This window comes from Asterias amurensis, chromosome 18 (assembly GCF_032118995.1).
Source record: "Asterias amurensis chromosome 18, ASM3211899v1".
Classification (NCBI taxonomy): domain Eukaryota; kingdom Metazoa; phylum Echinodermata; class Asteroidea; order Forcipulatida; family Asteriidae; genus Asterias; species Asterias amurensis.
The window spans coordinates 14,486,309-14,743,671 of NC_092665.1; the positions used below are offsets into that span (position 1 = coordinate 14,486,309).

Below are 257,363 nucleotides of genomic sequence, written 5' to 3' on the forward strand. Positions count from 1 at the left end.
ACTTCAGCAAAACAAATATATATAACACAAAATAGGAAGAGCATACAAAATAGCTTAAAGAATTTCAAATTCACATAATGATACAGGAAGGCCAGTATTTATACAAATAATTTGAACAGTCCTGGGACGAAAACAAGTTTAAATTCACATTAGTTTCTCATGATTTGTTTCTATAAAGATGATAATTATTTACATTGTCACCAAATTAATAAACAAACATACAAAATCGAAAATGTAACTATTATCTGGAGCGATTATCTTGATGGCTTGAGAGGGAAGTGGACAGGGCCCAGTGCCATACAGCTGTTCAGCAAAAAAATACTGCTCAACAGTAATTTCTCTGCTAAACAAATTTGTCTGTGTAATGTTATCTTGTAACCTGTCTCTGTTTAATAAGCAATACTTGTCTTTGTTTAGCAAGTTTTTGTGCTTACAGGCTTTGTGAAATTGGGCCCTAGTCTTTTATATCAATACACATCCAACATCGTAATGTTAGCACAACTAACAGGATGAAAAGAAAATTATGAACAACAAAATTCAAATTTGGGAATAATGTAATAAAACCCGAGTTTTCTTGCAGAAATTTGTTTGTGTGCATAATTAATATGAAAAACGAAAATGCAATAACAGATGTCAAATTTGCACCCAAGTATATATGCCTGTGATTTTTCCACACTAATTGGGAAAGTATTGAGTATACAGTGTCTACACACATCGGTGTAAAAGGGTCAAACCAAATGATCTAAATATGCACCCTCTGACTTTCTAGAGGTCTGGTATCAGCAATCCAATGGGACATTGGAAGCCGTTTCATCCATTGCCTCCTGGCCCCTGATCATTGTCTTCGTGCTATTTGAATAGACCCTTCCCATGAAATATGTAAATTGCACATAGCGCTTGCGCACTAACGTTTTGGTTGGCAAAACGAGGGAACATCGTGCTGTTTTGTACACGGCTAATGGGTGCGTGACGCAGACGCGATTGCGCGTCTGCTTAGTACACAACTCTATGGTGTTTGCCAACCAACAGGGTCTGTACGCATGCGTGAATGTAATTAGCATATTTCATGGGAAGGGTCCATTCCTCTGACATACTTTATAAAATTTCCCTCATAAAGGCGCCGTTTTCGTACAACAGAAAACTGCCTTGCCTTTATTCTGGAATGAAGCGTCAATCCTGCAGGAATATGAAACGCTTAGACAACAAACTCTGTTGTCTATGTAAAACCCATTTCAGACAGGCGCTCCAGAGTCGCGCCGACCCAAATTCTGAATTAAGTACATGAAAAGTTGTCTGAAACAGTTAGGAGCGACTGGACGCACTAGAAGTTGAAAGATCAATTGTTGCAGTCTTTCGGAATGACTCTGGAGCACCTTGGTTTCAGACTATGATCTTGTCATGATCCGAACCAATGTTAAGCTCAGCTGTCCAAAACCAAAATTTATTTGGGTCTACCTAGAGTCGCTCTTAAAGGCAGTGGACACTATCGGTAATTGTCAAAGACCAGTCTTCTCACTTGGTTTATCTCAACATATGCATAAAATAACAAACCTGTGAAAATTTGAGCTCAATCGGTCATCGAACTTGCGAGATAATAATGAAAGAAAAAATACCCTTGTCACACGAAGTTGTGTGCGGTTAGATAGTTGATTTCGAGACCTCAAGTTCTAAACATGAGGTCTCAAAATCAAATTCGGAAAATTACTTCTTTCTCTAAAACTATGGCACTTCAGTGGGAGCCATTTCTCACAATGTTTTATACTATCAACTTCTCCCCATTACTCGTCACCAAGAAAGGTTTTACGCTAATAATTATTTTGAATAATTACCAATAGTGTCCACTGCCTTTAATCTATTTGGTTCGGGGCAACTCTGGTGTGCCTGACTGAAACAGTGTACCCCCCTCCCCCCCCCCCCCCCCCAGTTACAGTAGCAGGTTTATACAATATCTACAACGGTCACTGTGCATCCTCATCGGCGGCCAGTTCTCTGCCTGTTCTGCCGAGTCAATCTGCTTGTCCGTCTCTGGGTTGATGCAGAGGCAGATGATCCGAGGTTGAAGCCTCCAGGATTTGTTGGAGTTACAGCTCCGAAGGCAGGAGCTGCTGATGGGGCAGGACTGCCGAATCCTCCGCCCCCCGCTCCTCCTCCACCTTAGGTTGTAAAACAACAAATAACAAGTTATCAGTGAACGATTTCCCTTATATAACGTCACAGGCCTGATACTTCACCGAGGCAATGAAGGTGATTGCTACCGTGCCCCCCTGGTCATTGGTGCCCTTGAAGTGCTCATGTAGAAATGTACAATTTCCTTATAGGATGCCCTTTACCAAGGAGAAAATGCCTTGGTGTCGTTGCCCTTTCAAAAACTAAGCATACAGGCCTGGCGCAGCAAAATCTGGCACAAAATATATCAATTGCTACTCAAAAAATCACAATTTGCAACACAATATCAACATTCAGTGTGCACAAAAGTTGCTCTGTCTGAATATTTTGCTATGGAAAATCTCTGGATGAAATCTTTTCCTATTTTGTATCATTGAAACAGTCATACCAGTCTTATCTGGGGGTATGAATTGAGGATAGAGGTTGATATTGTTTTTGGAAAAGCTTTTGGAGAGCTACGGCAGCCAAGGGCTGTATACTCCACAGGGACCTTAGAAAGATAACCATCGTACAAATAACACATGAGCAAAACAAAAAATTTCAGGGCAAAAAAAAACCCCTGGATTTCCGGTTTAAATGTAGAAATCACATCCCTATTATAAGGAGGGTTGATTTTACTCACCAGCACCAAAGTTAAATGATGTTGGTCTGCTTGGTGAGGCAAAGCCACCTACTGAACCCATGGGTTGACTGGCTTGCTGGCCGGCCTGACCAAACTGAAATAGCCCACCGGTGGCCGGCTGTGAAGCCGCTGGTGGTTGGGTCGCTGCTGCTGCTGCTCCTGCAAGATGAATGAACAGGGAAGAACATCAACAGCATTAGACAAGACAAGACGTTATCTTTGTTAACTATAAAATAGGTTTGCAGTAACACCATGCAAATATCTTTTTGAGTAGAGTTGGTTCTGAAAAGAACCGATGATTTATGATTCTTAACCGTTATCTTTGTTCATCCCTCACTACCCCAAATCCTTCTTTGCCCAAATGAAGGACTCAGAAAGCTGAGGGCTATAGGTCAAACTAACAGTTGCTGATCACTGGGTCGGGCATTACAATCTCATCCAAGTCCAAATACTTTGGTGTGGAGTGACATAGAAGAGGAGGGGATCAAGGCCGCATGTAGGCAAAAATGTCGAGAGAGAGTAAGGATTAATGCCGCTGCAATCCGTCTCCTGAGACCACTTTGGTATTGGTATTTCTTTTGTGCTTTTGAGTATGAATGGTCAACGAAATCACCTCGTCAACGAAATCATGGGCTCAACGGAATCATCTCGTGACCGAAACCTTAAATGAATGACGGTACTTACCAAAAGCAAATCCAGAGCTCTGACTTGCTTGAGAAGGGTTGGATGCCCCAAAGTTGAACCCCCCTGCGCTTGGAGCAGGTGTGGAAGACTGACTTCCGAACATACTTTGTCCCGGAGCTGTACCACCAAAGGTATTGGTCGGCTGAGATGTTGATCCGAAGGAAGGTGGTTGGGAGGACTGCTGGCCAAACATTCCAGCTGTTGTGCTTGCGGCACCCGTTTGAAACGGAGAGGCCCCAGCAGCAGGTGCTGCACCTGTTCCGAAGACAGACCCAGTACTTGCTGCAGGCTTTGCATTGAATGTGAAACCGCCGCTACCGGCTGCGGCAGGCTGGGTTGCGGAGACTGCTGGGCTGCCACCAAACTGAAAAGACGGCTGACTTGGCTGTTGGGATTGTTGCGTTGCTGCACCAAAGGCTGGCTTGAACTGAGGTCCACCTGCGCCACCCATGCCTATCCCTTGATTTCCAAAAGTAGATGCAGAGGGCTGAGCTGGTTTAGGATTCACTGACTGACCAAAACCTTGGGTAAAACTTGGTTTGGTGGCAGCAGCGGGATTGGCTGCACCGAACATGGAGCTTCCGGCAACTGAGGGGGTACTCAAAAATCCTGATGACATCTGAGTGGTTTGGCCAGCTAAAGTGCCAGCTGATCCCCCGAGGGAAAACACAGGGGTGCCTGTATTGCTAGTCGAAGGAGTGGCACCACCAAATTGGAACGGAGTACTCGGCTGCGCTATACTGCTCTGTGTAGATGGTGCGGCAGTAGGCACGCCGCCAAATGAGAGTCCAGCTGTTCCAAGTGTTGAAGCTGTGGTTGCCTTTGTGGATGAAAATTGGAATCCGGTTGTAGACGGGGCACTGCTTTGAGGGACTTGAGAAGTTGTCCCTCCAAATTGGAAAGTTGATTGAGTGTTACTTGGTGCAGCCTGGGCTGATGACACGAACAAGGACCCAGACATAGGATTGCTCGTTGCTGCTGGTGGTTTACCCACTGAAGCACCGAACTGAAATCCAGAACTCGATATTGCTTGTGTCCCAACAGGGGTCGTGGTTTGTGTTACAGATGAACTTGGCACGACCTGAGAATAGAGCGAAGAACTTATGCTGCTGTTCTGGAGTTGTCCCGATGCTGTGGACGCAGGTTGTAGACTACCTTGAGATGAGGTGATGGTAGAGGTTTGTGGTTGCGATAAGAATCCAGTCAGCCCACTTGTAGGAGTTCCCTGAGTCAAGATTCCACTGCCCACTGGCTTTGATAAGGGATTAACACCATGTCCTGCTTGGGACGTGGTGGTTAGCTTCCCCGCTAACTGACCAAAAGCTGAACTCGAGGTGGCCCCACCAAGCTGAAGTGGAGACGCGGTGGCTGCAAGGTCTGTACCAGCTAGCAATCCCTTCAAAACAGAATCTTTCTTTGGTGCTACTGATGCAAGTGACTGCCCAACAGGAGTCTGTATAGATGAAGCTGCGGGGTTGATTCCAGAAGAGGGCTTAGCTTTATCAGTCACAGTAACCCCAAGCACTGATGAGGATGTGGAGGAACTAGGAATGATTCCAGTCGGCTTTTCAAGGCCCGCCGTCAGGAAACTCCCACCAAGAGATGTCTTGGACACACCGAGGGGAGCACTAGACGGTTGTTTACCTGCAACTGTGCTCTGAAGTTGCGCCTGTTTGCCGCTACCAATAGTTCCGCTGTTGTTGCTATTTAAGCTTGGAAGCTGCAGGCCGTCTTTTGAGAGTGAGGAGACCGGCAAGGTTTTCATTGTGCTGAGTTTGAGCATCTCAGTCGAAGACAGAGATGAGGGAGCAGCCGTGCCAGTTGAGATCACAGGGTTTGCAGACCCTAAGCTTGTTGTGGTGACTTCTGGTTCATCTGTGCAAATGCAAAAGAAAAGATTTTAACAACCAAGTCTAAATTTAACCAGAGAAATCAGCAGTTCCCCCTTTTAAAGAGGGGCTCCAAGGTCAAATTCAGTATTGTGATGCACTCCTTTTCAAATAGATGGATCTCTCATGACAGTGGGGAACAAGTTACAAGTCTCTCACTTCACATTAAAATGGTGCAAAATAACATTTTACTTCGTACAGTTTCGGAGCGAAATTTAAAGCTTGAGGTCATCGGACAGCAAAAGCAAATGGGTCTTTTCATTTTAAGTGGAATTTCTGTGCTGACTTCGGCTCAACTTCAATGCAATTAAAGGAACACGTTGCCTTGGATCGGTCGAGTTGGTCTTTGAAAAGCGTTTGTAACCGTTTTTTATAAAATGCATATGGGTAGAAAGATGTTGTAAAAGTAGAATACAATGATCCACACAAACATGCCTCGAAATTGCGTGGTTTTCCTTTTACCTCTTCGACTAACACGTCGGCCATTTATGGGGGTCAAAATTTTGACTCCCATAAATGGCCGACCGTGTTAGTTCTCACAGTAGAAGGAAAACCACGCAATTTCGAGGCAAACTTGTGTGGATCATTGTATTCTACTTTTAAAACAGCTTTCCAACCATAAGCATTTTATAAAAAACGGTTACAAACGCTTTTGTTTTGACCAACTCGTCCGATCCAAGGCAACGTGTTCCTTTAAGATTAATAATCAAAATCATCAAAATACAGGTGCGCATCTAAAGGGTTTATTTCCGAGAGACAGAATCTGTTTTGAGGGGGGGAGACTTACTTTGCGGCTTATCTTTTTCCTCATCCTCCTGCAGTGAACCAAGGATGTAGTTGACTCGCTGCTTGGCAAAGTGTCGATCTTCTTGGAGATCTGCGGCCGTGTATTCTCCAGGGGAGCCGGACTTCTGAGATGGGAAAGGGCAAAGAAACTTATGAGTTTAGAAAGATTTTTTTTTTCCCGGTATTGTGTTTAACAGGGTACGCTAAAATGGGTTCTCTCCACAGGACTTTAAATCTAAACCATAAGGCATTCTGGACCAAAATCGTGCAAGGTTAGCAGAAGCAAGCTGAATTGAAACAAGGTCCTCCAAACTTTTCACTTCATGTTTATATTTGGTTTTGAAAGCTTCTCGTTCTTATTAAAAATTGCCATACTTTTTTCCCTTTCTAGGCTCAGTTTGGTTACACCGTATCCGAATTGGCGTCTACGACTACAGCTTCGACTGTTGCTATGGATGAACTTAGCACTCGACAACGCGCATTTCAGTCTTAACCATAGCTGCCATATTGAATACACCTGACATTAATTTGAGTAGTAGAAAAAAAATAAGAAGGTAACGGTAAGTTTACCTTGAGCGTATGATGTCTCTGCTTATCAAGTTTTGGTGTTTTCAATCTGGACGTTAGCAGACTCTTAGCCCGCACTTCGAACGGCGTGGCGTCTTTAGAGACTTTTGAATCATCAGTAACCTCTTGCATTTCTGAATCAGACTTTCCAATCTTCTCTGTCAGCCTGGCGGCGGTCAGTCTGACTTGAGGAGAAGATTGTAAAACGTCTTCTCTGCTCCCTGCCTCGCCTCTTTGAGGACTGCCGGGAGGTTGCCATGGTTTCTTGGTGGGAGAATCTTCCGGCATCGGAGGCTGGCTCATTACTCTTTTTCTCATCATCATCTGCAACAGGAATAATTGTATTTTGTTTTAATAGAAGAATTGATGTCTAGGCTCAACCACAGCACCCAAAGCAATCGCCGTGGAGCCATTTGCTTTTACCATGGTGCCCGTTGCAAGGTTTCAATACATACATTTGTCTCATAGAAGTGCCCTTTACCAGAGGAAAGTTGCTGTGTCCCTTCAAAAGCAAAGTTCAATTCCTACATGTTTTTTCAATCATCAAGTCAACTAAATTGGTCTAATCACACAAAGTTTATAATCATCTCACAATTCATATCCAGATTAACGATTAAAGGCAGTGGACACTATTGGTAATTACTCAAAATAATTATTAGCATAAAACCTTACATGGTACAAGTAATGGGGAGAGGTTGATGGTATAAAACATTGTGAGAAACGGCTCCCTCTGAAGTGACACAGTTTTCGAGAAAGAAGTTATTTTCCACGAATTTGATTTGGAGACCTTAGATTTAGAATTTGGTACCAATAGTGTCCAGTGTTTTTAACTTCACCCTTACATTTGCCATGGACGCTCTCCGACTGGAACTGATGGAGCTGTCGATTGCATTCCGGGGGGTGTGAGACTGCACCCCTCTCATTCCTGACCAATGGGAGGCTCTTTTTGCCTTTGTACTACCCTCCGGCGAGCTGTCCGACTGCGGGTAGCCGTTGATCATGGAGTAATTGGACGAGTCCGCTACGCTTGGAGTGCTGCTCCTTGATCCATTCTCAAGACGCCTGCCAAGAAAAATTTTGTTTTAAATTTATTATTAATAAATAAACAAAATGGAAAAAAAAACGGGCCAAGTGTAGCAAGTTCTGGTGAAAATTATTCGGGTGTGGGCTCATGAAATGAGTTAGACACTTAGTTTGAACCAACAACTTCCGGATTAACTTGCAGATTTTACCAACTGAGCTTTCCTATGTTGGCAGTCTCTCTATTCTTATTTTCAAACTAAAAAAAAATAAATCACACCCGCTGAACATGTTTCATATTTCAACAAGGCAGGCTGATCTAAGAAAATCCCACCTGCGTTTAGCAATGACTCCCGCTGATGAGGCTACACTACTAGCATCATCCGGCTCCTCTGTTTGAATCCTCTTGCGTTTCTCGTTCAATGCTGCTATGACTGCGTCCCTATGGAGAGGGTTTGGACTACCGCTGTTTCGCTCCAGAGATAACCGACGAAATCTGTAAGAACCATCAAAATCCGTTCTTTGAAGATGAGTCCTCATATGATTAATATCATTTCAGGTTGAACAAATACAAATTGACTGGAGTAGGATTTGAACCTAATACATGTATAACTTGTTTGTGTCTTTCTGGTGAACCATACTTTCCTAGGGCCCAATTTCCTAGAGCTGCTTTTAAGCAGAAAGTATTGCTTGACAATTGTCTGCCAAGCAGAATGAGCAGAACACCAGTCACAAATTTCACATGGGACATGGTGGTTTAGCTGGTAACCTTATTCTGGTAAGCATAATTTTGCTGTGCTTAGCTATTTAAATGGGTTCAGGTGTTTTGCCATAGACCTTTTCGCAAATACCATTGTGCAAGCGCAGACTATTGAATGAGATGAATTGTGGGATAGATATGGATCAAATTTGGTCACCAGCTAGACCACAGTGCACCTAATTCCAAGATTTAGGCGCGTGCCCCAGTATTTGCGAAAAGGTCTATGAAAAGCGACCACTACAGCAAAACTTACAGTGGACTTGCAGACCGTCTATTGTCTGGTCGTGCAATCTTCACCGTGACTGGACTATGAGTCCTGACTCCGCCCCCTTTCCTGAGAGGGCTGAAGGAGAGCCCCGCCCCATCTCCGTAGAAGATGGAGCTCGCTGGTAGGAGCCCCATGCTGGTACGGGTATATTGAGGCTGGTGGGTAGGGTAATGACGGTTCGTCAGGGGAAGCGGGATGCTGCTGTCGTGGTCCAAGGGATACGACATCTTGTGAATTGGCTTGAAGGGTTTTGGTGATGAACTGCAGTTGAGAAAAAGACAGATAAAAATGTAGAATCTATCCAGTGAACGATTTCTCTTGATTTAAAGGAAATCAAGAAACGTATACAAAAATACAAACTGCAAAATTAAGTTACCGAAAAATGTTAATGTATTTATTGATTCCATTTGTAAAAGTCAGATCTTACTTTTGATTAAAGATATTTTGTCTGAATGACGGACATTTTACAAGTACTAGCTGGCAGGGGGCATTAGAACTTACATTTTACAGAAGCGCATTTATTCCACTGGAGTGGAAGATAAGAGTAGTGCCATGAAATGGGGCCAAGATCTGAAGGATGAATTGGAGGGTCAAAATTATAATAAAAAACACAAATAAAAAAGCAATTACCAGGGAGTGGAAACTTACTTTATAAAATGATTCTTTGATGGCGAAATTAAAGGTGACCGCACACTTTTTGACAGCGGAGACCTGCCAAAGCTGCTGGTGTTTATGTTGGATACCTGTCTAGGTGAAATTTTCTCAGAAAAACTATAACCAGGTGATGAGTATAGACCTCTGGAAACGTACAAATCTTGATTTCTATGGTGATGATCTGGCGACTTTGACAAAATTACCGGCTCGAAATGTTTACTCTTCCATCCACTTTCTGCAGTTGCATGTCCGGAGCCTTGGAAATATTCTGACTCTCTTCTGAGAGAGGTTTTATGAGGTGGACTTATTGGTGAAATGATGGGGCTAATCACTGGTTGTGAAACGTAATTTTTGAAAGGGCTTCTTCTGCCGGTCCCAGGGCCTGTGGCTTTACGGCATTCGGCTCCGGCGGTGCGATCACCGTTGTCACCGGGGCCGCTGTCCCGTTTCGCACGTTTTGCCGACGAGTGTGTGACAACTGCATATTTTTGTTGTGTTGCTCCCGCTGTTTTTCTGCTGATTATGGTTGTGAACGCCAAAACTGACGCAGTGAATGTTGCCCATAGTAGAATTACTGACAGCACACCAAAACTCAGACCAAAGTGAAGAATAAATGGACAAATTATGCACAAAAAGATGAGCAGTCGACGTTCAGACATCTTTGATGGTGGTGGTCCACATGTCTGTCACACACTTAGCATTTTGTCGATACCGGAATTAATCGATTCTTTTTTATTTCGAGTAAAGATCGGTTCAGAGCTATACCGTATTATTTGTCCATTTTGGCTTTTATATTGTTTGTCATTCTGTTGTTAATGTCAAATATAAAAACGTGGTCTCGCATGTCCGTATATTGTTGTTTAGATTTCGAGATTTTTTGAATTTTTGTTCACAAAAAAAAGCAACAACCCGTTTCTTCATTATGGAGTTGAAATAATCGATTAGACATGTGCCGTGCAGCCATGCACAGTATCGAATATTTTTCTTAGGAAATGTTCAAATGAAGAATAATTTAGAAACAGTGTAAGATTATAATGTTTAATCTGGCAAATTACATACATTCCAATTAAACTGATGTTATTTGGTTCTCCAAACATAATCGTTAATAATATTACTTTCCTTTGACCGACCGGTTCTTACATGTAAATTCAGATTGAGTACATACATTCTTCTTCTCTATGTTCTGAATAATTTTTCAAAAATACAAAAAAACAAGAAATATAAGGGCCTATGATTGGCGAGTATTTTTACTCAAACCTTATTATTTTGCAAAAATAGTATTTAGTGAGACACATTGAGGTATATTATTTATGATAATTCAAACTCGGAGATTTAGTATAAATTACGCACATAAAACACAAAACCTTTGTTTCTTAAGTTTTTATTCCAAATTATTATTTCAAAACAAAGAATAGCAGCGCCATCGTCTTTTATAAGCGCGATTTTCATTGGTCAATCAAACGGCGGCAGATTGAGCGGCCATTTTGGATGTATGTAGAAAATAAATAAAACAATTTGGACGGCGAATTATCAAGCTAAGAGTTTCAGCACTTCCTTTTTATCGGTTAATATGTGAGTATTACTGAGTAATTTATTGATAAAACAAGGGAAATTTAAAGTGATACATTTTCAGGATACTAATGAGAATGTCATTCTTGTGAAGCTGAACCAAATAGACAGCTTTTTAAACAGTTTTTCAACGATTTTGTGACATGTTATTTTTATCGCGGTTCTCCCCAACCTCATCCCCAGGGTTTGTCGAGCAGTAGGAGGATGACCATCAAAGGTGTTGGAAATAAACTAAACCATGGGGACGAGGTTGGATTCTCCTTGACGGACGGCGGTATAAAAAAAATACACTTTATCTGTCAACAACTTTAAAATTTAATCAAATGCATAGGTAATTCATAACCTCCTAAAACACAAACCTCAGTGTAATTACTACTACGGTTGCGGAATTAGGAAAAGTTTCCGTATGGCACCACCATTTTTTCATTCGATCTCATAACTCAATGAAAATTGAACAAAATGAGATAGATATCCCTTTTTTTTCAATTTGTAAAAATGAGTGAAAAAGTGGTGGCGCCATACGGAAAGTTATCCCGGAATTATATTAAAATAAATTTTTAGATTTTTTCCTGATCCGTGACTGGACAAATTTCCGCTGGACATGTCTTTTTATCGACTTTGTCAACAAAAGTTTTTTATAATTCTATGAAACGCTCACATAATTCTGAAAATTGTGTTCTGTCATTTGAAATATAATGTTTTATGTAAAAAACAGACTGACATCAAAATTAATAATCAGTTTGTGGCATCCAAATAAAGCCAGGAACCTTTATTTAAAAAGAAAAGTAATATAAAAATAGAGAGCAAATTTAGCAATTTAGGAGGGCGCCCTCAATACGTTTGTTTTCCACAAAGTAGAAACTGGGTCAAGTTTAAAGACTTGCTTGTTTAATGCCCAAGTAAAATGCTTTCACCGGTGATTGCGCGCAGTTGCTCAAGCTCCCGCAGCTCAGTTTTCAACTGGCGCGAAAGACTACTAGTACTAGTACTATGCGCGTATTTTGGGCGACAGACTTGTCAATAAAGGGAAGTAATAAGTTAAAAGATATTTGGTACTTCATGATAAAGTGTCTAAATTTATAAAGGATAAACAATTGCTCAAATTGTTTTTTTGGCCTATGTCCCTCAGTTAGTCCTTCGGAACCCGTCATTTTGGCAATTGACTAATGACGAGAGAATTATGAAAAAAATATCTGTCCAGTCACGTAAGCTTGGGCGATATCACGATATTATCGAATATCGCGATACTAATTTGGAAACGATTTCGATACCGGATCGATTTGGTTTTAATCGAAATATTGGTATATCGCGTCGCGATATCGATTAAGTATCGCAATATCGCGATGTATTTCTAGCTGAGTCATCTTGCACCCTAGAGGTTCGGAGTAAAAACAAGAAGAATAGGTCATTAGAATACCTCTCTTCTGCTATGACTGTCTCTTCTACAACTTTCACTGGGAGTTTGAAGACTGATGATGTCAACTTTAATTAATCGCGATTATATCGAATATCGCGATATATTGTCGGCGATATATCGTGAATAAAATAAATTGATATCGCCCACGTGCAGATTCTTCTTCTTCCTTACAAGTGCTGAGTTCATAAATTAAAGATTACTGCACTGCAGCTGGGCACACGCGTGAAACCATGAACGCAACCTCATTCAAGATAGATAGATAGATGTGAAAATACTAGCACTGCCGAAAGTCAGCACCCTCCCTCTTTCGGCACTTGCACTTGTAGTTGTATTTGCAGGCTATTAACAAATTAGTGTTACTTTTATAAAGGAGACAGACTGTATTTCTTACTCTTCTTGCAGTGTCACACACCAACAGCGTCCGCAATGAGTTTTGAGTTTGTTCTGCCGTTGAGTCACAAGGACCTTCTTCAGAGCAGAGGTACCAACCAGTATGTGGTGGAAGAGGTTTACCCCGCTAGACAGGTACCCGACAGGGTCTATGGGTGTAAGACTGCACTGCGGACTGAGGGCCCCTCAATGATCCTAGACCATTTTGATGGTTTCTACAGTTTACTCAGGTAACTATTGGTAATCTGTGATATATATTTGGTTTGCGGTAACACCATGTGTGTATCTACTTGCCAAGTAGAGTTTGTTCTTAGAGAACTGTCTTGCTTAATTCTACTACCGCAGAGTAGACTGTTCGGGTGTTCGGGAGACTTCTCAGTTCTGAAAAGAACTGTCCTGCTAATTAACTATTACCTGGGCGGATAGTAAAGATATAGGCTGGGACTACTACTTTAGCTTATAGGATCGTTATTAAGTGTACTACTGCGGAGTCAGTTCTTGGGTTGGTCTCAACGAGATAATCTGTGACAGTTCTTGTTAGTTGACTATGGCTATCAGCAGGCTTGATACTTTAGGGAGGCAACAAAGGCGATTGCCGCCATGCCTCCAAGGCCCAATTTCATAGTGCTGCTTAACGGTAAGCAAATTTTTGTGCTTACTTTAGCAGAAAATTTTCTAAGGTGCAAGCACCGGAAAAGACTGGCATGCCTTTTTGTGTGATTGTGGTTAGCAGCGCTATGAAATGGACATCGCACAGTAAGCACAAAATCGGCCGCTAAGCAGTGCTTTGAAATTGGGCCCTGCTCATTGCCTTGGTCTGTTAGTGTTAGTGTCCTTTGAAATGCTCAAGGAGAAATTGACTGTTTCCTCAAAGGCTGCCCTTTACCAAGACCAAAAATCGAGGTTTTACTCTCGTCAGATTGTTTTGCTACAATGGGTTGGGCAGTTATCCAACTCTCACCTTACCTTACACCTTTGTTTTGTTGCAGACATTTTAATGAAGTAAAACAGGAGACGAAAGAAGATGCATGGGAACTGTTATTGAAAGGTACTACAAATTGTTTAATTGCATTCTCCCTACTCAACAAAAGGTGTTTTCTGTTATTCCTCACTTTTGTTTGGGTCTAGACAACTTTAAAGGGAAGGTACACGTTTGGTAATTACTCAAAACAAATGTTAACTTAAAAACCGATACGGTAACGAGCATTGGAGAGCTGTTGATAGTATAAAATATTGTGGGAAACGACTCCCTCTGATGTAACGTAGTTTTTTAGAAAGGGGTAATTTCTCACTAAAATAATAAAAAGACTTCTAGCTAGAAGTCTTTTACTCTTATCTGAAAGCACATAAATTTGTCCACTAGGGGTGTTTAATTCTTTCATCATTTTCTCGGAACGTCGATGACCAATTGAGCCCAAGTTTTCACAGGCTTGTTATTTTATGGTTATGATGGGATACACCAAGTGAGAAGACTGGTCTTTGACAATTACCAAACGTGTACCTTCCCTTTAATATAATCCTCTTACTGTAAATTCAGGTAAATTGACAAATCGTTTTAAACCATTCAGCCACATGGTTCGTGTATGGTGCACATCTTTGAAAGCAGCATTCTGTGTATGCAGCGTTCACCACATATTATTTTTGCAGGCTGGCACTGTGGATGTTTAATTCAAAACACAGTGGATATTATATATGGTCAGGCAGTTAGTCTGTTAATTTCTCAAGCCCCCTGAAACTTGTGTCAAATAACAATTTATGTGGCTAAAATTAACCCTATACTGGATCGTTCCTCACTCTAACTGTAACAGAATCCAACACAATCCATTCAGACTTTAGAACTCTGATTTCATGGTGATCCCTTGTGAAGCATTTAATGTTAGTGGTCGGCTTATGGATTTTGATGGGTTCGAGTGAGGCATTGCATGGTGAGTTACCAGGTGTAAATCTAGTTGCTTATGTAGATTATGTTCTTTTCAGTTGGTTAGAGTTCAGGTAATTTAGTTTTTTATGTTTTAATTAATGCCATCAGCTCAACAGCAATTGACAACCAAGCTCTCGTCTCTCCTGGATGACCCTGAGGGGCAAGCCAATGCTAAGCAGCACCTCAACACCCTCAAGATGGTGTCTTACCTTCTCTGTCAGACGGCCGAGGCGTTTGAAGCAGATGCGTGTAAGCCGTCCACGGATACAACAGTCAGAGGAGGGCGGGTGAGTAGTAGACAATTTCATAGAAGTGCTTAAGCACAAAAGGTAGCTAAGCACAACAAAATTATGCTTACTAGAATAAGGTTACCAGCCAAACCACCATCTCACATGTACATAATGTGACTGGTACCCTACTACTCATTTCTGCTTAGCAGAAACAGGTTGACAGCCAAAATTGCATTTAGTTTTGTACAGTTATGACTGGTGCCTCGCACAATGTTTGCTCAGCGAAGAAATTTGTTCACTGGTATTTTCTGCTTAGCAGATTTATGAAAATAGGCCCCGATGGGTTTCTTGTTCCTTCTTAAAGCGTGAGGCCAAAATTCAGGGTTTAATTTTTACACTGGGGTGGGTTTCACAAAGAGTTAGGACTAGTCTTATCTCGAGTTAGGACCAGTTACTCGTCCTAACTTAGGACTATCCATGCAATTTGTATATCTCTTAGGACTAGTCCTAAGTTAGGACTAGTCCTAAGTTAGGACTAGTCCTAACTCTTAGTGAAATCGACCCCTGAACCCGCAGATTTGAGACTGGTTATTTAAGTGTGAGGCCAGTATTTTATTTTTTTCATTTGAATTATAATACGTAACTGTGTACTTATACCAAATGGTGACTCTTAAGTCTGACAAATATCTTTTTTTTTATGTGGTTCTTGTTACTGATCGAAAGTTTTTAAAGACCCGAATCTTTCTTTGCATCCAGGGTCGAACCAAGAGTAAGAAGACGGCAGCGGGATGGGATTGGGAAGCTGAGAAGGAGCGTTTCTTACAAGGAATGTTTCATCTTCTCCAGTTAGAGGTCTGGAGACTGTGGGACCCACCCATCGTGGAGGAAGAGTTTGTCAAGTAAGTGTGTTCCTCATCCGATAGTAATTGGTTCATTTGTTCCTGCAGTTGGCGCAAAAGCATTTCAATTTGTGTTAAAATTTAATAACGGAACAGGGCTTGGCAGTAAGCAGAACTATGAAATTCGGGCCCTGATAATTATTTTAATTTGTAACGCGCCAATTCCAGACAATGCTGTTCAAATGTTGCATGACAATGTACAGTTAGAATATTAAACCACTACAAATCATGTTACACATTATGACAAAGAGAGAGTGCTCATCAAATCTAATTCCTGATCAGCTGAAATGCCTGTGTTGCAGGAGAGTCTGTCCCCCCCGTAGATTTCGTCCCCCTCCCCCCCCCCCCCCTCCGCCACGACGATCGAGGTACAAACTACTTTTGAAACAATCTCCTTCATCCCACGCTAAGGTCCCATATGGGGATAGAAACTCCTGGGGACAAAATTTCCTTGGACACCTGCACCTACAATCCCGTCCATATCTCATAGGGCCCCGGTGCCCCCTTTCAATGTTGGCTCTCATTGCGCAGTCTTCTTCGTTCCAATCAACATTGAGACGGGGGACGGGGAAGAGAATCATTTTTGTAACATTGCGAATGGGTGGCCCAAGCAATTTTGGCTGGGATTGTAGCTTTTCAATGTCCCTGTTGGTAATGAGATGGTTTTTGATTGATTCTTACAGCCTCGTAAGCTGCTGCTGCTATAAACTGCTGGAGAATCCCTTGGTTGGGAGGAACGCCGGAACCAAAGAAGCGTTGTTCAGTCTGCTTGGTCTGCTCATTAAGAGATACAACCATACATTGGGTGAGTAAAAAGTTCTCTGAAAACAGAAGAACTGACGAGAAAGACTCTGCTAGTGTCGAAACGTGAGGCCGTTAAAATGAAGTCAAAGCATTAGGCCGCTAACATGAAGTAAAAAAAAAAATTGCAAATACGGGAAAAATTATTCCTTCTTTAGTCTGTTTCCTGATTCTTTAGCTCTTGGGAAAAATAAGAAAATTTTTCGTTTATGGGGCCTAACAAGTTTTCTAGAGCCTACAGCATGTGTACCTGTAGCTCAGCCCTTGTACTCGATAACAATTTCATACTTTCTTTCCAAGGACCAAGTACCATGCCTGATTATCTTGCAAATCCATTTCCCGGTTAAAGGCAGTGGACACTATTGGTAATTACTCAAAATAATTATATGCTTAAAACCTTACTTGGTAAAGAATAATGGGGAGACGTTAAAGGAACACGTTGCCTTGGATCGGTCGAGTTGGTCTTTGAAAAACGTTTGTAACCGTTTTTTATAAAATGCATATGGGTAGAAAGATGTTGTAAAAGTAGAATACAATGATCCACACAAACATGCCTCGAAATTGCGTGGTTTTCCTTTTACCTCGTCGACTAACACGTCGGCCATTTATGGGGGTCAAAATTTTGACTCCCATAAATGGCCGACGGTGATAGTTCGCACAGTAGAAGGAAAACCACGCAATTTCGAGGCAAACTTGTGTGGATCATTGTATGCTACTTTTAAAACATCTTTTCAACCATATGCATTATATAAAAAACGGTTAAAAACGCTTTTGTTTTGACCAACTCGTCCGATCCAAGGCAACGTGTTCCTTTAATAGTATAAAACATTGTTAGAAACTGCTCCCTCTGAAGTGACGTAGTTTTCGAAGCCCTGAGTTTAAATATTGGTGTTGCTCTTTTGCCTGTAGGAGCAAGTCTTAAGATCATCCAGCTTCTACAGCACTTTGAGCATCTTGTCAGCCCCATGGCGCAGGGAGTGCAAACAATCGTCGCTCAGTTCGGGGCCAAGAATATCGTCAGTGAAATCATGAGGTAAGAAACAAAATGTCAAATCAGTCGGCCGTTGTGTGTTCACTCTGTCAACATGTGTGATAGTGTGATTTGTCAGACATCAAACAGACCTGTGGCTCTTGGAGGGGCACAGCAATTTTCTTTTGGTAATGGGCACATCTATGGGGGAAACGTGTCTGAAAACTTTGCAAAGAGCACCACAGCAAAAGCATAGGACACCATGGCAATTGTCTTGGTCGCTGTGGGTTAATTCAATGCCTGTACACCAACATTTGAAAATTGACAAAAGTTACCATCAGGGCCCTATTTCATGGCCCTGCTTACCGTAAGCACAGAATCGGCGCTTACGGAAGCAGGGAATGCTGTGCTTACGACAAGCGTATTTCACGGGTTAGCGGCGAATTTTGGTTTCTGCGCGTGCGTACTCCACGTTACCAAGCATTCTACGCTTACAAGGCGAGCGCAGAAATTCGGCGCTTGCACGTAAGCGGGGAGTTGTGGTCGTAAGCTGAGAATTCGGCGGTAAGCAAAGCCATGAAATTGGGCCCAGGTAATCCAAGTGGGCCCAACTTCTTAAAGCCAGCAAGCACAAAAAGCACCATACAGTTACCACTGCTGTAACTGGTACAACGATCATTTCTGCTTAACAACAGCTTTATGAAAGTGGGCCTGGTAGTCTCATTTCTGATCGTAGTCTCATGATATTATTTTCACCTTTGACCTCAGGGAACTTGGTAGTCTGGACCCGTACGACCTTGCACGTGATAACAGCGGTACTCGATCCTACGCGGCTTTCCTCGTTGAGTTGTCGGAGAAGATTCCTAGTCTGATGCTGCCTAGCATCAGTCTGTTGCTGTGTCATCTTGATGGAGAGGTAGGAATCAGACCAACCCATAACCCCCCCCCCCCCCTCCACCCACCCATCCTCCATGTCCCAATGTTTCATCTTCTTATAATTTACATTTACTCTTTGCAGTCTTACACCATGCGCAACGGTGTTCTTGGTGTCCTAGGGGAGATCGTCATCCAGGTTTTGAGTAAAGATGGCCTCGACAAAAAAGCAAAGAACACCAGGGACCAACTTTTGGATAAACTTGAGGTATTTGCATCCTCGCAAAGATTACAAATAATATCTAATAAAACATGAACAAATTAGTTTCTTCAGGTGAAAAATGACTGAGTCTATATTTTCCCGGAGTTCCTGGTCTGATCAACATAATATTGCGCCACAGCACCTTGTGAACAATTTCATTGTTTATATAGCAGTCCTGGAATTTCACGCAGGCCTCCGTTGCCCCTGGTCTTGGCCTCGGTGCCCCTTCAAAAGTATCCCATTGGCTTTAAGATTTTCCAATGTAGATTGCCCTTTGTAAAATGAAAATGGCGTTGCCCTTTTGAAGATGAAATTCACCTGAGACAAGAATAAGGTTTCATTCTTCAAAATGAGCTCCACATACATTTTGCATGAAAAAATAGTAGGATTTTTGATAAAGCTGTACATAAGATTCACCATCATCGTTGTATAATTGATCTAACGAGACTGCAGCTCATTAATTATGAACTTATCATTTCCGCTAACCCTTCTTAAACAGGACCACATCCACGACATCAACGCCTTCAGTCGTAGCCGCGTCCTTCAGGTCTGGCTACATCTCTGCCGAGAGAAAGCCATTCCCTTGCCAAGACAACGCAGCGTGATGTCACTGACGCTCGGTCGTCTCCAGGACAAGTCGAGCATCGTCCGTAAGAACGCTGTGCAGCTGCTCTCTGAGTTTCTAACCAGCAACCCTTTTGCTGCTAAGGTAGGTCAACCTGGGTCCATTAACATAAAGCTATCAAGCAGAAAATACCGCTTAAGAAATACTAAGCAAAGAAATGTGTGGGACACCAGTCACATCAATGTAAAATTCCTGGATTTTTGGCTGGTAACCAGTTTCTGCCAAGTAATATTGCTATGTACTAAGCAAGTTTTGGTGCTTACAGGCTTTATGAAAGTGAGCCCTTGTGTGTTATTCTTTTCCTAAGTAAAAAAGGTTTGCGGTGCCACCATGTAAACATCTTTTCTTTTTATTTGTGAGTAGCTCTGAGAAGAGTCAGTTTCTGCTTGACGTTTCGATCAGTGTGTTCTGAACATTTTCTTATCCATTTTCTATCCATATAAATATGCAGCTACCTGTGAATGAGCTGGAAGCCACTCTTGAAAAAGAGGAGGAGAAACTGAAAGCCATGATGCCTGACGAGCCACTTGATATATCAGGAGGTAAGAATAATAGACCCCCTTGCTACATGGACACTGTGGTCACGCGGTCATGTTTTATGCACAGAGAACAGATTGGTTTGCCTCCTTTGGCCTCAGTGAGGACTATTTATGAGAGTGAAAAGTTTTATGCAAGGGTCTATATCAAGGACCCACAAAATTGTTCTGAATTGTACCTGAACTTGGAGATGTGGAAAAGTTTTTATGCAAGATGCAAATTAACCCATACAAATTTGTGAAAGTCTTACTTTTTTCTTTTGAAGGAAAAAAATCTTACCTGAAGATGCAACTGTGGAAAAGTTTGTAGAATTCTTTATATGCAAAGTATATGCAAATTAACCAATCATAATTTGTGTAATCCTTTCTTTTTTCGAATCAAAAGACAAAAGTATCTATGAAGTTTGCTCTCAATTTCAAGAATGTGAACTCAATTATTATTTTTTTTTGGAAGATGTACACGGCAAGACGGAAGAGATGTGGCAAGCAATGGAGCCAGAGTTGACTACCATCGTCATGGAGCATCTTGAGGAAGATGCAGAGGATGATGAGGAGGAGGACTGCCAAGAAATACCCGAAGATGCAACTGTGGAAAGGTACATAAAGAGTTTATGCTAAGTTAATGCAAATTGTATGCAAATTAAGCCATCATAAATTATGCAAGTCTTTATGATGAACTAATGAAATACTTGCATTTCTGACTTGCATATCAATGCAGGCTTGATATTTCAATTGCTTTCATACACCTGGTCATTGCCCCTAAACACTTTAAAGAACACTTCTAAAGTTGAAATTTAAATTTTCTTTCTTTTTCTTAGCATTAATTCAACCATTCGTGAGCTACTGGATAAATCTCAGCATCGCCAGGCTCTACGTCTTCTCCGATCTGCAAGAAGTTCCTGGCCCGACTACAAGCTCTTCATTGAACCAACTCCCGTCTTTAGGTATAACTAAATGTTGCCTATTATAATAGGGATATCACTTCTTTCTGCTGAACAATTTCTGCAAAGGTGCTCTATCAGCGTTCTGAGGACCAGTCAAAATTCTGTGCCCTTTGGAAAATGAAAATGGCCCTGCCCTCTCAAAGATGAAATTCCAAGCCTGGGCTAGTCACTTAAAAAGTTAGAGCAAACCCTGTCTTTGCATCAAACAGTATTTCCAGCTTATGGTATTTTCATTCTTCAATGGAAGTGCCCTTTGCAAATTAAAAATGCCATTGCCCTCTCAAAGATGAAACTCTAAGCCTGGGCTAGTCACCTTAAAAGTTCAGGGCAAACCCTGTTTGTACATCAAGATGGTATTTCCCACCTACCCAGGCTTACTGTTTTGTTATCTTTGTTTCTACCTTCAATTCTCTAGCCCTCTTGATGGTGAGGAGGAGGACGAAGATGAAGCCCAAGTCACCCAGGCACAGCTTCTTGCTACTCTCAAAGCTGTTTACCTAGGTAAGATGTGTTTTATGCTTCAAAGTTCATACGGGTTCCTACGCAGTAGTTTAAACTTGATTCTTTCAGTGCCAGTTTTGGGGGGCGTTTGAACCTAAAATGCCCAGCTTTTTCTTCTTTTTCGATTTTTTTTTGTTTGTTTTTTGTTTTACCCATATACACCGATGTGTGTTAGCACTGTACACTCAGTACTTTCCCAAGCTCTGCAAAAAAAACCACAGGCATATAACTCGGGTGGGATTTGAACCCAGGACCTTTGCAATTCTAGAGCAGTGTTTTACCAACTTGACCACCGAGATTGCCCGGTAGCTAGATTCAGTTCGAATCCTATATTTTTTTATTTTATTTTTAAAAATATTCTTTATCCCGATGCAAATTTCTATCTATTAAAAAAATAATAATAAAGATAAATAAATCCTTCTCATAAAAAAAAGTGTTTTGCTGATTTGTGTTGCCTTGGTACATCCCAAAGTCAATAGTATTTTTTTAGTAAAAAATCCCTCTCGTAATAACATGCATGATATGGTCGAATTGATAATTGATGACACTTTTTGAGTACATAAAATAGATCGTACTTGTAAACCCTTAGCACAGAAAGAGTTAAATGTGTGTGTAAGCATAAAGCAATAAATAGGTACAATTGAAAGAAATTTTGTTGTTTCATTCTTCTGGATTTGGATCTGGACATATATTCTCAATGTTCTTATTAGAGCCAAACGAGAAGAGAAGGTTGATGAGGTAATTTTAGTTTTCGATGTTGGAGGAAAACCCCAGGGAATTATTCAAGAGAAAACCCACACAGTCAATTTTGGGACTGAAAACCCAATCCACATAGTGCCCCCGGTGGGATTGGAACTGGGTTCTTCAAAATGACACACCTTTGACTTTCTTTAGGTGAGAAGCAACAAGAGCCTCAGGATTCTGACTCTGAGGAGGTGCTGAACCTTCAAGACGTCAACAAGCTCACTGGGAAGGCTGCCGAAGGGGATGGTGTAGAGTCTGTTGTTAACGAGTTGACTAAGCAACAAGTTCTCGTCAAATACCTCCAGGTAAATGTGTTTATTAAAGCCCTGCTACCTGTGAATCGAAAGAATTTTTTTTAATCGTTTTATTTTATTTGAAAGGCATTGGACACTTTTGGTAACTGTCAAAGACCAGTATTCTCACTTGGTGTATCCCGACATATGCATACAATAACAAACCTGTGGAAATTTTGGGCTAAATTGGTCATCGCACTTGCAAGAGAATAATGAGAGAAAGAACAACCTTGTTTCATTACTTTGTGTGCTTTCTGATGCATAATAAAAGGCTTCAGCTGAAGTCTGTTATTATTTGAATGAGAAATTACCTCTTTCCCAAAAGCCAGGTTACTTCAGAGAGAGCCGTTTCTCACAATGTTTTAGACTTTTAACAGCTCCATTGCTTGTTACCAAGTAAGTTTTTATGTTGACAATTATTTTGAGTAATTACCAATAGTGTCCAGTGCCTTTTAATCTTCATGCTTTTCATCTTAACCTCACCAGGACTGTGTCACTTTCGCCGCCCAAATCCAACAAGCCGTCCCCATCCTCTGCGAGCTCCTGAGCTCCAAGATCAACAGCGACGTCCTGGAGGCAATCGAGTTCTTCGTCAGAGCTCACGAGTTTGGAGTGATGAGTGCGCTGGAGGGGATCCGTCGTATGATGGTGCTGGTTTGGTCCAAGGAGCAAGGGGTGAAGGATGCGGTGGTTGCTGCGTATAAGAGGCTGTACCTCAACCCCCAAGGAGGCACCCAGAGGTACGCCCTTAACCCATCACCCCTTTATCACCTCACGCCACACTTGCAAATAGCTTTTCAGAAGCCTTTTATACAGGCCTGTGAAATGTCCGCTTTGTTAATGATCAGGCTGACTATTATTATTTTTTTTTCTTTATTTATTTATTTATTTATTTTTTTTTTTTTTTTGAGGGGCTTCTTCTTCAGGGACTTTATCAAATTTTCATTAGTCCATTAAAATCCCACCCTGTTGTACTCCCCAGATCTCGTTCTCTGACCATCGTCAAGAGTCTGATGAATCTGACCTTCGGTGCTCGCCTCGGCGAGCTGACCTCTTTAGAAGAGCTCCTTGGGGAGTTCATGAAGAGCGACGACGTCCCCGCCCAGGCCATCCAGATACTGTGGGAGCACTTCACCAAGAAGCACTCCAACACTACGGAGGAAGAGAGCAAGGCGGCACTGGTCATCCTTGGAATGACCGCCGGGTAAGTCTGGAGTCGTGTCACCGGGCCAACTTTATAGAGCTGGTTAACGGTAAGCAAGTTGTAGTGCTTACTGAAGCAGAAAAAACTTGCTACGGTGTAAGCATTTTGCACAGTTGAGCAAGAAAATTAGCCGCATTCATCATGAATTTGCATTGATTGTTGCATATTCCCTCATCTCGTTGCTCCTACAAATCTCTAATGATTCTATCCGCAATCTTTTCCCCAGGGCTGACATGAGCATTGTACGCTCCAACATTGACCTGTTAGTATCAGAGGGTCTCGGTGAGAGAGGACAGAGAGATTTCATCTTGGCCAGAGACACCTGCTTGGCGTTACTCAAGACGGTCAAAGCTGGCAAGGTTAGTACGTACAGCTTAGACCAGGGCCCCAAAATAGTGCTTGACAAGTTTCTCTGCTGAGCACGTAATGAGTGGGGCACCAGCCGCAACAGTGTAAACTTTATGGAATGTTGGCTGGTAACCTGTTTTTGCTTGGCAAGATTTTCCTGTGCTTAGTAGGTTTTCGTGCTTACAGGCTTTATGAAATTGGGCCCAGAGACCTATAACATGGATCTGCAAACCGTAAGCAAAGGATCGTCGCTTGCAGAAGCAGGGAATTCCGCTCTTTCGCCAGGCGTATGTCACAGATTTAGCAAGCTTGTGCATGTCCATACTCCACATTACTAGGTATGTACAGGCTTACTAGGCTTACACAGCTAGCGCCGAAGTTTGGCACTTGCTCTGTGACTTGAATGGCCAGAATTTTGCATTAAGCAGAGCCATGAGATTGGGCTCAAACAAACCATTTTCATGGTTCTGCGATCTAATTTCTTCCCCTTTCATTACTGTCTATGTACTCAAATCGGAAACTGGAAGGACAATGTTTGTGATCATTTGAGGATATATTTTTTATTAAACCTCCACAGCCCAAGGTTCTTGATGGAGAGGAACCATTCCGTTTCCCAGCCGACCATCAGATCTTCACTCGTCTCTCCACCATCTTGATAACAGGTAAATTTTACTCTCTACCCAACACCAACACCCCCCTCCCCTACCACCCAAGTTAATAACTGCCCGCTTAACCCAATTCACCTTTCGTCATCACTGACAATAAATCTTGGCTGTGCCACTTTGGGAGTAAGATCCCCCTGTGTCTTAAGCGCGGTCCAAATGCAGATGCGATACAAAAAAAAAAAAAATTCAAAAGAGCACTCCTGGACAACAAAGCTGTGACGTCAATTTCGTTTCGCACCAAGCATTCATGGGAAGTTTGATCAAGGGCCCAATTTCATAAAGCAGTTAGTATTGCTTAACAATTGTTTGCTAAGCAGGAATGAGCAGGGTACTAGTCACATATTGTACATGTGGAATGATAAATTGGCTGGTAACCATATTCTAGTAAGCATAATTTTGTTGTGCTTAGTTAGTTTTTATGAAATTGGGCCCAGGCTTAACTGTGTAATGTGCATTTAGGCGACGAACGTCTGCCTGGAAATCTCCCTTATTATTGAATCTTCTTTCCCTGTAATGTTGAATTGAATTCTAAATATCTCCATGAATGTTGTACAAAATCTTCTTGATTGCAAAATGCAAATGTCGGTACCTCAGCCATTGCTTCTCGTCTTGACAACGGCAATGCTCTTCTCTTCAGTCTTCCTAACAACCAGATTTCCCGACTTCAGCGCCTCCAAAACACTGCTGCCTGCATTGTGACACTGTCTAGAAAGTCCTGTTCTATCACCCCCATTCTGAAACAACTACACTGGCTCCCTATCTCTCAACGAATCATCTTCAAGCTGATGCTCATTGTCCACAAAGCTCTTAATGGCAAGGCTCCCCTCTATATTTCTGAACTGCTTCAAGTTTTTCACTCCATCAAGGAATCTTCGATCAAGTTCCATGCTTCTCCTCATGGAACCCAAGTCTTGACATTCATGGGGTGACAGGTCTTTTTCTTCAGCTGCGCCACGCATCTGGAACTTTCTACCACTTAATCTTAGATATTGTCTTTGTACCACAAAATTCAAATCTCTTCTCAAAACTTATCTTATGTCACAGGACTAATTTTGTTGTGTCTGTTTTTTTCTTTGTTTTTGTTTTGTTTTGATTTTACTGCGCCTTGAAAACCCAGCAGGGTGGATATGTGCGCATTACAAGTCTTATTGTTATTATTTATTATTATTAAATAAACACAACAATGTTTTGGTTTCTAGGAGTGAGTGATTTGGAGAAAGTGCACTGGTTACCGCTGGCCGAGCAAGCAGTTAACACCATCTACCGGCTGGCCGAGCACCCGGATACTGTCTGCGGAGACATCGTGAAGAAATTAGCAGCTGCGATTATTAAGGCTGGACAGAGTGATGAAGTGACGCAGGGTGGGGAGGATGGTGAAACACAACCTGAGCAGGAAGGTATCGTAAACTTCCCTTGCGTTGAAGTCAGTCGTCTTGGTCACTTTAAGATTGTTGTTGAAGTTGAAAATCATTTATCATGCTATTTAAAAAATTAAAAAAAATATAAAGCTTTCTTTAATATGTTTCTGATAAGTTGAGAATAAGGTGTTGGGGAAATCATTCATTTTTTTTTTTTTTTTTTTTTTTCTTTTTTTTTTTTTTTTTTTTTTGTTAAGCTATTCTAACAGAGTTGAGAATAAGCTGTTGCAAAAACTGCTTACCAACCAAAATGACCTATAGATAGTATAAATGCAAAAAATAAGTTAATGGCCTGATGTTTCCGACCCTAGCAGAGTCTTTCCTGAAGGCTAAATCAAGAAAGACTCTGCTTATGGTCAAAATGTCAAGCCGTTAACTATTTTTTGCAGGTTTGAGATTTCTAAAAATGTTCATGATGTGCTAACAACAAATTCAGTAAAACTTGATTAAATATCTTCTTGTGGCGTTACGATTTTGGCGTTAAAAGTCTTCTTCTCATAATATTCCAAAAGAATAACATTTAGGTCGGATTACTTTGTTTATGTTTATTTATGGTTGATTTGCTTTGTTTACTTTCACAATTTTGTGTGTACACTTTTTCGTGATGATTTCATTTTGTAAAGCGCTATGATCATGCCTCCTTTGGAACGGCGCTATTATAAACATTGTTTATAGGACTTGAAAGTTTCATGTTTTATTTTTAAGGGGAATCGTCAGCGAGTACCAGCTGCCCAGCCGGTGTCCTGTCTCGTTTCTTAGCCTTCTCCGGCCATGTGGCCTTGGCCCAGCTGGTTCATCTCGACGTGATGGTCTCGGGAGAGATGAAACGGAGACACAATATTCAGGATAAGGAGAAGGAGAAGAAAGATCCCAAGGATGCTGCTAAGGTATGACAAGAGAGAAAATCTGGGCCCAATTTCATATAGCTGCTTAAAGGCACTGGATACTATTGGTAATTACTCAAAATAATTGTTAGCATAAAAACTCACTTGGTAACAAGCAATGGAGAGCTGTTGATAGTATAACACAATGTGAGAAACGGCTCCCTCTGAAGTAACATAGTTTTTGAGAAAGAAGTAATTTCTCACTTAAATTTTTGAATTGAATTTGAGACCTCAGCTGAGGTCTAGAATTCAAGCATCTGAAAGCACACAACTTTGATGACCAATTTAGTTTAAATTTTCACAGGTTTGTTATTTTATGCTTATATTGAGATACACCAAGTGAGAAGAGTGGTCTTTGACAATTACCAAAGGTGTCCAGTACCTTTAAACGGTCTATGTACTTTTTGTAGGACACAAAACACAATGTCCACAGATTTACATTAAAACTTACACCGTTTGAAGATGATGATGATAGAAAGTTTGCCTTAAAATATTACTTGCTGTGTGCTGTAGTTTTTGTGAAACTAGTTCACCAATGTCTCAAAAAATGTTTTACATGCTATAATAATTTTTGTCTCACTGCGACCAGAATCGTTTTTGTGACTTGCTTTACTCATTTCTCAAAAACTATCTCACTTCAAACAAAGGGGTCACTCTTTCTTTTGTTTTGCCGTCCCAAGGGGAGTGTTTCTGGCGAGCAGGCGTCCATCGAGGATGAGATGGGGCTGGGAGGAGCTGCCGTTGAGGATGCCGAAGCTGAATACATTCGCAAGATCTGTGAATCCGAACTAGTCACTGGTAAGATTTTAAGTCATCACTTTCTTCATGTTTTTTGTTTTAAAAAATTTTGTCATTATTAATGGTTTTTTTGCATCAGGATATTAAAGCCAAGAAAAAAGTTCACAGATTTACAAATAACTTACAGGGTTTACAGAAGGTAGTGGTGAAATACTTCTCTTGAAATATTATTCCATGAAATGCTTTACTTTTTGAGAAAACAGTAAAACAATATCAGTTCTCGTTAACGAGAATTACGGATTTATTTTAAACACATGTCATGACACGGCGAAACGCGCGGATACAAGGGTGGGTTTTCCCGTTATTTTCTCCCGACTCCGATGACCGATTAAGCCCAAATTTTCACAGGTTTGTTATTTGATGTAGAAGTTGTGATACACGAAGTGTGGGCCTTGGACAATACTGTTTACCGAAAGGGTCCAATGGCTTTAAGAGAATATATTTTCGTTTTTGTTGTACACTTACACTGATGTGTATTAAGCACTCTGAGTGTTGGTAGTGACACATGTGTCCTTGAGCAAGATACTTTACTATAATTGCTTCTCTTCACCTAGGAGTATAAATGGGTACCTGTGGGGATAGAGGTTGATATTGTGTATGAAAAAGCCTTTGGAGCGCTAAGGTTGCCTGGGTTGTATACTCCCCAGGGAGCTGAGAAAGATTATAGGGATGTTATTGGCTCAATGACCAGGCACTATTATAAGTGCATTGAGACAGTTATTGTGAAATGATCTATGTACGAACTTGTTATTATTATATAACTGTGTAAAATACGACAGGCTAATCACTCCTGATAATTTTGTAACACCCTCTCAACCCAATCTATTCTATATAGGGCATAATCTCCTATCAGCCATCCGTCCACTACTCGTGATGGTCTGCAGCAACCCGGTCAAATACAACGAGCCCGGTCTGAGGGCAGCAAGCTCCCTGGCTCTGGCCAAGTTCATGCTGGTCAGTTCCGACTTCTGCGAGGCTCACCTTCAACTGCTCTTTACCATCCTGGAAAAGGTATGTTCCTGAGCAAGATACTTTTGTTTCTTTCCACCCAGGGGTAAAATGGGCAGAGATGGTCCTTGTGATTGAATGAGCTGAGTAGCGCATATTTGTAGCACAGGGTCTATACTCCCCAGGGCCCAATTTCATGGAGCTGCTTAACCACAGAATTTTGCTTAAGCAAAAAATTCCTTGCTTAGTAAAATCAGATTACCGGCCAAGGCTCCACTCAATTGTTATGCTAAGTTAACAACAGCTAAATACCAGGCACAAGCAATGTATATGGTATGACATTTTTGGTCAGTAACATGTGTAAAATAAGCAAGCTGTTTTCATGCTTAGGCAATTTTTTTGCTTAAGCAGCTCCATGAAATTGGGCCCAGGGAGCTGAGGTGGTTTAAGGAATGTATTATACGGCCCAGTGCGGGGCAATGATGTTGGAAGCGCTTTGAGACACCCATTTGGGTGTGAAAAGTGCGGTATAAAAACCGACTATTATTATTATTATTACTATTATTTGGAAGGAAACATTATTTGTTATTTTGTTGTTGTTTTTATTTCAGGCTCCTCAACCAGTGATTCGAGCTAACCTCATTATTGCTCTGGGAGACCTCACCTTCCGATTCCCCAACCTGATTGAGCCGTGGACACCCAACTTGTATGCAAGGTACTATATTTATATTTAATATTTATTTTATTGAGTGTTTTCGGTGCTTTCTTATTTCTGTTTTATTGTTTCTTTACTTGATGATACCTGTAAGTGGTGGTTTTCCAAAAAAATATATTCAAAATAAAATGAAACTTTCTTCTCTTATCGCTATTTATTTCAAGACAAAGAAGGTGAAGCTACAAATCATTTTAAATAATATACAACAGTTGTCTATTATGATGCATCCATGTTAACTGACAGAATTAATAATAATAATAGTCGATACTTATATAGCGCTTTATACACCCGAAGGGCGTCTCAAAGCGCTGAAACATACAGTATTTCCTGCAAGGTATGTGGGACTAGGTTTTTGAATTATGAGATCTTGAATTGCTAGGTGCTGTGGCGCAATATGCCGAAAATCCAGCCAGGAACACCAGGGCGAACCCCTTCTCTAAGTGCACTGGGTTCTTTTACGTGCGTTACACAACACACGGGACCAACTTCTTAAAGTCCCATCCGAAGGACGAAGCAATGGTTAAGTGTCTTGCTTAAGGACACAAGTGTTGACCCATCCATGGGCCAACTTCACATAGGAATACGACTGACATGTTCAGTCTAAACAATTCACCGTTCAAAAGTGTAAAGCTAGATTAATCCCGCTCTTGTAAAACTTAATATAAAATTAATGTGTGTGGGAAATAAAAGTGCAGACCTCGAATCAACCCACAGCAATTGCTGTGATTCACTGTGCTTTTCCTGTGGTGCGCTTTGCAAAGTTACAACGCAATTTTTAAGTTTTCCTCACATAAGTGCACATAACAAGAGGAAAATTGCTGTGCCCCTTCAAGAGCAAAGTGCAAGGCCTGAAATTAAACATTAAATAATTGAGCGTGCCAAATTTGTTTCTAATTTTTGAAACTTCTCATTTTTTGTTTTCAGACTGAGAGATTCCTCGTCACACGTCCGCAAGAACACGCTCATGGTTCTGACCCATTTGATCTTGAACGATATGGTAAAGGTCAAAGGTCAGATCAGCGAGATGGCTTCGTGTATCGTGGACCCGGAGGAGCGCATCGCAGCCCTGGCCAAACTCTTCTTCTTTGAGCTGTCCAAGAAGGTAAGACTGCTAACAACTAAAACATGCTAAGCAGAAATGTCTTAAAATATTTGTGTCGTGACTGAAACCTTTTTTAATAAGGGAATAAAAGGGTAGTGACAAGTTCTTACACTGTCGTTTAAAACCAGCAGCATCGTCGCACGGCCACAACCCTGCAAGGTTTTAAACGGTAGTTTAGGAACGAGTCTCTACTCTTTTATTTCCATTCATAAATGCCTTTTTGGTTTAAATCTGTAATTAAGTATGAGACTCTGTAAAACTTGAAAAGGCAAATTGAGTAAGACAAGGTCAAAATTTTTTCAAAGTTGATTATAATCATCGTGCAGTGCTTCCACCCCCCACCTTTACTAAAATCTATAACAATGATATTTTGTGTGCTTACAAATCCTGTATAATACTTTTAAATTGGCACTGCAAAGCTGCATATTATCAGTTTATTAAGAATAACTTTAGTATTAGAAACTGATTAACAACCACTGTGCGGGTTTCCCAGTTGTGCCATCCATTAGAAGTGGAGAGTGTGTGATATGAAAAGATTTGCGTGTAAATTTTAAGCATACTGGCCATGTAGCCTGTGACATCATAATGTTTATAGAGCCACCAAGCCTAGACTTCCTGCAGGCATGATTTGAGCCTGGACTTCCTGCAGGTATGATTTGTACGAATAGCTGTTGAACAACCAGTACAACAATCCTTACCCTAACCCTATTGTTCAAGCTGTGTACCTAAATACGAGTATAATTATGCATATGCTGTAGAAGTTAATTTATTTTGTACCGCATTAGATTCTATACCTGACATTCTAAGGTTCTGTCGGGTTATGTACCGGAAGGTTTACTGATATTGAAGCACTCACTTGTATGGTGTTATGTGCACTTGCTTCTTGCCTTGTTGATCCACTAGTTGTGTCCACACGGTTGATGTTGCGTAGACGTCCACTAAAGATCATCTTCTTGGCCTGTTTCTGAAAGCGTTCGTAGGTGAAGCAGTAGATGAACGGATTGATGCACAGATTTACCACCACGACCGTGCTGAATAACGGAAGGGCAGCGTTAAACGCAAAAACTTCAATCAAACCGAGATTAAAAACCATGTAAAAAATCTCGGTCGGTGTCCAGCAGACGGCGAAGAAAATGACTACAACGAGTAATGTCTTGATGACGTTCTTGTTCGCTCTGGATAACATGTTTCTGGCGTCTTGATTGTTGTCATCGTCTCTGGCTTTTGAACGCCGGCGGAGTTCCAGGATTATCTTAGTGTAGGCGAACACCATGATGGCCAGAGGAATAACGAGGTCCCTCACGAACACGAGGAAACCTACGACTGCTCTGAAGGCAGGGCTCGGCCAGTAAACACCACACATACCGTTAGTTTGGTGTGAAATTGGAAAATTATGAGCAGTGGGTAGAGAGCCGCACAGCCAGGTAATTAGAATGACCATCTTGAGCCGATTGCTGGAGAACATGCTACGATGCTTGACCGGTTGACACGTTGCGTAGTACCGCTCAAGTGATATAGCGACCAGGTTGTAACTGGACGTGATAAACACACTGTACTGCAAAAATGGTGACCACCATACCTTACAGTAGACTGAGCCAAGGACGTTGTCGGGTACGATCGCTGGCGGCGAAATCACCAGAAGTTGGCGGAGAATAAACACGAAGGCGCCAAGAAAATCCACGATCGATTGATGGATGATGAGCTTATTGGTCGTTGAGATAAAGACGCTCCGATATCGTAGCATGACCAGACAGACGAACGCATTGCCGATCATTCCTAGTGAGCCAACGAAAATACTCGCATAGAAAGCAGTGTAATAAAAACTGTTCTGTGGCTCAGATGTTTGAGGCGAAGCAGTTGACATCTCCATCTTGTGTTAAAAGACTAGGTGTTGCTGTGCAGGCTGAAGCTAGCTGTTGTCAGTTTTGTGTTTCACCAACGAAGAGTTTCCTTAAAACTGAGTCAAATCACAAACTTCCCCTCTTTATAGATTTCTAAAATTACTCTGGGATTGGATCCATTGTGCTCGTTTGTGTAAGTTCAGCATCCAGATTTGCAGAATAAGTATAATTTCCGTAAGGTATCAATATATGTATTTCCTTTATACTGTTTATGAAAGTTGCTTTCCAGTTCCAAGCAAACTCAGAGCCTCAGCATTGAGACTAATTACAAGTTGATTTCCCTGAGGGTAGCATCCAAACTGCTGTGGGACGAAGACGAATACATCGTCAAAATGTCTTGGTCGAGATTTCAATTTTCTCTGTCCTGGAGAAATGCAGAATGAGACAAACGGCAAGTCGTACCCTTGATTTATCCAGAAAGACCTTATAAATGACTGTCTGTTGTATGTTTAATTTTGCAGTCCTCTTGTAAATAATTCACTCTAATTTTGAATTTCCCTCGTGGTGGACTCAGAAAACGACGTCAAGTAGACGTCAGACACTACATTTCCCCCAGTTTTCTTAAATAGACTTTGGTTTGATTGCTCTGTCTAACAGATAAATTGATTTGTGGATTTTTTTAGTGAACTGTTCCCCAAATCTGGTACACACTACACACTGCCTTCAAATTGGCACCTTTGGTTTGTAACGACCGAGAAATCTAATAAAAAACTAATCTGCTCAGTGCAGTAAGTGCTTGAAGCGGTTCTTCATTAGATTACGTCGTTGGTTCACAAACAATTTCACCCAGAGTTGTCCAACAACGAAAATTCCAATCAATTGATCACAGGACATTGTTGAACAATGCTTCAAATCTGAATCACGATCTTTCAAGTTTGTCAGCTCTCGCTTAAAAACGACCGAGAAATCTAATATAAAAAAACACAGATGTGCCGTTTGTACATCTTGCGTTTGTAGAAAACACACGAAGAGGTTCTTTGTTGTTTATTCTAAACGGTTCAACCGATATAATTGTTTAACAAATGGGCATTCAATCATAGCAAGCAATTGAGTTGTAGCAACCTCATGCTGTTTGGCGAGAGGCTGTAGGACAAAGACACAAGAGATCGCCGCGATGGACCCTTGCTGTCTCTGCGGTTAATTGATTTAAACTTTGTTACCCTTGTGATAAACCGTGTTAGGATGCTAGGCGGTAAAGTATCTTTGGGCACGCAGCAGACACGTGTCTCTTGAGAATGACTGTATTTGAGATGGAGTTGTTTCGCAGGTAAAGTTGTTTCTCAGAATGGGTTGCTTCTGCAAGAAGAAGAAAAAACCTGTTGTATGTGGCATCGATGATTGGTCAGGTAGCGTTCATTTGTGTTGTGCATCTATGGTTCTCCATGTTGATCTTTGTTGAGTCCTCAATGTTGTTGTGGTGAATGTCCACCAAAATTGTCATCTGAACTTATTTCAAAGTAAAGCTGTTTCCCAGAATGGGTTGCAGAAGAAGAACAATTTGGTGTCGCATCGATGACTGGTCAGGTAGCTTTCATTTCTGTTGTGCATTTATGATTCTTGTAATCTTTGTTGAGTTCTAAACGTTGTTGTGCCATGAATGTCCTCCAAAATCATCATCTTGGCTTTAGTTCTTAAATACAGTTTATGTAGAGGTGAAATGGATTTTCCGCAATCACACTGGCACTGACGATGTAGGATTCTTTTGTTGTGACGTGCGCACTGTGAGTGGACAGCACAAAAGTTGGCAGAACCGAAATGACATCCCTCTTTTAGTCTTTTGTTACATCATGTGCGCATTACTGTGCATAAAGCAAGTGTCAATTTCTTCACAGCGTTTGTTTCTTTTATAGGAATTTTGCTGTAAAAAATGAGAGCAAGAACTGGTTCTTCTTTTGTTTCTTCTGAGAATCGCCTCATTCCAAAGAGACAAAATGTCAGAAGAACAAAAAATTAAGCCATTAACTTGTATCTTTCCAGAAGTGTTTATATTTCCATTTCACCCTCTCTGGAGAAAGGAGAACAAAAGTTTTTTGTTTCTTATTTTGGAAAACATTTCCTCTTATGAGTGGGAAGATATCGCTCTTCCCTTGTGAGTATTTCACTGCTTCCAAAGGTTCCTCTTTAAGAAATAGTCGGGGGCATTCAAGTTTGAATGTTTATTGAAGGATTAGCTTGGACACTGGAGGGAGGGCAGCCCGAGGCCAGTGATTTTAGTGTGGCGCCAATTAAACTCTGGAATGGACAAGGCCAGTGTCCCGTGGAAATCTGTCCTCCCCGATCATCTGTCCCCCAGGGAAAATAACATCCGAAGGAGGAGGTTTTTTCCAAGAGGGCGCTATCAGAAGCAGTTTGTACACAGTTAGCCTGAACATCTTTCGTCACACTTCGAGGCTCGTGAATAACGTCAGAGGCCGGCATCAAAACCGGCGCAAACCGGTGTTTGTTTTGACCTTTGACCCCATTTATTTATCTGTCACTGTGCACATTTATACGATATCATTGTATCCAATGGAATCACTGGATCTGAGAAGCTGGGACCTGTCTTTAAGGATAAAGACAGGAGCCCAGTCTTAGCTCACAGATTGCAATCTGGGGGGAACAGAATATCCAGGGTGACACAATCTCCTGCCACACTGACTTGTCTTATAAATAAAATAGTTTACATTTGAAAGCAATGATAAGTGAATGCCACATTATAGGACCAATTATCTTTTATTTGTTTATTTTTTTTTCCAATAACATCCAAGTAAACAAACCATAGTCATTTTTTATTTTTGTTTAACTTATTTTTTTGATATATGATTTTTTATATTTACTACTTCATAAGAGGGCACAATCAGAAGAAGTGTTTACTACTTCATTTTTTTCTCTTTTTTCTTTTTCTTTTATATTTTTTGTTGTTGCATTTTGTAAATTTGTGTTGTTTAATTGTTGTATAATATTTGTTGAATGTTAAGGCCAAGCAGTCTGGACCTCCAGACCCAAGTTTTAATTGTACAATTTATTGTTATGATCGAACAGAGCGTGGGTTCGGTCTTGACACATACTGTGCCCTTCAGCAAGACCACTTAACCATTGTTGCGTGGGATATTGTAAAAACCATTGATCCTTTTTTTTGCATTGTGTGATCCACGTTTCAAACCGAATGCAGCGTAGCCACTTAAATGTATCTTTATTAAGAGAATAGGTTGGTCAAGGTGGCACTGTCTGGCTGCAGATAAAATGTTGCAGTGCTATGAAAAGGTCTGGTCTCATACAGCAAATAATACAAATCATACAATTAATCTCAAAGGTTAATTCATCGGGGGATGGGTGGCGGTATAGGGAGTATACCTTTGGTAATTTGTTCTACTCAAATATATTAATGACCGTAAAAACTTTCTTGGTATTAAGATCACTGCAGAATTGTTGAATTAATTAACACTTTTAGAAACAGCCCCCTTTGAAATTTTTATAGAGAAGGGGGTAATTTTTCACCCCCCAAAATGTTGATCCCAAAATGCAACAATTCTAGATGCAACAGTTTTTGTTTTTCTTCTTTCAGTATATCATTGCAACTTCTTCGGCCAATTGAGCCCACATTTTCCTAGTGCATGTAGGCTCGTTATTTTATGTATACGTGTGTTGAAATGAACTAAGTGAGGATACTTGTCCATGACAATTACTAAAAGTCATACTCTGCCTTTGAAGCAGACTTAACGCATTTATCCCAATATCACTGCAATTCAACTTGTACTAACTGGCACTTATAGTCCGTTTAAAGGAACACGTTGCCTTGGATCGGTCGAGTTGGTCTTTGAAAAGCGTTTGTAACCGTTTGTTATAAAATGCATGATTAGGAAGATATTTTAAAAGTAGAATACAATGATCCACACACATTTGCCTCGAAATTGCATGGTTTTCTTTTTACTTTGCGAACTAACGCGGTCGGCCATTTATGGGAGTCAACAATTTGACTCCCATTTAATGGCCGACCGTGTTTGTCGACGAAGTAAAACGTAAACCACGCAATTTCGAGTGATACTTGTGTGGATCATTATATTCTACTTTAAAAATATCTTTCTAATCATATGCATTTTTTAACAAATGGTTACAAACGCTTTTCAAAGACCAACTCGACCGATCCAAGGCAACGTGTTCCTTTAAGAACTGTACAACCTTAAAACATGTATTAAACTCTTGACTATAGTGCTCAAAGACCTGAGACCAATGGTTTTAAGTGTCGGGCCAAGAAAAAGAAACTTGTGACTAGTGACTGAAAAAGTTCAGTTGGGTTCAATGGAGAACAAAATCCATTTTGTGAATTGAATATATAGAAACAAAGTATAACATTAACATTTAAAGGAACACGTTGCCTTGGATCGGACGAGTTGGTCAAAACAAAAGCGTTTGTAACCGTTTTTTATAAAATGCATATGGTTGGAAAGATGTTTTAAAAGTAGAATACAATGATCCACACAAGTTTGCCTCGAAATTGCGTGGTTTTCCTTCTACTGTGCGAACTAACATGGTCGGCCATTTATGGGAGTCAAAATTTTGATCCCCATAAATGGCCGACGTGTTAGTCGACGAGGTAAAAGGAAAACCACGCAATTTTGAGGCATGTTTGTGTGGATCATTGTATTCTACTTTTACAACATCTTTCTACCCATGTGCATTTTATAACAAACGGTTACAAACGCTTTTCAAAGACCAACTCGACCGATCCAAGGCAACGTGTTCCTTTAATTGTTGACTTTGAGTCTTATGCTAAATACACTTAAAATCAACAAAACAAAATGAGATAAAACGCTTTTTACATGTACATGCCTTTTAGTGCTTCTTCAAACAAACCCCCTCCCCATTCAAAAACATGTTAAATGCAACTGTGCCAGTGAGTTTGATTTTGTTTCGGGTCTTGTAAGACAATTTCTTGTAGAGCAACACTTTTAAAGATGCTATGTCAGATTTTTGGCCGATTTGACCCAAAAATGGTGATTTATTATTCAATAGGTATTTTGATGGGGGTCGAGAAACTTACAAGCTTTCATTTGAGCCATTGCTCGAAAAAGTCCGTCAATTATTAGTAGCAGTGAAATAAAGTGCTAAAAATTAGTTTTTGTCAGGATCCCGACAATCTATCACGTGACCAATTCTTATGTGTGTTATAAGAATCGTTTTAATTTTTTGTCATGGTTCCTGACCATTAAAAGTAAAAGTTAAACTTGATTTCGTTAGAGTGGGTGATACTCTTTGAAATACCATTCACTAAAAAAAACCCAATTTTTTAATGTTTGGGGCCAAAAATCTGACATAGCATCTTTAAGCTGCAAGCCCCTGCAGTCTTGTGGGATTTAGACTGCATATAGCATGTGTTTTGTTTGTGCGCTTTAAAGTAGACTGTGCAGTGCAGTAGAAGTACTGTAAGATTGTACTGCATGCTTTTTGTACATGTATGTTAAAATACTAAGGTTCTCCAGGATTTTGTATTGGACCAATAACTGGTACTGAAGAACTCACTTGTACAGTGTGTTGCGTACTTCCTTCCTGTCTTGTTGATCCACTAGTCGTGTCCACACGGTTGACGTTGCGTTGACGTCCACCAAACACCATCTTCTTGGCTTGTTTCTGGAAGTGTTCGTAGGTGAAGCAGTAGATGAACGGATTGACGCACAGATTCACCACCACGACTGTGCTGAATATTGGAAGTGTGGCGTTGTACACTGATACTTCAATCGCTCCCAGATTCAGAAACATATAGTAGATTTCTGTTGGTGTCCAGCAGACGGCGAAGAAAATAGCCACGACGAGTAATGTCTTGATGACGTTCTTGTTCGCTCTGGATAACATGTTTCTGGCGTCTTGATTATTGTCGTCGGCTCTGGCTCTTGAACGGCGGCGGAGTTCAAGGATTATCTTCGTGTAGGCGAACACCATGATGGTCATAGGAATGACAAGGTCCCTCACAAACACCAGGCTACCTCCGACAGCCTGGAAGGAAGGGCTTGGCCAAGAAATGTCACACCTTCCGCTAATTTGGCGTGATATCGGGATAGTATGAGCAGTCGGTACAGAGCCACACAGCCAGATAATTAGAATGACCATCTTGAGCCGATTGCTGGAGAACATGCTACGATGCTTGACCGGTTGACACGTTGCGTAGTACCGCTCAAGTGAAATAGCGACCAGGTTGTAACTGGATGTAATAAACACACTACAGAAGAGTTTGCGGTAACACCATGTAATAACAATCTCTAAATGAGTTGGGGTGGTTCTGAAAAGAACCGTTGGGTTAACTCGACGTTTCGATCAGTATGCTCTGATCGTCTTGGAAGACGATCAGAGCGAAGACGATCAGAGCATACTGATCGAAACGTCGAGTTAACCCAACGGTTCTTTTCAGAACCACCCCAACTCATTTAGAGATTGTTATTACATGGTGTTACCGCAAACTTCTATATCTTATCTCCACCATGCAAAGTTTCAAATCCTACTAATAAACACACTGTACTGTAAAAATGGTGACCACCAAAGCTTGCAGTAGACTGAGCCAGGGATGTTGTCCGGTACGATTGTTGGTGGCGAAATCACCAGAAGTTGGCGGAGAATAGACACAAAAGCGCCAAGAAAATCCACGATCGATTGATGGATGATGAGCTTATTGGTTGTTGAGTTGAAGACGCTTCGATATCGTAGCATGACAAGACAGACGAACGCATTGCCGATCAGTCCTAGTAAGCCGACGAAAATACTCATGTAGAAAGCAGTCGACATCTCCATTTCATTAGTAGTAAATCTCAGGCAGTTAATACCTAGTATATCTCAGACAGTTTAGTTTCACAAGCTCTTATTATAGCTTTTTAAGTGCTCTCTGTGGAAACTTTTCCTCTATACTTAAGAGTAAAGTCACGAACGTCCTCTTTTTTAACATATTTTTCCACAATTTCTAGATTTTTTTCAACTGTCAAAATGGGCAGACAAGCACGAAAGCTTAAATATCAAGGTCAATTACTCTGTTTCTTATCTGACTTATAAGGTTTTCATTGAGGTCAATTACTCTGTTTCTTATCTGACTTAAAAGGTTTTCATTGTAAGTGATCCGCTTCACTAGTAATAATGGTTTAAAGATTAATACACCGATCCAGTAGGCTCCGCCCACGACGCACGTGTGAGCAAGAACACGTGGGGCTCTCCAATGCCTTTCTGCACAACTCTGTCGCGCGCACCAAGATACGTGCACGCATGTCGGACCTTTTGTCGGACCTTCGTTGCGTTGTGATTAGACCATGGGATGGGTATTGAAAAGGGGCCTATTTTGGGGGTTCCGTGGTCCCCATCTCCGGACCGCATGAAATTTGACGCACAAGGGTTTTCAATGGTACTGAATCCGAATTTGGTTGTTGCTAAGCTCTAAAACTGCACAGTTCGTGAACAGACCAATTTTTGGGTCATTTTAGGTCAAAAACGGTATTTTTGGACAACCTCTGTATACACTGGGACTATTGACCAATCGTTCACGGCAGTGAAAGAACCTTTTCCAAGTGTTTAATGTGAACGAAGTAAATTTTCCCCTTTTCTGTCGGATTACATGCAAAGGCCCACAACAAAAACCCATGATTTTTATTCAAGTTGCCATTTATTTTTCATTGCTACGGTGTGCGTGTGTTAAATTTGTATTATCACACGCGCAGCCGAGTTATGGGACGCAGACGCACTATTTTGTTCGTGTTTCCACTCGCGCTTGTGTGATAACTTATAATTTTGTCGAACGAGCCTGTAAATTGGCATCCTTTTATTCAGGGGTTTGAAGAATTACACTGTATGTTATAACGGTACAGTGTGGGAACGAAACACGATAATGCTTCGAATGACGTCACCCAAATTGCAGGCTTCCGAGGATTTTTAGATCACTATTTGTCGCCGTAGTTTCTTTTCGAGATACGGTGCAGGATTTTCGCCAAGCAACAGCAGGCCTGATACTTCACGGAGACAACGGAGGCGATTGCCTCCGTTGCCCCTTGCCATTGCCTCAGTGCCCTTGAAATGCTCCAGTAAAAATTTATAATTTCCTCATAAGGTGCCCTTTGCCAAAGAGAAAATGCCTTGGTGCCCTTGCCCTTTCAAAAACGAAGCATACAGCCCTGCAACAGCAAGTAATGGATTTTCTGTATTTTATTTCATACCTACGTACAAAAATCGCGTGGTTCAAAAGTGGGGACTACGGTTTTGAACAATTCTAGCGATCATCCCATGGTCTAGATTGATCAAAACGCAATGGAGCGGAGCTTAGTGGATCGGTCTATTGCTGGCATGGCTTGGAAAACAGAAAAAAAAAATACTGACAACTGACAAGCGCTTCTGTTTTTCTCCATTTTCTTCATTTCACTGGTTCCAACAGATTTTAAAATGAAAGCAATTATGCCAGCTACGCCTTGTTCAAAACATTGTTTCCCGTCGGTCTTAACAGGTTTTCAGTGTAATTTTTTCATTATTAATATTTATTTGACCTCAAAAATTGATCCGTTTTGCTGGTAACAATGATTTGAAGATGTATACTGATGGTAAAATAAAAAAAGGTGTCCAATGGCTTTAAAGAGTCAAATACTTCCGTGCGCTTTTAACAAACTTTGTTGACATGTGTTGGAAGTTTTATGACTGCCACATCGAAGGAAAGAAACAAATTCAATTCCTTTTATGGAATGAGTCGACACTTGAGAGTTTCCCATTCTTAATTTAGAGTGACAAGCGGCAGAATTCCTCAATTGTTGACTTTATTATATTACATTGACAGCTTAAAAACAAGACATTTCATGTTTTGCAATATTTTTAAAAGGTGCTCTTACGTCAACTTTTTTTGTCGGAACAAATGCCTCCGGGGCTGTGGCTGGAGGAAAAAATAATAAAAATTGGTGCGCCACATCTTTCTTGTTTGTCAGTAATGGTCTTATTATAAGAAAAAATCCAATTAAAATAAAGCTAATTTTTACGCTCGTTGTGTACAAGTGCATGAAGGGGTGGCACACTAACGACTTGTTTAATCAAATTTATCATCGGATTTGTGCGGCTTTTTTACCCAAATTGTGGAAGTTTGGCCATAAAGGAAGATAAAGTGCATACTTAACCAGGTGTATGGAACAAAGGAACCATGCATGGATCCCTTACAGTTTGTTTACAAACAGTAACACAACAAGTACACAGTGCAGCGTGGCTTTTACAAAGCGATCCCTGAGTAGACAGGGTCACGGCATGCCGTGGCTAGTGTTCATTGGGTCTAACGGACCGCACCACTACGTCATCGCCTCTGATTGGAGGAAAGTTCCCTACATAGCAACATCATTGGCTGTGTGCAAAACTCTGCCTTTAGCTTTGCCATTACAACAAAAAACATGTTTCATTCATAGGGCCATGAAAGGCTGAACTAAAACGAAGTCATCGGAATATATTTTGAATTTATTTTTAGGTTTTTATATCGAGTGAGGATTTTTGTGAATTTGATCTAAACTTTGTCACCACAACGACAGTTGGAGTTTAAAGGAACACGTTGCCTTGGATCGGTCGAGTTGGTCTTTGAAAAGCGTTTGTAACCGTTTTTTGTAAAAAAAAAAAAGGGGGAGGAAAGATGTTGTAAAAGTAGAATACAATGATCCACACAAACATGCCTCGAAATTGCGTGGTTTTCCTTTTACCTTGTCGACTAACACGTTGGCCATTTATGGGGGTCAAAATTTTGACTCCCATAAATGGCCGACCATGTTAGTTCGCACAGTAGAAGGAAAACCAAGCAGTTTAGAGGCAAACTTGTGTGGATCATTGTATTCTATTTTTCAAACATCTTTCCAACCATGCATTTTATGAAAAACGGTTACAAACGCTTTTGTTTTGGCCAACTCGTCCGATCCAAGGCAACGTGTTCCTTTAACATTCACCTGTAAATGGTCAGTTTACACTTTCAATGCATTGCCAAGTATATTTAATACAGAACCGTCAACACTATTGGTAATTGACTAGTCTTCTCAGTTGGTGTATCTCAACATAATAATGCAACAGAAAAAAATAACAAACCTGTGAAAGTTTGAGCTCAACTGGTCATCGAAGTTGCGAAAGAAAAACACCCTTGCCGAACAGGCATGTGAGATTCCTCTTTTCAGCTGATTTCCTCTTTTTGAATTTTGAGGTTTCCTCTTTTTTTCTTCACTTTCTGTGTACAAAAGTTTAGGAATATAATATTTTCCTCTTTTTTTTCTTGCCTGGTTTTCTCTTTTCCTCTTTTTTTCATGGATAATTACTCACATGCCTGCACGAAGTTGTGTGCTTTCAGATGCTTGATTTCGAGACCTCAAAATCTCACTCTGAGGTCTTGAAATCAAATTTGTGGAAAAATACTTCTTTCTCGAAAACTACGTTAACTTCAGGGAGCCGTTTCTCACAATTTTTTTATACTATCAACAGCTCTCCATTACTTGTTACCAAGTAAGATTTTATGATAACAATTACTTTGAGTAATTACCAACATTGACGTCAAATTCACCAAACTCTTCCTAACTCAGGATCAATCAATAGGACTTAGAATGAGTCCAGTTCTGTATGCATTATAGCAATAAGACGCATTGAACCCATCCAAAGTTAAACGAGTCACTCGTTTCTAACTCGAGATAGCATTTCGTGAAGTTGGTTGCTGGTTGTGTCCTGGAAAATTTACTTATACCGCAGCTGTCGCTGCAGTTGCTTCCTGCCGTGTTGATCCACTATTCGTGTCCACTGGGTAGACGTTGCGCTGACGTCTTCCAAACACCATCTTCTTGGCTTGTTTCTGAAAGCGTTCGTAGGTAAAGCAGTAGATGAACGGGTTGATGCACAGATTCACCACCACGACAGCGCCAATCACTCCGTGCACAGCACTGCTGATGCTAAAACCTTCATGCAGGCCAAGGTTGTACAGCAAGTAGTTTATCTCGGTCGGTGTCCAGCAGATGGCGAAAAAGACGGCCACCACAACTAAAGTCTTGGTGACGTTCTTATTGGCTCGGGATAACATGTTTTCAGCTACTCCGTTGTTGGCCGCAGCCCTGGCCTTAGAGCGCTGGCGGAGCTCCAGAACAATTTTTGCGTAAGCAAAAACCATGACGGTCAGGGGTATGATTAAGTCGATCAGTATGGACGCCAAACCCCATATTGCCTGGCCCGTAGGGTTAGGCCAAGTTAGATGACAATCTCCACCTTTTGGGTAAGATATCGGGAGGACGTGCATTTGAGGTAGCCACCCACACAACCAGGCAGCAGCTACAATCATCAGGAGCAAACGTCTTGAGACCTTGTTGCGATGTCTGACCGGTTGGCAGGTCGCAAAGTACCGCTCGATAGATATAGCCACCAGGTTGTAGGTGGAGGTCACATACGTGCCATATAAGGCCCACTCTGACCACCAGAGTTTGCAGTAGAGGGAGCCGAGAAGGTTTTCAGGTACTCTGGTCGGTGGGTTTATGACTAGCAATCGACGAAGGAGCAGCGTCAACGATGCCAGGAAATCCACAAAAGATTGATGGATGATGAGTTGGTTTGTTAACGAGTTGAAAACGTCGCGGTGTCGCACCATGACGAGGCAGACAAACGCATTGCCGATCATCCCCAGCGAACCGATGACGATGTTAACGAAGAAGATTGGGTCGTAGGAGTCATCTTGTGGCGTAGTCGGAGAGCTTGAAACAATAGCGGAGATCTCCATGTCTGAAAAGCTGCGTTGGCTAGCAATGTCTTCTCTTTTAAATGTTTGGATGTTATTATCCTATCAGTTGTCTAAAGTTTGGCTCGCTTTGAGATGCTTCAGCTTGAAACTTTAGCGAACATCTCCATTTTGTCTGAAATGCTGCGGTGGCTAACAATGTCTGTTTATTCGTCAAAGTGTTTGGACATTGTTATTATCCCGTCAGTTGTCTGAAGTATGCACTCACATTGAGTGCTTCAACTTGAAACATTAGCGGACATATCCATTTTTTCTGAAATGCTGCGATGGCTAAAAACAAAGTTTGGTACTCGTCAAAGTGTTTTGGACATTGTTATTATCCCGTCAGTTGTCTCAAGTGTGCGCTCGCATTTGAGGTGCTTCTCTTTTTTACGACGCACACTGTATCCATGATCCTCCGCTCATTGGATACTCGTTAATGCTCTTCGTGAAAACAAACCCTATAATACAGGAATACTTGACTATGCTCAATTTCCACTTTCCACATAATTTGCTGGAAGTAATAGCTCTCATCTTCATTGAAGAAGCAATTATGGACAAACTCATGAGGCAGAAGCTTTTACTCAAAGGGCAAACTCAAATCCATGGTAATAGGGGGAGGGGGAAGCACACAATATTAGCGACCTTAAAGCCATATCAAATAACAAAACTGTGAAAATTTAGGCTCAATCGGTCAGCGGAACCGGGAGAAAACAACAGGAAAAACCCACCCTTGTTTCCGCGTGATTCGCTGTGTCATGACATGTGTTTAAAATAAATCTGTAATTCTCGTTAATATTGTTTTGCTGTTTTCTCAAAAAGTAAAGCATTTCATATACTAATATTTTAAGAGAAGTCTTTCACCATTGCCTTCTGTAAACCCTGTAAGTTATTTGTACATCTGTGAACTTTTTTTTTTTTTTTTTTCTGAACCGAAAGGGTCCAATGGCTTTAAATACAGGTATTGAAAAATATGTAGGAGGCAAAAATAACGGCTAGGTAGTAGAGTCCATGTAAAGTTGGTAGAGTGCTGGCACGATAATCTGAAGGTTGCTGGTTTGTATCCTGTTATAGTAAATATGTCTTTGTTTAAGTTTTAGTTATAATATCTATGGTTTTCCTAGCCAATGTCAGCCAGGGGTCGAAATTGCCACTAGCCCGCTAGCCCGGGACTACCAGATTTACAGCCGGGCTACTGATTTTTCCAGTTTGATAGCCCGACGGGCTAGTGGAAAAATAATGCAAAAATCATCATCACAAACAATAAAGAACTATGTTATTGGTGTATTGTAAAGTTTGAGCCGTGACGCGAGACATAATGTGTCTTTCGGGCTACCAAAATCTAATCAGGGCTACTAAAAATTATTGGTCACTAGCCCTGCTGACTACCATGGAAATACACTTAATTTCGACCCCTGTCAGCACACAAAAAATCTACTCAAACATTTACCAATTTTTCTCATTCAGATTCTATTTTATTTATATGCTTTCAAGACTACTCTTTTTAGGTTGAATTTCTTTAACTTATTACATTTACTGAAAATAAATGATTGACCAGCTCTTGCTTACTGACTCTTACAAAACTTAATGAATCTTGCGGCCTTCGGAAATTGAATGATTATTTATTTGACCCGTGAATGCTACATTTGTAAACCAGTGAAATTTAATTACTCCTTTTGACATTCAAATCTGATTCATTTTGAAACGAAATCGAACGAGAACTGGGTGAATGAATGGACTTTTGTTGAAATTGGCCCGAGAAACCATTGCACTTTATAAACTTTATATTTCAGTATACGCTATCCTCCAATCAGATCCTCGAACCAGAACATGATAGTAAGCCATAACCTACTTGTACTCTCAGTTCTTATGTAAATTGTGAGTGTCAATGAGTCAGGCTCTGCATGTATAGGTGCCAAAAATGCATTCTAAACTTTGCCCGCGCATGCTGTTTCTTTGTTTCTTTCTGAGGTTGACTTAATGAGGAGGGAAGATAAATTCGTAGTGCCATGGGCGCTCGTGGTGTACAGAATTTTCCGTATGCCACTCGTGCTTGTGTGATAACTTATAATAACAGTCTGTATTCTGCCAGGCAGAAACATACAAATAGTACATGTCACTGGACTGCCAGTGCTTTATTCTAGAGAGCGTCTTATGTAAGCATTGCTCACTACTGAGTTTACGATTTGAAACTTTGCATGGTGGAAATAGCTAAGAAAGGTTTGCAGTAACACCATGTGAATATCTCATTTTTTTTAGTAGTGTTCGTTCTGAAAAGAACTGGTGGTTAACGGGGGTTAACCACTGATTCTTTTCAGAAACAACACTACGCAATTAAAGACAACCTGGACACTATTGGTAATTGTCAAAGACCAGTCTTCTCACTGGGTGTATCGCAACATACGCATAAAATAACAAACCTGCGAAAATTTGAGCTCGATCAGTCATCAAAGTTACGAGAATGAAAGGAAAAAAAAACCCTGTCACACGATGTTGTGTGCTTTCATATGCTTGATTTCAAGACTCAAATTCTTAATCTGAGGTCTCGAAATCAAATTCGTGGAAAATTACTTCTTTCTCGAAAACTAGGCTACTTCAGTAGGAGCTGTTTCTCACAGTGGTTTGTACTACCAACCTCTCCCCATTACTCATTACCAAGTAAGGTTTTATGCGTATAATTATTTTGAGTAATTACCAATAGTGTCCACTGCCTTTAAAGAGGTATTCACATGGTGTTACCGCAAACCTTTCTTACTAAATTTGTTAGTGAAAAAAGGAAAATATAATGTACAATTGTACGTGAACACACACAAAACAGTTCTGAAAGGTGTTTTTTTTTTTTTACTTTTTTAGTTTTTAAACTACTAAATTTGTTGGTGAAAAAAAGGAAATGTACATAAACATCCACAATTAAAAATTCACTTTAAAGTTGTTATCCTGTTTAGGCAGGTAAATACATAGTTTTTACTAGTGTATAATAATTTGCTAAACCAGAGTTTGCCTATAGCTTGTTCAGTAACTAGCCAGCAGCTGCAGTATTGACCCATTTCACCTGACGTCATCATGATCATTAGAAAAATATTGAATGCGCCATACTGGTGGGCAATTTCACTGTCGTTTTTCTTGATATATTTTATAACTCTATGCTGTGCATTATGCAGTGAAGTGCACATTTTAGGCGCTGCGGCGTTACTACAGGTAAGTCTAACAGCCCACCAACACGGTGAGCGTGGCATCAGTCGCCGCGTGTGATGCGCGTGCAAGGGGTCAATAGCTTGTCATTTCACTTTTTATTTCATGCAAAAAAAATTGTATAATATTGCACTTGGCTTTAACATGCTCATGAAAGACTTACATTCCCCTTACCGTTAAAACATTTTTCTAATCAGAAATACCGTTAAAACGTTTTTCTCATCAGAAAGGCAGTGGACACTATTGGTAATTACTCAAAATAATCATTAGCATAAAACCTTTCTTGGTGACGAGTAATGGGAAGAGGTTGATGGTATAGAACATTGTGAGAAACAGCTCCCTCTGAAGTGCCATTGTTTTTGAGAAAGAATAAATTTTCCACAATTTGATTTCAAGACCTCAAGTTTAGAACTTGAGGTCTCAAAATCAACCATCTAAGCGCACAGAACTTCGTGTGACAAGGGTGTTTTTTCTTTCATTATTATCTCGCAAGTTCAATGACCGATTGAGCTCAAACTTTCACAGGTTTGTTATTTTATGCATATGTTGAGATACACCAACTGTGGAGGCTAGTCTTTGACAATTACCAATAGTGTCCACTGTCTTTAAAGACCTTTGAACAATTAACTGGCTGATGCTGGTGGAATAACACATACGTATGTATCGGCTTTGGAGCCTTTCATTTTATCGTAATGACTACCAATAAGTATTAAATCACTTGACGTTGGTGTCGTAGCCGAGCAAACAAGTGCACTGATCTCGAGCTCTGGTGTTTCCGTTCGGCAGAGTGTGGGTTCTGAGTCTCGATCGTGACACCTGTGACCATGAGCAGTTGTGCTTCGCTACTTTTTTGTGAGCGGCGCTGTGAAATTAGGGCCTGGTTTCTGGTTTCTGATGGGAAGTAAAAAGAATAACTCTCTGAGTTTATTGCTATTTTGTTTGTTACAGTTTTACTAGTAAAAGTTAGAATTGAAAACTCCGACTTCATTTAGAGTTGAAAACTCCTACTTCATTGAGAGTTTGCCAGTGCAGGGGTTTTGTTCATTTATTCAGCATAGTATTAAGCGTTTGATGAGCTATGATTGATATTGTAGCATTTTGGTGCACGGATGGAACCATGTGGTTGATTCTGTCAGTCCCCTCAGAGGCACCGACCCGATTAACACCTGGACGACACCTTCCTAACACCATCCTCTTGGCCTGTTTCTGGAAATGCTCGTAAGTAAAGCAGTAAATGACCGGATTAATGCAAATGTTGACCACCACCAGAGCACCGAGCGTCTCAAACAAAGCGCTGTTGACAAAATTATCGTTGAGGCCGAGATTGAACAGGATGTAGTTGACTTCTTTGGGTATCCAGCAGATAGCAAAGCAGATCGCCACCAGAAATAAGGTCTTTGTGACATTCTTGTTAGCTTTGGAGAGCATGTTCCGAGCATCGCAGTTTTTATCTGCAATTCTGGCACGAGACCGCTTGTGAAGCGCCAAGATAATTTTGGTGTACGCAAAAATTATGACGGCCAGCGGGATCAAGAGTTCCACAAGAAACACAGCCACACCCTCCAGGGCCTGGATGAGAGAGTTATGACGAGATAACTCGCACTCCTTAGTAGCTCCATGTAGTCTTGACAGAGCAATGAGATGAATTTGAGATAAAAATCCAAGAATCCAGGCAGTAGCCATGAATATCTTGAGGCGACGGTTAGTAAACAGGTTACGATGTCTGACGCGTTGACACGTTGCAAAGTATCGCTCCAACGAGATGGCCACCAGGTTGTAGGTTGAAGTTACAAACACTCCGTATAAAGCCCACTCTGACCACCACAGTCTACAGTAAATAGCGCCGATGAAGTTATCCGGTACAGGCACGGTTGGTATGGATATAAGGTGGTGGAGAAAGAACACTATTGACGCCGTAAAGTCGACCATGGATTGATGAATAATCAGCTTGTTGGTTGTAGAGTTGAATTTGTTGCGGTTTCGCAGCATGACAAAGCCGACAAATGCATTGCCAAGTACACCCAGTAAGCTTAAGATAATGTAAAGAACAATCAGAGCTATAGAGTCATTAATATTAGAACTGGCTGCAAAATCCGTTGGTCTCTCCATGACTGCCAGAAATCATTTTCTTACGTTTCACTGAACGAGTCGCGATTATTGACGATGTTACACGTCCGGTGTAACCTTTTCAGACTGACCATGAAGAGCAACTGTCGGTGTATAGAGTTAAGCGTTTAAGGTACAATGCACAAAGAGGATGACTTTAAATCTATACCTCGGCATTCCTCTCAGTCCAAGTTCAAGCGTGGAGTGAAGAAAACACTCCTCCGTCGTCCAAGAAAGGTCGGACAGTTGACGTAATCTATTTAGAGGTGTCAGATTTTGCAAATTACAGCGTGAAGAAGATTGGCAAGCAATGACAATCTTCTCAACCCTCTCAGGTTTTTTGTTCTTTCTTTCTTCGACCCGTTTCACCACGTCAAGTAAAAGATGCTCAATTTGATTTAGGCTTTTTGCAAATCTTGAAACCTTAAAGTGATGTTTATTGAGTTGCTTTCTGAGCATCCAAAGTAATAGAGGAATGTTTACTAGAAATTACTGTGCTCGAAAAAGAAATTAATGAAAGCCGTACCGACTTATAAAATCAGAGATTTTTATTAGATTACAAGTCGTTAGTCGTCCCTGAAACCCATTGTCCATCAGTCCCCTTTGTTTGAGCTATGAAAGTAAACACTCAAACCTTTCTATCCAGATTTTTCATATGACCTGGCGAAAAAGCCTCTTACGAGGGTAGCCTTTTGTGTGGTTCATCCCACAAGGCAAAGTATACACTTGGTTTTTGGAGCCGTTGGATTGTAAACAATACAGGGGATGATATTCTTCCTGCTTAAGTCTGATTTCCGATTTGTGTTGCCCTTGGGGAAAAAAATCTGAAAAATTTGTTTAAAACCTACACCCCCATGCATACTAGGCCCTTACTACTTGTATCATGTACTAAATCAAGTTTTTCCTACTTTTTTTCCAAGAACCATACATCATGCATGACAATAAAAGATGTATCGCCAAACATGCAGAGCAATTATGTCCTTGCTGAAGGAATAATTCCGTATTTGGAATACACAATTTGAGAACGTTTCTGACAGTAAAATTTCTCAGATTATTTTATTTATTTATTATTATTATTTTTACTACAAATTCTTCTTATTATTTTTTTTAAATGTTAAATTGTGATTTGATTTTATTTATTCAATTTAATGTTTAATTTTTAATGTTTATTTATTTTTTATTTAGTTGGGCAAGAAACACCCTTCTCCCCCCCCCCCCCCACTGAAAAAAAAAGATAATCAATTTTATTTTATTTTTTATTTTTTTATTTTTTTATTTTTTTGGGGGGGAGTAGTTATTTAGTTGCCTTTTTTTGTTTTCTTTTTTTTTCCGGAGAAGGGGGGTGGGGGGTTGTGTGTCTTTCAAACTAATCTTCATCATTTTTGTTTAGACCTTGAATGATAAATTGAGTCCAGTCCATTAAACATAATTTTAATTCATTCCCCAGGGTAATGCCATCTACAATGTGATGCCAGACATGATCAGCCGGCTCTCCGATCCAGAGAACGGTATGGATCAAGAACAGTTCAAGTTAATCATGAGGTAAGTGGTTGGTTTTTTTATTGAAGGGACTTCAAGGTCAAGGTCAGATTGGAGTCCTCATGATTATGAACATGGTGCAGGCCTGTATGCTTCGTTTTTGAACGGACAGAGGCACAAAGGAATATTTCCGCTCCATAGAAATGAGCGTAACAGAAAAGCCCTACAAATCTAGAACATTTGTGACTAAACAAAGGGGTACCACCTGATGTAAATAAAAGCTAGGTTAATTCCTCACCGTAATACATTTACGGGTCGCAGGAAGAGCTTTTAAATAACATTACACATTTGTACAAAAGATATTTTTAAGTATTGTACCGTACAAATTCTCTTGAGGATTTTTCAGAACTATTTTTTTTTTTCAACCAAGCTTTTAAAACCCTTGACCTTTCGAATCTTGGGTTTACAGAAAAAAAGTTGTGGGTTTACTTTTTATTCTACTAGGCTAGGCAGATATAAGTTTACCCCTGATGTAAGTGTAGGCTGCATCCCTGTAGAGTTTGTAATGGAGCCCTCTGGTGGCAGATCATGACACATGTTTGGAAACCAATGTACAACACATATAGGTCTATGGATAGACCGGGTAATAGGTTTTTGTGAGAGAAGTTATAATAAGCACAACAAATAAAATTATGCTTACCGCAGGCCTGTATGCCTCGTTTTTTGAAAGGGCAAGGGCACCAAGGCATTTTGTCCTTGGTAGGCCTAAATTGTAAATTTCTTCTGGAGCATTTCAAGGGCACCAAGGCAATGACCAGAGGGCATGGAGGCAAATCAAAATGAAGTGTCGGGCCTGCTACCGGAATATGGTTACCCAGCCAAAATAATTTCTGAAAAACAGAAAAATTGTTGAAGAATATTTTCTGCTCAAGCAGCTCTTGGTCTTGTGTGTATCACATTTTCATTTGCACACAAATATCCGGGGGACAACATAGAGGGAGCCCTTCTCCTACCTCCAGAGAGAAAAAGATGCCAGAGAGTGAAATTATTGCACAATGGTTTTTTGTTAAAAATTTGAGCAAGTAGAATTTGCTGTTGCACACTGCTTTACAGAGAAAGATTTGGCAAGGGTTGAAACGTCGGGCCACTTACTGGTTTTTGTCTTCCTCTCTTTGCTGTAAAAGATTTGCCAGAACAGGTTAACTGTACATTATTTTTAAAATGAAAAGACTCAAGAGCCTGAGGACTAAAGTCTTGTTTCATCAACTATAAAGGTGGTACGTTTAGAGCGGAGAAACATAAGACTTCCATCTTAATTCAAACTTTTTCTTATATCTCTTTCTTGTGAAAAAAAAGAGCTGTTGGTTTCTTTATTTATTGTTATAGAAATCATGCTCTTACTTGATCTACAATGTACGATCTATAGCACTGGGGATACTGTTCCCAAAAGAATCCTGTTACATGTACAAAGGCCAAATTTCATAGAGTTGCTTTAAGCAGAAAGCAGTGCTTAAAGGCAGTGGACACTATTGGTTATTACTCAAAATAATGATTAGCATAAAACCTCACTTGGTAACAAGTAATGGGGAGAGGTTGATTAAAACATTATGAGAAACTGCTCCCTTTGAAGTATCGTAGTTTTCTAGAAAGAAGTAATTTTCCACGAATTTGATTTTGATACCTCAGATTTAGAATTTGAGGTCTCAAAATCAGCCATCTAAACGCACACAACTTTGTTTGACAAGGGTGTTTTTTTTCTTTCATTATTACTTCGACAACCGATTGAGTTCAAATTTTCACAAGTTTGTTATTTTGTGCATATGTTGAGATACACCGAGTGAGAAGACTGGTCTTGACAATTACCAACAGTGTCCAGTATCTTTAACAACAATTTTGTCTTCAAGACGGGTATAAACCAGTCAGACAGATACATGTGACAAGTTCATAAAGCTGTTAAGCAGAAAATTTTGCTTAACAAATGTTTTTGCGAAGCAAACATTAAGTGTGGCACCAGTCACAACAATGTAAACTTAATGTAATTTTGGCTGGTAACCTGTTTCTGTTAAGCAATACTTCTCTGTGCTTAGCAAGTCGGTTGTGCTTACAGGCTTTATGAAATTAGTCTATGGTAATTGGCTGGGTAGCCTTAAATCTGGTAAGGGAGCTTTAGCTACTTTTAAGCAGCTTGATAATATCGGTCCCTGGAAATGTAATTTTGTCTTTGCCTTGCTAGATTTTGCGTTGTGCAGTAAAGATAAACTTGCACTTTTGACTCCCAAATGGCTATTATCAAGGTTTTACAGGGGGAGTGCGTCGGATGAATGGGGCCAATACTGACAAATAATCCTTGTTTATACAGCCTATAGCTGTCATCCATATAAACATCAAGCTCCGACCAAGATGGAGATCAAGCAATTTGCAAGAAACAAAATCCTCCCTCAGAAACCCTCTCTCTCGAAAAAAAAATAATACAAAAAATAGTTCTAAGAAAACCAAGGAGGTATAAAAATCAAATCGGAATCCTTCGCCGAGCATCAAACGCTGCTAGAAGAAGAAATAATTGTGTCGCTCGCACACAAAAGGCTTTTAGGTCGGAGATGTTGGCACAATTGCATTCTAATATTATTATTTTCTGGGATTTGAGCGAGCCAGCTTGTGCTCTGACGTAATTTGAGCAGATGGTTGTGGTTTGTTTCTAAAACCTGTCCGTAGAGAGAGGCTTTGAGGCGGGCCATGAAGATAAGGTGATATAGTCTCGTCTTAGCTGTAGGGCAGGAGGCAGGATTTAATGTGCAGGGAGCATTTCTACAAGGTGTTGGATTTCACATATTGAGGCATTACGGCCCGTTTCAGAGACGTCCCTGCGGAACAGACCTTGCACTGACAAATATTCAGACCTGGATTTTCACACATATCTACATATCTATTAAAGATCAAATCTTTAATATTGTAGCAATGCTTTGACCATGCAGGGCTTCCTTCATTCTTTGACACATTTTGAAGTACATGCACGGTGTATGTATCGTTTGAAGTGGGGCTTAGATACTTAGGAGGAACGCAACAATCTGCTGATTACATCCTTTTAGGTTTATTGGTTACACCATTGAATTTTAAAAACTTAGGACAAAGTCTTCCTAAACCTTGCACTGTCCCCATTATTGTTGTTACATAATACAAAAGCAGCCGTCAAAATTGGCTCATAGTTAGTTTTTTTACTGAATGTTGATTGTAGATTGCCTTTCTTTAAATCACAATTTGAAGAGTGTTTCGTGTTGTCGGGCACACTTAGTAATCCCACTTGAGTGGTATGCCTGGTAGTTGTTGAAGGTAGTTTTTAGTTTTCGGGGATTTTTTCCTTCTTTCTTACTTTCTTTTTTAAATGCAACTGAAATTTGTTCTTATTTCATCCCAAAATTAATTTAAAACTTATCCAGCCAGTCGTCTTCCTTGTTGTTTATTACTTGACAAACATAATTTTTGCTGAAGACATTCAGCTTTTAAGCAGGTGATTCTTTTTTTTTTAGGAATCAGTCCGTGGAGAAAAAAAAATCATAAAAAAAAAATCAAGTCTGAATTCCGCCCCTCACTCTCTCTCTCTCTCTCTCTCTCTCTCTCTCTCCATCTGGACAATCAAAAAATCCATTCTGATGAGGCGAGCTTGTAAATGTAAAGGCCACCTGGTTCTCTCATCCTCAAATGAAAAAGTAGAAAATGCTAGATAATTCCGTCTGTATTATTATCACCATTCAGCTGAGCTACATTGTACGTCCTCACTGGGACAGCCGCTAGACACCAGGCAGACGTTGATGACATGTTAATGTGCTGGTCGTAAGCGATTTAACCGATTAGGGTTAAGCGTAGTAGTGTACATTCATCTCAGAATGTCTTGGGGTTATCTGATGGGACATTCAAACATATGTTTTGACAATGGGTAGCTACCGTAGGGTTAATGTTACTTTTCTTAATTGACTGAATGTTTTCAAGATGATGCAGGACCACACAAATTGTTAAACTGACATTTAAAGATGACATTGTATGAATCAAAAGTAATAAATTTGAAGATTTTTTGGGTTGTGTTTTCAGTTGTGATTTCCAGGCCTAAAGGCCTATTACCCTTTCGAACCCCACCAACCATCACCCTAGCTACATGTATAGCTAACCCCAAAATAACACTTTACTGAATCAACTATAATGATTTTTGCTCAAATATTTTCAATTTTTGTATATATTTCATCATCTTATGAGTGCAGACAAACAATGTCAGGTCTCTGAGATTCATTATTTAAAGGCAGTGGACACTATTGGTAATGACTCAAAGTAATTATTAGCATATAAAAACCTTACTTGGTAACGAGTAATGGGGAGTGGTTGACAATATAAAACATTGTGAGAAACGGCTCCCTCTGAAGTGACGTAGTTTTTGAGAGAGAAGTAATTTTCCACGAATTTGATTTCAAGACCTCAAGTTTAGAATTTGAGGTCTCGAAATCAAGCATCTGAAAGCACACAACTTCGTGTGACAAGGGTGTTTTTTCTTTCATAGTTATCTCGCATCTTCGAACAACCAATTGAGCTTAAATTTTCACAGGTTTGTTTTATGCATATGTTGAGATACACCAAGTGAGAAGACTGGATTTTATCAATTACCAAAAGTGTCCATTGTCTTTAACCTGTTCTTCCATGTGACTAACATAATCTTCACCCCCATTGTCTTGTCTAAAAAATCCCTGGGGTTATATACTGTTAATACAAATTATATTTAAAAAATAAAAATAAACAAGGTCACAGTGTTCCGGGTAGATTACCCGAGTACTTGAAATTAAAAAAAAAAAAATTGTTTCAAACTTGTTGTCATAAAGTGATAGTCCAACAGACCCTCAAGAGAAAATGAAATTTGCAAAATATGTCAAAATGTGTTTTTGATGATGCGATTGACTGTCTGTAACAGCTACTCTGCAGATGAGTGATGTAATGTGAGGAGTGTAAGCTCACAGGCTTCATAAACGAAACACTCTCGCCTCAAGCCAAACCATCTCACATACCGTGGAGATAATGTATTTGAACTCTATGCCCTGCAAGTGCACTTCGGGTCTGGAATTTGACGGAGGCCATGACCTCTGTTGCCCAGGTCTTGGCTTTAATGCCCCTTCAAGAGTTTCCCATATTGACTTGGAGTGCCCTTTTTCAAAATCAAAATGGTCTTGCCCTCTCAAAAATGAAATTCCAGGCCTGGCACTTTTGAGTAATGTTTTAGACAGGCTTGGTACTCTTCTGATTTAAAGCCATTTGACACTTTCGGTAAACAGTATTGTCCAAAGGCCCACACTTTGTGTATTACAACTTATATACAAAATAACAAACCTGTGAAAATTTAGGCTCAATCGGTCATCGGAGTTGGGAGAAAATAACGGAAAAACCCACCCTTGTTTCCGCACATTTTGCCGTGTCATGACATATGTGTTTTAAATAAATCCGTTATTCTCGATATCGAGAATTGATAATTGTTTGAATGTTTTCTCAAAAAGTAAAGCATTTCATGGAATAATATTTCAAGAGAAGTCTTTCACCATTACCTTCTGTAAACCCTGTAAGTTATTTGTAATTCTGTGAACTTTTTTGTGTGTTTTTTTTTGTTCTGAAAGTGTATAATGGCTTTAAGTCTAATTTCCAATTTTGAGGCCCTAAGAAAAAATAGCAAACTGTGTTTTAAATAGCATGAAAGTTTATGTTGGACTTTAATAGTAAAATCAGCACAACTTTGAAATCTTTGTTGGGAAAATAGATTTAAGTCACTTGTGGACCATCCCGATAAAGTTATTATGAATTGCGCTTAATGCTAAAACAAATTGTATTTTTTGTTTACTGTTTTACAAGGAAATCAAACTGTGCAATTAGGTTTGTTCTGTTCTAAGTTACACTCCCAGCTTTCCTTATGACAATTTCACTAATTGATATATTACACTGATGTTACCCCCCCCCCAGCGTTATGAGGTTTGTTCGAGTGTCAGAAAGGAAGAAAAAAACAATGAAAGCGTACATGTGTGTTTGCCCTTTAACTCACTCAAATTGTCCTCTTTTTTTTTCAAGTGTCAACTATCACGGTTGGTTTAGAGGAAAACCAATGCCACTGAGCCCTTTTAAGACAAGTAAAAATCAATTGATAGAATGATGTACTTCAAGTTCTCCTCGTCGTCGGCATAGTCCTTTCCAGCCATCTGTAAACTAGTCTGAAAACCCTTCTGAACACTAGAGCCAGCTTTTAAAAAGTACTGTCATCATCCGGCGATGGGTTTCATGACTTTGAAACATGACATCGATGCTGGATGTTTCTCTCCTCGTTTTAAAAAGAAACAATTTCACGACCCCTGGGGAATCACGGTTTCTTGGCACGATCAATAACCTGTGATGCTATCTCGACTCTAAAGTGTTTGAGAGGTTTTTTTTCTTTCTCTTCTAAACATTGAATGGTTGAATTGTCGAAGGTTCGGTTGTCTGGATTGAATTTCTATGTCTGGGTAAGAGTTCAGCATTCTGGATGTTTTACAGATTGATCTGCCCCAAAGGAAGTCGAGATTTAATTGTGATCGATACACATCTTGTAAATGGGTTTGGTGGTTTTTTTTCATCCTAAAGTGTTTTATTGCATCTGGAGAGAGATTTATTGTACGTTGCCAGTGTTTATCATCCCTGGAGTGTGTTTTATTCATGACCAGGCCAGGGGGGGGGGGGGGGGAGGGGCTCAGTAACTTTGACATCTTTTTAAATGTACTTCATTATCGACACTACTTGAGAACAGCCATGGGAGTTGTCGCTCGTAAATCGTAATAAATCAGTTTTTGCACATGTACTTTGCTGTTTGTGTAACTGTATCTATATGTTACAAACACTTTATTGTTCCCTTGTGGCCACTTAAATGTTTACCCATGTTATTGGGTCCCAGCTTAAATTTCCCCCAAAATTGATTTATGTTAATTCGGGAATGTAACCTTTTTTACTGGCAGATGATCAAGGCCCAAATTTATAAAGCAAGAAAATGTATGTAGCTTAGCAGGAAACCAGTATTCAGCCAAAGTTATATTAAAGTCACCTGAAAAATAGAATTTTTCTTTCTTCAAGCATTAGAGTTCCTGAATAATAAAATAATTTTTGAGTAATGGTTTTTAACGGTTTAGCCTATATGTTTTTTTTTTTAATGTTGTGTGGGGGTGACTCCGCCTACCCCTTTTATGACGTCAATCGAGGCAGACTTTGCCTCGATTGAACATCGAACACAGGTACGTGAAGTACATTCAAGTCCTAGTAGGAGTTTGTACTTTCAAAAAGGTTTTTTTCTTGCATTTTTCCGGCAATGTCGGAAATTTTGATTTTGTTTGAGGTTAGAGTGAGGAAGGATCATCACTCAAGACAGTTAGGTTTGAATTAATGAACTCCTTCTGTCTTGTTGACAGGTATGTGTTTGCATTCATCCAGAAAGACAGACAAGCAGAGTCATTGGTGGAGAAACTTTGCCATCGTTTCCGGGCAACAAGGTAAGAACATTTTGTAATCATTTGAAAAATTTGGATGAAGGAAATATTTTTTGATTCAGTATCTTGGTTTGTTAATTGGTTGTTTGATTTTGTTTTACCAGATTACGGGCTTAAAGACCCCTACAAATGTATGTTTTTTGGTGTGATAATGTATAGTTGACGACTGTGAGGGTGTGTGGTGGATTCCACTCTCAAAACAGGCCAATGTTCCCATAGCTTTCATTCAGTGTATTGGTTCTTACTTAATATTGGTTTTCTGTTTTGCTTTGCAAATTATAATAGGCCTTACAAATGTATGTTAATTTAGTGTGCTAGTGAACATGTATGTAGTTGACGACTGTGAGGGTGTGTGGCGGGTTCGAATCCCAAAATAGTGCAATTTACAATGTTCCAATAGATTTATTCTTGCCTTATTTATTCGTAGAGGTGATTTTTACCACCAACCACAGATTGCCTGCATACTCCCTAAGGCCTGGAGGTCAATGAACCCTGTTGCCCTAGCGTTGCCTCAGTGCCCCTTTAAAAGTTTCCCGTAGAGGTAACCTTGCAGGCCTGGAATTTTATCTCTGAAAGGGCAAGGCCATTTTCATTTTGCAAAGGGCACTTCCATTGGGAAAATCTTAAAGTCAATGGGAAACTTTTGAGGGGCACCAAGGCCAAGACCAGGGGCAATGGAAGCCATGGCAACTGTGTAGTTCTAGGCCTGCCTTGTTATAGTATTGTAAATACAATTGCCCCTTTTTTCAAATTGCCCTACTGTAGTCAAAGGTGAAAATCCAGGTTCTCGGGTTTAACCAAATACAAATACAAATCCTCAGATGAGTTGTCAACATCACCATAGTGACATTGTGACATCACACGTTGCTTAGCAATTAAGATTGGTGTGCAAACTTAAGATCAATCTTAGCTCTTTGTGTAAAAAAATCAAGGCCAGGCCTTCTGGTACCTGTTAATAAGTCAGAATGCACCTTGTGTAGGTTGTGTTTTTTTAATTTAATAATAGAATAAGATGCTTGATTCTAAGAGCACACAATAAGATGCTCGATTCTAAGAGCATACACGTACAATAAGATGCTTGATTCTAAGATTACACAATGAGATTCCATCGTCGCGATCTTGTCCGGCGTAACATCAACATCCATCACCTTGATGGAGAATTAACCATCAATATTGACTCTTTCTTAAACAGCATTCCACTAAGCCTTAATTAGCGTCTTGAAGAACCATCTCCCTGCCGGCCTCCTTAAATAAATAAACTAGCGACGAGTACACTCTGGGCATTATCTTTTATCTAAAAGCTGACTTTGATGAGAGATAATGAGTGAAAAATAATAAAAATTGTAGAGAAAACACAGGGGGGGGGGGGAACAACATCAATTATAGAGCTATGGAAAGGTTTGCGGTAACACCATGTAATGACTAACTCAAATGAGATGGGGTGGTTCTGAAAAGAACCGTTGGTTTCAACTCAAAACCGTTGGAGTATATATGCAAACCTTTCCATATCATACTTCCTGTCCACCATGGAAAGATTCAATGCCTAATAACAGAGCTGCCAAATCTCCCTGATTCTGCAGAAAATTCCCTGAAAATAAACCAATCTTTCCCTGTTTGGATGAACCATTTGAAAATATCCCTGATTATGGAAACTTGTTTCCTGAATGTTGACTGTTAGACTAATTTATCTCCCAGATTGTTGGACAAAATTTCCCCGATTGCAAGATTCAAATGTTGGCAGCTCAGATCTTAAAGGCACTGTACACGTTTGGTAATTGTCAGAGACCAGTGTCCTCACTTGGTGTATCCCATCAAAAGCATACAATAACAAGCCTGTGAAAATTTGGGCTCAATTGGTCATCAAAGTTGAGAGAAAATGATGAAAGAAAAACACCCTTGTTGGATGAATTTGCGTGCTTTCAGATAGGAATAAAAGACTTCTAGCTAGAAGTCTTTTATTATTTTAGGGAGAAATTACCTCTTTCTCAAAAACTACTTCAGAGGGAGTCGTGGCCCACAATGTTTTATACTATCAACAGCTCTACAATGCTAGTTACCAAAGTTTTTAAAATAATATTTGTTTTGAGTAATTACCAAACGTGTACCTTCCCTTTAAAGGAACACGTTGCCTTGGAACGGTCGAGTTGGTCTTTGAAAAGCGTTTGTAACCGTTTTTTATAAAATGCATATGGGTAGAAAGATGTTGTAAAAGTAGAATACAATGATCCACACAAACATGCCTCGAAATTGCGTGGTTTTCCTTTTACCTTGTCGACTAACACGTCGGCCATTTATGGGGGTCAAAATTTTGACTCCCATAAATGGCCGACCATGTTAGTTCGCACAGTAGAAGGAAAACCACGCAATTTCGAGGCAAACTTGTGTGGATCATTGTATTCTACTTTTAAAACATCTTTCCAACCATATGCATTTTATAAAAAACGGTTACAAACGCTTTTGTTTTGACCAACTCGTCCGATCCAAGGCAACGTGTTCCTTTAAGATGCATTGTCAGTAGACCAGATTGATTTATACTCGCACACCACATTTCGCTACATAAGTAAGTAGTAGAGGTTGACTCACACTTGTAATCCATCTCACACCTAACTCTTTGTGAAATAGAGCCTCATGGTCTGTCTCTCACGGCCAAATTTCATTTTGCTCACTTCTACTTAAATGTACATCCAATCTTCCAGCTTAAACAGAAACCTAGTCCCTGAGGTACAAGGCATTAGCCTGAAACCTCGGGCAACATTCTTAGAGCAGAACGGGTTCCCTTAGTTTTACAAGTGTTTCGATAACCCTCTCGCTAATATCCCTGCCCTTTAATCCTCGGTCACTTGACGGAAATCCCTGACCATCCATGGTTTTTATTTCTCGCCTCCGGCTCATTATACGCGTCAGGTAGGTGAAGCGGATTTAGTACCCTCGCACCAGCTCATCAATTGAGTGGGGCGCTGTGAGGCATAGATTACTCGTGAAAATAACGCAGGGATTTGGTTTTTGAAAAAGTCGGTCAAAGGTCTGGGCAGGTCTCTGGATGTATTTTATTCGTCAGTCAAGAGATTATGTTTTACTTGTTAAGGTAAAGCAGTGATCTGTGTTGTTGTTTTGAGTGGGTTTGGGGGGGGGGCTCCCTGACCCACTTTTATTTTCTCTTCTTGCAAGGGCAAGAAATTTAATAACTGATTCAGTTTTAGAGAGAAAGAAAAAAAAAAATTTTAATTGGAGATTGATGTGTCTGTGAAGTCGATATCAAAGTTGTTTATATAAATTTCGTTTATCGAAAGTCTTGAGTTTCAAGTAAAAATATCCACTAAAACACACGTGTGATACGTGTCAGTCCAAAATTGTACTCAACCGCTATACTGTTGCAGGGACTCACAATCATTATTAATTGTTTGTTATAAACTTTAAATTTTTTGGTTTAGAAGGAAAGAGTCTTTTACTACTATATTGTAACTTAAAATCACTAGGCCCTATAGTAATTTTTTTTTTTTTAAGTACTAGTACTAGACTGCAGGACTTTCAAAAGTTCTACCATCATTATTTTAAACTTTGTAAGTTTAATGTAAATCTGTGGACATTGTATAATTTTGTGTCCTACAAAAAGTACCCAGACCTTTTAAGTAAGATCAACATACCTACCAATTAGAGTGTGTACCACTTAAGCATGAACTTTCAGAACCTGCCTGGAAATTTCATTTTCATTTTGGTTTTTTTTTCTCCAAATGGGTCGTCGGAATTTAGTTCAATTAAATTTCTATTTGCCATGTGCTAATCCTGCACGAGGGTTAAATCACATAAACACATTCTATTAGGCCACATTAAAATTCCCTTGGAATTACCATACCTAAGTACACCTTGGCGTGTGGGTGCTTTCGTGGAGGGGGGTGGGGGCTAGCTCCACCTCGTTAAGGGTCATTTGTCTTGTCTTGGGCTGGCCTAATGGGTCGAGGCGGAGATCAGAAGGCTGATGAGGAATCTCTCCTTGATGGTGCCACGTCTTCACAACATTACAATAAGACAGTGCAATGTTTAAAGGCACTGCCGTCAATTTCATCAAACTCTTCCTGACTTAGGATTAATCTTAGGACTTAGGACGAGTCCCAGCCTTGCACTGTAACAGGTACATAAACCTTAAGATTTATCCCAAGTTAGGACTAGTTACTCGTCCTAACTCGAGATAGTAGGATTGATCCTAGCATTTCGTGAAATCGGCTGCTGGACTTTGATTGGTTTTTACTCGAAATATTTTAGCATGAAAACTTACTTTGGAAAAAAAAATGGAGAGCTGTTGATATAGTATGAAACCGTGTGAGAAACCTCTCCATCTGAAGTAGTTTTTGAGAAAGAGGTAAATTCTCACTGAAATATTTTAATCCGAGAAAGACTTAAGGCCTGAAGCCTTTCTCAGGCATCTGAAAGCACACCAATTTGTGCATCAAGTGTGTTTTTTCTTTTATTTCTTTCATGTATCTTTTTGCAACTTCGACTACATATTGAGCCCAAATTATTCACAGAGTTGTTATTTTATGCATAAATGTTGGGAAACACCAAGTGACAACACTGGTCTTTGACAGTTACCAAACATGCCCAGTGCCTTTAATCTAAGACGGTTTGGAGTTCACTGTGGCAGTGAAAATGACAAACATCCTCCTCCTGCTCGTAATCTTGCTGCATGACTCAGCTCAAGAAGCTTATTAGGAATTAATTAGCAAAGGGGATTAACATCCTGCCTATGTATACAGTCTCTACAAGTAGTGAGGCTAAATTTGATAATCAGAAATACAAACTTAACTATTTATACAAAACAAGGAACTTTTGTGACACATTAACTGATTTAATATAACAATGAACAATCAGTAATATTTGGGAAATGGTCGTGCCTGGAATTACACAGGGGGGCATTGAGGCTATGACCTCCAATGCCCCTGGTCTTGGCCTTTGTGCCCCTTGTGTTGGCCTTGTTGCCCCTTTAAAAAATGTCCATTGACCCATGGAGCCCCCTCCATGATTGACCTTAAGATTTGTTTCAATGAAAGTGCCCTTTGCAAAATGAAAATGGCCTTGCCCTATCAAAGATAAAATTCCAAGCCTGAATGGTGATTTTATTTTTTCAGACTCCAAAAAATTTCATTAAAAACTCCTAATTGTTTCTTTCTTTTCTTTCTCTTAAAAAAAAAACCCAGGACTGACAGACAGCCTCAAGACTTGGCTTTCTGCTTGAACCTTCTCAATATGAGCGAGAAGTGCATCCGGCGTCTTCAAGAGAACTTTGCCTGCTTTGCGGACAAGCTCCATGACACCGAGGTCTACTCTTCTTTCTCCTCAATCCTCTCCAAGGCCAAGAAATTCGCCAAACCAGAAATGAAGGTACGTTAAAAATTTAATATTAAAGGAAAGAAACACGTTTGGGAATTGTCAAAGACCAATCTTCTCACTTGGTGTATCCCATTTAAGTATAAAATAACAAGCCTGTGAAAATTTGGGCTCAATTGGTCATCGAAGTTGCGAGAAAATGAGGAAAGAAAAAACACCCTTGTTGGACGAATTTGTGTGCTTTCAGACAGGAATAAAAGACTTCTAGCTAGAAGTCTTTCATTATTTTAGTGAGAAATTACCTCTTTCTCAAAAACTACGTTACTTCAGAGGGAGTTGTTTTCCACAATGTTTTATACTATCAACAGCTCTCCAATGCTTGTTACCAAGTCAGTTTTTAAGTTAATATTTGTTTTGAGTAACTACCAAACCTGTACCTTCCCTTTAAATTAATCGGGGATAAAGATTACTAATACTTTTTTTCCCTTACACCGATGTGTGTTACTCCCTACTTTCCTGAGTTCTCTGTGAAAAAAAATCATGTAGGCATATTACTCTGGTGGGATTCGAACCCACAACCTTTTCAATTCTGTCTTACAAACTAGACCACTTACACGTAGAATGCAAAGTACTTATAGGCTGTTCGAATCCTATGTTTTAGCAGTGGGAACTGCAACGATTATAAATCTAGTTTGAGAGACTGATGTATCTGAACATGCTAATTTCATAGAGCTGCTTAAGCAGAAAAATTTGCTAACCGCAACAAAATTGTGCTTACCAGAATAAGTTTACCAGCCAAACTACCATGATTGGTGTAAAATTTGTGACTGTATCCTGCTCATTTCTGCTTAGCAGAAATTTGTTTGGCAATATTTTCTGCTTAAAAATTTTCTGGTAAGCAAAAAAAGCAGGATACTGTTAACAGTAGTAAACATTTTAAAGGATAAATTGGTATTAGTATTTAAGTAGGATTTGAAACTTTGCATGGTGGGAGTATAATCAGGTGAGGTTTGCTGTACCGCCTGATTAAACTTCTTTTGAGTAGTGTTGGCTCTAAGAAGAACCTGTGGTTGACAAAAATATGAATATTTTTATGATATTTATTTTCACCCCAGGTGATAGTGGATGACTTTGAGCAGAAACTGAACGAGTGTCATACTAAAGGAGTGGACGACGAGGCGGTGGTAGAGAAAGCCAGTAAAGCATCGGCCGCAGCTCGGGCCAGAGCCAATGGAGGCCGGTCAGCAGGTCAGTGCTTGACAATATTCATTATATTATGGTCACTTAAAAGTTTTGGAAACTAAAGGTATATTCCCTCCCTTTGAAGTTACTTTTAAGAAATCTCAACCAAGATATGTAATGCACCTTTTGAAAAGTAGAACTAAAAAGAAAAAGAAAAAAAAGAAGAAAAAAAAAATGTATTTCAGAAAGTGTGTTTTTAGAATTGTTTGATTTTTTGAAAGTTCTATATCAGTGTAAATGTTTACAATAAAACATGTGAAAATTAAATTTCAAAGGATGGTTTCATTTTTGAGATTTCTCTGAAACTTCACAGTTAGTACATCCACGCAGAAAGAATAATCCCTCAGAGGAATACACAATTTGAGAACATTGCTAAAGTAAACGCTTCTCAGATTCAACTTTTGTGGCATAAAAACTGATATTTGTTTACATAACCATATTACTTCGAAGTGAAATGTTTCTCAAAATGCTTTACACTATTGAAATCGCTGTATAGGCTTCTAACCAAGAGATGTTATTGCCATTATTTTTAAAAGAGATAAACTGAGTCAATGTTTCCACCACAGCCAGCCACATTTTATTGATGTAAATTACAGAAAACAATCTTCAACATTTTCCGATGACAAAGTCTACATTTAAAACAATCGAACAGTCAAATAACAACACCACACACAAGCCACATACTATTACATGTATGCGAATACAGAAAACATTCATCAACATCTTCCTCATGACAAACTCATGAAGTCATGTTGACAGATCGCAGCATGTCAACGTCTCGACTGTTATATCTCAATCTTTAAGACACACGAGCGAAGTTTCCTTCCAGGGAATTCTTGTGTAGATTATGTGCTGCTGCCCCGACGCCTGTCTAGATACTCGGCAATTTATTGGAACACCATCTTGTCTCCAGACGAGACAAAATTTGACACTGAAATCTTTTTATGGATCGTCTGGTTCTGTGTAGCTCTCCTTGATTGTTGACGACAATGTTTCAATCCTTGCCAATTTATTCTAAATTTTGTTATTATTATTCACAACGTGTTTTCTCCATGTATATATTTGGTTTGCGGTAACACCATGTGCGTATCTACTTGCCATGTAGAGTTTGTTCTTGGAGAACTGTCTTCTTTATTCTACTACCGCAAAGTAGATTTATCTGATGTTCGGGAGACTTCTCACTTCTGAAAAGAACTGTCCTGCTGTCCTGTCTCCAGACGTACTAAAACTTGCCACTGAAATTTTTTTATGGGCCGTCTGGATGTACAGCTCTCTCCTTGATTTTCTGACGACGAAAGTTTGAACGTCTTGAAGTGTTACACAAGTGTCAATTTACACTTACTCTTTGCCAACCGGTTATTGCTTCACCGTGTGTTTTTATTGAGTGCTCTCAAGTGCTGTGAATGTAGCAGAAGATAAGTGGTTTACTCACACATATTGTGAGAGAAGTCGGCATTTGTGTCGAGGAGTTCAAAAATATTTGTTTTTACCCTTGTGTGTAGGCACTGTATACTCGAATATTGAATTCGAAGTGCCGGGGAGTCTTGGTGGTCCAGTTTTGAGAAAACTGCTCGAAGTTGTGGGTTCTAATCCCACTTTTTTTCCACAGAATTCTGGGAAAGTACCAAATGATATTGTTAATCACCTATTGAGTTGAATAACACGAACTGAACAGAGGCCTACACCTTTATATGTATTCGTCTGTCCGTGTTGTCCCTTGTCTTTGTTTGTGTTCCTTGGTTGTATCGTGTTTGTCTGTCAATAGGTTAGGGCACAAAAGCGTTTCGCATAACCTTACACCTGAATTTTTTCTTTAAATTTCTGCTTATTTTTGAAGTATTGTGTACCCACACATACCTCATACTATATTGCTTGTTTAATGTACTGAATAATAATAATAATCTTCCTCATATTGCTTGATTTACACTAAAGAGCTACATGTACTACCAACTCTGCAGAAAGTTCCAAGAAAATAAACACTAATCTTTCAATGTTCTGATGAACAAATTTCTATCAGAAAATCTCCCTGATTATGAAAACTTTGTTCTCTATTAAGTTGAATTTATTCTCAAAACCTCCCTGATTGTTGTGGCAAAATCTCCCCGATCGATTGCACTATACAAATGTTTGCGACTCTGGACTAGAAATCAATTGAAATCAAATTCAAATTGCTGAACTTTCACGATAAATAATCGCGGAACAATTAATTTAATTAAATCCACGCTAAATCCCGCCGTCAAATCTTACTGTCAAATCCAACTGTCTTTTTTGACAGAGTGAAGAAGAAGAAGTCGTCGTCAAGAATGTGATAAGAGGATTTATCTCGACCGCGAGTCACTTTTTCTTCATCCCTCGTCTTTCCTCGCTCTCTCCCGAGTTCGATGGTTCAATTTCACTGCCCCAAGCCTATCAGCGAAAGCCACAATCAAATCAATCCTATAAATAAATGCGCTTGTTTTTTTGAGCGCCCCAACTAGTGGCAAGGCAATCACTTGGGGAAGCGTGGCTAACTGTCGCCTACACGTGGACTGTATGGGTGCATTAAAAGGGCTAGCGTACCCTCGGGGAATTGAGTGGGGGGATCAGAGCTGGAGCGCTCACTGAATGAGCTGCTCGGCGAATGCAGTTCAAATAAGATGCACTCAATTTTGTCTTTAGTTCAGTGGTATTACATAAAGTCGGGCTAAAAAAGGGCATTGGCTTTAGGGGGAGTATGTTACTTCAAACCTGTTGAACCCATGGCCTGGCATTATTTACGGCGATTGTCTGCCCACGCATGTACAGAAGTTGAATGCGTCACTCCGACATTAGTCTTACGTTCCCTCGTTTTGCTTGTCATTAGCATAATTAGTGCGGTTTCGCGATGTGTAATTAAGAGTCAGTTCAGGTAAATAGTTGACATAGTTGCTCACGGTCAAAAAATGAATTTTTTTTATACTTTGTTGGTGGAAGGGCCTTGGGGTGCAAATAAACAAAATTGCATTTTCAATTCTATATATAGCCCGTTGCCATGGTTACGGCTCATTTTGTTTTTTGGCCATTTTAGGCCGATTTTGGGGTCTGAAAAACTGGTTTTTAGCTCATATTTACAACTCCACCCAACCAAAATGCAACATTATTTCAAAAAACCTTTTATATCACTACAAAGTATCATCCTTGGCCTTCCTTGAGATAAAAAATTATTGCTTTAAATAACACCCTTGTGCTATTTTTGCATCATGCATTACAGTATGTTTTTAGAACTTGCAAAATCGACATTTTTACCCTATTTTTGGACCCCAAAATGTCAACTTGCCAGGGGTCTCAGAAAATTTTCCTTTCGGCTGTGATTAGGGCCAACAGTGGTCTTTCCATATCTGGTGTCAAAAACTTGGGCAATTGTATCCTGTTGTGACAGTACTGCCTCAAAACTAGACTTTTTTCCCCAAAACATGAAAAGTGCCTTTTTAAGGGTCTTTTCACATAATATCGAAATACGTGTCCACGGTAAAAAAAAAGGAATATTTTTCTTATACTTTGTGGATGGTAGGATGGTAGGGACTTGGGGTCCAAATAAATAACGTTTACATTTCAAATCATAATATAACACGTTGCCATGGTAACAGTTCATGTGTGTTTAGGCCACTTTAGGCCGATCTTGGGGTATGAAAAACTGTTTTTTTAGTTAATATTTACAAATCCACCCCACCAAAAAACAAAAATATTTCATAAAACCTTTTCGTCACTACAAAGTATCATCCTTGGCTTTACTTGAGACAACAAAATATTGCTAACAATTTCACCCTTGTGCTATTTTTAGAACGTGCATTAGAGTATGTTTTTAGAACTTGCAAAATCAACATTTTTACCAGATTTGTTGCCCTCAAAATTTCATTTTTTCAGGGGTCTCAGAATATTTTCCTTTCGGTTTTGATCAGGGCCAAAATTTGTCTTTTTTATTTCTGGTAAGAAAAACTTGGCAAGTGTATCCTGATGTTAACAGTACTGTCTCAAAAATAGACTTTTTTCCTCAAACAGAAAAAATGCATTTTGAATTGTTTTTTCTTCATACTGAATTTCTAACATTAAAAATTAATAATTCTATCAATCTTGCAGCTTTTCCTTAGCACTAGTGGATTACCCAACATTTATCAGGAACTGTTGATGACCTTAATTTTAGAATTTGCCCGGCCCAGCCCCAATCATATTTCTTGACATTGCATAAAACAATGTTTTGTGAATAGCGCCTCTTCTTTTGAAAGTGTTCCCATTCGGTTGTTATTGGTGTTTTCATGTCTTCTGGGTAGAAACACTGTGTTTATTGTATCCTGTTGTGACTGATCATGCCTTAAGTATAGTAATTTTTTCAAAAACAATGCATGCTTGTTAAAAATCTGGCACTGTTTCCATGCCCTTTGAGTACTGAATACAAAGTTTTTATTTAAACATAATGGTATCCAACCAAACCATAACCAATGCTTTGCCACTGAGAGTTCTTGATTTGGCTACTTTACCTATTTTACAGGTATGATTCCCATTGCAAGTAGAGTGCGATGAGTATTCTTTACAAGTTGTCTTTAATACAGGGCCTACTCTCCTTGGTCCCTGCCTGCTACCAAATGTAAAACTTTTCTTAGAGACAGAGATCATAAACAATGTAGTTTCTGTGCTTGCGGCAGATGGTTTGGAGCATCCAATCATGTCCAACACAAACGTGGGAAATTAAAAAGCCCGCTTAAAAGTGTTGGAAAAGTTTGCCAAGATCTTATTAAAAACAATGATACTAATAATTTGCAAGATGAGCGTAAGAGATTATTTAAAAGGAACACGTTGCCTGGGATCGGTTAAGTTGGTCTTTGAAATGCGTTTGTAACGGTTTGTTTTAAAATGCATGGTTTTTGAGTGATACTTCTGTGGATCATTATATTCTACTTTTAAAATATCTTTCTAATCATAATGCATTTTTTAATAAACGTTTACAAACGCTTTTCAAATACCAACTCGACCGATCCAAGGCAACGTGTTCCTTTAATGAAACAACATTGAAAGAAGTTGTAAAAACTTGCACCTGCTGAACATAAATAAGTAACAAAAGTCTATTCAGGCTAGTTTGATTATTATTTCCATTCACTATCTTACTAATTCATAATTATTATATATGTCTCTGAGAACGATCAACAAAAAAACATTGTCAAACATTACCTGCTGAATTGTTTATCACGTTAAATAAACCAACTCTTTCATTGTTTGCAACAGTACAATTGAAAGGAACCCCACCATAGATGGGGGAACTGCTTACAGAAGGCCAAAGCAGGTGAATGGCCATTTATACTTTGGATACAGTACTTGCGCACTTTTAGAGCCTCTTTGTTCTGATTGGGATGAAAATGTTTAGTTTGGTAGCGGGCAGGGGACCAAGAAGACTATTATAAGGCCATGTAAAGACAAGAACAGTAAAGATTGCTCATCGCACTACTTCTCTTCTTGCAATGTGTACCATACCTGTACAACTAGGTAAAGTAGTTATGACAAAACAAGATCTCAGTGGCTTAAAGAGCATGGAAACAGTGCCATATATTTTTAACAAGCATGCTCGTTTTTGTTTTTTATCAATTCAAACTAAGGGATAACTTCAAAATGCATTTTTATTGTTTTTGGAAAAATTACCATTTTTGAGGCAGAAGTGTCACAACAGGATACAATAAACCAAAGTGTTTCTCCCCAGTAGTCATGCAAACCATAATAATAGCCCAATCAAAACAAAAAGGGAAATATTCCGAGAACCTATAAAACATTAAAGACAGTACAAACTTTCTTGATGTGCAAGGGGAATTAAAAAATGTGACTTTCAAAAAAGAGGCGCTGTTCACAAAACTGTTATTGTATTTTATGCAATGTCAAGAAATATGATTGGGCCAGGGCCGGGGTGGGGCAAATTATAAGATTTAGGTCATCAACAAGTCCTGATCAATGTTTGGTAATGCACTAAACCTACAAAGTGCTTATAAAAAGCTGCCAGATTGATGGAATTATTGCTTACTTTTTCATGTTATAAATTCAAAATGAAGCAAATATTTCAAAATGCATTTCTCTATGTTTTCGGGGAAAAGGGTCTATTTTTGAGACAGTTCTGTTACATCAGGATACAATTGCCCGAGTTTTTCTTACCAGAAATAAAATGACAAATTATGGCCCTGATCAAAACCGAAAGGAAAATATTCTGAGACCCCTGAAAAATGGAATTTTGCGGGCAAAAAATATGGTAAAAATGTTGATTTTGCAAGCTCTAAAAACATACTGTAATGCCCGTTCTTAAAATAGAACAAGGGTGAAATTTATAGCAATATTTTTTTGTCTCAAGTAAAGCCAAGGATGATACTTTGTAGTGATGTAAAAGGTTTTATGAAATATTTTTGTTTTTTGGTGGGGTGGAGTTGTAAATATTAACTAAAAAAACAGTTTTTCATACCCCAAAATCGGCCCAAAGTGGCCTAAACACAAATGAACAGTTACCATGGCAACGTGTTATATTATGATTTGAAATGTTAATGTTGTTTATTTGCACCCCAAGTCCCTACCATCCACAAAGTATAAGAAAAATATTCCTTTTCTTTTACCATGGACACGTATGTCGATATTATGTGAAAAGACCCTTAAAAAGGCATTTTTCATGTTTTGGGGAAAAAAGTCTAGTTTTGAGGCAGTACTGGCCCAACAGGATACAATTGCCCAAGTTTTTGACACCAGATATGGAAAGACCAATGTTGGCCCTAACCACAGACGAAAGGAAAATTTTCTGAGACCCCTGGCAAGTTGACATTTTGGGGTCCAAATATAGGGTAAAAATGTCGATTTTGCAAGTTCTAAAAACTTACTGTAATGCATGATGCAAAAATAGCACAAGGGTGTTATTTAAAGCAATAATTTTTTTTCTCAAGGAAGGCCAAGGATGATACTTTGTAGTGATATAAAAGGTTTTTTGAAATAATATTGCGTTTTGGTGGGGTGGAGTTGTAAATATGAGCTAAAAACCAGTTTTTCAGACCCCAAAATCGGCCTAAAATGGCCAAAAAACAAAATGAGCCGTAACCATGGCAACGGGCTATATATAGAATTGAAAATGCAATTTTGTTTACTTGCACCCCAAGGCCCTTCCACCAACAAAGTATAAAAAAAAATCATTTTTTGACCGTGAGCAACTATGTCAACTATTTACCTGAACTGACTCTTAACATTTTTCGGTATATGCGTCCATTATTATCTGTTTGGATTTTTTAAGCTTTTGAATGAGTGTCAATAACTTGCACTATGTGCAGCTCTGTCTGGCTTTGCAAGAATAGGTCACATATCAACTCTACATCCAATTCTGTCCAAACAACTAGTATTTGGACAATTCAGACAGCAGTGAGTTTTTCGAGGGCGTTGTAGCACTGTCTCACGGATCAGTACATGAATGAGTGCTTGCATAATAAACATGAACATTGAAACAAGTGTAGACAGGAGGCAAGGGGATGTGTTTATATTTGATGGTGAGATTGCTCCGCTGCAATGACTGTTGACAAGGGCAAGATTTATAGGATGACCGTCGGGAAAGTTCAAATTGATAGAAATGTGGCGTTTTGTTTAGTCATTAGGGGATGATTAACAAAGAGTATTTTGAAACGTGGAGCACTTTCTGGGCACGGAGTGTTCATGTTTGCATTGTATTATCTAAGTAAATATTATTTGAAAACGCTACTGATTTGAGTGTGAATTTGCTGTTGACAAAAGTCCATTAAGAAATTGACGAGCAGTATTTTGTTTTGTATATTTCCATTTTAAAAATGATGTATCGCTCTTGTGTGTCTCAAAATGTTAAATTGTGCTTGGTCATCTTTTAAATTGGTTTTTGCCGCTGTTAAAAATATTAATAACTATTATTTATATTGTATTATCTTCTTTTGTTCAGATGTGTTTTTGAGTAACTCTTCAATCCCTTTTTGTTTAACCTGCCCTACCTTTTAGAATTCATTGCCCATTAATATTTCATTGCTTAACATCTTTTTCTTAAAGCAGCAGTCAGCAGTTTTCTCCTTGAAACAACTTTAAGTTCATAGGTTGTTAATGTTTGTATTGTTTTATGCTTAAGTGCAAACTTTTTAGAAATAATGTTACTGATAGACTGAATGTTTTGCTTAAGTGTTTTCATTTTCCTTGTACGTCTGTTATTCACCAGAATCTGTGTAGTTCTTAATGTTTTTAAATGTGCAAATGTTTTTAAAATAATTTTTTTGATAGGCTGAACCTTTTGCTTAATAAAGGAATAGAATATTGTAAATTTTAGGGTGTTTGTGTATAGGGGTTTTTTGTGTAATTTTTTTTTCTATTTTTGTGCATTTTAGTGTGTAGTTAATGGAATTTTTTGTTCGGATTTCCTACTTTTTAGGCCTACATTATGCATACATGTACTAAATAAAATTTTTCCTACTATTTTTCTGGGGACTAAACGACATTGCTTTGTTAATATAAATGAAAACTTCTAATAAAAGTCCCAAACTCTCCACAGCACGAAAGAAAAACGGCAAAAGACGGGGTCGTGGCAAATCCTCCTTAGACAGCGATGAGGAAGACGAAGATGAAGACACCGTGGCGACCCCTGCCCCCTCCCGCAGACCCGGTCAAACACCCAGACAGACCACGGTGGGGAAGACCCAGGGGAATAACAAGAAGGGCCGGAGGGTGAGAGCTGTGACGTTCTCCAGTGATGAAGACGACAGTGATGATGATTTCTTCGTGGCAGATAAAGGACAGGCTGGATCGAAAGGTGGGTTGTCTTTGGCAAACATTTCTTGTTACTGCAGTGTAGGCTTATGTTTCAGTCGTGAGGTTTTGTTTCCGCACGGTTAGAGTTTACTACTACTATTACAATAGCTATCCGTATGCGTAACCTTTCTGTGTGCAGTTTTTCGATGACGACCTGGTTTGGCTTTCAAAAAGAACCCAGTGCACTTTTCGAAAAGAGAAGGGGTTCGCCCCGGTGTTCCTTGCTGTGGCTGCTGTATGCGCCGTAGCACCTTGTAAACCCTTATAGTGTGCTAAATAATTGGGCCTCAAAATTAATCACTGCAATTCCCTATCTTTCTGAAAGTTTGGTTATACTCAGCGCCTCGAGTACCTTGTTTGGTAGATACGTGCGCTATATAAGACTTCGATATTATTTTATTATTATTCAACCTACTTTTTGAGGTTTAGTTACCTCATTAGGGCAGCCACAGGGCATAGTGGTGTAATGTGATACCTAGACATAGCTAGGAGGGTTTTGTCCAGTCTAGTCTTTTGGGATCACCCGTGTTGCACCGGTGTTAGTGGCTTAGGGCAGCCTTCAGTCTTAATTACATCCAATACTGTAAATTGACGCTGCAGGTCATCGATACATGTATATAATGTACACAATATTTGAGTACTACTGCCAAATGTTTTCGCTTTATTTTTTTTTATTTTTTTTGCTTTGCTAGGGCAGTGCCCTTTCCTCAAAGAAAAGGTTTCCTCATCAAGAATTGATTTTGTTATGTTCATGGGGCTGTTGCCTGTTAATGAAGGGCAACATTGCTGGGGTAGGACCATACAAGGCCAGAGCTGCAGTAGACAGTACATGTATAATAATATTGAAAGAGTTGTGACATTGAAGGGGCCCGTTTTCTTTGGTCACCTGGGCCCAATTTCATTTAGCCACTTTAAGCAGAAAATAGTGCTCAGAAATCTTCTGCTGAGCAAAAGTAAGTAGGATACTAGTCACAGATTGTACATGAGATCACATGCTTTTTTGGCTGGTAACCTTATTCTGGTAAGCCTATCTTTGTTGTGCTTACATTTAGCTACCTTTTGTGCTTAAGCAGCTCTATGAAATTGGGCCCTGGTTTCTGGTCGCCGTTTACATTGAGCATTGCTACGATGCCAATAGACAGTTTGTTGGTGAGCATAAGGGCTTGTGGTTCATGATGATGTATGTGGTTCATAATGATGCCGACCAAACTAAAATCCTACGTTGCATTTGATCGTTCGGGTTGGTGTTTGAAAAGCCCTTGTAATCGTTTGTTGTAAAATGCATATGGGTAGAAAGATGCCTCAAAATTGTAGGGTTTTCCTTTTACTTCGTCGACTAACACGGTTGACCATTCATGGGAGTAACATTTTTGACTCCCATAAAACGTTAAACGCTTTTTACAGACCAACTCGTCCAATCCAAGGCAACGTGTTCCTTTAAACAATGTTCAAAAACTCTGGTGTGAACTTCTTAGTAAACTTTTGCCAGCTGAAATCTGGGGTGTTTTTTTATTCCTTCTCCTGTTTCAAAAAGTATCTAAGGACAGAGTCCCTGTCAGTTCTTGTTAAAGTTGATGAGAAAGATTTCCCTAATCCCTGAGTAATTGTGTCTCAAAGGAGGGCAAAATGCAACTTGGGGATAGCAGGAACAGCAATTCCCCGTATTTGTCATAAAATACTCAGCACAGTTAATAAATCAATTTGCAATTACTGGTGTAAAGCTTTGAAAAACATGCTTTAGTAAGGGGGGCTTGAAAAATAAATTAAAAAATCAACGATACTGTAGGAGTCAAAGGAGGAAGAAGAAAATGTTATGACTTTAAGCGCAATACAAGTTTTCCTCACCATGGTTTTCGTTGACGTCCAAGTCTGAAGACTTGATTGTAGTTTGATCCTAAGGCGGTAATGTCTGAACCATCCTTCGTTCATACAGAAACCCACACTGACCAAAGCTCTTTCAAGTCATTCAAAAAATAACTTCCACTGGCTTTACCCAAGTTTGTCGGGATGAGGCCCTACACACTAGGCCTGCTGCGAGTCCTGGGGTAAAATTTCACCAAGATAGTCCTAAGTTAGGACTAGTCCTAGGATTTAAAGGGCACCAAGGCAATGACTTGGTGGCATGGAGGCAATCGCATTTGTTGCCTCCGTGAAGTATCAGGCCTGAACTTGTGAACGTGGAAGTGTTGTGGCCGAGCGGTTAAGAGCACTGAATTCAAACTCTGGTGTTTCTGATTAGCAAAGTGTGGGTTGAATCCCCAGCCGTGACACTGTGTCCTTGAGCAAGACACTTAACCATTGCTCCGTCCTTCGGATGGGACGTAAAGTCGTTGGTCCCATGTGTTGTGTAACGCATGTAAAAGAACCCAGTGCACTTATCGAAAAGAGAAGGGGTTCGCCCCGGTGTTCCTGGTTGTGGCTGCTTAATGCGCCGTAGCACCTTGTAAACCCTTATAAGGTGCTAAATAATTGGGTCTCAGAATTCATCACTGCAATAACCTATCTATCTTTCTGAAAGTTTGTATATACTCAGCGCCTTGAGTACCTTGTTTGGTAGATACGTGCGCTATAAGACTTTGATATTGTGATGAGGATAAAAGTAGGGCAGGTTTACAACTTCAAGGAGCTCATTGCCTCAATCGTCTTTCCAACAGAAATTGTTTTAAGAAAGTGCGTATTTCTCAAGGGAAGTTGCCTTGCCTCCCTTTAAAAAAAAACAAATCCAAGGCTGTGCGTTTACTTTGGACATGACTCCACCCCCATCTTCAAACCCTGACCCCCCCCCCTTCATTTCAAAAGAACACTCAGAAATCGAGATTTAAGACTCTTGAAGCGATGGTAAATCATGAGTGTCCCTACAGCAGTCAGAACAGCAGTCAGAACAGCGTTGACAAGATTTTAACTTCATTAGTCAAACCCAAGGGGGGGGGAGACGACATCGAGGGGACAGATTTGTAAGAAGCCTGACACAAATTTCTTGATAATTTGATTTTAAACTTTCCCGAGAACTAAATGGATTTGCTTTTGATACTTCACTGTGTAGGACTGAATTATTATGATTTTTTTTTTGGGGGGGGGGGACGAGCGTAAGAGAGAATATGGGAAATGTAGTACCTGTTTTTATTTGGGTTTGAAAGATTTCCTCTATCCAATGTCCTCGGCAGTGACAACCTCGAAATACTGTTAACCGAATAACAGAGTGATTTCTCACAATCCACCGTACTGCCTCTGTAATACAAACAAGCGAATCTTCGCCTTCACGAAACAAGGAACCTCAACAACTCTTCTTCTTTTTTGTAAAAATAAAAAAAAAGAGGAAAAGAAAAGAGGTTTACAGAGGACAGGCCCCGCTCCGTCTTGACGAAATTCAAAACCTTGCCACAAGTGAAATGGAATTAGAGTGGATTGGATGCGTTGGCATGGTAACCGGTTTCGTTCATCCTGTATCAAGTTGAACCACCATGGGAAAATTCTCCTTCGGTTCCTTCTCTCCAGACATGATATTCTTTCTACTTTTTGATTCGTTTGCCCCTCGGAAATCTCAGTAATATTTTTTCCGTGAATAGCCTGAAAAGGTCTATTAAAGTCTTAGGTCAGCTCTTGCGCGGAATCAAAATGTACTTTTTTTTTCTCTTTTTTTTTTGTCAACAGCAGGATATCAATGCCCATCTCTTTGAGATATGATATGTTACTCAAGATGCTCAGTAGCATTTGAATGTGTTGGATTCAGTCACTTGCTTTCCTTGTCAGGAGACTGATTTTTATAAATGCTATTTTTTTTCTCTCTTTTGTGTGTGTAGAATCGTCACTAGATTCCACCGAAGAGGAGGAGGACATGAGCGACTCTGAGAACAGAGATCCCAACCGCCAAACACCCCAAGAACACGGCAAGATGAAGAGACTGCACAACACCAAGGAGAAAACTAAGACACCCCTCTCCTCACAAAGGAGGGGTCAAGTCAGACCCACATGAAGACTCAACAACAGCTTTTCAATTAAATAGTTTGCATTAATGTACACAAATTTGTCAGAATAAGTCAGGGCTTGAATTTCAAGAATTTACCCTGTAGAACCCAGGGCCCAATTTCATAGAGCTGCTTAAGCAAAAAAATTTGCTTAAGCAAAAAAATCTTTGCTTTGTAAAATCAGGGCCCAATTTCATAGAGCTGCTTAAGCAAAAATTGTTGCTTAAGCAAAAAATTCATTGCTTAGTAAAATCAGATTACCGGCCAAGACTCCACTCAATTGTTATGCTAAGTAAACAACAGCTAAATACTAGTCATAAGCAATGTATATGGCATGACATTTTGGCCAGTAACATGTGTAATATAAGCGATCTATTTTCGTGCTTAAGCATATTTTTTGCTTAAGCAGCTCTATGAAATTGGCCCCAGATTACCGGCTAAGACTCCACTCAATTGTTATGCTAAGTAAACAACAGCTAAATATTAGTCACAAGCAATGTACATGGCATGACATTTTTGCCAGTAACATGTGTAAAATAAGCAAGCTATTTTCGTGCTTAAGCAAATTTTTTGCTTAAGCAGCTCTATGAAATTGGGCCCAGGACTTCATAGAGCTGCTTAAGCAGAAATTATCGCTAAATCATTTTCTGCTTAGCCAAAATGAGCAGGATACCGGTCACAGATTGTGCAGGTGACACAGTATTTTGGTTGATAGTCTTATTCTGCTAAGCATAATAGTTTCTTTCTCTCTTAATGTCCCTTTTTATTGCTTCATCATACTTGGATAAACTATGCACAGAACGCTTTTTTTTTTTTTTTTAGTTTTCAGGGTTTTTTATGTGCATATTTTTTGTATATGAATTTACCAGATTTCCCTTGAGTGTCCACACTAGGAAATGACATTTAGTTTGTGGTTGAGAGTCTGTTTCAAGGTAAAATACGCAACTTGTCAGTTTCAGATGACATTTTTACTAATCACCATGTGAAACTTCTCTGGCCACAGGTGGGTAGTACTAGTAGTTATCACTCCACATATATTGCTCAAGTGACTTGACCATAATGATGGGCCAGAGTATTGGGAATTCTTGTTTCCCGGAATATCTTTTGCTCAATTTCACAAAACATTACCGATTCATCTTAAGCTGAATTGTCAGTATTACCATAGTGAATTGTCTGCCTGTCGATTTCACAAAGAGTTAGGACTTGTCTTATCTCGAGTTAGGACGAGTAACCCCTCTTAACTTAGGATTAATCTTAAGGTCTGCATGCTACAGTACAGGGTTGGGACTCGTCCTAAGTCCTAAGATTAGTCTTAAGTTAGGAAGGGTTTTGTGAAATCGACGGCAGGCTTTATATTACTTTGCTTTAGCTACTAAATATTGATACGCTTTTTAAAATGCAAAGTATACCTTTGGTTATTGAAACAGTTCTGTTGTTTTAATCCTATTATAGATTTATCAATACATTAACACAATTCTTTCCTCCCTTGATAAGACTGACCTGGGAAAATGTCATTTCAAAAGGCGATAGCCTAAAAATCTGGAGCGAAATTAATATTTTGAACTTCCTGGAATTTCCTGTCACAGTAAGAATCAAAATCATTGGAGACTGCACTTGGAAATCTGCATTCCAAAACCATTCACACAATCTGTGACTGTTTAATGATTGAATTCAGCTTCTAAAAACCAATGCTGACTCTTTGAGTAGTATGTGGATTTGTGTGTGTATATATATATGATGCATATCGCACATCTGTGGGTTAGGTTAAATCAAAATATTAGTTAGAAATAATTGATTCTAAAAAGTTAGATTTTGTGTATTGGATTATTTACATGACGTAAATGTTTTTGAGTGCCTTGTAATCTTCAATTTGACTGTAACAATCATTTAAATTGTACTCCAGGTACAAATTAAATCTTTTGATAATATATTATAGGGCGTTACTTTGACTTTTTTTCTTCTGATAACTGCTTTTTAAATTGCACAGCATAAAATAAAGATGTAACCTGGGCCAATGGTCAAATGTACCAGTGTCTTTGATATTTGTAGAATGTAGATTAAAAGGAAATTCATCCCTCTGTGACCCTAGTTCGTGTCCCCCTAAATGCGAGTAAAAACATCCTCATCATCTTAAAGCTGTTGATAGCTATATTTTGTCTCTAGCTAGCACGATACGCTTATTATAGGGACCTCTCGCACGAGAACTGGGCTTGAATCAAGTCTACACAAAGTGATGAGCCACTTGGCAGATTTGCGTTACCTCACGCCTGGGCATCCAAGCCAATTTCCTCTAACAATAATCCCCAGGGTGCTAGTTTTTTCTAATTTTCACTCCTTTTTTGACGATCGCCATAAATAAAAAATGTCCGGGAGCTGCTGGCCTCGGGGAGCATGCAGCCGCCGGGCCTTAATCGCTCTAGCTCTCGTACTGACCTGGACCGTGTTCCATCGCTTCCCGGACCGTAAACGACGAATCGTTACTGCATTAATGCGCAGTTTACATCACACCTATGGGCGCAGTAAATTGGTGCCTGTGGGGTTACAGACTATACATGTGAGGTTAAACAGCTACTTGATGTTTTTTTAACGAAAATGTTTTAAAAAATTGTTTATATTGCGTTTGTTCACCTTTTCCCCTCGTACTGCATCTCTTTGGAACTCCTTGCCTGGTGCAGGTTTTCCTTCATCCTATGATCTGCCATCTTTTAAGAGTAATATCAATTCCTACCTTCAGCTCCACGGAGTTACTACATTTCTATGTTTCCTCCCTTGTAACCCTTAAGAGTGGCTTTTAGACTTGTTTTGGGCGAACTTGCATTAAAAAAACTAAAAAAACAACAACAACATTTTAATGTAATTTTGATATGTGTAAACTTCTGAACTTTTCGTAATTATCGATTGAACTTAAAACAATGCTGCCATTGACGGCGCGCGTCAAGATAACAATGCTTTGACGTCATGTCTAGGATGTTTTCATTGTTATACCTCCACGCTGCAAACGTTTTTGCTGTGATTGGGTTATGTCTACTACACGTGTGTCAGTTTTAGCCTGGGGATGCATTATCCTAAAGTAATGGGGGTGGTTTGTATTTTGCCCAGTCAATTTCAGTTGAACGTTGCCTTAATAAATCAATTCCTTGTTATATAACTTAATGTTCATTGCAACCATGAATTGTGCATAATTGTCTGGTCCCCTTTTCAACTATCCTGTTGTAAGACATTATGCATAATGTCAAAAGCGCGCAAAATCTGTTTCTATTCGACCGGGAAAAAACACCTCTCATTTCAAGGTTCAAAGACATTTCTTGAACAGAACACATATTTCTAATACGACCTCGAGTCTTCGCATGACTTATTTTGTATTTTAAATAAGTAATTTATGCGCAAATCTGTGGAAAACAGTAACCTTATACATCTTGAATCCTACCTTAATTTGTATCCTCATATCCCCACCCCCTTTGAGATCCCAGAGGTCCACGCCCCCCTCCCACGCATCTCAATTTGTAACGCCGTTGGACAACTTCCTTTGTTTATCTAAATTGATAAATCGGAAGGATTTATCTTGTAATTGAAAACCGCAAGTGAATTGTAATTTTCATCATCAAGAAGAAGAAGAAGAGAAAAAAAACCTGTTTGTTTATCGAGTACAGGATAAGGAGATTCAGTTATTAGAATTTATAATGAATTGAAGGGTCGTTTACGTAAATGTAAAGTGGGCACTGACTGGCCATGAGTTTGTCATTATTACAACGCACGAATCGTCGCTCTGCTTTTAAAGGCACTGGACACTTGGTAATTACTCAAAACAAATTGTAGCATAAAGCTTTAATTGGGAACGAGCAAAGTAGAGCTGTTGATAGTATGAACCATTGAGATAAACTGCTCCCTCCTGAAGTATTAACGTAGATTTTGAGAAAGAGGTAATTTCTCAATCAAAAAATTTATATTAAAAGGCTTCAGGCCTGTCTAATATTTTGTTCAGTATTCTCACTTGGTGTATCCCAAAACAATGCATCAAAACTAATCTGTGAGCATTTTTACTCAACTGGTCATCGAAGTTGCAAGAGACAATCCAAGAAAAAGCACATTTTTGCACAAATTTTGTGTCATTTAAGATGCCTGAAAAGGGCTCGGGCCTGAGGTCTTTAATATTTTACCTCTTTCTTAAACACTACGTTACTTCAGAGGGAGGCGTTTCTCACAATGTTTTATACTATCTCCATTACTCGTTACCAAGTTACTGCTCTCCATTACTCTCCATTACTGCTCTACCGGCCAGACTTCGAATTGATGATACCCAAGCCTACATCCGTATGGACTGTAAAGGGGTTAACCCTGTTTCAGCCCTAGAAGTAGGTGGCAACTGCCTCCGGAAAAAAATAATTGTAGCCCACACCTTGAAGTGGCCTTCAGGCCTTGTGTGTCAGGCGACTTGCATAAAATATAAAATAAAAAGTAAGGTTTTATGCTAACAATTATTTTGAGTAATTACCAGTAGTGTCCAGTGCCTTTAAACAAAATCGACACAAAAAAACAAAAAAAAAACAATTCAGAACGATGTTTTCGGGAGGGGGGGGTGTTTTCATTTCTTCCAAGCTCTTCAAAAGTGAAAGTTCATCTCCCTACACACGCAAATTATTGTAGACACTGTACACCAACTGTGTGCAGCGAAGCGCTATCAAATATCTTGTTTTTGCTATAGAGCCGAATTAATGTTTTCGATTTGAAGGTAGTCGTAGACCCGAATATGTTATCAAAGAAGTCTTTCCCGATTGCTTTTAATCTTAATCCATACTTCGTGACGTCAGAGTATAATCCCCAAAGGGTCGTCGCCTAGGGAGTCGGTATGACGTCATCCGGATCATGTGCTAATTTCAATTTTGAACGACATTGGGTTTTATAAGATGGAAGTCAGAAGTGTTTGGGGTTTGTTTTTCTGAAGTTAAGATGTTTTTGTTTGTAAGATTAGACACTCCTCTCTCGTTGGACTGATTTCAAATTCACGTCTGGGATAATTTGAAATTCCCTCATCTAATAAATGCAATTGTGTATTCATGTTAGGGATTATTCTTCATGCGTGGACATTATTCGCTCCGAATTGTTGTCGATGTCTCAAAAACATGACAACCCTTTGAACAAAATGTTCCCCGTTAGTTTTATTGAAAACATCTAAAATGGTAAAGGCAGTGGACACTATTGGCAATTTCACAAAATAATTATTAGCATAAAACCCTTCTTTGTGACAAGTAATGGGGAGAGGTTGATGGTATAAAACATTGTGAGAAACGGCTCCCTCTGAAGTGACGTAGTTTTCGAGAAAGAAGTAATTTTCCACGAATTTGATTTCGAGACCTCAAGTTTAGAACTTGAGGTCTCGAAATCAACCATCTAAACGCACACAACTTGGTGTGACAAGGGTGTTTTTTTCTTTCATTAATGTCTCGCAATTTCGACGACCGATTGAGCTCAAATTTTCACAGGTTTGTTATTTTATGTATATGTTGAGATACACCAACTGAGAAGACTAGTCTTCGACAATTACCAATAGTGTCCACTGCCTTTAAACTGCTTATGAGACCTTTAGTGGAAACATACATCTAAATACGCGTGGCGCTAAGGGGTAGGCCAAACCTTACCTTTAACAGGTGATAGTGATGAAGCCTAGAGCACTACAGCTGTACTTACAGGTTGCTAATAGTAAGTTCAGCCCTGAATTCTGTCATTTTCCCCCAAAGGTAAAGTGTCCATAAAGCCCGGTTCATACTTCCTGCGAATGCGAATGCGAAGCGAATATTGACGTCACAAATTCGCAACGAACAATTCGCAGCAGTTGAACTCTGCTCTACTCCCTTGCGATAATCGTTGCGAAAGGAGGGTGTGACGTCACATTCACGTCAAATTCGATTCGCATTCGCGGGAAGTATGGACCGGGCTTTACCGTAAAGTTGACGATATTGTGCGTGCATTTTATCCTTGCCGAGTATAGTATACTTGGGAACATCTTTGAGACACTTTGACACTTTGAGATTTTGTTCTTCTTCGAAGTTAACTGCGGTTCAACTTTTTTAACAAACAGGCTTGGCTATTTGTTAGCTGGAGTGTATTTATTTTTATCTTGACGATATCTACGCACTTGGTTTTTGATAGCAAAAAGAACACCCCTCCCCTTGTTCAAAGAAAGGAAAACTTAGGTGCAACTACTTCCGTTATCCCTTTTCCCCCGGCCTTTTCCCCCGGCCAAATTGCACGTGACATCACTGGAACCTGTTTAAACGCAATTAACTAAAAACAATAGTTTAGCATAAAACGTACTTAGAAACAAGCAACGCGGAGAGCTGTTGATAGTACAAACATTGTGAGAAACGACTCCCTCTGAAGTAATGTAGTTTTTGAGAAAGAGGTAATTCCTTACTTAAATATTTGAATCTGATGAGAAAGACTTTAGAAACCTTGCTCAGGCATCATTCTGAACGCACATATATTTTATGAAACAAGGGTGTTTTGTTTCATTATTTTCTGACAATTTCGATGACCAATTGAGTCAAAATTTTCACAGATTCGCTACTTTACGCTTATAAATTATTGGGATACACAAAGTGAAAACACTGGTCTTTGACAATTACCAAATGTGTCCAGTGCTTAACGCCACACTGTGTGACAAACAGCAACAATCATTCACAAAATGGCGCAACAAAGATTGCTGTGATGATGATGATTACGTCAGGCAAATTGGGTCAACGGCGAAAGCAATTGACTGGGCCCAGGAGGCAAGAGAAATTTCAAGGACACTGTTTGTTATTTCCTTTAAAAAAAAAAAATTAATAACGCTAGTACGGCAATGTATATAAACAAGCTGGTCGGGGAATATGTAAATCAATAATGTCAATATTTAATGAAACGAGGAGCAATTTCAAGTGAAACGGGGCAATACCATAAGGATTTAGTTATGCATCAGTGATGCTGTCATGGCAGTAAAACTACCGTTAACATTGTAATGATGATTTAATCATTTATATAGCGCAAATTGAAATATTGACAACAAAATACAAGAAAATACCCTATAATAGACCCATATACGCGCCCATCAATTAGTCGGATTCGCATTTTGAGTCTCCACTTTGATGAATTTGTAAGATCGTAAATCATTTGTTGATCATATAATAGTATTGGAGGATTAAGCGTTGCCATGGCAGCCCATCAGGGGAATATAAATGGCTCGTTTCGCAGAATTTGGCTTTTGTTCATCTTTCTAAAACAATCTATGGTTTGATCGCGTGAAAACGACTGAAGGCTCACAAGAGAAAAAAACAGAATTTGGGTAAATGGTGTTTGAAGCTTTGCATGGTGTGGAGAATAAGCGCAACTATAAATATAAATATTAATAGTAAACTTGCGGGTTAAACCATGGGTAAAAATTCTTTTGAGGGAGTGGTGGCCCTGAGAGACCAAACCGGCTCTTTTCAGAGCAACCACTCCCTCAAAAGAGTTTTTACCCATGGTTGTACTCGCAAGTTTACTATTAAAATTTATATTTAGAGCTGCTCTTACAATTTGGGTACTTTTTTTATGTGCAGTTTATGACAATTAGTAATATCATTTTGATGCCGAATTCATCGTTTGGGTTTTAATTATGAAGCTTTAGATTTGGGTCATATGTCGTTTTAAATTGAGGGTAGTTTTTAATAATCTTAGTGATTGGCCCGATATAATGGAGCGGTTATGTCCGCACAGAAAGAATAATCCATAACTAGATTGAAATATTGTTGAACTTCCTCTCTCTTCTTTCAAAGAGATTCCGTCATCAAAATGTTAAAATTTATCCATTGCTGCAATGCTTCTTATTAGATAAGTTGTCATGGTCATTAAAGGAACACGTTGCCTTGGATCGGTCGAGTTGGTCTTTGAAAAGCATTTGTAACTGTTTGTTATAAAATGCATATGGTTAGAAAGATGTTTAAAAGTAGAATATAATGATCCACACAAGTATCACTCGAAATTGCGTGGTTTTCCTTTTACCTCGTTGACTAATCGGCCATTTTTGACTCCCATAAATGGCCGACCGTGTTAGTTCGCAAAGTAAAAGGAAAACCACGCAATTCGAGGCAAATTTGTGTGGATCATTGTATTCTACTTTTAAATCATCTTTCCATACCATATGCGTTTTATAGCAAACGGTTACAAACGCTTTTCAAAGACCAACTCGACCGATCCAAGGCAATGTGTTCCTTTAATTTTGTCAATCAAGTTTGTGTACCTCTAATTAATAAGTTGCAGTGCACTTTACAGACTTTAATATGCAAATCGACCTCCCCTATAACTGGATGCATATTTACACATTCCAAGCGCATATAAACCACTTTGTTTTATCGGAATGTGTTTGGAGCGGGTTCTAGTTTTTTTTATGGGTTGGAGTTATTTAGCATCATTTATGTATAGTCTCTTCACAAGGCGCAGAAATGTTCGTCTTTGTACCACTTTCTGCTGTACCTCTTACTCTAATGAAGTTCCAGTGCACTTTACAGGCTATAATTATAAGCAAATCGACCTCTCCCAACTGGATGCATTTCAACACGTTCCAAGCGTGCATCATCTTTTTTTGTTTTTTGATCGGAATGGGCTAGGAGTTATTCGGCATCATTTACGTCTAGTCTCTTCCCGAGGCGCAGAAATTAATGCAACGCTGGTTTCACCTGTTCAGAACATTGTCTCTCATTATCTGCGGATTACCAATGACCGAGGCCACGCTGAATTTAAAAATAGTTTCCATCATATTGTGTTTGTATACACGATATTAAATCCCTTGTGTTTGGTCACTTTCGCGGGAGGTGGCCTTGTTTCAATGTCTTGACCTTCTATTTGTTTGTCTTGGAGATTTCTTGTTGTCGTTCATTGAAACATCTGTAATTAAAAAGGCCCTGGGTGGGGGGTATACTATTTTCGTAATTACATTGTTACCTAAATAACAAAACGAACAGCGAAGGGCAAGAAGCTCCAGGAAACATTATGATAAGCAGATTCACATGGCAAGCAATTATTTGAGTTCTTATTTTTGTGTGCTCGAAATAGTTTCGAGGGATGAAATAGCTCATTTCGAGGGGACGAAATGTTTTCGTGAGCAAATTATTACTAGCGCACAGAGAGAAAATGACACAGTCATTATTTCTTTGAACGAGGATTTGTTTTCATCCTCTTTTCCCGTTTGGGGGCTCGTAAAATAAATAATCCCACAACAGACGCGGGGTATACTTAATTCAGGACGAGACTTAAAAGTAAAAATAAAAATAAAAGTATAACAAAATAGTAAAATATATTTTGTTTAGCCCCAAAATGCTGATAGTATTTGAAAAAAAAAATAATAATCGAAAAATGCTGATAGAATTTAAAAATAAAACTAAAAAGTATCGAACAACTTTACCGCTTTTGTTGAGACCATCCCAAGATGTTTTATTTTCATGGCCCAGCCGGCAAGGCTCTCTACCGGGGGAGGGGGGGGGGGGGGGGTGGAGCCCGTCACGGTTGAAGAAGAAGAGTGCAAGGTATAACATTGGGGGCATCTCGTTGTAAATCATAATAACATAGTTTCATATCCATTGGAATGTCATTAATGAGTCCGCAAGGAGCAGGGCATGGGAAGAAAATTTGTAAGCCGAACCGAAGCTCCCGAGTCGCTTAGAGCATCGCTGAAAACTCCACTCAATTAAAAAACTGAAATTAAGTCCGATGTCGTTTATTTCTTTAATAAAGTAGAGATTGTCCAATTTCATTTCCCATAGCTCTGAGAATGATTCTCTTCAAAGGGAAGAGGGCGGGGGATCATTTTGGGATATAAATTACGACGTATAATTATAATAGGGTCAGTTAGAGTAGTGGGGCGTGACTGCTCATTTTTATTGGGGGAGCAAATATGACAGGGTGCTCAATATTTTGCCTTTTTGTCTCGATCTCGTGGGGAGGGGCAACAAAGGGCCGGGTTCTAACCCCCCCCCCCTCCAACCCAAATAGGTGGCTGGTAGAAGGAGGCATCGAACGGGGGTGTTCAGCTGGTTCGGAGAGGGTTTGGAAAGGGATAATCTGATCTGGGAAGCAAGGTTGCACTTTCGCAAGGATGTTTTGTTTGTTTGTCTGTCTGTCTGTCTGTCTGTCTGTCTGTCTGTCTGTCTGTCTGTCTGTCTGTCTGTCTGTCTGTCTGTCTGTCTGTCTGTCTGTCTGTCTGTCTGTCTGTCTGTCTGTCTGTCTGTCTGTCTGTCTGTCTGTCTGTCTGTCTGTCTGTCTGTCTGTCTGTCTGTCTGTCTGTCTGTCTGTCTGTCTGTCTGTCTGTCTGTCTGTCTGTCTGTCTGTCTGTCTGTCTGTCTGTCTGTCTGTCTGTCTGTCTGTCTGTCTGTCTGTCTGTCTGTCTGTCTGTCTGTCTGTCTGTCTGTCTGTCTGTCTGTCTGTCTGTCTGTCTGTCTGTTTGTAAAAAAAACATTTTTACTGCAACATTTATCCAGCTTTCTCCTTGTAAAGACTATCAGAGCATCTGTTCGAACGTCGAGTTGTTACACAATCATCGGTTCTTTTTTTAAGAGCCACCACATAATAGATATCTTCCCTAACTACCGCACCTCAACATAAAGAACTATCCTCCATTAAGTCAGACCCACTGTGGCGCACACTCTGTAATCAGAGTTTAATAATACCTGTTTGGTGTCAAACTCCCTTTGTTGTAACGCTGACAAATTTATTTTTAGCTGAATCTTGCGATATATAAATTGTCACTGATTTGAAAAACTCATGCTGCGGGGATTTTAATTAAACCAACGGGACGCAGTTCTTGAAATAGCATCGACGCAGCAAGACTACCTTGGGTGAAAAACTCCCCGGAAGATAAACAAATTGTATGAGAGAATCTTTTGTGGGGTCGCGAAGCAGTATAGTAGGCATACCTATAACAATACTATAGGGCCCAGTTTCGTCAGAGCTATACTTAAAGGCAGTAGACACTATTGGTAATTGTCAAAGACCAGTCTATGTATCTCAACATATGCATAAAATAACAAACCTGTGAACATTTGAGCTCAATATTGGTCATCGAAGTTGCGAGATAATAATGAAAGAAAAAACACCCTTGTCACACGAAGTTGTGTGCTTTTAGATGCTTGATTTCGACACCTCAAAATATTCTAAATCTGAGGGCTCGAAATCAAAATCGTGAAAATTACTTCTTTCTCGAAAACTACGTCACTTCAGCTGTTTCTCACAATGTTTTATACTATCAGCCTCTCCCCATTACTTGTTACCAAGTAAGGTTTTATGCTAATAATTGTTTTGAGTAATTACCATTAGTGTCCACTGCATTTAAAACTATTATCAAGGATTCTTGGTTAGAGTTGACATTATATGGTCACAGCCGCAGTGCTCTTGTTTTGTGAGATCAACTATAAAGCTGAGAATCTTGAGAACACTGTCCGCCATTTGTAATTGTAGAATCAAAATAATATGTGACTCCACTGATATATACATATACTGATCCTTTCCCGAGTTCTTTGGGGGAAAAAAACCAAAGCAAAATTATGTTGTAATGATCGTCTCTTTAAGATAAAACTCGAGATCTGTTGTAAAGTGCTAAATATAAATTAGGTATTATGCAAAACATTACCACCTTTTAACACAAAATTACTCCACTGCAACAGTCATATACTGATCCTTTCCCGAGTTCTTTGGGGGGAAAAAAAACAAAGCAAAACTAGACATTAAGTGTTTGTGAACAAACACGAAGCTGTTCCGTGTTGTTTTGCTTGGATTATGTGCTTCATTGCCCAAGGAATATATAACTGAAAAAAGGTTTCAAAAAAGTTGTGTAGCTCTTGTTATAAAGTCTTACTTCCCGGTTGACACGTAAGTAAAGGTCAACATGGGCCCACAGCTACCAAAGATTAATCTGCAATGCCAAGGAGACTATAAAATCGGTCGTGTAGATTTTGATATATAGTCCCATTTCCGGTTGACCCAGAAGTAGAGGTCAACTTGGGGTCACAGTTTTCCAAAGCTAATATCTATTGCCTTAGAGTCTATAACTGAAGTTTGAACATTAGCTTTTTACTTTTTTAGATATGGGCTCACTTCCGGTTGACCCGGAAGTAAAGGTCAACATGGGGTCAAAGTTGTTTCAAACTAATCGTGAATGCCCAAGGAGTCTATAACTGAACAAAAATTGATAATCTGTTGTATATATTTCTTGAGATATGGTCCCACTTCCGGTTGACGCGGAAGTAGAGGTCAACTTGAGGTCACAGTTTTTTCAAATTAATCTCCAACCCCCAAGCAGTGTTTAAGAACAAACGGTTGAAATGTCGGCCGTGAAGTTCTTGATATAGTCCCCGGCGCGAACAAGGTGACTTTACCCGTAAATAATTCCAAATCCCGGGCGGTCTATTTTCGTCGTCCACGCTCGTCGCCTGAAATGAACCCGGTCCACGACGCACCATGCTCAGGCTTGTCAAATTTTGGGAACAAGTTTAGACTTGTGCTAGTCGGTGACCGTAAGAAATCTATGTAATTTGAACAAAAAAACGCAATAACACTGGTCGAAAATGGGATTAAGACTTGGTCAAGTTAACAGTTTTACAATTTTGATTATTCAAATCAAGTTTTACGCCGTACCCTTGATCTTTGAAAAAACGTCCCCGGAAATACAGGTTTTTTAAAATAATTACACTGTTTCTATGCATTCTGATGCTTTTAAAATGACCATCAATAAAATATATCTTAATCTAAAGCAGTTTCGGGAAGTGAACAACATGTAATTTAATTTTAATCGAATAAATTATGTTTCGGAAAGCTGGGTTTGTTTACACTTCAAGAGCCATTGTGTTTGTGCACAGACACAAAACGTGCAATACATGACGTCATGGTGACGTCGTCCAGAATTTTAAGTCGGAAATCACATTAACAGGACCTGACTAGTGTATAGCTGAAAAAAGTTTCAGGATCGGCGGTCTACTTTTTGAGATATGGTGTTAACTAGGTTTGCTAATTAAATATTCATAAGCTTAATTAAGGCTTATTAATTAACAATTTTAGCGTTTTTTTTACGATAAGAATTAAGCTTATGTTCTAAGCTTCAATTTGGTATAATAAACTCACTCTTTCGTGTTATGGTTTAGGAGATTAGGCTGCCACAAAAACGTGTACAAACGCTATGGGATTTAGGGGAGAAACAAAGAATAATAATAATAAAAACAATAAAAATCTAGACGAAAACAATACCTGTTCCGACGGACGGTCGGAACAGCTAATAAAAATCTCGACGAAAACAATACCTGTTTCCGACGGACTGTCGGAACAGCTAATTATCGCATATATATTGCAAATTATCGCACATATATTGCTAATTATTGCACATATATTACATTTTATCGCACATATATTACAATTTATCGCACATATACTACAATTTATCGCACATATATTACAATTTATCGCACATATATTACAATTTATCGCACATATATTACAATTTATCGCACATATATTACAATTTATCGCACATATATTACAATTTATCGCACATACATTACAATTTATTGCATATATATTACATTTATTGCATATATATTACATTTATTGCATACATCAAATGAATATAGCACATAATGTGACAATTATCGCATATATGAGAAACATCGCACATTTATTGTACATTATCGAATAATGCAACGTTTGATACGCCATAGTTTACGTCTTAAGATATGGTGCTGCAAAGATTTTCTAATTTAATATGCAAATGAGGGTCATGTGGTTAATTAGTTACTAGTTGACATTTTTTCAAAAACAAACCAAAGATGCCAACATCACGACATCATCTTCTTAGACTCTCCCCGAGAGTCCTCAATCCATACAGGTCCGCAGTGTGTTGCAAGAGCCATAGAGAAGTTTAACCATTGCAATGAAAGTGACTGCACCCAGTTTATGAAGTACACGTTGTACCCATGATGCCAAGATTCTAACTGATTAATTAATTAATAGACAAACATTGATTGCTTTTATGGACTGAAGCAAATCTTATTAGAATCAGTGTATTTTTCTACACATAATACGATATTTAGGAAACTAACAGATAAATTATTTTGAAGTTATTGTGTTTTTGACCAGTTTAAAGTATAGATTTGAAGAGCCATTGTGTTTGTGCACAGACACAAAACGTGCATTACATGACGTCATGGTGACGTCGTCCGAAATTTTATGTCAGAAATCACCTTAACAGGACCTGACTAGTGTATAGCTGAAACAAGTTTCAGGATCGGCGGTCTACTTTTTGAGATATGGTGTTAACTAGGTTTGCTAATTAAATATTCATAAGCTTAATTAAGGCTTATTAATTAACAATTTTAATTTTTTTTTACGATAAGAATTAAGCTTATGTTCTAAGCTTCAATTTGGTATAATAAACTCACTCTGTCGTATTATGGTTTAGGAGATAAGGCTGCCGCAAAAACGTGTACAAACGCTATGGGAATAAGGGGAGAAACAAAGAATAATAATAATAACTAGACATTAAGTGTTTGTGAACAAACACGAAGCTGTTCCGTGGTGTTTTGCTTGGATTATGTGCTTCATTGCCCAAGGAATATACAACTGGAAACAAAAAAGTTTCAAAAAAGTTGTGTAGCTCTTGATATATAGTCCCATTTCCGGTTGACCCAGAAGTAGAGTTCAACATATGGTCACAGTTTTCCAAAGTTAATATTTATTGCCTTAGAGTCTATAACTGAAGTTTGAACATTGGCTTTGTACTTCTTGAGATATGGGCCCACTTCCGGTCGACCCGGAAGTAAAGGTCAACATGGGGTCAAATGTGTTTCAAACTAATCTTGAATGCCCAAGGAGTCTATAACTGAAAAAGTTTGAAAATCGGTTGTATATTTCTTGAGATATGGTCCCACTTCCGGTTGACCCGGAAGTAGAGGTCAATTGAGGTCACGGTTTGTCAAAAGTAATATTTTATGCCTAAGGAGTTTATAACTGAAAACAGTTTTAAAATCTGTTGTATAATTCTTGAGATATGGTCCCACTTCCGGTCGACCCGGATGTAGTAGTCAACTTGAGGTCACGGTTTTTCAAAATTAATCTCCAATCCCCAAAGAGTATTTAGCCACAAACAGTCTTAAAATCGGCTGTATACTTCTTGAGATATGGTGCTGCAAAGATTTTCTAATTTAATGTGCACATGAGGGTCATGTGGTTAATTAGTTACTAGTTGACATTTTTCAAAAGCAAACCAAAGATGCCAATATCACGACATCATCTTCTAAGACTCTCCCCGAGAGTCCTCAACCCATACAGGTCCGCAGTGTGTTGCAAGAGCCATAGAGAAGTTTAACCCTTGCAACGAAAGTGACTGCACCCAGTTTATGAAGTACTACGTTGTACCCATGACGCCAAGATTCTAATTGATTAATTAATTAATAAACGAACATTGATTGCTTTTATGGACTGAAACAAATCTTATTAGAATCAGTGTATTTTTCTACACATAATATGATATTTAGGAAACTAGCAGATAAATTATTTTGAAGTTATTGTGTTTTTGACAAGTTTAACGTATAGATTTGAAAAGCCATTGTGTTTGTGCACAGACACCAAACTTGCATTACTTGACGTCATGGTGACGTCGTCCGAAATTTTATGTCAGAAATCACCTTAACAGGACCTGACTAGTGTATAGCTGAAAAAAATTCAGGATCGGCGGTCTACTTTTTGAGATATGGTGTTAACTAGGTTTGCTAATTAAATATTCATAAGCTTAATTAAGCCTTATTAATTAACAATTTTAATTTTTTTTACGATAAGAATTAAGCTTATGTTCTAAGCTTCAATTTGGTATAATAAACTCACTCTTTCGTATTATGGTTTAAGAGGTTAGGCTGCCGCAAAAACGTGTACAAACGCTATGGGATTTAGGGGGAAACAAAGAATAATAATAATAATAAAAATAATAAAAATCTCGACGAAAACAAAACCTGTTCCGACGGACGGTCGGAACAGCTAAAAACAATAAAAATCTAGACGAAAACAATACCTGTTCCGACGGACGGTCGGAACAGCTAATTATGTTGTAATGATCGTCTCTTTAAGATGAAACTCGAGATCTGTTGTAAAGTGCTAAATATAAATTAGGTATTATGCAAAACATTACCACCTTTTTAACACAAAATTACTCCACTGGAACAGTCATATAGTTTGTTTTTCACCGATGTATTCTCAGTATTTTTCCCATGCTCTGTGACATGTGGAGAAAAAAAAACAGCCAAATTATTTTGTATTGAGTGTCTCTTTAAACATGATACAGCTCGAGAACAGTAAAGTGTTTTGGGTAATGTTACAACACATTACCACCTTTTAACATCAATACAAAATGACTTAAATGCTCTTCCCAAAAAGCAAGCATGTCTGTCAATTCAATTACGTCACACGTGCGCGCGCAACATTGTTTTGTTTGTGTCTCCTTCTTGCACCCAAATTGGATTCAGCTAAAAACCGATTGTAAATCCATCATCGGGTTTAGTCTACATACAGTGAACATTCCACCTGAATGTGCTTGAGAGACTCGTGCTCGTTGTTTTTCAATCTATTCCTTGCTTTGGTAGTGTTTTTTCTAGTACATTCAGCTGGTTCATCAGAGGCTGGTCACGCAGCATGCCGAGTCTTCCGATTTTAACCCCAGGCAGCTAGCACGTGATGGGAAAACACCATTCATAAAGATCGCGCGGAGACTGGTTGCTCGTAGAAAACGAGTCAATGACCAGACTGCTTTATCGCCAGGGGACGAGTGCTTCGCTTCGCGTAATTCATTGCTGGCGCACACGGAGTGAGTACGGCACATCGTTTGATGCGAGGTTGTGGACGTCCAGCTTGGGCTGCCACATGTGTGCATGTAGATAGAGTTCGCGTTTTGACGTACTTTTAACTAGACACACGGATATACGACTTGTGTTGTGCCTCCTGATGACTGGATGTTCGCCGCATCTTCCAAACCACGACAGTGCCTGCTCATGAGCGTTGTTGCAGCAACTTGGGGAATACAAACATTGCATGTACATGTAGTAGCAATGCCTTCGCTATTGAATGTTGAAAGTTTGTGGCGTTCGTCGACCGGTGTGTTTAGTTACTTCATCATGGGTGCGGTCGTGACGTCAGTCATGATGACCACGCCCTTGTTGGCAGGTGCTCAGACCAGCTGGTCGTCACAATTGCCCTACCCAAGCCCGTCGGAGTTTGACGAGGGGCCAGTTGAAGTTTTGACAGCATTCGAACCGGGGGACGTACTCCTCGGTGGATTGTTCATGGTACACCAAGCGGCCAACGGGGATACCTGCGGGGCCCTGGCGAGCCAGATGGGTATCCAAGCCCTGGAGACGATGCTTTACATGGTCGACTTCATTAATAACTCTACCTTCTTGCCTGGATTTAAGCTCGGTGTCCGGGCTCTGGACGACTGCAACCAGGAGTCAATGTCCCTGGAGCAGTCTCTGCAGTTCGTACAACGCCCTGTTTGTGAGAATGATTCCGAGCAGGGGCCAAGGGAAGGGGAGGAGGGAAGTGTTGTGGGCGTGGTCGGCTCCGCCTCTAGTCCTAACTCCATCACGGTGGCTAACTTATTGAAACTCTTCAAGATTCCGCAGGTAAGTTTAAAGCTCAGAGTACCAAGGAATCAAATTCATTATTCTGAGTCAATCAAGTTTAACCAAGCCTTGGGGATAGCAGTCTGATACCTCTTGGTGTTTCATGATTCATGATTTCCTAAAAACCTCTTTTAGCCTTCAAATGTTCTTAAAATATCAGTCACCAAAGAGAGAAAGAAATAATTCATATTGTGTCAACAGTTCATATCTCAGGGTGTTAAATAAACCACAACTATATTTTCTTTTTTTTGTGGCACAAATTTGCTTCATTTTAACACCCTTTAGTGTGAATTTTCATTCATTTTTTTCTTTCTTCATCTATGTGACATTATGGTGTAAATTTTACCACCCCAGTCTTTGCAATGTATTTCCACGTGCTTCGCGTTAATTGTTTGTGCCTTGTAATATTGGGTAATTTCGCTGTGGGCCATTTTGTTCTAAACGGGGGGTCTGTTATACCATTTGGTGTGAAACCTCTCACTTCGAAGTACTGCGATATGGGGGGGGGGGGGAGATAAACATTTATCTCAACGAATTTGAATCTGAGAAACGTTACTGACAGTAACGTTTCTAAAGACTGCGTAATCCAACTGTAGATTATTCTTCCTGCTTTGACATAATAATAACCACTCCACGTTTTCGGCAATATTATTTCATAATTATAGTTAATGTATAGAATACAATTAGCTACAACTATATTAGGATAGAAACATGGGCAAAGTGAGTAGACATACAGGTATGTGTGCTGTAACGGGGAACTTGAGTGTGACGCCTTTGGAAAATGTGCTGTTGCACATTTTCTTGTTCTTTTGCACATTTTTATAGTTCTATTGCGCATTTTCAAGTTCTTCTGCGCTTTTTCTGCAGTTGTTACACATTTGTTGGAGTTGTTGCACATTGTCTGGTTCTATTGCACATTTTCGAGTTCTTCTGCGCATTTTCTGGTGTTGTTGCGCATTTTTCTGGTGCTTTTGCACAAGCTCTGCACTCATTGAATTCTAAAGGCGTAGCCCAGTTTCATACCAACTACCGCCCTCCTCCAACAACAGTTATAAGAGGCATAGGTCTGACAAGCCGCGTTCTGTTTATCTTTAATTAAACCATCTGAGATGGGAAAGCTGACAATCTCTAAACATTAAGATGACAGAATCAAATTAGTCTTCCTGTCATCATTAAACCTACTACTCAAGATTATACGTTTTTAATTTGATGTCTTAAGCAAACATGGCGACCGCTGATGGACATGACTAAAACCTCTGTCTAATTTCATAGAGCTGCTTAGCAGCCCACAGTGCTTACTCTGGGAATTTTAATATCATAGCGCTGCGAACCGTAAAATATACCAGAGATCAAATTGTTCTGCTACAGTAAGCACGAAAGTTTGTTTACCATTAAGCAGCGCTATGAAATTGGGCCCAAGGTATATTATTATTATTTTTTGTTTACCCGCTCTGGTGCGTAATTGGACATCGCGATGAAAATGCTTCGCTAATAATTCACCACGCTCTGATCATGCCGTTATTGATTCCAACGTGGGTCATTTCCCGCGCTTTTCCGCTGACGGATCAAAAAATGGTGTTCGCTTTTGACCGTGTCTCTCCTTTTCGAGGTCACGTTTTCTCTCCCCCCCCCCCTCTCCTCCTCCCCGTTTTAGGAACCGAGCGAATTTAGTTTTAAAGGCACCAGACACAATTGGTAATTACTCAAAATGGTATTTACTTGGTAACGAGCAATGGGGAGCTGTTGGTAGTATAAAACATTGTGAGAAACGGCTCCCTCTGAAGTAACGTAGTTAAAAATATTTTAAAAATGGATAATTACTCAGCTAGATAGTAACAAACTTCAGACCGGTAGCTCCTTGGGGCATCTTAGAGCACACAAATTAATTTGGGCAATAAGGCTGGGTTTTTCTTCATTATTCTCTTGCAACTTCGGTGACCAATTGAGCCCAACAATTATCAGGTTTGTTATTTGCATATGTTATAGGATAAGTTAAGAGAGAATACTGGTCGTTGACAATTACCAAAGATGTCCAGTGCCTTTAAAGAGAGCCAGTCACTGTTGAAATTATCAAATAGTTCCGGTCGATATCAGGAAAGGCCAATCCACGACTCCGAATTATTTTAGGCTAAACATTAAAATAACACAAACTTACCCTGCACAGACAGGCGTGGCTTAGACGAAAGAAGCAACACTCCAAAAAGGGGAGCCCACACCTTGAGAGGCTTTCTGGCATTATTTTCTTATGTTATGTTATAGCTGACGTCATAGTGACGCATGAGAAGATGCGTTCACATTGAACTACTCTTCTGGATTGTATTTAACTCTCCCCATCAACAACCTTCGGTTGAACGCTTTGGGATTATTCCCCAGGTTCCCTCATTTCACCAGGTCTTGTATTTACACAAACAAAAAAGTATAGTTCCCTGCCCTGTTTTCGAGGTATTACGGACGCTCCGTATCATTGACGTAGTTTGATCATGTTTTCCAACGGAAATCTGGTTGTTTGTCAGTGAGGATGGCGTAAGAACAACCCCGGAAAGCAAACAACACTTGACGACTCCCGCAATTTTGCACCCGGGACACATTTTGAATAAAGTAAATAACTACCTCATTTTGAAGTGTACATGGTGCCCTTGCTGCGTTTCAATACAATTGTAGGCACAACCATAGGCCAATTTTCGAATCCACGGCTTTGGCTTTGGGATTCGGCTTCAGGTTCCGTTCTCTCGTCTGAAGCCCTGAGCACGTACGTAAAGCACGCGCAATTTTCAAAACAACCGCGGGGCCAAGCTACCCCAAGCTATTGTTTCGAAAATGACTAATAGGGCATATAGAATAGAGCAAGGCACAACTTACAGGAGGAGGGAGTTTGCAGAATAGAATGTCCTCATTTAGTACACGATCACACTGCAAAAGCTGATGTGCTAAAATAGACACCAATGGTGTTGGTCACCATTGCTCATTACGTAGATACCAACGTGGCACCAAAGGGTGTTCAATAAGCACTAATTTCTGCAAAAACAATTACATTGGTGTTATTTTAACACCCTGTAAGATGTTAATTTTGATTCTTCGGTATCTATAAAGGCCCCTTTCGAAACGACGGCTTCGGCTTTGAATTCGGCTCAGGCTAGCTTGGCCCCGCCGGTTGATTTGACAATTTGCGCGTGCGTTGCGTATACGCACTCAGGGATTCAGACGAGAGAACGGAGCCTCAAGCCGAATGCAAAGCAGAAGCTGTGGTTTTGAAAAGGGTCTTTTAAGTGACAGCACATCTGGTGTCAATTATTGTCACACCCGATTTTTTGCAGGACGGGGCATTGTTCGGTCGGTCTAAAGAAAGGGTCATATTAGATTGTTATGCCAACGTTATTATTATTATTATTATTAATCACAATATTATTGGGAAAGATGCAGTAACAGTTTCAGCTCAATAACAGTGTCTAATTTGCTGAGAAAACAAAACAAAAAAGACTGTCGTCGTAGTATTATTCGCAAAATGGTAAAATTAATCCACATTCAGCAAGGCGACAGCGAGTACCAACTTCATCTATGGTCGCAGCATTCGTGAACGGACACCAAACCTCAGAAATCTAAAAAAAATAAAAATAAAATCATTCACGAATCATTTCGCAGAATTTTTCTTTTTAATGAAAAGTTATTCAAACCATAATACTGCGAATTGAATCCTTTCACAAAACAGTTTACACAACCAACAGCTGTAGAGCTTCTCACCAAAGATTGTATTGCCATATTATTGTTTTTAGTCGTTACCGATGTACGACTCTACCTCTAATTAGGTTGTACTTAAAGCACCGGACACTATTGGTAATTACTCTAAATAATTATTAGCATAAAACCTTACTTGGTAACGAGTAATGGGGAGAGGTTGATTATATAAAACATTGCGAGAAACGGCTCCCTCTGAAGTGACGTAGCTTTCGAGAAAGAAGTAATTTTCCACGAATATGGGAGACCTCAGATTTAGAACTTGTAGTCTTGAAATCAAGCATCTGAAAGCACACAACTTCGTGTGACAAGGGTGTTTTTTCTTTCATAACTATCTCGCAACTTCGGCGACCAATCGAGCTTAAATTTTCAAAGGTTTGTTATTTTATGCATTTGTTGAGATACACCAAGTGAGCAGAATGGTCTTTGACAATTACCAATCGTGTCCAGTGTCTTTAATTAATTAAGTCAATATTTATGTTCATCGATCGAGGCAAATTTCTATTTACATAACGACGCTAAAGCTCAACATTAACGGTATGCTTACTTTGGAGAGCTGGTAAACATGTTTGTTAATTAACGGATAATGATTTTTAAACACATTCCCATCTGCGAACCAATTATAGTTTTTGAAACGCACAGCTGCAGCTAGGTGGTGACGGTGTAAACAAGTATTACGCAACTTAAGCAAAATCTTCTTAAAATCACCAATCATGGATTGTTTACCTAATGAAGACGATTGCAGGTTGTCTTAGCTTGGTTTACATAGGCCAACCAGCCCGGTCGGTATTTTAAAGTTGCAAATTGCGAAATTACTTTTTGCAATACACTATGCCTTTGGGATTTGAGGCATTGCATGGTGAGGTATCAATTATTTGGTTTGCTGTAACACCATAATTATGTGTGTCTATAACATATAGATTTTGTTCTTTAGGGGACTGTCTTGCTTTATAATCTACTACCACGGAGTACACTTTAGGAATTCGGGGGACTTTATAGGCGAAACGCAAAGTTACCTTTTAGGCTACATAACGGGTTCCAAATGGGACTACATTAAAGACCACGCTCCATGATGTACGCCTAAGGGAATTTGTTTGTTAATTTCGATTGCCAGTTCCATTTTCAGTTATTTGGAGATAACAGCGAGTGCCATCCTGTAGGCGAAGATTCCGATCTAGTTCAAACTTTGTTTTCATTGATAACCGCAGCTGGGCCGAGGAAGAGAAAAAAAGCGCGGGAGAAAAAAAAAACGCGGGAGAACCCGTGGCGTTCTGGATCAGTTGCAGCGGATGCCCTCTGTGGCTTGCTGTGATAAGCTTGGTTTAACTTGGAGTATTTTAGTGAATGGGCACCCAGGCCCTTTGAGTACAGATTGACTGTGGTATGGAGGCTGGTTTATTTTTATTTTGTCGGTGACCTCTCTTGCCCCAGAAAACGGAATGTCGACTGTTATATTTCGTCCAAGATTAAAGTTATGTCTTGCGGTTGTGTTTAGCCGTAATAACTGTCGTGTCAATTCATGACCAGTTCTATTGATTGGTGAGTGTAAAGGCACTGGACACTATTGGTAATTGTCAAAGACCAGTCTGCTCACTTGGTGTATCTCAACATATGCATAAAGAAGCAAACCTGTGAAAATCTGGACTCAATTGGTCATCGAATTTGCCAGAGAATAATGAAAAGAAAAAACACCCTTTTGTATTACTTTGTGTGCTTTGAGATGCATAATACAAGGCTCCAGCTGAGGTTTTTTAATATTTTGAGGGAGAAATTATACCTCTTTCTCAAAACTAAGTTACTTTAGAGAGGGAGCCGTTTCTCACAATGTGTGTTAATATCAACAGCTCTTCATTGGTCGTTGCCAAGTAATTTTGCTAACAACTATTTTGAGCACTCCAAACATAGTGCCTTTTAATAATTGAATTAATGTAGGCTATTCTTTCGTCAAGACTTAGCTGTAAGAATACAGCTTTATCTAAAATATTTATGGGAACTTTAAACCCGATTAAGGTTAAGTTCAGCTAAATGATATTGTTTAGGATAATGGCAGCGCGTCGTTAAAGCCATTGGACCCTTTCGGTACAGAAAAAAAAGTTCACAGATTTACAAATAACTTACAGGGTTTACAGAAGGTAGTGGTGAAAGACTTCTCTTGAAATATTATTTCATCAAATGCTTTACTTTTTGATAAAACAGTAAAACAATATCAGTTCTCGATATCGACAATTACGGATTTATTTTAAACACATGTCATGAGTCATGACACGGCGAAACGTGCGGATACAAGGGTGGGTTTCCCGTTATTTTCTCCCGACTCCGATGACCGATTGAGCCTAAATTTTCACAGGTTTGTTATTTTATAAATAAGTTGTGATACACGAAGTGTGGGCCTTGGACAATACTGTTATACGCGGCAAGGCTTAATGTCGTGGCAGAGCGGTTAACAGCACCGGACTCGACTTTTCATTTTGTTTCTGATCAGCAGAATGTGGGTTCGAGTCCCGGCCTTGACAATTGTGTCTTTAAGGACGACACTTGAACATTATTGCTTTGCCTTCTTCGAAGGTAAATCCCGTGCTTAAAAATCAGGTAGACTTATCGCTGAGAGAAGGGTTTGGCCCCGTTCTTCTCTGGCATGATGCAAAGGAAAACTGCGCTACAACACCTGGGAAACCCATACATAAATTGGTCTCATTCTTTAACAACAACAAAATGAAAATGTTTCTGTTTGTTCAAGCGCCTTCAGTACCTAACGGGCACGCGCTATTAATAAGACTATGAAAACAAGGACATCTCTGTTGCTCTGTCTTTCTTGAAATTAAACAAGGTACACCCTTGAGACTTAAAACTGACCATACAGAAGTCTTATAACGGAAGCTATCAAGAGGGAAGTGATTTGTGCCTTAGAAATTTATCTCGAGGGATTTTGGTGAATGATGTGCTTATAGATGATTCACAAAAAGCCCTGACTCGGTTGAAGTACTGACAGCTGAGCAGATGGATAGTTCAAAAAATTCATAAATTCAACATTTTTTCTTGCGTGCAAATTTATTTATTTATACATCGATAATGCAACCTTTTCATTTCTAGGGCAGTGTCTTGCCAACTAGACCACCGAGATTGCCCGGTAGCTATATATAAAGGCAGTTCGCATTCCATTTAATTTGCATCGAGGTTTAAGTGCGTTGTCTTTCTTTCTTGCACATTAACGACAAATTACCCGAAGCAGCTACTGCAGTAAAAACGTCCCAACCATGCATGTTGCATTCACGAACTTCTATTACGCTAGTTCTCAATCTAACATGTAAGAAGAAAAAGGAAACAAATAGGGGAGCTGTAAATCCATGGGAATCTATCACCATGACAACGAGCTTTCATTAGAAGATGAGGTTGCATCCTCGCCTTTATTTATACTCTAGAAGTTCTTACTGAAGGAGTCGTACGTTGCGAAAAGGGTGTCATTTCGACAGGCTTTCTGGGAGGGATTACGGCTGTGTGCCCCCGCAATCTACCCCGAAGAAGCGGCTTAAAGACACTGGACACTAATTCTCTTTAAAGACTGGACACTATTGATAACTGTCAAAGACCAGCCTTCTCACTTGCTGTATCTCAACATATGCATAAAATAACAAACCTGTGAAAATTTGAGCTCAATTGATCGTCGAAGTTGCTAGATAATAATGCAAGAAAAAAACACCCTTGTCACACGAAGTTGTGTGCTTTCAGATGCTTGATTTCGAGACCTCAAAATAATTCTAAATCTGAGGTCTCGAAATCAAATTCGTGGAAAATTACTTCTTTCTTGAAAGGTATTCCACTTCAGAGACTATCAACCTCTCCCTATTACTCGTTACCAAGTAAGGTTTTATGCTAATAATTAGTTTGAGTTATTACAATAGTAATTACCAATAGTGTCCACTAATTAACATAAAGTGTCCTGATGAATTTAAGCAATCAGTACATATTCGCACTATGGTCCTCTACTCCTGATCCTCCCCCCGGGGGGGGGGGGGCATGACTTTGTTTTACAAGTCGATCACTAGATGTCACCCTCTTTTCATCAGTGATCAATTCCTCTTTCAATCGATGGGAAGAAACGGTGCGGCAGAACCAAAGAAATGAGGTTAGATTTATGCGAGTCACGTTTTTAGTGTTCTGTGCAGTCGGTCGCTGGGAATACTTGGCTCCTGACGACTTGCTATGTAGTGCCCGTAAGGCTCCCTCAATCATCAAGGGTGATTTGCTCGTGACAATATTCAACATCATCTGTTAATAATATTAATAAAAAACCGTTCGGTTTTTGGTCTTTGAGCGGTGTTACATAATTTTATTTTAGCATCATTATTGTGTACACTTGAGGGAGGGTGTATTTGGTAGATGATCCTCCTGAAAACTTCCGTGCTGGGGAACTTGACAAGGAGGTCAGGAGAGCGTCGTCTATTTCGGTTTTTTTTTTCTAGGCCTAAGTATTGTGAACGTAATTGCTTTGGAAGACTTGGTGGGATTTGGAATGGTAACTGGTACATCATGCAACTATCAAACCAGCTATTGGTCAAATGACAAAACTTTCTATGTCTAATATTTAGAACGGATAGTAGCCCAGGAAAAAATTCCCATTGAGTCCCATTGATATTTTGAATGGGATTCAATGGGATCCCATTGTTTCAATGGGATTCAATGGGATCCCCTGTCAATCCCATTGGATCCCGTTGAATATGTCCCAAATTCCACCCCAATCCCATTGTATCCCATTAATCCCATTCAAATTTTCAATGGGATCCCATTAAATCCCATTGATTTTTTTCAATGGGAATTTTTTCCTGGGAGAACGGGAAAGAATTTTTAAAAAAGGGGGTAGTTGAAGGTACATGAGAAACATACAAAAACAGTTTTAAGAGCCCAGGGTAAACAAAAGTGTCCACACACACCATGACTCATTAACCTGTCATTATACAAACTCACTGGAACATTTTATGTTAACTCAGTTGTGTTTGGACATGACAACTGCAACGACGACCTAAACCTGCTGCCCCTAGCTGCAGGTACCCAGCTGCGCTGCGTTCCTTAATGAAGCAAACGTTCGTGACCTTTGCCCTAAGGTCATGACCTAAGAGTTGGCCTCTTTCCGGGATGGCTCGATGAACTAAAGGCGCTGGGCACTATTGGTAATTACTCAAAATAATTGTTAGCATAAAAACTGACTTGGTAACACGTAATGGAGAGCTGTTGATAGTAATTTCTCTCTAAAATATTTGAATTGAATTCGAGACCTCTGCATCTGAAAGCACACAACTTGTGCGATAAGGATGTTTTTTCTTTTATTCGCTCGCAGCTTCGAAGACCAAAAACTGTTGTTTTTTGGGTTTTTTGCGAGATTCAAAATGGCCGCCACATGATTGTGTGAGTGATGACTCTTGCGCAATAAGAACATAAAACAAGCTTTAGGAATGAATGAAAAACGTGTTAGTGAATTAAAATATCTTCTTCAGTTCACAAAATTATCACACTGTGTATTAACTAATTTGTAACAGGATTTTTTTTCTTCGATTTTTCAAAATGGCCGCCGTGTGTTTGATGACGTCACATTGTTGTGCACACTGCTCATAGTCCTTACCCGCTACCCAGTAAAATCGATCAGTGATCAGGACGTCCGGTTTTCTACTCATCGGATGTAATCAGTCAAAGAGGGTTTGAGCTTCTGTTGGGAGGCGGGAATTGGAAAGCTTTTACCGCCCACTGCAGAAAGCCATACAGAAATAAATAATTGGTCTGGGTTCTTGTCTGAACAACCAAACCAACTAGCTGTTCCTTTTTTATTTTTAGAAAAATAAAGATAGCTGTTGCAACCTGCTTACATCAACCAAAGGTAGTTCTTGAGAAAGAGGTAATTTCTCGCTCAAATAATTTAGATATCAGCTGATGCTGAAGGGTGTTTTCATATTTTCTTGCAAATTCGATGACCAAATGATACCACATGCTCACAGACTTGTTATTTTGTGCATATGCTGGGATACACCTGGTGTCCAGTGCCCTTAAGGCATAGACAGCTATAATCAAAGTAGTGATACAAACGAAGATGAAATAGGTATTGCATTGCAAAACCCACCCAGGACCAATTATTGCTATGTTCAAAGAAATCCCATTGAAACAGGCTGGGGGACTGAAGATGACAAATCCCAAGTGACATAACAATTAGATCCAGTCGATTGGAAAAGACGGCCGGAATATAATTGTGTCATACTGACTTGAAGATGAATTGGGTTTTCGCTCTTTATTTGGTTGTGGCTCTTTTCGTTTCTCTCTCGGAAGGAGTTGGAAGTTGACAATTATAATCATTTCTATATCCAAAGAAAAACAAAAACCATTCTTGGAATGATGTACTATGAGAGGTTTTTAATCATAGCCTGCGCGTTTTTTTTTTTTAGCTATTTACTGCAAGATTTATGAATATACGAATTGGGTTTGGTTCTTTATTTGGTTGTGGATCTGTTCCCTTCTCTGTGGTTTTATGGAGTTGGAAGTTGACAATTACAACAATTTTTAACTGATGAAGTAATATTTCATTCTTAGAACTACATTTTTGTTTATGTGAGTTTTAAGATAATAGCCTGCGTGTGTTTTTGACAAATTACTGTAAGATTCATGATGAGCACATTCTTGCGGTTTGGTAGCCCGGTTTCAAGCTTCCACATTTCTCGTTCTGATGTAGACGAATTGGGTTAGGTTCTTTACTTGTGGCTCTGTTCCCTTCTCTGTGGTTTAATGGAGTTGGAAGTTGACAATTATAATAATTTTCAACTGAAGCAATGTTTTCATTCTAAAAATTATATATTTTTTTAATGTGAATTTTAAATCATAACCTGCGTGTGTTTTTGACAAATTACTTAAAGATTCATGACTCTCCAATTACATGTATTGTGGTTTAGGAAGCCCAGTTTCAAGCCTCCACGTTTTTCTTGCTCTGTTGTAGAAAGGATATGAATGTCACAGACGAATTTGGTTTTGATTCTTTATTTGCTTTTGGCTCTTTTCTTTTTTTCTGTGGTTTTTATTGAGTTGGAATTTGACAATCATAAACATTTTAATCCGAGAAGTTTGTTGTCCCTCTTAGAATGATTTAGGGTTGGGTTTCAATGCGACTGAACATTCCTTCTCAAACGAAATTTAATGAAGCAGGTGTTACACTTGATGTTTTTTGTTGTCGCAATTAGCCGGAAAACCATATACCTTATCCTTTCTCTGTGGTTTATCTGAGTTTCAAAAGAGCAATAGTGTCCCCTCTATCTAAACCTTCCAAATTGAATTCCGAACGAGCCCTATGTTCCGATCAATCAACCCGGAACGAACGATACCCGGAGCACACTTGACGGTTTACCCATCTCTCTTGTAGTTGTGTTATGTGTTACGCGTGTGGTAGTCCCCAATTTATACCCGGTTGAAATCAATAAATAATGGTCGTTAAAACACTCCACTACTATAGCGAGTTCCAAACTAATAATACTAAGGAAATTACATGGTGTTGCAGAACGGAAATAATTTGTCATGAAAAGGCAGGCACCAGACGTCGTGGTTTTGTCATTTTGTTTGTTTCCATAAAGAACGATGACGAGTGCCCTATATACAGTTTAAGATAAAAAATAAATGCCGGAAAAAAATGCTCACGGACTCGCCGAAGAATCCTCATTGAAATATCCGTTTTCCTAAAAGAATTTACTCGAAGCCTCCAGACTCTGGAAACGGACAAATCAGTTTCCTATTTTGTATATCTTGCTATATAACTATCGAGATTATTTTCCTGCCAAAAATTGTCCGAGTTAAACACGACAGATCGTTTTCCTGAAGGAAATTGCACGAGACTCACGATAGTCCTCCAGATTTTGGAAATGGACAAATCAGTTTTCTATATTTATGTCTGGCTGTAACTTGTCGTGATAATTTTCGCGCCAGAAAAATTGTCAGAGTTTACGACAAAGTGTTCCGATCACGGAGATCAAAAATAATCCCCAAGCAGTGACGAGAAACAGTCTGTAATTCTAGATGAAGCACGTATACCAATTATCGCGAAACTGAAACTGGATCTGTTTCAAAGACTTCTGATTTGAAGTTAACAACACTTGGGTGCCGCAGGGATCGCTTCTTGGTCCTCTGTCAAGCAGTTGTTTTATGTCACATTTATAAGCACGTCAATGGTTACATTTAAAAGTCAAAGTTCTACAACTCGGAATGTGTTTTACATGTGTGCGATTCTTTTTCTGGAAAGTAACATTAAGCCAGCTGTAATATGCGGTATATGGCTCGATCTCCGCTTCCGGTTGCTTGTAAACAACTAATAATTTAGTGCCTATAGCAAATGATATAGCAAATGGGGTTTCTGAAAATAATAATACTCGTCAAAACTTTGAACTTTTGATTGAATGTAAATCCACCAAATTACTTATATTAATAAGACACATATTATTGTATTTTTGACAACATTAACTAGCTTAGCCAGAACATGATAAAAACGGCAATTTGAAGAGAAACCAATATATTCATTAATCCTCCTTTCTTGGGCATAGATTCTTATCCGTAAAACAAACTACAGTACAAACACGAAAGGCTTGCAACTGAGTTGTTTAGCCACATCGGTTGATCAATCACCAGTTTGCATATTACTCGAGCATCAGAGTGCGTCATCATGTATTCCCAGAAGATGCTGAAAAGAGCTGCAAAACAAAACACAAATAGAGAAGTACTTAAAGATGATAACACAATAACAACATAGCTCCCTCCTCCTTGCCCGTGTGGCTGCTGTCTGGGGGTTGGAGTAGTACCGGTGTCTTTGGGGTAAAGCCCCCACAAGCCTGAAGCAAATTAAAGATACAGTCGTCTTGTTTGTGAGTGATGTTAAAAGCAGTGGACACTATTGATAATTGTCAAAGACTAGCCGTCACATTTGGTGTATCTCAACATATGCATAAAATAACAAACCTGTGAAAATTTGAGCTCAATCGGTCATCGAAGTTGCGAGATAATAATGAAAGAAAAATAACCCTTGTCACACAAAGTTGTGTGCGTTTAAATGGTTGATTTCGAGACCTCAAGTTCTAAATCTGAGGTCTCGAAATCAAATTCGTGGAAAATTACTTCTTTCTCACAAACTATGGCACTTCAGAGGGAGCCGTTTCTCACAATGTTTTATACTATCAACCTCTCCCCATTACTCGTCACCAAGAAAGGTTTTATTCCAATAATTATTTTGAGTACTTACCAATAGTGTCCACTGCCTTTAAAAGCTTTACACTTGGTGCGAATGATACAAATTAACTACAGGTCATGTATTACATCTCTTGTAATACAGAAGAGCCAACACTCCCACAAAACAAGCTTTAATACATAGTTGAATCTGTATGTTTACTATCCCCAGCCGTGACACTTGTGTCCTTAAGCAAGACACTCATAACCATTGATTCGTCCTACGGATGGGACGTAAAAAAGTTGGTCCCATGTGTTGCGTAACGAATTTAAAAGAACCTAGTGCACTTATCGAAAGGAGAACGGGTTCGCCCCGGTGTTCCTGGCTGTGGTTGCATAATGTGCCGTAGCACCTTGTAAACCCTTATAAGGTGCTACATAATTGGGTCTCAGAATTCACAACTTTCAATAACCTATCTTTCTGTATAACTATACATACCAAGCGCATTGAGGACCTTGTTGGTAGATACGTGCGCTATAAGACTTCGATTGTCTTGTATGTTGTAGAGGTTTGTCACAAAACGTATTGTCCACATTTAACAAATATTTTCTGCTTTTGGTTTTTCTGTAAACAAATTCTCTGTTTTGGGGGTTTCTCTTCATTTTAAGTACGAAATATCATCACTTCCCTCAGAAACCAAATATATCCACAGGGAAAATTGTGTTCTGGAAGAAATTGTTATCAAATTAGGCAGGTGTTTTGCAGAGTTTATGTTATCATTTTGCAGAGAAGTGAAAGTACAAAGGGCTTTTACGTGCGCACAAACGCTTATTAATTAATTACATTTTGAAGGCTAATAATATCAAATGAAGCCGGTAATTCATACCTCCAGTAATTCCCAAAAGAAGAACAGATTCAACTTACGTTAATTTTAAGAGATGAACAAAACAACCCAAATTAGCTTCACTAATGTCTCTTGCGTCCCGTGATCGGCTTAAGAGCCACAAAAAACATAAAACACTCCTGGCAAGGTGAAATCCTTGCTCCATCGCAATAACAAGTATTTGCGTAACTAGGGGGGGGGGGCACATGGACACCTTCCCCTTCCCACAAACAGGCGTCCGTGCCACAGGGTGCCCTATTTATTGAGATTTAAAATTACCAGACATAAATTTGTTTATACGTAAGAGGTCTTGCACTTTGTTAAGACTTGGGTTTTATTCATTGCTTTCCTAAATCTAGATAATTTGTTTAGATAGTGACATTTCCTCAGCGTAATTAGTGTATTTTGTTTAATGTATAGTTAAATGGTTTATTTTAATGTTTAGTTTAAATGCATTGTTATACATTTACTTTACTCAAATGTCTAAAGACTTCAGGACTGAAGCCCTTTTAAAGGCATCTGAAAGCCAGATATGTGTGCAGCAAGGGTGTTTTTTTCTTTCATTATTCTCGTACAACTTCAATGACCAATTGAGTTCACAGTTTTTGTTCATATTGTTTTCATATTTTGTTTATGTTGGGATACACCAAGTGAGAGTACTGGTCTTTGGCAATTACCAAAGGTGCCGTCAATTTCACAAAAACTCTTCCTAAACTTAGGATTGGTCTTAGAACTTAGGATGAGTTCAGTTTCGCATCCGAAGACGTTTAGGATGCATTGAACCCATCCTAATGTTTTCCTATAGGATTAATCATAGCGTTTCGTGCAGTGCCTTTAAAGCCGAATGTTTTCGATCCGTTCAGACCTCATGTTTATTGACGCGGTCTCTCCCGTAATATCCATTCTACGCGATGTAAGGAATAAAGGCGGTCAAGATATCCACAAAATCGTGTTGTGAATTCCTGAATTGTCAACCTGTGTGTGTCACCGCTGAACAAGCACAGCGTTCACAGGTGATACAACAACGCATGGTGAATCTTGTGGTGTTTTCATCCTGAGCGGATTTAGGGGAATGAGGCGATCGGAATATGGAAGAGACGAAAACATAAAACGAAAAGCATCTGCGTCACTGGGACTCCCAAAGCACCGACCAAAAGGGACTTCGAGGCCGGCAGTGCTCGTCACGTTTCATGTGTCCAGTATTAACTAAAGAAGCGGTGAAGCGTATAAAAGGAACCAGACTACTTCGCCCTCGCCCTCAATTTCGGTTCCTTAGTTTCGGCCCTTTTTGAAACCGTACGGTCTTCAACTTTGTGTTGCATACACTCTGTGGACATCCTTCAACACTGTTAAAATTACTGTGGACGTTAAGTCCACATAATGTTTCAATTGCCCACTGTGTGTAAACCTCTCGACTCATTATTTTGTTTGCAGGTCTCACACTGCAAAACCTGTGAAGTAAAAATTTACACCATTGGGAAGACCAATATGTAATTGTGCCAGAAAAAAATGTTTTTATTAACACCCGTGTTGTATTTTTTATTTATTTTTGGAGCGGGGGGGGGGTATTTACATGTTACATGTGACAATATCCTTGGTGTCAACTTTAATACCCATTTTTTCAGTGCACTTAATAAGTAACTCAAGTCTTTATCCCTGATGCAAACTTATTATAGGTTGTTCATCAGACACAATTTGACCCGAGTCCACAGGTTAAAATTAGCGGGAAAGGTGTGCGGGTATCCAACCTGCATCGATAGCCTCTGCTTCAGTCGCTCCCCGGGAATTATTGACCTCCCTTAAGGCATGATTAGAAAAATCCCATTTTAATAAACGCAGGTTTCTGAAGGCCTATATAAACTGACAAGTGATTGATTCAGTCAGCGGAGGTCAATGTCCTTAGAAGTAGCAACCTCATCCATTCCAGATCGAGCCCACAAAATTTTGCTCCCCCCCCCCTTCCCCTGAAGATTATACAAATATACCTCTGTCCATATTGGACGTCGTCTATAGAGTCATCTTGATTCTAAAGTGTCGATAGGTTCCCAATATAAATCTTTGAAGAGCACTCAGAGTTCAGAGCTCTTCTCGCTCTCTCTCTCTCTCTCTCTTTCTGACTTGTACCTATCCCTGGATGAATTTAGACCGTCTTCAATGGAATGGATATCAAGTTTACTATAACAACAACAAAATCTTCCACGCAGGTTTTAGCCTTAATGACATGCGATTATTGAACACCAGACCTTGTGATAATTACATCATTATGTCAGTCCGTTACAAAACAGTGCGAATTTCCTCCATTTTGCCAGCCAGTATTGCGATATGCACTGTACAGTGTTCCGTAGGAAATGTAAAGGTATTTTTATTATAAAATTGTCACCCCCCCAAAAAAAAACTAAAATCTGTTTTCACAACAAAATAATGACTTGACGTTTCGAAGCGTATTTATAGTGTTTTCGTAATAGCATTTTGTCCACATACCATAACAATGTATATTTACAATCACAACACAAGCTGCCGGGGGTAGTCTGGATCCGACGATCCTACGACGCAAACAAGCTCTTTCACGTGTGTAATTTGAAACGACACAATTTGCGCCACAGATGCGCATACCTCACGACGGGCAAACTTAAAGGTACTGCTCACTGGACAAATTCGGTACTTGTCGAAGAGTAGCATTCTCGCTTTGTATCTCAACATTGAGTAGCAAATCTGTGAAAATGTTGGCCTAATTGGAAATAATATAAGAAATAAACACCCTTAGATAACTCCCAGAATGATGGAAATGGTAGACGTGCATTCAGACCTTCTTAGAATCTGAGGAGGTGCATTCCGCGTTGTGCAAGGGTCTTGATCAAGCCAAGAACAAGAACATAATAATAATAATAATAATAATAATAACCGTATTTATAACGCGCCTTTTGCCAAAGGATACAAAGCGCCAGGTATTATTACTGCAAGGAGTGGGGCGAATTTTGAGATATAAAACCTAATCACTAAGCACCATGTAATGGTTTACAAGGTGCTGTGACGCAATATGCTGCCAATCCAGCCAGGAACACCGGGGCGAACTCCTTCTCTTTTCGATAAGTGCACTGGGTTCTTTTACATGCGTTTACACAACACATGGGACCAACGGCTTTACGTCCCATCCGAAGGACGAAGCAATGGTTATGTGTCTTGCTTAAGGACATAGTTAAAGCTGTTTACTATTAATGCTCACTGTTATACTTTTTTATACTAGATAAGTTACTGGTCAACCAGTCCAGACCTGAGCAACACCGACCGCTTCCCGTACTTTTACCGGGCTGTACCGTCCGATCAGTATCAGGCTCAAGCCATGATAGACATCGTGCTGCATTTCAACTGGAGTTACGTCTCGATCGTCTATGAGAACTCCAACTACGGGGTTCAGGGGATCGAGGAAGTGAAGAAGCTGGCTATGGCGAATGACGTGTGTGTGGCGGTGAAAGAGATGATACCACGCGATGGGAACGAGTCAGCCTATGATCGGATTATCATGAACTTGCAGAAGGCAACAGATGCAAAGGGTAATGATTTTTGGATAACTGAAACGGCTCTTAATAAATGCTTTATTGTACCTAAGTTGCATTGGTTTTTTGTTACTGTGTTGTGTGGTGTTCATGCACCTATTTTGGTCAGTAAGGCTTGAATGATTTCTATTTTGCTTATTTTTACTTTCAATGTGTACTTTTTCTTAATTTTTGTCTGTGTAATTTTCTTGAATGTGGCATGTTTACTGTTATGCGCCTTCGAAAAGGCTGGTCCATAGCGATAGCGCAATATTAACCCAATAAACTATTAAGTAATTATTAAGTTTTCTCGAAACCATGGATCAAGTTATACGGGTTCTTTGACTGTCCGTTTGCACACAGTAATTGACGTGTTCAGTGAGACCCGAGTCTGAAACCTCCCACTGTGGCTGTTTAGGTTAATGTACTTATAAGTTGCCAGCTTTTCGTAAATGCTTGCCTTCGTTGACAGTCTTATTCGGAAAATGATCAGGGTTTTTGTAGAGGCCTTATGAATGACGTCATGCCGCCGCCATCTTGGATGTAAAACCACAATGCAACAATTGAAAACGCGTATACGCGTGGCGCACAACATGGACCAATGAGCAACAACCATTTGTAGCAGGGTCCGTGAGGGTCCAGCAGTTATATTATGACAGTACGTATTAGTACGTTTATATAACGCAATAAATTAAGGTGATATTAAAACCAATAGCATCAATCAATCAATGAATCATCAGGCACATATTTTCTGGAGCGCCATAGTTATAGTTGCCTATTCGGAGGCACTTAGCGAAGTGAAGACAAATTTGAAACAAACCAGTTCACAGAATATCTTGTGGAGTCCAACGAGTGCAAATGACTATTATGTAGAGCGCTATATAGACGGCGATATCGCAATAACTGTGACATCGTAAGGGATTTGAGGCATTGCATGGTGAGGTATTAATATATTATATTTGGCTTGCGGTAACAAAATGTGTATCTTGCTATAGGTAAATTGTGTTCTTTTGAGAACCTGTCTAGCTTTATATTGTACTTACTGCGGGAACATTTGTCTCTTAAATTCCGAAAACTTTGACATCGCAATCTCAGGGACGAAACGCCATCAGAACCACGATGTCCCTGTGTGTAAATTATTTAACCATTAGTGACTTATGAATGTTTTAATATTAATGTGTATTAGGCCAGTGTACGTAGTTCATTTTCAGACAACATTTTTCCATACCATATATATCATGGAAGAAACATCTTGTCGATTCCTGAATATATAATGGTTCAGCAATGGTTATTTATTTACAGTAACAGACCTATGAATAAACAAAGTTCAATGTGAAAAAGTGTGTAAATAGTTGATGATGACATTAACTTCGCAAGCAATACATTAGGACTAAAAGTGTTCTGCATATTTTATAACCGATCGGTATTAAAAATATATGTTTTTTTTAAATGGCCCCGATCTCAAAAAGACTGTCAAGATCTGAGTAATACAGTGCTAACACACATCGTCGTAAGGGTAAAACAAAATTTATCATAAAACCAAAAAACTCTCATTGGCTGAGAGTGCCCACAGTGCGTTCACGCGTGCAGCTTTTCGTTGCTTGTCATCCAAGATGGCGTTCACTGACGTCACGAGCAATCCATCTTAAACGTTTGACCGCCGTAATACGGCCCTAGTGGATGGCTATTTTAGGCGCTAGCCTGACCTCCAGAGCTATCGTCACTGGCGGTGGTCATCGAACTCCCCTCTGATTAAATCAAGTGATCTAAATCTCTACTTAGCCTTTTGGCGGTCATTTTTTTGCGCGGGAGAGTCCGGACCAATTTGCTCTCTTGTTGTTGATGAAATTTACATGACCGCTCCATCGGGAACACTCTTGAACATCTGCGTAAGGGGCGGAATGCATCTTTTTCTGTCAGGCGTAGATACGCCTACGTGGGTAGACTTGACTCAAGTCGTAATCCCGTGAGAGTCCTTTTATTTTAGTGCCATCGCCTAACATTATGACGGCGGATATAGGGACCTCTCGCACGATCGAGAACGGGACTTGAATCAAGTCTTACGTCGGCCTCTGCCTGAACTCACACACAAAGCTAGACAGCAAGAAGAAAATAACTAAAGAATGCATGGATGCAAATAGCTATCCCTCTCACCAACATGTCATTCACTGCGGGTGGTGAATGGTAAACCTGCTGCCCGGCTGGGGAACAATTCCTTTCTTTCCGGTACAGATTTATTTCCGACTCCTGCACACGCTCTGGAAATTACTAAGATTGATTTTCAATGAGGGTTTTTCTCATCGGCATGTTCTACTATCCGTTGTTTGGAAAAAACAACTTTTCAATGTCTGGATTCGAGTTGAAAGAATCGTACAGTTCTAAGAAAAAATGTTGGGCGGGAGGGAGTATCTCAATTTTGTCTCCACAAGGTCAATAAAAATGTAAAAGGAGGGAGAAACTGGACCTTCTGCTATAATAAAAGTCAAATACATATTGAGTGAATGTCTACAAGGCAGGTGTTGATCCGGGTTGGTCCAGGGTATCCAGGGGTGGGTCCTGGGGATCCTGATCTCTCCCTGATGTTCCCCTCTTATTTTGTAGACTTTCAATTTGGGCCGTCACAAAGCCCTATGATCTCGCCACAGACCTAGAATCCCGTTGGCCCACTTGCGTCGTGTCATGTCGACAATTCAGTTTTTCCTGTGTTCTGTTTCTTTTTACCTCACGTAAACATGCCGTCGACTTCACCAAGATTTTCCTAACTTAGGATTGATCTTAGGTAGGACGAGTTAAATTCTGTATCCGAAGACGTTAGGACGCATTTAACCCATCCTAAATTATAGAACGAGTTACTTGTCCTAACTGGAGATAGTATTAATCGAAGCGATTCGTGAAATCGGCTGCTTTCTCTGCGTCTTAATTCCGAGATACCAACGAAGTGGAAAGAGTCAAGCATCCAAGGACTTTAATGGCATCTTGGTGGTTTTGCAAACTGAGCACGTACTTGATTTCTACTTTGTGTGCGATAAGAAAAGGGGCGAAAGTCATACTTCCTAGAATCGTGGAGTTCTTGTTGACCTATTTTTGTTTAAATGAAAAACACAGGAACCTTCTGGAAAATTAACGATTGTTTACGAGATGTCACGTTTACGTGCGAGGAATTCATAAATTCTTAATTAACTACTGTTTGGAGCGTCCTTTTGTATTTTAATAATGATCTGGTGTGTCTCTTTTCTCATTAATTTACCTTCTAGGTTGGGTCGATACCAATCGACGGTTATGAAAACTAAGAAGAGATAATGAATTTTGGGGTAGAAGTTTTCAAAGCCATGTCAGTTGGCCGTGAGTAATCAAGGTTAACTTGAGTATAGGTGCACACCATCGCAATTATCAAAGACCCTGGACACCTTTTGTAATTGTGAAAGACCTGTCTTTTCACTCGGTGTATCTCAACATACGCACACAATAACAAACCTGTGAAAATTTGAACTTAATTGGTCGTTGAAGTTGCGAGATACTAATGGAAGAAAAGAAAAAACCCTTGTCACACTAAGTTGTGTGCTTTCAGATGCTAGGTTTCGTGACCTCAAAATCTAATTCTGAGGTCTCGAAATTAAATATTTTAGTGGGAAATTACTTCTTTGTCGACAACTACGTTACTTCAGAGGGAGCGGTTTCTCACAATGTTTTATACTAGGTCTATCAACAGCTCTCCATTGCTCGTTACCAAGTATGTTTTTATGCTAATAATTATTTTGAGTATAATTACCAAAGTGTCCAGTACCTTTAAACGGTGAGGAAGTGTTTTTATATACTGACGGGACTAGCCAATTTTATAGAATGTCATTTTAGGGTGAATGGCCGTCCTCAAAATATCAGCCACAGAAACGATTTACCTTTTGAGTTACAGCTCCACAATGACGTCACCGAGATTGCACCTGGCCTTCTATAAAACAGAGTTTAGTGTGTCTGAATTTCGAGCTATCTTTAGTGCATTTTTCTTGTTGACAGCAAACAGCACTACTCTAATGGGTGTAACAGAACACAACCCAATTTTTTTTTTTTTTTTACGATTTAATGGCGCGTCACGTCCAAATCTGGGGCGCGATTGTGTATCTGTCGATGTTCCGGCCACGCTCCGGTTGAATTCAACCGTATGGATTTCATGTAACAAATCCGCCCGAAGCGTCCCAGGGGGCTATCAACGTGCACCTTTATGGCATTAACACAACATCACTAAAGTTTTATTTGTCTCTCCGTGCATGAAATTTTGTTTATTCCTTTGTGAAAATTACTCATTTTCTGATGATGATCAGTCGATATGACGTAGCTAGGGCTTGAATGAATTCGTTTAACCAACCGAAACGGTTGTAATTGCAGATTTGAAATTGGGTATTGGAAGCACGTGGAGCTAGTCTTTAGCCGAAGGGGTGTGTGTGTTTTGACGCTTGAAGTGATCGACGGTTTAGCAAGAGTTTTGTTAGATTATTATAGGCTACGCCAACTTCATTTAAAGTTTAAGTGCTATAGCTCATTTGGCAAGGCACCGGTACGTTCTTTAATCAGGAGATCGCAGGTTCTAGTCCCACTCTAGCCAATTTTATTTGTTCAACTTAACTAAGATTAGACTATAATTCATTTTATCTGCGTTTTATATTTAACAAAATACTGCTATCTAGTTTCATTGATGGCGCATTATAATGTTAACATACTATCGTGGACTGACCAGTGCTCGAATTCACAAAGCGCTAAATTAATCTTTTAAGATGTCAATATTTAACTATATATAGTGATTTGTATTATATCATCACACTATGCTTGGAAACTATACGATTGATTTGCAGTGACGATCTGAGCTCTTTTTGCCAGAAGCCTGCATCCCCCCCCCCAAAAAAAATAAAATAATAATAATAATAATAACATTGAAGTTAAAAGACACAAGAGTCCGTCCCACCGATGTTTACTATAGAACTGATAATGGCTTTAAGGTATCACAACATTGATAGCCTAGAAAGATACCACGTACGAACACATCTGCCTTTTGAATGATTTGTTCTCAACAATCCTCTTACAATGTCGATCAATGTGTCTAGACAAGTTGAGGAGTTGTTTGTGTGATGTTATGTAGACTTGACTCAGGTCCCAGTCATGTGCCATCACCAGAAACTTAGTTTGTGATACTCTGGACCACATTTTGACGGCGAGCGAGCACTGCTATCTACGACTTGTTTGCTAGTAGTGTGGTTGGCGCGATATGCTTTATTAGGGACCTCCCCTAACACGAGAACTGGACTTGAATCAAGTCTAGATGTTATGAGGACCATTAACCATCAACACGGTAAAAATCTTGGGTAAGAATATTAGTTTCAGGCATGTGACTTAAAGCAGAAGAATTGCTGATTCCCTCTTTGTTTTACTCTTTCCTTTTCAGTGCCAAACAATTACTTTGGTGTTAAAGTTTAACACCGTATGATGTTACATTTTGATTATCTCATGGTTAATATTGATACGTGAGAGCACCCATGTGTCATTTCAGCACCCCTGTGCTTGCAGTGTGTGGTATGCTATATCTTGATTCTTTTGGGGGCAGCTGTATGTAATAAAAGCGGGAAAGACACGCACATCTCACCAAACAAAATAATGAGCTAATGTCGCCACGTCTGATTTGGGTTTGGTGACTAAAGTGACATCAGTCTATAATCTTTGAAGATCTGGTTGACATCAAGTGTTCCGCTTCAATCACAAAAAGCGGGGCGGGGGGGGGACACAACAAAAACACAAGAAAAAAGACAGAATGAAAATTTTTACTGTTCGATCATTTTCGATTGTCAGTTTTGAAAGTGAAAAGTCCGAGTCCATAGTTTGCATTTTGATCTAATGTGACAGGTATCCTACATTTTATGAATAGATACCGTGGTTTGACCCGTAAAATGGCAACTTGTTAACAAATGAGCCATTTTGCTCACTGCAGCACCCGGAAATCGCGCTCTTCCAAAAAGCCTTTGACCTGTTGTTTTCGTCATATCCCGGCCCCTCTTTTTTGTTTATAGTTGCCGGTGTCGCATGCATATGTCCTCTATGCAATACTATCCGGAGGACATTATTTTATATGCAATAATGTTCGCGGACGGTTTTACATATGCAGTCGTGTCCGCCCGGACGCTGCTGAATAATGCTATTGTGTCCTCCCGGATACATTTGCATATTCAGTTGTGTCCGCCCCCGTGCAAAACCGTCCTTGCAGTAAATTAAACGCCCTTGGTCGACGGAACACGTTCGCCTTTTTTTATAGTGCATGTCATGTTCGGCCGTTGGGTATTCGCTGCAATCATACGTGAATATTCGTTCAGCGCATGCACGCTCGCTTTATACACGCGCACGTGTACACAGTCATGTACATGTCCACCGGACGGTTTTTGCATAGCCCCGGACACGATTGCATATGAAAAAGTGTCCGGCGCGGACAGTATTGCATGGCGGACACAATTGCATCTGACTACGGCCATTCAAGAACAAATCATTTAATTTAACACCTGGCTCATTCAATTTCGGTAAATGAATGCGTCGTCGCATCAGCATTCCACAGTCAAAGGGAATAATTCAATTTCAACATGTTATAGCATTCATAATAAGATAATTCAACTTCATTGCTGGGCCCAATTTCATAGCGCTGCTAAGCACAAAGATTTGCTTAGCATGAAATTTCTTCCTTGATAAAAACAGGATTACCAACCACATTTCTATTTGTTGCATTTTGCTTGTTACTTGTATTCAGCTGTTGTTTGTGTATCCTCAAAACCACGTGGAAATTTGGTTGGTAATTCTGTTTTTATCGAGGCCAAAAATGTCATGCTAAGGAAATCTTTGTGCTTAGCAGCGCTATGAAATTGGCCCAGGTCACAAAATTTCGTAAAATCCAGCAGCGCAAGAGACAGACAACAGATTCTCCAAATTGCAAAAAGGTTGTTATAGTAGAAATTCATCTGAAGAATGCTGAAAATGTGATATTAAATTTTCATTATAAAAAGGACTCAAACAAACCTCATGACTCACGAAATAATTTGTGCACGAAAATGAAATCGAATGCATTTAGGCCTAGCCAAAAGCCAGAAACTCTTTGACCGAATTGGGGAACACTGCATGAATATGAAATTGACTTTAATATTTGCCGACATTGACCAGGAAATCCTCTGTTACTAAACAACTTTATAAGTTTGTCAAAACAAAATTGATTTCCAGAGATCGCCTGATCGACTGAAACCGAATTTGCCTTAGCCACGCCCCTTTGATTAGTACTCTAAGTAATTTGAAGGGGAGGCCTAAAATTCTTCAAAATTTACTGACTTGGATATAAAATTTTCCATCTATTGGAATCGTTGCCTGCTGCTAAAATACAGGATTGTAACTGCCTCTAGCTACCGGGCAATCTTGGTAGTCTAGTTGGTAAAAGACATCTGCTCTAGAATGGCAAAGGTCGTGGGTTCGAATCCTACCCGAGTGCCTGTGATTTTGTTCACAGAGAGTTCGGGTCTTGAGAATACAGTGCCAACACACATCGGTGTACACGGGTGAAACCAAAATGAATGTGCTATTCATTCTTGACTTTCCACAGCGGTCATCCTATGGGTCTTAGACGTGACAGCAGCCCAGTTATTCCGAGCAGCAAAACGAGCCAACATGGTCAACTCGTTCATCTGGATCGGTAGCGATTCGTGGAGCGGGAGACAACTGTCTACGAATGGCAACGAAGATGTGATTGAGGGCGCTATAACCATACAGCCAATGTCTACTCAAATCCCAGGTAAGAAAACACAGAACACTCAAAGAAAAAATACATCTTAGCAAAGCTCACTCTTTTTCATGTTAAATTGTGTGGGAAAAAAACATCCTCCACGATGCGACTTGCAAACGACTTAAGCATCAGTGAGGAGTTCTGTTATTCTTTGTAGTGTAAGAAGTAAGACTTGTGAGAATGGATGGCTCAGCAGTGTGTCTTTCTCTACATACAGTACAGTGGCTCAATTTTGACTGTGCCAGTCTTGGCTCAATGTGAGCCAATCTTTTGAGCCATTTTGTAAACGGAGGAGCCGGCATGTTTTTGGCTCAAACTGAGCCGTCCCCCCCCCCAGTGATTTCAGCTCTGTGTACTCGGTTCGAATCCCACCTCGGACAGGACTCAGGAGGCTTGCATGTCCATTGGGTTGGTTTTTCAGTCCCTACCTGTGATTGGGTGGGTTTTCTCCCAAAAGGGCAACCCCAAATGGAACTTTTCTCCGACATCAAAGCTGAAAATTCAATCCATTCATAATATTGGCACAATTATTGTGCTGTTGAAGAAACGGTTTAAATTGGTTTTCACGTGGTTTAAAAATAATCTTAAATAATGTCAGATCAAATCCTGACAACACTTTTGTCTATCCTTTAAGTCTAAATTTCTTTGAAAATATTCCCACTATTTTTGGCAATAGCTTTTGATGACTACTTCACAAGCCTGAATCCCCAGACAAACAACCGCAACCCCTGGTTCAAGGAGTTCTGGGAGAAACACTTCAAGTGCGTCCTGCCGAGCAACATCAGCTCAGGGAGGCACAGGGATTCTGATCTGCCTCCAAGATGTGCAGAAGACCTGAAACTTGGAAGAGACAACGACTACAAGCAAGAAGGGCAGGTAGGATTAGATTTCAGCCTCCTTGAAGACACTGAACACTATTGGTAATTGTCAAAGACCAGTCTTCTCACTTGGTGTATCTCAACATATGCATAAAATAACAAACCTTATCACACAAAGTTGTGTGCCTTCGGATGCTTGATTTTGAGACCTCAAAATCTAATTCTGGAGGTCTCAAAATCAAATTCGTGGAAAGTAACTTCTTTCTCGAAAACTATGTTACTTCAGACGGAGCCGTTTCTTACAATGTTTTATACTATCAACAGCTCTCCATTACCCGTTCCCAAGAAAGGTTTTATGCTAATAAATATTTTGAGTAATTACCAATAGTGTCCAGTACCTTTAAAGACACCCTAGCACCATGATCGCACTGCCTTTAACCCCTACCCCAAAGAGAATCCCCAAGCCACAGGTGGCAGCCAAAAGCAGCTCAAAGCAACTGGACCATATTTCACAGAGCATGCCAAAAGTCCCCCAAAATAGTTACACACAAACAATTGTTTTACTTTCCAGAAAAAGTTTGCCTGTCTGTGACTGGTTTCCTGCTCATTTTTTCCTCAGTAGAAATTGTTCAGGAGACATTTTTTGTTTAAGCAGCTCATTAAATTTGGTCCCACGGGTCAGGAATAAAGTATTGTTTGGCCAGCCTAATCATCATCATCATAGTTGTCCTCCCGAGGTAGGTCCCGCGGAGATAGCTTCCCAACCACTATGAGTCTCCATAGGTCTCTGTTGCTTGCTGGATGTCCTGCTGCCACAAATGATATGTCAGCCTCTTGGCAGAAGTGCTTGATATCTTCGAGCCACCTTTTTGCAGTCTACCTCTGGGTCTGCTATTCATTAACTATTGTTCATACTTTGCTCTGCAGATCCAGTTTGTAGCGGATTCCGTCTTGGCGTTTGCACACGCTCTAAGAGACATGCATCGAGCTTACTGTCGGACAGACGGTCTCTGCGACAGGATGCGTCCAATCAAAGGGCAGGAGCTTAAGGAATTCCTCCAGAATGTTTCTTTTGAAGGTGAGACAAGAGTAGGGTACGGTGGAGCTGGACACTTTTAGGGAACACCAAGGCATAGCAATTGCTGTGGGTGCCATGGGCTAATTCAAGGCCTGGTGTTATTCTAAATTCATGTTGTAACTTCTTTTTGTTTTTTCCAGTTGTATTATTATTACCAGGTAATAAACCAGGAGGGGGATTTGACCTGGTACATTGGAGGGGGATTTGAACCAAGAACCTCTGGCACGTTTCTGAAGGTTGTTGGTTTAAATCCCTATTAGTCAATTTTCTTTAGTTCAAACTGAAAGTATTATTAATACCTTAAATTTATTTCTGTTAATGTATGTATATTTTGTACGTTCAATGTATTCCTCTTTTATGAGTCAACTTGATATTTGTTTATTTGTTGTTTTTAATTTTGCTGTTAATTTTTTTATTTTTTTATTTGTCAGTGGGCAATTCTTTACAAGCCTCCTTTTGGCTTCAAAAAATGCCTCCACATTTATTTTCTCCTCATCCATTTCATAATGTAAATCAAATTCAACATCTTCAAATTCTGAATTTATACTGATTGTCTTTGTTTGATTGTTCTAATTTGTTTTCTCCTTTCTTTTTCACCTTTTGAAAATAATGTCCACTAAAATTGAGTTGAATTGTGTTTATAAGTTTCTTAAATGCTGTGGTTACATTCCTATGTATTTAATAATAGTTTTATCATTCCATTGAAACTTGTTTGTGACCATAGCTTATAATTGTTTAAGCAGTATTGCACATTTGTTGTTTTCAAAGGGTTTTAAGATGTTGGTTTATATTTTTTTGTAAAGAAAGTTAAGCATCAATGCTTAGTAAGAAAATTATTATCATTATTAATATTATTATCAATGTCCATATACCACTAGTTATTAACAACTGTTAGCCACATCGACTTGCAACTAGCAACTAACAACTTATAGTACTTTTTTTATTACTATTTTCAAATTTTAGATCATTCAGGCAACAGCTTTCAGTTCACGGCAAACGGTGACGGACCAATCCACTACAAGATCTTACACTATCAACAAGTATCTCCCAAAGAGTACAAGTACCAGACCATTGGCTACTACAAGAACGGTCTGCAGTTAGACAGTGACCTGTCCTTTCGCCTCGACAATCCCCAGTTTCCAAAGTCATCTTGTTGGAGGCCTTGCCGCAAAAACGAAATGAAATTCAAACGGGACGGGGAGTGCTGTTTCAGCTGTCTCCTGTGCCAGCAGTACGAGTATCTACACGATGAATTCACGTGCACCGAATGTCCCAACGGAACCCAGCCGACGGCGAACCTCACAAAGTGTACAGATATCGAGGTACAGTACCTGCAACCGAACACATCCAGTGCGATATCAGCGCTCGCATTTGCGACCATCGGTGCGTTTTTCACCATCTTCACGGCGTGTATTTATATTCGCCATCGGGACACGCCTGTTGTGAAGGCGTCGGGGCGTGAGCTCAGTGGGCTTCTCCTAGTGGGCGTCTTCTTATGCTACTCACTGACTTATCTCTTTTTGACTCCGCCCTCCATGGTGACGTGCGGTCTGCAGCAGTTTTTAATGGGCGTCGCTTTCACGTTATGCTACGCTTCACTCCTGGTTAAGACAAACAGAGTATACAGAATTTTCACCAGTGGGCGGTCAACGACCAAACGACCAACATTCATCAGCCCGTTGTCCCAAATAGTGATCACCCTGATTCTGGTCAGTGTTCAGGGTTTCTTGTCGCTAGCGTGGCTGTTTGCCGTACCTCCCACTGCCGTGAAGCACTACCCACAGAGAGGGGAAGTCCAGATCGTCTGCAACGCCTTCTTGACGACATCTTCACTACTCGGTTTATCCTTTCCTCTTGTTCTGCTCATTCTATGCACAGCATTCGCCTTCATGACGCGCAAGATCCCGGGTCATTTCAACGAGACCAAATGCATCGGGTTCACGATGTACTCTTCGTGTATAGTCTGGTTGGCTATGATTCCGGTTTACATCCTAACCATGGCTAACATAGAGCTCAGGATTGTCTCTTTGTACGTTGCCATTAGTCTTTGTGCCACCGTGTGCCTCGTGTGCCTCTTCGTCCCACGGATCTACTTGATTTTAATGCGTCCAGAGCGCAACGTCCGGATAACGGTCAGTTTGGGTCCGAGGCGAATGAAGATGGCCGGATCGATCTATCCCAACTCGTCTGACAACCCAAGCAACAACAATAGTCCATATCTAGGTGTTGCAGATCATGGGAGGAATAACACTTTGTGATAGGAAAAGAAGGACAAAAAACAACACCGTTTTGAAAAATAAATTGGCACCAGGGCCCAATTTCATTGAACTGATGAGGGTCATCGTTCGAATGCTGTCATCATAGCCCTGATTTATTGGCAGAACTATCAAGAAAGGTACAAATTAAGTCACCTGTTGAAGTTTCTGCTGAATTAAGTGACTACTTGTTGAGCATACAGCGAGAACCTGTAACGATATTCACACTTGATTGTAAAGTCCAAAACTGTAAGGGTATTTACACATTATCGTAAACTCCATGCAAGTTTAAGCGAGGTGACAGCTGGTACTAGCAAATAAGCGGCAAATATATTCTGGCAATTGAAAATGAGCAGGATATCGGTCACAGATGATACATGTGGAACAGTATCTAGTCTGGTAACCTTATTCTGGTAAGCATAATTTTAAAGTGCTTAGCTACTTTTTGTGCCTAAGCAGCTCTGCGAAATTGGGCCCAGGAGTAATATTTCTCTAGGAGGCGTAAACATTTTTAAAACACCAAACTTAATTTATGAACTGTGCTCAATTTTCAAGGCGCTGTCTTATCGCAGACTTCTGCGCTTACGGCTGGCCCTAGCTGAAAGTAAGCAAAGAAATTTGAGTTGAGCCGAGAGGCCCCCCTGCTCTTGATGATGTGACAGAGGATTTAACTAAATGTTTCTAAAACACTAAATTTAATTTATTAATTGTTCGCGATGTGCTTGAGACTTTCATTATGTGAGATACAGTTCAAACATTACAGAACAGAATTTTTTTTTTTTTTGTGCAGAATATTCACATCACCGCACGGAGAATTTTCTTTCTTCTCCCGATCATGCTGTAAACTTGTGAGTTAACTTGTGAGTAATATCAATTACACATTTATGTATATATTAAAAAGTGCCTCTGACAAATAGACCACGTCACCTGGTTTTTCAAAAGAGTGACCTCACATAATCAGGTTTTTTTTAGATATTGCTGAAAATCTGCAGCAGTTATGTCCATGCAGGAAGATTAATCAGTAATTGGAACACACAATCTGAGAAACGTTAACTGTCAGTTACACTTTCAAAGTTTTGGGGATAAAAAGAGATATCTTTTTCCATAACCGCAGTACTTCAAAGTTAAAAGATTCTCAAAATGCATTATACTATCCAAAGCTGATATTCTTCTCTTATCTAAGCTTGGGCGATATCACGATATTATCGAATATCGCGATATTAATTTGGAAACGATTTCGATATCGGATGGATTTGGTTTTAATCGAAATATCGATATATCGCGATATATCGCGATAATCGCTGACACATCTTGCACCCCATAGGTTTGGAGTAAAACCAGAAGAATAGGTCATTAGAACACCTCTCTTATGCTATGACTGTCTCTTCTACAACTTTCACTTGGAGTTTGAAGACTGACGATGTCAAATTTAATTAAGCGCGATTATATCGAATATCGCGATATATTGTCGGCGATATATCGTGAATAAAATAAATCGATATCGCCCAAGCTTACTCTTGTCAAGTAAGTTTTTATTGCCATTTATTTTCAGAGTCATTACCAAACATATACAGACCCTTTAAAGACCAAAACAGCTTGTTTTTCTCACATGAACCGGTCTGAATTCAGATTAAAATTATCATACTTGAAGTGTCATCTTTTTTGTCCATAATTTGTTGGAGAAAGGGCAATGTTGACACCTTCTTAGAAATTGTTTTCAAACATTTTTATTTTCCTCACAATATATTATAAGCTCAACTTCATCTGGAATGTACATTAGACATTATCAGCAATTAAATGGATGAGATTGACAGTTAGAAAGTAGTAGGGTTGACTGTGTACTGTGTACATGTAAGTGCATTTACCACATGATATCATATTGCAAGCTGGCATATCTATCTCTCCAAACCATAGTGGATGGTATTGAATGGTCACACAGTATTCGGGTTAACTGTGTACTTGCTTTCACCACATGATATCATATTGCAAGCTGACATATCTATCTCTCTAAACCATAGTGGATGATTTTGAATGGTCACACAGTAGGAGGGTTAACTGTGTACTTGCTTTCACCACATGGTATATTGCAAGCTGACATCTATCTCTCTTAACCATAGTGGATGGTATTGAATGGTCACACAGTAGGAGGGTTAACTGTTTACTTGCTTTCACCACATGATATCATATTACAGGCTGACATCTATCTCTCTAAACCATAGTGGATGATATTGAATGGTCACACAGTAGGAGGGTTAACTGTGTACTTGCTTTCACTACATGATATATTGCAAGCTGACATATCTATCTCTCTAAACCATAGTGGATGATATTGAATGGTCACACAGTAGGAGGGTTAACTGTGTACTTGCTTTCACCACATGATATCATATTGCAAGCTGACATATCTATCTCTCTAAACCATAGTGGATGATATTGAATGGTCAAACAGTAGGAGGGTTAACTGTGTACTTGCTTTCACCACAAGATATCATATTGCAAGCTGACATATCTATCTCTCTAAACCATAGTGGATGATATTGAATGGTCACACAGTAGGAGGGTTAACTGTGTACTTGCTTTCACCACATGATATCATATTGCAAGCTGACATATCTATCTCTCTAAACCATAGTGGATGATATTTATTGGCCAGCCTCGTACAGTATGAGGCCTAAGCCTCTTCTTCCTTTGATGCCTACTACTGTACACGGCTCATCCCACATTATCCTTTGAAGGGACATGGCACGGCACGCCATTTTGTGGAGTCAAGTTTTTTACTCCATAAAATGGCCGACCATGTTAGTTTGCAAAGTAAAAGGAAAACCAAGCAACTTCAAGGCATAATTGTGTTGATCATTATATTCTACTTTAAAAACAAGATTCTAACCATGTGCATTTCATAATGAATGGTTTCATCCGCTTTTCATAGACCAACTCGCCCAATCCAAGGCAACGTGTCCCTTTAATCTCAAGACCCCGACATTTTCATTTCAGAAACGGTGATTCATTACAAGCATATAAATTAAAAACTATGTAAATACAAACTCCTGTTTTACTTGATTTACTTCTGTATAATGTTTTGAAACCAACATATTATGCACTAATTGATGTTTGTGTATATATAATAGATAAAGAGGCTTCTAAGTTGATTATTTTTGACAAATAAATACAGTGGTGTTGGTGGAACCATTTTTTTGGCGGTTTTGAGTTGATGTTTTATGTATTGATGCCTTAAAGACACTGGACACTATTGGTAATCGTCAAAGACCAGTCTTCTCACTTGGTGTATCTTAACATATGCATAAAATAACAAAACTTTGAAAATTTCAGCTCAATTGGTCGTCAAAGTTGCGTGATAACTATGAAAGAAATAAACGCCCTTGTCACACGAAGTTGTGTGTTTTCAGATGCTTGATTTTGAGACCTCAAGTTCTTAATCTGAGGTCTCGAAATCAAATTCGTGGAAAATTACTTCTTTCTCGAAAACTACTCCACTTCAGAGGGAGCCGTTTCTAACAGTGTTTTATACTATCAACCTCTCCCCATTACTCGTTACCAAGAACGGTTTTATGCAAATAATTATTTTGAGTAATTACCAATAGTGTCCACTGCCTTTAACTTGAAAACTTTTACAAAGCTATATTATACAGTGCTTCATCATAGGTTAGTCTTGATTACAAGACTGAGATTGTGTTTTGTCTGTGCAGGAACTTCAACAGAAGAGGGCTAAATGCATCCAATAGAAAAACTAAATGAACCTACAAAATGATTCATTAAACTTAGTCTTGATTACAAGACTGAGATTGTGTTCGGTCTGTGCCTGAACTCCAACAAGGGACGGCACATATTTCTGAATTGTTAAAGTGTTTCGTCACAGATAGTCTTGATTACAAGGCTGAGGTTGTGTTTGGTCTGTGCATGAACTTCCAACAGAAGAGGGCCCGATGCATCCAACAGAAAAACTATATACACAGTGCTTCATCAAAGTTAGTCTTGATTACAAGAAGCTTTTTGAGATAATACTCTTCAGAAACAAAGTGTCGTGCACCTTGTTTGTAGATGCTACGTCTTTGAAATACTTATTAATGCTACCGTGACATTATCAGAGCTACCTCGTCGGATGGCCTCAGACGCTAGCTTGTTGCAGGCCGTGTCGAATTGAGTCTCTTCCAACGTTTTACCTGGAGATGTCTTGATGGTTTTGTCCTGATGAAAATAACGAAGAGAAGTCGAAAGAATTTAAGGTTGAACATAGAAAAATTGATCAGAGCAGGATTTAAACTAACGACCTTTCTGATTCTACATTCCGGGGTCCCAGGGAATATCCTATCTCAACTCTATTTAAAGGCACTGGACACCTTTGGTAATTGTCAAAGACCAGTATTCTCACTTGGTGTATCCCAATATAATATGCATAAAATAACAAACCTGTGAAGATTTTGACTCAATTGGTTATCAAAGTTTCAAGAGAATAATGAAAGAAAAAACGACCTTGTTGCACAAATTTAGGTGCTTTCAAATGCATGAAAGTGTCTTTTATTATTTGAGTGTGGAACTGCCTCTTTCTCAAAGACTACGTTTACTTCAGAAGGAAGCCGTTTCTCCCACTGTTTCATACTATCAACAGCTCTTCATTGCTTGTTACCGAGAAAGTCTTAAAGGCAGTGGACACTATTGGTAATCACTCGCAGGCCTGATACTTCACGGAGGCAACAGAGGCGATTGCCTCTGTTGCCCCTTGCCATTGCCTTGGTGCCCTTGAAATGCTCCAGTAGAAATTCACAATTTCCTCATAGGGTGCCCTTTACCAAAGAGAAAATGCCTTGGTGCCCTTGCCCTTTCAAAAACGAAGCATACAGGCCTGCACTCAAAATAATAATTAGCACAAAACCTTACTTGGTAACGAGTAATGGGGAGAGGTTGGTGGTATAAAACATTGTGAGAAACGGCTCCCTCTAAAGTGACATAGTTTTCGAGAAAGAAGTAATTTTCCACGAATTTGATTTCGAGACCTCGGGTTTAGAACTTGAGGTCTCGAAATCAACCATCTAAACGCACTCAACTTCGTGTGACAAGGGTGTTTTCTTCTTTCATTATTATCTCGCAACTTTGATGACCGATTGAGCTCAAATTTTCACTGGTTAGTTATTTTATGCATATGTTGAGATACACCAACTGTGAAGGCTAGTCTTTGACAATTACAATAGTGTCCACTGCCTTTAATGCTCACAATTATTTTGAGTAATTACCAATTGTGTCTACTGCCTTTTATTAGAGATCAACAATCTCAAAGTTTACCTCAACAATTTTCTGAACAAATTCGAGCGTTGCCTCGGGGTTGAACCCTTTCCAGAGTCCATCACAAGCCAGAAGAAGGTAACGGTCGTTATCGGTCAGCTGACATTTCTTGATGTCTGGGAGGCAGGAGACGCCGCAGTGCTTGAACCGTCCGTCCCCGATGGATCGAGACACCTCCAAGATGCCTTGAACTCTTCCATCTCTACATAAAAAATAAAAAAAATTAATTGGTTTTTATACCTTAGATTTTGCAAAACCTCAAGATTCATCTGTTAAATCTGTAAGAACTTGCTAGCAGATATTGTGCAACTTTTTATGTTACTATATTACTATTACCCAGAGGGCTTCTTAAAGCGCGCCAACATATCATTACCCCTGGTCACAAAGGCCATTTAATTAATTCCTTACACCACCAGCCCCCTGGGGAGTATACAGCCTGTGCAACAAATGCGCTACTAGGCTAAATCAATCCGAGTCCAGAGAGTCCGGAGATTCCAAAACTTAAAACTTGTTCTCCCTCTTCCCAACTTTACCACAACAGCTCTTTTCAGAGCCAACACTCCCACAAAAGAGGGGGTTTTCCAATGGACACTCCAGTTTTCAGCTCTCTTTCGCAAGACTCAAAGAGTAGCCATGTTCTGTGGTCATAATGGGTTTAAGTTGCTTGCTGCCGAGAGGTGCCTTCAACCATGTTGTAGCTGTGTCCTTTGCACTAGACCCTAACAAAACTTTAAAAAAAAAACTAAAAATTAAACCCCCTCCCTCCCCCATCCGGGGGATGATCAACAATTTTGTATGTGGCCTAAGGATGATTAGCCTTCCCAATTATCGCTGTAGATGCATGCCGCTGGTTGGATGTGAACCCGAGACTCACCTCACAGTGCCGCCAGCTTTCTGTATCCTCATTCTCTCTTCGTACATGGTGGGATTGTGCTCTCGGCTCAGCGGGATCAGGGAAAGCTTCTGTCTCTCTTCGTTAAAACGGCACAGCATCGCCTGAAAAGAGAAGCATTATTCAAATAATGTTCTAAAATAAATACACAAGAACAAAGAAAAAATGAGAACGGCAGGCTTGTAATTCATAGAGGCAGCGAAGGCGATAGCCTCTATGCCTCCTGGTCATCGCCTTGGTGCCCTTGAAATGCTCCAGTAGAAATGTACAATTTCCCCATATGATGCACTTTTACGAGGAGAAAAAGCCCAGGTGCCCTTTGCCATTTTAAAGCGAGGCATACAGGCCTTGGACGGATTCCAATGCAGCGCCCCCAACTATACCCCTGGTTACAACAAGAATTTGCGAGTCTTGCATGTTGGCCCCACTGTTAAAGCCTGCAATTTTGTTTAGATTTTTTTGGGTTGAACAAAGGAAATTTTACTACTGTATTGCATGTAAAAGAACCCAGTGCACTTATCGAAAAGAGAAATGGTTCGCCCCGATGTTCCTGGCTGTGGCTGCTGGATGCGCCGTAGCACCTTGTAAACCCTTATAATGTGCTACATAATTGGGTCTCAGAATTCATAACTTCAACAACCTATCTTTCTGTATAGATGTATAAACTAAGCGCCTTGAGTACCTTGTTGGTAGATACGTGCGCTTTAATGACTTTCGATATTATTATTATAAATACAATTCTGCATCCCGACAAAGATTTATTCAAAAAGTTCAGGGAGTGTCCAGCGAGAAAGTGTGACAGAAATTACTTCAAAGGTACAATCTACTTGATGGAAAACACAACCCACAAGAATTTTGAAACTTTCAAAAATACAAAAACAAAATCCAAAACCCTCTTGTTTCTGAAATTTGCTTTAAAAGCAATGTGAAAGAATCAAAACAAGATCTTTCAAAACACAAAAGTGTACCATTTATAAAAATTTCATGTGTCTTCAAAAATTCTCATGGATTGTATTTTTTTACCAAGTTTCTTCAGATTATACCTTGAAGTGAAAACAGATGGGTAGAGGACCTTACTATCGCCAAGGTTGGCAATGTACAAGACGTTATTGACGGCAATGACACAGACAGCCGTGGACCCATCTTTCCACACTGGTTTCCTGAAATCAAAAAAGAAGATTGTTTTCATTAAGCTATTACTTTTTTAAGTAGGATTTGAAACTTTGCATGGTGGAAATACGATGTAGAAAGGTTTGCGGTTTGCTTACTCCAGAAGACGATCAGAGCATACTGATTGAAACCAACGGTTCTTTTCAGAACCACCCAAACTCATTTAGAGATAATCATTACATGGTGTTACCGCAAACCTTTCCATACTATAATATTTTTTTAAATAATAATGGAAATGTATTCATGCAGCGAATTCTGAAGCTCATGGGGCACAATTATTGACCCTGGTCCCAACAAGTCCCATAAATAGTGGAAAATAGTAGTACAGAACAAATGAAATTGTTAAAACTGTTAAGACTTTTGACACCCGTCAGGCCGTCAGTACTCTACCCTACAGTACTTTGTCCTTACTTGGCAGATGCCTGCTTCAGAAACTCCTCATCTGTCTGTTTGAAAGTGTTGATCAGACATCTTTTGATCTCCTTGTCGTTATGTCCTGTATCTGTCTTGGGAAATCTCTTGAAGAGGTTCTTATGAAGCGTCTCGGAGGCGTAGTGGGATGCTCGTGCTCCGCCGTGTCCGTCAAAAACCCCAAAGTAGGCCACTCTAGACCTGCAGGATGAATAGAAGTAAAATGAGACAAACTCCAAGTACATATTTTAGTTCTTAATATTTGTGGATGTTAAAAGATCGGGTTCTTCTTATAGACCTATGGGGGTTGATGCCTTTGTAGGGACACACAGGATTTAGACTACTTTATGGAGAAGCCCCGCTGAATCAACTCTGTAAAACAGCGCCCTCTGTTGGCGGGTATAAACACAGATATTGTTACATATCCTTCCCTTTTTAAGCTTTGAGTGGGAAGTGGTAAAGTTGGGCATTACAAACAAAGTTGTTTCTTGGGCTCGGTTTCAAAAAGACCTAAGATTGACTTTAACTGCCGATCAATCTGAATTGCTGAGTGTATTGCCAAAATACAATTCACTTTGGTGATACTGACGACTCATCTTAAGAAGAATCCAAGTTCTTTGTGAGGCTGCCGTCAATTTCATCAAACTCTTCCTAACTTGGGATTAATCTTAGGACTTAGGACGAGTTAAGTTCCTTTGAACCCATCCTTAGTTAGGAGGAGCTACTCGTCCTAACTCGAGATAGGATTAATCCTAGCGTTTCGAGAAATCGGCTGCTGGTAAATTTGTTTTGAATGCATGTCAGCCATCAACTACCCCTGGGGATAAATGATCAAACATTTAACTGTAACGTTTTTATTTTACACTGTGGATGGAAGCGCAGAGAAGCTTTCCGTGACATCATCAAGTAGCGTGCACGCATCTTGCATGTCATCTCTTTCACCCTTCCTCTCTGCTCGGAAACTCTTGAAGCAGTACAAACCTGGACGTGTATCAAAATAAAGAAACAGGTGAAGTAAAATGGCTAATTAAAGGCAGTGGACACTATTGGTAATTGTCAAAGACTAGTCTTCTCACTTGGTGTATCTCAACATTATGCACAAACTAACAAACCTGTGAAAATTTGAGCTCATTTGGTCGTCGAAGTTGCGAGAAAATAATGAAAGAAAAAACACCGTTGTCACACGAAGTTGTGTGCGATTAGAAGGTTGATTTCGAGACCTCAAATTCTAAATCTGATGTCTTGAAATCAAATTCGTGAAAAATTACTTCTTTCTCAAAAACTATGGCACTTCAGACGGAGCCGTTTCTCACTTCTATCAACCTCTCCCCATCACTCATTACCAAGTAAGGTTTTGTGCTAATAATTATTTTTAGTAATTACCAATAGTGTCCACTGCCTTCAATGAGTAAACGGTTTAGTGGCATCTTGCACTGCCTTCCCCCTCAGTGGTCCCCAGTTCAAATCCCACCTTGACAACTGTATTCAACTCAGTGTAAGACTAGTCAAGTTTTCAATTTCAATAGTCACCAAGGCTTAGTTACGATGATCGCAACTACCACCTACCTGACTTAGATATTTGCCTTTTAAGAGGTGGTTGTTCTGCTTCCGCATCTGTCATCTTCCTTTTGTCTCCAGTCAAGATGTTTCCCTCCATATCTTTGACTTTGTTGACACAGCATTTAAACAGATGGATCCTTTGAAACTAGAAATTAAGGGACGTTTTAAAAGGAGAAAAATCATTATGAAAGTCGCTCCTTCGGATGTTTGGTAGATCAAAGTAACTGGGGCACTGTAAGTGTACTCCTTTAAAATTAACTGACAGTAGCGTTTCCGTGCTATAGTACAAACCGCATAGATGTCAACAAAAAACAATTTTTTAGAGTACAGCAACCCAGTGGGTCTTATTAATAATCTGCTTACTTGTACTTCTTGTATCTTTTACTCATTGTCTATTTATTTTTCTCTTTATGTGCTTAGTTAGAGGCTTTTGCATTGCGATAATGTAACCCTCCTCCCGACGGCCGTCTAGCGCTTACATGTCTCTATTACTAATTTATTTTGTTATTTTTCTATTGAGAGGGTAAAGTTTCTGTATCCGTCGACTGCCACTCTTTCATTTAGTTTATGAAATGGATAGCTACTCGATTGACAACTGTGTGGCAGTCGTTGGGTCGGGTACAGACAAGTTTTCCACATCAGTTCAGTGACAGCTACGCTAGCTCTGAGCTGTACCATGGCTGTACTAATAATGGGCTAAGTCAGCATTTACTGTGTACTGTTGTTTGTTGTGTTGGACTGTTGTGGGGGCAAATGATAAAGCAACAGTGCTATGCTCTATTTCTACCTCCATGGTACAATCATCAATCACAAGACAAAAACTACCTGGGAAAACTGAGCAACACTGTAGAGCCATGTCTTCCTTCAGAATTTCCAAATTAAAGCTAGATAAACAATAAAACAACGTACTTTCTTTTACTTACATTTTTACCTTCCCATCGATGATCGAATGTAGACTAGTCTGGAGTAGTTTTTAATGTCAATACTATATAGCGCCCTCAATCGGTCGGTCGGTCCGTCGCGACGTCAGTCCCCAGCTAGAATTATTCAAGTCCTGTTCTCGTGCATGCGAGATCTGCCGTCAAAATATAGACTTGATAAGCATACCCGCCGTCAAAATGTAGCTGTTGTGGTCCGCGGCACATAATTGGGTTTTGGGGGAGTTTTCTGATGCTAGGACTGAAAATAAAAGGACTCTCACTGGATTGGGACTTGAGTCAAGTCTATCGGTCGGTCGACCACGCCCCCCCCCCCAATTATCAATATTATTGGCAAACAACTTTGCAAAGTTTTACAGGTTTTTTTTAAGTTTCTTTTTTACAAAATACGGAAATGGGAAAATACCTCCTTCGGCAATTTGTTTTAAATTTACGTCATCGTGTAGGACTTGAAATAAACATTGCAGCAAGTGTCACAGGGCTCAATTTCACAGAGCCTGTTTATGTAGGCCTAGGCCTAAGCACCGTAACTTGCTAAGCGCAGAAAAGTACTACAGGCTTAACAGCAATAGGTTACATTAAGTTCACATTCGTTGCGACTGGTGTCCCCAGTTCGGTCAAAAAATTTTGAGAGGGTGTGTATTGTTGTGTGTCCCCCCCCCCCCCTCCCCCCTCCCCTCCCCCTCCCCCCCCCCCCCCCCACCCGCATCACCCCACCCCAACCATAGTCGGTCCTAAAACATTTTACGGTAAGGCAGCACCCGCCATGTTTATAAAACAGTTTTACAGACCAATAAATTCCTTGGGCCTAGCCTAGGCCACCCCTTCTCAAGATGCAATCATTATCTCGTCACATCCGTATGTAGCAGTTAAATAATGCACTTGTTTGCTTGTGCTACGGCTAGGCTAGGCTTAGGCTTAGGCTCCGCCAGACTGTGCCTGTGTTACAATAAAAACGAACCAAAAATACACGCTTTCTACCGAAATAGCCGGCTGGCCTGGAGCTTACACACAGAATGGCAGGGAGCAAGCCCGCTAAGGTTTGGAAATGAGCCCACTGAATGAGCCATAAACTCATAACGCCCATCTCGTAATAACGGCCCCTTCTGAATTTTCTGATGTTATTCATGTTCGATGGTGAAAGCTACATGAGTGTATTATTACTTGAAACATGAATTATTATAGACAAGTTTAATTTTGTACAAAGCTTCAAAAGTCTTCACAAAGCAAAAAGTCATAAAACTCTACAGAACTAAGTTCTTTTTCCGGCCCCGTGCTCAATTTTCCCCATTGATTCAGATTGAGATTATTTTCGGCTTTTAATAATGTCGTAATATCTTTCTCGTAGGCAATGGTTTTTTTTATATTCTGTCTCGCCTACAAAACTCGACAAAATACCACGTTTGGCAGTTCGCAAAGCGTCGGTGAATAATGGTATTTTGGCGAATTGAAAGAAAACGAGTCTCGTGACATTATTTTGGCGAATTGAAAGAAAACGAGTCTCGTGACATTGAATAAGTGAATGGTGATTGTATACAAACCATTGGTCGAGGCCTACACTTATTTCTGAGAAATAATATAGTTGGCGAAATAGTTGACTAATGACAAAACTTCTTAAAATAACATGACGATGGTTCCCGCCATTATTACGTTTATCATAACAAATTACATCTTGGGACCAACGGAACTCATAGAGAAACGGTCGACCGAACGGCGACCTCAAAAACTGAGGGAAAAAGTCGAGGTACCCGGATTACGATGACGTCATAGCTCAGCTCGCCATCTTTGTTCAATACCGCTGTGTTTTTTTCGTCGAGCTACCAGTAAATCTTCACAAAAATGTAAGTATTTATCACTTTTCAAAATATTTTGACGATTTACAATATATGTAGGGAAAGATAACTTCAATGGTTAATTATGGTGTGTCGCTGTTTGTGTTCAGTATTTGGAAAAGGGAGAAATTCTGAAAAATATTATGACGATCCCAGTGCCCTGTGTGTCGGATTTTTATGCATTGGAATTGCAATGCCATGCTAAAGTCGTGTTAAGTGCACTTGTCAATTGCCATACAACACAGTGCAGTGTGGTTAGCCGACCATGGAATTTGGACTAAATTATAATTTTTTGATACGATTGGTTGTTTAATATTTGTTGTTCAATTTTAACAGGTTTATTTCTAGGTTGTGAATACTTAATTAATCTAACTTAATCCTTAAAAATGTCTTGATGAAACAAAATAAAACACTGGCTCAGAAATCATGGAAACGCCTGCCAAAAAAGTAAAAACATTACAAGAGTCAAGACAACATTTGTTGTGGTGAATTCACTTTGATTTGGCATGGTTGAATATGTTATTATTTTATAATTATAATAAGCTTAATACTTAGAAATAAAATAGGGAAAAATTTCCGTATGGCGCCACCACTTTTTCATTCAATATGAAATAATATAGTATCTATAATTAACCTCCATGAGATATCTTCTTTTGTAAAAATTAGTGAAAAAGTGGTGGCGCCACACGGAAAGTTATCCAACCCTGCAGCAGAGGGCTTTACGTCCTGTCTTATGGACCCTACCAAGTATCCAAGTAGAAGTAGAAGTAGAAGCAAGAGTCGGGACCCAAGACATCATTCTATTCCATAGCCCACAGGGGTCGAAATTAAGTGTATTTTCATGGTAGTCAGCAGGGCTAGTGACCAATAATTTTTAGTAGCCCTGATTAGATTTTGGTAGCCCGAAAGACACATTATGTCTCGCGTCACGGCTCAAACTTAACAATACACCAATAACATAGTTCTTTATTGGGATAACTTTCCGTATGGCGCCACCACTTTTTCACTCATTTTTACAAAAAGGGATATATCAATCAGGTAAATTAGATAATATATTATTTTATTTCGAATGAAAAAGTGGTGGCGCCATACGGAAACTTTTCCCTTTATTGTTTGTGATGATGATTTTTGCATTATTTTTCCACTAGCCTGTCGGGCTATCAAACTGGAAAAATCAGTAGCCCGGCTGTAAATCTGGTAGTCTCGGGCTAGCGGGCTTGTGGCAATTTCGACCCCTGGACCACCTTGTTGGTCTGTGTTATGGCGCTCTTTTATCGGTCTTATTAATAATCGTAGTCGCAATATATTTAAAGATTAATTGAGCCATTTAAACCAGCCCAACAATGTTGGCTATCTATCCTCAGATAACTTTCCGTATGGCGCCGCCACTTTTTCACAAATTTTTACAAAAGGGGATATCTAATTGGGGTAAATCAGATACTATATTATTTTATGTTGAATGAAAAAGTGAGGGCACCATACAGAAACTTTGCCCTATCCTCCTTCCTGTACCTCGGTTTTGTAAGAGAAGACTGGAACAAGAGAAGACACACAAACAAATACAATGACCAGGGGTTATGGAGGCAATAGACCAATCCAGTAGGCTCCGCCCACGACGCACATGGGGGCTCTCCAATGCCTTTCTGAACAACTCTGCTGCATGCGCCAAGCATACGCTCACGCATGTCGTACTTTAGTGTCAGACCTTCGTTGCATTGTGATTAGTCAATACGCAATACGCAATGGTAATTACTCAAAATAATTATTGGCAATAAAACCTTTCTTGCTAACAAGTAATGGGGAGAGGTTGATAATATAAAACATTGTGAGAAACGGCTCCCTCTGAAGTAATGTAGTTTTCAAGAAAGAAGTAGTTTTTCACGAATTTAATTTTGAGACCTCAGATTTAGAATTTGAGGTCTTGAAATCAACCACCTGAAATGAAACCACACAACTTTGTGTGACAAGGTGTTTTTTTCTTTCATTATTATCACGCAACTTGGACGACCGATTGAGTTTAAATTTACCCAGGTCTGTTATTTTATGCATATATGTTGAGATACACCAACTGTGAAGACTAGTCTTTGACAATTACCAATAGTGTCCAGTGTCTTTAATATGCAGGTATCTCTCATTATTCAACTTGTGGACACACCACACACACGCGCACTTGACCATCCATATTTGTTTGTTTGGCTGATAAAAAAAGTCTTGGGATATTTTCTACATTTGTATTTTTCTTGGTTTTCTGTGCAGTCTGGAGCAATCTACAAGGTTTTCACTTTGATGATTTAAAAAAGTAGCTATTATTATCATTTTTGTTAGCGTATCATCCAAGATTTTCACGTATGTATAGGCCAAAATACTCGCATATCGGCAGGCGATTTGCTGGTATCTACATACTGGCAGGATTTGCAATTACATGTAAATGAATGACAAATGTAGGCCTACACATATTTTTGTTTCATACTCTCCCGTGTCCACATGTGTACATGTTCATGCACAAACAAGAGTAATATATTCACAGACAATGTACACAATGTATTAATTTGACATGATGCTGGAGATACAGATAGGCTTTGCCTTGTTCTTAGCGTGGCTAAGGCTTATTGATTTTCCTCCGTGTATTGATTCATGGGGATGGAGGGTGCATAGTTTGAGAGAATGCTCAGTCAGTGTGATGTAAAGCTAGCTGTTTACATCTCCACTCTGTTTTTGAGTGTTTCCTGTATCACCTTCTTATTATTACGATACCCACCGTCTTATCTTCCAAGTGCTTAAAGATAAAGATGCTTGGTCCGATTTGTGGCCGATTCAACTTAGAAGATTTAGATTTAGAGCGCGAAATGTTTTTTTTGTTATAGATTTGAGAAAGTTAATACTGTAGCTTCCGTGTAAGGTGCTACAGGAAAATGTCCGCTAATAATAAACGCCCGGTCACACAGGCCTCGATAACGAGAACGAAAACGAGAATGTTAAAAATGCACGCCCCTTGATTGGTGGAATAAGCGTGAGCGTATTCTGCGTGGAGCAATTCCACCAATAGAATGCGTTCTCTTTGTGTCGTTATCGTTATCGTTTACACTATCGCAGCAGTGTGACTCGGCCTTTAGTGGTACAGTTGAAGCCTACAGTCAGCTTTCTTTGATAGTATAAAGCATTTTTAGTAACATTTCTTTTTGAAGTAATGTGGTATGTAAAAAGATATCAGTTGTGATGCCCACAAATCTGAATCTGAGAAGTGTTACTGTCAGTAACACTTCTGAGATTGTGCATTCATCCTGGGTTGATGTCCACTGGTGGACATATTCCGCAAGATCGCCAGACTAAGGTTGTTGGCTTACTGGCCCGATGCTAAAATCACTGGCCTAGAGCATGCAGTCCAAAGGTGAAACTTTGTAATGTGGTCCTAAGTTCCCCCTCCCCCCCCCCCCCCCCTGGGCGGGGAGTGAACTCGTGCTTCATTGCGATTGACACGATAAAGATAATTTCATATTTACACAGTATGGATGTGTAATAATAATAATAATTAAGAAGACAAAACTACTTTGCATTCTGATGAGTAATAATGTATTGCACTGCATTGTATCTCTTGTGCATACATGATGTACTACAGATCAGCATATTAGATGTCATGAATATTAATTGACTGTAACTCAGTTGTGTGGGCATGCACTGTGCATACATGATGTACTACAGATCAGCATATTAGATGTCATGAATATTAATTGAATGTAACTCAGTTATGTGGGCATGCACTGTGCATACATGATGTACTACAGATCAGCATATTAGATGTCATGAATATTAATTGACTGTAACTCAGTTGTGTGGGCATGCACTGTGCATACATGATGTACTACAGATCAGCATATTAGATGTCGTGAATATTAATTGACTGTAACTCAGTTATGTGGGCATGCACTAGGTATATGAATAAGCAGTACAGTGCAGTGTGCAATGGCAAGTGCATACATGTACACTGTCATGGCAAAATGTGCAGTATGTACAAAGGGACATTACTGCGTTTTGTTGTTAGTACATGTATACAATTGGCTCTCGGTTTAAAGAGCACTGTTGGTTAAAGGAACACGTTGGCTTGGATCGGCCGAGTTGGTCTTTGAAAAGCGTTTGTTATAAAATGCATGGATGGAAAGGTGTTTTCAGTTAAAAGTAGAGTACAATGATCCACACAAATTACAGGCCTGATACTTCACGAAGGCAATGAAGGCGATTGCCTCCGTTGCCCCTTGCCATTGCCTTGGTGCCCTTGAAATGCTCCAGTAGAAATTTACAATTTCCTCATAAGGTGTCCTTTGCCAAAGAAAAAATGCCTTGGTGCCCGAAGCATACAGCCCTGAAATTAGCCTCGAAATTGCGTGGTTTTCCTTTTTATCTCGTCGACTAACCCGGTCAGGCATGTATGGGAGTCAAATAAATGGCCGACAGTGGCCATTTATGGATGTCAAATAAATGGCTGACCGTGTTACATGTAGTTAGCAAAGCAAAAGGAAAACCACGCAGAGGCATATTTTTGTGGATCAATGTATTCTACGTTTAAAACATCTTTCCAACCACTATGCATTTCATATTTTCAAACGGTCACAAACAGTTTTTATATACCAACTCGTCAGATCCAAGGCAGCGTGTTCCTTTATAAAGAGGTTCTGCTTATGAAGAATACAATGTACATTACACTCTGAGTATGACCCTTAAAAGACACTGGACGCTTTGGTAACTGTCAAAAATAAGTCTTTCCACTTGGTGTTTCTCAACGTATGCATAAGATAACAAACATGTGAAATTTTGAGCTTGATTGGTCGTCGGTGTTGCGAGCTAATAATGAAAGAATGATTTGGAGACCTCAAATTCTAGATCTGAGGTCTTGAAAATCAAATTCATAGAAAATTACTTCTTTCACGAAAACTTTGTTACTTCAGAGGGAGCCGTTTCTCACAATGTTTTATACCATCAAAAGCTCCCCATTACTCGTCACCAAGTAAGGTTTTATGCTAATAAATATTTTGAGTAATTACCAATAGTGTCCACCTGCCTTTAACATTAAATTTATTTATTTATTTGTTTATTTTTTATTTGTTTATTTTTTATTGATTATTTATATATATACATTGTTTCCAAGAGACGTCACATAATACACTCCCTTCCTTGGTCTGTCACCATATAAAATGTGAACTGGTGTCGTTTACTCGTCAACACGGAACACACACACACTGAACTGTGCATAAACCATGTAACAGTAATTGCAGATGGTTGACCCAAACTGTACATGTCAATGACGTATGCACAGCTAATTTATTAAAGGAGTTGGACTAATGAGTTTGACCTGGTACTTCAAGCTGGGTGTAGATTTATAAATAATATTATCAATCAAATTGATCATGAATGTAATTGTTGTATGGTACATTCATTACACTGACACTCATGTAGTGCACTGTGTGGGTTATAGCTTGACACTATGTATGTGGTGGGTTTAAAAAAAAATGAAATTAAGACTATAAATACCCCGGACAGTTTCTCTTTTCCTACATGTATTAGTGGAGACCTTGCATGGCAATGATCCTGCCAGTTTTAAATGGCAGTTTAAGAACTCATCGCCACCCTTTTATTCCCTCAGTAAAAGGTTTGCGGTAACACCATGTAATGATAATCACTAAATGAGTTAGGGGTGGTTCTAAAAAGAAGCGCCGGGTTCAACGAGACATTTCGATCAGATCATTTTTTATTTAATTGTTTTCCTCCAAAAGACCATGCAAAGTGTCGAATCCCACTTGATCAAAACTAGGTTGTGTTTTAAACCACGATGTGGTAAAGAATATATTTTTGCATGACGGTATGCATGTTGTAGTGGTTAAGAAGAGCCTACTACATTTGGTACCTAAGGTTTAGACCAGTATTTTCCGGGGCTGGTGGCCTTTGAATCGTTCCAGTAGAAATTCAGATTGGCTGTATAACGAAGTGTCCTTTACCAAGGGTCGACCCTGCCATGTCATTTCTGGAATGAAATACATGTACATGTAGCAGGCCTGGATTTTACAGTTGGGGCGTTGACCACTTATTTAGTATATTAATTTTGTTTTTTACCTTTAAACCGATGGGTATGTGTGTTAGCACTGTATACTCAGTACTTTCCCGAGTCCTGTGAAAAAAATATCACAGGCATGTTACTCGGGTGGGATTCGAACCCACGACCCTTGCAATTCTAGAGCAGTGTCTTACCAACTAGACTATCGAGGTTGCCCGGCAGCTACGGGCGGTTCGAATCCCAAGTTGTTGTTTTTTTGTTGATTTTGTTAATTAATTAAGTAATCTTTTTGTTAATTAATTAAGTAATTTATTAATATTGTATAATTTATCGCTTCAAAGGGACGCTCCAGCTAATCCCAATCAGCCTCCAAGGTAAATTTAATAGACTTCTGTTTTGTTTGTGTAAATGTTTGATATTTTCGACTTTACAAAGATGGCCATCAGTGTACAGTAGGCAAGCACAGCCTCCCTGCTCATTTAAATTATATTATCTTTAAATTCAAAACCTTTGTTTGAAGCTTAATTGTGAATGTGATGTGTATATGACTCTGTTGTTTCATTTTTTTGTTGAAAGAGGAAATGTTTCATAAATTTAAGACAAAGAGCACAGGTGGCCATTTTTGATAAAATAAGTTACACCTATATGTAGCTAACACATCCCCTTCTGGTTTGTGCCATACTTATATATTTCCTATTCTAAACTGAAAACTGGACTGAAAAATTAACAAAACAAATATTTCCTACCCTGACCACCCCCCCCCCCCCCCCCCCCCCACTGCATCCACTTCCTCAATCTGGAACCCTTCTATCCCATCCCCATTATATGTATGTAAGACACTTATGAATTTTATCAAGCTGTGTATGCCATACAGTGTTTTATAACTACATGTTTACATGTAAGTGTTACTTGTAAGTCTACTAAATCTTGTGAAGTTACCCCAGAAAAAAAAAAACATCTAAACGACTTCGCCTCAGTCCAGATGCACACCGTACCCCTTCCACACCCTAGTCCATATGCCAACCCTACCCGAACCCCACCCTAGTCTACAAATGTAGATGCCAACTCTGCCAAGATAAGCTCCCCTCCCCCAAGACAAACCCAACCCCCAGGTCTTACTGTACGAAACTAAATGTTTGTTATCATTGTATGATCAAACTGTACACATGTATGTATGCCATGAATACCATGGGACTCTCAGTTTTTGAAGATGTTCAAATTAGCGCATGGGAAAGTTGAGGATTCACTTACTTGTCTGCATGTGAGTGCTTTACCTACACACGAATTATAAAAAAAAATATAGCATGCCATTAGCCCATGTAACCTTTGTTTACATAAAGAGTTACCGTGTACATTCCCTGGCATTTTCTGGCAGGCGAGATACTGCACTGGTCATTTGGGAAATTTCCACTAGTATTATACGTGTGAACATTCAAGTGTTTTAAAGAACAGCTGAATAAGTTTTGAGATGTGTTCCCTTTCTGTGTCTAAAGTTGATCAACATCAAACAGTGCAATCTCCATAAAATATCAGATTTCATGTTTTCATCAGTTGCGCTGTAAACAGGTCTCGCCTGCTGGAAGCTCGGGCTCTGTGGTGTGATGTTACAAGTTATATGGTCTTTAAAACAGATTTGTGTACTTAGTAAAACCATGAACAAAAAATAGCAGTTTTTATTATCGTGTTTTGAATTCAAAAGTTCTCTTTGGGCTTGACTTAAAATGTAATGTACATTGTGTTCATTTGGAATTTAGCATGTTAATCAATGACTTTGTTCCTGTTCTAACCCCCGTTTTTGTGTCCGCAGATTTTTAATTCCGTGTCGTTGTACATAGGTGGTGTGATAGTGTCAGTGATTGAACTTTGCCCATCTGTACGTCGTTCATGTACCCTGAAGTCCGATGGCTGATTTTTAAATATTTTTTACTAACTGGCGTCAATGATAAAAGTAAATATTGTGCCCACTTTGAAGCGGGCGTGAAATATCAAGGATGCCTCTGTTGCCCTGGTATTGGCCTGGATAGTACTTCAGAGGTTTCCCTTATAAATAATGTTATAGTATTAGTATTATTATTATTATTATTATTATTATTATTATTATTATTAAAAAGATTTATATATAGCGCATTTCCAAAATAGACCATTGTGCTTTACAATAAAAATTGAAATTAAATACAATAGAAAACAAATTTATGCACACACGTAAAAAGCACAAGAAACAGCACATTAGAAGAGTATTAAAAAGGTTCAACATATAAAAACCTATGGGAAAAGCTTTGCAAAGCAAAAAATAATACAAAAAAAAACCAAGCAAAATTAAAATTCCATTGGAAAGAGGAAAATTTGTAAAAACTTCTTCAACATTTTTTCAGGGAGCCTGTTCCAAAGTCTGGACACTGAAGCAGAAAAAGACTTGTCCCCGAAAGATCTTTTGGATGACGGTATTCTAATGCAAGTGTATTTTGCAAAATGAAAAGAACTTGACCTCTCAAAGATGAAATCCAAGGCATGTTGAATTATAGCAAAGTAATCATCACTCTCGCTAATCATGTTTTTCTTATCTTTCTAATCGCAGGGCTTCTCAGCCAGCACCGAGTAATAAGAGGTTACAGCAAACCCAGGCTCAAGTGGATGAGGTAAGTGAGCCTCGTTTGTAATGCTTAGTAAAAAATAGTCCTTCACAATTTTCTGCTTAGCAGATATGAGCAGGAAACCAGTCACACATTGTATACATGTGATACAGTGTTTTAGCTGATAACCCTGTGCCAGTAAGCATAATTTTACTGTGCTTACATGTAGGTGCTTTTTGTGCTTTTAAAAGCTGCTTTATGAAAATGGGCCCTGGTGTTGTCAGAGTATGGGTTCGGGTCTCAGTTGTGGCACTTAACCATAATTTTGTTTCCTTTGAGTGGGATGTTAGGTTATGTACATGGTTCGAGTTTTTTTAATATCTGTAAAATAAGGTATAACCTGTTGGCTCAGTGGTTTGATTCCCTGCCTTTCTCCTCTGTGGACCCTGGTTCAAATCCCACTTTGGACCAAATCCCACTTTGGACCAGAACCTTGCATGTGGATTTGGTGTCCAATTTGATCTCTCAGCAATACTGTAAATAAAGAATCAGTGTTTCTAGAAGCAATGAATTCTGCGCTTAGAAGTGCGTCAAGCCTGTTTCACAGGTTAGCCTGGGAATTTTTTGCTTGTATGCATGCGCACTCTATGTTCCTAGGGATCCTTCACTATACACAGCTCTTGCCAATTCGGCACTTGCCCTAAACACAAGGAATGGTGATCGTAAGCGCAGAATTAAGCGTTAAGCAGTGCCATGAAATTGGCTCCTAATTGTATTGGTTTCCCCCTCCTGAATTAACTGAACATTTCTTTATTGTAATTTATACTGTTTATTGTTTTGTTTTAACAGGTGGTTGATATTATGCGAGTGAATGTAGACAAAGTACTGGAAAGGGATCAGAAGCTATCGGAGTTGGACGATCGCGCAGGTCGGTTCTCTTTTTTGTCTTGAATTTTCTTTGAAACTAGAATGAGCTCTTGGCTGTTATCAAAACCATGATAGTGTAAACATGTAACTAGATGATCAGTCGCTAAGCAATGGAACCGTTTACAGGCTTGATTGATTGATTATTTGATTGATTGTTTGAATGATTTATTTATTGATTGATTGACTGAATGACTGACTGATTGACTTTTTTTTTACTTTCCAAACGATCACTATTCATTCACAAAATGTACAGAATTTACAAAAACTGATTGATTCATTGATTGATTAACTGATTGATTGTTTGTTTGATTGATTTATTAATTCATTGATTGAATATTTTACTGAAAAGCTGTCTATGTTGTCATTATTCTATCTTCCAATTCATTATTTGTTATCCTTTTCAATTATCTTAGCCAAAGAAATGGAGGTCGACCTTGAAGCCTCCAAATTCACTTTTACTTTGCAACTTGCTCCTTCCTTGGATTTTCATTTTCTAATTTTCAAATTTATGTAGTAAGAGGTCCAAAACCCGATTTGATTCTAATTTTGCAAATGTTCAACTAGCGGGGCAGTCTAGTGCCCCAGGCGTACACTCTTGTATTGAAAGAGTCTAAGGCCGTATTCAAGTTGGAAGCTATGGCTATGGCTTCAACTGGATCGCTGCGTCTTCATGCATTGAAGTACATGTACATGACATCCTTAGCAACAGTCATACTGTAGCTGTAGCCGCTTATTCGGATACGGCTTGAGTTTGAGTCCCCTTTGTGGTACTTCTGTCCCCCCATAAGTAAAATATTTAACCCTAATATCTTTGTCTTTTAGATGGGATGTAAAGCCATACATGTATCTTCTCTATATTATTGTGTGTTGACTTTAACGATTTCTATACTGTATGTATTTTGCGTTTAAGTATTTTCATGGTAATGTCTCACTTTCTATCCAGTGTGTATTATTTTTTGAACTGTTAAATGAGACTGGTATTCAATCGTACTGTATGTAGTATTGGGAACGCATGTCTTTGGCAATTGTGTTTTCAGTTCTTTGTTTTGTTTGTAAAACAAAAGTGTCTTTTGCACATTGAGATAATTTACCAATGAACAAGTACACTGTGTTTTGATCTTTAATATTAATATGTGTTGTGTATTTATGCCGATAGGTGTGTAGTAGGTCACCCAGTATATAGGCTGCCTGGCATACAAGCCACGGGGAAACTTGTGAGGGTCCCGAATCATTGTATATCTGCTAAAGACATGAAAGATAATGATATTTTCACAAGGCACTTATTTAAATTTTGTCTCATCATTCAAATTAACTCGTACCACTTTTTTGTAGTTTTGAGTATTTTTTTTTTATAATTGTACATAGCCCTAGAACTGTTTTTAATGTTTTTAAAATTTAATTTTGTGACTGTATGCAAGCATTTGAATTACCCTTTTTGGGATCTAATAAAAAGTAATTGAATTGTATAACATGTAGGCCTAAGTATTTGTCATAAAATAAAGAGCTCTTTGACTCTATTCCGTAGATAAAGTGTAAATACAATAAAAAACATTTTTACAATTAGAATTTTATCGCTGATGGGTTTTTCTTGCATACTTTCAGATGCTCTACAGCAGGGAGCCTCACAATTTGAGACAAATGCCGGCAAGCTGAAGAGGAAATATTGGTGGAAAAATTGCAAGATGATGATAATTCTCGCAATCATTATCATTATTATTCTCATCATTATAATTGGTAAGCCACACCCCTACCCCTCTTGCCTCTCCTGCCATGCCCACTCTCAGAAAAATCTGATCTGTAAATTTTGTGATTTTTTTGCCGCTGTTTCTTTACAGTAGTTGGCTCGACCAAAATTTAAAGTATTTTTCTAATAAATTGAAATTGTATCTGAGTTCTGCATTTAATGAATCTGTTGGTCAACAACGACCAAACTACTCAAAAAATATTTTTTAAATCTCATTTATCTCGCTTTAAAAGAAATGCTGATCAGTAGTGTCAAACTGTTACACATTGTGCATTGTTAACTATTTTACAACTCCCCTTCTTAAGCTCGGTTATAGTTCCTGTGATTGCGAACGACATACAAAGAGTAGAGCTGCGCTCAACTCCTGCGAAACATTCGCACCAAGAACAAAATTTTATATCGCTTTGGTATTTACAAGAAGAATTAACTAGGCTTTAGAGATAGACAAAATAGATAGCACGTCGGCTTCTTTGAGATCACCTTCTTTTTTTAAGACAGACAAAGTGTTGACAAAGTGTTCTTGTGGCACTGGTATTTGCTTGTTTCATCGCTCGGTCTGTGTTCATGTTTTGTTTGTGTCTGTGTAATACACCACCGCTGCTGCAGCATCTTTCTATTTTGTACTGCAGTTTTTTTATCTGGAGGTTTTGTGGTCGATGACTTTATGTTCAAAGACAATTTTGTCGGGGATCACAACATTTAGATTGAGAATTGGCAATGAAGATGCGTTCACCCCATAGTTTCATACTGCAGGCTGGAATATAATGTACATCTATCATATAGTACATCTATCATTCCAAACCATAGTGGACATTAAGATTGAATAGACAAGCAGTAGGAGGGTTAACTGTGTGCTGTGTACATGTAGATGCATTCACCACGGCATCTAATATTCCAAACCACAGTCGATGATACTGATAGTGAATGGTCAGACAGTAGGAGGGTTAAATGTGTGCTGTGTACATGTAGATGCATTCACCACCACATCCAACATTCCAAACCACAGTAGATGATACTGATAGTGAATGGTCAGACAGTTGGAGGGTTAACTGTGTGCTGTGATGTAGATGCATTCATCACCAACCCAAACAATAGTAGATGATATTGAATGGACAGACAGTAGGAGGGTTAACTGTGTGCTGTGTACATGTAGCTGCGTTCACTACCTCATCCAACATTCCAAACCACAGTGGATTATATTAAATGGTCAGACAGTAGAAGGGTTAACTGTGTTGTGTGATGTGAACATGAATTTACTAGCATATATCATTCCAAACCACAGTAGATGATATTAAATGGCAGACAGTAGGAGGGTTAACAAGTTTCTATCTCCATACTAAGCAAACATGCATTACATTGTCTTGTGTGTGTACCATTCTCATCGGAATGAACATTGCATTTGATCTCCGATAATTTTCCTTTTGCATCTTCATCAATTCCTTGAGTAATACCTCATTACAGGCTGCTTCATTTCCTATGCTTCTTGCCTCTTCAGGAGAACAGTTTAGTACTTAATATAGTGAACAGGAGAATTGTTTCTCTTAAAGTCACTGGACACGTTTGGAAGTTACTCAAAATACATATTAGCATAAAAAATTACTTGGTTAACGCGCAATAGAGAGCTATTGATAGTAGAAAAGGTTTTAAGAAACAGGTAATTTCTCACTAAAATATTTTAATTTGAGAAAGACTTTAGGCCTGAAGCCTTTCTCTGGCATCTGAAAGCACGCACATTGTGCTACAAGGGTGTTTCTTTCAACTTTGATGACCAATTGATTCATTATTTTATGCATATGTAGGGATACACCAAGTGAGATTACTGGTCTTTGTTAATTACCAAAGGTGTCCAGTGCCTTTAAAACTTTGAATCGACAGCTTTCAATAATTGTCTTCAAGTGTGCATACAATAGCTGTCTACATGAAGATACATTCGCATTCACAACCTGATTCTAGCACAAACTGAATGCGAGATGCACAAATCGGCAGCTCTGAAATTGTATCAAATGTTAAAATGACTCGCATTTTAGGAGATGTTAAATTTGCATTGGGGATAAAGAATACTAATTTTTTATTTTTTTATTTTACCATACTCCGATGTGTGTTAGCACTGTATACTCAGTACTTTCCCGAGTCCGGTGAAAAAAATATCACAGGCATGTTACTCGGGTGTTAGCACTGTATACTCAGTACTTTCCCGAGTCCGGTGAAAAAAAATATCACAGGCATGTTACTCGGGTGGGATTCGAACCCACGACCCTTGCAATTCTAGAGCAGTGTCTTACCAACTAGACTACCGAGGTTACCCGGTAGCTAGAGGCAGTCAGTTTGAATCCTATGTTTTTGCAGCGGGTACCGCAACGATTATAAGAGATGTTAAATTTGCATCGGGGATTAAGAATAGTAATTTTTGCATTTGCTTTTTTTTCTCTTCCTTTTTCCACTTTCCCATCTCCCCTTCTCCTTCCTCCTTCTCTCTCTCTCTCTACTTTTTCAATGAATGCATTTTTTTATCACTTGCCTCACTGCTTGTATTTACAGTATGGGCCACACAGTAAGGTATGGTTAAAACTTTGATACTTGCGTTGTACATGTTAGCAGCCGTTGCTCCGTTCTTGTGCATTAAAAATATAAATATTTTAAAAACAAACACTGCAAGGAGACACTCTGCATATTGGTCTTGTCACAATCTTTTCTCTCTCAACAAGTCTTTGTAGTCTGCGGCATGGCTGTTTTGGTTGAAGTACGTTGAAATTTAACAGAGGAATCAACTTGCCTGATATGAACCTGAACCTAGCAAAGAACTGTTGAAACAGTGCCCCAAACAGTCGGTCATTCCGGCCCCAGTTGGGAATTTTGATTTATGTTTGTTATATTTATTTATTTTTTTTTTATTTTTTTTTTTATTTTTTTGGGGGGGGGCAAATTTCCATCAAAGATTCCCTGGAGAATGTCACTGTTGGCTGTTCAGAATTACCAATTATTTTTTTTTTCCCATCCAAAAAGTTGTTTGACCCACGCAGCCCAATTTTCAATTCGAAAACCTTTTTAAAAACATTTTTCCCCTATATAATTTGTTTAAAAAATGTTTTATTGAAATTCAAAATTTTGAGTTTTAATTAGTTTCTTATACACATCCACCCTTATTTGTTCAAGTTTTTAAGAAATTGATAGTTCTGACCGGCACTTAAAGGAACACGTTGCCTTGGATCGGACGAGTTTGTCAAACAAAAGCGTTTGTAACCGTTTTTTATATAATGCATATGGTTGGAAAGATGTTTTAAAAGTAGCATAGAATGATCCACACAAGTTTGCCTTGAAATTGCGTGGTTTTCCTTCTACTGTGCGAACTATCACCGTCGGCCATTTATGGGAGTCAAAATTTTGACCCCCATAAATGGCCGACGTGTTAGTCGACGAGGTAAAAGGAAAACCACGCAATTTCGAGGCATGTTTGTGTGGATCATTGTATTCTACTTTTACAACATCTTTCTACCCATATGCATTTTATAAAAAACGGTTACAAACGTTTTTCAAAGACAAACTCGACCGATCCAAGGCAACGTGTTCCTTTAACAGACTGCTCTTTCTGAATCAGCATTTACACTTTATTTACACAATGAAATTTTGCAAAGCTGCCTGATTTGTGTGAACAGTGAACAATACAGCACCAACCCCCGGGGGTGTCCCAATTTAACGACAAATCCCATTTCTTGGTCAGACCAAATCTTTATCCGTCATGTCCTGCAAACATTTGAAGGCTGTTGAGGGAGATCAGATGATCCTAATTAATTAATCAATTAATTAATAGTTAATCACAGTGCATGAATTGTTAATCGCCCATCTGCATGTGTGTACGTGTTTGCCATATATCTTGCACTGATTGTCTTTGAAACGTTCAGTAGGGACTGTTTTATTGAACGTTGTATGATTCGTGCAGCAAGTGTTTAGAACGTAACAGAAGACTTGCGATTTGATTTTACATATTTTAAATATTATTGCATGTCGAATAATTTTACTTGATATATCACTGATTGAAACCTCTCTGTTATGATGTAAGAATTGCTTTGTTAAAGGAACGTTACAGAATTGGTAAGAAACAAAAGTCATGAAGATCACAAATTTATATAAAACTTACACGGTCTAATGATGATGATAGTAGAAAACATCCCTTGAAATATTTCTGTCTGAAATAATATATTTGATGAGAAATAAATAATCTAACAACGCGTTAAAAGTTTATCGCTCAGTGAGCATTTTATTCATTTTTATTTTGGCATCGATGCAATGCAAAATTTGTAATCAGTTTTCCACTATTCTCTCGTGACCCAGATGGCCGATCGCTCTCAAACTTCTACAGGTTTGTCAGTCTATGTATGTGGTGGATTACATAAGGTGCTTACACTGCCAGCAACTGTTTGGTTAGCAAAAACCAATTCTGTTATGTTCCTTTAAATTCCATTGACGCTGCAGCAGGGTTTCTGCCCACAGTGGTCGGTGCTGGAAAACCCGCCGGACACCCGGGATTCCCCAATCCACCACTGGAAGAATTTCCTCTGTTTCCGACCACAACAAATTTTCCAAACTTTTGAAATTACACTTGCAATTTCCTGTTAAAGGTTTTCCAGGAAATGTAAAATTGGGTATTTACCAGTTAAAAATGGTATCCGAAGCCATTACTGTAGAGCACTTCTTTGATTTGAGCTTTTTCATATGATCTAAGATGTAACTGATACATCTCGCAATGGTTTCCAGGGAAACATTTTTCCACCACTAAAGAAATCCAAATCAGAACCTTGAATCAGTGGTGCTCGTTTGTAATAATGCACAGGTTTTGTAACACAGGCAGTTGTGGCATCGGGGTTTCGGTTTGTAAAAGGAGGTTACACTCTTTCAGCGGAATCAACATTTTGGGATGTTGGGCACTGGGCAATGGCGACACAACAGGGCAATGGGGCCACAATGTTGGGGGGGGGGGGGGGTAACACAGGCGGTTGTGGCACTGAGGTTTAGGGTTTTATAAGGAGGTAACACTCTTTCAGCAGAACCAACATTTTGGGATGTTGGGCACTGGGCAATGGCGACACAACAGGGCAATGAGGCCACAATGTTGGGGGGGGGGGGGGGGGGGGTTACACAGGCGGTTGTGGCATCGAGGTTTAGGGTTTTATCAGTGGAATCAACATTAAGGGATGTTGGGCACTGGGCAATGGGGGCATAACAGGGCAACAGGGGCTCAATAGGGCAATGGGGGCACAAATGGGCAATGGGGGCACAAATGGGCAATGGGGGCACAACGGCCCAACAGGTAGCCTCAGGGAAATTGTGCTATCACTGCATATGCACGGTGGTACAGAGGGAAAAGAGTATGTGGTATTATTCATCTATAAAAAAAAACATCATCCATCCAGAGGGGGAAAAAAAAGGAAAAAACTGTTTTTAAAGGCCATGGTCCAATTTCATGAAGCAGTTCAGCAAAGCATAATAATGCTCAAAACACAAGTTACATGGAAAATTGTTTGTACATGGCTTACGGATGTGAGTTGATGTCAGCTTCCAGCAAAAAAAATCTTTCTAGCTCTTAATTACCTACCACACTAACCATTGGCTGGATTAGTGTAAACAAAAACTATTGTATCTATAAAAAAAAATTGCTATTTAAAAATATAAAATATCAGGTCAAGTCGGCCAAAAATCGAAGCTTATATTTTTAAGTGTGATTTTGGCTTATTGCTCAGAAAGTTAGCAAAATGTTTTATTTTTAAACGACTCTGCAAAGTTGCTCCAGAGGAAAAACATTTTTTTGCCCTCTACTACTGAAATAAAATACTGGCTGACTAAATGTCTGATGAAGTAGTTTGTCGTTTAGTTTACATGTAGTTAATTTTTTACCTATTATGTGATCCCTTGTAACTCATGGTGACATTTTTTTGTATAGAGTAAACAAAAACTAACAACTAACCAAGTTACTTTTGGTAGTCTTAGAATTTGTGAAATTGTTTCTCCAGTGGTAGACTTATATGGTAGATCCAAATGTATCAGCCCAACCTGTCGCTGTCACTCCCAGTGTTATTTTTTAAATAAACCGTACGGTAAAACTTGCGTTAAAGCCATTGGACCCTTTCGGTGCAGAAAAAAAAAAGAATTCACAGATTTACAAATAACTTACAGGGTTTACAGAAGGTAGTGGTGAAAGACTTCTCTTGAAATATTATTTCATGAAACGCTTTACTGTTTGAGAAAACAGTAAAAAAAAAAAAAACACATGTCATGACACGGCGAAACGTGCGGATACAAGGGTGGGTTTTCCCAGTATTTTCTCCCGACTCCGACGTCCAATTGAGTCAAATTTTCACAGGTTTGTTGTTTTATTTAGAACTTGTGATACACGAAGTGTGGGCCTTGGACAATACTCTTTACCGAATCGGTCCAATGGCTTTAAGCTATCCTGGGCTAAAAAAATTATCTGAATTCCAGCTTTTTGAAAGTCTGGTTAACAAACAGAAACAAGATTTCTCCAAATAAAATAAGTCACGCTCTTTGACCTACTTCTCTTGCTCTGAGGATCCTGTTCCCAAAAGTTTCCCTGGGAAGCACAACTCAGTTGTGCTTTACTTATCTCTATGAGATTGGGTGGAGTAACTCTAAAAAGCAGTCTCCATTGCACCTTTGTAGTTTGGCGAGATACGTCTAACTTGACCTCTGCTTTTGACTTTTCAGTTGTGATTGTGAACAACACAAAAAGTGGATAACGTGGAGACGAGATGAGATGACGGAATTTAGAGAAGGAAAGGAGTTGATGGAAAAGAAGACGACACGACGAGGAGGAGAATAAGATGTGCTTGCCAATAGACATCAACTCTTTTTTTTATTGTCTTTCTTAGCCCTGTACCCAGTTTTTCACACCATTAACCCCCATCACTCTCTTAACCCATTTTATCCTAACCCTGCTCCTACTCTCTCCTAAACTGTACCCATTTTATCCTAACCCAACTCTTCCTCCTTCCTTGTACCCATTTTATCCTAACCCTGCTCCTACCCTCTCCTACCCTGTACCCATTTTACCCTAACCCAAATTCTTCCCTCTCCTGACCCATACCCAATCTCTCACAGCTTAACTTTTTCTGCTCTTTCAACATGTGTTCAGTACAAACAAGACATCACTCTTTGAACATTGCTTTCGCTGGTTCATACTTCTGTCGTGACAAAACCTACTTTACTGCAGAAAAAAATGTTTGAATAATTTTCACTTTTTGTTCCCGAAAGCACCTTTTGGTCTAACGCCATTTTTAAGAAAGAAATTGTATGGAGATTTGTAAATTACTTCTATTTATCGTGTCGTTGTTGATATTTCTATCTATATAAAAACTGTACCATAGTGCAAACATTCAGTTGGAGACTGAAATCACATTTGGCAAGAAAACAAATCGAAGTGGACCACTTTTCAACCGTCACTTTAGCAGGTTTTTTTTTTCAATCGTTGCAACTTTTTTTGAAAAGTGGTCCCCTTTATTGTGTTTCCTATCATGGACACTTTAGGACTGTTAACAGCGTTTAATATTTAGTGCAGCATTCAAAAAATCTCCGCTGCCATGTACATAAGCAAAGCTTGTAGATTTAAACACTAGTTAATGATCATATGGAACATTTTGTTAGACTTAACACCAGCCAGTGAAGCTGATCGAAACCCAATCCAAAAGATTTTCCCATAACAATTTGATTACCTATTCATCCCATGGGATTTCTGAGGATTTTTCCAGATTTCAAGAATTTCTCATGAACTCTTTGAGCGTTTAAATTTACATAAAAGAAGCCCACCACTCACCAAAGGGAAGAAGGAATGTAGTCCACATTGTGTCCGAACCTGGAGTTTTGTATTTTTGATGATGTGAATCGATCAGAACCTTCAGAAATTTATACTGGCACACCTGAACAAAGATATTGACAAGTTAGGGACACCACCAACATAGGTTCGAATCCCTCTCTAGTCAATTCTTTTTTCAACCCCAAAAATACAGTTGTGGGGAGTCAACCCTCCTGAATTGTAACATCTGGGAAGTTTGGGGTCTAGAATAAGGGGGAACCCAGGGCTTGTGGAATTTACACATTTTGGTAAAATCTCAACCCAGATATTAATAATATATAAAAAAAACTAAGTCTCATAACTTCCAATTGGCTTCAAACATCCAATTGACTTCACCAAATCGTACTCCACTGTACCTTTCAAGACTTTCCAAATCACCCTCATCTGTTCTTCTTACCCCCCCCCCCCCCCACCCCCCTTTCAACCCTTCTCCTTGTCTTGACCCCCCCCCCCCCATCTATTGGCAGTTTTTGGGGGAAAGAGCGTAGATCTCTCTCTATATTGTGTATGCATGTAAATGTATGGCATATCAACTTCAGTCTTTTTTATAGATCAACTTTTTTTTTGTGAACCCGTATTTCAGAAACACTTCATTTTAGGGATCAAACTCGATTGTAAAATGTGTAAGCAAAATTTAAAGACTGTACGACTTGTGCTGATGTGACAACTGATTATTATTTTTATTTTATTTTTTATTTTTTTATTTTTTATAGAGTAGAAACTTGGTATAACTTGGGGCAGATTTAATTCATGCAATATGACATGGGCAAATGGTGAGGAATTTGAAATGTTCAGTGGAAGTGTCGTTATGGTTGGAATGAAAGATGTACATTGGAAGGAGCAACCCAAGCAACATCTTTCATTCTAAGCATCTTAACGATTTCGAAAGAGCTATGTGCAGACCTGCTAAGCACAGACAAATTTTGCTTAGCAGAAACAGAGGACCAGCCATGTACATGTCATTTTTTCAGCTGGTTCCTTTCCATGCTTTTGCAGACAAATCTGCCAAGCAGGGTCTCTGGCTAAGCAGGGCCTGATTTCATAAAGCTGTTCGGCAGAAAAACAAGCTTGCTTAGAAGAAGTAGGTTAACGGCCAAAACATCATTTGAATGTTGAAAAAAAAAAAACTTTCCAGTTCTTCTTTATCAGTGTCGGTTGGTGTGGAGATGCTAACGCAATCACCCTTTTACTTGATCTTTTATTAAAGTACTGAGGAACAGGTACCCTTTTTTTTCCAGATGTACAAACATAAGCACTTCTTTATTCAATTCATAAGTTTATGATCGTCAGTGATTATTGACTTGAGATGATGAATTCGCAATCTCTACTGGCCACCTGCATCATTTCGGCCATCTTTGTCTTGCACCCTGTGCGCAAGTATGGGAATCTTGCTGATTCATGGTCCATTCCAAAGGACCAGTCTATAATAAGTCCTGCAAGCCTCAGATTGGCAAAGCCTTATGGTTGCAGACGAATATCAAATGATTTAACAAAAAAAAAAATAAAAGCCTCAATGATTGGGCCCGATTTAATTACCTAACGCTGGTTATATATCTCCAGATATTTGATGAGTTATTCAGTAAAAGTTTTCCAAATCTTAAGTGATTACCATTTTTGTACCATTACGTTAGATTATTTTCATGTAAGCGTCTATAAGTAGTCTGCCGTCAAGCTTGGTTGAATTATTCGATTTACTTCTCTTATTATTATTATTATTATAAAAGTACATGTATATTTAAATTATGATGTAGGTATTAAATTTATTAATAAAAATAATTGATAAATGTTATTGGTGTAACGATATGTAAAGAAAACAAAGGCCATAATGTGTCGAATATAGAACAGTTATGACTTTGTGTATATTGGTGACAGTCGTATCAAACTATGATTGGCCAATCAGGACCCACCTTACCTTAGTCATACAGTGCTTTGTCCAATCGCCTTGTAGAAGTTTCATTTGAATAATTTATGGTCGAGCTAAAAAGTTTTAAGGGAAGAAACAGCAGGATTTTGCATAGAAGCCTGTGAAAGGTCTAGCACCCATGTATTCATAGTTTATATCCTATGTGCTTAGCACTTGGGTATCAGACTCTCACAATTTAAAGTGTTCCTTGGAAAAGCTTGCCAGGATTAAAACAACCGTTACATTTAATCGAAGCATTTTCACCTTTGGAACATTTTCACCTTTTTATTCTCAATCGGGTTAGCATTATCCTCAATCGGGATAGTGTGGATGAAGTGACCTACATGTATACATATCCTCATTGAGAGAAAAATATTCCATTCCGGGTAATAAACCCGAGTTGGGATAGTTAGTGACCTTGATTGGGGATACTGCTGAGTGTGCATTCCTTATCCAATCATTCGCTTTTCACATTTATGTAAGTCAAGGTACCAAACATTTTTCAAATGAAACTCACATCAGGGGCCTTTTCCAAACCTCAGCACTGGCATTGACAATGGCTCAGGCTTAGTCAGCCATATGGCCGACTAAACATAAGCCATTGCCAATGCCGAGGCTAGGGGTTTATGAGAAGTTTTACTGGTAAATTGATAATTAGGAAGACAGTGGAAGTCCTGTGCATTTTTTGTAGTTGTGCTATAAGAAAACAAATTTTAGGAAGTGTTCTAGATCAGCTAGAAATATTGAGATATGCGTGTCTGTATTTCAGCGGCTTTACTTTAACCATCCATTCCAAAACTGTTGTAGTGTACATAAAGATGATACTATATTGTAAACTTGTATTTGTGTTAAGTTTCCGGAGATAATTTTCTTTTTTTTCCCCCGATTGTTGAAAAGCAATTGGTTTAATGTTGCGGTTCTCTTGGTGGTCCTACTAAGGTTTCACTCGGTTTCGTCAATGCCAACCATGAAAATTATGCAATTTAAAAACAAAAAAGACTGTTGTTGTCAGTTCCATGGAGTGATGGATGAAAATATTACGCTGAGATAATGTCAGCATTTTAGTTTGCATTGTGACCTGGGCCCAATTTCACAGAGCTGCTAAGCACAAAAATTTGCTTAGCATGAAATTTCTTCCTCGGTAAAAACAGGTTTACCAACCAAATTCCCATTTGTTGTATATTGCTTGTTGCTGGTATTCAGCTGTTGTTTGCTTATCCTGAAAATCACATGGAAATTTGGTTGGTAGTCTTGTTTTTATCAAGGAAGAAATTTCATGCTGAGCAAATTTTTGTGCTTAGCAGCTCTATGAAATTGGGCCTTGCACAAGCTGACCGTAGATAGCGTTATGAAGTCGATAGAGCTTTACAATAATACAAATCTTTGGAGTAAAACAATATCTCAGAATTATTAACTTTTTGTAAATCTCACATTCCATGGTACCCGATAAATACCAGCTTAATGTCTTTCCGTATATAGCTGTTATCCTCTGCCCAGCCTCGTCTGGTTTTGCTGTAGTTATCGGACCATTTCTTTGTTTTTTTGAAATTATCGCTAGAATGTCAACTTGGAAACTGTGAGAAGCTGTAAGTCTTTTACTTTGACCTTCCTGGTTGAATAGAGTTGGGATAACATTGCGGTCAATATACGATTAAGCATGCTTGAAACTTTGATGGGGCATCAAGGCCAAAACTTGGGGCAACAGAAGCCATGGCCTCCAGGGGCCCAATTTCATAGAGCTTGAAAATGATCTGCTAACCGAAACTAAGCAGGATACCAGTCGAATATGCTATATGCGACATGGTACTTTGACCGGTAACGTTACTCTGGTAAGCATAATTTTGTTGTGCTTAGCTGTGGTTGTAGTTTTAAAAAGGGCCTGTGGTCTCCGGATTTGTTAAGGAGCAAGCTGTAAAATTTGTTACGATTGTGATGTATCTTATGCAAAACTTTGCAAATTATTTGTTACGTTGGTGCCACTTTGAAAATTCATGTCCAACAGCAAAGGGTGAAATAATTTAGGGGTGGTGAAAACCTGGCAATGAGTTGACTCTGGTAGTAGTTCCACCAAGGAGAAAATGGATTTGATGCAATTCGATGTCAATAAAGTATATGTATAACATGGAAACAGAACAGATGATATGTGACATGAGCCTTCTTTTGAAAAAACATGTGTCCGTTATGTGTTGTGCGCGATGCCTAGTGCGTAGTGCGCAATCCTTAAAAATAGAAATACTTGTTATGGCTATTGTTGTCGGAACAGGTCTCAAGTCCATTTTTTTGTGGACTCCCACGATGAATAGAGACTCGGACTTAAAATTTGGCCCTGTTTGGATGAAGCATTAAAAAGACAGGAGGCAAAGTGACTCATGAAAATAACCACAATTTTTTTTATTTTATTGAATACAAAACGTTGGGTACAAACAGCAAATGTTTGGGGTAACAAATCGAAATAACAAATACTTTCTTCCGAGTATTCATTACCATCTCATCATGCAAGGCAACTTTGCAATAATACAGCAGTTTGTCTTGTAATGTAATAATCTAACTCCTTGAGTACAAATGCTGCAAATTCTAATCAATTACCATGGTAACAATTACATACTTTTTGGTTTTTCATTAAGTATCAGGCATGGTATTCTTTCCCTACTTTAAATCTGATTTTTCTAATTTGTTTGCCCTCAGAAAAATCAGCGAAAATGTTTTTACATGTAAGTAGCCTGAATTTAAGTATAAAGCTTAACCATGTACTATATGTAGGCCAGCCCTTGAACTCCTAGCAGAATTTTCCTATAGTTTTTTCAAATGGCCAATCATGCCTGAAGTAAGTTTGCCAAGTTTTTTACTTTACTCCCAAGAATATATCTTAATGAACACGCTCGCTTAGATAAGCTAGTACCTTAAAGTTAAAAAGAGTTGTTAAATTTACTCCCAAAATAAGTAACTCAGTAAATAAGTATTGATGAATATGCTCGCTTGATAAAATAAGCTTAGCTAGTACCTTTAGGTTAAAAAGCATTTAAGTTTTTTTCAGTTTACCCCAAAGTTATCAGGAGATTGAAGGTTCAAATCCTGCTCTAGATTTGTTCTTTGTTCAACCCCAAGTTATGTTATTTGGGTAAATTCCCAGTCAGTTCCCCTTGTGGTAAAACCAACAACTTGATGCTTGAAACATAAAAGTTGAATCCCCTTAAAATGATTCCCTGGCTGTGGCTTCCTATCTTGTATTGTAATTTGGGTGTGATCCCTGGCCACACGGTATAATGGCTTCTGACTGACACCCCCGAACAAATACATTGACGAAATAGGGACACCACCAACATAAGGCTACCTCAGTTGGTAGAGCGCTAGAGCGTTAATTTAGAGAATGTTGGTTCAAATCCTGTTAGTAATTTTTTTGTTTAACCCCAAATTACTCCAAAGTAAGTAACTTAATCCTTGAATACACTCACTTAGCTTTGCTAGTACCTTTAATAAAAATCCATTTAAGTTTTTTATATTAATCCAAAATAAGTAACTTAATCGTTGAATACAACTTAGTAAGCTTTACCTTAGTACCTTAGTTGATGTTAAATAATATCTACCAATACTTTACAATGAAAAGAGTTGTTCCTCTTATGTGTTTGACTACTCCTTCACAAACAACTGCAGCACATTAAAATTAGTTTAGGATTTTCCAGTCATTTTCAGCAAAATTTTTTGTTCTATTCAGACTATTTCATGCAAAACTGAAAGCTCCTCAAAACAATGGTTAAAATTTTTATTTTGCATCGTGCGATTACCAGAAAGAAAACCATTCAATTTGAATAATTCATTTTTGCAGAAAACTCCTGTTGCACCTACTCTACTAGATTGATTAATGTTATCACATGGCTAAAAAGAATGCCTTGAAAGTTGAATTGAATAGAATGGTAAATAAGTTTGCATCCATCAAAACTGAAATTGAATGACAGTGTCAGCTCAAAGGGCAAAATGGCCCAAGTAGAAATGCATGCAAGTGAAATAGGCTGCCTTTTTGGGGGGCTAAAAATGACAGTGAAAACATTTGTTTTGAACCAAAAATGAGCCTTCTTTGGACCTGTACTAAGGCTGTACACACATTGATGTGTCCATGGTAGGGACCAACAGCGTATCTTAAACGTTAAGCAAAAATCCTTAGAAGGTTTTGCCTTTAACTTTTCCAGTAACTAGCCAGCAAGACCAGGGGTGGATTTCACAAAGACTTAAAGACACTTGACACTATTGGTAATTGTCAAAGACCAGTCTTCTCATTTGGTGTATCTCAACATATGCTTAAAACAAAAACTGTGAAATTTGAGCTCAATTGGTCGTCGAAGTTGCGAGATAATGGTGAAAGAAAAAACACCCATGTTACACGAAGTTGTGTGCTTTCAGATGGTTGATTTCAAGACTTCAAATTCTAAATCCGAGGTCTCGAAATCAAATTCGTGGAAAATTACTTTTTTTCTCAAAAATTACGTTACTTCAGAGGGAGCCACTTGCCACGATGTTTTATACTACCAACCTCTCCCCATTACTTGTTACCAAGTGAGGTTTTATGCTAATAATTATTTTGTTTAATTACCAATAGTGTCCATGCACTGCCTTTAAGTTTTCCTAGGACTAGTCCTAAGTTCTTTGTGAAATCCACTCCAGTTCTCTTGTCATTTCACTGGTCGGTCAGCTTTTTCACTTGCTTATATTTCATATTAAATAGGGATGCTTTTTAGCACTGAACTAGCCAGCTGGGCCACTTTGTAAGAATTCTGACTGGCCCTTTGGCCTGTTAACCGGACTCGGCCAACGAACCATTGTTAAAGGAACACGTTGCCTTGGATCGGACGAGTTGGTCAAAACAAAAGCGTTTGTAACTGTTTTTTATAAAATGCATATGGTTGGATAGATGTTTTAAAAGTAGAATATAATGATCCACACAAGTTTGCCTCCAAATTGCCTGGTTTTCCTTCTACTGTGCGAACTAACATGGTCGGCCATTTATGGGAGTCAAAATTTTGACCCCCATAAATGGCCGACGTCTTAGTCGACGAGGTAAAAGGAAAACCACGCAATTTCGAGGCATGTTTGTGTGGATCATTGTATTCTACTTTTACAACATCTTTCGAACCATATGCATTTTATAACAAACGGTTACAAAACGCTTTTTATAGACCAACGCGTCCGATCCAAGGCAACGTGTTCCTTGAAGGGCAAACCCTGCTAGGCCTCCATGTGTTTCATCAAAAAGGGGGCAAAGGTTCAAGATCCAATGCCATAAAACTTCCAAGCACACAAATTTGCTGAGCAGCTTTGCACTGAAAAAATAATGTAGAAACAAGATTACAAGCCAACAGCAATGCTGATGTGATTATACTGGCAATGACTGGTCCCCCGCTTAGCAATATTTTATGCTTACAAAATCTCTGGTTTCTCTTTCTCATCGCCCATTTCAAAACACTGTATAAAAAAAATTCCTTTTCGGAAAAAAGTCATTCACGTCTACTGACCGACGCCATACAGAATACAAAGCAAACAATTATTTCATAATTGGCAACAATTTTTTTCTAAATAAATAGCACTAATATCACAAATTACCCGAATTAAACTTACTTTCCAAATTTCATAAAACAAACCACTGAGATATATTGCATTCTCGTATATATATTCTGTAAATAAATGAAGCTTTTTTCTCTTCTCTCTAAGTATTTACATTAACCACAAACTAAAAAAAACCTACAGAAAAATATCTCTACTTTAATAAACTTTGTGCTTTGCAAAGACACACTGTGATTTTAGTTCAGCATATAAATTTAAGTTACAAGCAGACATTTTTACCTTAAGTGACGGCGAAATCAATTACACTTTTTGTAGCTACAAGTCTAACATAATATCAGCCTGAACCATCTGAAAGTTATCATCTGCTTTCAAAATGTCTGGAAATAAACTGAAATAAACCTTTCGGTTTCTTCAAATTGTCATCCAAATTCTCATATATCAAAAAATAGCGTTTAGTTGGAAACATAAGCAGTTAGCCTTCAGTCAAGGCGCTAATGTCACACCATCTAGAAAGTGTGCACTAGGCTTGTGGTGGTTTTCCTCATACACAGCATCCCAAGTGCTACCTGCGTCTTGAGGAAAGACTAGAATGACTTCTTCATGAAACACAGACAAAATCAATTTTATTTGATTTCTTCAAAATTGAAAAATTTTACTCCACAATGAAAATATTTTTGTCAAAAACTTTGGCATGTATTTGTTTTTTAAAAAGGTTGGCACTTCTGGTTTGAAATCTGGTTCCCTGACTGCCAATCAATGAAAATTGAATTTTTATTAAAGGTAACAGTCTATTTAGCACATAGCCTGGTTTTACTGCAAACCTTACTAGATTGTATATCCATCATGCAAAGTTTCAAATCCTACTCATGTACATGGTGTTACTGCAAACCTTACTAAATTGTATCTCCACCATGCAAAGTTTCAAATTCTACTCATGTACATGGTGTTACTGCAAACCTTACTAGATTGTATCTCCACCATGCAAAGTTTCAAATCCTACTCATGTACATGTTGTTACAGCAAGCCTTACTAGATTGTATCTCCATCATGCAAAGTTTCAAATTCTACTCATGTACATGGTGTTACTGCAAACCTTACTAGATTGTATCTCCACCATGCAAAGTTTCAAATCCTACTCATGTACATGGTGTTACTGCAAACCTTACTAGATTGTATCTCCACCATGCAAAGTTTCAAATCCTACTAACTCATATACATGGTGTTACTGCAAACCTTACTAGATTGTATCTCCACCATGCTAAGTTTCAAATCCTACTCATGTACATGGTGTTACTGCAAACCTTACTAGATTGTATCTCTTTACCATGCAAAGTTTCAAATCCTACTCATGTACATGGTGTTACTGCAAACCTTACTAGATTGTATCTCCACCATGCTAAGTTTCAAATCCTACTCATGTACATAGTGTTACTGCAAACCTCACTAGACTGTATCTCCACCATGCAAAGTTTCAATTCCATCCTACTGAATCATCATATTTCATAGTCTTTTGAAATTATGATGAATAAGAGATGTCTAAACTATTCAATATAACATTAATATGTTAATGATCGGCTCTGACCATTAAAAAACAATTACTATTTTCAAATTTAAAAAATAAAAATAGCTACTATTACCTTTATATACTCTATTTGAAATGAATTATAAAAAAAAAATATTACAATTCAGAAAATTCAACTAGGCTTATTATAAAACGGATAATCCCTATTTGTTGCTTCTGCATAAAACTGAACAATAAAAAAATGATAGTTGTCGTCTTTTAAAACTAAACGAGATGACTTTTAAAAAATTAAATGCACCATTTTTCTTTAGAATTCTTCTGTCTCAAAAATAAACACTTAGCATTGGGCCGGTAAACTCCTGACTGGACAAGTCTGGCCGGGCTTGAGCTTTTATTCAACATTGACTTTCAGTCTGATAAATATCTTTAAATTCTCTGGAGTATTGAAGAATACTTCCTAATAATAAAAATGAGATAAGTGATCTTCAGATTTTACGTAAAGAGTATTTCTTGCTGTTGTATTTTTTGTTGGAATCGTGGCCAAATAAATAATAATAATTATTACTTTTATTTCAGCAGTTGCAACTTTGTGATGGCATGCAAGGAGTAACTGGCTTACATTTCTTGTAACCATCTGGGATTCAAACTCAATATAGTCCAAATTACCGACTGTGGCTGTTACTAAGGCTGTTGCTAAGGGCAGCCTATGCCTTCAACAAGGAGATCCTGCCATAGCCAGAGCCACAGCCGCTACTTCAGAAACGGCCTTAAAACTGAAAGAGTAAATCGCTTGGTACCTTTGCTGTAAAGCGGCAGCTGTCCGACGCCTCTCTAAAAAAATCTCTCCAAAATTGATAAACGACTACCTTGGCATCCCCTCACTATCCGGTGGAACCGTTCCGCTCGTTGCTCCTCCGCCATTACTACTACTTCCCTTATGGCTAGCCTTTCGCACGGCCAACGTCAGGCACTGAACCCACTGCTCCGCGCCCTTCCCGTCTTTGGTCTTGAAGATGTACGTCTTGTCGGCGGTGAAGATTTCAAAGGCTTTGGGGATACTCCGCTCGTGTCGTCTTCCACCGTGCACGGTCTTGACGCCTTGAACTTTACTGAGCTCGATTGGCAAGGTGGGTTTGCTTTGCTGTTTTGAAAAATAAAAAATGTAACATTAATAACAAAAACACTTACAAATAATCTACAAAAAAAAATCTTTAGAAATGTTTAAATGAAAGTCAAAAGTGTGGCAAGTCATGGCGGGGCAGATAAGATCACTGGACTCAAGTTCTGAGGTTTCTGATCAGCAGAGTGTGGGTACGAGAGTCGTGCTACTTGTGTCCTTCAGATGGGACGTAAAGCCATTGTCCAGTGTGTTGTGTAATGCATGTAAAAGACCCAAGTGCACTTGACGAAAAGAGAATGGGTTCGCCCCCCTGTTCACCACAGCCTTGTTATGTAACGAAATTGGTCTCATACATCAAGCTCCACTTAAAAACAGGAAAATACTGAATGCTGAAGCGTCTTGAGCGTCACTAAGTGACGGGTATTAACTCTAGATACAAAAAGCCAATATTATTATGTTAGCCCTCGGGTATACATACTGAGTTGCTCTGTGTGTAGAGTTGCTCTCCCGCTAGGGTGAAGTAGCGAGTCCGCCATCGTCGGAATAACTTGAAGCGCACTTTCTTCTCTTTGAGTTGTCCCTCGATGAACGGCCGACCTCCTGAGATTAGGTCTGTCAAAATTCAAGAAATGACTTGTCACAGAGAAAAACACACAAGTTTTGTTTAGCAGAATTTGATTACCAGTCAAATAACAAAGTAATGCATGCTGTTTATCACTGGTGCCCTGCTGGTTTTTAGCTTCAAAGATAAATCTCTCAAATTTTCTGTTTAGAAGTTTTGAGAATTTGACAGTGGTTCTTGAAAAGTCTAGAGAAATAAGTCCTTCCAAAGACGTTGTACTAGGAGTTAGTTTGAAACCATGGTTGGGATTTACTAAAGGCAGCCAACATCATCGTTTATTGGAAGAGTAATTAATTCCCATGCTGTACTGTCACGGAAGTTGTGTAGATTGTTGAGGAGGACAGTTAATGGCCATAAACAAGTTTTTTAATAATTGGGTCAAGCACAAACAAAATTTACCAGAGCGGGATTTGAACCTCTGACCTCCGGATCGTGTTGGTGCTTTAACCTCCGGATTAACGTGTTGGCGCTCTAACAAATCACCCATCACGCTAGATATTGGTGGTTTCCCAAATTTGTTCATACCAACAAGTAAAAAAAAAGAGAAGCTTTTCCCGGCAATGGTTTGGTTTTGCGTACAATTTGGTCAACAAGCTTCCTCTCATTTTTTATTTATTTGTTCTCTTCCTTTGTTACACTGCTTGAGCACCTTTGGTGGATTTGTGCACTTATAAGACTTTGTTATTATTAATATTAATAATGAAGTTCTTGACTTACCAAATTTATTAGGGTTATTACAGATGAAACAATTCCAGATGTTGAGATGTATGTTGTATGTAAACAGATCGTAGAAACTGACTTTATTTAAAACAGCTGTGAGAGCTTGCTGTACCTGAGTAGGAAACAATTAGAAAGTTTATACGATGCGACAGTTGCATCATGGAAAAAGCATTTTGTGGCGAGTCGTGGCTGAGCTGTCTAGTTCACTGGACCTAAGCTCTGGTGTTGTCAGCCGCAGAGTGTGGGTTCGAGTCCCGGTAGTGACACTTGTGTCCTTAAGCAAGACACTTAACCATGATTGCTTCGTAAAAGTTGGGGAGGTAGTGCTTTCAGCTGCTCTACCAGCCAGGCTTCTGATGGATGATACCCAACATACATCCATATGGACTGTAAAGGGGGTAACCCTGTTTCAGCCCCAGGAGTAGGTGGCAAGGTGGGAAAAGAGTTGATTGTACCCCACACCTTGAAGTGACCTTCAGGCCTTGTGTGTCCGGCAACTTGCATAAAAATCAAAACTTGAACAAAAAATTTAATGATGGCTAAAACCTTACCTTGGACGGTGGGAAATTTTGAGTGATGAGTTTCAGGAATGTCATCGTTCCTCCTGCAGTCTTTTGTCGTTCCCAGTTCTTGCGTAGACTCTGGACTGCTCTGTCATCAAGGGATACTGGACTTGGAGATGTGGCCTATAGAAAAATGCCTCATATCTTAAGTCACTACTCAATTATGGATAATCAATAATGATCACTAACTGATCTTCAATATATAATATTTGGTTTGTGGTAACACCGTTTGTATATACATCTACTTTTTGTTCTTTGAGAACTTGTCTTGCTGTATTTTCTACTACCGCGGAGAAGATTTTTTTGGAATTTGGGAGTCTTCTCTACTACCAGGGAGTAATCAATAATCAGTAATCAATCATCAATAATCAATTATCAATAATCAATAGTCAATAATTATTAATCAATAATCAAAAATCATTAATAAAAACCAATAAACAATAAACAATAAACAATAATCAATAATCAATATCTAACCACACTGTACAATTCTGAGTAGATCAAAGTTTACCTGTAATTGAAGAAACTTTAAATGAATCCAGGGCTGAGTCTCTTTGGTCTCCACAACAAACGGGCTTGTACTATACAGGCAGTTCCGTCCTTTCTTCTGGCAGTAGAAGTCAAGTTTACCCACTGGATTCCGACCAGTTATCTCTGTTACGGCGAGAAAACAAGGCACTTAAGAAATCTTCCTTAAAAACGATTACATACAAGAATAAAGACAAATAAAACGATATGTACAGTTTATATTTGGTTTGTGGTTGCACCATGTGTGTAGCTACTTGCTTGGTAGATTTTGTTCTTAGAGAAATGTCTTGCTTTATATTCTACTACCGGAAGTAGATTTTCGGAATTCGGGAGACCTCTCAGTTTTGAAAAGAACTGTCCTGCTTTTTAACTACCACCTAGGCAGAAGGTAGACAATTAGTTTTTAGTGGATCGTTATTAACTACACTACCGCAAAGTGAGTTCTTAATTGGTCTAGTCATCGTCAGGAGAATGATACAGGTTTGTTTAATTGTAGTTTTTTTAATACCTCTGACAGAACACTCATCAGGAACTGGTATTCTCTTCTTGATGGAATCCATGTAGTTGATGATCTCCTTCTGTCTCTTGGACAGATATTGTTGAAGACTGCTGTCTCTATTCGTAGACCTTAGTGAGGAAGAAACTTTGCCTCCTTCCAAAGACGAGGTTCCTCTTGCTCCATCAAATCCTGTCTTGACTCCTTCAAAAGGCACTTTCTTTGTTGCTTCCAATGGAGAAGCCTTCGCTGTGAGTAGATCACCACCTCTACCTTCCAGGTCTTGTCTGCCTTCCTCGGCAGTGTGTATCCCACTGCTGCCACCATTTTGAGAGTTCCTGATATATCTTGAGTTGGTTGAGCTGCTCACTCTATTGATGACACTACTAGGTCTTGAGGTCTCCTCCTGGTGGAGATTCCCCTTGCTTCCTCCTGCTGCCGATATCCCCTCCTTGTTGCTAATTCGACGTTGGACGTCTGATTTCTGCGACGAGGAGGAAGAGGCTGGGCTCTTAAGTTTTGTCTTGGACAAAGTAGATCCCACTGTTTGCAGACTAGTCCTACTTTCTGTGAGTTGGGGGGCTTCAGGATAACCTGAATGACTTAGGGACCTCAGTTTGACCTGTGTCTCTGATCCCTGTGTCTCTGATTGCATCAGCGCCGTCGACGAAGTGGACGTTATCAGTTTCTGGACGCTGTTGAAGAGATGATCAACGGAGCCTTGTTTGGATGCCTTGCCCTTTCTGTAGTGCATCTTCCTCTCCGTTTCAAGGCCCATGCTGTGCATCTCAGACATGCTCTGTGCTTTAGTGGGCGATGATAATAACTCTGGTGATCTTCCTGATTCCATGTATTCAGTGCCGCTATCCAGAAGTTCCTTTTTCCTGATGGAAAGATAGAACAAACAAAACTATAAAGATAGTCTATAAAGATCTGAGATAACAATCTCCAAGTCATGGATGACATTACACACACAAAGCATCTGTTATCTTATACATTAACATAAATCATGCTTGGCCCTTAGAAAAAAAGTAGGACTACAAACTTGTGGAGTACAAGCCACCCTAATAACTGAGAGAGATTGCTCACTTATCAAAAAGAGAAAAAAATGGTCTGGTTTGGACCCGTGCTCATCAGATGGAAGAGGAGTGTCACAAACAAAATCCTGGAGGGTGGAACAAATACTATCACAACGTCGCCCTCTATGGCCGCAATGCTACAGGACAGAGATAAAGGAAGGTAATCTTTACCGGTATGCCATATCTTGCTGTAGTTGTTGGATGATCATTCGGGCAGCCATGGACGGACTCTCACCCTGCAGAGAGATCTCGGCGATGTGTGTCCCGAGGAGACCCGAATGCTGATCTGCGATGCTCTTAATCTCGATCAAGACGGCGGGGAGGGAAGTCTGATCAATGGCTCCTAGTTGCTGTACCAGGAAGGCCATGCATTCCTTACCATTCACCTGGATGAAAGGGAAGACCATAAGTTTTAAAATATGTTCTTGATATCTTCAAACTGGCATAAATTTCCCTTTTTTCTTCTAATGGTCGCGATTCAGATTTCAGAAAATATCTACAAGATTTCAAGTTCAAGGCTTGGTGCTCAGAACTTTCACAAGACAGGAAATGTTAATATATATATATTTGGTTTGCGGTGTGTATCTACTTGCCAGGTAGAGTTTGTTCTTTAGAGAACTGTCTTGCTAGATATTCTACTGCCGCAAAGTATATACAAACAGAAATATTCTTCTTCTTGTTGAATTACTGGGTTTTTTTTCCTGAGCTTTAAGGGGGAGGAGTTGAAATTGACAGACAGTTCTCCGATGCACTAATCACATGCCCTGCCGATGCACCCCGCTGAGCACTCTGTGTGTGAGCACACAGACCGGGTCGATTTGTAGCACGTTCAACCTGTTCACAGACAGACCCAACTCATTATCAGAATTTAACTAGCTATGGCAACGTTATAGACATTGTCCGGCCAAAGGATGTTTTTAGGATGAGGTCACAAGTTTTGAGAACTAGATTGGTGTAACTGAAGCAACAAATTATTTGACATCCAACCTGATTTAATCTTCCGGCTGCACCGAAGATCTTCAACGCCATGCCGAGGAGGGAAGGCTGTCTACTGATGGCATCTTCAAGATCGGAGAGGCAGCTAGCGAAGGGTCTGGCATCGACCGAGACCACTTCCACCAGGGCGGCCAAGATTGTCTGGGAGGAGTTGGGGATCTTTAGGCAGGTCACCAACAAGGGGACATGATTCAAGAGGAGCTGAAATATAATCAGAAACATTGGCTGTGAATGATGATAATACAGGCCTCGCAGCTGAGAAGCTGAATTGCAAAGGATGCGCCTTCATCGTGATCGAGCAGAAGACACACTTTCATTTAAATTCATTTCGCTTTATCTTTACTGGCCGTGAGGTCAAGGACTCTTATAAAAGAAACTTAATTATTGTACTAGCAAAGAACCCAATGAAGGCTCAATGAACAGGGGTAGTAATGGTGTATAAGGTGCTTAGATACAGTGTTTGAAAACAAATGCCTATTACTGTTGTTTTTATTTGTAATGGGTATGTGAACTTACCTTTGGATTGTGTTTGGCGACCAGGCCAACAAGCTGGAAGAGATGCGTCTTCTCCACGTCTTCACAGTGCGGTAAAACGCTGAGTAACCCGTCGATGTTTGCGTCAATCGGGCCAGGCTTCTCAAGGTAGATCTGGGGCAGGATGCGGGCCAGGGATCTGTTGCCTAGACAACAAAATTAAGACAAAATGCAGTGAAGAAAAAATGCAGACAACGTCACAACGAAGTTTAACGTTGATTTCAGGACTTGGGTTTGACCTGTGATGTCAGAGGTCACATGGTCTAAATGAGGTTTTTTTCTGTATTTTCTTGAAATAATAATAATACTTTGCCTTTATAACACATTCCATAATACAATTTTTAAGCGCACCAGTATTTATCCTGCAAAGTATGCAGAGCTCTGTTTGAAGTATGAAGTAATGGTTTACAAGGTGTTGTTATAACAACTATCAACACATGTAAAAGACCCTAGTACACACTTATCGCAAAGAGAAGGGGTTCGCCCCGGTGTGTCTGGCAGTGCGACTATCTTCAAGTATGGAGGCTGCACTAGAAAGGAAGAAGAAGAAGAAGAAGAAGAAGAACGGAACTCACCACTGATGATACTCTCTGTAATGTCATCGCAGTGCAAAGCAAGAAGGCTGGCGTTATCGATGGCCGCCAGGGCTAAATAGCTCGACATGTTACGGCAGATCTCCTGATTCTCTTGCTTCAAAAACTGGACGGCTACAGGGAGAACTGTCTTCATGACGGAGTACTTACTGTAATTTTGCTATTCACAAAAAAAAATATATATAAAAAATAAATAAAAACAGTGTTTTAAAAATAGTTCAGTTATTATTTCTGAGAAAATAAACTGATACCGTTTGAAATGACTTGTGTGAAGATGGCACATGCTTGTCGACTCCCTCAAGGTAAGTGCATACTCAATTTTCTCACTCGAAGACATCAAATCCCGGCTTTACTCCTTTTGCCGTTCCTCAGGCAAGGAAGGAGGACAAAATAATGGAGTCTGTTGAGAAGAAAATAAAATACTCACCATGAAGAGACAACTCATGATATCGGATGCAATCTTGGCGTGGGGCGTGTCTTCGTCTCGAGTCAACGGTTTCAAATTATGCTGTAAACACGAACACCAAAGAGACACCAATGCCTCTGAATGCTGTTCTATGCTTCCAGTATCTCTGCAAAAAAAGATGCAGAAAGATTAGAGGAACGTGTTACCCGTTCAGCTTCTTGACACATCGCTCAGTCCCCGCTGTTGTTGTTCTATATTTTCAACATTTTAACCTTTTCCTGAGTGCCAAAGTGGCAGGAGATGTTGTCCCCCATACGGCGACCTGTGTACAAACTGCCGCCTGTGTCTTTATTTAAGATCACAACACAAACTTCTTCTGATTCCTTCTTTTGAATCATCCTTCTTCAGTGCAAGTTAATTTGCCATTTGGGGACGGAATCTCAGGGGAGACAGATTTCCCTATGACACCGATTAGGCTTAGTTCAGGCTATATAAAATCACACCAATGTTCTCTGGTTACAGAGGCCTTAGTCATTTTTAATATTTGTCTTCTTGTAGACCCTTGTCAAGAGTGGCTTTAGTGTTAGCCTTGTTTGGGGCAAACTTGCCTAAGTTAATAAAAAAAAAAAAAAAAAAAAAATATTGACCAGAAACAAATTATTATAATAGAAATGAGGCTCTTGTAAAGGAGCAACTTTCTTGTAATAAATATTCACCTGAGAGCAGTTGTGACCCTCGTGATACAAATCTCAACCACCGCCTGATCGTTGTGATTATTCAGATAATCCAACGACGATGAGATCATCTGGATGTGCTGGAGAGCCTCGGAAAGGTCATCGACGATCTCCGAGTCCGGAATAGAGAAGAGATCCCCGGCACGAGACAAATCCCGCTGGGACAGGATACGCGCAAATAACTTATGCATCTTGCGTTGATGCTGCTTTTAACGTATGTGACGAAGATCTGGAATGAAATCAATAGAATGGAAGAGAATTAAGATAAGGGTTGTGGGGTTGGCGTGGCAGAATCTTTCCTCACCATCCACACCTAGGACCCAGGTTCGAATAACGCCAGGCACTATGTGGATTGGGTTTTCAGTTCCTACCTAACATGAATGACTATGGCATGTATGGCGGAGCAGTAAGGCACATTTAATACAACTTTCCAAAACTAAATACTTTGGAACATAGTTTGTTCTTTTTCTAAACTTACATGTAAATAACCTGGTGGAGTGTTGATATTTAAACAAAGCACAAGAATACATGGACACCCCACAAAATTATTGACATTGACAAAAAATCAGTTAACGTCAATCACAGATGGGGATGAAACCGGTCATTTTTTTTTTTTTTTTTTTTTTTTTTGACACATTGAGTCATTGACAAGATGACAGTTGACACTGACTGTCTGACTATTGACAGCTGCTACTTTGTACAGTGTCAATCATAATTGTTACACCCTCATTCACGGCTGTCACAACTCGGTCTTTGTTTGATCGATCGCTTTTTGTTATACTACCCACCCGGTCGATATGCGCCCGGTTGGTGGGTGGCTGGACCGCCTGACGCAGTAAACGTCTGCCCCGTACAATAATTGACAAGCTGACTTTTTAACTTTCCAGTCCTCACCCCCGGACAAATTAATACAAATAACCTCCAAAATAACCATCAAATCATCCCAGTTAATCAATCTAGAATAGATCCAACTTATACTCACTTAAGTCAGCCATGATTGTGCGGCCCAGATGACAATTAACTTCGCCAGCTTTCTCGGGGTGTAACTTGACTTGGAACATTCCCACTGCTGTGTGTCAATCGCCATGTTTACATCAAAACCGATAAGTTTTACAACAGCGCCCTCTACTGCCGGTCTACCTTTGCTTCTACTTTATTTTGTGGTCAATTCTGAGAAAATGACTTATAGTTTTCAAGGTTTAATCTTTTGAATACAACTTTTGTTTGATACTTTCTTATTTGAGGTTTACAAAGAGTGAGCTTGGTCCTGTTATTGCTTCACAAGTAAACAATATCGGGTTTTCAAGCGGGTTGGTTCAGAGTTTTCTTTCTATTCACCCTCTGTGCGGTCCCTGGTTCGAATCCCGGACTGGAGCAAATTGAGTATTGGTTCACTCCCTACCATCTTAAGACTGTGGGTGGGTTTGCTTCACAAGTAAACAATATCGGGTTTTTAAGCGGGTTGGTTCAGAGGTTTCTTTCTATTCACCCTCTGTGCGGTCCCTGGTTCGAATCCCGGACTGGAGCAAATTGAGTATTGGTTCACTCCCTACCATCTTAAGACTGTGGGTGTTTTTTTTCTCTCTCCCTCTCCCTGGAATTTTCCTCCCACATCTCAAACTGAAATTTCTTCATTATCTTTTTTTTATACAAAAGTTGGTGTGATGTTTCCATTTGGAGGCTTTACAAGCTCAGACTCAGTGAACTAAATTTATTTGAAATATTGCCCTATGTGCCAAAACTTGCTCTTCCTGTCAAAAAAGCAGGCCTGCTAGTTCACGGAGGCAACAAAGGCGATTGCCTTCATGCCCCCTGGTCAGTGCCTTGGTGCCCTTGAAATGATACAGTAGACATTTACAATTTCCTTGTAGGGTACCCTTTCCAAAGAAGAAAATGCCTTGGTGCCCTTGCCATCTAAAAACGAAGCATACAGGCCTGAAAAGGGGTGAATTTACTTATCAAATAGATGTAAAGAGAAGTTAACATATATAGTAGGTCCGTGTAACTTGAGTATGTCTCACCCAAGCCTTATATTTTGGCTATCTTCCTTTCTGTCTTGAATGTAATTTCATTATTTCTGAGAACCTCCCGATTTTGGTTTGGGGCAACAGTGTTGGAGGTCTCAGGGGAAGGTCTCATGAGTCTCAAACTTTGAGGTCTTGACTCCAACGCTGGGGTGAAACATTATTCTTCAAACACCCTGTTTGACCACAGTCACATAAACATATAAATTTAATAGGTGAAGGTTCTTTAGATTAACAAGATGTCTGATTTTTATTTCATCTTCATATTATACATTTGAAACAGGCATTAAATCCCTTAGTAGGAATCAAAATTATTCTTTGTGCAACCTTTGCTTTCAAGGGCATTCTTAAACCTTGTGTTGCAGTTGGTAAATTTAATTAACAACACACAAGAAAGACAACCAAAAATTGTATTGTAATGAAACACTTAATATTATCTATAAGTTGACAAAATATTCTGTACATTTAGTTTCGGGTTACAGTAATGCTTTCTTTTTTTTACAGTCAACTACAAATTACAAAAAGAAACAAACATTTTTCTCCTGGAGTTGTTTTACGAAGCTTCAGTGCCTTTTCTTATCGTAGTCTTCAACTCTTTCAAATTTACAGATCAATATCATTTTGTGATAATCAAGATTGTAAACAATAGTTTACGATTTCTTTCAAACATTCACGCTCTGCTTTTCTTTCTAAAGCTCAAGGACAACATTGGCTTTTGTCACAGACCAGTATCTCAATGTGTGTGACCAATGAAACAACTAACATGTACATGAAATTACAAACTTGGAAAGTTTTAGCTTTATCGGTCATCAGAGTAACAAGAACAGAAAGCCCTTTCTCTGTTTTCAAACTAATTGCTGACACATTTCTTCAAAACTAAAACATTTCAGGCTAAAAGAATTCAAAGGAAGTTTTCCACCATAACCATCTTACACAGTTGATCTCGTTATAACAAGATTGCCGGGACTGGCCAAATTACCTCTTTATGATAGGAACATTTTATGAAAGGAAAGCAAAACAAAGAAACACAAAGCCAACCTGGGACTTAAAGACTCTGGACACCTTTGGTAATTGTCGAAGACCAGTCTTCTTACTTGGTGTGTCTCAACATGTACATAAAATAACAAACCTGTAAAATTTGAGCTCAATCGGTCGTCGAAGTTGCGAGATAATAATGAAAGAAAAAACACCCTTGTCACACTAAGATGTGTGCTTTCATGATGCTTGATTTCGAGACCTCAAATTCTAAATCTGAGGTCTCGAAATAAAATTCATGGAAAATTACTTCTTTCTCGAAAACTACGTTACTTCAGAGGGAGCCGTTTCTCACAATGTTTTATACTGTCAACCTCTCCCCATTACTCTTTACCAAGTAAGGTTTTATGCTAATAATTATTTTAAGTAATTACCAATAGTGTCCATTGCCTTTAAATAATGTACTTTTTATAGGCAGACTTATATAACGGTGCTCTTTATAACAAGGGTTCACTATACATGTAACATGTAAACTGTGTAACTAAGTAAATGTTTATATCGTCAACTTTTCCAATGTTGTTTCCATTGTTTAAAGCCATTGGACCCTTTCGGTACAGCAAAACAAAAAAAAGTTCACAGATTTACAAATAATTTACAGGGTTTACAGAAGGTAATGGTGAAAGACTTCTCTTGAAATATTAGTCCATGAAATGCTTTACTTTTTGAGAAAACGGTAAAACAATATAAATTCTCGTTAACGAGAATTACGGATTTGTTATAAACACATGTCATGACACGGCGAAACGTGCGAAAACAGGAGTGGGTTTTCCCGTTATTTTCTCCCGACTCCGATGTCCGATTGAGCCTAAATTTCCACAGGATTGTTATTTTATATATAAGTTGTGATACACGAAGTGTGGGACTTGGACAATACTGTTTACCGAAAGGGTCCAATGGCTTTAAAGCCATTATACACTTTCATAACCCTGTAAGTTATTTGTAAATCTGTGAACTTTTTTTTTTTTTCTGTACCGAAAGGGTCCAATGGCTTCAAGCAAGACAAACAAACAAACACAGAAACATTTTTAAGGCTAGAAATAATGAGATGCAAAACGAGACTTAAAAGAAAGTTTCCAACAATTTCTTTAAGAAATTAAAATTACTTTCTGCATTTTTGTTGTCGCTTTAACCAATTCTTACAACAATCATAGTAAAAGACTTATTTCACATTTTTGCTTATATTTGATTAAAGAAGCATGCGAGTGGCACTAGCCACAAACAACAGAAAACATGCATCATTTCTAGCTGGTAATCCACTACTTCCAAATGAATTGGTAACCTTTGTGCTTAAAACCTTTTCATACCACAGGCGAGTTCAGTAGATTAAAGGCCCTTTCAAAACGAGCCGCTTTTTAACAAAAGACATTGACTAAAACGACATTGATGTTTAGAACTTGGGCCCCAACAGCAAAATCTAAATGATTTATTATCAAAGCAAACAAAACCCTGTGTTTACTTTTAAAAGAAAGTTAAATTCAACATGCTCTAAATATATCTCAACCAGAATCAAATGTTGTTGGTTATTGCTTGAAATACTTAGGGGCTCATGTAGATATACTCTCTGCCCGCGACTGTAACGATGAAACGACGGGTGGGGCATAGGGCGGGGCACCTGCGCCGTCTTTGGTACCGCATTCGGATCGTATACTTTCTTGCTCGGTGTGCTGGGCTGATAACTTATCGCATACTGCATCTTCTGTAGAGGGTTGCAAGTTTGCCTTGCCAATGAGGGCGCTGTTTTGTTTCTTTTCGGTCAACGCTCTTGATTGGTGTATATGAACGGCAAAGGTGACGCCCTGTTGGTGGCGAGGAAAATAAAATGTCAAATCTAGTCAGTTCAAGATAAGAATAAACTATCAACAGTATACTTGCAGTGCAACCAAGTGTTAAACCTCTTTTGTTAGGAGTGTTGGCTCTGAAAAGAGCCGGTTAGTCAGCTCAGTAGAAAAGTCCTTTTATAAGATTCCGTAAACAAGTTTAACATTGAAGAGCATGTTAAATAAGCCAATCGCAAGTTAGATTTGAATTATGTCCGGTACAATGACTTGCTTTGTCACAATTTATCGCTTACAATTTAATTCCTCCGACTATTGAGACAGTTGGTGTGTCAAATGATTCGTGGCAAGCTTTTGTATAGCAACCTCCAGATGAGCAAACCCTGGTAACGTTGTGATATACACATTCATTCAAAACTGCACTACCAGAGTATTGTTCTCGACTGCCATTTTAAACAGTTTTTGTTCTTATTCTTCAAATTTACATAACTGAGTTCACTCAATCTGTGTGTTTAATATCCTTGTTAAAAAAAACTTTGTAACATTTCCGGAAACATCCAAACACCATACAAGCACTTACTCTGTTAATAGCTGCTCGCACAAAGCCCACATTTGCTGTTATTGTAACAGCCTTAATTTTGTCACCAGTCCCAAAGATCACCTGTAAATGACACAAAGAAAGGCACACATTTTCAGATTTTAACTCACAATTCACTGTGGTTTTGAACGATAGATTGAATGACAGAACCAACTATATACGAATGATTCAAGAAACCCAGACTTGCCTTAGCTCGGTGCTTTATTCTGTGGCTCTCTTCCATAACTGCAGCCCGTTCAGTCGGTTCGTCGTCAATAACGCTGATCCTCTCAAGCAACGCCTGGGCTCGTTCCTTCTCTCGTGGTCCGGCGATGGTATGAAGTATATTTCTGAAGTCGGTAATCGCTGTCTGGCAAGCAAAAAGGTCCTTATCTGTGGATTAACGAAACAAAAAACATATAACTCGATAGGCTTGAAATAACTTGTTTAAATGGATTAATACCAGCTAAAATTTCATGTGTAATTTACACCGAATGTAAGTGGTGCCCTGTTTACCACTCTAATGTCACTCCTTTCCATATAATCATCCCCATATGCCAAGACGATTGTTGAGTTTTTGACAAAACTTGTTCTTGCAAAACTGTCTGAAAAAATACCATGAAACAGGAACACATACCAATACAGATCATCATGTCTTTATATCAACCGTGTGCACTGATGTCGCAGGCAGATACTCTGTTTGGTCGGCTATTTTTGGAGTGAAATTTTAATGACGTGTATACGGACAGGGAACCAGTCTAATCAGCACCTACCTTTAAGGAACTGTTCTACCTCTGTCACTAGAGGGCGGTCTCTTTCCTGATCGGCGAGTTCCTGAATGAGGGGTTCTTGGAAGGCATGCCAGCAGCCTCCGTGGGTCAGGTCCGACACCAGTGCCACTAGAGTTGTCACATCCAAATTCACTTTGGGGCGCTCGCCGTTGCCCAAGAGAGAGGCGTTGGTGGGCTGTGGCGGAAAGAAGTAGGCATGAGGCGTTTGAGAACAAGTGGTGGTCAAAGTTGGCATCTCAATTCCATAAAATATCTTACTTTATGCCACGCAAATATAACTCAGTGTGATAAAGGTTTAACAGTCTCTACAATGGCATGGCGTGGCCGAGAGATCAAGCGCACCAGACTCAAGCTCTGGTGTTTTTGATCAGCAGAGTGTGGGTTCGAATCCCAGTCTTGACCCTTGTGCCCTTGGGCAAGACACTTGAACATTATTGCCTGGTTCCTTCATTTGGGACATAAAGCGGTAGGTCCTATCTTGTGTTAAGTGCATTTTTTATAGAGTTGGGGTTTTCTGGCAAGGTTGGCTGCAGATCGTGCCACATCACATTGTAATCTGTTTCATGGTGCTACGTAAAAAAATAAGTCTTTACAAACATAGCTCCACATACCTTGGAGAAACAATTGTGAACACTTTGAGATTCCGGGTTTGATAAAGCACTGCAAGAACTGCGTATTATCATTCTTATTGTTAATTTATTTTTTACGGACTTTGTGAATTCCTCACTACTCCTGAATCAAGAAATTTCATAAATTAAAACAATTCGCCATTTTAAAAAGGAAATCTTTTATCTTAGATCCTAGCTAGGTGTGTGCTATAAGTGATGCAAATTTTCCCTGCACCAGATTTTCAGTTAACAACCGAAGTACGTAACAAGAAATCTCTCTGAGTCTGACTTACAACTTCGGGGGTCGCTATCGTTGGAAGCTGAAGGGGATAATTCTCGCTCTCTCCAATACTTGCGAAGACGTGACCATGTGACCGGATGCCAAGTTCATCTAGATCGTCTACAAACAAACAATAACAACAACAACAACAAGCATGATACTTTTCTTAAAATGCAACTTCTTCGTTTTTCATGATAAAAAGTATAGAGACTTCTCTGTGAATGTGATTCCTCATAGGGTGCCCTTTACCAAGTAGAAAATACCTGTTGCCCTTTAACAAATGAAGCATACAGGCCTACTACTTGCTGGGTAGATGGTGTTCTTTTATTATCATTTTATTTCCATTGTATGTTCATTTGATTCATACCCAGTGGTCAGAGCACTGACCAGACCAAACTCACCCACTATGGCTTTGGTCACCCCTCCATAGAAGACGACGTTGACCGTCGGAGGGTTGTAGTTGAGTGGATGCTGGTGGCTAGCTTGGAGATACTGTTCAGCTTGCTCAACGATGTCATGTTCCCCGTATTCACCCTCTCCTACAACACACAAAAATGAGAATAGTCGGGTCATTTTTGGAATTCAACTTCTAGTGGTTTAGTCATTGGGGTGTGGGTTTGAATCCCAGGGTATATGGGTAGCACTACACTAAACACTTGATCCAAATCAACTTCCACCAGAGGCACACTGCCACCTCCTCCTGGGGCTGAAACAGGGTTACCCCCTTCACAGTCCGTAAGGATGTAGGAATGGGTATCATCCACTAGGAGCCACCACCTCCTGGGGCTGAAACAGGGTTACCCCCTTCACAGTCCGTAAGGATGTAGGAATGGGTATCATCCAGTAGGAGCCACCACCTCCTGGGGCTGAAACAGGGTTACCCCCTTCACAGTCCGTAAGGATGTAGGCAAGGGTATCATCCACTAGGAGCCTGTCTGGTAGATCAGAATGCATCCTTAACAACTTTTTACAAAGCAATCATGGTTAAGTCAAAGTGCTATGCTCAAGGGCACAAGTGCTCAACCAGGATTCGAACCCGCACTCTGCTGCTGAAAACAGAGCTTGGGGCCAGGTGACGTAGACCACTCAGTCCCTTCAGTGACTTTGAAGTAAAGTAGGTAGTTAGGTGTGGTTGGGATGGGGAGAAATTGAAGGACTTGAAGTATCAAAATAAATAACAAAGTCAACCATACGTACCTTCCCATATTCTGTGCAGAGCCTTGGCCTTGCGTGCTGTAATCTTTACCCACGATGCCCCACCGTGACCTACGACATCAACAATGACGGTGTTCTCATTACCATGGCAACCCTCAAAATGGAAGGGATGCAGGACGCTGATGACGTGACCGAATGATTCGATGCTGTGGATGATCCCCTCCAGGTGGCTCAGGTTGGTGCTTTTAAGCTGGTTCTCTTTCAGGGCGATAGTGCCGTCCTTGAGCTGAAAATTGATGAAGAGAGGATTTTGTATGATTAGCATGACATGGGGTGAGAGTTATTGCCGGCAAAATGGTACAATCTGAAAGGCATTCCCACCTTTGGAAACCCCTGGAGTTATAGATTTCAAGGAGCTGCTAGACAAAGAGATCAAAGACTTTAAATTTCTGAAGCTACTTTACCTTCAGATTAAAATAATACAATCAGGTTGAATATCATGCCTGAAAATGGCATAGCTACAACAATATCATCAGACAAAATAAGCACCACTAAATAATCACCGATTTGACAAACGTGAGCTCCGACTGGACTTTCTTGATGAGCTTTCCGATGCCAGAGATGCCAGCTTCTTTTGCCTGCAGAATCTGAGCTCTGGCCAGAAGTCCTTGGGCTCGGATCAGAAGACGCTGCAATGCTTCCTGGGTAGACTCATCCATATTCAATGCTGATTGTTTGCGGCCTAGGTGCGTTACAAACTCATATCATCACTATTGAAAATCTACTAACCAAAGTAAAAAAAGTTAATTTTTCTACTGACAAATAACATCAATTTTTAATATTATAATTTAATTTTAAATGGTAATTAAATAATTATAATTATATAAGTTAACTATAATTTTCAAATTAAAAAAGAATGAAACAGCGAATATAATGTAAAGTTGTGTTGAATCTAAAGAAGCTCGAAAGTTAAATTGTCGGTCCATTTTCGACGATCATGATTCATAAGTCGTAATCGTAGTCGTGTCTTCATATCATGACGACACGAATGGATCAACATATGATGGATCAACGATCGACAATCGATGGCAAATGGACATGATGATGATGGAGTTATTTATTATAATCCCTTAGTTTTGGCAAGACAATCATACATTTCAAACAATAATTTTGAAATAACTTTCTCAGAAGCGGAATAGTAGTACCTTTCCTTCGGAGTAAGACGTAATCGAAATGATGAAAGTCGCGTGATGGAAAGACGTTTTAACTTCACAACATTGCGACAAGCATGCGTAAATTCGTAAATTTAAAGATCTCTATGTTATGAATTATGTTACAGAAGACACGTCTGGGTACAAGTCTGGAGTTCGAGCATCAATTGCACGTAAAGTTACGAATGTTCGTTTTTACGGTACCAGTCCATTAAAAAGAAGGGATCGTTTCAGCCAGTAGAGGGCGCCCGTCAGTTGGAGCCACGGAGATTTTTAATATGCAAATGAGTTTTGCTAGACTTTTTCCCGGCAAATTTCTTTGTGTACGGGGCTACGCAGACTGGCTTTATTTCTCTGTAATTTCAACAATTCCCTGAAAGTGAAGATGCCAAGAGCGAAGAAACGTTTTCCCGGGGAGAGTGGAGATGCCGCTGGACAGAAAAAGAAATCGAAAGGGGGTGCCAATGCGGCGAGTTTGGCCACGGCTGGTGCGGACACTGGCATGGAAAAGATTGTAAGTGTGTGTAGTGTTTCGTTAAGTTCTTTGTGATGTCAAATAGTGTTTCAATGCGTGTTGGACATTTGATATAGCCCGATGTGATATGAGCGGGTTTTGTGTGTACACTGAGCCAGGCACAGTCGGGGCATTGTTATGGTTTAAATGCCACCATCCGTGTGGCGTCTGTCGTTGTTCTGTGGCATGGTTGCAGGAAACGACAGACAACGAACATTTTTAATCACACATGTGTTAGTCAACTATCAAAATTAACAATGAATGTTCTGCCCTGCTGTGTGCTGTGGCCTGTGGGTATATTTCTCAAGTTCAATTGAGATTATATGCAGGATTGTTGTGCAGTAGATTCATGAACATGCGTTTTAAATTTCATTTGATTTTAAGCAGAGTCAGTAGTTGGCATTCAAACAGTAAAAAAAACACAACCATGTGTTCCATGGATAAATTAAATAAAAGGACAAAGAAAAGCACAAAGAAAAGCAAGCATAATTTCCATTATTTTCAGGGAGAAACACCCTTTATTTTTACTTTTATTTTGATCCCATCCGTGTAGACTGTAGCCATTATTAAAGCCATTTTACACTTTTGGAGCAGAAAAAAAAATAAAAGTTCACAGATTTACAAATAACTTACAGGGTTTACAGAAGGTAATGGTGAAAGACTTCTCTTGAAATATTATTCCATGAAATACTTTACTTTTTGAGAAAACATTAAAGCAATTATCAATTCTCGATATCGAGAATTACGGATTTATAGTAAACACATGTCATGACATGGCGAAACGTGCGGAAACAAGGGTGGGTTTCCCGTAATTTTCTCCCGAGTCCGATGACCGATTGAGCCGAACTTTTCACGGGTTTGTTACTTTATATAAAAGGATACACGAAGTGTGGGCCTTTGGACAATACTGTTTACCGAAAGTGTCCAATGGCTTTAATATTATACAATTTTTATACAAACAAGAACTACCGTCAATCAATCAAAGTTCAAACTTGAGCTGAAGTTTTTTTTCTTTTCATTCTGCTTTTATTGTCATGATTGTCGAGGCCAACTGCGGAAAATATGCTGAATCCTACCGCCAATTGTTTCACTCCTTCTGACAAAACCAAAATCTGTTTTTTATGTCATAATGATGAGAAACATGATAGGTGGGAGTCGGTATTTGGGTTTTTTAAATCTTGTTTTCCTAAATCATGATATTCCACTTGAAAACTTAAACCACACTGAAAACAAACCGTTAAAAACATTTTGATTTTGTTTTCAAAAATGTTGAATAATTAAAAATTCCCTCAATCAAAGATTGGTGTGGGTGTCCAGCAAACTGAAAATCATCATATTTGTTTATTGTACGAACTGATTCATTCAAGTACTTATGCATCTATGAGCAAAATTTTAAAAATCAAATATGCTTTATGGTTTACTGTGCACAAACCTTACTAGATTGTGAACGCATGTATCTCTACGATGCAAAGTTTCAAATCCTACTCATGTACTTAAGCGGACCTGATGACTAGACTGTATTCCCACAATGCTGTGCAAATAGCTACACCCAAACTCGAGTACATGCGTGTTGTTAAAAAGAACATTACAAAGATCAATGCATAAATTGTCATGACTTGACATATTAGGACTTCAAAGCTATAAAAACTTCAAGAGATTTTTTGTGATGAATTTTTTGCACTTCTCAGCAGATCAGCCAAATCCTCTATACATATTTCTTAATTTTGGGTTGAGCAAAGAAAAATTAAAAAATAGTTAATGGCTTGATGTTTCAACCCTAGCAGAGTCTTTCTCGAAGGCTAAATGACCAAAGGCTAAATGACCAAAGAAAAATTAATTAAAGCTTTTTGTAGTTTCTTTGTAAGTTGAACATAGTTGCGGAACTGAGAAAAACATATTTTTTCTGTGAATTTTTCCTCAGAAACTGAAAGAGCCGCCCTTCGTGGGAGAGCTGTTATTCAGCGGAGGCACCAACTGGGACCTTGTTGGTCGCTCAAGGCTCCCCAAGTCCAGTGGTAAGACACAAATATAAGAAGAGTTTATCTATCATCAAGGGGTTAGCCAGGATGTGGTAAAATGGTGTCTAAGGTTACTGAACAAATTTTAAAAGGGTGTCCAAAGGGTTGACTTTGTACATGTAGATGGATTCACCTCATGATATACTACACTATTGCCTCAAGTTTGTCTATCATTCAAAACCACTATGGATTTTATTAAATGGTCAGCCAGTAGGAGGGTTGACTGTGTACAAGATGCATTCACCACATGAGCGTAAACTATTGCCCGTTGACATAGTTTGTCTATCATTCAAAACCACTGTGGATAATATTGAATGGTCACCTAGTAGGAGGGTCGACTGTGTACACATGTACATTTGTGACTTCGTTCTCCACATGATTTCATATTGCAGGCTTACATACAGTGATACAGCACCATGTGAACCATTACATGGTGCTATGTAAAAGGAGCTCATAATAAAAAAAAACGTGCTCCCACATACCTTGCAGGAAATACTGTTTGTTAAATTCCCTGGAGCGTCACTGAGTGGACGGGTATGGTGCGCTATATAAGAAGCCACTATTGTTTTTGTTTTTTTATCATTTAAAAGTTGTGGATGATAGTGAATGGTACAGAGAGTAGGAGGGGTAACTGTTATGCAGTCACCACGCGACATCACAATGCATAGTTTCATTCAGTAGCAATGTGGATGTATTGAATTTGAATAATACACTGTACCTGATTAAATTTTTAATGCACATTTCTGCAGAAAATCAATTATCATCAAGCAAAGCACTTACTGATTTGTTCAGCATGATTTTGTTTAAAGTAGTTGGCAACCTTTTGTCTGTTTGTCTATGTTTTGTTCCATAATGATTTTTCTCATGAACTGATTTTATTATTTAATCAACTTCTCCGCTGAAATTGATTATTTTATTTTTGTTTGGTAACCTCCACCTTGTAGCTGGTAAACAACAGATCGGGGGACGTAACCTCTGGGGGCCACACCGCCTGGCCGTCTTAGCTGGTATCCGTGTTCGCAGCGTTATCTCAGGTCCCACAGCGTGCCATAGCATCATCATTACGGAGGCGGGCAAGGCCATGAGCTGGGGTGAGTACCATCGGTGATCGTGGATCGATGAATATACAGGCCTGTATGCTTCGTTTTTGAAAGGGCAAGGGCACCAAGGCATTTTCTCCTTTAGTAAAAGGGCACCCTATGAGGAAATTACAAATTTCTACTGGAGCATTTCAAGGGCACAAAGGCAATGACCAGGTGGGGTACAGAGGCAATTGCCTTTGTCGTTCCTGTGAAGTATCAAGCCTGATTATTTTTTGTCTAATAATTTAAGTTTATGATTTAAAGTTAAGAATTTCCAGCGCGAATGTTAAAGCACCTTGAGTGGCACTGAGTGACGGAAATGCCCAATATATAAGAAGCCACTATGTGTTAGTGCTGGGCGAATAGTGAAATTTTGTTATTCGGATACCGCTGGCCAACTATCCGAAATTAACCGGATATTCGAATAGTTGTTTTCTCAGCTAGAGGGCGCTATTAAAAAAAATATATACACATATATTTATTTTTTTATTTTATTTTTTCGCTAGAGGGCGCTGTTCGTTTGTGAATGAGATCTTCTGGGCGGATTGATATTAGTTTTAGACAGTGTCACTCGGTTCATTCATAAAAATGACCGGATCTAATTTAAAGAAATGTCATTGTTTTAACTCTTCACGGAGGTGAGCATAGTTAAATACTTAATTTATGCTGTTTTATGCTATCCGGTTTATAAATAGCTATTCGCGCCCTATGCGGATATCCGGTTAAGAAAAAAAAGGCATTCGCGGTTACGGATAGGAAAACCTATTCGCCATTAACCGGATATTCGAATAATTCGCCCAGGCCTACTGTGTATTATTATTACTACATTACTCTACTCACATTATTTTTGGTGACTTGTTTAAATCTTTAACTTGTTATGTTGATGACAAAGGTCGCGGGGACAAAGGTCAGCTCGGCCACGGGGAGGCAGTCCGATGTGAAGCGCCGAAGATCATTGAGGCATTAAAGGACTTCAACATCGTAAACGCAGCGTGTGGACGAAGCCACTCCATGTGTCTCACAGGTAAGAGTATGGGCCTTTTCAACACCATGGCTTAAGCTTCGGCTTAGGCTTCTGTTTCTTGTTTAGACTCAGTATGCCGGTTTGAAGCCGCATCCAAATGCGTTAGTCAGGTTGGTGTAGAGGTATCTCCTTTTTCAAGACCTTCTAGGGCTGGCTTAGGCCCAGGCTTAAGCCCAGCTAATACTTCCTGCGAATGCCAAAGCGAATTTGATGTGAATTTGACGTCACAACACTGTTTTCGCAGAGAATGTTTCGCAAAAGTTGAGGCGAATTTACGTAGCGAATATGTGACGCCAGTAGTCGTATCACATTCACATTCGAAGGAAGTATGAACCAGGCTTTAGGCTATTGCTGAAGCTTATGCTCTGGCTGAGGCTTAGGCTCCGGCTGAGCCCCCTGCTAAGGCTTAGACTTAAGAGTTGGCTCCGGTCTCTGGCTTAGACTCAACGTGCCTGTTTGAAGCCTCATCCATTAGCGGGTGGCCAGGTTAGGGTAGAGCTATCTTTTCTCACCTTCCACCTCTAGAACTTTGGTTTGAACCACGGTTTGGAGAAAGGTCGTTCCAAATCATTGGTCTAGCTACAGAACCTTGTTTGCACAGGGAATATTCAAATGAGCGATGTCAAGTGTGGACCGAAGAAAACATGGAGGAGTGTAATATGAGATTAAATTGGAAGTTTATCTACATACCTTGACGTTTTTACTAATCCTTCCTTTTTTTGCACCAATACTTCCTCCAAAGTTTTGTGGTTGAAATCAGAACGATTATTTTTTATTTATTTTTTCCAATTTTTATAGATGAGGGCGCTGTGTATGCATTTGGTGACAACAAACTCGGGCAACTCGGCGTTGGCCATCAGAACACACCGGTAACCACCCCAACTAAGGTGAGATTTAAATTCATTATTCGTCAGCTTTCCTGTGTAGACTTCTTCTATTTCGAGTGGTGTTCTCGGCCAATGATGTTACGACAGAGTTGTCCAAAGATCTCCCTGTCCCTCTCACATATTTGTAGATATTTCATCTGCTGTCACGAACCCAGTGTCCCAGGGGTCGATTTCACAAGGAGTTAGGAGTCGTAACTTAGGACTAGTCCTAGGAGATACTACAAACATACAGCTAGTCCTAAGTTTTGACTCGTCCTAACCCGAGATAAGACTAGTCTTAACTCTTTGTGAAATCCACCCCTGTATACACCATGACACTGGTAATGCAAGACTCACTTTATATGTAGGGACCAGACTGTTTTTTCCTTGCAGCCTCAGTTTGGTTAGATTAGTTTTAATGGGGGGTTCCCCACAAACAAGGTTAGGCCTCTTTGAGTTTTGTGTTGTTGTACTCTCCTCAAAGCATTGCCGCTGTCCTGGTAAGGGTTGGTTGCAAAATCCATTTGTGCTTTGTGCTTATAATGCTGTCAATATTGACCCTATGAGTTACGATTTTGTCTCTTGGTAAGAAAAACTATCAAAGGATTTGGGTACTTTTTGTAACACAAAACATAATGTCCACAGATTTGCATTAAACTTACTCAGTTTGAAGATAATGATAGCAGAATACTTTACATAAAATATTACTTGCTGAGGTGCTGTAGTTTTTGAGAAATGAGTAAAACAAGTCACGAAAATAATTTTCGTATGTAAAAACGTAAAACCGGTTATGGTATGTTATGGTAAAAAATCATGACTTGTTAATACGTTTTTTACATGCTTAAACTGAGACTAAAATAATTTTGGTGACATTGTTTTACTCATTTCACAAAAACTACAGCACCTCAGCAAAGAATATTTGCTTGCTATTATCATTATCTTCAAACTGTTTAAATTTAATCTAAATCTGTGGACATTGTGTAAAAAGTACCCAGACCCTTTAAAGGCAGTGGACACTATTGGTAATTACTCAAAATAATTATCATCATAAAACCTTTCTTGATTACGAGTAATGGGGAGAGGTTGATGGTATAAAACATTGTGAGAAACAGCTCCCTCTGAAGTGACGTAGTTTTCGAGAAAGAAGTAATTTTCCACGAATTTGATTTCGAGACCTCAAGTTTACAATTTGAGGTCTCAAAATCAAGCATCAGAAAGCACACAACTTCGTGTGACACGGGTGTTTTTTCTTTCATTATTATCTCGCAAATTCGACGACCGATTTAACTCAAATTTCCAAAGGTTTGTTATTTTATGCATATGTTGAGATAGACAAACTGTGAAGACTAGTCTTTGACAATTACCAATAGTGTCCCCTGCCTTTAAATGGTTAAAGTGTATTCAATTGTTTTAATTAGAATCGTCTGTACCCTTCCTCATACAGTTAATGTACTCAGGTCGCCCCATCGTCCAGGTTGCTTGTGGGGGTGAATTTACAATGATCCTAGATTACAAGGGAACCCTACACTCCTTCGGATGTCCAGAATACAGCCAACTCGGTAAGTTTAACCCTCCTACTCTTGTTACCATTTTCCAGTAGTTTGTCCATCATTCTATGCCACAGTGGATGATATTGAACGGTCAGACAGTAGGAGGGTTGACTGTATATTGTGTAAATGCATTCAGCACATGATATCATATTGCAGGCTGGCATCGTTTATCTATCAATCAAAACCACAGTGGATGACATTGATTGGTCAGACAGTAGGAAGGTTGACTATTTGTAGACCCATTTACCACATGATATCACATTGCATAGTTCATCGATGGATGATATTGAATGACAGAATGACAGACAGTAGGAGCGTTAACTATGCACTGTGTCGATTCATGTGCGATATTTCATTGCTTAGTTCATCTATCCTTCAAGACCACAGTGGGTGATATTGAATGGTCAGACAGTAGAAGGGTTAACTATGTACTGTGTAGATGCATTTGCCACGTGGTAGCACACTCCTTAGTTTTTTTGTTTTTTATTACTTGGTAGGTCACAACACCAACGGTCAGTTCTTAGTGTCTTCAAACAAAACCTCATTCGATTGTGTGCTGACGCCAAGGCGTATCGGTGGCTACATCGAGAAGGCCAGAGATGGGTTGAAGTTCCTGGACAACATTGTGATCAAGGACGTAGCATGCGGAGCAAATCATACCGTAAGTTGATTAATAGCCGCAAAAAATATAGTTACAGCCTGACGTTTCGACTCGAGCTGAGTACTTCTCATACAGTAAGTTGATCAGTAGTCACAAAAAATAGTCAACGGCCTGACGTTTCGACTCGAGCCAAGTCTTTCTCATACAATAAGTTGATCAGTAGTCACAAAAAATAGTCAACCGCCTGACGTTTCGACTCGAGCAGAGTCTTTCTCACACAGTTAAGTGATCAGCCGTCGATTTCACAAAAAACTAGGACTCGTCTTATCTCGAGTTAGGACGAGTAACTCTTCCTAACTTAGGATTAATGTAAAGGTCTGCATGCTACAGTGCAGGGTTGTGACTCGTCCTAAGTCCTAAGATTAGTCTTAAGTTAGGAAGAGTTTTGTGAAATCGACGGCAGGGGTGGATTTCACAAAGAGTTAGGACTAGTCTTATCTCGAGTTAGGACCAGTTACTCGTCCTAACTTAGGACTATCCATGCAATTTGTATATCTCCTAGGACTAGTCCGTAGTTAGGACTAGTCCTAACTCTTTGTCAAATCGACCCCAGTAGTCACAAAAAATAGTCAACGGCCTGACGTTTATGACTCCAGCAGAGTCTTTCTCATACAGTAAGTTGATATATACTTGCACAAAAAATAGTTAACGGTCTGAAGTTTTGACCCTCGCAGAGTCTTTTTTGTGATCAACCATATAAAAAGTTGAGACCAATTCAAGAACTGACTCGGCGGTAGTGCAGTTAATTACAAGCTTTTTAAGCTAAGTAGTAGTCCCAGCCAATTTTCTACACCTTCCGCCTGGTTAGTAGTTAAAAAGCAGGACATTTCTTTTCAGAAGGTCTACTGACAGGTCTACCGAAGTCTCCTGAAAATCCGATACAGCTACTCTGCGGTAGTAGAATAAAGAACGACAGTTCTCCAAGAACAAACTCTACCTGGCTAGTAGATACACACATGGTGTTACCGCAAACCAAATATATACATCTACATGAAGTAACAAACCTGTGAGCTTATTTCGTCCCAAGACCTAAGATTAATTCCAAGTTATGAATATGGTGCAATCGACGGCTGGCTAGGAAACAAAACTGTTTTGACATTATCACACTATAATATAATGTGTGCCCTTTGTTTTTTGATAGGTTGCATTGGATATGCAAGGCCGTGTCTTCACGTGGGGTTTCGGAGGGTACGGTCGCTTGGGTCACGCAGAGCCTAAAGACGAACCGGTTCCACGATTCTTGAGAACCTTCGATCCAGCTCACAACAAAGCGGCCAAGAAGATCAATGCAGGAACATACTATTCCATGGCAACCACTGAACATGGTAAGAACTTGTTCAAACCTTCTTTCCAGGGTTTTGCTCACAGTGTGGGTCGGTGCTGGAAAACCCGCCTGGCACTCCTGAATCCCCAATCCACCACTGGAAACCACCGACCACCGACCACTACATATTTTCCAAATTTTAAAATAAACTACACCTGAAATTTCCTTTCAAAGGTTTTCAACGGAGTGTTAGATTGGGTATTTACCTGTAAAATTTATATCTAAAGGTGGAAGCCATTAATTTTGAGCACTTCTTTGGTTTCAGTCTATTTATTTGGTCTACCATTTTTGAACAGGTCCATGTTTTTACAGTTCCCTTCTTGTATCATCACTGGAAAAACTAAAGTTTCCCTATCTTCCCCTCTGAAAGAGGATGGAGTTTTATTGCAATAAACCACAAGGGAAATGGATCGGGTTGATATAAATTGAAGTTTGGGTGAACACAGAGAAAGTGTTGTTCAGTTTTGATAATTATTTATTTTGTTGTCTTTGAGAATTCCAAATTGATAATTTATTTTGCTTTGTCTTTGCTTCTCTTTTTGTCATTGTGTTAAAACTTTCATTCAAATTTGCAGAAGTGACGCCATCTTATCATTGATAAATATGTTTCACAACTTTACTAATATTTGTTGTAAATGTGCTTCTGTTTCATTTATATTTGTGTCTAATTTTTGATTTTGTATTAACTCACCCTGCGTAATTTTCTGATGTGCATTATTTACTTGAATATTTGCTTCTCTGAGCTGTCAGAGTGGCGGTGAACTTTTGATTGTTTATTGATTATGTTTATTGTTATTATTGATTGATATGTATCATGAGTTTTAAGAGGTTTTGATTTTGTGGTTTTCAGTTTCCTGTCCGATGTTGAATTACTCGGACTTTTCCAAACAGTGCCTCTGAGTTTTTGTTGCCAACCTTTTTTTTAGATACTTTTTTCTGTCTAAGTACAAGGGCTTAGTATGAGGCTTAGTTCCTAGATCAATATTTCTCAGTTTTGAGTTCTTACTTTTCAGTTCCTAGGTTTTAAATTGCTGTTTCTGTATATAATATTAATCAATTTTTTATGATTTTTTTCTCCTGGTTAATGTTGTCTTAGTTCCTTGATTATATTCCTTAATTTTTAATTAAGTTCCTAGGTTTTAAATTATGTATCTTGATATAATATTAATCAATGTGTTATTAATTTTGTCTCCCAGTCATTTTTGTCTTAATTCCAGATAATATTCCTTAGTTTTTAGTTCCTATGTTTCAGTTCCTAGAATACAAATTGTTGTATCTTGATATAAAATTAATCCATTTTCTGGTTTGCCCGGTAAATTTTTTTCATCAGCCGATCAGCTTTTCTTCTGGGGCCAAACCAAGTCATCCGGGGAGGCGACTATGTACCCCAAGCCAGTTCCTGACCTCACTGGCTGGAAGGTCAGAGACTTGGGTTGCAGGTAGGTCAAAGGTCAAACATACATTAATCTGACGTTAAACTGAAGTCAGACTTTTTTACTGTCTAGCCTTAAAACATGCTGTTTGATTTTGTAGGGGTTATGGGACAGTTGGGATTAGTGTAAAGCGAGGCAAAATTTTATGTTTTTTGTTGGGTTTTTTTTTCACACAAGCTTGCTTGTTAGATAATTAGATGGCCTTAAGTCCAGTTCAAACTTCCTGCGAATGCAAAGAGAATGTTGACATCATTTAGCTGTTTTCTTAGCGAATGTTTCGCAAGAGTTGAGCACATTTTAACTGGGGGAATTTTTAATTCGAATTCGGGATGTCAAAATTTGTATCGCATTCGCATTCGCAGGAAGTACGAACCGGGTTTTAGAGTTGGTTACAGCCATGTTGAATCATCTTAATTTTCACGATACCCTGATTCAAGTTTTGATGATTTTGTTTTCTTTCATTAAAAATCGTTTCTAGCAATCACTCCATCGTCTTGGTTGCCGATGAGAGTGTCATCAGCTGGGGACCGTCACCAACGTTCGGAGAGCTGTGCTATGGCGAGAACGGCCCTCGCTCCTCCACCCAAGCCAAAGAAGTCAAACCGCTGGAGGGTCTACACATCCACGCCCTCTGCTGCGGGCTCGGTCACACTCTGTTCATCGCCAGGAGCGACACAGTCGCCGAACGGAGAAAGGTGAGGCAGCTTCCGATGTTTAACCCGACCCGAGTCGCTGTAAACGAACCACCCATTGAGGAAGAGAAGGAGGAGGAAGTCGTGGAGAAGGAACCGGAGAATGACGACAAGAAGACTGAGAACGGGACGCAGAGCAACGACATTGTGAAAGAAGCGGCAAAATCAGATGGTGAGAAAGTCGAAGACTCACGGAAGGAGGCAGCAGCTGAGATGGAAACAACCGTCGACGAGAAGGCCGAGGAGAAAAACACAGAGGAGACCGCAGCCCCGAAGGGCAACGGTGAGGGCGCTGTTCAAAAGGACAACGAGGGCGCCGTTGGGAAGAACAACGGTAATGGAGACGGAGGTATGAAGGAGGAAGATTCAGCGATGGAGGTCAAGGAGACGACAGTATTAAGTCCACCGTCTACCGTTGCAGATCCTTCTTAAGTTATCGCACAACTCATTCTTGCATAAACTGGTATTTAGCTACTTCAGGAAGAAGACACTTTATTTGGTCGTTCAAGGTTCTATTGAGACTATCTTGCCAACTGGTGGTATTGTATTTGTACACTGGATTTTTTTCTGAGGAGAATATTTGGCGGGCCTCATATTTTCTCGGAGATGTGATCACGTATTCCTGCTCCCTGGTGTAGGGTTGATGTTTCAAAGTGATCAATTATTTATCACACTTAATAGTTAATTTATCAAAGGAACAATCAATAAGTTGAATATCAGTAACAAGATCCAATTATGTCCATTGTCAGTGGATATGAACGAACCACCTCAAAACCAACATTGGTGACATTAACTCTCTAGGAACTTAGAAGTTTCAATTCACGTACGGATTGAATTTGCAGAATGAATGGTCAGACAGTAGGAGGGTTGACTGCGTACAGTGTAGATGCATCTAACACATGATACCACAATGCAGGCTTGCATATAGTTTATGTATACTTCGAAATCCATTGCGGTGGACGATACTGAATGGTCAGGCAGAAGGAAGAAATCTTAGTCAGGGATGAGAAATTTCAGATTTTTGTCTGATTTTAGACTTGTATAAGTCTGCCTCATAAACAAAAAACTGCTGTGTGCTTCTCAAAATTAAACAAGTCGGCTTCTTCTCAATGTCGGCTCCAATCCACTTCTCTAGTGCCGAGGATACTGTTCTCAAAAGCACCTTGGAATCCATAACTCTATCAAAAGGTGAACATGCCATCATTTCGATGTTACCTCCTAAGATCTGGATACCAGATTCAGACTTTTTTTGTCAGGAATGACTCTCACCCCTGCTTGTTGGTGTCGCTAATTGAAGGCAATTGAGAATGACCAGCCTTGAAGCAGTCACCACAAACACCATTAAGCTATTGGTCGACCCTAAGCATGATTTGCAAGCCCATGTGCAGCGAGTGAAAAAGGGAACTAAGTGTGCTATCACTTGTTGTCACGACTATGTACGACTTTTGGGTGTGCTTGAGGGCAGCAGACTCATCAGGTAAGTCCATTGCTCTGGAAGTATTCAGAACTATGAAAAATTATGGATTTTTATCCGGTCAGTCTGTTGTCTAGATTGGCGATGTTCAAAACAAATATGTTTGTATCCAGATCATAGACTTGTCCAGTCCCTTCAAGCCAGTCGATGTTGCGCCCTCTAGAGGTGACTTATAGACCCCCTGCATTGACGTCCATCTTTGCCTACAAACCAGAGGTGCTTTTCACGAAGAGGTAGGACTAGTCTGATCTTGGGTTAGGACAGGTTCTTATAGGACTAGTTTTCAATATTATACTCCTAGGACTAGTCCTAAGTTAGGACTAGTCTTAAGTTAGGACAAGTCCTAATAGTCCTAAATTAGGACTAGTCCTATGTTAGGGCAATCTTTGTGAAATCTACCCCTGGGAACATGTATGCGTTGCGCATGACTCGCAACCAATGATAGCTCTTCACACGTACACTTTCCATCCGCTATGGCGGCCAATGCAAGGGATCTGTACAAAATCTGGTGTCGCCAATCTAGAATATTAAGTTCGCTAATACACAGGGGGTCGATTTCACAAAGAGTTAGAACTAGTCCTAACTTGGGACTAGTCCTAGGATATATTAAAAACATATGGACGAGTAACTCGAGTAACTCGTCCTAACTCGAGATAAGATTAGTCTTAACTCTTTGTGAAATCCACCCCTGCTCTTTTCAATGCAAATTTATAATGGTATCCATTCAACGTAAGGATGCTTAATTATGCACAAATGACTACGATATTCATTTAAAAAAAATTAACTGCGTTTAGACGACTGTATATTTTGTTTTCTCTGAATTTGATCCTCACAAAGTGTTCTTTCATAAAAAATTGTGTCAAAAGTTTTACCTCGGAAATGGAATTTTAAAAATAAATATGGGACCAAATTAATGAAAAATTGTGAATAATTTTATGTCAAATGTGATAATTGCATTTTGTACAAAATGCGGTAGATTTTCTGATGGATTTTGAAGGATTTTGGAGATGCGTTGTCATCGAATATGTGCATAGTAACTGAGTATTACAATTCGAACATCTTAACGTGTACAGCATTGGAAAATTTCCTTATGAATATGAAAATATATGTGGTGTTTTTTCCTTCTCCTTTTTCTCATGGTGGAAACATTGCATTGTGAAAAAAGGAGAATGTATTTTGATATTTTTAAATGTATTTCCCATCGTTTGAGATTTTCCGTAATCTCACTGTTTATTTCCAATTAAATTGTTTGGTGATCAAGCATCGCTTAAATAATTAATTTTAAAAGTTGGCTTCTTTTAGCACTGCAACAGAAAAAAATAACAATCGGAACAGGTGCCAATTAAAGGCAGTGGACAGCTAGTGGACACTATTGGTAATTGTCAAAGATCAGTCTTCTCACTTGGTGTATCTCAACATATGCATAAAATAACAAACCTGTGAAAATTTGAGCTCAATCGGTCTTCGAACTTGTGAGATGATAATGAAAGAAGAAAAAACCCATGTCACACGAAGTTGTGTGCGTTTAGATGGTTGATTTCAAGACCTCAAGTTCTAAATCTGAGGTCTCGAAATCAAATTCGGGGAAAATTACTTCTTTCTCGAAAACTATGGCCCTTCAGAGGGAGCCGTTTCTCACAATGTTTTATACCATCAACCTCTCCCCATTACTTGTCACCAAGAAAGGTTTTATGCTAAAAATTGATTTGAATGTCCACTGCCTTTAAAACAAAATTAAGCAGATAAATAATTTACTAGTTTTTGTAAACATGTTAAAAATACTAAATTGGGGTGTGAACTACTTTAAAAAATTTAAATAATTAATTATTAATAAAAAATGTGAGAAAAAAAAAAGAGGGAAAAAAAAACATTTTGAGATTTAACTGCCATCGCGGTGTGTTCATGTGGATCCAGGGTAAGGGCATACAGGCCTGGAATTTTCATTGCTGAGAGGGCAAGGCCACTTTCATATTGAAAGGGCACCAAGGCCAAGAACAGGGCAACCTAGGTCATAGGCTTCAAGTAATTCCAGGCCTGCCGGCGATTTCACCAAACTCTTCCTTATTTAGGAATAATTTTAGGACTTGGGACGAGTTAAGTTCCGTATCCATAGACGCTAGGACGCATTGAACCAATCCTAAGTTAGGACGGGTTACTCGTCTTAACTCGAGATAGGATTAATCCTAGCATTTTGTGAAATCGGCTGCTGGACATTTAATTGTTTTCCTAATTCCATATTGGAATTTTGTAATGCCAAATACGGAGTGTACAATTGGGCAAGATCAGGAGTTGGTCAGTTACAACTTACAAGAAAGTTTGAGCGTCTGACTAATTTGGGCACCTGTTGAAAAGACCAGCGCCTAATTTCATAAAGCTGTTTAGCAGTAAGACAAATTGCTTTGCTGAGCAAGTATCGAGTCTCCAAATGCACACTAAATGTAGTTCTGGCTTGTTAACTGCATCTGCTAAGCAAGACTTTTCTGTGCTTAGCAAGTCTTTGTGAAATTACAGGCTTTATGAAATTGGGCTATGGTGGGTTACTTACAGTGGAAACCCTACTGACCCCTTCTTGGGCTTGCCCGAAACTTAAATCTTACGGTCTTATTTATGCATAAAGTTGTTTATAGTTTAGAACTATACAAACAAAATTACCGTTTTTTGTACAGCACTCAAACAAACATACTTGATGTTGCACCAAGTTTGTCTGTAATTTATTATTATTTCTTTCCTCTTAGACATACTGCACTTAATGTGTGTTTCATGGAAACAAGTCATGGGGGTTAATATTTTCCCCAGACTTCTTTCTGTTTTCTTAGAAAGCAATTCTTCTTTTGTTTATTAGTAAATTTAAGTAAATTAATAAGTAGATTTGTAAAGAACATTTTGGGCATTATTATTTTTTATTTAGTTGTTCCCTTTTCCCCCCATTTTTTCATTGATAATTTAGTTTTTGTTTAAACCTTCTTGACTTGTTTTGTTGATAGAAATCTATGGAATTTCTTATATAGACCTTTAAAGGGGTTTTGGTACTTTTTGTACGACATAAACACAAAATTCACAGATGTGCATTAAACTTACACGGTTTGAAGATAATGGTGGTAGAAAGCTTCCCTTCTTGCTGAGGTGCTGTACTTTTTGAAAAAATGAGTAAAACAGTTTCACGCAAATAACTTTTCTGCTCAGTGAGAAGAAAATCATTTTAGCATTTACAACGGATTGTCACAGCTCTTCTGAAAACGTTGCTCTGTGATTTTCACTTTTTATCCCAAAACGACTTGAGAAGCTAAAACAGATCAATTATGTTAAATACATCTTCAATGACAGTGAGTAGGGATTCATGTCATGGCCAAAAACTTGATCTACAAAAGGAATTTAAACTTTAAAGTTTGAAACTCGCTCTAATCGTTTACAATCATCAGTAGGTTTTCACAAGTTTCAATCAGTTTAGAAAGAATCTAAAACTTTAAAAAAGTATCTCACAAAAATAGTTTCAGTTTAAATCTGAAAATTCATGGATTTGAAAAAAGTCCGATACCAGTACCAACCCTCCTGAGAAATACTTCATTCTGAAATACTGTCACAGTCAAGGAATTTGCATAAATTACCATTTCATTTGCCACGATCAGAATAATTTCTTAAAGCTGTCTTTCATTGTCTCCATTAAAACATTTATTCTATGAACTTTTTTTTTCTTTACTGATTGTTATTTGGTGTTTTTTTACTGACAGTCAATGGGATGGAAATTAATTTACTCGTTCAAAATCCAGTGGTGTATTTGAACTTTGACCTTTGACATAGGTGCATATTGAACATTAAACCACCATCTCAGGTTTAGTGGGTGGGGCAGGGTAGATCCAAAGTTTCACTAAACTCAAAATTGCCAAAATATCAATATTCTGCTTTGTTTCATAATAACATCTGATGTATTTAAGGCTTTTATTTGAGCCCAGACAACTCAAGGATTTGTTATTCATGCCAAAATAATCATAATTATAAGATGTCATCGACTTGTTCCAAGCCAAAGTTTTGCTTTTCTTTTTAATTTTAAATTACATGTTCATTCATTCATTCATAATTGGTTTATTATTTTAAAAACAAATTCCCATGGCGACCGGAGGTCGAATTACAGGAAAATATACAGAGATTCAAACATTGGAAAAATCACTATGTATACTCCACTTCAGGTTTCCTAACTTGGTTTAGTGTCAAACTAAGAAATCCTAACTTGATTTAGTATCAAACGAAAGTTTCCTAACTTGGTTTAGTGTCAAACTAAGGAATCCTAACTCATTCTAATATCAAACAAAGGGGAATTCATTTTGACTTTTTTTTAAAGATTGGAAGCATAGAGGTCCTTGAGTGTCTTCACTAATATACAAGTTTCTGTTTTAAATTTAAGGCACAATAATTGCATAATTCTGGAAATCAGATTATTTCTGACACCACAGTGTTTCTAGCCTCATTTCCCTTCCATTGTTCTATGAATATTTTTTTTTTCTTTTTGCATGATACTAATATTATAAAATGTAGAAACAAGTTCCACGTGGACGTTTTTTTTTTTAAAGGTTTTTTTACGATTACCTCACTAGCCAGTACTTAGATTTAGTTATTAATTAAATACAAAACAAAAAACTTTTCATTATTGTAAAAGTCAATAGTTTTCAATATTTGTTTATTAGTTAAAAAACAAATAAAGTTGAACTTAATTTAAAGTAATGAATGTTGCCTAAGAGGTTTTCTGTTTGTTCGTCTCCAAAATGATGTGTTGGTGAATCAAAATTGAAATGATAAGAACTTGTGTTTTGGGGTTTTCACACATGGATATCAATTCCCACAACGGTGCGTTCAAGATTATTGGGATGATGGCGTCATCGTCATGTGAATTGGGTACAAATTCCTTTAAAATCCTGTTTTTATTACGGAAAAAATGTCATGCTTAGCAAATTTTCGTGCTTAACAGCTCTATGAAATTGGGCCCAGGGCGGTGATTGCCTACATGAAATGCTCGGTAGAATGTTAAAATGTCCTCGTAGGGTGCCCTTTACCAAGGAGAAAATGCCTTGGTGCCCTTGCCCTTTCAAAAATGGGAAAATCCATGCAGTCGGGTCGGGACTGAAACCAATCCTCAACGTACCAGTGGTGGGATGTGAACTGGGGTCCTACATGTGGAAGACAAGACAAAATACCACTTGGCCAAACCGACAGTCCATTATAATAAAAAAAGGAATGACAAGTCAGACTTAATGATTGTTTTGATTCATTATACAGTGTTGAGTTTAATCATCATACTATTCCTCAATACAATATTAAAACTTACGTTGGTTTTTAATAACACTTTGTATTATTAAGTAAAAAAATTCTACTCTTACACCGACACGTACTTTATACTCATGCCACTTTAAATGCTGTTCTTCAAATAACATTTTTTTCTAAAACAGTAAAAATCAAGTATCTACACAGTTTTTGTTTTCCAATAAATACAATAAAACAAATTTATATCTGCCACAACGTGAAAAGCGGTTGACTAAAAACATGGCAATACTTTTTTTTAAATAATACTCTGCACGCATAAACACCTATATAAATACGTCGCCAAATATGTGCAGCTCCGGACAGATGTCCTTGTGAGATATGTTTACTAAGTGTTACGACCAGGATTCGAACCCAAACTCTGATGACACTGCAATCATGAATTGAGTCTGATGCACTTAGCCACTTGGTTTCAACCAATATTACTGACAGAGAATTGGTTTTAAAGGAACACGTTGCCTTGGATCGGACAGATTGGTCTAAAAAGAAAACGCGTTTGTAACTTTGTTATAAAATGCATATGGTTGGAAAGATGTTTTAAAAGTAGAATACGATGATCCACACAAATTTGCCACGAAATTGCATGGTTTACCTTTTTACTTTGCGAACTAACACGGTCGGCCATTTATGTTTCTTTAACCTTAATAAAGGTAGCGTATACCTTTAGTAATGACTCCAAATATGAATTACTTTAAAAACTATGACTTATTATGTAGCACTTAAGCTGTTGATTAAACCATTTTGAGAAACAAGTCCTTTGAAAGGAATGTGGTTTTAGATCATACAGTTATATATAAGAACAAGAGGGCGCACTGGCCCGGCATGTGCGCATGCGGCCATTTTCTAAGTTGACAAAACAGCATCGCACAGCGTGTGTTTGTGGGGCCATTTTGTGAGATAAGATGACAAAACAGTCTGCAATCATTTCCTTTGGTTCAAAACATAATCAGTTATTAATCAAATAATGAATCATAATAATTAATACTGGACCTTTACATATTGATCACTTCAATCAAACCGCATGTTTTTAGATCAAATTTCTTGAGATTTTTCTCTTATATTAACGGATTCAAATTTTACACTTAAGTGGTTTTTCAGTTTAAAGATAGTGGACACTATTGGTAATTGTAAAAGACCAGTCTTCTCACTTGGTGTATATCAACTTATGCATAAAATAACAAACCTGTGAAAATTTGAGCTCGATTGGTCGTCGGAGTTGCGAGGTAACTATGAAAGAAGAAAAAACACCCTTGTCACACGAAGTTGTGTGCTTTTAGATGCTTGATTTCGAGACCTCAAATTCTAAACTTGAGGTCTCGAAATCAAATTCGTGGGAAATTACTTCTTTCTCTAAAACTATGTCACTTCAGAGGGAGCTGTTTCTCACAATGTTTTATACTATCAACCTCTCCCCATTACTTGTCACCAAGTGAGGTTTTATGCTGATAATTATTTTGAGTAATTACCAATAGTGTCCACTGCCTTTAAATACTTTTTGGGTTTCCCACTTGGACCTTTATTTTGTATTTTTATAGCAATATTACTCCACATTTTACAAAAGGCATAGAGTTCTGAACTATAAACGTTGTTACACATTGTTAAATAATATATTTAAAAAGCATACTTCATATAATCATCAGAAAATTGATGATTATTTTTATAGATAAAGGTAGCATTAGTTACAATTAACGGCAGTGTATAAATTTGGTAATACAGATGAAGATAAACAAATACAAGTTATTTGGAATCTTTTGACATGGCGTCCATTTTCTTTTGGTCATAAAAATGTTACTCTCACCAAAGAGAGGTAAAGATGGTCAACTAGTAGACTGGTCCCTTTATAATGCATCAAGCTCAGCACTTGAATCATGTTTGCCTATCCTAGGTACATAACTTGTTTATTCATTTGGTTTACTGCTTCGTTCATCAGGATTGGATCCAGGGGATTGGTCGAGGAGGTAGATCCAGGGGGGGGGGGGGGCGGTCAGTCAGGGATCCGGACACCCCTCCCCCTTTAAGAATATTCATCTATGTTATTTTTTCCTGTTTTTAACATTACACTTTCACCATCTTATCATAATGTCCCCAATCTTCCTCAGACCCAAATTGCGTCGTACCCAATGTCACGACATTCCAGTTATTCTGGGGGTTTATTTGTTTATATTCTTCCCTTATTTGTTTATATTCTTCCCTTATTTTTTTTATTTTTTTTTGATCCTCTGATAAAATTCCCAGATACCCCTCTGTTTAAGGGTACTTGGGTACCGAGAAACTACACTGCACTGAACGTGACAGCTAGGCCACTCAACGAAAAGTATACATCAGATGTCATTGTGACACATTTTTTTAAAACAATTCTGGAAACTGTCGGTTTGCATAGATTTTCTGAGAGTTAGGGGAGATGGCCTCATTTAATCATTTTTAATTGGCCATTACTTTTTTGAACATTAAAACAAAAAATATAACCAACAAAAATAATGTTTTTGTTGTGCAGGGGATTAGGGGTCCCAGTGTTTTCACAACAAATACGTCTCTTGGTCTTTCTGTTGGTTCAAAAAATAATATAATATTCTCACAATTTATTCAATATAATTGGCAGTGCTTATTTGATTTTAAAAACATGAAAAGGTTGACTGATATTATTAAGTTGTCTACTTCAAAGTTTGGTTGGTGAACTTTATACATTTTTTATTTACAAAAAAAATAATATCTTGTTTTTGTTTTTTACTTCACTTATAGTTTTGGATTCATAAAACTTTTTCGGCTGAACTCGGTTTCAACAAAATTTCCTTTTTTTTTAAAGGTCATTATCAAAGGATTTTGAAAGAAATAAAGAACGAGTCAGAATTGACCTGTATACAGGACTTGTGGAGCCTGACCCCTCCTGGGTCAGTATGACCTGAATATGTGACAAACTGACGCAGAATACGAGTTAAACTCACTTTCCGGGTCAGGCCAGCCTGATCCAAAATGGGTGTGGCCCTTTGTACCCATAATTAGTTAGATTTCTGACCCGAAAGTTATGGGAGTGTAGATTTCTATTAATGGTGATGGTCAGTATGACTCGGGATCTGTATCAAAATGAGTCAGCATCTGAGTAAAAATCCCACTTTTAAACCCACTTTCCGGGTCATTGACCAAGAAATGGGTCAATTCCCCGGGAACTGCATAATTGGTGTCAATTCTGAAACGAGAGTTATTGGAGTGTATAGATTTCTAACCCTGTTTCAGCCTTAGGTGCAAGTGCCCACACCTTGAAGTGATCTTCAGGTCTTGTGTGTCTGGCGACTTGCATAAAATTGCAATTGCAATTCTGAACCGAGAGTTGGAGTGTAGATTTGTTTTTAGACTATTTTAAAACTTCTGAAAAAATAACATCATGTATAGTCAGGCAACTTCATCTGTAGACCAAAAAGATCCACTTTTCAGGCTTTTCATTTCTATGGAAAATCTTCCTATGTCATTTTACATGAATTCCAAATGTTCAGGAAATTTTGAGCGCCTACCAAAGTTTAGACGATCCACCAATAAGAACAAAAAAGGCACCCACAGGGGCCTGACGTACGCCATATCTCAAAAAAATACATTTTTGCTGTCTAAAATACCAATCATAGTGCATATTATTTACATTTGTGGTGGGTTGTTTAGTCCATGTCAATATATACGCGCTGGTCTTGTCGAGCCTTAGAGGGCGGTATACAAGAGTTTTTAGAATATCAACACAAAGCGTAATTTGCATTGTGGTCCAACCACGTACATAGCGTACAGATTCCTACTCTCCTGTCACATGACGTTTAAGGCTGGTTGACCCACAGCGCAATTGGCTTCAACAACTTTCAGCGAATCAGTAATTCACCGGCCATTAAGTTATAGCAGCAGCCAGATGCTTGTTGACTTATAAATTGGATATTCCTTGACAGGATTTGAACCCTGGACACATCAAGTAATGGTGGATCTAGACACCCATCAGGAGGCCGGTAAAGTCCGACCCAGTTTGAACAGTCACTCGCTGTGCTGAACTGTTATCTATGTAGATTGATGCATACTGACCGGCCTGTAGAGACATAAACAAACAAATTGAATTGCAAATACAAGGTTGTGGGTTCGAATCCTACTTAGGCCGTGTCCGAAACGGCGACTTCGGCTACAGCTACGGCTAGATCGCGCGCGTCCGCCTGTTCTTCAACACTGGAAGACGCGCTGATCTATAGACGTAGCTGTAGCCGAAGTCGCCGTTTCAGACGCGGCCTAAGCTAACCGCTGATATCACAATGACTAGAATAAGTAATGTTGTCTAGTTACTGAATCACAATTTCTTGATTAACCAATGTTTGTATGAGAGGGATTGGCTGTTGCCAGCTTGGTATTTATATCCCCTTGTGGAAGTTTGCTGAGTTCCCTTCCTGGGAAGATCATCTAAACAAACAAACAAACAAACAAACAAACAAACAAACAAACTTGTTTTAACCAGTGCATCATCAATCAAGTTCATTAAGGTGGTGAGATCCAGAAGTCAACGCTAAGTTCGATTCCCGAAGACTCCACTGATTGTAATATTAGATCAAATTGAAAGAAGTGTAGATGGAGGAAAGAATTTCAAGAAACACGAAACAAAATTGGAGTATTTCCTCTTACCTCGAGTTGCAGCAAGCCGGAGAGATTAATTGTGAAGACTCTACTGTTACTCTCCAAGCCTGAGATGTATTCCAGTGACCTATAAGACAAGACCAAAAATAGAAATTAAGAAACACTGGTTTACTTGGGCTGATGTTCCGATTCTTAGCAGTGTTCACCATCCCCAACCCGTCAGGATTCCACAGCATCTTTTGTTTGATTCTTTTGGACTGATGAGAATTGTACTGAGATTTTGTTTGAGTGCGGAAGGACCCTTATCAGTCACCAAAGAGGAGTGAGGGTTCAGATAAGTTGAGCCCACAACTCATTTGGTTACAGTATTTTCTGCGATGCCCTCAAAATTATGGAAGAAACTCCCTGAACACATCAAGAGCAGTACATTCGAGACCTTCAAGATGTTCAACATCTGAGGTAATATCCATTTCAGGAGTTCTACCACCAGCAGTACATGTAACTGTGCTGTGTTGGAGTTTCAGCATACACCTCAGAGCATTTGTGTGTCAAGGCCGAGTCAAACTGCAGTGATATTGAAAACGATAACGATCACGACACAAAGAGAATGCATTCTATTGGTTGAATGAGCGCGTGCGTATTCTGCGTGGAGCAATTCAACCAATAGAATGCGTTCTCTTTGCGTCATGATCGTTATCGTTTTCATTATCGCTGCAGTGTGACTCGGCCTTAAGAGTTTGGCACTTAAAGTGTAAATTGTACTGTATTGATCATTTGAAGGCAACCAAGGCAGTCTTACGTGTGTCGCTGGCACAGAGAGTTGATGCAGATGAGCAGCCTGATGTTATCTCTATGCCGCAGCTCTTCGGAGCGCTTGTTCGACACTGGATGGTTGATGTGGAGATTAGCCGAGAACTGGTAGATGGCGTCACGAGGTGCAGTGAATCGCCCCGATTTGACGTCCATACCCTCTCCCCGCCGAAAGGAACCATCCGAGAATGGCTGCAAAATACCAACAACAAAAAATGAGGATCATCATGAAACTATGGACAGATCTGAATTGGCAGCTAAAGCTTCAGCTAGACGACCAGGCCATCATGTATTGAAGTCAAGTACGCCCTTAGCAACACCCTTAGTTCTACAGTGGTAGCCATTAATTCAAATAAGATCAACATTTATTTCAATACTTCTATGAAGTATAACACAAGTACATGTCATTATGGAGTAAAGCAAAAATAACGTTCAATTTAATTCAATTAACATTTATTTCATGATGGCAGTAAGCCAAAGTCGTCAATCCGGTTACATTTTCATATTGTGGTCTGAAATTCCTTGCAGAGATGGTTCTTATCTTATCTTATCTTAGTTCACTTCCACATCTTGCCACTCTCTTAGAAAGAAAAAACAATTTGCTGAGAACAGACTGGTTACCAGCCAAAACACTATCCATACATTGTTTCTGACTGATTCCCTGCAAATTTCTGCTTGCTTAGGAAAATATTTTTTTAAACATAATTGATTGGTTACCTCCCAGTATTTACCCCGGTGACAGTTACTGGATGTGAACAGCTACATTGTACATATGCATCCCTGCACCGCTCATGGACAAGAAATCCCTCAGCATAACATCCAGGCTTATGGATCTTACCAAGTACCAAAGTAGAAGTATAGAGGCAAACTTACTGTTTGGAAATTGGACATTTCAATGAGGCTCTTCTTGGGTACCTCCACACCACCTCTGAGCTTGCAGTGAAATGCTATTGGCAGATGAGGCATAAGGACTTCATCCTCCACTGTGGGCAGCCAAACTTGTGATGAGTTTGAAACACAACTTGGACACTGGGCGAGTAAGGGTAATCAGAAGAAGAATGGATAAAAGAATAGTTCAACAAAATATCTTGATTTTTTTAGGAAGTTGCTAACAATTGAAAATGGAAATAATATTATGAATACAACTATTAAGCTAAATTTAAGTAGCTTAGCACAACAACACTATGCTTATACCAGAAAAAGGTTACCAGCCTAACTATATCATATCACATGTACAATTTGTAACTGGTATCCTGCCAATATCTGCAGAGCAGACAATGTTAAAGCAATATTTTCTGCTTAGGTGACTCCTATGAAATTGGGCCCAGTTCTGTTTGAAGAAAATATCCCACCCCTACTGTCAATTCCTCTGAGGGCATAACAAAGAAACAAACACAACCATCTTTTGAAAGCATTCCTAGGGATTCAAGGGGGCGTGTCCTGGGGTGAAGGGAGGATTAAACCTAGATTAAGGGATAGGATTAACCTAATCCAGATTCTGGCCTATAGTTCAACAGGTGATAAGGCTTACACAGCTGCCGAGGCCTTACTGTGTTTAATCTTACACGGGGGTAAGCCCATCTTATGTTTTTTTTCCGCCGCCTCAGGATTTCCGATTTTTGAGGACAAAACAAGGGAAAGAATGCACGTCTGTCGTCTTCCTAAAGAGGTAGCCAAGAGGGGTGGGTTAAAGGTCACTGAGCTAAGAGTGGGAAGGAGCATTTCATCCAGCCTTAATAAACAAGATGACTTAAAATGTTTCACTGTCTGATTCTTGACTGGGGAGAGAATCTCAACCTCTTCACATACATAATCATCGAAGACGCACCATGGACGGTTCATGGATGTTCAAACCTTGCCACATTCATGACCAGGAAATTGAACTTTCACAATATCGACACTGCCTTCCGAGCAGAAGATGCCACCCCTCTCAACAAATAAACAAACATACAACAATTTAAAAAACAACCAAACAAAAACCCAACCAACCAACAAACACCCAACACCCCTACAATTGAATTGAATAAACAAACAAACAAAACAAAAGATCCACAAAACCAAAACAAATGTCAACAATTGCATCATCTACACAAGATCTTCATGAACCTTGCCAAGATTCGAACCATCTAAAGTATCTAAAAACACAGGTTAAGACGTTCAAAAGTTCATAGTGATCCTGGTGCGGATTTGAACAGTTACTCTGAAAGTCTGTCAAAGAGCTCATAAAAGATCCTGGCAGGGATTTGAGCCCTCTAAATAGCAATAGAAGTACCCTCACTCTTAGCAAGGGTTCAAAGTCTTTTACTCACTTTCTCATGAATAATAATCTGTGCTCTTCTCTCTGCAGCCTCTGTGACAAAAACAATAAGAAATCAAAAAAACATTTAACTGGGCATTCTATAGATCCTCTTATTTCAAATTGCAAAATTTCAAAAGTACAAATTTCAATTGTCATGAATTTACGAAACTTCATTTTGACCGAAAAACATTCCTAACATCAAATCATTTTGGTGTACCTATTTATTTATACATTTTTGTTTGTTTACGTTTTTATTTACTGGTAAATTTATGTGTTAGTGTTTGTTTTGTGTTGTTGTTATTGTAGGGAGCAGGATAGATTTCCACAGGAAATACTTTTGATAGGATCTTCAAGAACAGCTCTCCAGTTAAACTGATTTTGATCAAATTTGTTCAGTAGATTGTTGTCGTTTCGTTTTCAAACCATGTTCCTTACTTCTGTTTCATGATTTTAGTAATAACTCTTGCAGCAAATGAAGTCATATTTTGTGACAGCTTTATCGAGCGTCACCAAACGCCCACACTAAAACTGTTTGACCTGCATCAAAGTTTCGTCTCTCAAGAAAATGTTTAGAAAAGGCTTTCGAAAAAGAAAAACAAACGAACCAGCCCTTCCTCCATGAGCCCACGATGTCTCGAACTAATTCGCTCAATATAAATAATTGAAGTGGGGCCCACACGAACCAACTCTCTCCACTTTATTAAAAACAGAATAGACCGATGGTTCTTTTGATTTCCTCTATTAGCATCCAATTTCCCCCCTCGGAGTTCCGAAACAAAACCAACCATGTAATTGATCAAAGTGCCATGTTGGACGACTCTATGATATGTCTATGTTGTCTCACCCTCTCTGAACTCGTTGAAATTGGCGCCACTGCTACTAAAAACTAAACACAGTCAAGCCAAACCTCTCGAGAAAAGAAAACCCAAACCCAAGTCATTTTTTGTTTTAAGGCACTGGACACTCTATTGGTAATTACTCAAACAAAATGTTAGCATACAAACTTCCTTGGTAACAAGCAATGGAGAGCTATTGATAGCATAACACATTGTGAGAAATGGGTCCCTCTGAAGTAACGTAGTTTTCGAGAAAGAAGTAATTTCTCACTAAAATATTTGAATTGATTTCGAGACCTCACGCGTGAGGTCTCGAAATCAAGCATCTGAAAGCACACACACACCTCGTGTGACAAGGGTGTTTTTTATTCCATTATTATCTCGCAACATTGACGACCAAAATGTTCACAGGTTGAGATACACCAAGAGCGAACACTGGTCTTTGACAATTACCAAAGATTTGATTGTTTGTAATAATCTTGCCAACTTTTTGAAGAAGAAGAATCTTACCCTTTATTAGATCACGGAACTCCTCCAGAAGTTCTTCCTTCGTGATTTGAGTCCCGGGGGTTCCAGGTGGGCCTGGGGGACCAGGGGGTCCAACAGCCCCGGTGGGTACTACCTCCGACTGTGAGGGGGGAAAGTATAAAAGTTGACAACACTGATGAACATAATTTTTTATGGCACAGTTTGGTGGAAAGAGGAGCATGTGGATGTATAAAAAACTGTCATCGAAGTGTACATCCAGACCATTTCATCAATGAAATAATGATAAGTACATATAATAAAAATGGATTCACACAAAAAAAGAAATATTTGTAAACTCTCATAGGAAAGGGTGGGGGTTGGGAATTTTCAGGATATGACAGAAGGGGTGGGGTTCACAACAAAATGAAACAATTATTCTCGCAAGCGAAATTCTCCAGGATCTATCTTCTGTTTTTCATTGAAACATCCAGGCTTTTCGGGATAAATCGTACGTAGATGAACTACATACATTTTATTCTGACCCGAGGAAATGTTGCGTCATACCATTTCTGAACAAACACAACATGGGATTGTGACCTTTGAGCACCCCGCCGTCTCCATTCCTACCCAGCCCTGCCAGTCTCAATCCCTCCTGGCCCCCCTCCCATTATTGTCAAAAGTATGAAACAACAGGAGACAAGAGAAGCACCATGCAGCTTAGTTTTAGTTGACATTCAAAAATATTTCGGTATAAAGTTCCTTGTGCCCGCCTGCCTTGAATAATGTTACTACCAACGTTATATGTCAGTGACCGCAAGTAATTCACTCCGATTAGTCAAAAACAACTAACACGCAATTAATTAAAATTAATTGCATAGTTTGTTCCGAACCCAAAGCGACTTTGGGTGATGAATTCCAATTCAAAATGGCCGCCTCAGCCCTTCCGTACCAACCAATCACACCCTTTGCAGTCATTGCCCGAACTCGTGGACGACTGGACTGAACGCCCTGCCACAACTTCAGAGAGCCGCGAAAGCCCCCAAATTAACCATTGCGCCATATCCCCACCATACAAACAACACACATCGCAGCGGACACGTGTGTCTGCTTTTAATTGGTTGTAATTGAATTTCCCAACGAGGTAGCGCCCCCTATTTACAGAGCAAGACCAGTCCATCAACGCGACAGTGTCTCCCGCGGAAGTTTTTTGGTGTGAAAGTAGGTCCCGAGTATCCGACACATTAAAAGAGGTCAGACGGGAGAAGGACACACTACGGGACGGCCCAAGATCTCAGTAGGGCGTAGACCACAAGTATTTTTAGGAAAATATTGTTCATGGAAGGTTTTCGCATCTTGAATCCCACATAAGTGAAGAATTTTGTGTAGTATGTGCAGTAAAACAAGCAAATAAAACAAAGCAGGACACAAACACATGAGTGCAAGATGTCCACCGTCCATCATTACATTTCAAAATGGCCGCCTAAACCCTTACAAACCAACCAACCAAACACACTATTTTCAGTCGTTGCCCAAACTCGTTTTCGCACACTCATCCCCTCGCTCGCAATGGGACTCTTTCGTTGTATTAGTTGCAATTTTGTGAATTAGCCATTTTTGATTGTTGGGTTAAAGCCATTGGACCCTTTCGGAACAGAAAAAACAAAAAAAGATCACAGATTTACAAATAATTTACAGGGTTTACAGAAGGTAATGGTGAAAGACTTCTCTTGAAATATTAGTCCATGAAATGCTTTACTTTTTGAGAAAACGGTAAAACAATATAAATTCTCGTTAACGAGAATTACGGATTTGTTATAAACACATGTCATGACACGGCGAAACGCGCGAAAACAGGAGTGGGTTTTCCCGTTATTTTCTTACGACTCCGATGTCCGATTGAGCCTAAATTTCCAAGTTGTGATACACGAAGTGTGGGACTTGGACAATACTGTTTACCGAAAGTGTATAATGGCTTTAACTTTCTGGATGAACTTGCGGGGGAGGTTGACCTAGTCTTGCTCACCTCTGTCCAGACGTTTACGCTTTAAAAATAGCTGAGCGACAAATTGCAACAAGATGGGAGTGACATTGAGGCGAGGTGTACTCCAGTTTGTCTGAAGTCTGCTTAGTGTCAAAATGAACGGACATAAAGGCACTGGGCCTAATTTTATAAGGCATGTAAGCAAAACAACTCACAGTCACAATCACACAAAAAACACCATTGCTTAGCAAAAATAGTTAACATTCAGAAACCACAGTTACCCTTGCAGCAACTGCCGGTCATTTCTTGCTAGCCAAGAAATTGGCTAAGCAGATTTGTTTTCAATTTAAGCTTGCTCCTCTACACAGTAACAATACTTACGTATTTTACCGCAATCGAAATACTTTATAGTGGCCTAAAGTCACCTCTTACTTGACCACATAGTTTGGTGAGTTTTTAAAATTAACTCGTCCTTTAAAAACTTACTCCCCCTTTCGAGATTTAAAATAAAATAAACTGTGTAGTTGTTATGTTCTCAAAACAATGTCTAGAATATAGGCCTACTCCTATCTCGTTGTATAAGCCAAACGTAACCATTATTGTTATACAAACCTTACTTAAACTCTCATTTTGTATCACAAACTTATGCCGCCGGAACTTTGATCAGAAAGTAATTTACGAAGAAACAAAAAGTCTCATCCATTGTTTAAGAAGAGCTTTCCAAGATGACTGATGGGGGGATTTACGGAAGAGGAAACACTTAAAACAAAGAAAACAATGTCTAGCCTCAGGATCATTAATCAAAACAAGTGGATGTACCGCTGAGACACGTTGACAACCCGTCAGCCATTGAGTGACACACGGAGGAAAGAGCAGTGTCACTTGGCTCTTGAGTTTGTTGTCGATAGATCTGCGCATCACACCAGGTTTCGAGAAATTATTGTGTTAAGCCCCACGAGTATGATTAAGCGTGAGTGATCGAGTGCCATTTGACATGTGTTTATCCTGTTTGTAGACGGTTGCGTCACACGCGTCCGCATGGGTTTTACGTTGTTTCGAACGCGTCCGCTTTTGGTTGAAAACGCAGACAAAATCGCATAGGCCATGTTCCATACTGTCTTTAAAGGCACTTGACACTATTGGTAACTACTCAAAATAATTGTTAGCATAAAACCTTACTTGGTAACGAGTAATGGAGAGCTTTTGATGGTATAAAACTTTGTAAGAAACGGCTCCCTCTGAAGTAGTATAGTTTTCGAGAAATAAGAAATTTTCCACGAATTTGATTTCAAGACTGGTCTTTGACAATTACCAATAGTGTCCAGCTTGTTAATAGTATCTTAAGAACACTCTGGAGGCTTGTAACCCTCTATAAAAAAAAATAACAATCGTTTTATAATCCGTGACACATTGTCTAAAAAAAATGACTCTTCACTTACCAGTCTTCTGGAGTTCTCTGGCTGTTCCTTCTTCTTTTTCTTCTTCTCGCACTTCTTACTTCCTTCCGATAACTTGGAGGAGTGCTTGACGAAAGACAACCAGCTTCCCCGGGGATCGACCCGCGCGCCACCCTCTTCCATGTCCTGCAAAAAAAGGGTCAAAAGGTCAGATGAGGACACTTAAAGGAAAAATAAACAAAGCTTAAATGGACATGAGAAATTATATGGTCCAAATTACAATGAGGTAACTTTAGAAAACCCTCCATTCCAAACTTCACAACAATTAGACGAACTTCGAAAACAGAATGTAACACTTTGTTGGTATAAAGCAGGCATGATACTTCACGGAGGCAACGAAGGCGATTGCCTTCATGCCCTCGGCCAATGCCTTGGTGCCCTTGAAATGCTACAGTGGACATTTTCAATTTGTTCATAGGGTACCCTTTACCAAGGAGACGATGCGTCGGTGCCGAAACAAAAACAAAGCATACAGGTCTGAAAGCTTTTTTTTTTTTTTTTTACATAATCACTTTTACTTGAGGGCACGCGTTACAAAATCTTTTAAAATACAACAGCAACAACAAACATACAAATGCACTTTCTCTGGCAAAAAAGTTATCATTAAGTAAGTATAAAATCATGTTCCTTCTGTAATACCTGAATTGTATATTTAAATAAAACCCAGTAAGTTGTAGAAGTTACCGATAGCAAGTGTTCAAGTTGTATTAAGTCTTGACGGTCTTTTGGGCCGGCCGGCTATGGCGGCCAAGTGCTGGCAAGCACTTAATGGGCACCGTAGGCAGAACATTGCTGTCTAAAATGTTTTAAGAACAACACCTTTCTTGAGGTATCGGCTGCCTATAATTCCGGGGTTGCCGGATTTTGCCGCGTGTTTCGCAAGAGGCGAGAAATCACTAAACTTAGCGACCATTTTAATTCGTTTTTAATAATTACGATAATCTTGATGTAGAGCCTTAAGCAACAATTTTAAACACAATTTGTGACCCGTCGGGCTCGGCACGCGACCGGTCAAAAAGTGAGAACCCACAGCCTTGGCCTGCAGCCATGTTGATGTCAACAAAGATTCAAGGTGTATTTTGTGGTCATGTCCAATACCAAATAATAATTCTGATCGGGGCCTATATACTTTTTTTTGCTTTCGGGCAAAAGTGCTCAGAATGAAAGCTCTTCTTTGTTTAGTAGCCAACTACAAGTTTCATACTCAAACCTTGCAAACTAACAATAACAATAATTAGCAAACTGTCGGTTTATAAACAACACATTTTTGGTTGAACAAAATTATTTACTAGAGTGGGGCTTGAACCTGCGACCTTTGGACTGAACGACGTCCTCTTCGTAAAGAACAAAGGAATTTGAAAATTTCTACTGGAAATTTTCAAGGACACAAAGGCAAATGACCAGGGGCTTGGAGGCAATCGCCTTCGTTGCCTATGTGAAGTAATATCAGGCCTGCCGTAAATTTTTAGCAAACTCGTCCTAACTTAGGATTAATCTCAGGACTTTAGGACTAGTTAAGTTCCGTCTTCTTAGAAGTTGGGACACATTGAACTCATTCTAAGTTATGACGAGTTACTCGTCCTAAACTCGAGTTACTCGTCCTAAACTCAAGATGGGTTTAATCCCAGCGTTTCGTGAAATCGGCTTCAGCCTTCAACCTTCAACCATGGATGTAGAAACCTCCATGCTTTTAACTAAAGTAATTTCGAGTATTATTCTGACCGATCAAACAGTGTCACAACCTCTCGCCGTATTGAAGAGAGAAAACAACTGACACAAACAACCACCAAAACAGTGTCAAAGTTCCCCACCTTTTCATCACGCACCGCACCCACCGTGGCGAACCCGTGCAATTAGTAGTCGAGATCAGTCAACTTTTAACCGGCCACCGACACAAAACATACCCGGGTTGAGGATTCCAACGACCCCGTGCAGTCTCCCCCCGACACAGTGGCTCACTCGGACGTCCCGTGTCGATCCAAATTAAGGGTAGCACCAATTATCGCAGCAATACGCGTAATTAATGGTCAGTGTTTCCGTGTTACCTTTTGCAGGCACTAACCCCTGGGGAGTTCTGTGACAATTTTTCCCCCACTCAATCTTCCTGTCGTTCTCTGCGGTAGGCCGGTAAACCATGGGTAAACCATTAATGGTGTAGTACTCACAGTCTCCGGTAGTGGGATTTAATAGTGTTATGGGAAAGGGAACACGCCGATTTCCCAAAACGTATTCTCAGAATGAAGATCGATCTTGATAACTTCATCTGCGAGATTAAAATCTTTGTACAAAATTGCAAACGTCATGCTGCTAACGAAACGTCGATTTTGAATAAATCAGTCAATGTCATAATATTTAACGGCAGCAGTATTGACTCAACGAAAACGGTGTCTTGTGTGGATGGTTTGCTTTTCAGTTTGGTTCAAAGATTCACAATTTAGACAATAACCAAGTTGAAACAAACGCTCTTCTGCACTGAGTTTTATAAACTTATCAACTAATATTTTGAATTGACCTTTTTAATATGCACATGACGACATTTGGGTGGGGCGCCCTCTTCAGCTAGAGCTCAAAAGAAAGTTGCTCATTGTCCCACCCAGTATGCCTTGCGTACAAACATGCGCGTTTGCCATTCTTGCATCTTAGTTTTATATCCAAAATGGCGGCGTGGTGACGTCATTGCACGCAGAAAGTCCATGAAGTCAGTTTTGACGGCTGTGGTTGACAACAAAAGGTTACCGGTGCCAATGTAACATGACTCCCGCACCCACTTTCCGTGTCAATAGTGTCAAAACGTGTCGTTCCCAATTTGAACTCACAAATTGTTGAGACAAAAGATAACTGCAAGATTTCGTGGCTGTCTATTTAAGCTTTGTTTCTAAGGGCAGGCCTTGTTGTTTACTCTGACAGACTTTAAATCTTAAGATTACTAATAATGCTTGTATGACAAGTCTGAGATCGGTTTAATCATTGAGGAAGGAACATACAATTAATTGACTCACTGCCCCTATAATGCCAAGGGTGTGAAGTAATTCAATTGATGTTAAAACTCAACCCCACGTGTCTCTTAAAGTCAATCATTGTCTTACAATGTGTGACTTGTACTGTCACTTTGTAAGTTCACAAAGAACACATTTTCAACATCATCACCATCTGAGAGTGTTATTACAAAATCTGTAAAAAAACAAAAACGCCAGAAGTCTGTTTTGGCAGAGTCATCAAGCAACCCTTGGTTTTGAATGAGTTGGACAATTCTGGGGAAACTGGCGCCGAGACTAATGACGACTGGATTGTTCAACAGGATGTGCTTGTGATGATGCACACGGGGGCAATTCAAGGGAATCGGTAGCCTTGTCCCAAGGCTGTTAACGCAAGCAGCCCGCTTTGAATTCACCACGTTTTAGCATGAATCACACGTTGGACGACGACGAAACTGCACGGTGGTGCATGCAATACTTAATATGCGGTATACCGTGCGGGGTCGAAGAATGGTTTTTCAACCTCGTACAACGAAGCCGAAAGACATTTTATTGGCTGAGATGTGTGTGTGGTGCGTATACACACGTGCGCACTACCATTGTTTGACCTTATTGTGGAGTACGCACAGAGGTCAAAATGTAAAGAAAATGTCTCAGTGTCACAAATTACATTCTATACTAGTGACTGTGTGTGGAATGTACTCAAGTCTGAATGCAAAACCGAGGAACTTTGGTCTGTGTTGTTCTCACTTGACACGACAACGGTGAACAATAGGGGTTTTATATACAACCAAAGAACAACACCACATCTATTACTACAGAGAGATAGTCGAGAAAGCGATCTGCGACAAACAAACAGACGAGAGAATGGGCAAGAGTCCTTCGACCAACAACACAAGGTCAACCAAGCAAGCCAACCACACTCTAATCAAATGTCGGATTTTCCTTCAAAAAATAAAAAATAAGGCCTGCGGAAAGGGGTGAAACAACATTCTACAACCATATGGCCTTCGATAACAAAAATAAGCACCATTTTAGTGTGATTTTTAAAAGTCAAGTCTTAATTTATTGGCTCGTTACCAAACCCCTGTTACTCACGCTGCTGCTCGTTTTCCACCCCAATGTACGCCAATCGTACAAGGCTTATTAATTACGAGAACATGTAGTGTAATCGGTGAGACTAGCCGTTGTGGCGACACCATCTAAACCGGTTCCTCTCGCCAGCTTTTACTTCCTGTTCTTGTTAGGGATGGGTCCCCCTCACGGAGTCAGGGGGCGCGCTGTCGGCAGACCCGAGGGGAAGATATTGCACTCATTATCCTGTGAAATGTCAAGGTGCTCCGTGTTTTTTTAGGAACTCTTGAAAGTTTAAATAGTTCCACCAGTTCAGTTCAACTAGTTTTCTTCCTCCATGGTTCATCATAGAGCACAGCAAAGTCATTGCTCCGAGTTCACGAAGTTCTTGTTAGCTCTTGAGTTCTTGTTAGGCTCGTATCCCCCTCACGTAGGCGGGGGGGGGGCATTGTGGGGGGGGGGGGAGGGGGCAGGTGCTTCGTGATGTTAGGACCTCTTGAAAGTTTTTAAATGATTAGGGGTCATGAAGGGTCATGAACTTTGATCTCCATAGTTGACTTCAACCGTTATTGGAATGGTCAGTCGCCCCTCTCCGATCTAGATTTCATAAAATCCGCAAAGAATCCGCTAAGAACGCTTCACGGAATATTATCTTCAGATAATAAACCACAAGGGAAACTGACTACGATTTTGGGTTGAACAAAAGCGGGATTTTAACCAACGACATCCGGATTGACGTGCCTGCGCTTTCTACTCTCTAGCCATATATTGGCAGTCACCCTATTACTTGTTCGGAGACTGTATGCTCACTGGGGACAGTTTGAGGAATTGCCTTAAAGTCAGGCTATACGCCGATGCCCCCCCCCCCCCCCTCCACCACCGAAACAACCAATTCTTGGGATGACAGACACAAATTCGCCCTACAAAAAGGTTCCAACCAGGCTATTTCATTCTGGGTAACCACATACATAGCTGCTATGTGAACAGCCCCCAAGAAATATTCCGGACAGGTTGACTGACATGGAGTCACAGTCAGGTCACGTCGATCCCCAACGTAACTGTCCGTCAAACGGGCCCTGACACCCGGCGAGGCCCTGTCCACAAAACTGTAAAACCGGATTACACATTTTTTTTTTACGGAGAAATATTATATTCACTGAGTGCAATCTGGTGAATTCCCAAACTTATTTATAAACTTCCTAAGATTTCTTCTTATGCCTCATTTAGCAAGTAAAACACAAACACGCGACGGCATTTGTTGTGACTGGTGCCCCACTAATTGTTTACGGAATTATGTTCACTGAGTGAAATGGACGAATTCCAAACTAATAAAAAACTTCCAAAGATTTGGTTACACCTCATTTAGCAATTAAAACACAAACACATGCCGGCAGAGCCAAATAATGCATCAAGCCTGTAAGCACAAAAGCTTTATAAGCGCAGAACAGTATTGCTTAGCAGAAACAGGTTACCAGCCAAAGTCAAGTTTGCATTGATGTGGCTGGTGCCCGATTCAATGTTTTGCTGAGCAGATAAATATCTGCTTAACAGCTTTAAGGAGTTTCGCTCTCCTGGTTTTCTCCGTTGGGCTGTTTGTAACAGCGAATTGTGAACGTATTTGGACGTTTGAAATAATTCTGACTATAGACGTTTGTTGAGATTGTATACCCCAAAAGAGGTAATAAATGCCACTGGTTTCATTCAGAAATGTGTAGCCAATTTGACTGGGTCTCGGGACAAACTGTTGTTGACTGAGGGTGCAGTGGTTTGAAACACAGTGGATTTGTCTGCCAGTTTGAATCGCGTGCCCCGCTAGCAACAATTGAGTCAAAAAACTACCGCGCCGGTCATATCGCATGAAATGTAAAACGCTACTGGCGAATAGAAGTTTTACAACAACCCGAGAAAATCCGACATGTACGAATTGAATACCTCGGAACGCCTATACCGTCAACCAGGCGCTTGTCAAGGGCAGTGTATTATATTAAGGCAGAGCCAAAATGTTGCATTGAGGCATGTAAACACACGAGTTTGGCACTTGATGGGGTTTGTTTGAGAAGGGAGAGATTTGGAAAGGCTTCGTTCATGAAATCATGGTGGTCCGGAGGGGCAGAACACGATTCACCGGGGATTGGAGGGCAAGCGCCACGATCGAGCCGCCGTGGCGACAGCGTGACGACAGACTACGATGATGCCTCGCAGCTACCACAAAACCCAGGCAAGCGTTTTCTGGTGGTATAACCGATATATAAAAAAAAACTCGGCTTGTTATCAAAAGATAATGCTTTCTTGCTCTTTTTGGGGGGGACAAAAGTTTGACCTCCTTTTTTGTATTCTTGCCGCCACAGGTAAGAGGTTATAGTTTTGACAGTTTGTGCCCCCGTCGCTGCTATAAATGACCAACGTTTGCCGAGATGTTGTAATGACGAATAAGGGGGGAAAGTACATTTCAGTCTGGCATATGAAGTCTTTGTCAAAGATTGCTCCTTGTAAATCGTGCAGGTTCGAACATGGTATATACATGTACAAGGTGCATGTTTTGCAAGGTACAATTTGACTTTGTCAAATTGCTTCTGCAAAGCATGCAAGATCCATACACAATACGCTCTAGTCTTGGGACAAGGTTTTACTGGCGTTTCCCACATGCCGCTATGCCGCAATAAATCACCATTCAAAGCATTGCAAATTACTTAAAACAAATGATGACCATTAAACTAACATTGTATTAAGAGCACTGGATATCTGTTGATATTATAACATATTGTTAGGAACGACCCTTTAAAGTGACGTACTCAACCTCAAACCATGTGGATTCAAATTTTAAATTGATATTTCTTAGTTGTACACTTTAATTTAAGGTTTGACACATTGATAAAATATTCCATTGATTTGTGGTAGTTGTGCACTGCATGTTACATGCATTTTGTGCAATATTGTCCTTGCAATGTCATGCGAAAGTTGTGTGTGTACGTGTATCTCAGTTTGGAAAAAAACATATGTAGCTTTTAGTGCCCGTTAGCAATGTAATATCATCATAAGGCCGTACGACAATTCAGAGGTGATGCCGCGTGGGTTTGCTATTGTTGTGTATAGTCTCCGCCACCAGCTTGAATAGGAGACTACATCACCGAGAACTCAGGGCGTCCGAATGTCTGAATTAGAGGCGGGATTTTACCTTGAACGCACCGGATGGATGAACGGCGGACCGCGCTGATTCTTGAAATCGTTCACATTTTGACTCATCGTAATTGTCTGGCGGGGACACTCTGCTCATTTCGAGAACAAAAAATATGGCGACATGATGATGTTGATATAGAATGGTTATAAAACCAATGGTCCAAGGTTGTCTGTTTTAGATCTTTCCTTTCTTTAGATTTCTCTGAATTTCCCTCTCATCCCTCAGACTCCCAATCAGGACGAGAAATCCTTGATGGTGTTGACTGTAATTCAGCCATGTGTACAAAATATTCACAACAAAAGAATCTCCTCTCTGATTGCTACACGCGGGGCTGGATGAATATTTTTCAAATGTCATTATCGTTTATATGGGAATGGAAAAGAAACATAGAGAGGAGAAAATCAACCACGGGTAAAATATTAAGAAGAGATTGGTGTTGGGAAAATCCTTTAGTTTGAATCAATGTTTTGCTCCTGGTTGCTGACAAAACTTGTCTCCACTCAATTATTTGAATTGAATTCGAGACCTCAGCTGAGGTCTCCGAATTCAAGGCATCTGAAAGCACACAACTAGTTCGACAAGGGTGTTTCTTCTTCCATTATTCTCTCACAACTTCAACGATCAATTGAGTTCATATTTTCACATGTTGAGATACACCAAATGAAAAAAAGACTGGTATTTGACAATTACTAAAGGTGCCCAGTGCCTTAAACCCGTTACACTGGTATCCCTGCTTTATATAGATGGTGACCCTGTATATAGATGGTGACCCTGTATTGGTCTACGGTTGTTGAACTTTGACCTTTTTAAACAAGTACCTGATACGAGTATCGAAGAATTTGTTCACATGCAGCGAACGGAACACCTGACAAACCGAGAACATGGTATGTGCCACGTGTGTACAGATTCACCAATTTATGCAAATATGCAATTATGGTTTTCGCATAATGAAAATTATTCATGACATGTTTTTTTCCTGTTATGGTTTATGAATGATGCATAATGCATTTGAGGTTTATGCAATATGCATGTGAATTCTTGTCCATATGCAAATTATTTGTGTTGGCTTGCGCAAGTACATGAATGCATTTGCATATTTTCTGAATAACGCTGAATATGCATAAAAACTTCACATCGTGATTATTATAGGCCTACCACGGTATGTTCAGTGGCATGGCACAGTTGTCCCTGGTATTGTAACTCAATAAAGGCATACCATCAGTCCCCGGTTTGTCCTTCACCCAAAACCGCAGCTTACGAAATCCAAAATTAAAAATTTCCCCAACGATTCCTAGGAGAGGAATAACTCTCGGCGAGTATTTATTGAGGCAGGTGGGAAAGTACGCCTTGACTTTAGACTTGACTCAAGTCCCAATCCCGTGAGAGTCCGTTTATTTTTAAAACACGTCAGGAAACTCGCACAACCTGCGTGCATCGGGACCACAATAGCTACAACATACATCTTGACGGCGGGTATGCTTAGGGACTGGGACTTGAATCAAGTCTAGCCTTGACTTGACTTCTATTCTAACTCCTACTGCTAAAATTCAATTTGAGAAACAACTTCCCATCGGTCAAAGGCTAAAGAGAAAACACAAGGAATCTCAAATGAACTTTCTTAAAGGCAGTGGCCACTGTTGGTAATTGATCCAAATAATTATTAGAATTTTTTTACTTGGTAACAAGAAATGGAGAGCTGTTGATAGTATAAAACATTGTGAGAAACGGCTCCCTCTGATGAAGTAACGTAGTTTTTGAGAAAGGGGTAGTTTCTCACTCAAATATTTAAAGACTTCCAGCGATCATCTTTATCATCTAGTGATGTTTCAGATTCGTGGAAATTTGTCAGGTCTGTTTAGCGAATCCTACATTTTGTCTTAAAAAACACAATGGCATAGACTTTACCTAGTCCGTCTACAGAACATCCCCAAACATAGATTAGTGTTCCTAATGTGTGAACATATCCATAACTTCCCGTGGGGAGAAGGAAGAGACTTGTTCGAGTTTGATGTAAGTTGTAATCCTCCTTTCAGCACGGCCATTCTTTCCCCCAATACTCCTTGAGCAGCGTGTCATCGGGGGATATACGCCCTTGGGAGCCCCATGGCCCTAATCCTTTCCCGTGAAAGGAAGCGCCACAACTACTGCTCGGAAATTTGATTTGCACTGGGGCTCGAGAAATGGTGTCAAGTAGCACATGGGTGCACAATATGACAACGACTGTTAACATCAAAGTATTGTTTTTGGAGGAAGAAAAATACACAACAAAAGACACTCCGTTTACATTATTCAAGGACTGTAGGCCTATGCTTCGTTTTTGGAAAAGGGCAATTTCTCCTTTGGTAAAGGGCACCCTAAAACTAAGGAAATTTTACATTTCTACAGAGCATTTTCAAAGGTATCACTATCAAGGCATTGACCAGGGGGCATGGAGGCAATCGCTTTCGTTGCCTCCGTGAAGACCTGTTATTCGAAGGAATCAGCTATCACAAAATTCTCTACTTAAGACCACTTGTCCAATCAGACCCATCTGTGTTTATGGTGCAGCACATAAGAATGGGTTCGGATCCCGTTAAAGTCACAGGTCAAGACGGACAGTTAACGAAATCAAACTGAAACTCCTTTACAACGATGAGGTTGACATTAATACTATGACTTTACTGCTGCGTGGGAATCGAAAGTCAACTGCCAAGTTCACGAAACTGGACAGACAAGATATAGGTCGCAGTCCCTGACCGTGACTGTCATTGTGACCTCAATCTCGAGGTCATGACAGCCACCTCACCCCCCCCCCCAACCCACCACCTCGCCAGAGCACAAAGTCCATAATACAAGTCAAGTTACACAACAGAGATTTACTTGTAAACCGCCATTATAAATGCTTTATATACCCTTAGTTAATTACCTGTTCATGTTTGTTGTGTTGTCATTAGCCTTCGGGAAAGACTCTAGGGGTCGAAACGTCAGGCCATTATAAATTGTTTGCATTTATGCCATATGTCCTTTTGGCTAGCAAGCAATTTGCAACAGCTGATTTATTGTGTGCTTTATAAAGACACTAGGATACCATTAACACAGTCATACTTTATTGTCATTTTAAACATTCAAATAGCGAAGTCCAATCAACCCAAAGGCACAAACTGTTTCACCACCTTGGGGAACGAACGCTTCATTGGGAACACTGCTCGAGTTACCGGAAGAAGAAGAAAACAAATCCACATTCAGAAGATAAAATCTTCCACACACATTTACAGGTCCGTTCTCAGGGTCTTTTACTGTCTCACAGGGGCATATAATAAGACTGTCGGAGCCTGAGTGATTATGCTCTAAACGCGCGGGTATGCCAAACTCCGGTAACACGGTAGACTTGACTCAAGTCCCAATCCCGTAAGAGTCCTTACAATTATTTGCAGTCCCATCGTAACGTCCAAAAAACTCCCCAAACTTGTGCCGTGTGCCGCAGTCTCGGGACCACACTAGCTACATTTTTGACGGCGAATGTGCTTGGGGACCTCTCGCAAGAGAGCGGGACTTGAATCAAGTCTAGTAGTACAACCAAACCACGGCATCAGGCACTCCGGTGAAGGAAGCCAAGCGCAACCGACGGCTAGCCAAGCCTCAAGCGAACAACCAGAGAGACCTAATTGCGGAGCGACTCATGGTCGTATGATGACTTTAAGGTCAGCCCCAAGGGGGTAGACTTGATTCAAGTCCCGTTCTCGTGTGCGAGAGGTCTCTTTATCCGCCGTCAAAATGTTGTCCTGAGTTGGGGGAGTTTTCTGATGTTAGTCAGATGTGTTTGACTTGAGTCAAGTCTACCTCAAGGGTAGAAAACACGGATAACTACAAGTCGATGAGAGAAAGAGAAAACAACCAAAGATGGATTCCAAACTCAGAGCCCAATTTCATATAGAACTGCTTAAGCACACACACAAAATGCTAAGCACAACAACATTATGCTTACCAGAATAAGGTTACAAGCAAAACTACCATTGCATGTCACAGGTTCAAGTTGTGAAGGCAAATTATACTTTGAACAGAAACAATAAGATTCATGATTTATCTAATGTTTCTATAAGCTTTAAAGCCATTGGACACTTTCGGAACAGAACAAATAATTAAAAGTTCACAGATTTACAAATAACTTACAGGGGTTACAGAAGGTAATGGTGAAAGACTTCTCTTGAAATATTATTTCCATGAAAAGCTTTACTTTTTGAGAAAACATTAAAAACAATTATCAATTTTCGACATCGAGAATTACGGATTTATTTTAAACACATGTAATGACACCGCGAAGCGTGCGGAAACAAGGGTGGGTTTTCCCGTTATTTTTTCCCGACTCCGATGACCGATTGAGCCTAATTAATTTCCACAGGTTTGTTATTTTATACATAAGTTGTGATACACGAAGTGTGGGCCTTGGACAATACTGTTTACCGAAAGTGTCCAATGGCTTTAAATAGGCCTAAAGAGTAACCACCATTTTTTACCGGGTTCTTAAAAAGATATATCCGTATGATTTGAAATTTACCACCATTTTGTAAAAAAATGTCATCTCCCACAAGAAAATTCACACGCGTGGTTTTATTTCATTATAAACATGCATCACTTGCCACAGGACGATGCCCTTTCATTTCAAAGTGAAATTGTTCACTTCTGTCCCGATCCGAATGACTAATTCTGTGTGACACTTTTATCAGTTTATGGTGAGATTTCGACGGGACCTTAAACTGACATGGCGACGACTCCAACTCGATGGCAATTGCTCCGGGGTGAAGGTGTGAACGAGTTAAGGTAATACAGGCCTGCGGGCTCAAGCTTGGGGTATACACCGCAAAATATGTTCCTTTACACTGTCCGAGTTTTAAAGTGGTTTTCGTGGTCAGTTGTGGCTTTTGTTAATTGAAGGTGTCAGAGTTTTTAAAACTCAAGACGTAATTATGCTTGATTGCAACTGAAATCGTTGCGGTACCCACAAAATAGGTTCTTTTACATTGTCCGTGGGTTCCGTGGGTTCCGTGGGTATACGTTAAGGTTCTTTTTGTTTAAAGACACTACACAATATTGGTAATTATTGTCAAAGACCAGTCTTCTCACTTGCTGTATCTCAACATATGCATAAAATAACAAACCTGATGTGAAAATTTGAGCTCAATTGGTCGTCGAAGTTGCGAGATAATAATGAAAGAAAAAAAAACACTTGTCACACGAAGTTGTGTGTGCTTTCACATGCTTGATTTCGAGACCTCAAATTCTAATTCTGAGGTCTCAAAATCAACTTCGTGGGAAATTAATTCTTTCTCGAAAACTACGTCACTTCAGAGGGAGCCGTTTCTCACAATGTTTTATACTATCAACCTCTCCCCATTACTCGTTACCAAGTAAGGTTTGATAATAACTATTTTGGGTAATTGCCAATAGTGTCCACCGCCTTTAATGGTCAGTTGTGGCTTTTGTTAATTGAGTGATTTGAAGGTGTCCGAGTTTCGGAAACTTAAGGTGTAGTTATGCTTTATTTCAACAACCACTTAATATTTGTTTTGTCAGTTTGCAAAGAATGTATTTCTTGTTTAGTGGTTTGATGTTTGTTCTAGAGCACGGTGCAACGCAAGCTGCTATGCTCTCCCCATGCGAAGAGAAAGCCCTTTCTCTAATATTGAATTAGCACATATTCCGGTTTTTATTAGCCAATTTTGGGTAAGTTGACGAAGTAAATTGAATCACTCCTTCCTGACAAAAAAAGGAAAAAAATACTGTATGTTCCGGACGATATCAACTACGCGCTAATCAGGTGGTATCGAGGAATCTTAAAAACGAAAAACCGATCGAGCTCGGATAAGTTGTATCGATTAAAGTATCATGCAGTGTTTTGTAAGTATAAAAAAGAATCGATACCGTGTTACTTCGATACTGTGTTATAACTTCGTATTCGAGTATTGAATGTATTCGGTTTGGAGGGGCGGGGATTGGAGGGGGGCACAGGTGTGATGTGTTACACGGCACGAGTCTGACATATGAACGAAACACCTGGTGTATCTTCACTGGTGGCTGACAGCTCACTGTCACTTTGGCAAATTGGAGGGGACGGCTGTGGGGACGGACAAGGCATGTGTCTAGCCGGGTTGACAAAAGGGCATCTTGATAGGTGTATTATAGGTGAAAATACACCCCCTTCTCCGTCTCAACAACCAAATACTTCCACTAAATGCAACCTGCTACAAAAGCAAACCCCAAAACAGATTCAGTAACTTTCGTCAAAACTACAAGGTAATCAAACGCATCCACTTGGCGTAGAGGTATCGTTCAGCATATCATAGACGATAGCAGATTCAACTTAAAATGCAAAATGGCGTGCGTTGTCCGAATCCTAATATCGAGTTCTTAGCAATGTGTTAACTTGTAAGCAAGCTGCTTACAACTTTCTTTAAATAAGACATTAACAGGGCTGGCAAGAGAGGAACGTGGTAAGTACGGCACCAGTGTACTGCATCGATAATTTGAATGATAACACTGCTCCTCTCAGCAAAATGTTTTTCTACACAAGCAAAGTTTAATATATTATAGCTTTGCATTCGTAAATTATCCACATGTTCCATTAAAAAAATCAATGCGCCCCCATAATAAGCACAATTGTTTTTATACAGGGACCAATTTCACAGAGCTGCTTAAGCAGAAAGCAATGCTAAGCGAAAAATACACAGATTGTACATTCGCGAACGGACACCAACCCTCAAAACCCTAAAAACTTCATGCATCATGATTTGTTTCTCAGATTCAAATGTTTTGGGTGAAAACTTATTGATGTAATGTTTATCAATCTTTTTATCTTCTCCATTTTTGGAGGTTTTGAGGAAATAAATAAATAAAATAAATAAAACTACAAAACCATATTACACCGAATGGAGTCCTATCTCAAAATAGTTAACACCATATATAGACCTTATGCACATGACGTCATTTCAGTACGGCGCCCTCGCCTTGAGGTCAAAAGGAGGTTGTTCATTGGCCAATCTATGTGCGTTTCGATTGTTTCGTCACCGTTTGACCTCAAAGATGGCGGCTGGATGACGTCAATGCATAAGGTCTATAGCTGCAGAGCTTCTCACCAAGTAAGGTTTAGGGTCATTCATCTCTGGAATATTGACCAATCTACGACCCTACTGAGCGATAACACAAAAACAAAACCCTCCAAAAGGAGAATACCCAAACTACCCCTTCAACGCATAATTTACAAAACTTCCACCGTGAAATTTACGGCACTTTCCCTTGCACCCTAGCTGCCAGGTAAAGTGCCGTAAAATTTTACGGATATATTTGACAGTGATATACCCACAAGAGATTTCCAAATGGTATCACCGCAAACCTCACCCCCAAAATGAGAAGTGTGCCCCCCCCCCCGTGTCCCCCCATCTTGCTTAAACCAAATTTACTCGTCAGTTAATCCCAGGATCTCTTATCTCTTTCTTGAAGTGTTAATCCCTTCCGAATAATCTGTTTTGCCTTTTGACACCCACAGAATGATTCCATCCGATGATGATACATGTATAGGCCCCCTATCGATGAGTAATGAAGGTTGTATTGCTGAATCAATCACACAAAAAATCCGGTCGACGGATGTTTCACATCCAGAATAAAAACCTTGAAACGTTTTACAGGAAAGCATTCTCAGCGTGGAAGAAAGTGTCCCTCTTTTGGTCATCCAAGAAGAGATGCTTTTAAAACGATGAAATAAGGGCCAGTGTTAAAAAGGATACACGAAAATACGACAAATAATGTCATCGCCCTTTTCCAACAACTTAAAACATAAAAGTTACACTCGACTGACAACATCAATGTGCCGTGAAATTTGTACGTCATCGTTTTCTTCAAAACCATTTCTCTCCACACCTGTCACGCTTTGACTTGAATCACTCGCTCCGATTGGTACTGACACGCCTGCATACCAACGCAAAACTTCAATAATTTTAACAACGTTCCCATCTGGCACGGCGGCCATTTTGAAAAAGTAGCCTGGTCGCAGCTTGGTTAACACCGCATCCACGCAAGGCAACACGGAATGCCTACCTGAGGATATATCAGGCTTGTATTCCAGGCTTGGACAGCTGGTGTGCCTATCGAGTAGGAGGGGTGTCGGTGTAAATTTGAAAAGAAACAGACTCGACTTTTTTTTCCTTTTTTTTCACAAGAGGTGAAAAAAACAGAAAACATTTCCGTTTACCATCTGTTTGAACGTGTTACAGGAATGGTTATAGATGGAACAGGTGACAATGCTTTCCTCTGGCGCAGGGATATACGTGACCATGCTACGACTTATACGAGTCACAGGTTAACAAGAAGATACTCGAACTTAATTCTCGATTTTGTTGTAACAAAAAAAGTTAGCAGGCCTGTGTGCTTCGTTTTTGAAAGGGCAACATCACCAAGGCAATTTCTCCTTGATAAATGCATGACACCCTAATGAGGACATTGTTAATTTATACTAGATCATTTCAAGGGCAACAAGGCAATGACCCGGGGGCATGGAGGCAATCGTCTACGTTGCTACCATGAAGTATCAGGCCTGGGTTAGTATAAGTCGCAGCTTTAAGCAAACTTTTATCTGCATTGTCCTCTTGAGGAGACGAGCAGAGCATCCCAAAATCGCCCGGCTCTTCTCAGAGCTCTTCTCAGAGCCAACACATGGTTGTTGTACCCACAAGTTTACTCCTAGCATGTAGGATGGTTTCCTCCATGCCCCTTTAGTTTCCTCCTCCCTTGCTATGTGTTTCTTCTTCTTATCCACACAATGCAGCTTTAAACATCACTTAATGTTGACACAAACCAACTTTTTTTCATGATAGGGCCAATACAACGTACAGTGCATGTTTGTTGAGATTTCATTTTAAAATATTTTTACACTGTTTTAGTCCAACTCTACGCCTGTGTGGTTGTTCGAGCCGTTTCGACACACCGCAGAACCTCGCCCCGTCACGGGGACCCCCCGAAAGATTCAATGAGGTCAACAAGTGACTTACGGACGCTCGTAAGAGTTTCAATTCTTCTAGTATATCATCTGAGATAATATGGGAAAAGGATGACAGGATGAAAACAGATAAATGTGCACGGAGCTCTGTCCCCACAAAACAAGGTTGGGGACAATACCAAGTTGCAAATCGTTAGAATGAGTACAGAAAAGTTCTTTGCTTTTCCGGTATTTAATATGTATTCCATTAAGTGACAACAACAACAACATCAGCAACAGCAACAGCAAAAACAACAACAACAACAACAACAACAACAACAACAACAGCAGTAACAGCAGCAGCAGCAACAACGACAGTAGTAGCACCAACAACAAACAACAATCAACAACAACAACCGCAACGACTTTACCAACCACACCACAATAAACAAACAAACAAACAAACAAATAGGCAAACCACAGATTACAGTGGTAAAATATGACGCTTATCCAACCTCGAAAGCTAAGCGTACTTGACAAAACTGTTTCCTGTGGGGACTATTTTAATGGTTCCCTATTCGCCGATCAAATCTTCATGCGATAATTTGCCTCCAACTTGTGCTCAATAAAACAAAACTAAAAACAGCAGTCATTTCTCCAATGATAACAGCTGCACGGTTCCCAAGCTTCTCTTTCCTGTATTTCGGCAACAGTGCGCTGTGTCATCCATGTCTCACCTAAAGGTCGCCGATGCGTGTTCGTAGAGCAGGCCCCTACCGATGATTGAAGGGAGAACCCTGCGACGCCAAGCCACACTCACCCGCTCCTCGCGATTGGGTCCGATGGCGTTGTATCTATACATACACGATTTTGTTTCTTTAATTTTATTAATTAGCCAAAATGACGTACCTAGATTCCGTTGGAAAGGTTAGGGTTTAAGGTCCCTCCTTAGAATGTCACGATGAGAGATTAAACAAATTGATGTGCAGTTATTGACTAAGACTTTGAAGGCGAAAGAGCATGAGAAAACCATTTTCAAGATGTCTTTACTTATTTAAAGAAGTTTAGGAAATCGGTACAGACCAGTTGAGAACTTCTAAAAATATACATACATAATTATGGCGTTATAAAAACAAATTAGGTTTTCGCAATTAAGCATCTTTCGGGTGTATCCATATACATAATGGACTGGTGACTAAAGTACGCCTTCTTCTATACAATTAACATTATCTATGTATATCTTGCACTTATTTAACCTTTTTTTTTAAATGTCCAAAGTTATCATGTATTTGTTCTCCTCCTCCCCATCCTGCTTGCCCCCCCTGCCCCACCCCCTGCCCACCCCCTCGAAAATGTTTCGTCACTCCATTGGCATGACTGATACTTCATGGAGGCAACGAAGGCAATTGCCTCCATGCCCCCTTGGTCATTACCTTGATGCTCCAGTGGAAATTTACCTTGTCCTCATAGTCATAGGGTGCTCTTTAGGGAAAATGCCTTGGTGCCCTTGCCCTTAACGAAGCTCACAGGCGACTGCCAATGCCAGCCATTTCTCACACGCAGAGCATCCCACTCTGCCTTCTATCATCGTTTTTTTTAAATCGTTGGCAGGGGAAACAATTCTTAAGATGACAGTAAGTATACTTTTGGATAACCTCGACAGCCCATGTTCAACTTGTATGTGTAAAAATTTCTAAAGATTTAAAAGGGCAAGGGCACCAAAATAAGTAACTAAATAAATAACACAAATACAAGGTTGAAGATCTGCTTGAGCTAATGAAGATTTCATTATTCACAAGCTTTGTTTTTGAGAGGGCAAGGGCACCAAGGTATGTTCTCCTTAAAGAGTACCCTGTGAGGAAATTGTATACATTTCTACATAAGCATTCAAGGGCACCAAGGCAACGGAGACAACCGCCTCCGTTGCCTCGGTGAAGTATCAGGCATACATTCAAAGTTCTGAATAGTTTTTTTGGCGAGCAACTTTTACAGTGATTTAAACCGCACCACATTTTACCTTACATGTTTCAACGAAGCAGAGCATTTGGGTGTAGTATTATAACCTATATATTGGTAAACTTGCAAACACCTTGGCCGGTCTTTTTTATTGGCCCGTACGGGCCGAATGCCCTTGTCGCTCGGTAAGCAGTTTATTCGATGAGGAAAGAACACTTGTCATTCTCGTAAATAATATCTCGCCGAAATTCCATCATTGAATTATCAGAGACCTTCATAGTTCAGTTTTGAGTTTTTTCTCTTTTCTTGTTTAAAGGTGTGCGGTGTTTACTTTTTGGAGTCTGGTTATAAACACACAAAGGTGGGGGAAAAGGAGCCCTCCACGAAAAAAAGGTGCTTTAATTTCATTGATTATTTCTGGTTGTTGAAGCTATTATAAGGACTACAAAAATTATAACTAAAACAAACTCATTCACTATACTAGCCAATAACCCACAAGAGTACCAAAATAAGACAAGTTATTTGTTGTTTGTTTTTATGGAACATAAGCAGACGTAGTTAAACTGGGAGACATATAATGCATCATCCCAGCCTCAGTTTGGTCACAAGAGGTATCCACTATATAGGCCTTTTTTGGAAGCTATACCAGTACCATGTGGTATCCTATAAACGCGTACTGTGCCGAGCACTTTAAAGGCAGTGGACAATATTGGTAATTGCCAAAGACTAGCCTTCACAGTTGGTGTATCTCAACATATGCATAAAATAAAAAACCTCAATCGGTCATCGAAGTTGCGAGATAATAATGAAAGAAAAATAACCCTTGTCATACTAAGTTGTGTGCGTTTAGATGGTTGATTTCGAGAACTCACGTTCTAAATCTGAGGTCACGAAATCAAAAATCGTGGAAAATTACTTCTTTCTTGAAAACTATGGCATTTCAGTGGGAGCCGTTTCTCACAATGTTTTATACCATCAACCTCTCCCCATTACTCGTCACCAAGAAAGGTTTTATGGCAATAATTATTTTGACTAATTACCAATAGTGTCCACTGCCTTTAACTGCAGACTGTCACTTTAATAAACATTGGAATAGTTGTCACTCCGCACATACTCAGAATCGCAGAACGGCGCCTTTTCCCGTCCAAATGGATGAACTGTCAAAATACTGTGACGTCATGATATTAATGGGCCTTTTAAAGGGGCACCTTTCGGCCACTAAACCTGACTTTACTTTAGTAGGAGAACAACATCGTTCGTGCGGAGAGCACAAAAACTGCACGAACACTTCCCTTTTTAAGTGTGATTTAATTTGTAATTTTTTTATTTGATGATTTGGTCATGTAGTTTTTTTTAGCATTTTGTCATTAATTCATGTCAGCACGTGTCACTTAAAGTTACACTTTGTTTACTCCTTGTAAAAAGTCCGTGCAAGAACAATGAAACTTTGTATTTAAAAGTTTCTAAATTGGTTGTTTTATATATTTAAGGGATTGAACAAAATTTCAACATGATGACTCTTTAAATTATATAAAAAAATGCGGCACATTGAATCGGTTTTGACCTTTGTGTCACGCTACAATTTAGCTGTGAATGAAATAACAAAACAAGAAAGGCATGCCGCTCTTAAAGGGGCAACCCAAGTCCACTAAAAAACACAAAGAACTTGAGCAAAACAAGTCAAGCAATATTCTAATCTGTTTGCAAAGGCATCTGGTTTTGGAGAAATAGATGAAATTGTACTTTAAGGGCAGTCATGTTGGCTCAGTGGTTTCTGTCCCTGCCTTTCACCTCTGTGGACCCACCCCGATTCGAGTCCCGGACCGGAGCCCTGCACGCTGATTTAGGGTTTTCAGTCCATGCCTGGCTGAGTTGGTTTTCCCTATGTAACATCTCTCGACTAAACCTGAAATTTCTTCATTGCCTTCTCTACAACAAGTTGAGTTTGCTGTGATGTTTCCATGAGTACGCTTTGTAGTGAGAAGACTGGTCTTTCACAATAACCAAAGGTTTCCAGAGCCTTTAAGTACGGGGTATTTTGCAGCAGTCTTTAGGGTAAACGAGCGCGCCGTTCGTATGGCGAACAGCTCTCGGTCAAGCAGGGTACGGTGACAGATGACCCGTATAGAAAAGATACCATTACCGCATGAATTATGACTTTATTCCGCGGTACTTTTTGTCTGTTGTTTGCTTTGGAGAATGGTGGGGGTGTGGGGGCCGACTTGCTAGCCACCCTCACCATTACTGCGCGCAGAGAAATCTAGATACCAACTTATTTGGCCGTCCTAACTGTAACACACAAGTTGTGGGCCAACTATTGAGACGATTTTTGAAGTTGGAACGAAAAATGCTGTGACAGACAAGATATTAAAATAATCTGTTAGGCGTCCATGACAAAGTTTGAAACTTGTAAAAGAGCCTGCTTATGGGCCCCTGAAGTTCTCTTCTGAATCTGAATTAATTATATTGTCGGCAATAGTGTACATGTATCTCAACATAATTATGCACAAAATAACCAACCTGTGAAAAATTGAGCTCAATTGGTGGTCGAAGCTGCGATATAATAATAAAAGAAAAACACCTGTCACACGAAGTAGTGTGCTTTCAGATGCTCGATTTCGAAACCTCAAATTCTGAGGTCTCGATATCAAATTCGTGGGAAAACTACTTCTTACTCGAAAACTACATCACTTCAGAGGGAACCGTTTCTCACGATGTTTTATACTATCGACAGCTCTCCATTTTCCAAGTCAGGTTTTATGCGAATAATTATTTTGAGAAACTACCAATAGTGTTCAGTGCCTTTAAGAGTACACTTGGTAGTCCACAGACTTGACGGCAACCAATAACCTTCAAATTTGCCAATCAGTTTTGTCATCACAATTTTTTTCTGTCGTTGTTTTTTTAAGGGTTTTTTAGGGGGGTCGATCTTTTGTGGAATGCTGATCGATCAGCTTTCGTCGAAAAACGACAATCTGACACTTTTAGATGTCGCCTTAAAAACTGTTAGACTTTGACCTCCAGGAATTGTGTTGCATTCATTGAGAACAATTCTCGGTTAAAAAGTAGAAGTTCTTTCACCTTCAAAAAGACCGGATTGCCAATTACAATAGTACAATTATTTCAATGGCAAGGATTGTGGACGAACAACAAAATGCTTTTCGTACTATGATTGTCATGAAAGAAAACTTATGTGTCTCAGAAATAAATTGGTTCCGAAGATCAGAATGCAAGTGGTCGAATGGATTTTTAAAAAGAAAAACAAGTACATATTCAGAGATATATATTTATTCTGGTTGGAAAGCCACGAACTCAAGGAAACTTAATCAATTTGCTATACCAAGAACACAACGGAGAGAAGACAAGGAAGGACGTGGCAGTTCTAGATGTGGGAGGAAACAGAAAAATCCTTGTGTTGTTTTGTTTAATATCGTGTTAGGAAGTGGAACTGTGCTACATTTCAATTGTGGGTGGTGTGGTTATTGGTGCCGACACCCTCTCCCCTCCTCCCTCCCCCACCCCACCACACACTGGCTTCCCCTGCTGTCGATTTCACCAAACTCTTCCTAACTTAGGATTAATCTTGGGACTTAGGACGAGTTAAGTTTCCGTGTCCAAAGACGTTCGAGACGGATTAGTTAGGATGGGTTACTCTTCCCATCGAATCCTATAGCGTTTCGTGAAATCGGCTGCCGGACCGCCGCTTGTGCGCTCATGCCCACATTATAAATAACTCATCAAACATTAAAAAGTGGGGGGGGGGGGGTGGGTGTTGTGTAAAATGTCAAGGGCAAACAAGTTTAACCTTTCGCATAAAGTGTTCTCGGGGTTGACATTCTCACAAATGCCGAAGTTGAACTCGGAGAGAAGTAGGTCAAACTATTTAAACCGACTAGAGTATTTCGAGAGGATGTAACTTGTGTTGTTGGATCAACTGACCAATAGGAATCGATTGATCCTCGATGGTGGTGTGGTGAGAGCAGAGGCAGTGCCGTAAACTTGACACTTTTTCCCGGGTGGGTTGGGAGCACAAAATCAAAAAATATCATCTCTTTCGCAGAAGATCAATCTTATTCCGTTTCAGTGCGTAGAATCGTGTGCCATCACCCCCTAACTACTATACAGTTTTTGAAAGGGCAAGGGCACCAAGAAATGTTCTTCTTATAGCAAAGGGCACTATGAGGACATTGTGCAATTGTACTGTGTAGCATTTCAAGGGCACTGAGGCAATGACCAGGGAGCATTGATGCAATAGCATTCGTTTCCTCCGTGAAGTATCGAGGCCCGAACCCCCATGCGTTAACTTCATAATAAGATACCACAGTTCCTAATTCAGAATCGGACTAAATAGACGACGCTCTCCTGACCTCCCTGTCAAGCTCCCCCGCGGAAATTTCGGAAGGGGAAACCTACAAAGTACCAAGTAAAACCTACCAAGAATAGGAAACACTCACAAATTACAACACTCAATTGACAAGATTACCCGTCCGAGGTGATAGAACGAGATGCCCGTAGGGCTGGGGGTGTCTCGCGGGGTGTGAACGCACTAGCTCCAGGCAAAGGCGTTTCTCAGATTTACGGTTTATTTTAGATTTCACGGACTTTAAAATTAGTCTGAAGTATTGACGCATCGGAACGGGATCAGCCGTTGGTACATTTTCCCATTTAAACAGACTTAGGCTTAGTCAAGACTGGAACATACGTGATGGCCCTTCCCAATTTCATAGAGCTGCTAAGCACAACAGTTTGCTTCATGAAATGTTTGGCTTTATAAAAAAAATAAAAAAAACAGGATTTCCAAATTTCCAGGTGATTTTCAGGATAACAAACAACAGTTGAACACCAGTAACAAGCAATATGCAACAAAAGAAAATGTGGTTGATATCTTGTTTGTTTTTTTATCAAGAAAGAATTTTTATGCTAAGCAAATGTTTGTGCTTAGCAGCTCTATGAAATTGGGCCCTGGACACATTAGCCTTGATGGGGCGTGTGGGCCAGGGCCTAAACCCCCTTCTAGGCCCAGAGCACCACTTTCGAAAAAATAAATAAACACCCCAAATTGATCCTTAATTCCGTCAAAACTTCACCGGATCGGAAATGACTTCAGGAGTCCAATAAAAAAAGATTACACAATGAAAAACAGCTTCTTGTTTATTCGACAAACACAAGAACTATGTAAAATATGTTAAAGTCCCCCTCGCCATAAAATACTCTTCTCACCTCGATGAACTGCCAAACATGATGTCATTTGTCAGAAACCAAGTGAATACACACAGAACAAGACCATTGTTTGAGGTGACACAAAATATTAGGGTATCAAAGCGTAAGTTTATATCTGTAGAATGTTGCGCATACCGAGTAACAATAAAAATGCTCTCGTTTTGAGTGTCATAAAAAAGTCGTTGAACGCCTGCGGTCAATGGGATGTCATTGCACTATATAAATGCGGACGTTGTCAACCATAGTGGAAGATTGACCATAAGTAAAAGTGTACTGAGTGTTGAATTTCGTAAATAGGTCATATAACAACCAAATTTCGCTTAGCATATTAAATAAAACTCATTAAAGGCAGTGGACACTAATGGTAAATGTCAAAGACTAGCCTTCACAGTTGGTGTATCTCAACATATGCATAAAATAACAAACCTGTGAAAATTTGAGCTCAATCGGTCATCCAACTTGCGAGATAATAATGAAAGAAAAAAACACCCTTGTCACACGAAGTTGTGTGCGTTTGCATGGTTGATTTCGAGACCTCAAGTTCTAAATCTGAGGTCTCGAAATCAAATTCTGAAGAAACGTAGTTTTTGAGAAAGAAGAAATTTTCCACGAATTTGATTTCGAGACCTCAGTATTAGAATTTGAGGTCTCGAAATCAAGCTTCTGTAAAGCACACAACTTCGTGTGACAAGGGTGTTTTTTCTTCTATTATTCTCTCGCAACTTCGACGACCAATTGGATTCAAATTTTCACAGGTTTGTTATTTTATGCATATGTTGAGATGCACCAAGTGATAAGACTGGTCTTTGGCAATTACCAATAGTGTCCAGTGTCTTTAACTCTGGTGGCCATTGGTCTTTTATGAAATCATCTTCCGATTCATCTTCGTTTCCGGGAAGAGAGTAAAGACCACACACGTCCAAGACTGAGGACGCCCTAAACCCACCCTTTGGTATCACATCATCAATAAACGTCAGCTTATCATTTCATTTCATGCCGTTGAATATTTGCGCTATCTGTGTATAATATTTGTGTCTCTATAGAAGAAAGATAAACCCCCAGCTCGACGGTCTAACTTCTACGGGTTGAACCCGATTCGGTCTAACTTTAGAACCGTTCAGACACACAGAGTTGAACTTGCTCGGGATTGAACCATGAGTTAAAGCAATTGGACACTTTCGGTAAACAGTATTGTCCAAAGGCCCACACTTCGTGTATCACAACTTATACATGAAATAACAAACCTGTGAAAATCGGAGTCGGGAGAAAATAACGGGAAAACCCACCTTTGTTTCCGCACGTTTCGCCGTGTCATGACATGTGTTTACTATAATCCGTAATTCTCGTTGTCGAGAACTGATAATTGTTTTAATGTTTTCTCAAAAAGTGAAGCATTTCATGGAATAATATTTCAAGAGAAGTCTTTTACCACCATGTAAGTTATTTGTAAATCTGTGAACTTTTATTTTTTTTCTGATCCGAAAGTGTATAATGGCTTTAAAGACACTTGACACCTTTGGTAATAATTGTCAAAAACCAGTTTTCTCACTTGGTGTATCTCAACATAATGCACAAAACAACAAACCTGTGAACTCAGAAAAAAACCTTGTCACACGAAGTTGTGTGTTATTAGATGCTTGATTTCGAGACCTCAAAAGCTTATTCTGAGGTCTTGAAATCAAATTCAAATATTTTAGTGACAATATAATTCTTTCTCGAAAACTACGTTACTTCAGAGGGAGCCGTTTCTCACAATGTTTTATACTAGCAACAGCTCTCCATTGCTCGATACCAAGTAAGTTTTTATGCTATAGCAATTATTTTGAGTAATTACCAATAGTGTCCACTGCCTTCAAACCAGACTTTATTTATTACTGTGTCTGAACGACCTTTATGTACATGTACGTGGTTTGAGTTACCATGATATCTTCATTATGCAAGACCACATGTGTTTTGCACTTCTTGTACAATAAGTCAAAACTTTAACTGGACCCGAGATAAATCTTCAAAGCGACTTAAACATAAAGTGATATTTGAAGCTTTGCATCGTGGACAATTTAATAAATTTTAAGAAATATTACCGTTACATTTTATAACCATGGTATAACTAAACGGGAAACCTTGCGGGTACAACCAATTAGCTGTTGCAAACTGCTTACCGATCAAAAGGATGGTGTAATTCTGCATCTTTACTCGATGGACACTATTGGTAATTACTCAACATAATTATTAGCATAAAGCTTTTCTTGGTGACTAGTAATGGGGAGAGGTTGATGGTATAAAACATTGTGTGGAACGGCTCCCTCTGAAGTGCCATAGTTTTCGAGAAAGAAGTAATTTTTCCACGTATTTGATTTCGAGACCTCAAGTTTAGAATTTGAGGTCTCGAAATCAAGCATTATGAAAGCACACAACTTCGTGTGACATTGGTGATTTTTCTTTCATTGTTATCTTGGAACTTTGACGACCGATTGAGCTCAAATTTTCACAGGTTTGTTATTTTATGCATATGTTGAGATACACCAAGTGAGAAGGCTAGTCTTTGACAATTACCAATAGTGTACACTGCCTTTAATAACACAAACTGAAACTGTCACAGTGTCACTGAAGTAGCCCAACTTGTAAATCGTTTGTTCGAGAATTAGGTCAGCTATTATAATAATGACCTATTTCACCTTGAGCGGGCGGCGTTTTGTGTCTGCGTCATCCCCCTGGGGGCTATCAGTGTATACCCTGCCTGGAGTCTTGGTAGCAGACACGGGTGCCAGACTAATAAAGGAGGAGTCGTGGATTATTATCAGTCAAACACGCCGATGGGTGATAAGTAAAAAATGTGCGCCAACTCAAACGCGAGTGAGGCCAACGTAGAAAATTAATTAGCAGCTACGCGCCATTATGTCGTTTATGGCGGGAAAACAGAAACTGGAATTGAACTGATCGTCTGGTCTTGGGTTCGCGTTGGCGCGAAGGATGAAATTGAAGAGGCGAGACGCCACGGAATGCTAGCCACGCTCTGGGTCCCTGGCGGAGATTAGTAGCGAAATGATATGCACAACTAATATTTTAGGCCGAATAAAACAAACATAATGTTTGGCGTCCTGCCTTTTTGAAAAAAGTGAAGGAGATCCTTTTTTTTCAAAATGGCCGCCCGATAATCGGCTTGGATTAAAAGAATATATTTATTGCAAAAGATCGTCAAACTGTATCCTTTCTTTTATGAAAAAGAAAAGAAAAGAACATACTTCCTTTTTTATTTTCATTCGAATAAAAAATAATACAAAATATAAAATAATAAAAAGGAGGCCTCTAAAAAGGAAGCGGGCAGGGACGCTAAAACGCCTATTTATTGGAATCCTAAACGGTCCGGTTAATCTGGGTCAGAGAAAAATGACATTTCTCTGATGTGTGAATTTGTAGCTTTTTTAGGGGGGATTGGCTATATAGCCTAGCCTTCTGATGGATGATGGGGGGACATTCCACCATGGTGACATGTTTATACGGGTTTGAGACTTACACGGGATGAGGCGACATGTTTCACCCAGAAGTCTTAAATACAGCAATTTGCGTTTGTTTTATTTTTGTTACGAATAAATACTTTATTAAGCTTAGTCATTAATCTTCTTGACGAATTGGAATCGGAATCGGCAATCTATAGGCAATGGTGTAATGGGGGCACAAATACAACTTGGGGGCATTTGAAGGACGACACTATTCTCTTTGTGTGCGTAAATCTCCTTGGGTTGGGGCAAGGGCATCATGGAACAGGCCTTATCCTTCATTTTTGAAAGGGCGAAGGCACCAAGCCATGTTCTTCTTGGTAAAGGGCACCCAATGAGGAAATTGTAAATTTCTACTGGAGCACATCAAGGGCACCAAGGCAATGACCACGGAGGCAATTTTCACATGGTTGGTATGGGTCACCTACAGTTCTAATACTAGCCTCTGACAATAATTTCGCACGCATATTACCCGAGAATACTGCCATTTGCCCCACTAAAACTGAAAGTGTGGTTTTACAATCACCGGGCCATGGTACGGGTCACTGGCCGGAGTTGTACAACGGACAGCTGAATGGATGCCGCTTACTGCTTTCAGAATTGCCAACTTGGTACACGTAACAGGAATACGGCCCGTTGTTACAATCGTTGCGCAATGGGCCAGACCAAAACACATAACGAAAGCAAGACCACTATAAAGAAGTCAGTCGCCGCCTGCCTGTCAACACTCTTAAGTGCTATTCACACGACAGCAATTCAACTGGGGTCCCTTGCTTAATTTCAGCATGCTTATAAAATGTAGCAATGTTTAACAAGATTTCGCAAGGGAACTTTGAAAGTAGAAAAAAAAATTGTTGTCCTTTCATCTTGAGGTACATTTTGTAAAAATATTGTACAACCATGCTACAATTTAACAAGAGACCCTTGCTAAATTGCTCTCGTGTGACAGGGGATTTAAATGCATCACACAACAAATGAGATTTCTGTGCCGTAACCGTGACAGTGTCATCTCTCTCTCTCTCTTCCGGGATGTGAGCATTCTTAGACAATGGGTATCTTAGCTGGAAAATGGTATACGTAAGTGGTGGATGACACAGAGTTCTTGGTAAGGCAGTAAAAGAGCGAGGAGAAAAAAAACACAGCCAGGAAGGGGATTGTAGTGGCGCCGTAGATGGTGACACTGGGGCTGGATCGAGGATGGTCCCCGGTGCCGCCACATCCGACTCTAGTCGTCCATGGCTTCCGGATGACACGCTTGATAAGCTCATATCTTGTGGTATGGAGAAAGATACCAAACACCACTCGTGTAGTTTACCAACTCGACCTTCGGCGACCCTAGATCAGCTGTATGGAGAAATGTATACCAAATACCACTCTGGGCAGTTTACCAACTCGACCTTCGGCGACCCTAGTTCATCTTTATGGAGAAAGATACCAAAGACCACTCAAGCAGTTTACCAACTCGTCCTTCGGTGAACCTTGTTTATCTCTATGGAGAAAGATACTAAAGACCACTCTGAGCGGTTTACCTACTCGAGCTTCGGTGACCCTAGCTCATCTGTATGAAGAAAGATACCCAAGACTACTCAAGCAGTTTACCAACTCGTCATTCGGTGAACCTTGTTCATTTCTATGGAGAAAGATACCAAAGACCACTCAAGCAGTTTACCAACTCGTCCTTCGGTGAACCTTGTTCATCTCTATGGAGAAAGATACCAAAGACCACTCTGAGCGGTTTACCTACTCGAGCTTCGGTGACCCTAGCTCATCTGTATGGAGAAAGATACCAAAGACTACTCGAGCAGTTTACCAACTCGTCATTCGGTGAACCTTGTTCATCTCTATGGAGAAAGATACCAAAGACCACTCTGAGCGGTTTACCTACTCGAGCTTCGGTGACCCTAGATCATATGTATGGAGAAAGATACCAAAGACTACTCAAGCAGTTTACCAACTCGTCATTCGGTGAACCTTGTTCATCTCTATGGAGAAAGATACCAAAGACCACTCTGAGCACTTTACCAACTCGACCTTCGGCGATTCCACCATCTATTTGGCGCCATTTCAAACGCTAATCTCTTCACTGATAACGCTTAATCTAATGGTAGTAAGCCTCAAAAAGCCGAACTCATGGCTGTTGGTTCGAATCCCGTGAGGTTTGATAAGAGGTTTGTTATAGTGAAGTTTTCGGTAACACCGTGTGAATACCTTTTTGGAGCATTGATTCTAAAAGGAACCGGTGGTTGATAAGTCAACGTTTCGATCCGTATGCTCTGATCGTCTTCAGGAGAAGGTTTGTTACAACAACACTAGGTTATCACAAAATTGAACGTCGGAAGCTGGGTATGGCCTTCGGCCACCTGGCCCCGGGTTGATTCCAAAATAATCACTGACGTTCGCACTTGCCTGGTTACTATGAACCGTCTGTGACAGCCACACAAAAGGGCGGGAAAGCTGCCTACATTACTAGAATTACACTTTGGCGTCATGTTTTATGTACTTTTCCATTATTAAGAGTTCCAACGCCATATAAAGTGCCTAAGTACATGACAAAGGGTTCCCTAATACTTGTTCTAGGCGGTTAACATCATCGAATTACACTACATTTTAATACTTGAATGCTTTTTTTATATTGCCTCCAAACATACAACAAAAAGTTCTTGGAAGAAGTACGCCACAAAAGTTTACAACTGTGGAAAGAAAAAAAAAAGAGTTGAGTCCCCAAACGAGTGCGCCGGCACGCAGGCTGTGCTCCCCCGACTACTGGGTTAGCTGCTAGGCTCGATTATGCGGTTTAGTTTAGCGCATACACCCCGGGGGCACCTCTACTATTAATCACGGGAGCAAACAATGCAGAGTACAATGGCGAGGACTGGCAACAAGTCAACATGGAGACAATGGGGGCGGGCCCTATACATGGGGATGAACTTAAAGGTCCCGAGTGGGTATTGGCCAGCACGGCATAATGACATTAGATGGTTATTTTGGAGGTCCACGGTCAGGAATGTTTCTCAATAGTTAAAACTTCTTCTTTTTAACAGTAAATGGGAAACTTTCGTATAGCCAAGTGTGTGCGTATGTTTCCGATTCAGTTGAGACGTGGGGCAATGTCCGTTCATTGCTCCTTTGCCCGTACAATAAAAAAAGTTTGATCTCACAGTTTCGAAGTCTATGTAGGCCTATTGCCCCATACGCAACGATCAGAAGCACTGTTATGACAACATGCCCGATACTTCACGGAGGTGATTGCCTCCATGCCCCTGGACACTGCCTTGGTGCCCTTGAAATGCTAAAGTTGAAATTTACAATTTCCTCATAGGGTACCCTTTAGTACCAAGAAAAAAATGCCTTGGTGCCCTTGCCCTTTAAAAACGAAACATATACAGGCTTGTGACAAAGTATCTCTAAGAAAGGTATGTGGATGAGTAGCCTATACTTTACAGTGATATTGGCGATTGCATCAATAAAAGTATAACGCCTGTTGTTAGATCAACCATAATTCTTACATGCGCATTTGACTCTGCCGACACGGGGTGGAGACTACGTGCAACCATAACCTTATAGTTAAACAGACACTGAAAAAAAGGAAGATAAATTGCTAGGTCGTTGAGCCTTTAGTTGATGGCAGTGCTCCCCGTAGATCGGGACAAAAACACGGCATGCCGTCCCCTTGTGACGGTCTGGTGGCCGCTCATTAGGGGGACAACCCCCATAATAGACGAGCCAACCTCCCATGTTGCTTTTACACTGGGGGAGATGACTTAAACTTCTGACACTTTAAAGGGAATGTCTAGGCACGGCACAGCATTGAATAATAATGGAAAAACAGCTTCTCCAAAAAACAAAATGCTTCAAATCAATTTGGTTTAGCTTCTATCGTGGCTGAAGGAACGCGATGCAAACTGATTGTATGCCTATGCTTAAAGGCAGTGGACACCTTTGGTAAATGTCAAAGACCAGTCTTCTTATTAATGGGAGACTTTCGGGACGCTTGGTGGCAGCAGACTTGCCAGGTAAAATCCATTGTTCTCGGTAATGTGCGCACGCTCAGAACTACGTAAACAATGGAAATTTACCTGGTAAGTCTGCTGCCACCTAGTGTTTCAAAGTCTCCCATTGTGTACTTCAACATGTGCATAAAATAACCAATTTGTGAAAACTTGAGCTCAATTGGTCGTCGAAGTTGCTTTCAGATGCTTGATGAGGTCTCGAAGTAAAGTAAATAATATAGTGAGAAATTATTTCTTTCTCAAAAACTACGTTACTTCAGAGGGAGCCGTTTCTCACAATGTTTCATACTATCAACAGCTCTCCATTGCTCGTTACCAAGTAAATGTGTATGCGAACAATTATTTTGACTAATTACCAATAGTGTCCAGTACCTTTAAATCAGAGCTGGGGTCGATTTCATAAAGATAGTCCTAACTTAGGACTAATCCTAGGACTCTTCAGCAGTTATTAAAAACTTAGGGCTCTCATAAGTTATGACGTGTAAAAACTACACCAGATTGGAATTGCTGGAAAGGGGCTTTACTACGGAGGTCTGGAAGTGCTATTCAAATTTTTTAGATCTTGGGCTAAAAAAATGTTTGATGACATCATTGACAAAAAAGACGTCAGATGATGAAACCCTGAGATGATTTTGATGAATTGAGTGCTTAAAGGAAGTGGACACTATTGGTAATTACTCAAAATAATTATTAGCACAAAACCTTACTTAGTAACGAGAAAACATTGTGAGAAACGGCTCCCTCTGAAGTAACGTATAGTAGTTTTCGAGAAAGAAGTAATTTTCCACGAATTTGATTTTGAGACCTCAGAATTGGATTTTGAGGTCTCGAAATCAAGCATTATGAAAGCACACAACTTCGTGTGACAAGAGTGTTTTTTCTTTCATTATTATCTCGCAACTTCGACGACCAATTGAGCTCAAATTTTCACAGGTTTGTTATTTTATGCATATGTTGAGATACACCAAGTGAGAAGACTGGTCTTTGACAACTACCATTAGTGTCCAGTGTCTTTAAAAGAAGTAGCACAGGATTTTCTTAACTGATAACTCATTTCTGTCAAAATTTGAAACATTGTAGGTGGATGATTCTGTAACAAAACTTCTGTTTCAGCCATCTTGTGAGGAAAAGTGAATTTCCATTCTCACGGATGCATTATGTTTAAAAAAAAAACATTTGAAGACAAGAATGTTCTTTCTTTTGTCGAAATCTGGTTCAGAGCGAATCCAATTATGATGTTTGGAGCCATTTCCATTGAGAAGCGATCCGCATGCTTGGACCAATTTTGTTTATTTCTTTTACCATTCTTTTTTATAAAATGCAAAAGATGTCGAGACCACCGCCATTTTGTCTAGCACCCCGAGGGCACGGTGAAGGTTTTGATGAAAAGAACGCAGCACACTTGATCTGAGGCTAGGAGCACCAGCTTATTTTAGACCACGCACCCTCTCATCCGATTTCTCGACGCGATAAGCGACCATGTTGCCTTTGGGGCCCAACAACCTGCTAAGCGCATGAAAACCTTGCCTCGCACAAACGCACAAACAGGTTACCAGCCAACATTACATAAAGCTTACATTGTTGCGACTGGTGCCCCACTCAATTTCTGCTTAGCAAAGAAACTAACTAAGCAGTATTTTCTTCTTATTAACAGCTTTATGAAATTAGGCTTTCGTTGATGTATGCGATTGACAGGGTGGAAGAAAGGAACTCGACCATCAGAGCGAATGTCAGCAACTCTCCGGTAAATTAGCAGTGACGGACGTGGAGAAAAGTCAATAACATAAAGAGGTTTCCCGCCCATTGACGACGACTTGATGCTTGGGGACTACCGTCTCGTGCCAAACTTATTGGCAATAATCAGGCCTGCGTGCTTCGTTTATGAAAGGGCAAGGGCACTAAGGCACTGTCTCCTTAGGAAAAGAGCACCCTTTGAGCATTTCAAGGGCACCGATGCAGTGACCAGGGGGCATGGAGGCAATCTCATTCGTTGCCTCAGTCCGTGAAGTATCAGGCCTTCCCCAGTACAAGACGCTCTCAAATTGATTTTGTTTGTGTTAGTTTTTTTCTCTCTCTCTTGGCTATCTACACGATGTAGGCCTATGTGACAACATCCATGATTTTAACAACAACCCTTGCCCCATTTTGTCAGTGTGCAAAACGCTCTCAAACTGAATTGTTGTAATAATTTACCACCCTATGTATGATGTTAAAGGCAGTGGACACTATTGGTAATTACTCAAAATAATTACCAGCATAAAACCTCACTTGCTAACGAGTAATGGGGAGAGGTTGACAGTTAAAAACATTGTGAGAAACGGCTCCCTCTGAAGTGACGTAGTTTTCGAGAACGAAGTTATTTTCAACGAATTTGATTTCGAGACCTCAAGTTTAGAATTTGAGGTCTCGAAATCAAGCATCTGAAAGCACACAACTTCGTGTGATAAGGGTGTGTTTTTTTCTTTCATAGTTATCTCGCAACTCCGACAACCATTCGAGCTCAAATTTTCACAGGTTTGTTATTTTATGCATATGTTGAGATACACCAAGTGAGAAGACTGGTCTTTGACAATTACCAAAAGTGTCCAGAGCCTTTAAATTTGGATTTTTTCTTGCTATCTAAAATAATGTGACAACATCAATTATATTTAGACCAACCTTGCCCCAGTTTTGTCAGTGAGTTTACAAGACGCGCTCCAGTTTGATTTTTGGAGGGGGTTCGCGGTACTTCTCTGATTCAAAGATCCCTCATTACTGTAGGCTTGTTCCTCTACCTGGGATGGTGGTCTTTATCTTCCACAACAATAACGGGTGAAGAACGCGTAATCGGACCCCATGTACGAGGCTTTTCATTAGGGGACAGTTCAGCACCGCAGGCATGCCGTCATAATTGAGTTGTTGACGGTAGGTTTTCTTTAGAATCACCTGATCCAAACATGGAGGACGTAACACAAGGGTGTCCGACCGATACGGGGAAAATTGGCAGAATGTGGGCGGGGATGACCAACCAAGGGTGCGTCAGTTAAATTAGATGTTATAATTGTTTAAGCATCATTTTAAGTAGGCCTATGCCAAGGATAAGCAACCATTTTGGAGTCGCAAATACAATTTCGCAACAACTTATATTCATCAAACAGCCGTGCAGCATGTTTTGGTGAGGGAATCACGTTGGCTCAGCAGCCCTGCCTTTCACATCTGGGAAGCACGGTTCGAATCCCACCTCAACAGATGATTCTTGCACGTGGATTGCAATGTGTTTTCACAGTCCTTATAATATATAACTGATTACGTGAGTTCTTTCCCCATTTGGATTTCCTCCCTCATCTAAAACTAAAGGCCTTTTCACTTCGTTTCATATTTTATCGTGTTCTTTGCCTATAGTTGTGCTTCTAAAAAAAATGATAATAACAGTAAGCAAATAGACCCTTCCCATGAAATATGTAAATTGCACATAGCGCTTGCGCACTAACGTTTTGGTTGGCAAAAATGAGGGAACATCGTGCTGTTTTGTACACGGCTAATGGGTGCGTGACGCAGACGCGATTGCGCGTCTGCTTAGTGCACAACTCTATGGTGTTTGCCAACCAACAGGGTCTGTACGCATGCGTGAATGTAATTAGCATATTTCATGGGAAGGGTCCATTACAACAGCCGTTAGCGGGGTGACATTTCCAAATCGAAGGACCATGGAAGGACATACGTGTTTAAAAAAAAAAAAAAAGTGCCAATACAGTAAGTTGATCAACTTGCACTCAGTGAAAATAAATTAAAACACCGGCCTGATACTTCAAGGGGCGGCAACGAAGGCGATCGCCTCAATGCCCCCATGGTCATTGGTGCCCTTGAAATGCTCCAGTTGAAGTGTACAATGTACTTTATCAAGTAGCAAATGCCTTGGGTGCCCTTACCCTTTCAAAAAACGAAGCATACAGGCCTGAAACTCTGTGGTTTGGTTACAATTAGGAGTTTAAACTTTGCATGGTAGGAGTTAAACAGTGACATGACTGATCAGCAGAGTTAGGGTTCGAGTCCCGGTCAGGACACTTCTGTCCTTAAGCAAGACACTTAACCACGATTGCTTCGTAAAGTTGGGGAGGTAGTGCTTTTTGCTCTACCAGCCAGGCTTCTGGTGGATGATACCCAAGCCTACATCCATATGGACTGCAAAGGGGGTGTCTTAGCCCCAGGAAGAGGTTGGTAATGGCGCCTGGAAAAATAAATGAGTAAGTAGCCCACACCTTGAAGTGGCCTTCAGGCTTGCATAAAAAAAAAAGTATAAAGCTATGGCATCCTCATCCCTCTTTGGTGAAATACGTGTCAGGAGCCCACCGTTCGATGATCACAAAAACTCACATCTGTTCTACTCTTTCGAGAGAGCAACACCCAAAACACATCCTCAAGACTAAACGTTGTGTTGACAGAGAAACGCAGTGTGTCGCTCTCTCTTTCTATCAGGATTCACAACAACAGAAGACAACGGGAGAAAGCGGGAGGGATGCCGTGTGGAGACAACACAAGGCCCGGGGGGCTCCCGAGTCACAAAGGGGAGAGAAAAACACAGGTGTGCAGAGAGGAATCCTGTGGCCATAGAGGTACTACACACTGCAATCATCATTGGTCCTATTCAGTCCCTTGTTGGTTAAGTACACCACAATTCAGACTCTTAAAGCCGTCTTAACGAACCCCAAAAGTCTTCTTCAGGTGAAACTGTGTCACGGCCCCCTTATTAACGGGACCCTCTCGAATCCCACAGGTGTGCGATGATGATGTACCAACAACACAACATGATTCTCAGAAGAGATCTGACTATAATTAATCAAGTGGAGCTTTCTGTGACGTCGCTGGCTGTGCAGGACTGATACTTCAATGAGGCAACGAAGGCGATTGCCTCGTTGCCATCATAGAGCTGCTTAAAGGCATGGGACACTATTGGTAATTGTCAAAGACTAGCCTTCACATTTGGTGTATCTCAACATAAGCATAAAATAACAAATCTGTGAAAATTTGAGCTCAATCGGTCATCTAACTTGCGAGATAATAATGAAAGAAAAATACACCCTTGTCACACGAAGTTGTGTGCGTTTAGATGGTTGATTTCGAGACCTCAAGTTCTAAATCTGAGGTCTCGAAATCAAATTCGTGGAAAATTACGTCTTTCTCTAAAACTATGGCACTTCAGAGGGAGCCGTTTCTTACAATGTTTTATGCCATCATTTTCTCCTCATTACTCGTCACCAAGTAAGGTTTTATGCCAATAATTATTTTGAGTAATTACCAATAGTTTCCACTGCCTTTAAGCAGAAAAATTCATGCTTAGTAAAATCAGATTACAGGCCAAGACTCCACTCAATTGTTAAGCTAAGTAAACAACAGCTAAATACCAGTCACAAGCAATGTATATGACATGAAAATAAGCAAGCTATTTTCGCGCTTAAGCAAATTTTTTGCTTAAGCAGCTCTATGAAATTGGCCCCTGGTCCTCTGTGCCCGTGAAGGGGGAGGGGGGGGGGACAAGAGAGGAGGAAATGAAAATGTCTGGCACCGGTGATCAACCCTGTTCATCATAATACTAGATCAAGTGCTTCCTCGCACGGTGTCACGTTTAATCACACAGGGACCCGAAATATTCTCGTCTTCAAAAACAAATGTCACCAATCTTTAAGATATTATAATATTAATCTTGCTGGCTTCCGCTCAGTATATAGTAACTATAGTTCTTTGGTTTTTAACAATAGCATATTGACTAAAGTTATCAATCTGTATTTAATCCGATTATTGATAAGCTTTTAATTATTCCCAAATCCTGGGTACTGATAAGCTTAATGTTGTTTCAAGAAACCACTCGGGCCAATTGTGATGGAACGATTTCACAAACACAGAGTGGGTTTTTGAATTCCCACTATTGAAAATGTTCCCATACACAGCCGAGGTGAAGTCAAAATTATTTCACAATCTATATCATTGATATAGATTCTCCAGAAGACGATCAGAGCATACTGATCGAAACGTCGAGTTTGAAACCTACGGTTCTTTTCAGAACCACCCATTAACGAACTCATGTAATAGATTATCATTACACGCCTGCAAAACTATCGTATTTCCACCATGCAAAGTTTTCAAACCCTACTCGACGTCAACACGAAGTCAACAGATTCAGTGCTTCTCACCATAGGAAAGGACATGTTCTCACTAAGCATGTGCGCTTAGTCAATTTGTATTAACCAAGTTGTTAAGTTTTTATAGCCTTTATTTTTTCGAGTAGTTACGATCCCGAAAACAGAAGCATGTCGAGAGAAAATACACAAAATGGTCAGGTCTTTAAATGTTTATAAGGAATACGAGCTACAACACTATTTTGTCGTTGGGTACACTGGAAATTAGACCAAGATGGCTGTCGTAGAGGTCTATAAATAGGGCCAATGACTGATAACTTCCCCTGCCACCGAAATACACCTCCTTTTTTTCTCTTTAACACCGCCAACCAGATATCGACCGTTACTAAATGTGTTAAGTATTAAGCTAGGATTAACACACCACTGGTGTCAAGGCGTGAACGTACACACCATTGGCACTTCAGCGTAACGGTGCATGCAATGATAACGTGTACTATGATTCACACTGTGTTCAATACCGCTATCTCTTTATAGCGAGGATTTTGTGTTCTTCTTCTTCTTCGCCGGTGCTGCTAGCCGCTAAAATTGGCCAACTTTATAATCTCCAAACGCCCGTGAACACTGGTTCTTATCTGTTCCTTGTGGATTATGGAGGAAAGTGGTGGGCCCTGTCAACACCGAATAGTCCAGGCAGCTTAAGCGAATGGATGTGGACACTCCGGACAAAAGCACCAAATATTTCCCACATGCTCGTTATAAAAAGCTTTGAATTCTTGTTAGGTATGAACAACTTTCCAAAATACACTTTTCTGGCAGCCATCTTTGAATTTCAAGATGGCCGCCATTTAAAATAAAATACCCTCAAGTCCTTTATTAAGATCAAAATTATAGTGTGTAAAAAAAACATGAGCTGCTCATAATTATTATAACACTGTAAGAAATGAACCTATGTGAAGTAACGTATAGTGTTAGAGAAAGTGGTTATTGTTCACTAAAACAACTGTAAAACTACAGGTTTGGACCACAAAGTCCATATTGTATTTCCTCAATGGTCAGTTCACTAATGTCTTTAGTCAATCCAAAGCAAGCAGACAATCCATACAAAAAAATATAAAAAAATCAAACCCAATAATGTATTGCTTAAGATCAATATTACTCGACTTTCTTATAAGCTTCCACAAGTTGTTTTGTTTTTCTCTCAGTAATTATCACACCGGTTAAATTTTCCTCCTTCTTTTCTTCAGAGAGACGTTGCGCAAATAATGTGAAACGAACACACGGGTGGAATGTCTTTCAAATTCCTCAGGAATTTCCCTCCATTTGATTTCTTGGGAATCAGTCCAGAAGTATGAATTTAGAGAAAAAAGATTATTGAAATTAACTTGTCTAAAATAACCCCATAGCTTAACGGCACTGGACATGCCTTAGTACTATTGTCAAAGACCAGAAGTCAGTTTCACCAAGAGTTAGGACTAGTCCTAACTTAGGACTAGTCGTACGAGATATACAAATTGCATGGATAGTCCTAAGTTAGGACGAGTAACTGGTCCCAACTCGAGATAAGACTAGTACTAACTCTTTGTGAAATCCATCCCAGTTCTCACTAGCCCTATATTATAGGACTCTTCCTCTGTGTTGTACACAGTAACTGTAGTATAAATACGAAAGGGCCGCCGGGTCTAAGTTCTCACTGACCTGGTGTATCCCAACATGAGTTTACAATAACAAATCTGGAAAAACTTTGACTCGACTGGTCATCAAAGTTGCAAGAGAATAATGAAAGAAAAAACACTCTTGCTGCACAAATTTGTGTGCTTTTCAGATGCATAATGAAAGGCTCCTGGCCTGAAGTCTTTATGTTATTTGAGTGAGAAAACTTCAGAGGGAGCCGTTTCTCACAATGTTTCATACTATCAATAGCTCTCCATTGCTCGTTGCCAAGTATTTTTTTTATGCTAACAATTATGTTGAGTAATTACCAATAGTGTCCAGTGCTTTAAACCAACGAAAGCGCAGCAGCCGTCACACAGCAAAAAAAACAATTGGCCGTGACCAGACTATTATACGCCACAATCAATTATTAAATTACTGCGCTTTAGGTCCACTGGGTCGGACACCAGGGAAATAGCCTTTGACCGCAGTAGTACTTCATTTGTCTTCACGGCTTGCATTTCTTCTATTGGGAGAATATTTTGTACGGCTTTATTTATTTATTTTCTAAAGTAAGTTACACTTTTTAGGGTTTGGGGATTTGGGGAGTTTTTTTAAAAGACCTTATTGTGGGGCATAATAAACGTTGTATGATGAGTGACATGCGCGTAGCTCCGTTTAAGTTTGCCGTAAATGATGTATTATAGGCAGTGGACACTATTGGTAATTACTCAAAATAATACTTAGCACAAAATCTTACTTGGTAACTAGTATTGGGGAGAGGTTGGTAGTATAAAACATTGTGAGAAATGGCTCCCTCTGAAGTGGAGTACTTTTCGAGAAAGGAGTAATTTTCCACAAATTTGATTTCGAGACCTACGATTTAGAACTTGAGGTCTTGAAATCAACCATCTAAACGTACACAACTTCGTGTGACAAGGGTGTTTTGTTCTTTCCTTATTATCTCGCAAGTTCGATGACCGATTGAGCTCAAATTTTTATAGGTTTGTTATTTTATGCATATGTTGAGATACACAAAGTGAGAAGACTGGTCTTTGACAATTACCAATAGTGTCCACTGCCTTTAAAAAAAGATAGAATAATAATAATACAAACTAGACATTGCGTATTTTTCTGTTGGCATGGTACAGGTAAGTTTTTGTTTTGGGGTTTTGAACACTGCAAAATAACTTTACTCCATTTGCATAACTACCGTACCGTCCGGTTCATATAGATTTTTTGTTTACGCAATAGGAAGTAATTTATATTGCTATTCATTTTCAGAGTCATTACCAAACGTAAACTGACCCTTTTGTCAACCGTTCCGTGGAAGTAGTGTCTTGAAATTGGGCCCCGTTCCCCTCCTCTTGGTTGGAAGCCTGAGCTACCTCCATGGTTGGAGCATGGAGGTAGTTGGAGCTTGGCCAACATTATAACCCCACTTCACATACCCTATTCCTATTCATAACACATCCACTATCTGCGCCACTGAAAATGTTTGAAAATAGATTTAAGTGCTTACAAATGACGTAAGACCCTTAAGCCGCATCGTGATTTGTGCTAGCTTCCACGCAGCCTAGCCGAAGCCTATTCACACATAGTGGGCATATCACCTTTGGTCAACATCACCTTTCATATGCACGGATTACCTCTACGGATAAAACATTTCCCGACAAAGGGAGGATTTGTACTTACCACTGTAGAGGTATAGCTAGCGGAATCTTCTTCCAGTTGTAGATCCTCCTCCGGAAACCCGTTGAGTTGTATGTATTCCGAGCCGCGGTTTAAGGACCCCGCTAAGACGGCGGCCGGCACTTCACCGGCCTGGGGCGGCTGCTGGGGTGGTGGCAAGGCCGGTGAAGCACTAGTCCAAACCGGTAACATGACCAAGGACCTCACTGCTAAGATCACTAAAACACGCACCGTCCCCAGCATTATACTCGTGTCTTGTCTCTGATGGGTGCCCCTACGATTCAAACACGCCGCAAGGTAGCCCATTCCAAGGGCATCCGTTCAATTCAAGCCCCTCGAACAAGTGGGGAACTGTTCACACACATAAAAAAAAACTCACGGCTCGTAAACTTTAGCTGAATCCAGCACGAGAAAGTTTCGCCCAGCCGCTTGGCCTCTGAGTGTCAACCTCAATCACTCCGATTAGGGTTTGAGAATCTTGTTTGTCGCCAACACCGTAATGGATATACCCCCACCGTCAAACTAGGGGAACACCGCTGTATGCGATCACCATTGACGAAAAATCCAAATAATTATAAAACTCTCACTCCGTCCAACCACCACACACAGCAGCACCAACTTTTCAAAGAGAACTTAAAACTTACACTCCAAAAAGAATGCAGCTCGGCGCATCCGTTTTCCCTGAAACAAAAACTCCAGCACTATCGTACAGAGGACTTCATCACTGCGAAGACCTTTAAGGCGAGTGGACCAAGTTGAAATACAGGCCTTCCACCGTTTCCTTCTTCTTTATCCCCCCTCTCTCTCTCTCTTCCAGATTTTTTTCTTCTTTAATTACATCATTTGGCGGTCAACCAATCCCGAGTGACTTTGAACGCTCGCTGGTGAAAGCAAAATTCTCTGCTCTGACCAATAATCTTTGAGGAGCAAAAAAAAATATGATCCTTGTAGAATGAGTGGCGTGGAAGGGGGTTGGCGCGATCGGCTAGCTGATGAAAAAGTTGTGGTTCACGCGAACAGATATCTGACTCAGTTCAACCCTCCGTGGTACACCCATCCAAAATAAGCTCCAAGTGTTGTTAGAGACACATTAAAACTTGATCAATATTCCATGCTGATCGCACTTGGTATTAACACAGGTTTCTCACCCAACATACATCACACGTTTAGCCAAAACTTATAAACTCCCAACACTGCCGTCTTCAAGAATTGACAACTCCAGTTGGGTAGGCCTATATATCTCAAAAAAGCTGGACAGTTCTAGACATCACTTGCAATCTCAACTGGTGCCTCCCGGAGACGGGGTGACAATGGGTGATTGAATGGCAAACTATCAGCTATTCTTGCGTATCGTGTACATCAGTGCTCCCCCGGTTGTCGGTATGGTACAACACACAAGATCACTGATGCGTTATCGGTGATCGTGGGCAACTCACTAAACCACTGAATCTCTTTTCCCCATCTACCCTAGTCTTGGTCCAACACGTCGCTATCTCAAACTCGTAACGTAAACGTGATACCCCGACAGAGGGCGTGCTTTGGTTGACGACTAGTTGTGGCCTGAACTGAAAAATCAACCTAAGAATAGACTTGCGCAAAGCTAGCGGGCGATATGTCGTGCTACCCATGCATGGTAGCGAGGCTGTTAAATAATTGATGCCTACCTCCTACCCTGCGATCATTATTATTATTATTAAAGATAGTGGACACTATTGGTAATTGTCAAAGACCAGTCTTCTCACTTGGTGTATCTCAACATAATACATAAAATAACCAACCTATGAAAATTTGAGCTCAATCAGTCGTCGAAGTTGCGAGATAATAATGAAAGAAAAAACACCCTTGTCACACGAAGTTGTGTGCTTTCAGATGCTTGATTTCGAGACCTCAAATTCTGAACTTGAGGTCTCGAAATCAAATTCGTGGAAAAATTACTTCTTTAACTACGTCACTTCAGAGGGAGCCGTTGCTCACAATGTTTTATACCATCAACCTCTCCCCATTACTCGTTACCGAGAAAGGTTTTATGCTAATAATTATTTTGAGTAATTACCAATAGTGTCCACTGCCTTTAATACTATTTATTCGGCCAAGAGTCAAAGACAATAACGTTCACAAAAACAGTTTATACAAGTAAACATACTAAATAAAGACAGCTATAGCAAATACAAAGGCCCTATAAATCAAAATGTTTTAAAATGGTGTGAAAGAGAGGGGTTGCATTGAGCCATTGTGCCGGAAGGGAATTTCGGCTCAGGTCAGCTGATACACGCGGTAAAAAAATGTAGTAAATTTGAAGGTAAAATATCTTAAAATAAAAGAAAAAGAAAGGAAACAAAAACATGAAGAATTCTCAAAATTGTACCCAATAATTTTTCGCGATGTTGTTACAATTAAAAAAAGACTGTGTATACGATGTTTGAATTTGATAAAATCAAATTTTACATGAGGGAAACAAGTTCCCAAACTCCATCGAATGATGTTATTGTTAATTATCACCCTCTGTAACTCGCCTCCTTGTCAAACAAACAATAGGGAAGACGTGTAACACAGAATCTAAACGTAAAGGTATGGGTGCAAATAATGTAAGGTATTTTGAAAACTTGCTCGCCCTCCACCTCCCCCCCCCCCCCCCCCCACACTTTTCAGTAGCGAACGACGCCCTTGGAGACACACCAAAAAGACTGGTCTTTGACAATTACTAAAGATGTCCGGTGTCTTTAATATAAAGAGTACATTCTAAAGTTTTCTTTGTTTTACTCTATTTTTATTGTTGGAGGCCTCTGTTCTGGTTCCAGCACACCGTAAAAGTGGGTACTCAATAAAGTTCTTTGATGCCACATCAACAGAGGGCGCTAATCCAACTTTGCAGCAGAATCACATTATCATGTTTTGTGCCGACCATTGTATGGAGATCATTGGTGCCGACCGACCTCTTGTGGTCAAGTGGTAATTTTGTTGAAATAACAATATTGGACTTGAGCTTAAAGGCAGTGTACACTATGGGTAATTGTCAAAGACTAGTCTTTACAGTTGGTGTGTCTCAACATATGCATAAAATAACAAACCTGTGAAAATTTGAGCTCAATCGGTCATCGAAGTTGCGAGATAATAATTAAAGAAAAATAACCCTTGCAACACGGATTTGTGTGCGTTTTGATGGTTGATTTCGAGACCTCAAGTTCTAAACTTGAGGTCTCGAAACAAAGTTCGTGGAAAATTACTTCTTTCTCGAAAACTATGGCACTTCAGAGGGAGCCGTTTCTCACAATGTTTTATACCATCAACCTCTCCCGCCTCATTACTCGTCACACGAAAAAAGGTATGATGCCAATAATTCTTTGGAGCTGCGAATTTCAAATTTGTGTTCATAGTATGCAGCGATAAGTCAGTAGACCCAGAATCATGCGTCATATAGAGCAAGTCCTATTACACGTGTGAAATCTAGCTCAAACCTCAATCTTAAAGGAACACGTACTGCTTTGGGTCGGTCGAGTTGGTCTTTGAAACGCGTTTGTAACCGTTTGTTGTAAAAATGATGTGGTTAGAAAGATGTCGTAAAAGTAGAATACAATGACCTACACAAACATGCCTCAAAAATGCGTGGTTTTCCTTTTACCTCGTCGACTAACACGGTCAGCCATTTATGTTGACTTCCATAAATGGCCGACCGTGTTAATTCGCGACGTAAAATGAAAACCGTGCAATTTTGAGTGATACTTGTGTTGATCATTATAGTCTACTTTTTAAACATCTTTCCAACCATATACATTTCATAACAAACGGTTTTAAACGCTTTTTAAAGACCAACTCGTCCGATCCAAGGCAACGTGTTCCTTTAATGATGTTCTTAGGTGTCATTATGGAATTCTACCTCTGGTAAATTAACAAGGGCTGAACGAAGACAATGTGAGACTTTGGGATGCTAGGTGGCAGCAGACTTCCCATGTAAATGTCCATTGTTTACTTAGCTGAGCGTGCGCACA

The 257,363-nt window shown here is 39.6% G+C and overlaps 11 protein-coding genes across 16 annotated transcripts; 4 read left to right on the top strand and 7 right to left on the bottom strand.

Moving 5' to 3' along the window:
• Nucleotides 1-1,918: 1,918 nt before the first annotated feature.
• LOC139950718 (uncharacterized) lies at nucleotides 1,919-10,084 on the bottom strand. The gene is made up of 9 exons (XM_071949507.1): nucleotides 9,411-10,084; nucleotides 8,748-9,023; nucleotides 8,069-8,230; nucleotides 7,557-7,776; nucleotides 6,718-7,038; nucleotides 6,149-6,272; nucleotides 3,473-5,347; nucleotides 2,789-2,947; nucleotides 1,919-2,153 (listed from the first exon to the last, which is right to left on the bottom strand). Exons 1-9 carry the CDS (start codon nucleotides 10,073-10,075, stop codon nucleotides 1,972-1,974), a joined length of 3,984 nt encoding a protein of 1,327 aa, XP_071805608.1. The 5' UTR covers nucleotides 10,076-10,084; the 3' UTR covers nucleotides 1,919-1,971.
• An 844-nt stretch (nucleotides 10,085-10,928) lies between these two features.
• On the top strand, nucleotides 10,929-79,712 carry LOC139950627 (condensin complex subunit 1-like). Its single transcript, XM_071949403.1, has 31 exons — nucleotides 10,929-10,988; nucleotides 12,805-13,022; nucleotides 13,782-13,840; nucleotides 14,822-15,000; nucleotides 15,700-15,842; nucleotides 16,526-16,647; nucleotides 17,553-17,676; nucleotides 18,382-18,529; nucleotides 18,632-18,754; nucleotides 19,248-19,457; nucleotides 19,825-19,915; nucleotides 20,364-20,505; nucleotides 20,728-20,853; nucleotides 21,269-21,354; nucleotides 22,249-22,403; nucleotides 22,878-23,131; nucleotides 23,374-23,595; nucleotides 23,822-23,954; nucleotides 24,521-24,605; nucleotides 25,808-26,005; nucleotides 26,732-26,913; nucleotides 27,591-27,708; nucleotides 28,544-28,719; nucleotides 29,268-29,371; nucleotides 30,296-30,473; nucleotides 50,818-50,912; nucleotides 58,298-58,378; nucleotides 63,568-63,751; nucleotides 64,813-64,945; nucleotides 73,464-73,721; nucleotides 77,521-79,712. The coding sequence occupies exons 2-31, from the start codon at nucleotides 12,829-12,831 to the stop codon at nucleotides 77,691-77,693; spliced, it is 4,476 nt and encodes a 1,491-aa protein (XP_071805504.1). The 5' UTR covers nucleotides 10,929-10,988; nucleotides 12,805-12,828; the 3' UTR covers nucleotides 77,694-79,712.
• On the bottom strand, nucleotides 31,205-32,343 carry LOC139950908 (allatostatin-A receptor-like). The gene has a single exon (XM_071949750.1). It carries the CDS (start codon nucleotides 32,341-32,343, stop codon nucleotides 31,276-31,278), a length of 1,068 nt encoding a protein of 355 aa, XP_071805851.1. The 3' UTR covers nucleotides 31,205-31,275.
• Nucleotides 37,820-39,052, bottom strand: LOC139950909 (trace amine-associated receptor 1-like). The gene is made up of 2 exons (XM_071949751.1): nucleotides 38,865-39,052; nucleotides 37,820-38,567 (listed from the first exon to the last, which is right to left on the bottom strand). Exons 1-2 carry the CDS (start codon nucleotides 39,050-39,052, stop codon nucleotides 37,820-37,822), a joined length of 936 nt encoding a protein of 311 aa, XP_071805852.1.
• A 14,760-nt stretch (nucleotides 79,713-94,472) lies between the features above and the next one.
• Nucleotides 94,473-124,614, top strand: LOC139950602 (metabotropic glutamate receptor 2-like). Its single transcript, XM_071949359.1, has 6 exons — nucleotides 94,473-95,345; nucleotides 112,380-112,686; nucleotides 120,281-120,469; nucleotides 121,137-121,336; nucleotides 122,206-122,356; nucleotides 123,320-124,614. Exons 1-6 carry the CDS (start codon nucleotides 94,677-94,679, stop codon nucleotides 124,612-124,614), a joined length of 2,811 nt encoding a protein of 936 aa, XP_071805460.1. The 5' UTR covers nucleotides 94,473-94,676.
• A 28-nt stretch (nucleotides 124,615-124,642) lies between these two features.
• LOC139950603 (integrin-linked kinase-associated serine/threonine phosphatase 2C-like) lies at nucleotides 124,643-134,939 on the bottom strand. Its single transcript, XM_071949360.1, has 8 exons — nucleotides 134,866-134,939; nucleotides 133,949-134,087; nucleotides 133,246-133,363; nucleotides 132,383-132,583; nucleotides 131,874-131,961; nucleotides 130,784-130,905; nucleotides 129,910-130,111; nucleotides 124,643-128,817 (listed from the first exon to the last, which is right to left on the bottom strand). The coding sequence occupies exons 2-8, from the start codon at nucleotides 134,037-134,039 to the stop codon at nucleotides 128,674-128,676; spliced, it is 966 nt and encodes a 321-aa protein (XP_071805461.1). The 5' UTR covers nucleotides 134,040-134,087; nucleotides 134,866-134,939; the 3' UTR covers nucleotides 124,643-128,673.
• A 1,703-nt stretch (nucleotides 134,940-136,642) lies between these two features.
• On the top strand, nucleotides 136,643-159,895 carry LOC139950606 (synaptobrevin-like). 2 transcript variants are annotated; one of them, XM_071949363.1, is made up of 5 exons: nucleotides 136,643-136,721; nucleotides 145,331-145,391; nucleotides 146,175-146,253; nucleotides 147,855-147,986; nucleotides 154,714-159,895. In XM_071949363.1, coding segments are annotated over exons 1-5 (306 nt in total). In that variant the 5' UTR covers nucleotides 136,643-136,719; the 3' UTR covers nucleotides 154,746-159,895. The 2 variants fall into 2 exon arrangements, with proteins under 2 accessions (XP_071805464.1, XP_071805465.1); XM_071949364.1 differs by lacking the exon at nucleotides 154,714-159,895 and adding an exon at nucleotides 150,535-150,566.
• Nucleotides 156,535-174,319, bottom strand: LOC139950604 (ventricular zone-expressed PH domain-containing protein homolog 1-like). Of its 2 annotated transcripts, XR_011787677.1 has the most exons (14): nucleotides 174,209-174,319; nucleotides 173,209-173,455; nucleotides 172,514-172,658; nucleotides 172,069-172,246; nucleotides 171,476-171,639; nucleotides 170,951-171,160; nucleotides 170,135-170,349; nucleotides 168,897-169,768; nucleotides 168,372-168,514; nucleotides 167,849-167,983; nucleotides 167,295-167,409; nucleotides 166,434-166,567; nucleotides 164,685-165,976; nucleotides 156,535-164,614 (listed from the first exon to the last, which is right to left on the bottom strand). XR_011787677.1 is itself a non-coding variant. In XM_071949361.1 (13 exons), exons 2-13 carry the CDS (start codon nucleotides 173,415-173,417, stop codon nucleotides 165,698-165,700), a joined length of 2,799 nt encoding a protein of 932 aa, XP_071805462.1. In that variant the 5' UTR covers nucleotides 173,418-173,455; nucleotides 174,209-174,319; the 3' UTR covers nucleotides 156,535-165,697. The 2 variants fall into 2 exon arrangements, 1 of the variants encoding a protein (XP_071805462.1); XM_071949361.1 differs by having other exon boundaries at nucleotides 156,535-165,976.
• Nucleotides 174,320-177,163: 2,844 nt separating this feature from the next.
• Nucleotides 177,164-182,808, bottom strand: LOC139950872 (UPF0415 protein C7orf25 homolog). 4 transcript variants are annotated; one of them, XM_071949708.1, is made up of 9 exons: nucleotides 182,677-182,808; nucleotides 182,035-182,252; nucleotides 181,514-181,757; nucleotides 180,718-180,855; nucleotides 180,330-180,436; nucleotides 179,411-179,603; nucleotides 178,846-179,030; nucleotides 178,641-178,721; nucleotides 177,164-178,081 (listed from the first exon to the last, which is right to left on the bottom strand). In XM_071949708.1, the coding sequence occupies exons 2-9, from the start codon at nucleotides 182,188-182,190 to the stop codon at nucleotides 177,830-177,832; spliced, it is 1,356 nt and encodes a 451-aa protein (XP_071805809.1). In that variant the 5' UTR covers nucleotides 182,191-182,252; nucleotides 182,677-182,808; the 3' UTR covers nucleotides 177,164-177,829. The 4 variants fall into 4 exon arrangements, with proteins under 4 accessions (XP_071805809.1, XP_071805813.1, XP_071805811.1 ...); XM_071949712.1 differs by having other exon boundaries at nucleotides 182,035-182,213; nucleotides 182,677-182,776; XM_071949710.1 differs by having other exon boundaries at nucleotides 182,035-182,241; nucleotides 182,677-182,776.
• A 112-nt stretch (nucleotides 182,809-182,920) lies between these two features.
• On the top strand, nucleotides 182,921-199,922 carry LOC139951103 (protein RCC2 homolog). The gene is made up of 10 exons (XM_071949933.1): nucleotides 182,921-183,196; nucleotides 185,118-185,211; nucleotides 186,159-186,305; nucleotides 187,189-187,320; nucleotides 188,119-188,207; nucleotides 189,631-189,745; nucleotides 190,234-190,397; nucleotides 191,539-191,722; nucleotides 193,052-193,160; nucleotides 193,633-199,922. Exons 1-10 carry the CDS (start codon nucleotides 183,068-183,070, stop codon nucleotides 194,276-194,278), a joined length of 1,809 nt encoding a protein of 602 aa, XP_071806034.1. The 5' UTR covers nucleotides 182,921-183,067; the 3' UTR covers nucleotides 194,279-199,922.
• Nucleotides 199,923-204,095: 4,173 nt separating this feature from the next.
• On the bottom strand, nucleotides 204,096-254,688 carry LOC139951104 (adipolin-like). Its single transcript, XM_071949934.1, has 8 exons — nucleotides 253,381-254,688; nucleotides 213,051-213,194; nucleotides 209,673-209,790; nucleotides 208,337-208,377; nucleotides 206,901-207,056; nucleotides 206,017-206,219; nucleotides 205,266-205,344; nucleotides 204,096-204,684 (listed from the first exon to the last, which is right to left on the bottom strand). The coding sequence occupies exons 1-8, from the start codon at nucleotides 253,681-253,683 to the stop codon at nucleotides 204,586-204,588; spliced, it is 1,143 nt and encodes a 380-aa protein (XP_071806035.1). The 5' UTR covers nucleotides 253,684-254,688; the 3' UTR covers nucleotides 204,096-204,585.
• Nucleotides 254,689-257,363: the final 2,675 nt, after the last annotated feature.

Bases quoted from the DNA above. Each gene is read 5' to 3' on its own strand.
- LOC139950909 (XM_071949751.1), bottom strand. From the start codon at position 39,052: ATGCTACGATATCGAAGCGTCTTCAACTCAACAACCAATAAGCTCATC. The intron at 38,568-38,864 runs GTACAGTGTGTT...ACTCTTCTGTAG, and splicing joins TGGTGGTCACCATTTTTACA to TGTGTTTATTACATCCAGTT.
- LOC139951103 (XM_071949933.1), top strand. From the start codon at position 183,068: ATGCCAAGAGCGAAGAAACGTTTTCCCGGGGAGAGTGGAGATGCCGCT. The intron at 186,306-187,188 runs GTGAGTACCATC...TTGATGACAAAG, and splicing joins GGGCAAGGCCATGAGCTGGG to GTCGCGGGGACAAAGGTCAG. The intron at 193,161-193,632 runs GTAGGTCAAAGG...AATCGTTTCTAG, and splicing joins GTCAGAGACTTGGGTTGCAG to CAATCACTCCATCGTCTTGG.
- LOC139950718 (XM_071949507.1), bottom strand. From the start codon at position 10,075: ATGTCTGAACGTCGACTGCTCATCTTTTTGTGCATAATTTGTCCATTT. The intron at 8,231-8,747 runs GTAAGTTTTGCT...TGGTTCTTACAG, and splicing joins AGACGGTCTGCAAGTCCACT to ATTTCGTCGGTTATCTCTGG. The intron at 5,348-6,148 runs GTAAGTCTCCCC...GCATTTGCACAG, and splicing joins GGAAAAAGATAAGCCGCAAA to ATGAACCAGAAGTCACCACA.
- LOC139951104 (XM_071949934.1), bottom strand. From the start codon at position 253,683: ATGGGCTACCTTGCGGCGTGTTTGAATCGTAGGGGCACCCATCAGAGA. The intron at 207,057-208,336 runs GTGAGTAAAAGA...TTACTCGCCCAG, and splicing joins AGATTATTATTCATGAGAAA to TGTCCAAGTTGTGTTTCAAA. The intron at 205,345-206,016 runs GTAAGACTGCCT...CTTGTCTTATAG, and splicing joins TCTCTGTGCCAGCGACACAC to GTCACTGGAATACATCTCAG.
- LOC139950606 (XM_071949363.1), top strand. The intron at 145,392-146,174 runs GTAAGTGAGCCT...TTGTTTTAACAG, and splicing joins CCCAGGCTCAAGTGGATGAG to GTGGTTGATATTATGCGAGT. The intron at 147,987-154,713 runs GTAAGCCACACC...TTGACTTTTCAG, and splicing joins TATTCTCATCATTATAATTG to TTGTGATTGTGAACAACACA.
- LOC139950627 (XM_071949403.1), top strand. From the start codon at position 12,829: ATGAGTTTTGAGTTTGTTCTGCCGTTGAGTCACAAGGACCTTCTTCAG. The intron at 18,530-18,631 runs GTAGGAATCAGA...TACTCTTTGCAG, and splicing joins TGTGTCATCTTGATGGAGAG to TCTTACACCATGCGCAACGG. The intron at 29,372-30,295 runs GTACTATATTTA...TTTTGTTTTCAG, and splicing joins ACACCCAACTTGTATGCAAG to ACTGAGAGATTCCTCGTCAC.
- LOC139950908 (XM_071949750.1), bottom strand. From the start codon at position 32,343: ATGGAGATGTCAACTGCTTCGCCTCAAACATCTGAGCCACAGAACAGT.
- LOC139950603 (XM_071949360.1), bottom strand. From the start codon at position 134,039: ATGGAGGGAAACATCTTGACTGGAGACAAAAGGAAGATGACAGATGCG. The intron at 131,962-132,382 runs GTAAGGACAAAG...TTTTGATTTCAG, and splicing joins CTGAAGCAGGCATCTGCCAA to GAAACCAGTGTGGAAAGATG. The intron at 128,818-129,909 runs GTAAACTTTGAG...TATTTTCATCAG, and splicing joins TTGTTCAGAAAATTGTTGAG to GACAAAACCATCAAGACATC.
- LOC139950604 (XM_071949361.1), bottom strand. From the start codon at position 173,417: ATGCATAAGTTATTTGCGCGTATCCTGTCCCAGCGGGATTTGTCTCGT. The intron at 172,247-172,513 runs GTGAGTATTTTA...TTTTGTGAATAG, and splicing joins TCATGAGTTGTCTCTTCATG to CAAAATTACAGTAAGTACTC. The intron at 169,769-170,134 runs GTAAAGATTACC...TCTTTCCATCAG, and splicing joins CAGCAAGATATGGCATACCG to GAAAAAGGAACTTCTGGATA.
- LOC139950602 (XM_071949359.1), top strand. From the start codon at position 94,677: ATGTTCGCCGCATCTTCCAAACCACGACAGTGCCTGCTCATGAGCGTT. The intron at 121,337-122,205 runs GTAGGATTAGAT...TTTGCTCTGCAG, and splicing joins ACTACAAGCAAGAAGGGCAG to ATCCAGTTTGTAGCGGATTC. The intron at 122,357-123,319 runs GTGAGACAAGAG...TTCAAATTTTAG, and splicing joins CCAGAATGTTTCTTTTGAAG to ATCATTCAGGCAACAGCTTT.
- LOC139950872 (XM_071949708.1), bottom strand. From the start codon at position 182,190: ATGGATGAGTCTACCCAGGAAGCATTGCAGCGTCTTCTGATCCGAGCC. The intron at 180,437-180,717 runs GTGAGTTTGGTC...GTTTGTTTGTAG, and splicing joins GGTGACCAAAGCCATAGTGG to ACGATCTAGATGAACTTGGC. The intron at 179,604-180,329 runs GTAAGTCAGACT...TTTCCGCCACAG, and splicing joins CGATAGCGACCCCCGAAGTT to CCCACCAACGCCTCTCTCTT.